This window comes from Tetrao urogallus (assembly GCF_951394365.1).
Source record: "Tetrao urogallus genome assembly, chromosome: 5".
NCBI lineage: Eukaryota > Metazoa > Chordata > Aves > Galliformes > Phasianidae > Tetrao > Tetrao urogallus.
The window spans coordinates 26,892,656-27,181,013 of record NC_136818.1 but is presented as its reverse complement, the minus strand read 5'-3'; the positions used below and the strand labels follow the sequence as shown (position 1 = coordinate 27,181,013).

Sequence of the window (288,358 nt, the reverse complement as noted above, 5' to 3'; positions counted from 1 at the left end):
ATACTGAGTACATCTGTGGAAAGCCAACAGTTCTCATGTGCACAGAAAAATCTTTCATCAAATCTCATCAATGATACAAATTCCACCTGCTTAAGAGGCATTTACAGGTAGAGGTAATACCTTTTATTAAATCAACTCTTATGTTTGAAAAACTTAAACAAGCTTTTCAACACACATCCATGAAAGCACTGAAAGACATAACCCACTTCCAACAAATTACTGCAGTTATTCTGGGAAAGTCCCCTCCCCCATGAAATTAAAATCGTTATTATGGGTTTTTTGGTTTTTTTTTGTTATTGTTAGGTTAGTCGTTTTCCTGAGAATATTCTTCAATTTTCTTGTAATGCAGGTTTGTGTTTGTAGAGTATTCAGAATATCTTGACTGCACAGCATATTATCCAATGATAAAATCCTCTGATGGCTGTTTTGTGTATTTCTGTGAAGTGTAATGTAATGAGATTCTGCTCCAAGTTCCTGGATAGCTGGCATCTATTCCATTAATCCATAGTCAAAAATAATCTTTGGCTGGCAATCAGACAAGGACGAGGCCTGAATGGGCTGTGAAGTCTACGCTAACATCTTCACACCAGAGACATTTACCCAAATACAGGCTGAAAGATGCTGCAGTCTGACAAATTAAACAGGAAAGTGGTCACAATTCTTGCCATGCTCTTCTGCAAGCAGATAAGAGGGGTTTGCTTAATGGAGCTGTCAATCAAGCACTAGTATCCATTGATAAGTATCCTATAAAAAGCAAGAGCAATGTGATTACATATTCCTCATTACTCTGTGTGCTATACAGAAAGCTCATGTTATTAGCACATATACATGGCTGCTACAGTGATTTACTGTGCAATTAATTTCACAGTGGAATAGCATTAATGATGCTTGAAGTATTTAAAACTATGGAAGGCATGTGTTGAAACAAGGAACTAGCATGCAGTGAGAAGCATTAACCCTCAGAAATGTTTAAAGGACGTGTTTAGACAATTAGGCATGTGGGTGATACATCTCTATTGTGGGTGTTGTATCTGTATCATTCAGACATCACGCCATTAGAAGTTTATTAAGTAGATATCTATCACACTATTTGGAACATTATATATCTCAGCATGTACCACGCTAAATTCACAGCTGTTCTGTGCTGACTGAGGAGAGAGACAAGGATGCAAAGCATAGAGTATAGCATTAAATATTACTTCGTGTAAATGGTGTGTTGGTTTTGGTGGGCACACCAAATGAGGTTTTGGTACCTTTCAGGTGTATGCTTAGAATACGAATTTACCAATCACTAATTAACACGTGCTGCTGAGTAAAACTCAAGAAAACATCTTCTAATTTATTTCTCCAGACATCCTTTGATTCATTCTTGTAATAGTTACTTTGATGAGTAGGCAGTGAGGAGTTGCCAAAGACACGTAAAAGAGCCTAGGATACCAGAATTACAGTTTGTCTGCAAAGCTAATTCCCTGATTTCCAAGTAGTAAAGTACTTGTCTCCAGGCTTGGGCTGCCTTTCTGGTCCTCGTGATGAGCTGGTATCCTTTAGTTTATTTACTCACAAATGAACAAGAACAGTCTACAGAGAAATTCCACTAATCAGTGCATAGTATAATCTAATGCATACATTAACAATGTTAATACGCTTTCATAGTACAAAGACTGACTTATATAATAGTTCAGGAGATAAATTTTTGTCAGAATCACCAGATTTATATCATTTTTCACACCTGAAGAGCTTCATAGAATTTAAAGAGAATGTTCAGATGTGCAATCTGATATGCATATAGGCAAAGGATGGTGGGATTAATCTATATTAATCACTAAACTAATGCCAATAGTACTAGAACAAGCATACTCCTAGTAACTAATGTATGAAATACACTCTATATGCTAAAGGAACTCAGTAGAAGAGCAGTCTTTTGTGTATTTGAAACATAAATGTATTACTTTCCAATGGCCATCACCCAGCTATTTTGCCCTATGTTTATTTTTATTTTTAAAAAGGAAAATATGCTTTAATCAGTGGCCCTGTTGATTATATATCTACACATCTCCAGGTTTGCACAGATTGTTATGGATAAATGTCTGCCATAAGAAGTAGGCTGTCTTACCAAACAGAAACTGAAATAATGCAGTTTTGAAATACAGAAGTGATTAAAGTTCTAATGAGCTATCTGTAAATGTGAGATTTATTGAATAAAGGTAGTGTTGCAGTTTTCAGAAATAATAATTTTCTGATGTGTTAGTAGAAGACATCGGTGCTGTAAAGCAAGAATTTATAGAACATATTCCAAAATGTCAAACTTATCATTACAATGCCTACATGGAAAAATAGTACTATCAGTGGGATTGGACATACTGCTAGATATCCAGACAAGTTAATGAAAATAGAGCAGATAGAAAAAAAGAAAATAGAAAATGGAGAAGAAACATTTCCTGATAAATTTATTGTAATTTCCTTATGACTGCACAGACTTTGCCAGTGTGGTGTGCAATTTCTCTCTCCTCCCCCCAAGCCATCTTCTGAAGTTTTTCGAAGTATTTTCTCCCTTCTGCTGCTATCTTGTTGAAGAGGGGGAATGAGAGTGCAGCCCTTGGCTGGCACCTGGGCACTGCTATAGGAAAATAGAAGTGGTATAGAATAGAAGAGAATATGGTCAGAAAGAAAGCAGTGCTTTTAGACTTACACCTTTAGCTGTTTGTGCAGTAAGACAGGACTCAAATATTATCACTGACTTAGACATGTAATGGAAAGTTATACAAGGGCTGGTCCAAAAGTAATGCCTTCCATTTTATTCTGTTGGCCCATGACATCAGAGCTGGAAGTTAGTGGTGCAGCAGCACAGGTTGAACCTTCCTGCCAATATTCCATTATAAATTATTGCTGTACAACAGAAAGCAGAAGAGGAAAAGTATGACAGAATTGGCATCTGACATGGAAGTGCGTATGAAGCAAAGATGTGCAACTGAATTCCTCCATTCAGAAAAAGTTGTACCCACTGACATTCATCGATATTGCTGAACATTGTTGGAGGTCAAACAGTGGATGTAAGCACACTCAGGCAGTGGGTGGTGTGTTTCAGCAGTGGCAACAGCAACAGCGAGTCACCTCCATTGGTGGAGATATTTACAAGCGTGTAATGAAGGCTCTTTCTCATCACTGGTGAAAATGCATAGCTAATGGCAGTAACTGTGTACAAAAAAAGTATTTTGTAGCAGACAATTTGCTCTATCAAATGGAGTTACTGTGCTTCTTGTGTCTACAGTGGTTTCCACGGGAATAAAAAGGAGGAAGCCCAAATATTTATACTATCTTAAATCCCAGAAATAGAAGATGGATTTGATGAAAATTTGTTTTAATTTGGTAAACTTAAGAAGAAATTTACTACCCTTCGTTCAGCAAAATAAATTTATAAAACATTAAAACACTGTCTTCTCAAGGCCAAATATCAAAGACAAAATTGTGCCCTGGTTGTGTTCGTGATCTTGAAGAAGGCAGGACTGCTCAAGTGTTCAAAACAAGGCTTTACGTGCTTTCAGGATTTTCTTTACTCATTCTGAGTTCTTTATCATCTCTGGAGGACTGCATTTGGTAGTTGCATTCAATATGGCTGTTGATCTCACGTTGCAGGAACCTTAGCATGGAAACTATTTGATAAGTATGCTCTCTACTTCAACATACCATGGATGTTCAAACTAGCATGATATTATGGCTATATCTTTCATATGTTTAACCAATTTTACTTATTAAGAAACTACTTGTAGTGACTGTACGGAGTATTTATGTTGTCTAAATATTCTGTATGATGTCGTTGTTTGATTAAACCCTTGATTGCACTGTGACTCACTAGTGGTACCAACTATTTTATTTTCAACATGACTTTGCTGCTCTGCCTTGTTAAGCCATGTTGTTTTTTCGTGTTGCTTTTTTTCTTTTTTTCTTCCAAGTACATGACATGTGTTAGGTAAACTTTAGTATCCAAGCACGGTCGTGATGAAATTCCTCTTACAAATTAACAGCAAAAGCAAAAATGTTGCAAAAGAGCTACTGGAAATTCCAGTACCGGTTCCACATCTGAAAAATGCTGCAGGCCAGAGAAACAGCATGGAAAGAGGGATCCGATATCTGCAGCAGTGCTGGAGGCAGTGCATAATGTTAGCCTGAACAGCAACCACAAAATCCAGGTAGCATCAACTGCACACAATCCACGTGGCAAAAAGTGGCACGCAATGCACCATCACCAAATGCCAGCTCACCGGTAGCAACGACCTGGAAAGGAGGAGAAGAACAAATAGCAGATGGACTGGCTGGCCAACTTCAGCAATACAAAGAAAGTCTCTCTTCCTCCCTATCAACTGGCATTTCAGCTGAGGAGGAGCTTTCCCAAGAGGTCCAGCAATTCCGTGGGAATATACCTTCCTCTCCACCTGCATGGACACGACTCTCTCCCACGCAGTCTACAGTAGGTACACACACACCACATGCCACCCTGAGGTTCTGCTTGCGTGGCAGTGGGGACGCAATGAAGCAGTGGGACAGAAAAGCCACCTTGACCCTAGTGGCACAGTAAGAAATTACAAGGAAAAACAATCACAAAAGGGAATTCTTCCAGGAAAACGCTGGATCCAGTTTCCCACGGGCAGCTCCCCAGAACAGAACCATGGCCTGATCTTACTTCTGAGGTTGATAATGAGCGTTTTGGTTTGCATTCATGCCAAGTGACTGGCGAGTAAAAGAAGCAGTACTAGAGGGGCCCTGCCTCCACTCAGGTGCAGGAAACAAAAATCAGACTAATTGGATTACGTTGATCGGATGGTCTGGCATGGCAGAAACGCAGGAGCGTAATGCGACAGAGGACACTGGTGCACAGGAAACTGCGATGCCGTCGAGTTAGAAAGGGGCAGAACCCATCGGAATTACGACAAAGGGATCCCAGGAGCTAACTGGAAAAGTCATAAAAACCTCCAGAAGTTGAGAACATAATTAAAAAATAATTGCAAAGCATCAGCAAGAAGAAGTACAGCCTCAGAATAGGGAAAAAAAAAAAAAAAAGATTTTATTAAGAAAGAAATTAACATAAAAAAATAATGGATAGTATAATATAGCTTATGGGTGGATAGTGATAGGGCAAGGGGGAATGGTTTTAAACTAAGACAGGGGAGGTTGCACTGCAACAGGTTGAGGTTGTGCATGCCCCATCCCAGGAAGCATTCAAGACCGGGCTGGATGTGGCACTGGGCAGCCTGCTCCAGTACTTGGCGACCCTGCACGTAGCAGGGGTTGAAACTGGATGATCTTCGAGGTCCTTCTCAACCCAGGCCATTCTGTGAGTCTATGATTCTGTGAAAACACTAATGGGTTATGCTCTCAGTCATGTCAGAGAGCTCCTGAAGGAGCTCATCCGCATCCTTCCCTGGCTCCAAATCCACTCCTCCTTGCAGATCTCCACCTGAGAGCTCCAGCATGAGCTTCTCCCAGTCATCTTCTGCAGAGAAGCAAACATTCCCTGCCCCGCTGGAGCACAGCTGCTGGCTCTTTGCTGTTACTTCAGGAGAGGCTGAAGCGGAACTGGAGTCCTCTGACTGTGCCACAGACTCTGCCCAGCATCCCTGAGCCATGTCAGAGGGTTCCTGAAGGAGCTCATCCGCATCCGTCTCCAGCTCCAAATCCTCTTCTCCTTCCAACTCTCCATCTGACAGCCCCAGCATTAGATCATCGTAGCCATCTTCTGCAGCAGAGGGCGCTTTCTCTGCCCCGCTGGAGCACAGCTGCTGGCTCTTTGCTGTTACTTCTGGAGCAGCTGAGGCGGAGCTGGAGTCCTCTGCCTGGGCCACAGACTCTGCCCAGCATCCCAGAGGCATCTCAGAGGGATCTTGAAGGAGCTCATCCACATTGTTTGCCAGCTCCAAATCCACTTCTCCCTCCAACTCTCCATCTGAGAGCTCCCGCATTACCTGCTCATAGTCATCTTCGGCAGAAAATGGCACTTTCTCTGCCCCGGTGGAGCACAGCTGCTGTGCCTTTGCTGCTGTTTGTGCAGAAGGTGAAGTGGAGCTGGAGTCCTCAGTTTGGGCCACGGACTCTGCCCAGCATCCCTGAGCCACTTCAGAGAGTTCTTGAAGGAGCTCATGAACATCCATCTCCAGCTCCAAATCCTCTCCTCCTTCCACATCTCCACCTGACAGCTCCAGCATTAGATCATCATAGCCATCTTCTGCAGCAAACGCCGTTTTCCCTGCTGCAGGGGAGCACAGCTGCTGTGTCGTTGCTGTTACTTCTGGAGGAGGTGAAGCAGAACTGGAGTCCTCTGCCTGGGCCACAGACTCTGCCCAGCATCCCAGAAGCATCTCAGAGGGATCCTGAAGGAGCTCATCCACATTGTTTGCCAGCTCCAAATCCACTTCTCCCTCCAACTCTCCATCTGAGAGCTTCAGCATTAGATCGTCATAGTCATCTGCAGAAAACGGCACTTTCTCTGCCCTGCTGGAGCACAGCTGCTGTGCCTTTGCTGCTGTTTGTGCAGAAGGTGAAGTGGAGCTGGAGTCCTCAGTCTGGGCCACGGACTCTGCCCAGCATCCCTGAGGCATCTCAGAGGGATCTTGAAGGAGCTCATCCACATTGTTTGCCAGCTCCAAATCCACTTCTCCCTCCAACTCTCCATCTGAGAGCTCCCGCATTACCTGCTCATAGTCATCTTCGGCAGAAAATGGCACTTTCTCTGCCCCGGTGGAGCACAGCTGCTGTGCCTTTGCTGCTGTTTGTGCAGAAGGTGAAGTGGAGCTGGAGTCCTCAGTTTGGGCCACGGACTCTGCCCAGCATCCCTGAGCCACTTCAGAGAGTTCTTGAAGGAGCTCATGAACATCCATCTCCAGCTCCAAATCCTCTCCTCCTTCCACATCTCCACCTGACAGCTCCAGCATTAGATCATCATAGCCATCTTCTGCAGCAAACGCCGTTTTCCCTGCTGCAGGGGAGCACAGCTGCTGTGTCGTTGCTGTTACTTCTGGAGGAGGTGAAGCAGAACTGGAGTCCTCTGCCTGGGCCACAGACTCTGCCCAGCATCCCAGAAGCATCTCAGAGGGATCCTGAAGGAGCTCATCCACATTGTTTGCCAGCTCCAAATCCACTTCTCCCTCCAACTCTCCATCTGAGAGCTTCAGCATTAGATCGTCATAGTCATCTGCAGAAAACGGCACTTTCTCTGCCCTGCTGGAGCACAGCTGCTGTGCCTTTGCTGCTGTTTGTGCAGAAGGTGAAGTGGAGCTGGAGTCCTCAGTCTGGGCCACGGACTCTGCCCAGCATCCCTGAGCCACGTCAGAGAGTTCTTGAAGGAGCTCATGAACATCCATCCCCAGCTCCAAATCCTCTCCTCCTTCCACATCTCCACCTGACAGCTCCAGCATTAGTGTCTCATAGTCATCTTCTGCAGCAAAGGGTGCTTTCTCTGCCCCGCTGGAGCACAGCTGCTGTGTCGTTGCTGTTACTTCTGGAGGAGGTGAAGCACAACTGGAGTGCTCTGCCTGGGCCACAGACTCTGCCCAGCATCCCAGATGCAGCTCGGGACTTGGGAGAACGAGGAAGAGAAAAATCAGTACCTGGCACTTCTTGACTGGAGAAGCCTTTTCTTCAGACCAGCTCTAAAATCTATCGTTAACCTTTCCTACAACTCCTACCAAATACGGAGGTTGTCACTCCTTGAACCTGGGCTACAGTTAAGGTCCAATCCAAAAGCAGGCATGATTTTCAGTGGCAACTGATCTGTGAAGACAGAGCGCTTGGTGCCTACAAGCATGGTCCAATTTGTGTAGCCAGAGGCACTTTGCCTCCTTCATTACTTGGACTGTAATAATGCTAGGAAGTCAACCTCCACAGATATCTGTCTGTGTTCACCACTACAGTTCTCTTTCTCATGACATGCTCTGCAGAGACGGATTGCCAGCCCAGGAGGCTGATCTCCATCCATCCCTTCTGCTCTTTGTTCTCCTAGCAGTGTTGTCAAAGTCTCCGATTCCTGAGGTGGCATTCTTGAGCACCAAAAAGCATGGCTGGCCACTCCTCAAATATCACTTCACAAGGAACTGGAGGGACTTCTCCTCATCTTCATTCAGGTGTTCAGAGAAGCCAACAAGGCTCTGGAACACTTAGCAACATTAAGAAAACAATCTAAAGGCACAAGCAGCCACTAGCAGTTGGGACGTTATTTCTGATGACAAATGTCTTTGGTGGTTGTTGGCACCAATTAGATCAAATCCCTCCGTTTTCCTAGGCATGGGAGAACTTACAGATCATGGAAAGCATCATGACTACGAAAAAAAACAAGCTGTGGTCATCACCTGTTTGGGGGTGTCTCTGCTTCACGTACAGTGACCAGGATGTCCTCTGGCCGGGCTGGAGCAGCAGCCTAGGGAGAAACAAGACAGCAAGAATGATGCACACGGAAACATTCCTGAGCAGCTTCTTCCTCCACGCATCCTTGCATCTTCTCTGACAAAATCCTTCACACCACAGAGAAATCCCAGAAGGGCGGAATCACAGAGTACGACGTGAACGCCGCCATGCCTCTAATGAACACTGGAAGGTTACTGCAGGAATCTGCAGGCAGCTCCTGGCTTCCAGGGACAGAGAACCTGTGAACCTTCCAGCGTTTCCCCAAGAGAAACGTGAAACTTCCATTTCACTACGACTGGGGATCCACGACAGCTTCAGCCACGGTCCTTACCACAGCTGCAGTTTTAGCTGGAGGCTCCTCCGTGCCGTCAGCGGTGGCACTCACAGCACTGCCACACATCTCAGCTGCTTTGCGCTTCCGTGCAGCTGCGCACACAGCTTCTGGAACTGATGTGCTGCGTTCCACGTGCGTCTCTGCTTCTATGGCAGGAGCTTGAAAAGAAACAAACAAAATCTCGTCGTTCAGCAGCAAAAGCAAAGAACCCTCAGCACCTCTGTTTCCTATGCGTTTATGTCCTCATGTCCACTACTGAGAGAAAGGCTGCGGTGTGCCATCCACACAGCATCTGAGCTCTTCTCATCCATTACACATTTATTTATTGTTATTTTTTTTAAAAGCTGATCTAACCTCAACAATGAGATGTTTGATTGCCTGCTCTTTTGGACAGAAACTGGCCCTTACTCTAAGGAGTCGATACATGCTTTAGAAAGATGGTCTTTGTAGCCTTAAACTTTTTCTTCCTCTGCACAAGAAGCAAACCCAATGCAAGCCCCATTTGCTAACAGGGCTAGCATTTCCCCAGGGACGTACTAAAGCAACTCAGTACCTGTTAGCTTTGGACTCCGGATCGATTTCCTCCGCGCTGGGGCAGGTGCGGGTGGGGCTGGAGGAGCTGACACGCTTTCTTCCCTCTGCTGCAGCCGCAGAGCCTTCTCCCTCTTGATTTCATCCAGGGTTTTAATATGGATTTCCTCCAAAGGCTTGACTCTATGCACTGGCTCTTCCACCTTCTCTTGGCCAGCAACAGATGGAGTGGGAACGCCTTGCATACTGTTTTCACCCTGAACCCTTCTCTTGGTAGGCAACTCGTCTGCATTTTGCTTCCCATCTTCTGATCGCCTGCGTTTTCTCAGAGGCAGGGCTTGGGAGAAAGCTGAGGTGCAAACTGCCTGGGAAGGTCGTGTCTCTGTGCTCTGCTCTTCGGTTTTACACTGCCCTTCAGCTTGGAGCTGAGCTGGAGTTCCGCCTTGTCGATTCGCTTTCTCCTGGCGGATTTCCTCCAGTGTTTTCACACGGAAGTCTCCTGTCGACTTAGCAGCCTTCTCGGGGGTCACTGAGAAATGAGAAGCGCCAAGATGAACAGAGATTGTTCATGGTTCTGTGTTTTTTGTTTTTGGGTTTCAGTATTGCACATCAAAACATCATGTAGTGTACGGGGCATTAAAGTGTTAATGCCCCAATTCCAGGTACCTATCCCTGTACATTACAGAAGTCACAGGATCTGGCCCTTCCGGGTGGGGGGGTGCTCTTTTTGCTGCCTTGCAGTGGGTGCTGGAGGGTGCTTTCCTAGCTGTTCCAAGCTTTTCAGGTTTGACTCGGTCCCCGGAACTCTCTCTCTCATCTTGTCTGATTTATTAATCTCAATTTTTAATTAAATTGTATTATATTGTGTTATCCTGTATTCCGATATTATAGTAAAATAAGTTTTCCTCCATAGATTGTTGCCGCTGTTCTTTTCCTCCCTTCCTTCCTCCCCATTTTTGTGGGACTGGGGTGGGGGGGAAGGGCAGAGGCCTGTTGCCCCCTGTCACGGACGTAGATTGATCTAGTCAACTCCGTGACACCTGCTCTTTTGGACAGAAACTGGCCCTTACTCTAAGGAGTCGATACATGCTTTAGAAGATGGTCTTTGTAGCCTTAAACTTTTTCTTCCTCTGCACAAGAAGCAAACCCAATGCAAACCCCATTTGCTAACAGGGCTAGCATTTCCCCAGGGACGTACTAAAGCAACTCAGTACCTGTTAGCTTTGGACTCCGGATCGATTTCCTCCGCGCTGGGGCAGGTGCGGGTGGGGCTGGAGGAGCTGACACGCTTTCTTCCCTCTGCTGCAGCCGCAGAGCCTTCTCCCTCTTGATTTCATCCAGGGTTTTAATATGGATTTCCTCCAAAGGCTTGACTCTATGCACTGGCTCTTCCACCTTCTCTTGGCCAGCAACAGATGGAGTGGGAACGCCTTGCATACTGTTTTCACCCTGAACCCTTCTCTTGGTAGGCAACTCGTCTGCATTTTGCTTCCCATCTTCTGATCGCCTGCGTTTTCTCAGAGGCAGGGCTTGGGAGAAAGCTGAGGTGCAAACTGCCTGGGAAGGTCGTGTCTCTGTGCTCTGCTCTTCGGTTTTACACTGCCCTTCAGCTTGGAGCTGAGCTGGAGTTCCGCCTTGTCGATTCGCTTTCTCCTGGCGGATTTCCTCCAGTGTTTTCACACGGAAGTCTCCTGTCGACTTAGCAGCCTTCTCGGGGGTCACTGAGAAACGAGAAGCGCCAAGATGAACAGAGATTCCAACAATACTTCCACTCTCCAAAACCTGCCGCAGCACTAAGGAAAACCAATCTGCAGTGCTCACCGAAATGCATCTGAGGACAGGCTCATTCTGCAAATCCCTCTCCTCTCCTGAGCTGCTTGTACCATTTTGAAGACCGGCCCCATCCAGAGAGAGTTGCTACACAAAATCGCTCACCTATCCTGTTCCCTTCTGACTGCATCTTTCCATTCGCATCTCAGACTCCTGCTGCTAGCAGTGGCTCTGTTCTACCCGTGCCTAAGCATACTGCACCTTGGGAGGGCTCACAGAAGATGTGCAAGTGGAAAAATACCACATCCCCGGAGCGCATTTCTAATAGCAGCCATCAGAAGAGTTTCAGCACTCCAGGAAAACAGAACCAGGTTGCTTTTGTTTTTCCTTTAAGATCAATTTTTAGAGCTGTGTGAAAATGCTCATAAATTAAAGGAGTTAAGTGTGATATATGTCCTTTGGGGTCGCATTTCAAAATAGAACAGCAGAGGTAACTTCAAATCCCAGACAGTAAGAGCTCCAGCGACATGCCAAGAGAAGAACCACGAGAAAGAAGAAACAGAAAGCCTAAGCAGAAAAGCTGTGCACCAATTTCCAATGCCCGCTGAATACCTGTAGCATTCGTTGGTGCTTTGTCAACCTCCACCTTCCTCCCCAGTCCTTCAGCAAGGCTGCTCTTCACTGGGATGCCTCTCGCATCACCTTCAGACAAAGAGAAAACAAGCAACACTTGAAGAACAGCTCTTTGGAGGACAGTCTCAGAACTGTCAATCACAACCTTCCAATTCTCAAGCATATTTCATTCAATGTGCCCCTTAGCTGTTGATTATTACTCTGCCATTTCTGCAGCTGGCACGGAACTGCAATTTTCCTCTCTCAGACATCAGAAGTACCCTTCAGGCAGTCATATTTGGATGAAGGCACCCCAACGCTACATTACCAGAAGTTCTTACCTTTGGAGGCTTTCTGTTTTCTCCACATCTCACCACAATTCAAGCGAATCTGAAAAAACAAACAACAAAAGAGCACAACTTGAGAATCCACCATGACATCAGGTCTCATTCTGAGAACCAAACTCAGAAGCTAAGTGGGTACTAAGCGAACCAAAGAGCAGCAGGCATCCTCCTACACAGCCCCTCCCTCTTTAACTCTAAAGAAAAGCAAGAAAAACAAAGCAACAGGCACCCAAGCATACCTTGCGAGATGTGGAGCGCGAAGAGGAATAAGAACCATTTCCCTGGTTGGCCATGCTGGAGAAATTCCTAGAACAAGCTCAGGTTCTCGAGGATCTCTCCACAGGGACTTCTGCCACTCCTGGAAAGAGCTGCCTCGCTCTTTCTTGGACTGGAAGTCTTCTGGCTTGATCAGGGAAATCAACGAGCCCTAAAGAAAGTTTCGAGAGGTGGAAAATAGTGAGCAATAAGCATTTTCCCGGCCTTCTTCTCTCGCTCGATTGGTTTCTTGAGTGGAGGAGTGGGGAGGGTAGGGGGGGTGGGAGGGGGTGGGAAATGAAATGCCTTGACATCAGCTGCGTACAGGAACTATCCCAACACACAAGCAACCTTCAGTGGATCGTGGAAATGACAGCTGGGAACACGCGACCAACTCCCACAGCCAACAGCGCTCCCTCAGCAGAGGGCTGGCGCAGCCACGGGACAGGCACGGCCACTGAGCTGCACAGCGCCTTTGTGGCTGCAAGGCTCACGTGTGTCACCTGAGCACACAGTGCTGTGCTTGGTGATGTCACAGCTGAGTGCCTGGCTTGCCACCACCATTACTGCTGTGAGTTCTCACTAAACGTATGCGGAAGAAGGCAGAACATGCCAACCTTGGATCAGGACAGAACACGTTCGGCACCACAGAAGCAACAACGCATGCTTGGAGACAGCCTGTTCAATAAAGATGTGCTCAGGCGGAGGCCGGTCCCAAATCCCTGGCGGTTAATTTTTAGGTAGCACCTGTTTATAATGGGAAGCCTTTCCCTTAGTCCAGAACTCCTTCTTTCCTGTGTTTGTACTGAGAGGCCCTGCTCTCCTGTTCTCTCTGTCATTTTCCTCTTTGGTGGCTGACCAGGCACCGGGAATCCCTGACAGAGGAAGGCTGCTGCTGCAGCTGCTGTGCCTGCTCTCGGGGCAGAGGGGCATTCTGGGAGAATATGTGCTCTTTCTCTCTTTCTTTTGTTCTTTCTTTCTGAAATCTGTGCTCTCACAGAATCTGAAATGGAACCAAACGCCTCTGGCAACAATCACTTGGCAGGGTGCGGGGCGGCAGGCGGCAAGGGCAGCGCAAGATCCCCAGCCTGGCTTGTCTCCTGAAACACCTTCCAGCATCAATCCAGCAACCACCTCAACTCACCTGTTCAGCCCGCTCAGTCTAAGCTGCCACCAGCTCACGTCCACAGCACAGCGCTGCTTCTGACGTGATCTCAAAGCGTTATCCTCGCAAAGGAAGGCCCAGAGCTCAATCTGCGAGTGCAGCACACACAGCAGAGCACCAGGTCTGGTACCAAGCTGTAGGCCAGGCCTGCCCATCCCAGCAACCACTGTGACCCAAGCAACCCTTCCGTGCTTTCATCATAACGGAAGGAAAGACACGCCTACTTGCTCCAAGTTTGCAGAAAGAAACACTAAGAACACCCAAGCGTGTTATGTTAAACTTTCACAATCAGCAATATCCATAGCTTCTAACACATGGTGATCCAGAGCTATGCCTGATAAAATCTGAATATGTAGTAATAGCCTTTTATTTATTTATTTATTTATTTATTTCAGATAGTTTAGGGCAGTCTTCTCGTCATCCTCTCCCATCTGCCATTCTTCCCACCGCTCACCTGGGACTCCCAATGCTCCTCCTATAATCTCAGCTTTTCCCACCCGAGGCTAGCACTGTATGTTTCTGCACTGGGGAAACATTCTGTCGTTTTGTGTGCTGACGGAGATGGAAACGACTGGCAGGTTAAAAACTGTAAGAAAACAGTTATGAGTCAAGGGAACACTAGGGGAAGAAAACTCTGCCATGGAAGTTAATGAAAAATAAACCTTATCACCTTGGCACCTTGTCAGTTCTGACCCCCTATTAGCCATTATTAATGCAGGTGTGGGAGCTTGGAAGGAAGGCAGCAAGTGCTAAACTCATACTGGAATCAAGTCTGTCTTCAGCACACGTATAACTCACTACCTTCTCTCTTCAAATGCTGGCAGCTCCTGCACAAATGGGAGACGGCCTATAGCACAACAAAAACACTGCGAGAGTGCCCCTTCTTAGATCTTGCCGCAGACACGCCACCATTGCAGGGTCCCTCACTGCAGGGGCTAGCGATCTCTCCTTGCTCTACCCGCAGTCTCTCCTCACTAGGACCATTGCAACACAGACACCAATATGGAGGATGCTGCAAAATGGCAATTTATTGAAATTCAACAGTATCTTATATACCCTCCAGAGTCCACCTGTCAGAACCTTATTGGTGGGTATCAGTCCAAGCTGCCCAGCACCAGTCCTACCATTGGCCCTTCATTGTTACACTGTTCCATGGTGGCCATCTCCAGGTGGTGTCCATCTTCTTGTTCCTTATCTTCATCCTTCAGCTCCTTCTTCCTCGCTTAATTTCTTCCTCAAGGCCAATGGACGTACTGTTCCAAGCACCTACCACAATGCTGAGTAACTCCCATATGTGCTTATCATGAGACAGTCCAACTACCTGCACCGTGACAGCCCAAATCCCCGGTTAGTCGCCTAATAACAAACCCAACAGATCCAAAATGCCACTGCCGGGGTGGCAGCCAGAAGTTACTAGCACGTTCACATTCACCTGTCAGAACTCTTCTGCAATATCTGAGTTGGGTGCTTTAAGCCTATATTTGCAATCTGCTGCAGAAAAATCTGTGATAAATTTCCAAAGCACTTTGAATACCCCAACTTTTAGTCAGTTACTCACTTGGGATTCTTCATCAGTTTTCCAGGTTTGTACACTCAACAACAGCAACAACAACAACAACAACACAACATTATTTTATTAAGCATTATTAAGTGACAAGAGGAGCCAATGCAGAGCGAGGCCCCACTTCACATGGCACACAGGAAGAACAAGGGCAAAAATATAAAAAGAAAAATCATGTGTCCCATTCCAAGAAGAGAAATAGTTAATTCCTAATCCAAGAGTCATTGTTCAGCTGATTAGCAGATGGCACCTGGTAGAAAACAGAAGACAGTCATTACAAGACACACTTCACTAGCAGTGCCCTGAGCCTAGCCACACTGGATGTCTCACAGACCTGTGTGCTCTGCTCCAAGTAGGCCCAGACGAATACAACCCCAGCTGGAACATGCACCTGTCAGTGCTTACACACCTTGGATTTTCCATCCCACTGCTTCACTGTGCCCCCATTATCATGCAAGTAAAACCCCAGGGCTGTGCATGGTTCTACCAGCTCCTATCCAAAGGGGATAGGCTGGGCAGGCCCGGTTGGGGCAGGATGGCAAAAAAAAGAGAACTTTAGTGAACACAGCTGCGTAACTGCAAGGCCCTGGAGAATATACTAGAAAGCAATATGCAGGCAGATGTAATTACAGCCTTTACACAGCCCTTTTTCCTGCACTGCTACCTTGCGTGCCTGGTGTGGCTTTTGGGCTTCCAGCAGCACCGGAAAGATGCACTGTTGAACACCCTCACTGGGCACTGAGAACAAATTTTTGTTGCAGATGCTGATCACATTCCAACTCTAGAAATCACGTGGCTCAGCTGCACTGCTGCAGTCTCAGCGACCTTTGTAGGGATCAGAGAGAACTGTGCTTGAAAACTTAAAAAGCTGATCACTGAGTGGCAACAGAGATGTGGTCTAGCACTTCTACTTCTGAATAAGCCTGCAGCAACTTCAGTGTGCTCTACTGAAAAATATATATATATCATTCTGACTAATACTGCCAGTCCTAAGACCAAAATTTAGTTCCTAAAATCCCATGATGTAGGTTTAAAAATATTGGAGTCCCAACAGTGTGGTCAGCAGAGCTCTTTGCCTGTATAGTCTCTCTGATCCCTTGTTTCCCTACACTGCTCACAAAAGCATTCAAATCCCCGGGAAGAAGTGCATTTAGGTGCTGTAGGACAGCGTCCTGCTGGTGTACCTACTGCAGTAAGAACTACGGCTAAAGCAGTTAAGGATCCCCAGTCAAATTAATACACTCATTTTACATTTCTCTTGGAGAAAAGGTGGAAGACTCAAACATTCTGCGCATAGGGATCTGGAGAGCCACTGCTCATCGCTCCAGAGCACAACTTCCCAGCCTTGGGCTGGGCTGCTGTGTACAATCAGCACCCAGGAGACCTCGGAGCCCTGCTGTGGTGGCTCCAACAGGCGACTGGGAGGATCTCTGTCAATGTTTTGGGGAGGTGCACGAAGGACAGAGCATCACTGTGGTGCATGTACGTGCCTGATGAGGTGGCCTTGCTGTGGGAGCTGCAGCTGCGCCGCAGAAGCCTCCCGCTGCACTTCGGCAGCAGTCTCATCATCTCAGCTGTGGACCTGCATGGCCCAGAGCTCTGCTGCCAGCTGGACTGCTGAGCCCCGACAGTTGCCACTGAAGCAGCATTCCTCCTTTGTTCCATTCAGTTGTTTAGTTCAAGTCCCCAGGAAGGAGACAATAGGATTGCGCTACGTACCGACAAGCACACTGACAGACAGTAACTGCACAATGACAACAGGTTTCTACCTACTGCTTTCAAAAATATTGACATATTACTACAGAAAAATAAAAAGCATCTTGGTTCTTTTTCCCAGAGTGCTGAAACACTTCTCTGCAGAAGACGTCCTGGAGAAGCTAATGCTGGAGCTCTCAGGTGGAGATCAGGAAGGAGTGGATTTGGAGCCGGGGATGGATGTGGATGAGCTCCTTCAGGAACCTTCTGACATGCCTCTGGGATGCTGGGCAGAGTCTGTGACCCAGGCAGAGGACTCCAGCTCCGCTTCAGCTCCTCCAACTGCCTCTAACGCCCTTTCGTGAAGGCACCGTGCACTCGGGCGGTCGCGTCCGGCGCCGAAGCACGGCAGCGCCTCAGGGGCCTGAAGGTCAGCTCCTTTTTGGAACCGCTGCCTCCTCGTTCTGACTCGGCCCTGAGCGTACTGTGGCGGCCAGCAGGGGGCGCGGCGACCCGGCTGCGACGCGAGCAGGGCAGGCGAGCAGGGCGCGGCGCGGCGGTTGGCGCGTTTCACACAGGGCAGGCGGGCGGCGGGCCGGGCCGCTAGGGGGGATGGATGGGTGGGTGTGGGTGTGCCGAGCCGGATGGTCCTTTGGAGCAGCTGAGCAGGCTGAGAGAGGCGACCGTCAAGCTGAGATGTGTTAGGTGGACAGAGGGGAAGTTGACGCCCGGAGTCACGCGGTTGCACGGACAGATGGACGGCCCTGTCCTGGGGCCCGGGCAGGAGAAGGTGATGAGCGGTGTTCGGAGCGGATGGAGGATAAGCGCGAGCGGGGTGAGAGGGCCGCCCCTCGTCTCTGCTCGGCTGGTTGTGCGAGCGGTGTGGTGCCCAGGGCTGTGGCTCCTAGGGTCCAGGCAGCGCCTTGAACAAACCGCGAATGGTGATTCCATGATTCTGTGTGGGACGGGATGCAATCAGGAGGGGCAAGAATATACGGGAGAGCAAGCTAGCTGGGCTCACGATGAAGGCTTTACAGCAGAGCTGATGAGGGAAGGGGACGTACAGTGTGACGGAGGAGAGCCAGGGAACACTATCAGTTTAGGAAGCAGTATGGAAAAACCTCAGATCTGTCCCAGAGGTTTGTGGGCGGGCTCCTCTGGAAAGGTAGTGTGTCCAGAAGCCCAGCTGAAGAGCCTCTGTATCAATGCATGCAGCATAGGGAATAACGAAGGGCTGCTGGGAACCGTGGTGCGCCTGGAAAACCTTGATCTTACTGCCATCGCAGCAACGTGGTGGGATGATTCACATAACTGGAACACCACCGTGGAGGGCATTCAACCTTTTAGAAGGGGTAGACAAGGTGGGGGGGCTGAAGGAGCTGCACTCCGTGTTCAGGAATGGATAGACTATGAGGAGCTCCCCCTCAGGAACAGGCAGAGGGCCTGTGGGTTGAAAATTAGGGGTGGGTCCAATAAGAGACAGGTGGTGGTCAGAGTCTGTTACAGACCACCTGATCAAGAGGAGCCTCTTGATGGGGCCTTCCTGCATCAGCTGCGAGAACCTTCATGCTGGCAGGCTCTCATAGTAATGGGAGATTTCAATTGCCTGAATATCTGCTGTCAAGACAGCACGGTGACCTGTAAGCAATCTTGGAGACTGCTGGAGAAGTCCTTAGAGACAAGATAGGGGAGCAAAGCTGGCTATTCTTTAAAGATGCCTTTCTGAGAGCAAGAGCTTTCCATCCCTCAGAATAAGAAAGCAGGCAGGGCAGGTAGGAAAGCAGCATGGCTTGGCAAGGGCCTGCTGGTCAAAGCAAGGGAAAAGAAGGGCAAGTACAGACATTGGAAGCAAGGGCGCATCACCTGGGAAGAACACAGGAAGGTCATGCTTGATCAATCTGGTGGCCTTCTATGATGGAGTGGCAGCATCGGTGGACAAGGGAAAGGCGATCGATGTCATTTACCTGGACTTGAGCAAGGCCTTTGACATGGTCCCCCACCACATCCTTATCTCCAAGTTGGAGGGGTGTGGATTTGATGGGTGGACCACTCGATGGATAAGAAACTGGTTGAAAGGCTGCAGACAGAGGGTGGTCATCAATGGCTCTATGTCCAGGTGAAGGCTGGTAACGAGTGCTGTCCCCCAGGGGTCTGTCTTGGGACCGGTGCTCTTTAACATCTTTATCAATGACACTGATGTTGGAATTGAGTGCACCCTCAGCAAGTTTGCTGATGACACCAAGCTGAGTGTTGCGGTGGACACGGTTGAAGGAAGGGATGCCATTCAGAGGGACCTCAACAGGCTGGAAAGTTGGGCCCAAGTGAACCTGATGAGGTTCAACACGGCAAGGTGCAAAGTTTTGCACTTGAGCCGGAGGAATCCTAGGCATCCATACAGACTGGAAGGAGCAGTCCTTGAGAGTAGCCCTATGGAGAAGGACCTGGGGGTCTTGATAGATGAAAAGCTTAACATGAGCCAGCAGTGTGCCCTTGCAGCTCAGAAGGCCAATGGTATCCCGGGCTCCATCACAAGAGGGGTGGCCAGCAGGGTCAGGGAGGTGATTGTCCCCCTCTACTCTGCTCTTGTGAGGCCCCATCTGCCGTACTGCGTCCAGGTCTGGAGCCCCCAGTACAAAAAAGACAGGGAGCTGTTGGAGAGGGTCCAGAGGAGAGCCACAAAGATGGTCACGGGACTGGAGCACCTCCCTGCAAAGACAGGCTGAGGGAGCTGGGCTTGTTCAGCCTGGAGAGAAGAAGGCTGTGGGGAGACCTCATTGCAGCCTTTCAGTACCTCAAGGGAGCCTATAGAGGGGAGGGGAGTCAACTCTTTGAAAGGGTAGATAACTGCAGGATGAGGGGAAATGGTTTTAAGTTGAGAGAGGGGAGATTTAGGTTGGACGTCAGGAGGAATTTCTTTACGGGGAGAGTGGTGAGGTGCCTGAACAGCTGCCCAGAGAGGCTGTGGATGCCCCGTCCATCCCTGGAGGTGTTCAAGGCCAGATTGGATGGGGCCCTGGGAGCCTGGTCTAGCATTAAGTGGGGAGGTTGGTGGCCGTGCATGTGGCAGGGGGTTTGGAGATTCATGATCCTTGAGGTCCCTTCCAACCCTGGCCAACCTGTGATTCTATGCTATCTGGACTTGCAGGGATGGGATTAGGAAAGCCAAGGCACAGATGGAACTGAACTTGGCGAGGAATGCGGAAAGCAACAAGAGGGAAATCTACAGGTACGCAGGTCAGAAGAGACAAGCCGAAGAAAGTGTACCTCCTCTGCTAAATGAGAGAGAAAAACTGGCTACAGCAGCTCTGGAGAAGGCTGAGGTACTCAGTGTGTTCTTTGCCTCAGTCATCACTGCCAGCCAGGATTCTCACATCCCTGAACCTAAACCTCTAGGTGGGAGCCGTGGGAGCAGATTACCCCCACTGTAAGGGCAGAACAAGAGCAAGACTACCTTGTGAGAATGAATGTGTACAAGTCCGTGGGGCCAGATGATGTGCACTGCAAAGTCGTAGGGGAGCTTGCTGATGTGGCTGCTGAACCGCTCTCCGTCATATTTGAGAAGTTGTGGCTGTCAAGCAGAGTCCCCAGGGACTGGAAAGGTGAAAACATCCCTCCCATTGACAAGAAAGGGAGGCAGGAGAAGCTACAGACTGCTGAGCCTTAGCTCTGTGCCCGGGAAGATCAGCCATGGATCAGGTCCTCCTGGAAGACATATTAAGGCACATGAGGAATGAGTGGGTGATCCGAGACAGCCAGAACGGCTTCACAAAGGGAAAGTCTTGCCTGACCAATCTGATGGCCGTCTGGCTTAAATGAGTAAGTCCAAAGTTATGGTAGAGATCTTAAGTGGTAAGCTGTTCTTTTATTTAACGCCTTGCCTGCAAGCAAACTCACTTATAGTGGTGCTTCATACGTGTAACAGCCAACAGATGCTCCAGTTTGCAGTGGTCAGAGATCAAGTCTCTGAGTTTTTTTCAGCACTGCAGCAGCGTTTGACAAAAGTGAGAGTGGTGTTGCCCTTCTGCTGTTGCTTACCCTTCCAAATACATCCATTTAAGAACACTGCTACAATTATCCTTCCAAATATGTCCTCTAAGTACACTGCTACATGCCCTTCTGAGCACGTCCATTTAAATAAACTGCTACTTCATAGCTATGTCCTCTTTCTTCACTAGAGTAAGCACTGCTGACTGTTCCAAATTGAGTCCTGTTTTTCTGTTGTAGAAAATCCTGATAGCAGCTGCCTCGTGATGGCCAGGGCCCTATGCCTGGGAGGACAGCAGTTGTTCTTGCTCATGTCTGGGAAGTGCAGAGAGCACCAGATGGAACTGGAGAGTCCTGAAGCTGGGAGGCCCACTGGAGGCTGTTCCGTCTGTTCCAGGTCAGTGGTAGGAATGCAGGCCTTGGGATCTTTTGGGTTTTTAGCTTTCTTTGCTTTCATTGATAAGTCTCAGCACCACCTCCCTTTTCTTGTGTTTCTCAGGTCAGGGGCCCCTTTAATTCTGAATTCCTCAGAAGAGTGCTGTTTGAGTCTGTCCATATAGCTTAGATGAAGCTCAGCCACTTTTGAAGATGCGACTTGGTGAAGCTGACTGTAGAATCCTAAGGAGTTTTTCTACCTGAAGTCCCCATGATGAGAACAAGGTAAGAAAAACAGCAGCCGTTTCACAAACAGCTGGGCTTGGCAGTCATCTTAGAGAGAGACTGTTCTTTGAAAGCATAATGCTAGAAGCAGTGTTTACGTGACAAGGTGAAGAAAACAGTTGTTGGTTTGAATCCAGCGTAGTGCTTGTCCGTGTTGTAAAGAGACCAGGATCTGTCAGAGGCACAATGTGGGATTTAAACCTCTTTAACCACTGTGGCAGATCCTGAAACAAATAAGCATGATGTGGGCAGGCTGACCACCATGAATTCAGCACGTTCCATGAAGGATTTGGAAATTCTGCCAATTCCTCGCTGTATTCTGCTCCTGCCCCACACTAGGGAAGAGAACTACAGTTGTGCTGTTCTGAATTCACTGCAGGAATTTCAAATCATTGCAACAAAATAAACAGCTTTCTGTACAGGAACGCTGTTCTCATGTAAATTAAAGCTGTACATAGAATGTCCCCTTTAAATTTCATGAGTATGTGTATGCCTACGGCTGTGCTGCCCAGTGTAGGCAGGGAGGTGGTGATGTTTTTTTCACGTTAACTAAGAGATTTTGCCATCTCACTGTCTTACGGTGGACTTACTTCTGACCTTTGATTAGATTCTAGAAGAGCGTGGCATACTTACTCAATCTCTGGCAGAACACAACTAACTCACTAGGTATCACTAAGATAGTTAGTTAGTTGACCCAAGTGTTAGTTAGTTGACCCAGTGACAGCTCTCCTGCTCAAGGGACTGGATGTTGCCTTTGCTGTCGCCCTGGGAAGGTGTGCTGCAACTCATCTAGAACTTTCTCTGAAAATTTGAAAGCCCTTAGAATTACAACACGTCCAACCACTCTGGATTCGGTGGATGTGCACTGACAGTCTGCACACAGCAACACTTCACTAGAAGGCAGTGAATATGTTATTGGACTAAAAGCTGGAATGCCCCACTCCCTTTTTCGTCTTCCGTACTTCAGGTGCATCGATCTGGGCTGCATCACACATGGCTGTACACCTGGAAGGCAGCACGGGAGGCTGCTGCCCCTCTGCCTGCAGTGTCTCCGTGCCATCTGGAGCTGCCCTCCTGTCCTTCACTTAGAGGAAGGAGGCAGGCAATCTCTGAGCAGCAACGTGCCCTCAGCAGGCTGGGTTTACAGAGGAGTTCTCATGTGATACCAAGAGGTAACTGAGTCAATAAGTTCCCCAGGAAAGGAAGCCTTCATTCTTTTGTGGGAGCAAGAGAGGGATCTCCTTGTGGCCGTACCAGCCTACCTTAGATCCTACTGCTGTACTTTCAGAATAGGAACAATGCTGACAGCAAATTTCAGGCATGAAAAAAGACTTTGCAAGGCATAAGTGAGACATGGCTATAAGGTCCTTCCCTCTTTTGTGCATTTTTATCTTTTCAGCAACTTTCCTTTTTCTGCTATTGTGGGAAGTAAGGCGTTGCTGCTAAGTGAAGTGAAGGTTATTGTTAGCTGTCTATAGTATGATGCAGTAGAATGGAAGCAGAGGAGAGCTGCTGCAGCTCTACTGTTAGGATCGCAAGGCGCCCTGTTACAAGAGTAGCTGAGCCCTGGTACAGTCTCCATGAATGCCCTACCAATTTGTTCTGTGGCTATTGGGATGTACACCAAGATATGAAGGTGAAGCAATATGAAGTACGTGTGGCCAAGTTAGGAAGTGATCTCCGGTCTTCAGACAGAGTGCTTTAATTGTCTCTGTTTCCTCTCAAGTACCGCATCCGAATGTTTTAAATGGACATGCTCTTAGCACGCGTGTGATTTGGGCACAAAGAGTCCAGGATCCCTTTCAGCAGGGCTGCTATCCTAAATCTCATCACCCAAACTGTGTGTATACGTGTATATCCAGGGTTCCCTTTCGCCGGTGCAGAATCCAGCTGTTGCTCTTGTTAAACTTCATGTGGCTGGAGATTGCCCAGCCCTCAGACTTGTCCAGATCTCTCGGCAAGGCTTTTCCACTCTGGACACAAGAGTCAACAGCTCCTCCCAGTTTAGTATTCTCAGCAGATCTGCTCAAAGCACCTTCTAGTCCTACGTCCAAGTCATTTCTGAAGACATCGAAGAGAACTGGCCCTAAAGCGGAGCTCTGGGGAACCCCACTAGTGACTGGCCGCCAGCCTGGTGTAACCCCATCTACTATAAGCCTTTGGGCTCGACCCAGTCTTGCGTTGAGTCCCCAGAGGTCATGCTGTGGGCAGCTCACTCTTGTTCTCAAGGCTGGATGCTGCCTTTTGGCCCTGCAGGCCATGGCCCAGCCCTTGGGAGCTCCAGCTCTGCTGTGGTGGCTCCAAGTGCCGTGCCAGGCCCCAGAGCATCTCTGAGAAGGGCTTTCCAGATGTCATGAGGGTGTCGCACACGCAAGTTGCCTGATGAAAGTTGCCGTGGGGCTGCTACATCTTTGGAGCAGTGGAAGTGAGATTTTTTTATTCTTCATTAAGTTCCATGGCAGAGTTTTCTTCCCCTAGTGTTCCCTTGACTCATAACTGTTTTCTTACAGTTTATAACCTGCCAGTCGTTTCCATCTCCATCCGCACACAAAACGACAGAATGTTTCTCCAGTGCAGACTGGAAGGAGCAGTCCTTGAGAGTAGCCCTATGGAGAAGGACGGGGGTCTTGATAGATGAAAAGCTTAACGTGAGCCAGCAGTGTGCCCTTGCAGCTCAGAAGGCCAATGGTATCCCGGGCTCCATCACAAGAGGGGTGGCCAGCAGGGTCAGGGAGGTGATTGTCCCCCTCTACTCTGCTCTTGTGAGGCCCCATCTGCCGTACTGCGTCCAGGTCTGGTGCTCCCAGTACAAAAAAGACAGGGAGCTGTTGGAGAGGGTCCGAGGAGAGCCACAAAGATGGTCACGGGACTGGAGCACCTCCCTGCAAAGACAGGCTGAGGGAGCTGGGCTTGTTCAGCCTGGAGAGAAGAAGGCTGTGGGGAGACCTCATTGCAGCCTTTCAGTACCTCAAGGGAGCCTATAGAGGGGAGGGGAGTCAACTCTTTGAAAGGGTAGATAACTGCAGGACGAGGGGAAATGGTTTTAAGTTGAGAGAGGGGAGATTTAGGTTGGACGTCAGGAGGAATTTCTTTACGGGGAGAGTGGTGAGGTGCCTGAACAGCTGCCCAGAGAGGCTGTGGATGCCCCGTCCATCCCTGGAGGTGTTCAAGGCCAGATTGGATGGGGCCCTGGGAGCCTGGTCTAGCATTAAGTGGGGAGGTTGGTGGCCGTGCATGTGGCAGGGGGTTTGGAGATTCATGATCCTTGAGGTCCCTTCCAACCCTGGCCATTCTGTGATTCTATGCTATCTGGACTTGCAGGGATGGGATTAGGAAAGCCAAGGCACAGATGGAACTGAACTTGGCGAGGAATGCGGAAAGCAACAAGAGGGAAATCTACAGGTACGCAGGTCAGAAGAGACAAGCCGAAGAAAGTGTACCTCCTCTGCTAAATGAGAGAGAAAAACTGGCTACAGCAGCTCTGGAGAAGGCTGAGGTACTCAGTGTGTTCTTTGCCTCAGTCATCACTGCCAGCCAGGATTCTCACATCCCTGAACCTAAACCTCTAGGTGGGAGCCGTGGGAGCAGATTACCCCCACTGTAAGGGCAGAACAAGAGCAAGACTACCTTGTGAGAATGAATGTGTACAAGTCCGTGGGGCCAGATGATGTGCACTGCAAAGTCGTAGGGGAGCTTGCTGATGTGGCTGCTGAACCGCTCTCCGTCATATTTGAGAAGTTGTGGCTGTCAAGCAGAGTCCCCAGGGACTGGAAAGGTGAAAACATCCCTCCCATTGACAAGAAAGGGAGGCAGGAGAAGCTACAGACTGCTGAGCCTTAGCTCTGTGCCCGGGAAGATCAGCCATGGATCAGGTCCTCCTGGAAGACATATTAAGGCACATGAGGAATGAGTGGGTGATCCGAGACAGCCAGAACGGCTTCACAAAGGGAAAGTCTTGCCTGACCAATCTGATGGCCGTCTGGCTTAAATGAGTAAGTCCAAAGTTATGGTAGAGATCTTAAGTGGTAAGCTGTTCTTTTATTTAACGCCTTGCCTGCAAGCAAACTCACTTATAGTGGTGCTTCATACGTGTAACAGCCAACAGATGCTCCAGTTTGCAGTGGTCAGAGATCAAGTCTCTGAGTTTTTTTCAGCACTGCAGCAGCGTTTGACAAAAGTGAGAGTGGTGTTGCCCTTCTGCTGTTGCTTACCCTTCCAAATACATCCATTTAAGAACACTGCTACAATTATCCTTCCAAATATGTCCTCTAAGTACACTGCTACATGCCCTTCTGAGCACGTCCATTTAAATAAACTGCTACTTCATAGCTATGTCCTCTTTCTTCACTAGAGTAAGCACTGCTGACTGTTCCAAATTGAGTCCTGTTTTTCTGTTGTAGAAAATCCTGATAGCAGCTGCCTCGTGATGGCCAGGGCCCTATGCCTGGGAGGACAGCAGTTGTTCTTGCTCATGTCTGGGAAGTGCAGAGAGCACCAGATGGAACTGGAGAGTCCTGAAGCTGGGAGGCCCACTGGAGGCTGTTCCGTCTGTTCCAGGTCAGTGGTAGGAATGCAGGCCTTGGGATCTTTTGGGTTTTTAGCTTTCTTTGCTTTCATTGATAAGTCTCAGCACCACCTCCCTTTTCTTGTGTTTCTCAGGTCAGGGGCCCCTTTAATTCTGAATTCCTCAGAAGAGTGCTGTTTGAGTCTGTCCATATAGCTTAGATGAAGCTCAGCCACTTTTGAAGATGCGACTTGGTGAAGCTGACTGTAGAATCCTAAGGAGTTTTTCTACCTGAAGTCCCCATGATGAGAACAAGGTAAGAAAAACAGCAGCCGTTTCACAAACAGCTGGGCTTGGCAGTCATCTTAGAGAGAGACTGTTCTTTGAAAGCATAATGCTAGAAGCAGTGTTTACGTGACAAGGTGAAGAAAACAGTTGTTGGTTTGAATCCAGCGTAGTGCTTGTCCGTGTTGTAAAGAGACCAGGATCTGTCAGAGGCACAATGTGGGATTTAAACCTCTTTAACCACTGTGGCAGATCCTGAAACAAATAAGCATGATGTGGGCAGGCTGACCACCATGAATTCAGCACGTTCCATGAAGGATTTGGAAATTCTGCCAATTCCTCGCTGTATTCTGCTCCTGCCCCACACTAGGGAAGAGAACTACAGTTGTGCTGTTCTGAATTCACTGCAGGAATTTCAAATCATTGCAACAAAATAAACAGCTTTCTGTACAGGAACGCTGTTCTCATGTAAATTAAAGCTGTACATAGAATGTCCCCTTTAAATTTCATGAGTATGTGTATGCCTACGGCTGTGCTGCCCAGTGTAGGCAGGGAGGTGGTGATGTTTTTTTCACGTTAACTAAGAGATTTTGCCATCTCACTGTCTTACGGTGGACTTACTTCTGACCTTTGATTAGATTCTAGAAGAGCGTGGCATACTTACTCAATCTCTGGCAGAACACAACTAACTCACTAGGTATCACTAAGATAGTTAGTTAGTTGACCCAAGTGTTAGTTAGTTGACCCAGTGACAGCTCTCCTGCTCAAGGGACTGGATGTTGCCTTTGCTGTCGCCCTGGGAAGGTGTGCTGCAACTCATCTAGAACTTTCTCCGAAAATTTGAAAGCCCTTAGAATTACAACACGTCCAACCACTCTGGATTCGGTGGATGTGCACTGACAGTCTGCACACAGCAACACTTCACTAGAAGGCAGTGAATATGTTATTGGACTAAAAGCTGGAATGCCCCACTCCCTTTTTCGTCTTCCGTACTTCAGGTGCATCGATCTGGGCTGCATCACACATGGCTGTACACCTGGAAGGCAGCACGGGAGGCTGCTGCCCCTCTGCCTGCAGTGTCTCCGTGCCATCTGGAGCTGCCCCTCCTGTCCTTCACTTAGAGGAAGGAGGCAGGCAATCTCTGAGCAGCAACGTGCCCTCGGCAGGCTGGGTTTACAGAGGAGTTCTCATGTGATACCAAGAGGTAACTGAGTCAATATGTTCCCCAGAAAAGGAAGCCTTCATTCTTCATTCTCTCCAAGGAGAGGGATCTCCTTGTGTCCATGACAGCCTACCTTAGATCCCGCTGCTGTGCTTTCAGAATAGGAACAATGCTGACAGCAAATTTCAGGCATGAAAAAAGACTTTGCAAGGCATAAGTGAGACATGGCTATAAGGTCCGTCGCTCTTTGGTGCATTTTTATCTTTCCAGCAACCACGGAGGCTCCTCCGTGCCGTCAGCGGTGGCACTCACAGCACTGCCACACATCTCAGCTGCTCTGCGCTTCCGTGCAGCTGCGCACACAGCTTCTGGAACTGATGTGCTGCGTTCCACGTGCGTCTCTGCTTCTATGGCAGGAGCTTGAAGAGAAACAAAATCTCGTTGTTCAGTCATTCAAGTCATCTAAATCTCGTCTCCCAGTCATCTTCTGCAGAGAAGCAAACTTTCCAAACCTTCCAAATCTTGATCTGACAGCTCCAGCATTAGATCATCATAGTCATCTTCAGCAGCAAAGGCTTTTTCTCTGCCCCGCTGGAGCACAGCTGCTGGCTCTTTGCAGTTACTTCAGGAGGAGCTGAAGCGGAGCTGGAGTCCTCTGCCTGGGTCACAGACTCTGCCCAGCATCCCAGAGGCATGTCAGAAGGTTCCTGAAGGAGCTCATCCACATCCATCCCCGGCTCCAAATCCACTCCTTCCTGATCTCCACCTGAGAGCTCCAGCATTAGCTTCTCCAGGACGTCTTCTGCAGAGAAGTGTTTCAGCACTCTGGGAAAAAGAACCAAGATGCTTTTTATTTTTCTGTAGTAATATGTCAATATTTTTGAAAGCAGTAGGTAGAAACCTGTTGTCATTGTGCAGTTACTGTCTGTCAGTGTGCTTGTCGGTACGTAGCGCAATCCTATTGTCTCCTTCCTGGGGACTTGAACTAAACAACTGAATGGAACAAAGGAGGAATGCTGCTTCAGTGGCAACTGTCGGGGCTCAGCAGTCCAGCTGGCAGCAGAGCTCTGGGCCATGCAGGTCCACAGCTGAGATGATGAGACTGCTGCCGAAGTGCAGCGGGAGGCTTCTGCGGCGCAGCTGCAGCTCCCACAGCAAGGCCACCTCATCAGGCACGTACATGCACCACAGTGATGCTCTGTCCTTCGTGCACCTCCCCAAAACATTGACAGAGATCCTCCCAGTCGCCTGTTGGAGCCACCACAGCAGGGCTCCGAGGTCTCCTGGGTGCTGATTGTACACAGCAGCCCAGCCCAAGGCTGGGAAGTTGTGCTCTGGAGCGATGAGCAGTGGCTCTCCAGATCCCTATGCGCAGAATGTTTGAGTCTTCCACCTTTTCTCCAAGAGAAATGTAAAATGAGTGTATTAATTTGACTGGGGATCCTTAACTGCTTTAGCCGTAGTTCTTACTGCAGTAGGTACACCAGCAGGACGCTGTCCTACAGCACCTAAATGCACTTCTTCCCGGGGATTTGAATGCTTTTGTGAGCAGTGTAGGGAAACAAGGGATCAGAGAGACTATACAGGCAAAGAGCTCTGCTGACCACACTGTTGGGACTCCAATATTTTTAAACCTACATCATGGGATTTTAGGAACTAAATTTTGGTCTTAGGACTGGCAGTATTAGTCAGAATGATATATATATATTTTTCAGTAGAGCACACTGAAGTTGCTGCAGGCTTATTCAGAAGTAGAAGTGCTAGACCACATCTCTGTTGCCACTCAGTGATCAGCTTTTTAAGTTTTCAAGCACAGTTCTCTCTGATCCCTACAAAGGTCGCTGAGACTGCAGCAGTGCAGCTGAGCCACGTGATTTCTAGAGTTGGAATGTGATCAGCATCTGCAACAAAAATTTGTTCTCAGTGCCCAGTGAGGGTGTTCAACAGTGCATCTTTCCGGTGCTGCTGGAAGCCCAAAAGCCACACCAGGCACGCAAGGTAGCAGTGCAGGAAAAAGGGCTGTGTAAAGGCTGTAATTACATCTGCCTGCATATTGCTTTCTAGTATATTCTCCAGGGCCTTGCAGTTACGCAGCTGTGTTCACTAAAGTTCTCTTTTTTTTGCCATCCTGCCCCAACCGGGCCTGCCCAGCCTATCCCCTTTGGATAGGAGCTGGTAGAACCATGCACAGCCCTGGGGTTTTACTTGCATGATAATGGGGGCACAGTGAAGCAGTGGGATGGAAAATCCAAGGTGTGTAAGCACTGACAGGTGCATGTTCCAGCTGGGGTTGTATTCGTCTGGGCCTACTTGGAGCAGAGCACACAGGTCTGTGAGACATCCAGTGTGGCTAGGCTCAGGGCACTGCTAGTGAAGTGTGTCTTGTAATGACTGTCTTCTGTTTTCTACCAGGTGCCATCTGCTAATCAGCTGAACAATGACTCTTGGATTAGGAATTAACTATTTCTCTTCTTGGAATGGGACACATGATTTTTCTTTTTATATTTTTGCCCTTGTTCTTCCTGTGTGCCATGTGAAGTGGGGCCTCGCTCTGCATTGGCTCCTCTTGTCACTTAATAATGCTTAATAAAATAATGTTGTGTTGTTGTTGTTGTTGTTGCTGTTGTTGAGTGTACAAACCTGGAAAACTGATGAAGAATCCCAAGTGAGTAACTGACTAAAAGTTGGGGTATTCAAAGTGCTTTGGAAATTTATCACAGATTTTTCTGCAGCAGATTGCAAATATAGGCTTAAAGCACCCAACTCAGATATTGCAGAAGAGTTCTGACAGGTGAATGTGAACGTGCTAGTAACTTCTGGCTGCCACCCCGGCAGTGGCATTTTGGATCTGTTGGGTTTGTTATTAGGCGACTAACCGGGGATTTGGGCTGTCACGGTGCAGGTAGTTGGACTGTCTCATGATAAGCACATATGGGAGTTACTCAGCATTGTGGTAGGTGCTTGGAACAGTACGTCCATTGGCCTTGAGGAAGAAATTAAGCGAGGAAGAAGGAGCTGAAGGATGAAGATAAGGAACAAGAAGATGGACACCACCTGGAGATGGCCACCATGGAACAGTGTAACAATGAAGGGCCAATGGTAGGACTGGTGCTGGGCAGCTTGGACTGATACCCACCAATAAGGTTCTGACAGGTGGACTCTGGAGGGTATATAAGATACTGTTGAATTTCAATAAATTGCCATTTTGCAGCATCCTCCATATTGGTGTCTGTGTTGCAATGGTCCTAGTGAGGAGAGACTGCGGGTAGAGCAAGGAGAGATCGCTAGCCCCTGCAGTGAGGGACCCTGCAATGGTGGCGTGTCTGCGGCAAGATCTAAGAAGGGGCACTCTCGCAGTGTTTTTGTTGTGCTATAGGCCGTCTCCCATTTGTGCAGGAGCTGCCAGCATTTGAAGAGAGAAGGTAGTGAGTTATACGTGTGCTGAAGACAGACTTGATTCCAGTATGAGTTTAGCACTTGCTGCCTTCCTTCCAAGCTCCCACACCTGCATTAATAATGGCTAATAGGGGGTCAGAACTGACAAGGTGCCAAGGTGATAAGGTTTATTTTTCATTAACTTCCATGGCAGAGTTTTCTTCCCCTAGTGTTCCCTTGACTCATAACTGTTTTCTTACAGTTTTTAACCTGCCAGTCGTTTCCATCTCCGTCAGCACACAAAACGACAGAATGTTTCCCCAGTGCAGAAACATACAGTGCTAGCCTCGGGTGGGAAAAGCTGAGATTATAGGAGGAGCATTGGGAGTCCCAGGTGAGCGGTGGGAAGAATGGCAGATGGGAGAGGATGACGAGAAGACTGCCCTAAACTATCTGAAATAAATAAATAAATAAATAAATAAAAGGCTATTACTACATATTCAGATTTTATCAGGCATAGCTCTGGATCACCATGTGTTAGAAGCTATGGATATTGCTGATTGTGAAAGTTTAACATAACACGCTTGGGTGTTCTTAGTGTTTCTTTCTGCAAACTTGGAGCAAGTAGGCGTGTCTTTCCTTCCGTTATGATGAAAGCACGGAAGGGTTGCTTGGGTCACAGTGGTTGCTGGGATGGGCAGGCCTGGCCTACAGCTTGGTACCAGACCTGGTGCTCTGCTGTGCGTGCTGCACTCGCAGATTGAGCTCTGGGCCTTCCTTTGCGAGGATAACGCTTTGAGATCACGTCAGAAGCAGCGCTGTGCTGTGGACGTGAGCTGGTGGCAGCTTAGACTGAGCGGGCTGAACAGGTGAGTTGAGGTGGTTGCTGGATTGATGCTGGAAGGTGTTTCAGGAGACAAGCCAGGCTGGGGATCTTGCGCTGCCCTTGCCGCCTGCCGCCCCGCACCCTGCCAAGTGATTGTTGCCAGAGGCGTTTGGTTCCATTTCAGATTCTGTGAGAGCACAGATTTCAGAAAGAAAGAACAAAAGAAAGAGAGAAAGAGCACATATTCTCCCAGAATGCCCCTCTGCCCCGAGAGCAGGCACAGCAGCTGCAGCAGCAGCCTTCCTCTGTCAGGGATTCCCGGTGCCTGGTCAGCCACCAAAGAGGAAAATGACAGAGAGAACAGGAGAGCAGGGCCTCTCAGTACAAACACAGGAAAGAAGGAGTTCTGGACTAAGGGAAAGGCTTCCCATTATAAACAGGTGCTACCTAAAAATTAACCGCCAGGGATTTGGGACCGGCCTCCGCCTGAGCACATCTTTATTGAACAGGCTGTCTCCAAGCATGCGTTGTTGCTTCTGTGGTGCCGAACGTGTTCTGTCCTGATCCAAGGTTGGCATGTTCTGCCTTCTTCCGCATACGTTTAGTGAGAACTCACAGCAGTAATGGTGGTGGCAAGCCAGGCACTCAGCTGTGACATCACCAAGCACAGCACTGTGTGCTCAGGTGACACACGTGAGCCTTGCAGCCACAAAGGCGCTGTGCAGCTCAGTGGCCGTGCCTGTCCCGTGGCTGCGCCAGCCCTCTGCTGAGGGAGCGCTGTTGGCTGTGGGAGTTGGTCGCGTGTTCCCAGCTGTCATTTCCACGATCCACTGAAGGTTGCTTGTGTGTTGGGATAGTTCCTGTACGCAGCTGATGTCAAGGCATTTCATTTCCCACCCCCTCCCACCCCCCCTACCCTCCCCACTCCTCCACTCAAGAAACCAATCGAGCGAGAGAAGAAGGCCGGGAAAATGCTTATTGCTCACTATTTTCCACCTCTCGAAACTTTCTTTAGGGCTCGTTGATTTCCCTGATCAAGCCAGAAGACTTCCAGTCCAAGAAAGAGCGAGGCAGCTCTTTCCAGGAGTGGCAGAAGTCCCTGTGGAGAGATCCTCGAGAACCTGAGCTTGTTCTAGGAATTTCTCCAGCATGGCCAACCAGGGAAATGGTTCTTATTCCTCTTCGCGCTCCACATCTCGCAAGGTATGCTTGGGTGCCTGTTGCTTTGTTTTTCTTGCTTTTCTTTAGAGTTAAAGAGGGAGGGGCTGTGTAGGAGGATGCCTGCTGCTCTTTGGTTCGCTTAGTACCCACTTAGCTTCTGAGTTTGGTTCTCAGAATGAGACCTGATGTCATGGTGGATTCTCAAGTTGTGCTCTTTTGTTGTTTGTTTTTTCAGATTCGCTTGAATTGTGGTGAGATGTGGAGAAAACAGAAAGCCTCCAAAGGTAAGAACTTCTGGTAATGTAGCGTTGGGGTGCCTTCATCCAAATATGACTGCCTGAAGGGTACTTCTGATGTCTGAGAGAGGAAAATTGCAGTTCCGTGCCAGCTGCAGAAATGGCAGAGTAATAATCAACAGCTAAGGGGCACATTGAATGAAATATGCTTGAGAATTGGAAGGTTGTGATTGACAGTTCTGAGACTGTCCTCCAAAGAGCTGTTCTTCAAGTGTTGCTTGTTTTCTCTTTGTCTGAAGGTGATGCGAGAGGCATCCCAGTGAAGAGCAGCCTTGCTGAAGGACTGGGGAGGAAGGTGGAGGTTGACAAAGCACCAATGAATGCTACAGGTATTCAGCGGGCATTGGAAATTGGTGCACAGCTTTTCTGCTTAGGCTTTCTGTTTCTTCTTTCTCGTGGTTCTTCTCTTGGCATGTCGCTGGAGCTCTTACTGTCTGGGATTTGAAGTTACCTCTGCTGTTCTATTTTGAAATGCGACCCCAAAGGACATATATCACACTTAACTCCTTTAATTTATGAGCATTTTCACACAGCTCTAAAAATTGATCTTAAAGGAAAAACAAAAGCAACCTGGTTCTGTTTTCCTGGAGTGCTGAAACTCTTCTGATGGCTGCTATTAGAAATGCGCTCCGGGGATGTGGTATTTTTCCACTTGCACATCTTCTGTGAGCCCTCCCAAGGTGCAGTATGCTTAGGCACGGGTAGAACAGAGCCACTGCTAGCAGCAGGAGTCTGAGATGCGAATGGAAAGATGCAGTCAGAAGGGAACAGGATAGGTGAGCGATTTTGTGTAGCAACTCTCTCTGGATGGGGCCGGTCTTCAAAATGGTACAAGCAGCTCAGGAGAGGAGAGGGATTTGCAGAATGAGCCTGTCCTCAGATGCATTTCGGTGAGCACTGCAGATTGGTTTTCCTTAGTGCTGCGGCAGGTTTTGGAGAGTGGAAGTATTGTTGGAATCTCTGTTCATCTTGGCGCTTCTCGTTTCTCAGTGACCCCCGAGAAGGCTGCTAAGTCGACAGGAGACTTCCGTGTGAAAACACTGGAGGAAATCCGCCAGGAGAAAGCGAATCGACAAGGCGGAACTCCAGCTCAGCTCCAAGCTGAAGGGCAGTGTAAAACCGAAGAGCAGAGCACAGAGACACGACCTTCCCAGGCAGTTTGCACCTCAGCTTTCTCCCAAGCCCTGCCTCTGAGAAAACGCAGGCGATCAGAAGATGGGAAGCAAAATGCAGACGAGTTGCCTACCAAGAGAAGGGTTCAGGGTGAAAACAGTATGCAAGGCGTTCCCACTCCATCTGTTGCTGGCCAAGAGAAGGTGGAAGAGCCAGTGCATAGAGTCAAGCCTTTGGAGGAAATCCATATTAAAACCCTGGATGAAATCAAGAGGGAGAAGGCTCTGCGGCTGCAGCAGAGGGAAGAAAGCGTGTCAGCTCCTCCAGCCCCACCCGCACCTGCCCCAGCGCGGAGGAAATCGATCCGGAGTCCAAAGCTAACAGGTACTGAGTTGCTTTAGTACGTCCCTGGGGAAATGCTAGCCCTGTTAGCAAATGGGGTTTGCATTGGGTTTGCTTCTTGTGCAGAGGAAGAAAAAGTTTAAGGCTACAAAGACCATCTTCTAAAGCATGTATCGACTCCTTAGAGTAAGGGCCAGTTTCTGTCCAAAAGAGCAGGTGTCACGGAGTTGACTAGATCAATCTACGTCCGTGACAGGGGGCAACAGGCCTCTGCCCTTCCCCCCCACCCCAGTCCCACAAAAATGGGGAGGAAGGAAGGGAGGAAAAGAACAGCGGCAACAATCTATGGAGGAAAACTTATTTTACTATAATATCGGAATACAGGATAACACAATATAATACAATTTAATTAAAAATTGAGATTAATAAATCAGACAAGATGAGAGAGAGAGTTCCGGGGACCGAGTCAAACCTGAAAAGCTTGGAACAGCTAGGAAAGCACCCTCCAGCACCCACTGCAAGGCAGCAAAAAGAGCACCCCCCCACCCGGAAGGGCCAGATCCTGTGACTTCTGTAATGTACAGGGATAGGTACCTGGAATTGGGGCATTAACACTTTAATGCCCCGTACACTACATGATGTTTTGATGTGCAATACTGAAACCCAAAAACAAAAAACACAGAACCATGAACAATCTCTGTTCATCTTGGCGCTTCTCATTTCTCAGTGACCCCCGAGAAGGCTGCTAAGTCGACAGGAGACTTCCGTGTGAAAACACTGGAGGAAATCCGCCAGGAGAAAGCGAATCGACAAGGCGGAACTCCAGCTCAGCTCCAAGCTGAAGGGCAGTGTAAAACCGAAGAGCAGAGCACAGAGACACGACCTTCCCAGGCAGTTTGCACCTCAGCTTTCTCCCAAGCCCTGCCTCTGAGAAAATGCAGGCGATCAGAAGATGGGAAGCAAAATGCAGACGAGTTGCCTACCAAGAGAAGGGTTCAGGGTGAAAACAGTATGCAAGGCGTTCCCACTCCATCTGTTGCTGGCCAAGAGAAGGTGGAAGAGCCAGTGCATAGAGTCAAGCCTTTGGAGGAAATCCATATTAAAACCCTGGATGAAATCAAGAGGGAGAAGGCTCTGCGGCTGCAGCAGAGGGAAGAAAGCGTGTCAGCTCCTCCAGCCCCACCCGCACCTGCCCCAGCGCGGAGGAAATCGATCCGGAGTCCAAAGCTAACAGGTACTGAGTTGCTTTAGTACGTCCCTGGGGAAATGCTAGCCCTGTTAGCAAATGGGGCTTGCATTGGGTTTGCTTCTTGTGCAGAGGAAGAAAAAGTTTAAGGCTACAAAGACCATCTTTCTAAAGCATGTATCGACTCCTTAGAGTAAGGGCCAGTTTCTGTCCAAAAGAGCAGGCAATCAAACATCTCATTGTTGAGGTTAGATCAGCTTTTAAAAAAAATAACAATAAATAAATGTGTAATGGATGAGAAGAGCTCAGATGCTGTGTGGATGGCACACCGCAGCCTTTCTCTCAGTAGTGGACATGAGGACATAAACGCATAGGAAACAGAGGTGCTGAGGGTTCTTTGCTTTTGCTGCTGAACGACGAGATTTTGTTTGTTTCTTTTCAAGCTCCTGCCATAGAAGCAGAGACGCACGTGGAACGCAGCACATCAGTTCCAGAAGCTGTGTGCGCAGCTGCACGGAAGCGCAAAGCAGCTGAGATGTGTGGCAGTGCTGTGAGTGCCACCGCTGACGGCACGGAGGAGCCTCCAGCTAAAACTGCAGCTGTGGTAAGGACCGTGGCTGAAGCTGTCGTGGATCCCCAGTCGTAGTGAAATGGAAGTTTCACGTTTCTCTTGGGGAAACGCTGGAAGGTTCACAGGTTCTCTGTCCCTGGAAGCCAGGAGCTGCCTGCAGATTCCTGCAGTAACCTTCCAGTGTTCATTAGAGGCATGGCGGCGTTCACGTCGTACTCTGTGATTCCGCCCTTCTGGGATTTCTCTGTGGTGTGAAGGATTTTGTCAGAGAAGATGCAAGGATGCGTGGAGGAAGAAGCTGCTCAGGAATGTTTCCGTGTGCATCATTCTTGCTGTCTTGTTTCTCCCTAGGCTGCTGCTCCAGCCCGGCCAGAGGACATCCTGGTCACTGTACGTGAAGCAGAGACACCCCCAAACAGGTGATGACCACAGCTTGTTTTTTTTCGTAGTCATGATGCTTTCCATGATCTGTAAGTTCTCCCATGCCTAGGAAAACGGAGGGATTTGATCTAAGTGGTGCCAACAACCACCAAAGACATTTGTCATCAGAAATAACGTCCCAACTGCTAGTGGCTGCTTGTGCCTTTAGATTGTTTTCTTAATGTTGCTAAGTGTTCCAGAGCCTTGTTGGCTTCTCTGAACACCTGAATGAAGATGAGGAGAAGTCCCTCCAGTTCCTTGTGAAGTGATATTTGAGGAGTGGCCAGCCATGCTTTTTGGTGCTCAAGAATGCCACCTCAGGAATCGGAGACTTTGACAACACTGCTAGGAGAACAAAGAGCAGAAGGGATGGATGGAGATCAGCCTCCTGGGCTGGCAATCCGTCTCTGCAGAGCATGTCATGAGAAAGAGAACTGTAGTGGTGAACACAGACAGATATCTGTGGAGGTTGACTTCCTAGCATTATTACAGTCCAAGTAATGAAGGAGGCAAAGTGCCTCTGGCTACACAAATTGGACCATGCTTGTAGGCACCAAGCGCTCTGTCTTCACAGATCAGTTGCCACTGAAAATCATGCCTGCTTTTGGATTGGACCTTAACTGTAGCCCAGGTTCAAGGAGTGACAACCTCCGTATTTGGTAGGAGTTGTAGGAAAGGTTAACGATAGATTTTAGAGCTGGTCTGAAGAAAAGGCTTCTCCAGTCAAGAAGTGCCAGGTACTGATTTTTCTCTTCCTCGTTCTCCCAAGTCCCGAGCTGCATCTGGGATGCTGGGCAGAGTCTGTGGCCCAGGCAGAGCACTCCAGTTGTGCTTCACCTCCTCCAGAAGTAACAGCAACGACACAGCAGCTGTGCTCCAGCGGGGCAGAGAAAGCACCCTTTGCTGCAGAAGATGACTATGAGACACTAATGCTGGAGCTGTCAGGTGGAGATGTGGAAGGAGGAGAGGATTTGGAGCTGGGGATGGATGTTCATGAGCTCCTTCAAGAACTCTCTGACGTGGCTCAGGGATGCTGGGCAGAGTCCGTGGCCCAGACTGAGGACTCCAGCTCCACTTCACCTTCTGCACAAACAGCAGCAAAGGCACAGCAGCTGTGCTCCAGCAGGGCAGAGAAAGTGCCGTTTTCTGCAGATGACTATGACGATCTAATGCTGAAGCTCTCAGATGGAGAGTTGGAGGGAGAAGTGGATTTGGAGCTGGCAAACAATGTGGATGAGCTCCTTCAGGATCCCTCTGAGATGCTTCTGGGATGCTGGGCAGAGTCTGTGGCCCAGGCAGAGGACTCCAGTTCTGCTTCACCTCCTCCAGAAGTAACAGCAACGACACAGCAGCTGTGCTCCCCTGCAGCAGGGAAAACGGCGTTTGCTGCAGAAGATGGCTATGATGATCTAATGCTGGAGCTGTCAGGTGGAGATGTGGAAGGAGGAGAGGATTTGGAGCTGGAGATGGATGTTCATGAGCTCCTTCAAGAACTCTCTGAAGTGGCTCAGGGATGCTGGGCAGAGTCCGTGGCCCAAACTGAGGACTCCAGCTCCACTTCACCTTCTGCACAAACAGCAGCAAAGGCACAGCAGCTGTGCTCCACCGGGGCAGAGAAAGTGCCATTTTCTGCCGAAGATGACTATGAGCAGGTAATGCGGGAGCTCTCAGATGGAGAGTTGGAGGGAGAAGTGGATTTGGAGCTGGCAAACAATGTGGATGAGCTCCTTCAAGATCCCTCTGAGATGCCTCTGGGATGCTGGGCAGAGTCTGTGGCCCAGGCAGAGGACTCCAGCTCCGCCTCAGCTGCTCCAGAAGTAACAGCAAAGAGCCAGCAGCTGTGCTCCAGCGGGGCAGAGAAAGCGCCCTCTGCTGCAGAAGATGGCTACGATGATCTAATGCTGGGGCTGTCAGATGGAGAGTTGGAAGGAGAAGAGGATTTGGAGCTGGAGACGGATGCGGATGAGCTCCTTCAGGAACCCTCTGACATGGCTCAGGGATGCTGGGCAGAGTCTGTGGCACAGTCAGAGGACTCCAGTTCCGCTTCAGCCTCTCCTGAAGTAACAGCAAAGAGCCAGCAGCTGTGCTCCAGCGGGGCAGGGAATGTTTGCTTCTCTGCAGAAGATGACTGGGAGAAGCTCATGCTGGAGCTCTCAGGTGGAGATCTGCAAGGAGGAGTGGATTTGGAGCCAGGGAAGGATGCGGATGAGCTCCTTCAGGAGCTCTCTGACATGACTGAGAGCATAACCCATTAGTGTTTTCACAGAATCATAGACTCACAGAATGGCCTGGGTTGAGAAGGACCTCGAAGATCATCCAGTTTCAACCCCTGCTACGTGCAGGGTCGCCAAGTACTGGAGCAGGCTGCCCAGTGCCACATCCAGCCCGGTCTTGAATGCTTCCTGGGATGGGGCATGCACAACCTCAACCTGTTGCAGTGCAACCTCCCCTGTCTTAGTTTAAAACCATTCCCCCTTGCCCTATCACTATCCACCCATAAGCTATATTATACTATCCATTATTTTTTTATGTTAATTTCTTTCTTAATAAAATCTTTTTTTTTTTTTTCCCTATTCTGAGGCTGTACTTCTTCTTGCTGATGCTTTGCAATTATTTTTTAATTATGTTCTCAACTTCTGGAGGTTTTTATGACTTTTCCAGTTAGCTCCTGGGATCCCTTTGTCGTAATTCCGATGGGTTCTGCCCCTTTCTAACTCGACGGCATCGCAGTTTCCTGTGCACCAGTGTCCTCTGTCGCATTACGCTCCTGCGTTTCTGCCATGCCAGACCATCCGATCAACGTAATCCAATTAGTCTGATTTTTGTTTCCTGCACCTGAGTGGAGGCAGGGCCCCTCTAGTACTGCTTCTTTTACTCGCCAGTCACTTGGCATGAATGCAAACCAAAACGCTCATTATCAACCTCAGAAGTAAGATCAGGCCATGGTTCTGTTCTGGGGAGCTGCCCGTGGGAAACTGGATCCAGCGTTTTCCTGGAAGAATTCCCTTTTGTGATTGTTTTTCCTTGTAATTTCTTACTGTGCCACTAGGGTCAAGGTGGCTTTTCTGTCCCACTGCTTCATTGCGTCCCCACTGCCACGCAAGCAGAACCTCAGGGTGGCATGTGGTGTGTGTGTACCTACTGTAGACTGCGTGGGAGAGAGTCGTGTCCATGCAGGTGGAGAGGAAGGTATATTCCCACGGAATTGCTGGACCTCTTGGGAAAGCTCCTCCTCAGCTGAAATGCCAGTTGATAGGGAGGAAGAGAGACTTTCTTTGTATTGCTGAAGTTGGCCAGCCAGTCCATCTGCTATTTGTTCTTCTCCTCCTTTCCAGGTCGTTGCTACCGGTGAGCTGGCATTTGGTGATGGTGCATTGCGTGCCACTTTTTGCCACGTGGATTGTGTGCAGTTGATGCTACCTGGATTTTGTGGTTGCTGTTCAGGCTAACATTATGCACTGCCTCCAGCACTGCTGCAGATATCGGATCCCTCTTTCCATGCTGTTTCTCTGGCCTGGCTGACATGCAGCATTTTTCAGATGTGGAACCAGTACTGGAATTTCCAGTAGCTCTTTTGTAACATTTTTGCTTTTGCTGTTAATTTGTAAGAGGAATTCCATCACGACCGTGCTTGGATACTAAAGTTTACCTGTACCCAACACATGTCATGTACTTGGAAGAAAGAAAGAAAAAAAGCAACACAAAAACTAACATGGCTTAACAAGGCAGAGCAGCAAAGTCATTTTGAAAATAAAATAGTTGGTACCACTAGTGAGTCACAGTGCAATCAAGGGTTTAATCAAACAACGACATCATACAGAATATTTAGACAACATAAATACTCCGTACAGTCACTACAACATGAACAGGAACATAAAAGCTTCACGTTCTCCCACACAATCTAAAGAACTGGGCAAAAGCGACAGATTGTTCCTAAACAGGCTGCTGAGCTTCCCTGACAGCTCTCCTGCTCAAGGGACTGGATGTTGCCTTTGCTGTCGCCCTGGGAAGGTGTGCTGCAACTGATGTAGAACTTTCTCTGAAAATTTGAAAGCAGTTTGAATGACAACACACCCATCCCCTCTGGTTTCTATTTAGCAGACATGCACTAATTCTCTGTACGATCCAACACTTCAACAGAAGGTAATGATTTAGTTACTTAATTAAGTTTATCCCCCAGCCTTCTGGGGCCCGAATACTTCCATTCTACAGTCATGAAGAAACATGCCCTTACAAGAGGCAGTAATTACTCAGAGAAGACTTGTGTAGTTTCCACGTAGGGATAAAGCTGATCTGAAGCAGCAGTCAGAACAGACACATATTTTCAAGTGTGAGTCTTGAAAGACTGAAGCAATAAAAGGGGCCTTCCCTCCCAGGAGAGTCCCCAAGCAGCTGAATGCTAAGGTACCACACTCCATATCTTCATTCTGACTGCAGCCAAGAGCACAGCAACCATGCCAGACATGGTTGAGAATGTTGGTTCTCATGTATTAGATCAACTTTTTTGCTTCAAGCTTCAGGTGCAAATGTGTGGAGGCTTCCTCAGGAAGTCTTACAGTACAGTCAATCTCCCATAACACATTTCCAGTCAGACAGAATGCTAAAGGCAAAGCAACCCTCACTGACATGACCACAACGTCCAGTGCCAGGGAAGAGAAGTTTAACATGCACATGAACAGCAGCTACTGGCCTTCACACAACAACCTACTGCCAAGTTTTAAAACTTGAACCTAAATTTAAGACACTAAATGGTAAACTTTGTCAAGTACTAAAATTTTCTTCCAAAGTGCTATGCCATGTTTGTTAAAGCTATGCCAAAAAAAAAGTAATCTCAGAGCAGCTCATGGTTGAAGTCCTCCCTACTCAAACGGAAGCTGAGATAAGCTCACAGCTGGGTGGCAAGAATTCTGTAAAGCAAAATATTTCACTTTGCATTATGTCAGTGTGCTGGAATTGAAGGGATTTGCTTTCAAAAGACATTTAAGAAGATTCTTTACAGCAAGTTCTGATGCATTCTCAATGAAAACCTGTTATTATATTGAACAGAGTAGGGCTGTAAAACTTCCATAATATTTTGACTAAGTTTGTGAGGACAGGATTACCACTGCAACAGGAGCCAAATGGGAAACTGCAGTGTGAAACAAGCTTGGAATTTCTACGCAGGAAAGGGGTTTGGGGTTTGTTTGGTTTTGTTAAAAAGCAAACCAACCTCAGGAATCACCTTGCACTGACACTCAGTAAGTAGCAAGGTTTTTAAAGTGTCCTTTTTCTCACTATAGCTGTATTTGTTAAAAAAAAAAAAAAAACAACAACTGAATAATTCATCTTTCCTAGGGAATGAGATCTCCTTTAGTTGCAAGACTATCAGAAATCAATTTTCTACCATCTTTTATATGGATAACCATTAGCAAATTACAACATTTAACACATTCCTTGGCATACATTACTATTGAATAGACTGACTTAGCCATCCAATGCTCAGTACTTCACAGAGGCTACTATAACTGTGTCAAATGTATTAGAAATCCAGATTTACCTGGATAAAATTAAGACATTCCAAACTGGAACACTCGTTCAGTTATCACACACTGGGAACAAAAGCATGTCAAGCACTAGAGAAAAACAGCCAAAAAAAGTCTAAATTAAATACAATCAAGAATACTGTCTAATCATATTAATAAGTACACTGAGAGAGCCTGAAGGCATCACAAATGTATTGTCCATAAAGATAATGACGGTGCTTTCTTTTAATATTAAAGAAGTCATAGCTATAAAAAGAGAGTTAGTCCCATCTCAGTTTTCCAGTACAGCTTATTTATGTTCCTTCGTTGGTGCATAGTACAGTTCCATGGGTTTGTTCACTTTCCAGTACTTCTCACTGACCAGCTCCAAGGAGAACGACCCATTTAATACCTAGAAGAAAACACCAGAAAAGATGTGAGAAGACCTGATAGTGCACAGGCAGCAATCTATCCACAACTACTGACTTAAAGAAGTTACTGATAATGTGGAACAAGTTACTGACTAAACACTTGTGGTCAAAAAGCAGTAAAATGAGCTATTACAGACTCCTGTCAATCTCACTAAAACAGCACAGAAAACAGCTTTGCTAATTGCATACAAAGTGCACACAGTTGTAAATAAAGTGAACTTTATGTTTCTTCTGTATGTAAACAGAGAGAGTAGCAGGTGTATGGACACTAGAACCATCTTTGCTTCTTTTCTAAAGGCTACTCTATCACCATGTTTGAACACTGTGCAAAATAGACTGTCAGGTAACATTGGTGTATCTCAACCAGAAGTTTTATTCAGAAAAAATGCTCAAGTATAAGGCTAAGCTCAGAGGTCAATCCAAGTGCAATACTACTTTTTAGTTTAGTCAGCAACTGAGAAGAAGAATTCTTCCCTGTCTAAGGCTCGCAGTAGCCTTTTTACACTGGAGTAAAAGAAGATTATACTGCAGTAGAGTCCACTCAATAGACATTTCCTGCTTCTAGGTAGTGCTCTTCAAAGAGAGTTCTCAGGTGAAACAGTGTTCTTCGTCTCCAATTTTAACTGTAAAATGAAAGGTCAGGTCCTCACCCGAAGGAAGTCAGCAAATAGTTGCTGGCATCAATGTGGCTTTTTTTTCCCCCAAATAATTTGTATGCTTTCTTTTTCTATTAACCAGGTTCCACTACGTGCATTTTCCTGCAAAACAAACTATCTGCTTCTGAATGAGCAACCTGGTGCCATGGATTTTATCCCCGTGTCAATTCAGGAGAAGTCCAACTCCATGGATTCTAATCATATCTGTATCAGAGGCATACTGATGCTCAGTTTTCCTCTTAAAGCTTCCACTTACAGTGAACTGCCCATTGGCAGTAGCTATGTAAATAGTATACTGCTTCTCACTGGCCGTGTCAAGATTCATCTGGTTTGATTCTCCTTTGCTCCGAAGCTCTTCCAGAGCCAGTCTCACAGCCAGGTACTTGGACAAGTGATCAACAGTGGCATTGCCTGAGGTCTTGATGTATCTGCAACAGCAACCACAAAAATAATCGCATGTTCATATTAGAGATACAGGACAAAGATACCTGGAACCCTCTGCTCCTTGCTAAAGGTTCCCTTCTTTACTGCCTCATTACCTGCTCCTCTTTATGCAAGAATCCCAATCTGACACAAATGCTGCAGGAGCCTGCCCCAGAAGCTTTGCTTTCTCTCTGTCTTTCAGAATAACCTCCAGAACTCCCTTGGAATTCCAAACCAAAAAGAAGAGTTGGATGAAGCTTATATTTAGTAATATATTTACTGACACTGTAGAGAAATGTCTCATCAGAAGAGAAAGACAGGAAGAGATCTGAGGAAACTTCACAAGATTGCTCATTGCTGCAATCCTAAATTTGTAGTCTGTGCTCACAAGGGATGATGGAAAAATGCCAGGCAAAGCTTCCAGCCTACAAATCACACTGACACAAGACTGCTCCAAAAAAAATCGCTGACACTCACACAAGACTTGTTTATTCCCAGAGAATCTTATTGTAAGTAGATGTCATACCATCATTCTGGTATCTCCTGTGAACTGCAAGAAACTCTTAAAACCACCTTCATCCCTGACCAAAGGCCTAAAACAGTTTGTTTCTGTAACACTGCACAGAAACAAGTTGAGCAGTAGCATCTATCTGACCTGCAATGAGAAGGGTGCGTATGTTAAACCGAAGTGGTTCAATCAAAGCAAACTGATTTTTAAAAGCCCCAACAAGTTCTAAATAGAAAACAGAAACAGCAGGAATTAAACCAGAATATACAAAGAAGAATAATGCCATTTACCTTGTCTGTGCACTGTCATCATTCTCCATGAGGGTAGGATGAGGCCTGAAGACTAATTCTATTTCACTGGCACCATCCAGCACAGGGTCTATGGCCACAGCTGTGTTGTTATTGTCCAGTTCTAGCCCAGAATCATCTGATGTTTTGGTCCTCTTGTTGCTAGGCCCTGCTTCCTGATTGCTGTGTGTTGAGGCATTGCTACAGTGTGAACTGTCACCATTATCTTCTGCTCCACTGCCATTCTCAATTTGCTGTTTCTTGCCCCTCTGTAACCTGGTGACAAATAGGTAGAAATAAACACTAATCCTCACTCAGAACTCATCCAACCTATACAACATCTCTCTTCTCAGTCAAGCCAGAAGCTTGACATAATATGAACTATGCATTCACAAGCATGAAACATTCCAGAGATATTTAGACTTAAAAAAATAACACACATCCTATCTTACAAAAAGATACCCATATACAAAGCTGCATATTTTTCCTTATTCCTCAAATGCATTTTAGGCATGTCATGAGATCATTTTAAACTTCATTCAATTAATTCTACCCCTTACACAAAACAGAAAAGTATTTTAATCAAAACATGAATTCATTTGTGATTTAGAACAATTTATTGGAATAAAGTTTGGGGTCTCTTTCCCAACTCCTCCCTGCAGCCTTCTCCCCCCCAGTCTCAACAAGCCCTTCTACACAGGAGAGGTGCTCCAGCCCACTGAGCATCTTTGTGGCCCTCCAACAGCTCTACATCTTTCTTGTGCTGGGGGCCCCTGGCAGTACTCCAGATGGGGTCTAATGAATGATGCCTGTAAATTGGTAACACAACACGTGTCTGCCAGTAAAGCTGCAGGCAGTGATAGGAAGTTTCTATTTACTAATAAAACAATAAAACTAATAACATTTTTTTTAACAAAAGTTGAAAGCTACTTTGGCAGCCTTCAGAGAGCAAGAGAAGAATCCCTTGCTACAGAGAGTGAGGAGGTGGCATATTTCTAGCATTAAGGGAGACAATGTGAACAAATTATGTGACTACATACCTGTTCATAGCCTGAATCTTTAGTCCCTCTTCAATGCTGTGACTTAAAGCTTGCTGGTTATTGTGTTTACTGATTCTTGCTAGCACTCTCTCCTGATGCGCTTCATATTCATCACGGCTTGGATAAATTTTACTGATGAGAGCATCAAAATTGGGATCAGGTCGCAGCGATCTTTTTGACACCAGCTTTTTACGACACGTGGGACATTCTTTGTTGCTAGATATAAGAATATATATATATATTATTAAAAAAATATAATTTTTTATATATCTATAAGGATATAGAATAAGGAGAGGGAACAACATTAAGTCTCTGGCAATGACAGAAGTCAGTCTTAATGCTGCAATTGTTAGAGAAAGCACCCATTATGATTCAACTTTACAATACATCTGGAATGGAATGGGGCTTCTATCTTTTGACAAATCTGATAGCTCAAGATACTTAAACAAAACAGGAAAAAAAAAAAAGGAAAAAAAACAAACATCTCCTTGCTATAATTTTTAAAGTGTGTTTATTTAAGGTATGTTTAAACAAAATGTATTTTGACTGAAGAATCAAGGAGTTCTATGCTACAATTTTCTCCCCTTAATCTTCTGGCTTTATTTTTACTTAGAAATGTCTCCATTTCAAGTGGAAATTATATTGAAAGGTGCAGTCCTTCATAGGACTTGCAGAACGAAATAAAGATGAAGGAACCCATATTGGAGTTCAAGCACGAATTTCTGTGAAAACTAAAACTCAGTCTTGTCCTTCCCAACATTCTGTTCTAATTTAATTAACTTATCAGGTTCACACGTTTTTTGCTTTTTTTTGTAAAAGCAAGAGGCCTCAGTAACAGAAATATCAGTGATTTCTTTATTGAGGACAGCATTTCTTGTTTCTCTTTCATGAGAAGAGTGTTTCTGCTAATCACTCATCAGAATTTCCACAGGCACAGTGAATTCATTGTGAACACTGCAGTGATGGCCATCCTCAGAAACAGCAGCGCTCAGGGCTCAAAGGATCACATTTTCATCTGAAGGGAAATCCCTTTTCCCTGTTCTGCTATTTCCATACCCGCTCCTGAGGGCTGTAATGATGCAGTCAGCACAGAAACGATGCAAACACTCTTTTGTCGTCATGGTATTTTTTAACATATCCAAACAAATGGGACACATGAGTTCGCTGTGCAGGCTCCTGGGTGACACAACGATTTCCAAGCCATCGGTGATCGCTTCCTGGTGTAAAACAAAGTAAAAGTTCTTTAAGGAAATTTCACACAGAGATTGCATGTGTTATTGCCTTCAGACAAAGACATAAGAATACAACAAGGAACATATTCAGCCACATCAGGAAAGGAAAACCAACCTCAAGTTCCTAAAGGTATCAAATAAAGACCAAACTGCCCGAAGGCCAGCTCTTCAGCACACGTTACCTGAGGTGTTCTTTGCAACTCGTACAAGCTGAGCTCCCAGGTCTTGCTTAAAGGCTGCGTCCCATTGGTCTGCACACCTTGAGACATGGCTGGAAGCAGAAGAGAATAAAATGATATGGTCAGGTGCACCTGGCTCCAGAACCAGCTCCCCTCTCTCCCAAGCAGGCCTTCATCCAAGTGATCTGTTCCCCAGGGCTCCAGCCCCTGCAGCCTTAATGCTCACAGTACAGAAACACAGCAAGAAACCACTGAAGCGCTGCAAGTCCCTGTCACTGCCCCACTCCAGAGACACTGAGGGAACTCCCCAGCCATGAGTGTTCTGCAAAACTCCATTCAGGCTGTTAAGCAGAAGTGAGATAAAACTGAAAGGCCAAGAGCATGGGTTTGCACAGGGGTGGCAGTGGCAGCCAGCACAGGATACGTTCTCACATACACGCACCCCAGTCAAATAAGTTTCTCTTATTGCATTTTTATTTAAAGCTAGGCTTGTATTTCCAAACTCTTAGAATCCACCTTTGGCTGCTGATTTGATATATATCTACCAGGCATGTTATAATCTAGTTTCAAGTTCATCAAATTCTGCAGGAAAAGTCAACCTCTCTTACTTTCTAAGCTTTAATTAAGAGCAAGGAAAGCAGCTCCGCAAAGATTATTGCATCTGTTCTTCTCCAAGCTCACCAATTAGTTTTCTCCCCTTACAGAAAAAAAAGACCCAAACCAGAAATAAAGCTTGACATAATGTAGGCATGATCATTACTTTGTAAAGAGATGTGGCTGGGGCACTCCAGAAAAGCTTGCTTCACACATCACACAGCTCCACAGCAGCAAAGAACTCCTTGCAATGGCCCACAGCAGAGATCACCACATGCACAAGCACATCCTGCCCAAACCCAAGTGCTCACGCTTGTTAGCATGATGGCTGTTTCAGCACCAGGCCTCCAGCCAAAATACCAGCCTGGAGAACAAGTACATTAACATTACTGCAACAACAGGAGACCACACTGCAGGATACACAGTACAAGTGTCAAGATGTATAATCACTAGGCTTTATTCTAAAAGCTTCTCACCTCATATGCAGTCTGCTTAATTCTCATCCTAAAGCATGCAGTGACAGCACTTTGGGATTGCAAGAGGAAAAATACTGGCCTTAAAGCTACCTGAAAGCAGAGAGATCCACATGGCCCTGTTGGACACTAGTGAACAACTCCTCTGCTTCTGGAACATAGAGTCAAGACCAGAACACAGTAACAGGGTTAACTCACAGATGCTGAAAAGCAAAAGAAATAAGAAGTAACCTCATCACATCTCATGAATAAGAGGAGACTCAGTAGTATTATTCCTGCTCCCATAGTTCTTACAATCTGTTTTGAAATCCATGCTGGCCCTGACAAATGCACCTGAATGACGTTTAACTTCTTTCCCTGATGACACTGTTGAACATCAGTTTGGACCACATTGCTTCTCACAGCCACAATCTCACTGCAGCGGCACCAATAGCTGGCACCTATGTAAAGGATCAAACTTCATCAACTCCGTATTCTGACCTAAAATTGCCTTGACCATGCAAGCACAACCTGGCAGGCTCAGAACCACAACCACCAAGCTCTCCTTTAGACCCGCTCAAGACCAGCTGATCTCTGAGCACTGACCATAAAAGGGAGGGATGCCATGCAATGGGACCTGGACAGGCTTAAAAAGTGGGCCCACATGAACCAAATGAAGTTCAACACGGCTAAGTGCAAGGTGCTGCACTTGGGTCAGGGCAATCCTGGATACGTGTACAGACTGGCAGAAGAATTCTTTTAGAGCAGTCCTGCACAGAAGGACCTGGGGCTCCTGGTGGACATAAAGCTGGACATGAGCCAGCGGTGTTCATTTGCAGCCAGGGTGGGCAATTGCATCCTGGGCCACATCAACTGAGGGGCGGCTGTGAGCAGGGAGGAGACTGTTCTTTTCTGCTCTGCCCTTGTGAGGCCCCAGCCGCACTACTGTGTCTGACAAGAGGGAATGGCTTTAAACTAAAAGAGGGGAGATTCAGGTTAGATATTAGGAAAAAAATTCTTTACTCAGAGGTGAGGTGCTGGCACAGGATGCCCAGAGAGGCTGTGGATGCCCCATGCCTGGAGGCATTCAAGGCCAGGCAGGATGGGGTCCTGGGCACTCTGCCCAAGGAAGGGGGTTGGATCTCAACAATCTTTAAGGTCCCTTCCAACTCAAGCCATTCTGTGAGCTCTTCCACTCAATTTAGAACAAGGGCAGAAATTCCTCTCTGTCAGCTGACCCCCAAGACAGCATAACAGTCATATTTTTGTCTAAGTGAAAAATGAGACCCAGAACACCATATAAACATCTTCCAAGAATACACTGTCTCTTCTCTTCACGCACATTTCAAGGGCACAATAGCATCCAAGAGCACCTTGGGTTTTGAGCAGAACAGCCCTCTCCTTCAGAGCTCAGACTGACAGAATTTCAGACTTGCAACTCTTGGAACAGAGCTGTAGATGCTGAATGATTGGCAGTCAAACTGCGAATTCATGAGGATGAAAAGTCGAGAAGATATAAAGGCACCTACAGAATGCAAAAGGAACGTTATCAGGTGAATCGATTCAGCTGCTCTCACAGAACACTGGAAAGATACACTCATAGGCTAATTCCAGGGCTGTCACCAGACACTGATCAATTAATATGCCACAGTAACATAAGTGAGCTCCTTTGTAGATGCCTGCAACATGCAAAAAATGAGAGTTCTGCAGCGCTTAGGCAAAGCTGGAGTTCAAAATACTTTTGTACACTGACTACAATTCTATCACCTGCAACGCATAAATCAGAGTCAACTAAAAGGCTATTAAAGATGCCAATTTAATACAAACTATGAAGCAATTATATGCTTCCAAAGTCATATCTGATAAGAATCAACAAGTATTTGCACTATGCTTTCCACCCTTATATGCCAGCCTGCAAACAAGCAAGCATTGCATTTTGCTTGTGGGGCAGAACCTAGGAATTAGAACAATAAAGGCTACACCTTGTTGTTACATACTCCATGAAAGAGACAAAAGCAGCACACAAGTAACTCCCTGGGCAACAGCACTGCTGGGAAATAAGAAATCCATCACATTTTTGTCACAGCACCATTCCTGGATCTCACGTTGGACTTTGGAAATGCATCTCCACAGCCACCTGCACCACCACAACTCCATCAAGCACCTCCACACTTCCACCTCTCCTCAAACCTTCCTGTAGGAGCAAGGATGGTGTCAGCCCAGAAGGAAACCTTGCCTACCTCCACCTTGGGTTCCACTGCTGCCATTATGCTCTTCCCAGACAACTGAATAATGGTGCAGACACTGCAACAACCATCATAATCCCATCTTAACAATGCTTCCACCTGGTTCCCTGCCATCCAGTTTTCTTACTTTATTCACAGAAGTAAATAAAGAGATGAGCACTCAAGTGCTTTCAAGTACATTTACAACACCAGCCTGTTCTGTATGAAAATATTACAGATTTTACTTGTAGTACAGTGAATACACATTCTTAGAAGTCAGAAGCATGCATTTCTACAGTCTGCTTGAAATCACAGGGTCTTTAAGACATTTCATGGGGTTCTCTCATTTGCCACTTAAAATTGCTCCTCAGTTGCTTAAAATGTGGAAGCCACGGGAAAGGTCACCCTAGGAAGGTTCAGATGTGTTCCTTCTGTTCTGTTACTTTCAATAACAAAGTTTGAATCAGGAACAGATTAGATCACATGAGGTGCTGTTTGAACACACTCAGCACTGGAAGTACATAAAGATTAGGGAAGCTACGGTTATTCCCAAAGCAAGAATTACAAAGCCCTACCTTTTTAGGCAGTCCAACAGAAAAATCCAGAGCTTTCAGCCTGCAGGGAGCAGCTAGCAGGCACACCACCTCATTTCTGCCCTACAGAACTGCCATTCAAGAGAAAGAAATAAGTCATAATTAATTCAAGACAACGGACTCAAAGACATCCCAGAGCAGCCACAAAGCCAAGAAAGGCAGAGAAACCCAAGGCACAGCACTACAGAAGGTTTCCCAGTGTGACTGTTCCCTGCAATAACACCACTCAGTTTTCAGTTTTCTCAGTAACAAGTTCCAAATCCCATTTTCCCATCACCTATCCTATACACTCAACAGGCATTTCTCATCAACATAAGAAAATCCTACTAGCAACAACTGACACAGTGTCATTAAGAAAGCCACAGCAGGCTCCCAGTCAAACGACATCAGCATTTCTGAAATACAGAGCTTGCTAGCAGAGGCCATTTCATAGCTTCTTCCTCATATTTATTCTCCTGAAGAAGAAAGTGAATTGCCTGGTGCTTTAAGACACGGTATCTTCTAGTTAGTTGCCATTCACCATTTACTGGCACTGAAATGAACTGATCCAGATCACAGCAGCATCTCCAATCTGGTTGTCAAGCTGCTCATTCTAGCCTAAGGTAACATTTGTGCTATGACCCCCTATAAACCAGCTGCTATCTACTTTTACACCTAAGGAACAACCCAGTGAAGCTCGCGCTAGTAGAAGTGACCAAAAAAGAGACAATCCTCCCATACTAGATGCCAGAGCATAAAAAATAAATAAATAAAAAGCAACAAATGAAGAATTTTGGTCATGGTCACGGCTGTTTTGTCACAGTCTGAAGAACAGTCACATCCTGGATGTGACAGAAGTATATGATTTAAAGTCAGTGTTTCTCAGTGTATTTATAGCAAGAGAGTAAAACAAAGCATAAGCACCGCATGTCTGTGCACACTGCTCTTACACAGCTGACACTCCAGTTCCAGTCTATTCTGACGTACTCTGTATTCCTTGCTAGAGACATCAGTTGCCATTTCATGCTGCCTCAGGGATCACCTTGTTATTGTCCATAGCCTCAATCCTTAGTGTGAATGTTATTTACATCTGTTCTACGCCCTCCTGAACATCTGCTGAGGTATAAACATTGCACTACACAAGATGACCATTTCCAGAGAGCTCTCTGCACCTCTTGCCCCCAGGTAGTGCAGAACTCACTGGGACACCTATCTCTCTCTGGCTGCCATGCCTACAAATGCTACACAAATTCATCACACTGCAAATCCAAGCTATTCATTAACTAAAAAGCCTGAGTCTTCTCTATTTTGGAGGGATTAAGTAAAAAGAGTTTCATTTTGTGGTACAAAATAATAATAAAAGTCTACACTGCCCACTGTCTTAATGTAACATATTATTCAGACCATTACAGCTAAAACAAACTGATACTCACTCTTTACACACCATTTATATCTTGTCCAATATGAGTACCAAAATACCATCTAACACCAGCGCCTTCTGCAAGGACTGAAAAATGGAGCTGTGCTCCTTTCCCTGCTGATGTGAGTCAATAAATCAGACAGGCACTTGACCTCAAAGACACCAAGCGTGCCAAAAACCTTTACCAACAATTGATGTAAGAACAACAGTCATTACCAAGGTGTAATTTAGCACCTCATTATTTCCACACTGACAAGAACATGTATTTTTGATGCTGCTAACACAACCATGGTGCAGTGACCCTCAGAGTCTGCAGCAGAAGACAGCCTTTACATGCATGCAATTCTATCAAAACAGCACACATCCTGCTACGGTGGATGTACCCCTGGCCAGGTCTTTCATTTCTATGGTGCTTTCTAACCCTCACAGCACTGCTGGCACATTTCATGAGCTTGACCAATTTCTTGCTCACTCCCCGAAATAACAGCTGCAGAAAGGGAGAACTGGCCACCCTATATGCTGAGGGTTAAGCTCAATGACTTCAACAGCCCTGTTGTTTGTCCCTTACTTTGCTGTACGTTTTAACAGAAGTCCCATGAACATGCTAACACTACAGTTCAAACAAACTTTCCCATCTCCACAAGCAAGGTCTCCAGAAAACCCCTCAGCTGTTTTCTACTGAGCAAGTGAACCAAATTTTGGTGATGATAACAAACGTGGATTGAATTTCACCTTGCAGAGCAGGCCCCCAGACCACACGTCCTGCCTGAAGGAAGCGTGGCCCGAACTTCCAGACTCCTTCCTCACCATCAGAGCGCAGTTCGGTGCCCTCAGCATCCAGACCTGGACTCTGCATTACTGTGAACACGAGCAAAGCCTTCAAAGGACAACAAGAAACAGGAGCGTGATATATTACTTCCATATCTCATCTGTTAGAGAATTGCTCCCATCCACCACAGTGGCTGCCCTGGCCATCGCAGGAGCCAAGGCAGAAGGCTCACGTACCAGCAAGGTGCTCACACTTAGAAATGACCACACCAGACTCTGACTGCAGTGATTTAGAAGTGAGGTCCTCTCCCACTTCCACTAGGAAACCAATGCAATTTGATTTCTTCCCAATTTGTGATTTCAACAACAGTTAACACAGACACCCACTCAGCCACTCCTTTAGCAGGCCGTTCTGTCTCAGGGCACAGGTCCACGCTGCTGCAAGAAACTCTGCACAGGCTCAAAACAAACATGCCATAAATGAAGCATGCTGCTTTCCCTGAGCCTCTGGGACCACCCAGAGTCAGCCACCTGGTCATTCTTTCAGTACCTAAAGGGAGCCTATAAACAGGAGGGGAATCAACTCTTTGAAAGGGTTGATAACTGCAGGACAAGGGGAAATGGTTTTAAGTTGAGGGAGGGAAGATTTAGGTTGGATGTCAGGGGGAAGTTCTTAACTATGAGTGGTGAGGTGCTGGAACAGCTGCCCAGAGAGGCTGTGGATGCCCCGTCCATCCCTGGAGGTGTTCAAGGCCAGCTTGAACGGGGCAGCCTGGGCTGGTATTGAATGTGGAGGTTGGTGGTCCTGCCTGTGGCAGGGGGCTGGAGATTTGTGATCCTTGAGGTCCCTTCCAACCCTGCCCATTCTATGATTCCATGATCCTTCTCTTCAGCATATAACATACTTACTATCCATCACATTACATTAATAAAATGGCAGGAAGTCACGGATTTCTGATGAGTTCATGTTGTGGGAGAAATTTTGAGAATATCAGGTCAAGGAATACACTTGTTTTTCATTTCTTCCAGGGATATGTTTGTGAGCCACAAGGAATTGCTCGCCCACTTAGCAGTCAGGGAAGCTAATCACAACTAATAGCGACCTAATTTCCTGGGTAACAACAAAAGATGGCTTCCTCTACTTGGTTGTTAACAAACACAAAATAAACCCCCCACAAGCTTTGCGAGACAAAAAAAAAAGAGTGCAGCAATCCCACACATGATTGACCTACAATAGATGCACAGAAACCACATTGTAACACTGGCATGCAGCTTCCCTTGGAAGCTGGGTGACAGCTAACAAGTTATTTCTCTCTCAAATAAAGCTCTGTACTTTATAAACAGTAATACAAGAGTAATACTTACACAACTTAAAACCGGTAATCATCCAAAATAGTTTACTTTTATACCTGAGTGGTGCATAGTAAGGAACAGACGAGATTTTCAGTTAGTTGGCAGAATGCTGCTGTCAGCTTCCTGCAGCTTGGGAGAGCTCCCCCTCTCACAAGAGAGGGAAGGCAGACAGTAATTCCTAAAATACCTCCCCATCCCAACAAGTCTGAACAGCTCCACAATACTGAACTCTGCTCATTCCTCAGGAAATGAGGAATTTAAGGCCACTTATCTTCACCAACAAACAGAATGAAATTTAGGCTCAGCAATGTCCATTCTCCAACCTCTTTCTTTGTACCGTTGCTAAACTGCTGTCCTAGTCAGCAAAAATTGGTAAAGGGCACTTAAGTAACAAAGCATGTTTAAGTTGTTATGTTTTAAGTGTTAAGTTAAGTTATGTTTTAAGTGAAAAAGCATGGGGGAAAGAAAGAGAAATGTTCAAGAAAAGCTGAAGAAATTTGTGCATCCCAACAGCTACTTCATGTTTAAAATAGACAGCTGTACAACAGATACCCACCACACTGCTCTTTCATGATAAAAAAGACTCAAAATCACCAGAACTCTGCACTGGTCACCAAAAATGCCCAAGTAAGTCCCTCTGCTCCACACATTGCCAGACATCCCCCTAGAACATACAGGAGTACCGATGAAGTAACTGCATCACTGCATCCTGCTGTTATGAAGGTGAATGCAGAAAATGAGGCATTTCTTAACCATCACTCCCAGAGCCAATCATAGAATTATAGAATGGGCTGGGTTGAAAAGGACCACAATGATCATCCAGTTCCAACCCCCTGCTATGTGCAGGGTCACCAACCAGCAGACCAGGCTGCCCAGAGCCACATCCAGCCTGGCCTTGAATGCCTGCAGGGATGGGGCATCCACAACCTCCTTGGGCAACCTGTTCCAGTGCCTCACCACCGTGTGAATGAAAATGACCTCTAGGAAAGCCCTGGGATTACTTGAATCCCAGCACTGAAGCCTGATGAAGACACAAAGCTTGGTACTGATAGTGCAGATACGGCCAGCATTCATGTGGTAATAATTCCTCCCACCTGGAGGAACTGACAGCGCTGATCCCTCATGCAGCACATTTCCAAAGATACCAGATTCTGCTCAGCCGTGTCCTCTGTCACAGCTGACAAGCAGAACGCCAGCGCTGACATGAAAGAACGTCAAATCCTCTCATTACAAAAGTTTCTTAATGAAAACACAGGTGAATAAAAACGACAGCACCTTTTGAGGGCACTCCTATGACAAATCAATTCCTCATCACTGAACGAATGGCACGTTTGATTGAAGAGCTCTCCCCAGGCAAAAATGATTTCATCCACACACCAGCCGGTTTTCCACATGCAAGCGATTCCCTTTAATCCTTAAAAGCTCGCATGCAACACACAGCTACCACACAGATGGAGCTGCGGCCGCTTCCGCACGGGGCTGCATTCTGATTTATCGGACTGAAATACTGCATTTCAGACGCTCGGCTGAGCCAGTCACGCTCCATAAGCCAACAGCTCACGGCCAACATCCCACACGCGGCTCAGCGCCCCTTTCACACGCAGCGCGCTGCGGGGCAGCACCGGAGGGCCCAGGGCTCCGCAGGTCCCTCAAGAGCAGGCTTCGCGGAGACAAAAGGGCGACAGGCAGAGCCGCACGGCACGCACCTCGCGCCGACAACGCGATAAGGGGCCGGGGCTGCCGGCTGTGGCTCCGCGCGCCGGCGTGACGCCGTGACACAGCTCGGGCAGCCCTCCTCGGCTCCGTGCGCGGGTGCCGGGACGCGGAGCCGCCAGGGATCCATCGCAGCAGCGCCGATCTCCGCCCTGCCGCAGCCCCGTGTCACCTAGGGCAAAGCGGAGGGACCGAACCTGACCGCGGGCGGCTCCGAGCGCAGATCGCCGTAGCAGCCCTGCCTCAGCGCGGTGCCTGGCCCCGCGGGTGAGGGTCGGGGCAGGTCCCGGCCGCCACCAGCACCAGCACCAGCACCAGCACCAGCACCAGCACCAGCACCAGCACCAGCACCAGCACCAGCACCAGCACCAGCACCAGCACCAGCACCAGCACCAGCACCAGCACCCAGCCTTCTTCCCTCCCTTCCTCCTTCCCGCCCGCCGCCCCGCGCTCACCGCTGCCGCCGTTTGCTCCCACCGGCAGAGAAGCCGCAGCGCCGGCAGCACAATATGGCGAGCGGCAGCTCCGCAATGGAGCTCGGGAAATAGAGGGGAGTTACATATTCATGACCGGGGCTGGGCAGGGGGAGTGCGGCCAGAGCCGCGGGCGCGGGGCTGCTCTCCTCGCCCGGCGGGGAGCCGCTTTCCCCGCCTCTCGCCACGCCGCTTCCCCCCGGGTCGGGCCGTGCCGGCGCACACCGCTGCCCTCTGCGTGCCCGCTCGGCCTCGGGCTGCCCCCTGCCTGCCCTGCGAGGAGAACGGGCGCGGGGGGTCCCTGTCCGGCTGAGGGAACGTCCGCTGCTCCCGGTGGTCTTAAAACCTGAAAGTGCTCCTTCAGCTGCACCGGGTGCTTCAGTCCCGCTGAGAGGCGGTGAGACGAAATGAGCGGCTGTCCTTGTGCTCTATACGTTGAAAAGACAGCTGCTGGCATCTCGGGGCGAGTTACCGTTAACTTTAGCACGGCTGGGATGCTAGCGGGTGGCTCTGGTTTGGCTTTTGTCGCTCCTTGCAACGCTTCTGTTACTTTTCAGAAGTTCTAGCACGTACCGGTTTCCTCCTCGTGGTTCTACATCTCTGATATCGCTCATACAACCGACCCGTGCAGCGCCGTGTCGGAGATCCCCGCAGGAATGCAGTCAGGAGCCAGCAGTGCCATCGCTGTGCTCTCTGCAGGGCAGATCTCCACCCTGCACCTCAGAAGGATTCAGACACGAGCTGGGTTCAATGCTCTTCTGTGATGTTCCTAGCCCACTTCCTTCCCAAGTGGCCTCAGATGGGCTTTTTCAGTGTTGGCATCCAACGATAGCATAGAAAGGTTCAGAAAGATCTCTGGTTCTAGACAGAATGAAACGAGGCAGAATCAATGACTGAAATTTTCCTGCTTTCAGCTGCATATCAGCAACGAAGAAGGGAAGGCTTCTACCAAGCTGCCAGCAAGCACCCTGCGGGGAAAGCTGCCTCGCTGCAGGCCTGCAGCTCGGGGGTGAGTGAAACAGTTCATGTAAAGCTGTTGTGAGATAAAACAGCCCTATATATCGAAGAATATAACAAGATTTGCAAAATAAAAGCATGGAGTTATAAGGAAGGCAGATCTAATGAGGATGGAGTGGTAAGAAGTGCCTTGGGAGCATCTAGTGAAATGCAGAAGAAGAAACACAGAGGCACATGGACTAACAAACGGGTACACAAAGGTACACAAAAAGAAATTCAACACCATTGATGATGTTAGGCCAGTGGTATCCAAGTCACACTATTCATGAGAATATTTATTTGATTTTGTTTTATATTTATTACATTATCCATTCAAGGAGTCATAGGTTGTCCAGGGAGGATGTCCTGTCCTCAGCCTTGGAAGACAAGTCCTCAGACTTGAAGATTTCCAAGTCTCAGGTGGCTCAAGCCCTCAGCAATCTGATCTGACCCCAGAGCTGAGCCATGGAGGGCAGGGAGCTCCTGAGGTCCCCTCCAGACCACGTTATCCCATCATTCTGTGATTCTGCACTCACAGTGCAGATAAGAAAGCTTAGGATGTGGATAATATTGTATTTCAAGCCTTTGTGAGCATTTCCTTTCTTTGCAGAAAGCTTTTTCTGCAGAAGGTAGAAAAAAAAAAAACTGCTGCATGATAGCTGAGATAGCTTTCATCAGCTTGTGGCTTCCAGTGTTCCTTGTGTAATGGAAACTTTTATTCTGCTCCTTGTGGCAACAAAAGAATTGTAAAGAAAATTACTCCGGTCAACTGAGACATGCTGTTTCCAGGTCCTCCTTCCAGGTAAAATATTTATTACCCGCTGAAGTGATTGAAGGTCACCCATTCACTGCCTTTTAGAAACTAGTATAAATAGAGAAGAAAATGGAAAATAAAGTGCTCCCATTTTCCCAGTCTGTAGCCAGAGAACAGTAAATAACATAAAATGTGACGGAAAGTAGAAAATGTCCATATTGCTAGGTAATGAGGGAAAAATAAGCTGGCAGTGGATTGGTAAGAGGAGGTAAAGTCATTGGCGGTGCCCCAGGTACACTGTTACACTTGTCTGCCCTATACTGGGTGGTGATATTGCTGCAGTGTGCCTGTAACTGCCATGTACCCTTCACTGGATCGTGAGAGCATCACAAAGGTATGATGAAGGCAGGGATTAAGCCCTTTCCTTAAGTTCATTCTCATACAGACATCATGTTTGAAGCAGGGCTCTCTGGCTGTAGGTAAGTTTATTATACTCAAAGTAATATTTAACTTAGCAAGGGTGAAGTTATATCACTTTATGCAACATTCAGATGGACATCTTGAAGATAAGTGTAGGGAATTACTCTGCATATTCTTGTTAACAGAGTATAGTCTGTTATGCTCCATATGCACATCCAGAGATGTAGGCTTGTTATCTGTTCCAGAGATGTGCCACACATTCTGGACTCTTGTTTGTGTACGCAATGAAAACAGTGTGTGTCAGAAAAAGGTCAGCTCTTCTGTAATCTAGATCATGTTTGAAGACAGTGGCTTTATTTGAAACTTGCACACAAAAATACGTGGGAAGGAGAAAACCAAGGCATATTAACTACTCAGGAAAGTAATGAGTACAAATGGGAGTTGTAGCAGAAACTATGTTACTCAAAATTCACAAATTAGGGATTCTATCTGCTTTATCAGTACTCAGATCGTCATGGGGATCTTCAGTAATTCACTATTATAAAGCTCTTGCTTTCAAAAAAAGCCACTCAAGACCAGCATGTAGCCAGCATTTGGGCACTTGAAACAAAGATAGCCCTGGATAAGCTAGGAATAGCAGAGTTGGGAGCGGGTAATAACGTAGTAAACATCCTGTTTACAAAGATCCTCTCAGTGTATCCCCTAAGTATGTTGATGTATCTGACCTTAACATCTTATATCAACTCAGGACTACAATGTACTTCATAAGCAGTGTGCAGAATGGAAACAGACTTTGAGCACCAGTAGCATAAAGTCTTTCACCAGTCTTGATGGTGAATATCAGGCCATGTTCTCTAGCACTTTCTGTAATAAAAGGTGAGAGAGGATGTTGGAAAAAATATTTCAATTCTAATAGCTATTGTAGTTGAATTGATGTAAACCATCCCAGTGTAAGTACAAAAAAAAAAAACAAAAAAAAAAAAACCCTACAATCATGCAGCTCTTGACAAAACAGTAGTCTGTACCAGTAGTGGTACTACTGGTAGTCATTCAGCAATGTTTGGTATTTGGTATTTTCACTATTCTCATAACATCATTAAACTGCATGCTTCTGAAGGCAATCATAACAGTAAATTTGTTTAGCCTCAACAAAGGTAATAATTGTTCTTTGTCAGCACATACAAGAGAGAACATCATAACTGAATGGACAGAAGCTGTTTATCTGCCTGTGTTTACAGTATTTACAGTCATCCAGGTGCCCCAACATAGGTGTGACTGTGGCTAGTTTATGATGTGCTGGTGCAGACTAGCAAGTGAAAGCAGCTGCCTGGTCCTTCTTCCTTCTGCGTTAAGCTGTTCTTTGAGAATACAGTGAACTTTTTGGCTTTGATTCACTAGCAATTTCATCCCTGATAGGGCAGTACTTACTCCTCTTGTCCAGCTTATTTCCACTCTGTGTTGTAACTGCTCTAAGACTTAATGATTCTATTAAGTTAGCTTAATATTAAGCTTAGTGCTGGGAGAGTCCTTCACTTTCCCACTGAGCATTTTTGTTCCCTTTGTGGGAGATTAGAGAATGTGTGTGGCTGACACGCTACCACTGACCTTCTGTTCTCCTGTAGCCACACGCAAAAGATGTGTAATCCTTTCTTCTCTTCCTGCAGTACAAAGTCCCACACCTCACAGCACACTTCCCACTAGTGTCACAGCTAGGGGTCTGGGCTAATTTGTGTTAGTGCTGTTTTTGCTTGCAAAGGTATGAATGAATGGCAAAATTTGCACGACAAAATTCCTGCGGTGCAAAGTACATTTTAGCACCCAAAGCAACTTGTACTACGTGAGCGATGATGAAGAGGCCAGAAAGCAGCAGCAGTGAGTTAGTTTCCATATGAAGGCAGGAGAGAAAAACACCCCCACAACAAAAATAATTATAGTGGGGACACTGCAGTAGGAATTTCTCTACTCCTACTCTTGGACAGAATGACTCAGGCCCACTGTGTTTTCCATGGTGCCAAATTACCAGGTCTGAACTTCATGGTGTGAGTTGACAGCAAAGGGAAAACCCACAGCTGAAGCACTTGGGTTTGGTGGTGTTCTTACAAAGAAGTTCCCCTAAATCACTAGTAATAAATCCATGCAGTTCTGGAGTGTGCCAGAACCTCTTACCGAGACTTGGATCTCCAACCGTGCTGGTGCTTCTTTTCTACAGACTTAAATGTTGGGTTTTTTGATTCTCTTTATTGTGCTATGCAGAGGCTTCTGCAATTAAGCAGTTATTTCAAAATAATTACAAATGAATCTTGTGCCTTTGCTTCAGTGGCTTAACGTTTCTCTGTAAGATTTGCAAAGGGTGACCTTTTGAAATGTTTTGTTGGAACTGTAGGTATTCCTGCAGTCACCTTTCTCTTTTTCTCTTACAAAAAGGGAAGAGGACAGAAATGAGGCTAAGAATCCAGAAGTATCTGTTTCTCCTGCAACTGTTTTTTTACTACTTACTTTTGGATTATACAAAGTGTATTGAGAGGAAAAAGGTCTTTTTTATTTAGTTACTGGTGGGTTTTGTTTTTTTTTGTTTGCTTGCTTTTGTGGTGTTTTTGTTTGTTTGTTTGTTTGTTTACCTCTTCATTGCCTCGGAATAACTAAGGAGAATTGACACATACTTTGAGAAGGATCTAGGTAGTCTCAGAGCAGACAGAAATGCAAAACACTTTGGCCTCAGTGCCTAGCACAGGTAACTTGAACAGAAATAGGGACATCATAAAGCCATTTTTACAACTTTTTAATTTGTTATTCAGCAAACATGTTTGTAGTGTCTTATCCTCATCAGTAAATAATCATATGTGATTAATACCTATCCTGTGTGGCTTCCTATATGGGAAATTCTGCACAAAGTGTTTTGAAACAGTTTTTTACAGTAAATATATATATATTTCAAAGATAAGAGCAAAGTCCTGTGAAGCAGAGAAGGTGGTGGTGTTCGGGGAAAAACTTGTGAAGACTGAGACTATCCTATAATAAAACTGTCTCCTGCACAGATTAGCTGCACATCAATATGGCAGTAAGAAGTGGGGCAATGTTTGTAGAAGCAATGCCTGCATACTTGAGATCTGAACCAGAAGGAGCAAACTTCAAACTAAGTGTAAATTGAAACATGGAACTTACTATTTGGTGTTTGTATACTGAAGGCCTGGCTGGTGGTTGGTTACTTTGCTCCTGATCTTCAGGAGCAAAAAAGCTGCTTTTTTTGTATTAGTTAGCCTCTCGGATGTTATTTTAGATGGTATTTTAGGAGATCCCACTGTCTGGTGCCCTCTTGTGGGATATTTTCACACCACACAGCAGTAGGAATGAGGTACACCTTAAAGGCATCTTCAAGATCTCATTGAAGGAGTGCCTCAGTCAAGAGCACATTTTCCCAAGTAGTTGAAGTTTTCACTGAAAAGAAGAGGTAAATGAGTACAAAGCCTGTTGTGTTTATGACGAATTTAAAAAGTGGTGAGCACGAATTTGTTTTAAAACAAACATTCCAGGACAAAGACAGAAGCAAGCAAAGAGGATGAAAAAGAGAAAATTCTGAGAAAACATCTGGTTTAGTCAGACCCGGCTTTTCACCATCAGTTATAGCTAATGAATGGCTCCCTATTCCTTCTATTTACACCTTATTTTAGAATGTTTCTCATAGCACAGATTTAGGTTGCTTTGTAGCTGGTCAAAGCACGTGACCCACATAAGACTGTATCAAGTATGGGCTAACAGTGATCATTGGAGAAGCTTGGCAGATTATGCCATGCACTTCAGAGGGTGGATAGATTTTTGCTAGGCTGTCACTGAGTTGTGTGTTTCCATTATAAAGCAGTTCATCTGTTCTTTCCATTATTTGAATGTATGCAGTAACCTCATCAAACTGTGAAAAATAGGTGTATGTCAGCTGTGGTCCTGTTCCTGTGAACACATGGCTTAGCAAAGCAATCTGCCCACTTATTCATAATGCCTTGTTTTTCTCATTAATGTCAAGAGTTGCTTAACTCAAAGACAGGCATGCTGCTATGCTCTGGACAACACTTTGGAGTTTGGAGCACATGGATCTGAGATCAAAGTTATTGTGGAGTGGTAGTGCATATTGCTCACCCTTGTATTTCAGTTCTGCATAGCAAATAGAATTTTGCTGTTAGAGATTCACTGTGCAAGAAGGTCTAGATCAATTTCTACTTGTACTACAGGCACCAGTGTGAACCCAGTAAGGTCACTTGGGGTGAATAGGTTCCTGTAACTGAAGACAATGATAGCTACTGCCCGGTAATCTTTTAAACACCATTATGAATTAGGGATCTGTGGTCATGTTTGATAGATGCTGAGGGCATTATGTTAGAGTAGAGACCTAAAGAAGAAATTCCTTCCCTTTTTAGGTTCCATTTCTACTCTTCTTCTGTTATTTTCAGGTTAAGACATGGAAGAGAGATCTTTCCTGTATTTGTAACTTGTTTTTAAAGCCACTACTGGGAACACTTTTGTGTTCCAGATGACCAGTAAGAACAGAGGTTAGAGAAAAACAGCTGACCTCTCTTCCCTGCAGCCTCAGACATCTGGTTCACATTTGCAGTAAGAAATGAGATGAATAATACAGATTTACAAATAAAGCACATTATGCCTGTACATGTGCACATGAGCATGCATGCTGGATACAGAATACTCAAATCTTTTGGATTCAGTTAAATGAGGCATAAGGCTAGTGAGAAGTACCTGACTCATCATAGTGGTTTCCATGTCATTTGCAAAGAACCTGTATTTATGAAGCCCAACCTACAAGTTCTGATAATGAGAAGTGCCTTCTTGCTGAACATTTTCATGCAGTAAGTCAAGACAGGCAGCTCAGTGCTTACTCTTCCATTATTTTGTTGGGTTTTTTTTACTCAGATGATATCTGTCAGGATATGGATTTAGAAGTCAGCAGTCTGGAAGTGAAATCCCATAGAACTGGGTGTGGAAAAGACCAGTGCAAGGGCTAAAACCTCTTAAGGGCAAGGAAAACAAATAGGAGGGAAAAAAAGAATAAGACAATCTTTTCAGACAAAGGAAAAGGTGAGTATTAATGTACAATCATTTTAGATTTCTGACAGGATAATTCCACGCAATGTTTTCATTTTATAGTTAAAAATTGACAGTATTAGTTGCATGTTAAGCAAGTTAAAATTTATTCTGTTTCCATTACCTTCTTCTTGGTTAGTTAATTGGAAAGATGATAATGTGCCTCAGGTTCCCAGTCACTCCAAATCTATTTTTCTGTATTGATTCTTGCAGTGTTTATGAACAACTGTGGTCAGAAAAGAGCATTCACATCACATAACAGTGTGGTCTGTGGGGACAGCAAGTTTACAAAGCCATTGAAAGTGGTTTTGGAGAGAGCTGATGGATAACTGCAATGATTATCATTGTGACAGTCTCAGTGGGAGTCTGCTTTAATCTAATTAACATAACAGTGGCAACACAATGACAATCAAAATTAGTAGGGCTAAAGAACTCTTCTATTATGTAGCCAGTGTGACTGGAAAAGAGACCTTGGGATGAATGCAGAAAGGGAGTATTATTGAGGGTGGTTAATGGATCAAAGCAGCTTTTTTTCTTTTGTGCCCATAACATTAAGCTGGAACTTTTTTTTTTTTTTTTTTCACACCATGTGTTCTAAGCACCAGTTTAAGGTATTCTGAGTTGACTTCTCTACATCTACATGCCCTTGAATTGACTGTATTACCAAGACAGCTTTGGTTCTCTGTATTGTACCTATGTTAGATGTATAGAGTGAGCTAAAGCTGAAGTTTCTGCCCAGGTTCAAGTTTATAAAAGTAAGCTACACCACGATTTTGAGATGAGCTCAGAAAGTTAAGTAAGAGAAACTGTGGAGGGTAGGAATTGACAAATTTCATCAGAAAGACAAAAACCTGTCTAGAAGTTCTTAAAAGTTCTTCATTAGTTTGTGGGGGAGCAAGAGGATTGTTTTGTTCTCAGTCTGATGGCTGCAAACACAACACAGGAATATAATAATTGAAAGGAATGAAAGAAGGGAAGACAAGAAAACATAGTGATTCTTCTCATCTACATGACTAGGGTACATAACTCATATTTACTTTAAAAAAGAAGTTGCTTTGAAAACTTTGCATTTTCTCCAAGGTTGAAGCTAGAGATTTTGAAAACATTGAATTTAGCAGAAGCAGATAGGAGAAAGCTGACATCTTTCTTACCACAAAAATCAGATTTTTGGGTAGTAATTTAGCAGCAAATGGGGAGCGCTTCATAAAGAAAAGTTAGAACAAGCCTACTTCAAACCCTGGAAACAATCCAAAGAACGGGCTTCAAACAAAATGCAGTTTGAAAGGAGTTCCGTGCATCACTAGGGATAAGCTAAGTGGTAGTGAAAGGAAATTGTCAATAGATACCAAGACATTTACTTCATAAAAGAGTAAGCATGATTGGAAGCTTTGTTACATTCTTTTGTATTTACAGAATTGCCTACTATGTCTCAGGAACAGATTTACTGAAGTAAATCATGCAGTAGGTGGTTTCAATTTGTAAAACTTTGTGGGTTCCTTTTCCCACTATTTTCAATGGTTTATTTTGCAGAAGTCGAGTGGGTTAGTGTGCATCAGGAAGTCTTGAGGGGAGGGATGACCTAAATCCACAACACAATTACAGAAAGAGCTTTCACAAGCTTCCAGGCTCAGCACATGCTCTGGCTCTAAACGCTTCACAGTAGCAGGAGCAGTTGGAGCCACACAACCTTCTTTCCCTAAGAGGTATAACATCACATCATAGCTTAGTTGAACAAACAGGAATTGCAAGTGCCTTTTTAGGAGGCTTCATTCTGGCCCAGAAAATCTACAGAAAAATCTGACTCTGGAGAAGTCAGACATGCTGAATTTTTGGACCGTTAAACTGCAGACCAGTTTTCCCCCAAAACAGCTGAAAACAACTGTTCAATGTGCTTTCTTGCAAAAGGCTTTATTGTAGTATCATGTAGCCATTGATCACAGAATAATGAAAAGGCCATCCTGCAGAAGTACTTTTCAAAGGTGCCTGGAGAAAATGAATGACTACTTATCTATGATTTTTTACTGAGGGCAGGAATTTACTTCTCAACCCAAGTTGACCTTGAAAAAGCCTTCAAAAATGTTCAGATTAAATACCGTAAGAACTATAGCAGAACAGTAACAAAGTCAAAGCATTCTCTGTGGCATTCTCTTCTTTCTACTTCCTTGCAGCCTTTTGTGGGGGAAAAAAAAAAAAGAAGAAAAAAAACAGAAAAAAATGATAACAAGAACATTTGGAACACTGTTAGAGAGTGGACATTTGGTTCTGTTAGAGAGATGAGGAAGCAGTGTGAGCAACTTGGCAGAGTGTAAAAAAGGTAAGAAGGAGGAAGAAAATGGAAGAGAAAGAGGTTTGGCTGTCAGCCCATGAGACAGGATGTACAAATGTGATGAAGTGCTAGCCCCATATTGTTTCCTCTTACACAAATTCATAAACTCTGCAGGGTTTGTGCCCTGCTTTGCCTTTTGTGGGGGTTGGGGCCATAGACTTGTATCTCCAGATAAAGAGGTGGGTTTGCTCTCGCCTACAGGAGTGGCAGAATACCCATTCATGGAGCAAATTTTCCATCTCAGAGCTACTGTCTCAGTTGTAGGACCACAGAATCATGGAAGTTGGAGGAGATCTTTGGAGATCGTCTAGTCCAACGCCCCTGCTAAAGCAGGTTCCCTCGAGTAGATTACAAGTCACAAATCACATCTCTCTGAATATCTTTTACTGCAGATACAGAATTTTTGTGCAAAAGTTTTTTTTACTTGGGACAGCAGCACAAGATGTCTGCTTGCTTTTTGTTGTCTCTGTGAGTGCAGGGGCAATCACTGCTGCACAGCTCTTGCTGCCTCACCACAGAGATAGGAGTAGCAAGAAGGCTGAAGGCAGTGCAATGGTGGTGACGTGGTGATAAGACACAAATCAATTGGCTTCATCTTCAGAGGAAGGTGCCTCTGTGAGGGAAAAGGTAGAAGAGGCAGAAGGATAAAGACTAATACCTGGGCATGGTGTTTTGTGGCAAAAGTAATTGTCCATAAACCAGAGACAACCAGCAAGGAGCTGGGTGGTGGTAAGTCAACGATGCTAGGGATAATTCTCCTTTGTAAAGAAAACTAACTGCTTGGTAACTGTTCATTAACAAAGCCAAGGATGCCTGGGAGCCTTTCAGAGGGTAATAAGATGGAACAATTGAAGTATATGAAAAATTTCCTTTTTTTTTTTTTTTTTTTTTTTTGGTAAAGTTTAGTGGGTCGAGAGGGACGTTACCAGAGGAGGAGGATGCGCGCAGCTTCTCTCCAGCACGTTACACAAGTAAACGAGCAGAAGAGGGCGCCAGATAGCAAGGAGTAACTTTTAATGTACCGACTGACATCTTCGTAAAAGGAACGGAATAGTCTGAAGTCTTGGCTGAGCTCATATTTTGTACGGGGTGAACAACTGAACATCCACACCTTTACGAGTTACTGCATTCAACATTCATTGCAACAGTCGGGATATATGAGCATTGATCAAAAATGTAATTTCTGTCATTCATTCAGCCTTCAATTAAAAGTATGGTCTTTATCACTCCATTACAACTAGATGTATGAGAGCAAACTCAGTAGGAACTGTACAGCTTCCTTTATTATTTTTGGTCACATCATACTTCAATTACAGCCATGTGATACCAGTCTCTACCCTGAATTGGTTCCTTGTTAAACTAGAAAAATCACTTGCAAAGACTTAAATCAATACATTTCAGGTTGGCTCAGTGCTCCCAGAATATTGAGTCAGACTGTATGCAGCTAGATTACATTGGCATGATTATTTATATGCCCATGCTCAGCAGACAGCAGAACCATTTAGGACACAGGACACGGAAGCACTGTCAGACAGGATCTACCAATTCTTTTTGCAATGGCAAACCTAGAATTGACAAGAACTAGCTGAATAGCAACTACTGGTACCTGTCTTGTACTCAAGCGTGATATGCTTCCAAAAACATCTTTGTGCTTGGTCAAGTTTCACAGTCCTTCAGCTGTTTTTTTTTTTTGGTAAAGTTTAGTGGGTTGAGAGGGACGTTACCAGAGGAGGAGGATGCGCGCAGCTTTCATTTGATGCAAACTTTTCACTGAGCAATCTTTTATATTTAAACATCTCTCCTATTTCACTGCCGTGAAAACATTCTGGCAAAAAGACCTTTGTGTACTCTATCAGAAGAGGGATGGCCAGCAAGGATAGGGAGGTGATTGTCCCTCTGCCTTCATGAGGCCCCATCTGGAGTACTGCATCCAGGTCTGGAGCCCCCAGAACAAGACAGATGTGGAGCTGCTGGAGAGGGTCCAGAGGAGAGCCACTAAGGTGATCAGAGGGCTGGAGCACCTTCCCTACAAAGACAGGCTGAGGGAGCTGGTCTTGTTCAGCCTGGAGAAAAGAAGGCTGCGGGGTGACCTCATCGCAGCTTTCAGTCTCTAAAGGGAGCCTATAAACAGGAGGAGGGGATGATTGCAAGACGAAGGGAAATGGTTTTAAGTTGAAGGAGGGAAGATTGAGGATGGATGTCAGGGGGAAGTTCTTAACTATGAGTGGTGAGGTGCTGGAACAGCTGCCCAGTGAGGCTGTGGATGCCCTGGAGGTGTTCAAGGCCAGGTTGGATGGGGTCCTGGGCAGCCTGGGCTGGTATGTGGAGGTTGGTGGCCCTGCATGTGGCAGGGGGTTGGAGATTTGTGATTCTTGAGATCCCTTCCAACGCAGGCTATTCTGTGTTTCTGTACCACTAAAAGCCCTCAGAATTACTTTGAATCCTTACTTCATCCCTGTCAGTTGCAGTTACAGTCTTGCCAAGCTAATACAGTGCTTTACCTTACCATCCTTTGCAGATGCACCTAAACACAGTCAATGCAGCTGTCATTTGTGCAGCTCACAAATAATTGCCCATGATGGTGACAGGAATTAAGGATGTCTAGCAGGTCCTTCAGTTTCTGTTTCCTTGTTTTCAAAGGATTTTCATTCTGCACCACACAACTCTTTGGAACAGCTCAAGATATCACCAGGGACCCATGAAATCTTTTCTTGCCGTTTATTGTTTTTGTCCATGGGCTAACAATGCACGCAGTCCCCTCAGCTGGAGCCAGCAGCAAAGTGGCTAGCAGCGATAAAGAGAAGGAAGGAGGAACAAGTGAGAGTTTGACCTCACAACTTTTGTTTGGATTGCTGGTCCTTTTTAGTATTTCCTCTTGTTATTCTTTCACATATTTTGGGAAGAGAAGGGAACTGTAGCCAAACCATTATGCATGCTCATTCCATAATCTAAACATTTTTATCGTCTCTCTCTCTCTCTCTCTTTTTTTTTGGCAATTGTTTAAAAAGCCATAGTAATATACCAGGGCAACGGAGGCTTGAGTCTAAAATTTTACAGGGTTTTATTCTGGGCATTGCACCAAGCAACAGGTAATTGTTGGCAGGACTACAAGTTTAGATTTGCATACTGCTTTGAATCTACAGAAGTGCACAAAATGGGAGTTGAATAGAGGCCTTCTGGCAGCAGTTTGGACCCTTGCAATTATACTGTGTAGACAAAGTCCTTGAAAAACTTTTAAAATGCAGTGGCCATGGCAGAACAGGAATGCTGTTAATTTTAACCTCCTGCCTACTTCCCTGATTCCTCAGTACTTGACAGAGTACTTCGACTGCTGAGTTCTGTCAGTACTTAGTAGGCTTTGCAAAAGAGCAAGGAGAGGGTTTGTGGCTGCACATTATTACTATTATTTGGACAAAAGCTAGCCTTGAGGTAGTTCAATTACTAAGTATTCAACATGACATCATCAGAAATAAAACAAAGCCACTGCTGTTTCTTTCGCTTATTTAGACTTGCAAGTGCTAGTTATTTGCCTATCTGACCACATCAAGAGAAAACACATGAAGTTTAAGACGAAAAAAAGCCGCTTCTAGAAGAAATTCTATCTGGGTATAAATAGAACAAAATTTCATGGTGAGAACAATTACATATTGGAATAGGTGGCCCAGGGAAATGGTAGAATTTTCTCACTGGAAATATTCAAGATCTGGCTTGACAGAGACTTGGACAACTGAACACAACAGCCCCGTTTCCAGCAGAACGTTGGACCAGATGGTCTCCAGAAGTCCCTTCTAACCTAGACTTTTCTGTGATCTGCGATAATATTCCTAATCATCATGTTTCAAAGTAAGTTGAATAACAGAAGAATGTTTTTTTTCTTTCATGTCAGGAAAGAGAGGATTTCAGTGCCTATGGAAATACTAACTTTATTATGAAACAGAAAAGGAAGGAAAAGCAACAGCTGCATTGCACTCACAAACATTATTGCAACAGACTGTGATCAGAACCAATTTAGTAAATCTGCACTATCTGAATAGCCAGGAGAACAGAGACTTCTGCTAAAATTTATCCCAAAAAGTCATGATTTTTTTTTCTTTTTTTCTGCAGAAGGCTGTTTTACAACAATGAATGTGCCAGTATGTTCAATGCAGTACAGCAAAAATACCAAAGTTACAGTGATAGATGTGTGTATATAAAAGCAAGCAATATTTTTGCGTATTATTCCTTTCTGTAAAAGCGAGATAAGTGCTGACATTTAAACTGCCTTGAAAAAGACAGTCTTACTAGTGATTTGATAGAGCTTATCAACTGTAAGTGGATTGCTGTCGTATAGAAGTGCACAAAAGAACTGAACTAAAAGGAGATATTAGATACTTTCTAAGTTGTACAGATCAAGACTGTATGTTGCACTGCTACTGCAGCAAACCATAGTGCTTAGACAAATCAGCATTAATCACTGTAAGAGACATAACAGACACTGCACTTGGCATGTGTATATGAGTTGCTCGGCAGTAATGCAGAAGTATATTTAAAGAAATGTTTTAGTGTTTAACATAGAAGAACATAAAACAAAACAATGCTAATGCAACAGACGGACATATGTTTTGTAAGATACAGCAACTGCTCTACTGATAGCTAGAGCAAACACAAGCCAGATAAGCTAAATAACAGATTACTTGTTGCCCACATTAACGACTAGAAGAGCAGGAGAGTTAGTGTAAGGAAATCAGTGCGAAGGAAAGTAATACACTCTTCCATTACATTTTCTCCTAGGAGACAATGAAGAACTCCATGTCCAAGAATTATTACCTGAATAAGTCTTGGTTATAATAAATGGCAAAGATTCCTGGTTCTCGCTTCAGCAATTTATATACCAGTTAGCGTTACTGCAGCAGATCTAAACAAATAAATTGTGCCATTCACAAACAAATCATGTCACACCGAGTGCTGGAGCTTCTCTTGCATGGGCAAATTCTTGCATGTCTGCAGATGAGACGGAGAGGAGCACGAAGCTAACAGGATTACAAGGATCAGCAGGTACCTCACCCATGACATGATTAGTATGTTGTGCCCCTTGTTGGGAAAGCTTATCGCTGTGTAGCTTCCCCAGGTCAGAAGTTAGGTATGAATGGATGGACTTATGGACTTGAGAACGTAAGCTTCATGAACAGAACTTGTAAACATGTTAGGATCCATTTACTATGGTTAGAAACCTAGGAGTGCTAAGGTTTCCGTAAATTATCTAGAAAGAAAATTAAGCAGTGAAGACAATCATTTCTGAGAGACAGGAGAAAAAGAAAAAAAGAAAAAAAAAAGCCAAACATTTCAGCTCTCCTTTGTGTACTGGTAATGCTTTTGAACTCCTGTAATGCATTGAGTGTGCAAGATGGTTTAGCAAATCCCATTTCAATCACTGCATATGCCTTCTTGGATAGGTTCCCAATAGGAGCTTCTCCATGGAAAATGGAGACTTGGAACAGGAAGACTGCATTTAAACCCTGTGTTTAGACTTAATGAATGTACTGTGGAAAAAAAAAAAAAAAAAGAAGAAGCAACCATAACCATCTGTGCCCAGAAGACACAAACCCAGATGTCATGGGGAGTATAGTCCTGTCCTTTATTAATCATGTCTGCATGATCATTCCGCTTCTGCAGCATTTGCCTACTGTATTTCTGGAAGACAGTTAATAATACACGAGCATCTCCTTGCTTGGGAAGAAAGTTTTGGTCACATCTTTGTTGTTCAGCCTATCTCCATTAACACAACTGCGCCCTATTTGATGCTCCTTCTGTCACCTGTGCTAAAAGCCTCCTGCAAATCTCATATATGAATTTTCACCAGTTATGTAGTTGTTGGTTTTGTCTTCCCAAGCAGCTGTGGGTGCTGTTTTGAGGAAATAGAGTCCATTGAATCTACAAGGGATGGATTTTTACTGTGAAATTTCTGCTGACTCAACAGATTGAGCTTTGTCTCTTAATCTGCTCTTCTGTAGCTGTAGAAAGTGCAGTCAGCTGTGGTTTTTTATACTGTTTCTATACAGTATCTCTGTTTCAAGCTAAGGGAGAAAATCCGTGTATCAAGTGAGGAAGCTTGCATCAACAATGAATTTGCAGAGGCCCTGTATGTTAGCTGCATTCGACATTAGACTGTCGTTAACTAATTAAATTACAGCCTCTATTGCAAGCTGAGCAGGAAGATCACCTCCAGCATTGTCATTTAACAGATTTCATAACCTAGTGACTAAGAAGGAAATGGTGTTTGAATTTCCCAAATGTGATTTGTGTATTTAGTAACAAGAGCATTTCAACACATACAGTGTATTCTAATTTGTGCATAAACAAAAAAGACATAATTCCTTAGCCACTAGGACAGGCAAATGGAGTAGACAACAGCCAGAGGCAATTCTCATCTCTAGGATTCTTTAATTTATGGTAAAGAAAATCAAGAACACCAGGTTAGAGATTCTGAATTTCATATCCCTATTCAGAAACTTCATTCCTTTCCCAGGTACACTTACTTCAGTGTTGTGTCCTAACAAACTGAGTTTCCTCCATACTGATTCCCATTTGTATTTGGTTTGCTAAACCTCTTTACTTTTCCTGTTCTTCTAGATACAGCATTGCCTCTCCAGCCTTCCAAAGGCATTCTTCAGCTTCAGAGAGTCACAAGGCTGGTATCAAAAGAACAAGAGTAAAACAATTATCTCATTAAGCTCCCAAATGGCAGGGTTAAGGCCAGCAACTCCAGCAGTAAGAACTGAAAGAGAAGGAAGAGATGGACAGGGGAAGTCGTTCACCACAGGCTGGGGATAAATTATTTCAAAGTTAAAGTAAGGTGCAGTCTCTTTTTCTGGTGAGGTTACTGGTTTCATAGGACTTTTCTGTGCAAGTCTTCATGGTGTCCAGACTGTACATCCTTCTCTATGACCAGAATGTCCAGAGCAGTACTCCAGAGAATCTGTTTATTTATAATAGGCCAATTTTAGAAAATGTTTTTAAAAAGCAATCATGATATTCAAGTTAGTAATTCGCCATGCAAACAAAGAACTTGGGTATCTGATTATAAAAAGTATAACAGAACATATTCACAAATCTTTGTACTCCAAGTGAACTGGGAACCAAAGACACAGTGAAGGGCCTTTACAGATGGGAAAGAAATGAAAATCGTTTCTCTCAGAGGTATACAGTTAGTCAGATGCCTCCTTACTAATTCTGGAGTAGTGATTTTATTTAAGCAGCATTCTCAAGTTTTGCTTTACTTAATGTCTTTAAGACTTAAGTGTTCAAGCATTCCTACTCAAGTATCAAAACCCAGACAAGTTATAGCCATCATTTACAGTGTAGCAGTCATGACCTTGTTTCACTCTTTAATGAATGACTAAGAAAAAAAAGAAAAAAAAAAGTTTTTTACTCCAAACTTTCTACTGTTCAATTCTAAGTGTGTATTCTTGAGGAACAAGATATATGCTGTTTGGATACTAAGACTGGAAATCCTAGCTCTGTCACAAGGCCAATGTCCACCTGAGCCTCACTGTGAGCTAGGTGTATGTATTTATCAAATGTTAGCAGAGGATAACTGAACTCTGACACATCACTGTTAGCACATTATAAGAAGGTTTAATTATTGAAAAGTTTTTAAAATCTCTTGGATTATGGATTGGGTTCAGTTGTGTGGACTAAAATGACATTTATCACAGAATCTTTAAGGTTGAAAAAGAGTTCTAAGATCATGAAGTCCAGCTGTCAACTCATCACCACCTTTCCCACTAAACCACTAAACCATATCTCCCAGAGCCACATCTACCTTGTTCTTCAACACCTCCAGAGATGGCGACTCCACCACCTCCTGGGCAGCCTGTTCCAATGCCTCACCACTCCTCTGGAGAATAAATTGTTCCTAATATCCCCACTGGAACCTCCCCCAATGCATTTCCACTCATCCTATCACTGTTAAGAGAGAGCAATAAGGTCTCTTTTAGCTTCCTCTTCTCCAGACTAAACAATCCTAGTTCTCTCAGCCACTCCTCACCAGGCCCGTGCTCAGACCCCTCACAGCTTTGTTGCCCTCGCTTGAGCACACCCCAGTGCCTCAGTGTCTTTTTTGTACTGAGGTCCCCAAAACTGATCACATTTTGTCCTGCACCATCTTGTACACTGTGTTCTCTCACAGTACTACTGAAAGATAGAGATTCTTTTACAAATGATAAAATCTCACTACCAAGATATCTTCTGCTGTTGAAGTATACGTTTGCCTTGCTTTTCCTCCTTGATGAGTATTTCAGACTGTCATCTGTATCTTCTGAAGTAACAAAACTTGGGGGTTTCTTTCTTTGAACAGTTACCACACACATCATTTTTCTCTCTTCCCTACAATATAGTAGCACTTCATATGCTATCTTTCACAGTTATCTTCCTGCCAAGCCCTTCCTTAAGAATCAGTCAGAATCTACTCTTCACCTGTCTGTGGGTTTTCAGTACCTCGTGCCCACTCTCTTACTTTTTTTGAAGGCTATGCTATCAAAATACTTTTTTTTTGTTCTACCCAGAACAATTGTGATTCTGTTAGAGTATCTTCCCCAGCTACATCTTAGGACTTCCTTCAAGCCTTCTGAAAATAGCCCGTAAGAGTAACATTTTTCTGTGTTACTGAGATGTGAGGGAGTCTGCATATATTTCACCAAACAGTCTGCCCTGAGAAAAGTGCTGCTTTTATATTTTGATATGTCTCCCTGGTACTCTCTGTAACCTAGTTTTGACATTTGTACAATAATGATTAGCAGTTTCTTCTGGCAGTACATAATTATTATGTATTCTCAATGGTTTTATTGTTATTGCAGCTGTCTGTCAAGAGCACCTTGTTTTTCTGTTTACAGAAGTCAGCTGACTTAAATGGCTGCTTTCTTTTGTAGAAATCATATACAGTAGTTTTGGGTAATTACTCTTCTCTCCCAGTGGATATCACATGCATCTCACTTAAACTGTTCCACTGATTGATAAGGTTATGCTTATCTGCAGAAGCATTTAAACGTATCAAAATTATGCTTATGAAGCAACCAAGAAGGTTGTGGAAGAGTACATGTAAGATGAACCCTGCAGTTCCCTCTTAAGCAAGGCTGCAGTCAGGTGCTGTTTTGTACTCTATTGAAGCAAGTGGCTTCTTGCACACCTTACAATTAGACAAGTGTTGGTACACAGAAGAAGTGGCCCACATTTATCAGCCTGTCTGATAAGTTGTCTGCAGCTGAACAGCTTTGTGATAATGGTAAGGGCTGTGTTTGGCTAACAACCACTGCAAGTTTATTACTTGCATGCTATGGCTGCTTGTGTTGAGAAAGGATCTTCTTGTCAAGTTTATGTCTTAGTCAAGTCAGGATTGAATTACAGTGAGATGATAAAGCAGTGAGTGTGAAGGGAGTCTCCTTCTTCCTCCTCTCCTGAAATAAAGCAGGAGGCTGATAGAAAATACAGCAGCACAGTGTCTGTGTAGGGCACATATTTGGCTATGAGAGATCCCAGTACATTCACTGGCTGCCTCATGGATCCAGACCATGTGTGCATCTTGGGCTCCAGTGATGCAGAAACCACATCTGTACTTCATTATGCTGCCATCAGTGAAGTCACACCACCACCAGAGATGGATCTTCTCTTCTTGGTTGGGAGGAGGTGCAGGCAGGACGTTCTTCACCTGGTTCAGGCACTCACATTCTCTGGAATATGGAAGAGCTCCATCACGTTGCCCTTTAGGCCATAATACAAAACAGCTATTTAGAGAAGTAGTGATTCAGGAGAGAAGTGAAGCTTTTTTTCACCCTTAAGATCAGAATTTCACAGAGAAAACCAAACTTGTTTTGTCTTTGCTAGGTGTTTTTGTTTTGAAGTGTCACTTTATCACTGACAGCTTCAGTGTGGTTATGCTACATCAGATTAAAATCCAATAGGGCCAATTTCTTATCTTGGAGAAGGATAGGTCTGTTATTAAACAGTGCAGAAGGAAGATTGTTTATATCTGACCTTGCTTACATTTCTTACGGAATCTTTTTTAAGCTGCTGAACATACAAACTTTGATATTAAAATACAGCATTTCCTTATCTTAAAAGGAAAATTATGTTCTTTAATTAGCTAGCACTTCTGAAGTGCTTGAGCATCTTGGGGATCAGATTCTACTGACACTTAAAATGTTATAAATAAAAATCTGTTTTCATTTTGTTTTCACCCTCACTGTAATTAGACAGAGAGATTTCCCCTTCTGTGCATGCACACTGGCATCTGTTCTGGAGCACTGAGCTTCTGGGATTGGGTGTATTTTCTTAGTGCTGAATGATGACACAGAAGAGCAAGCCAGTCAAACTCTTGGATTTCCCATAGGTGCTCTCTCCAGATGCACAGAGATTACTTGCATCCTTCACAAGGCTGTACATGAGGAAAGGCTTCTCAGATAAGCAGCGCTTACTGGAGGCCAAATTCCACCCTGCAGAAATGCTTCAAAATGCAGGACAGCACACAGTGTGTTTCCTCTCTGCAACCTACTCACACTGCTCACAGACATGCCATGAGCAGCCACAGCAGCTGCCTTCCTGCTGGTAAGCTTGGTCCTCCAAGCACAGGCATCAAACACACCGGTGAAGGGCTCACCCCCCTTACACCTCTGAAGTGCACTCATTTAGTATGAGGCTAAATTCTCAGCCAAGATGCTTACAGACACAGGAAGCACCGGAAGCACCGTTTTAGAAGAACACTAAACTTGGTATTACCCAAAGGCTTCTGTTTTCTCTTCAGTATTTCCAATGTGCCTTAGTTTAGCATTGGTTTAAAAGCTTTGAGCTTCAGCCTGAAAGTTTTTAATCTCGGAGGGTACTTCCTGCATCACCATCTCAAGCAAAACTTAGAATGGTTTTGTAGCAGGTGAGAGGTGTGTGCAAGCAGAATCAGGAGTATTTAGGTCTAAGACACAGAGCTTCCAGTTACTGTGAATCTTCAGTACAACACATGTGTATTGGAACTCACCAGCTGCATGGTGAACTTATTGGGCACAGCATCACAGAATTACAGAATCCAAGGGGTTGGATGGGACCTTGAGACCACTGAGGCCAACCCTCTGCTAAAGTAGTTCCCTACAACAGGTCGCACAGGTAGGTGTCCAGCCGGATCCTCAGTGTCTCCATAGGAGACTCCACCACCTCTGTGGGCAGCCTGTTCCAGCGCTCTGTCACCCTGACCATAAAGTTCTTCCACACATTTGTATGGAACTTGCTATGTTCAAGTTTTAGGCTATCGCTCCTTGTCCTATCTCTACACCCGTGGCGTGCTGCCTCTTTCAAATCAACCGAGCCGGCACCGTGAAAACTGCAAAACGGAAGAAAATACCTTAGGGAGTCGCATACCGTGGACAGCCACAGTGAAAACCTTACTGTGCAAAGAAACCCTTCGGCGCCGGGGTCGTGCCGGATTGCCCAGCCCTTAACGGCAGCGCCGCCACCGCACCCGCAGGCTCACAGCCCGGCCGTGAGGCGGCGCCGGTCTCGGGGTCGGCATCGGGACGGCGGGGGCCGGGCCTCCAACCGGCGGCGGGGCGGCGCCTGCCGGCGCGGGGCGGTCGGCAGCGCGGCTCCCCGGCAGCGCTCCCCGGCGGCTCCAGCCGCTCCGCGCTCCGCCGACAGCATGGGCGGCTCAGCCTCCGGGCCGTTGGACGACAGCAAGTGCGCCTACATCCGAGGTAGGGCGGCGGCGGCTCGGCTCGGAGGGACCCGGCTGCGTGGGGCTTTGCGGTGGGAGAAGCGCTGGGCTGGGGCTTGGGCGGGAGGTTCGGACGGTCCGGGAGTGAAAATGCCGAAGTTGTTTTAAGTGTGTGCTTGTCACGCTGTTAAAGTCTGCATTCTCCAGGGTGCGTCTTGGGGTGTATTTTTGTTAATTTGAGGGCCGGTAATTGCAAGAATGCGTTGTGCTCTCACCTGCCTGCACGCAGCACGGCAGGGATTTGCAAAGGGTTTCTAGGAGTCTCAGCACAAAGACTTCCAAACGTCAGATGGATGGCTTTGACCCAAAAGCAGTTGGCAGAGGTGTGTGGATTTGTCTACGAGGTCCCTTCAGCGCTGCCCCGCTGCGGGTGGCCCCGGGTCCCCTCGGAGCCACAGGGGAGCAATCTATGAATTCCTTTATCGTTGACACATTCCCACATCACCGCCAACATCGCGCTTCCACAGCAGAGTCCTTCAGGTGCGTGTGTGAGTGAAGGCAGCCAAGAGTGCCCGAGAAGCCTGATGCTGAATTACTGCAGTAAAGAGATTCGGGAGCGTTTTAGCTGCTTCACAGCAGTGCAGGAGGACATGCGATTCAGATGTGTTTGGGCTGGGCTGGGGGCACTGTCGGAGTGAGGTGCCCACCCATGCCTAGAGCACACCGAGCACAGCTGCGCTTTGCCCAGCCTATGTACAGGCAGATCATTGTCAAAAACCTAATGAAATCATTGTCTCAAGCTTGCTGTCTTACTGGAAGTGAGAGTGCCCCGCTCTCGACTCTTGCTTTGCAAAAGAATTAATGAGGCACTTTGTGCAGAGTCAGCCCTTAAGTTATTACCTCCAGAAGGAAAAGCAATCAGGAGGAGCATCCTATACCGAATCGCATCCTACGCCACACGGGGCAACAGCTCTCAGGCTGGAGCGTGCAGGATGCGGTACTTGGTGCTACCCGGTGTGTGCCTCGGGCCCCCGGCCCGCATAGGGAAGCAACTCAGCTGCTGATTCCGTAGGTGGAACAAGAAGCGAACTTTGAGCTTTTCTTCCATGTGCAGCAGGATTGCTGCCTGCTTGCTCTCGGTAATTGGATTACTTGCTGTCATAATGGTAATTTCGAACAGTGTAAAGCCCTCGAGGTTACTTAGAAAACTCTCAGTAACAAATGGAAACAAGGGGCTGAAGGCTGAAGAAGTCGGCTGATATGGTCTCTTCATCAACATGCATACAGATTTAGAGGCTTTATAATTTCCAGAAGTCTCTTTGCCCACTTTGGCAAAAGTGTATAGTATTTTCTCTAGTTTTTTTGGACTGAGCCCTTAAAAAAAAAAAAAAAAGAAAAAAAAAGACTTGTGGAGGAGATAATCCTTTGTAGGATTTTGGTTGGACCACATGGGAATTACTCAGGATGGAAAGATGCAACTGAAAGTGAGTTTAAAGAATCGACAATAATAGTTAAGAGACTGGCAGTTGGTCATGCGAAAAGGGTTTGTTAGAACAATTTGTGCTCCCAGCTTGATGAGGCATGGGCTAAACCTGTGGCGGGAGGTGTTTGTTGCATGATTTGTCCAATGGTATTCAATGGGTGTTGCACCCAACAGGGAGCAGTATGGGCAGGTAGCGGGGCGTTATGCACTCAGAGTGCAATTATGAAACTGGAGAAAAAGGTGAAAGTGCCATAAAGGAAAAGCTTAGTAGCATGCCCTGTGCTGGAGATTCCAAACGGAGCTGACAAAGTCTGCTTAGGGGTCTCTGCTTTCAGGCGGGATCAATCAAGGCAGCCCGTCTGACAGTGGGAGGGAAAATGATGAAGTATAATGGCCTTATGTTGGGCCAGAGAAGGTTCAGGTTCGATGTGAGGAAGAATTTATTCTCAGAAAGAGTGGTGGAGTCACTGTCCGTGGAGGTGTTGGAGAACTGAGGGATGTGGTTTAGCAGGCATGGAGGTGATGGGCTGATGATTGAACTTGATGATCTGAGTGGTCTTTTGCAACCTTCATGATTCTGAGGGAGGAACGGCCCCACAGAACACAGCAGTTTCCGTTTCTGCAGCTCCAGCAACACGGTGGTACACCAAGCTCTGTGCTCTCACCTGTGGTCTTTTGGGAACAAATGTTTTTGAATTTGGAGAAGTAGAGAGATTTTAAAAACTCACTGCCAGCAGTTTCAACAGGTATGTCTTAAAAGGGTGTATAATGTGCAAAAAACTTGAAGTTCTCCAGAGGTTGTTTTTATGAAAGCAGCTCGCTATACTTGACCATATCCAATCTGTCCATTGGTACAAAAATCAAGCTCTCTGGAGGACAAGGCTTTGTAGTCAAATGCTTTTAATCTGTTTGTTTGTCTAAAAGCTGTTTTTCCTCCTTCCTCTCCTGCTTTTCCATCATTTCTTTTCTTGCTTAGGCAGATGGGCAGCTGTGGCCAAGGGGTGATAACTCCCATGGGTTCCTTGTTGCTCAGGGCTTTTTTTCTGGCAGACCTCCCCACCTCATCCTTCCTTTCATCTGACAATGAGAGCTGTTACTTAGCGTCTGCAAGACATTTCTTAATGGCCATTTGCTTTGCCTATGAGTTTTAGTGTGGTACTAATTAAGATGAGATTTTATTTTGTACAAGGATAAAACACTTTTAATGTGTTCCTGCAAGATACAGCGTAGCTCTAAAAGATAGATGGACTCCTCTTGTTCTGTCGAGTCCTAGAGACTGAAGAGCAGCCTCTCATATCCTTCAGTGAAAAGAGAAGATAACAAGATCTGCTGCTGGCTTGACAGGAAACCACATGCACAGATACCAGCAGAAGTCAGGAGAGAGAGAACTGCAGTGCCAGATGCAGCTCTGAAAGCAAACCCTTGCCCACAGCCAGCCAGAGTGCACACAGCCATGGGCAGGGGTGTTGGAAGGTGGGAGAGTAACTTGGATTTAATTGTGGAAAAGTTGGCCTTTTTTTTGGACAGGCGCTCAGACTGTATGTTTGATTTTCTGCTTTAAGCTGTTGTGTAGGACCTTCTGGTTTTAATTTGGTGGACGGCTGCAAGTCCAACGGAGTTTTGTTAAAGTCTGGCTGTACTTACAGCCTTTTCTCTCAGCCTGTTACAAGTTATGTCTCTCTGTGTTTTGGAAATCCTCTCTCTTGTTTCCACAGGTTAGCATAGCTGCATGGAGTGGGCATAACTGCTGCTTACATAGAATGAAAGAAAGAAAGAAAGGGAAATGGGTGGGAAATTCATACTGCACTGTGGATATTAGTTTCTCATTGTATGCATCTTGCTAAGTTTATAAGTTCTTGAAGGTCTTAAGAAATGAAGTTTTGAGGAAAAATCTGTTTGCTTTTATCTGCTTTCTGAGAAGCTTTACTCCTCTGGGAGGGTGTTGCTGTTGGAGCCAGTGACAGATTTTAATCCCCTAGTTTTATAAACTGGAGCTTGTGTTGGAAAGTAGAGATTGCGTCTCCTTGCTTCCTGCGCTCTTTTATTCACGGGGGCAAGATGCTTGACTTTAGCTCTGACTGAATGCAAGGAAAGAGCATCAAGGGGCATTGACTGATAGGAGGTGAATTTGCCACCCAGCTTGAATAGCATTTACTGAGCTCGGTAACTTTCAGATTTCAGTGCTGAGACACCAAGGCAGGAGATAACTTTTCTGTTCAGTTTCTACTGCTTGCATAGTTCTATTAATTAATTTTCAGTGCCACTGCCAGGTTTCTATAAGTTGGCACATAGAACAAAGAAGAGAATTTCCCTCATCAGAGAAGGAGCTAAAATGTTGTGCTTGAATTTGTCAGTAAAAAGATTGTGATCACTGCCTTTTCACGTCTGTAAATGGTCTGAGGTTTTCACAAATGCAGAAATCTCAGTTAGCCATTTCATGGTACAGATTCTGCCTCTGCCAAAGCAAATGGGAAGCTGGGTTCGGTTCCTTCCCCATGTAGCACAAACTCTCTTCCACCAAAGCTAACCACTTAATCCAGTGCTACACCGTGATTGGTACAGCTGAGTGTGATAATTGGGAAAGAAGAACTTGGTGGGAAAGGTCTTTTTGTGGTACTGTGGGTGAAAGTAAAGCTCAGGATGGAAAGGAAGACTTTTCTACTGCTCGTGTAGGAAGTGCTTTTCTACTGCTTGTGTAAAAGAAGCTGCATACAGTGCTGGATTAAGCACAGGATATCAAGAAGAGCTGTATGATAGGGAAGGTAAGAAATGTGCTCACATTGGCCCCCAAATTGTAATTGGGAAGGCTACACTGTGTGTGTGGAGTTTGTTGCTCTTTTGTACTTGATGCTTTCCAAAATCGTGAAGATTTCAGGATTTTGGAAGACTTTAATTAGTACAGCATGGCCACAAATTAGAAGGCACTCTTTGCCTTTGGTGGAAACTTCATAGATATTAAAAGGAGAGCAAGAAGGCTCTCAGATAGTCCTTCAGATGATTAAAGCTTCTTTGTTGTTGATGCCTTTGGGCAGTAAAGCTTAAGAAACAGTGTCTGGACCAGGAAGAATGATATTCATAGTATCACAATCACATATTCTGTGATATTCGTGGGCAGTGTGCTCATGGCTGCTTTTAAATTACTGCAGCACTTCTTTCTCCAGCTCTTGCCTTTGCATATAATAAACACACAGACTTCTTCTCACTTTATGAACAATATAAAATGGCTTCAGGCTTTTGAACGGGCATGCAAGCATTCTAGTTGCTTCTGCACTGAAGGGACAGTGATGAAACATGAGGCTGGCCCTTAGATGAAAGCAAGATTAAAGCTTGCTGAAATGGAGCAAATGTGTATGGAGGAAGGATTAGCACATCTGAATTTTCTAAAGCTTTACCATGTATTTTTTTTTATCACTCTGACATACTAAGAAACCTCGGTGGTGATTCTATTTTGATGCTTATCTTGTTACTCATAAGCTAAGATTTTGGCGAATTCATTTCTCCAGGTATTTAATTAACATTTTAATTTCTGAAATCTGGAGCATCTAATCTTCGTGCTTCTGTGGTATTAGTTGCTACTTGAGACTCCATCAGTTGCTCCCCAGTTCAAAACACAGAGATGAAGCTCTGCACAGTTGGCCACTGTTAGTATTCATTTATTGGATCTTGTTTTTAAAGCCAGGTAAACCACCACCTCAGGTGCTTTCCTGCTCGGTGCAGCAAGGGCCCATTGTGCATGGAGGCATGGTGCTGTCCCAACCTGACTGGGATGGCTGGCAGGTGTCTGTGGGTGTGTGGTGATGCTCGGGGATCTCTGAGGGTGCCGTGCCAGCCCTTTGCCTGGCAGCTCGGCTGTAACCCTCAATGGAGCAGGACAGCCTCCTTTGCACAAGCAAAAGAAACAGAGAAGTGAAGGCCTGGGACAAGGGAGTGCCAGAAATCTGTGCCAGTTCCTGGTGCAGGGTCAGCCTTGCAGAGCTGATGTCTGCAGCACGAGGTGGGGATGCTAAGTGCTTTCGCAGCCAGCCTTAGGAAGAGCTGGCAGTGACTTCTTTATATTATAAAAACATCTGGGATTTCCCTCTGAGCTTTATGTTCCCAATTGAAGGCATCGGCAGGTTTTGCTAAGCTCAGACGGCTTCTCCATGCATGCACAGTGTTGCTAAACACCCCTGCTTGCTGCTGGGGATAGCTCACTCACAGAAAACCATAGTGGAGCTGCTTGCTGGTTTGATCTCTGTGACCATTGGATTCCAGCTGAAAATCTTGGCCTCCTGCACAGTGTTTGGAAATGTGCTGCTGCCAAAGGGTGTTTCCCTATGCTTTGGAGACACTTGGCATTGTTTCTCTGAGTTTCCAAAAATGCCACCGCTGGCCCAGCACTCAGCATACAGCTAATGAGTAATGCTCGTCTTGCACCTCTCTTTTGTTATCCTATGGGCTAATTTTTAAAGCTTTCTGTGATACTTTGCATCCTCTGCACTAAATCACAGCTGCTGTCACTGAGCCTGGAGGTGTTCAAGAAACATTTTGATGTTGTACAGGGGAACGTAGTTTAATGGGAGGTATTGGTGGTAGGTGGATGGTTGGACTGAGTGATCTTGGGGGGCTTTTCCATCCTTGGTGATTCTATGATTTTCATGTATTTTCTTGAGGTCACAGTAGGGGGAAAACATGCTTTTGTTATTTTTGGGCAAAAATTTAATGGCAGGGTGTGAGCAAATGAGAAAAACAAAAGGCTTAGGAGCACTCTAGAAAGTAATATCACTGTCTGTAATTTATTCTGCCAGAGACTTTCCACTCTTTTCAATTGCAAATGAGGCTTTGCCAGTCTTCGGTCGGAAGTTTCCATGCAGAGTGTCTGCTTCTGATTGCATATTTGAGGGAACTTCAGCTAAAATGGATAAGCTTGTCCACACTTACAGGGAAAGGCAGTGCCACACAGTGAACATGGCTTTCTGCAGTTCACTGTATTGGGAGTAAAGGTCCACAGATCTGAGGTCCTTGCTGCTGGTGCCTGAGGGAGAGCAGGATGCAAAGCAGCTTCTTGGTATTTATTTATTTTTTTTCTACTGGCTTCATTCAGTAGAGAGCTCCAGATTTGGTGTTGTTTTTTTTGTTTGTTTTTTTTTTTTTCTTTTTTCCTTTCTAAGGTTTCCTGCAGCCAAGCTGCAGATTGCATTGCAGACATCCATCAGATGCTCTTCCCTCCAAGGCTCTCTGTTAGATGGTGGCATTGCATTTCACATATGAGCTGTGCCTGTTCATTTTGGACAGGCAGCCTGTCCAGGGATTTGTCCATTTTAAATCTTACCCCAGCTTTCCAGTGGGCTCCCTCTCTTCCCAGTTGTGACACCTCTGTAAATCACAGCAAGACAGCAGAAGGAACCACCTGGAAGCTTCTGCCACGAGTGCCATGTGCTTTGTCCAGCTTCACAATAAGCCACAGATAAAGAGGCAAGATCTGGTTCCCAAGGGTGGCGCATGCCTGCCTAAAGTATAAATCAAGTCTGGCTATTTCCAACTCTGCACAAACCTAAAGAGCTCCACAATGAATGGGGCAGGTACCACACTGGTCTGATTATATGATGTTGTTTTCAGATGTAATCAGATTTCTAGATGCAGAGAAGAAAAGCATCTCCACTGCTTCTTGTGCTCTGTCAGTCTTCTAGGAAGCAGCAGCAAAAAGACTGATGTGCAGTGTCAGCAGTTGTGAAGGTTCAGCACAGCTGGAAGGAGATATCCAGATATTGTGATGTATAATGTGTCACCCAATTGTAAGGTGATTCAACTTGATGGTGGCTTTTATGGTGCTTTTGGGGAAGAAGTCAGGTTGCAGTTAGAGTCTTATGCATGGCTAACATGATTTTTGCTCAGAAACCTGATTTGTTCCTGAAAGGCCTCTCATCCTTTGTGCAAAGGGAGGTAGAAGTATTGTAAATAGATGTATGTATATACATACACAACTTAATGATGCATTTCATTACGTTTCAAGTAGACATAGAAGGGGACAGACTGAACAAAAGACACATTGGAGACATGAGTTCTTGGTTTTCGTTTGCTTTAAAACACAATTGAGGTTCTGTAGTTATTTACTTGCTGTTTTTACCATCCTTGATAACTTGCAGTGGGCTTTCCAGGTATGACCAAGAAGCAGGGAATCAAGGTTCCTTTATCCTTCTTTCGGCTGTAGCATGAAGAGGGCAAGAGGCAAAGAGCTCTGGTGTTGGAGTGGTGAAAACTGAAGTCCAGATACCTGATACTGTGCAGTTGCAGTGGAATGCATGAGGGAGCAGGACTGAACATTTCTGGATGGATTTCAGGAAAAACTAGGTCTCAAAAAGCATGGTTGGCCACTGGCACAGGCTGCCCAGGGAGGTGGTGGGGTCACTGTCCCTGGAAGTGTGACACTGAAGGACGTGGTTAGTGGGCATGGTGGGGTGGGATTGGACTTGAGGATCTTAGTGATCTTTCCTACCTTTTAATGGTTCTATTATTCAAGTCAAGTAATCAAGGTGAGGCTGCTGTAGTGCAACAGTGTGGGCTGTTCACCCTCTGTTGTGTGGGAGTGCATCCAGCAGGGCAGATGACCCAGGGTGACTCCTCAGCATTTTTCTTTAGGAGTCTGCCAGCTTTCCCAGGCCAGAAGTGGAGATCATTTACCAGAGTCAACGGGCTGAACATATTTTTCCATGGCACTGCAGCACACAGAGGTGCAGAGACCCTCGTTTGCAGAACGCAAAATGACCAAGTCCTGCACAGTGCACAGGAGCCTTGCTAGGCTGCAGCCAGTGGTTGTTCCAGCTTGGTTTGGGATCTTTTTTGGTAAACCCTTCTTGCTAAACTGTCAGGAATCCTACAAAGAGCCTTGTGTGTGCTGCACAGGAGGATTTAATCCAGGGGAATTCAACACAGGAATCCAAGTGTGCTTTCTGTGAAGGATACACATATGTCTGTCTGAATATCACACACAATAAATGTTCTGTTTACCTCAGAAATAAAAAACGTTCTATCCAAAGCAATCTGGCAGTCTGGGAGAGTGTCCTTGTCCATTCACTCAACTTGTGGCATAAATCAGACACTGCATTTTGGAAAGAGCTCTGGAGCATTCTGGTGAAAGTCCATAGGATAGGCATCACTCCCAGTTTCCGTGAGCTTCACTGGCACTTGACCTACATGCAGAAGGTATTTACATCCCGTGCCAAAGTCTCCATTCAGCCTTCACAGTATATTTAATAGAAGAAATTGATCTCTAGGAAATCCAATAACTTTTTCAGCTGTAGAATCGAATCAGTACTAAATAGAAGATGATGCTAATAGCTGCTTCTGTCAGCCTCTTCATCAAAACCAGTCTGATGCAATATGGAAGGATGTTCATGTGGGATTTAATGCAGTTTAGCATCCAGAAATCAAGGCATCTTGAAATCCTGAATCCTAATTTAACTTCACTTCTAGATGCATAATGTTTGTTAGGAATTAAGGTCATTAGGGTATCTCAAGTCAAAATCCCTGTCACTCCCAACCATTAAAATTCTTCATGCATAATGAATTATTTTTGTTTGAAAGGCATTTATTTTAGGGAACAAGGTCTTTTTTGATATCATATTAAAAGCTCAAAGTAATGTTTTAAATTGTAAGTGCCTCCAAATAGAGTAGGGAAGGAAATGCGAAGCCATTTCAGATGTCTGCTGTGCGTTCAGCCCAAATGCATAAACACTCCCAGCACTTCAGTCTGTTACATGGGCCACACTGCATTTTTTGGCCAGCGATAGGATTTGGCTCTCATTTCTCTCATTCCTTCTAAGCTAAGTATTTTAATTATATGCTGTATGTTTTCCTTATGGAATGGCTGCAACATGCACGCTTGGTTTTGTGGTAGCTGCCGTGCCGCTGGGTGGAATGACCATGGGCATTTCACTAGAGCAGTTCCTTTGTAAATTTGATTGTCCTTGTTATTGACTTTCTTTAGAAGATACGACGACAAGGAAGAATACGTGTAGCTCATAGCTCCCTCCCACTGCCTCAATTCCTTCCTCCTGGATTTGAGTTGGAGATGCTGAGAGCAGGCGCACCCAGCAGGCCCATAACGAGGTCTTGTTTGCTTGCACACTCGAGGTCCGAAGAAAAATGAGCTTCTTCAGAGGACTTCTGTCTGCAGAGGTTGGGCACCATGGGCTGGAATGGTCTGTGATAGTCCCTTGGCAGCTGGAGTAAAGCAGCCAAGTGAGAGCAGCACTGGGCCAGCCTGGAAAAAGGAGCTGGATCCGCAGTGAATGAAGGAGGAAGGCGCCCATCTGAATCAGCCAACGACTTCCCCAGCACGTGCAAAAACGCAAAGCTGCTCAGCATATCCCCTACCAAACAGGGATGGCTCAGGCTGGCACCGTGCCACAGCACAGGGCTGTTACCAACACAGAAATGCACAACACAATATGTTGGTAAGAGCGTAAACACTATGTGGTAATTCAGAGCAAGAGCTTGTGGTTTGGCAGTTATTAATCTTGCTGCATGGCTTTTCCTTAGCGTGCCTGAAATATGTAGGCAGCAGGAAGTGTGGTCAGCTGCAAAGCTGCTGCACTCTTTGGGTAAGGCTTGGCATCAGCAGGTGTCAGTTCTGTGAACATGAACTGAAATTCATATCAAGGTGAGACCCAGTCCCTGCAACAGCTGAGGTGTCTGCAGTCCTGCTGTTGGAGGGTGCGTGCAGTTTTCAGAGGGATGTAACCAATTGTAAATTGACTGCTGAATTTAAAGACGCTGTACCAAAGGCCAGGTTGAGTTTCTGCGATCATTAAATGCAGTAGTGTCATCTGAATTGCTGCCAGAGTCGTGAGTGTGCGCAGTCTTGGGAGGATGTGAAATCCCTCTGTCAGATGGGGCCCATCTCTCTATTCATTACTTCAGCTTCTTTTGGATGATGGGAAAGGAGACATCTGTAAAAAGTAATAAGTCCTCTTTCCTTCCAGAATAAGACTATGAGTTTTCCAGCTGTTGGCTAAGACAGGTTTTCCTGTTGAAATAGCTTTTGTCTGATGTAAGTCTAAAACAATATGGCTATGGTAACTGAAAATATTTCTTTGTCAGTTCTGTCCTCTTTTAGTTTTAGTTGTAAATTCAAGTATTCCTGTTCATTGTTGCTTCTCATGGCAGCTGTTTGACTTTTAAAACCTCACAGAGTCCTCCAGTAAAGTACATGCTATTGATAAAATGCTTATGTTCTTTTGGTTATAGTGTTTTCTTTACCATAATGCTTGCCTAATATTCTTTGATCTTCATAGTGGATTCTCATGGTTTCAAAACATGCTCTTGCTTTCCTTCAAAAGTCCTGTCATCTCAAATAATGCAAAACCAGCCCATAATATTGATTCATGTGGTTCTTGGTTGCAACCACAATAATATGGACTGTGCCATATATTTGTCAGCCAACGCCATTCCATATTCATAAAACATGCTTGAGATCTCTTTTTAGATCTCTGGAGTTTAAAGATTAGCTTATTAGGCATCTCTCTAATGTGTAATTATTCTGGGCTGAATAAGACGTTTGCCAGAAGATATGCAATTTATATTCAGTAGACAAGCAAATAAGAATGTATGTTTAAGAATGAGCTTTCCAGAGCAGTTTTGCAAAAAATGACTGTTCTAATACACTTAAAATACTTTTATTTAAATAACTTTAGGAAAAAAGACACAACACAAAACCAAGTGCTGGCTAGCGAAGCAGTTCTACTTTTTATCTTAAATGTTTATTTACGTACTGTAATTCTGTATTTTCTTTCAATTTTGAGATACAGTATTTTGCCAGTTAGAGGAGCCCTAGGAAATGAGGAGTGTCTCAGAAAAAGCATGCTAGGCTATCTGCTAAGTCTGGGTTCCAGGGTTGGATTACCTGCTCCAGGTATATTCCTGTTGCTCTGTGCTAGTTCATCTTTGAATGAGACAGGCTTTGATGTGTGCATTTCCTACAGAAGGTTCTTCTGAAATAGGATAAGCAGATACTCTTAACAGATCCATGCAAAAATTTGAAACATTAGAACATCATAAGGGTTGTTAAGCACTGTAATAGGCTCCCCAGGGAGGTGGTTGAGTCACCATCCCTGGATGTATTTAAAGACTGTTTGGATGTAGTGCTCAGGGACATGATTTAGCAGAGGGTTGTTAGAGTTAGGGTGGTATGGTTAGGTTGTGGTTGGACTTGATGATCTTTGAGGTCTTTTCCAACCTGAACAATTCTGTGATTCTGTGATCCTATGATTGGGCGTTTAATTATTTGGCTTGGATCTAGAGGTAGTCAGCACACAGGAGATCAGTGGCATCCAGCAGTTCCACAGACACAAGGAGTTGTGTCACAATGATGGCACTCAAGTAATTTCCCAACAAATCATTGGATCTTCACCACATATCATTTTAGTGACACAGGCACTTCTGAAAGTGAAAGAATCACGATAAAAGGACTTGAACTTGATACTGATTCAAAAGAGGTTGTAAAGAGCCTTGCATCTTCTAGACTGTAGTTAGCAGTTGTTACCTCAGGCTCATGTTTTGAGAGAGGGACATGCATCAAAACTGGAAACCTTTATGCTAGATCTGAGGCCTGAGTTCTGTTGTGCTAACCTCTGAATTTATGAGATGTGCAAGAAAATTGTAACTCACTGTAAAGCCAAACTTTAGGAGCCAGAAGATTCTACCTGAGACCATGTAGTGCACATTTTTAACACTTTCTCTCCTGGTGGCCATGCTTGTGCACTGTAAATATGAAAAACTTATGAATCATAGTGGCGTTTTTTTTATGAAAAACTTTTCCAAAATTCCCAGCCTGTTACTCTCATTCAGTGTTCCTTTTTACTGTTCTGCTTTTTGATTAACCAAGAGCTGGCTTATTTGTATAAATCTGCTGGCTTTATGCAAAACTGATGGTAAAACTCTTGGTGAAACACTTGCTCAGCAGTGCTTGAAAGGGTGAATAGTGCAGAAGTGACGCCCTAATGTACAAAGTTTTGTTACTGCATGACTGGTCAGAAGAGATGATTGCATGGTAGCAGAGAAATGAAGAGGTCTTTTGGAGTAATGATAGGGGGATGGAGTTTCCAAAGTATGTAGATTCAGAAATGTGTGGGAGTGTTTTGAAGTCATGCTGGATGCTATTAGGTAGGAGAACACAGCATAGAAATGAATTGCTTATCCTGCGATACAGCGTCATTGGGGTGTGAATCCCAAATGAAAATGGAAAATGGATTGATGTGGCTTTCCCTTTATTTTATTTCTCAAGAATCATAGGATCATTAATGTTGGAAAAGACCTCTTAAGATCATCTAGCCCAACTGTCCACCTACCACCAGTGCTGGCCACTAACCCATGTTCCTCCGTACCACATGTGCACATTTCTTGAGCACCTCCAGGGATGGTGACTCAAGCACCTCCCTGGGCAGCTTGTGCCAGTGCCTGACTACTCTCTAGAGAATGAGTTTTTCTTAACCATAGAATGGCTTGGTTTGGAAGGGACTTCAAGGATTATCAGGGGTCAAGCCCCTGCTGCAGGCAGGATTGCCGATCAGTTGATCGGGTATTAGATCAGGTTTTCCAGGGCAACCTGGCCTTAAATACCTCCAGGGATGGGGCATCCACAGCCTCTGGGCAGCCTGTTCCAGCGCTTCACCACTCTCAGTAAAAAACTTACATCTAATCTAAATCTCCCATCGCTTAGTTTAAAGCCTTCCCTCCTTCCTATGACCATCTACCTGTGCAAAAAGTTTATTTCCTTCCTGTTTATAATCTCTCTTTAAATATTGGAAGGCCATAATGAAGGCTCCCCATGGCCTTCTCATCTCAAAATTGAACAAGCCCAGATCCGGCTTGTCTTCACAGGAGAGGTGCTCCAGCCCTCTGATCATCTTCATGGCCCTCCACTGGACCCTCTACAAAAGCTCCACATCTTTCCTATGCTGGGGATTCCAGGCATGGATGCAGTACTCCAGATGGGACCTCAGAAGGGCAGAGCAGAGGAGGACAGTCTCCTCCCTTGCCCTGCTGGCCACCCCTCTTTCATGCAGCCAAGGATACCATTGGCCTTCTGGGCTGCTGGTGCTCATTGCTAGTTCATGTTAAGTTTTTCATCTACTGGGACCCTTACGTCCTTCTCAGCAGAGCTGTTCTCAAGGAGTTTTCTCAGGCTGTATACATTCTGAGATTACCTCAACCCAAGTACAAAACTTTGCGCTTTGCTTTGTTGAGCCTCATTAGGTTACCCAGGGAAAGAGGCAGAAGATGCAGCCTGATTTTAAACTACCATCAGAGAACTCAAACCTGACTTGAAATGTGATGCCAGCAGCTGTTGGAAGAGTTCAGGTTTACATGAAAATCAAAATATGGCTGCTTGTGGATACTGGGCACTGACAGGGGCTCATGGCCAGTTTTTGCAGAGTGACCCTACAGGGGCTGGAGAAAAAAACTGGACATTCTCACAGGCCCTCCTCTATGTTTTGCAGTAACCTGACTGAAGATTTTGGGGAAAGACAGGGTGAAAAACATGCTGTATAATTTTGAAGTTTCAAAGTATATCCACATAACCGTAGTTGTTTGTAGTGACCCAAATCCAGTTCTTGTTTTGAAGACTTGCACCAGTGTAAACATTCTGTGACCCTGTTGCTGTCAAAGGTGCCTTCAGTATCTTTGTCCCCAGCTGTGGTCTGTAAATGAGCCTCCCTGCCTGGCTGCCTCCCCGGTAAAATGAGCTATGACTGTGCACTTGCAGTGCAGTTCAGCAGACAGGAGCTAAATATGTTTGGAGTAGCATTGCAAGTGATTACTTCTGCGTTCAGAAAATGAAAATTTAATCTGATGTATGTCAACTTTCCAGATAAAACTCTTATCACACAAAAGCTTTTTTTTTATAGTTTTTATCAGCTCTTGCACATGGTATTCTTAGGGCTGGTTTTTTTTTTTTTTTTTTTTTTTTTTTTTTTTGAGTCCTTTAAGTAAAACCTTTTACAAAACACAGAAAGGCTGATGTGGAGAAACAAAATAGAGGACCATATTCTTCTGCAAAAGGAGAAGTACCCATGTGGATAGTAGCCCAGGTGGGGTTGATACAGGAGAGCTTTACAGAGTCCCATGATGGAAGGGCTACGCCTTTTGAAACCAGAGCTGTACCATTGATCAGACAAAAGCAAGAGCAACCAAGGCAGTCTGTTAATGCACTGATTGAGGCATCACCATTGAAGATTGCCATAGATAAGAAACCAGGCCATTTTAACACATTCTTGTCGTGCAGCTTCACCTGAAGATGCTGTATGTGTGGATACATGCATTGCCACAGGCTGTGGTGGCATGCAAACAAGTGCTTTTGGTTTGGCTGTTCATGGAGGTTGTGCTAAACCCCAAGGGTTGCAGGCTTACTGTGAATTTGCAGGAGAGCACTCACCTGCCAAACCGTTCCCAAATAAATCCTTGGGAATGAATTCCCTCTGTTTATTAATAACTTGCCCAGCTGTTTTTCCAAGCCTGGAAGTTTATGTGGTCCTACTGTACAAACACAGAGCTGGAAGAAGGTGGTTTTGATTTGTTTTTTTCCTTTCAAGACGTGTTGTGTTGTCACAAGCCCTTCTGAATGTGGGAGATGAATGGAGAGGAAATGAGGCAATTTAAAAAAAGAAAAAAGAAAAAAAAAAGGAAGGAGCATTGAAATTATGAGGCGGGTGAACCGAGCAGATGAGGAGACTCAAACACAGGTTCAGTGAGAGATACAATAGCTGACTATCGCTTCTTCCTGGGAAATCTCTGAAGTTGTACAAACAAACAGCGGCACTCAGCACATCGTCTTCTCAGGGATGCTTTCATGAACGCTGAAGAAGCTGAAATGTGTCCAGACGAGAGAAGAATAATGTATGACACTTGGCAAAGTGTCAAGCGGCCGGACTGTAACCCATCTGAACTTTCTTCCACCCTACAGAAGTGGGGGTTTAGTGAAGGAAAGAAGACAGTTTGGAGACTCCACCTGGGGGCCGCCTGCCTGCCATGGCCATCCCATCGCAGCAGGCAGCACCGTGTCCGGCTGGGAGCTGCAGGCAGACGCTCAGCGGAGCTCCGGCGTTTCTCTGAGCTATGGCTAAAAATAGGACTCTGAGAAAGAAAATAAATGCTTCTCAACGGTTTGCTGGGACAAAGAGTAATTAGGCCTCAAAACTCAGAGCGGCTGTGAGATAAAGGTGTTGCTTTATATTTGTCCTCTGTTATTTTTACATCGAATTCTTCCCAAACGTGGTTCTTCTTTTCGGTTGGTTCGTTTTGGTTTGTTTTTTTTTTGTTTGGTTTGTTTGTTGTTTTTGTTAAATTCCCGTGCTTTGGAAATACTGGGCTCTTGATTATGGTCTTGCTCAATTTTGTGTGAGAGCAGAAAGGGAAAAGGAGGCTACCAGCAGGTCTTCCCATGCTCAGAAGGCTCAGACAGCCTAAGGGCCATCTCTTGTCTTCTGTTTGCTGTTCTCTCTTTTCTTTTCACATCTTTTTGTCTTGTTTTGTCAGCTTCTGCCAATGGATTATCCCTGGACTGTTTAGCAGGGGCTGCTGGAGCAGCTGCAATGGCTTTGTGAGGGAAGGGAAAGCTTCCTTTGCTCCACTAAAGCCGATTCTGTTCCCTCTGCACTCAGTTCAGAGATGGACCTAACCGAGCTGAGCCTGAGGCAGCACAGCTGTGCCGTGAGTAAGGTGTGAGTAAAGAAAACCAGAAGTACTCGTTCACACAATGCGTTCTGAAGCATTCCTGGTCTCCTGTGTTCAGCTGAGCACATCAGCACACCTTCCCCTCCTGTGAACCACAGTGGTATTTCTAAACTAACGTGGTCTATAAAGCTTGCTGGGAGGCCTTTGTGCATTGCGGAGCTGCAATTTTCCTCTTCTCCCATCTGTAACACTCTGGGAGGGACTGTTGCAGATGTGGTTTGGTGAGCAGGTCCGTGCAGTGGTTACACACTTCTGTATTGGACTGCCAGCACTGGCTGCTGCTCTCTTACAGCAGTGGGAAGGAGTCTTTTGTGCGGAATTAAAGATTCAGTGAATTGCTGTACTTTTGATGGAGGATATTGTCTTCCTCAGAGAAGCAGAGAAGGGTTTCTTTGTAAACGGGGTGACTTCTGTTGCATGGAACACGTTCTATAGAACACTTGGAAGTTTTTCTTTCAAATCATGAATACAGTATCTTTCATAGCATCTTTTTTTTTTTTTTTTTTTTTTTTTTTTTAATCAATTTCTTTCTAAAGATTTAGCAACTGTATTTAAGAGCTTTACTTTTCTAAACAGGAGAATGAACTATCAGCAAGGAGAACTGGTCTGGTTTCCCTTAGCTGAGGCACAGATTCATCAGACATTGGGAAATATCTCTTGGAAATGCCATAACTGAGAAGCATTTATTTGTCTGCTGATTCATTTTCTGGCAGAAAACCATTGAGCCACACTAGCCACTGTTCTGCAGCATTGGGTGTGCTTGTGGAAAATGAAAATATCTTTTGCAGTATGTCTTCTGGGATCCTGAAGCTTCGCCTCACGCTGCAGTGCTGTGTAGCCATGTTTTTGTCTTGCACACGAACAAAATTCCTGCAGTTGCATCTTTACTGCCATCACTGTCAGTAGTGTCATATATATTTTCAGTTTGTTCTTTTTAGTAAAGATAGAAGAACCTGTACATTGGTTCTTGGTTTCCACAAGAAGTTCTTTTTGTCCATGACAGCCTGTGTTGTCAGCTGGTGGGGATGACCACTTCTCTCTGTTGCTGGGTGAGATGCACGGCTGTTACATTTCCCCTCTCAGCTTGATAAAGTTTGTAGTGCGACTGTCCGTGTGGTTTTGACTCAAAGTGACTTCCTGTGAAGCTCTACCAGAGATCCAATTTTAAAAACAACTGTTTACTGAGAAAGCAGCATGTCAAAAGACAGCAAGAGGAGGGTGCTCGAGAGGCTGCAACAGAAGGACTCCTGCAGCTCCTGAGTTGGAGATGGGAACATTGGGCTGTGGTGCTGCAGAAGCCATCCAAACATAAATCTCTGTACTTTGAGGCCAGTGTTTAATTTAGGTCAGAGATGAATCCTGAAATGTTTTTTACATTTTTTTTGCACATAGAATAAGCTGAGACATTGTCCTTTGCAGTCCAAGATGTTTGTTCATTTTCAGCATATGTGGAAGTAAAGGAGAATAAAACATCTTGCAATTCTGTGAGGAGAATAGCAAGGAGAGGGGAACTATTGCTACTTAACTGCTATTGAAGAAATATGTAGTGATTTGAGGGTGATTATTTCTGTTGTCTGTTCCTTCACCAAGAGCATCTTTACTTTATCTGGCAGATGGCTGGGCAGTGAAGTAACGGCAATGCCTGTCACACGGAGGGAGGGAAAGGGATCACATCATCCTGATTTAAAGGGTGATGCAGTACTGGCTTGTGTTTTCAGAAAGCTGTTTAAATGTCATGGTACTTGTACCAGAATGTTTCCTAGGGACGTGTAATGCACTGCTGAGGTCTGGACTGGAGAAAGCTGCTCAAGACATGATTGATGTCCTCTTAAGGGTTAAGCCTGTAGCTCATACAGGTTAAAAAATACTTCAGACAAAAAAAAAAAAAAAAGCACCACAGAAAAAAGGCTTTGAAACCACCAACCTTCACCAGATTAGTTTAGTTCAAAGCATATTTGAGGTTCTTGTGGCCCCCAGGAGCTAGTTTGGGTTCATTCGTTTTGTTAAGTGCCCTGCTGGTGCTGCGAAATAAGCCTATAAATACAGGACCGTCAGACCTCAATCGTGTTGAATTTGACCACGTGTTGTGTTTTTTTAGGAGGAACATCTCTGCTTCTAACCCCACTCCCAGCAAAGGATAGATTTCAACAGCTTCAGTGATATGCTCCTCTGACAGAGCGTTAATCAAATCTTGGCTCGTGTCTGCCTTGTTTCTGACAGATTACCCACAGGCCTTGGCCTTTATGTAACTCATGATAATTATGTTTTTCTTAAATCTGACAGAGGTGCAAAGGCACTTTGTGAAATGTTATTTCTGCCCTAAAGAGTGACTTGGTGCTAGGGTGTTGCAGAGCTCCTGGTTCAACACAGCTCGCAGGTCAGGAGTCCTGGAGGAGCCAATATCCTTTGTCCCATGTGTCTCACCACAATAGCCTCTTGTTTTAGTACTGAAGATTGATGCTAAAATCAACTTCCCTGGGCACCTCTACCTTACAGCAGCTGCCCTTGTAAGAAATACACTTGTAACATGCAATGGAGAGACTCAGATGCTTCTTGGGAGAGGGAGAGGTGGGAGGTGTGACATCAAAACAACACGATGGTAATGAAAGTAACCTCCAGAGAGTTTCAGGTTTTTGTAGACATCTGTGACTCTTCCAAAGATGGGCTGTTAGTATAGTGGTGGTTTCAGCTGTAGATCAAAGGCGCAATAATCCTGTCCATGAATTTCCTGAGAATAACTTTCTTCATCTTGGTCTGGGAGGGAGGAATGGAGCATGTCTGTAGGAATGAGCCTCTGAGCAGGACACAGGAGGTTATCTGTGTGTAAGCAGGGTTACTGCTCTGTAACATGCTCTGTATTTTTTACTAATGAGATGGTATTTAGGAAGAGCAGAATCACAGTTAAATCACAGGCTTCTCATGCCATTAGCTGAACAAAACCTTTTTGTAAAGCCACCAGTCCTGAGTCACTTGGCCATGTCTCTGAGGTATGAAATACTCATGAAGTTGCATGAGAAGACTCTTACAAGTGTATAAGCCTATTGAAATCTATGCAACTCAGTATGAAATCCTGCTTTACATTACAGAGCACTCAGTTAAAAGCCAAGTACTCGAGTAAAATAGTAGAAAGGGAGAGCTGTGAGCCTGAATTTTTGTTATTTTTGGCTCCTCCTTTGCCATGGATCAGATCTGTGCGCGCTTGCACGCTTGTTTGCTTAGCCTGCCCAGAGAGAGGAGCTCCGGTTTTGGTGGAGCACAGCTTCCACACCCATAACCTCAATGGACAGAGTGGCGAAGAAATCTGTTTTCTAAAGAATACCATGTTGACTTGAACATCTTCCTACAGAAAACATGGGCTAAGCACACAAGGAGTTGAGGATAAGATGATGGTCTGATGTATTATTACATCCTATGACTTTAGTTTTGGATGGCTAAGTGGAATGTTACCCTTGCAGTTCAGCATCTGCATTCCAGATGGGTCACTGAGGGAGAGTTACGCACACAGGTTTGCTTGCGGCGTTGTGAGTTTTTAATAAGAGTAGTCTCCATCAGTACAAAACAAGACTGAGAGTAAATAATGGCTTTCTGTATTTTATCGGGCGCAAGCAGCTCATTTAGCATGTCTGCACTGAGGAGATGGGTGGCTCCATTGGGCAGCTTCTTGTTTTGCCTGTGCAAGCAAGAGAGGTGGTTCACCCAAAGCAGAACTCAGGATTTGCAGACATCAGGAGTGTCTGCCATCTCATTTATTCATAACAGGTATTAAGGCATCATGAACAATCAGAATACTGCTTCTGTAAATTAAGACCAAACCAAGCTATGCTTTCAGCAGCAGAGTATTGTGTGTTGCCTCCCTTTACAAGCAGGATGAAGCCCGGGAGCATATGCTTGCTGCAGTTTCTTGGTGTTGCCATGAGTGCTATACAAGAAGAACCATAGAAAAGAGGGAATCAGGGGTAATGCTCACTGCATTACTATGTATCCCTGAGTGCTGGAAGGTGATAACTGTTTGAGGGTTTGATGATCACTTCCATGGATTTTCTGTTTCTCAGATGTATTTAATAGGTGATGGTGAACATGGTATTGCAGGGCCACAGCAAGCATCCAGCACATTTCAGAGCTGCCAAGACTGAAATCCAGCTTTGCCAAGTGAAAGCATCAAGTAAAGGCTCAAGTAAAGCATCACAAGCTTGAGACATTATCTCAGTCGAAGTTTGCGTTTATCTTGGATTTGAGATGGAATTGTCCCATGAGGTGAAGTCTGAAGTTATTTTCTTAGCTCATTTCACTGCTATCCTGGAGGGCTAGAAGACTGTATGTTGTTGGTTTTTTTTTAATTTGCATATGTGTATATATATATATTGTTAGCAGCTTTCTTCTGAACTCTCTGAGTACTATTAAGTTACAGTGGGCAGAGTGTACAGCCTGCGCTGCACTCCGAGCTGGTGAGCGTGGGTACATCGCACTGAGCTTTGGATATTTCCTCCTGGCAGCCTTGCTCCAGGGCTCATGAAGAAGCACAAGGACAATGTCCCCATTCACAGCCCCGTCCAAAATGCCCTTTGTTCCCTGCTCTGTCTCAGCACTTCACACTTACTTGATTGAAGTGCTGGCATTCACCATGTATAATGCTTATTGTTTCTCTTAGGTTTTATTTTGTCTAGGGTTTGCTTTTAATAAAGGGAATAAACTGAGGCTTTTTGCAGTTCGTGTCCCTGGGGATACTAAGTATATATTCCAGAGGGCTTCAGTGCTGTAAGAAGATAAATCCCTCGGCTCTCCAAAGAGATGCGGATCATTGGTGGTGGTATTTCTTAGGGCCCCGTTTGCACACTGCTGAGTGTGAGTGGTTGTGCTGTGAGGAGGAGAGGTGCTGGCCAGGGGCTGAGGGGCAGCGATGGCAAGTCCTCCCCTCTGCCGCTCCTTGACTGTAAGTGGCTCAATGTGGTGAGCAGCTCCTGTAGGCCAGTGGAGATGGTCTTGTTTCCAGTGGGGCAGCTGGCAGGTGCCTCCTGTGGCTTAGTGCAATGACATTCATTTTGCCCTTAGAACACATGTCGTAACTTGGGCTAAATTTTTGGGATCAGGTGCATGCAGGGTTCTGCAAAACAGGAGATGCAGCATGAAGCATTAGGAAAGCTTATTTTGTATTCCAGGTCCTCAGCAAAGGGCAAACATCTGCATGTGCAGACCCTTGGACAAAAATCCTTCTACCTCCATCACTCCTCTGTTTCTCCTGGTTGTAATTTCGGTTGCGTGCAGGTTTCTGCTGGAGATGGTCATACATCATGCAGCCCTTCTGCTACCACATTTACACAGGCTGGAGCTGTGCTGTTGCCAGACCAACCAAGGGGGAAAGCTGGCTTTGCTTCATATAAACAGCTCTGACTGAGAGAGCCATACTAAATTTGGAAAAGAATTAGGGGAACTCATTTTTGAACTGCCCTGGAGTATTCTATCTCGAGTTGCCCCATGTGAAATGATATTCATGGGAAGTTTCTATTACTCATTGCTGTTCCCATCATGTTTATTTTCCGATAGAGTATTTTTATCTTCTGCAAACCAAAATCTTTAAGAGATCCATCAGCAAACAATGCTCCAAAGCTCTGCTGCTCCCCCCGCCCAGAGCTCCTGCTGCCCCCAGTGCTGCAGCCTCGGGTCCTCCTGCAGTTCATATGGCATCCACAGCCCTGTCAAAAAACCTTTCCTCCTCACTGCAAAATTAGTGCCAAGGCTGAAACAAACAGCATGAAACATTTGCTCTTTGATTTGTTACTTTGATTGATGGTATTCTGCATGGAAGAGTTGCATTAAGGCCACAAATTTTACTATATGTATCGTGAATGGCACAGTTCCCTTTTGGGTTGTGATATTTGAAGCTGATCTAAGAAATGTTTATACTGAAGAATCGCCCTTCTGAGCCAGTTTAGCCTAACTGAAGGATTTTGCCAAAACTACAGGTATTTCCTTTGATTGTTGGCTGTTATTCTAGCACCAGAACTTTTTCCTTGTCCCATTTCCTCTGCAGGTTTTTACTGCAGGATGCAGGCAGCAGCTGCTTGCAGAGGCAAATGAGGTCCAGCATCCCCAGCCCACAGTGGCAGACTGCTACAAGACAGGGGAATGAAATCCCTGTGGTGGAAAGCAGGGACAGCCCTGCCAGAGGCCTGAGCAGAAAACTCCACTGGGGCTGGGGCCAGCAGCACCCTTCTGCAAGCTGTGTCTGTCCACTTCCAGAAGAAAAAGCTTTGACTCATTTGGAGAAGCTGGTGCCTCTGCCTGGAGCAATTTAGTCTGCAGGCAGGGATTCTGCTTTGGCAACACCAGGGTCCTGCTATTATCCTGTAATCAGTAGAAATCTGATCTCTTGAAACTGGAGGATTGGAGTCCATGCTGGTGACTTGGTCTGTCCCACAGGTCAGTCTGTGGGGTGGAACAGGGTCAGGGTGTGGCTTCAGGTTGATGTGAAGGCAGCAGACCTGCAGATGCTGGAGGGTGAGGCTCCAGCCCATCTCTGAGCTGCTGTGCTGGTGTACCTGGAACACCTGTGCTGTCAGTATTGTCACCAAGCTGAGAGATGCAGCTGTCTGACTTGCCAGGAGACTTTTATTTTTGTGTGAACAACGACATTTCTGCTCCTCCAGAAATCTCGGTCATAGTCCAGGTTCTGGTTTTTGTGTTGCTGCTGCTCTTCAGTTTGCATACGAACACATGGCTTTAACTTCTTGCTTTGCTTCCCTGTTTGCAAAGCATTATTATTTCTTTGCTAGGGTTAATGTGTTAATTACTTGTAAATTGCTGTAAGATTCCCAGAAATGAGATCCTCAGATGTGTTTATTGCTGTTATTGCTACTGATGAGATCTCGATCATAGCAAGACAATACAAGATGAGCATTCCATACAGTGGGGCTAAATGTCTGTTTACAGTAAAACAAAGAAGGGACTTCTGTACCCAAGCCTAGAAAACATCATTTGCAAGAGTTTTGAGTCAGCTTTATAATCTGATTATGTGATAAAATTGGCTAGCGCGTCTAAACGCTATCCAGTATGTAAACACTACGCACTACCACTTGTGATTATGTTTCTCTGAGAAGCTTATCAGCTTGCAAGCGTTCACTGCTCCATGGCAGTATGTCTGTGGGAGAGGCAAAGATGCCTGTTTTTAAAGTAATGTACTTGGGATGTGTTTTGCCCATTTCAGTCACTTCTGGAATGAGCAAAATCTGTACTTGTGGTATCTCAGCAGCTGAATGCATCCATGAGGGTTCCCTGACCTGCTAGGCAGCAGGTGGCCGTAGGTGCAGTTGGGCAATATTTTGAGTTGGTGGTAAAAACTGCTTTGGTTCTGCGTTACAGCTTCTGAGTTAGTGCATATTAAATATAATTCATCTTTATTTCTCCTTCAGGAAAAACAGAGGCTATCATCAAAAACTTCAGCCCACACTACAAACGCCAGTATGCCGTGGCTTTCTGCAAGCACGTGCAGGATGAGCTGGAGCAGCACCGCAATTCCCAGTCCCAGTTCCTGAAAACCAGGGTAGGAGGACACGTAAGCCACCTGCTTAACCTGCCACCTGATCAAATCACCCAGCCTGAAGCTGTATATAGCTTTGCTCTCCTTTGTGAAATAATTCATGTGAAAACTATTTAAATAAGCCATTTAGTAGTTGTAATATATGAAAAACATGAACTGGAACTATATCAGCTACCAGCTGGACTTGGTTTTCTTGTTTTTTTCCAGAGTTGAATCCCCTTAAGTAAAGTTGATGGGCAATACAGATACTCAGAGCTTCTAAAAATCAAGCCTGAAATACTTACAAAGTTTCTTAGACATTTCCATGTATAAAGCCACAGAGTTTTAATGCTTTAATATAATGAAAATTATTTGGGGAGGAACTTTTTATAAGGGCATGTCTATTACAGGATGAGGAGAAATGGCTTTAACTGGAAGAAGGTACATTTAGACTAGATGTTAGGAAGAAATTCTTTACTGTGTGGATGGTGAGACCCTGGAACAGGTTGCCCAGTGAGGTTGTGGAAGCCCTCTCCCTGGAGGCATTCAGGGCCAGGCTGGATGGGGCTGTGAGCAACCTGGTGGGAAGTGTCACTATAGGCAGGGGCTTGAACTAGAAGATCCCAAAGGTCTCTTGCAACCCAAGCCTTTCTGTGATTCTATGATGATTCCATGCAAATACAAGTCTAATTTTTTGACTGTGTTAAAAATAATGGATTTCTGATGCTCTTGAAATGCAGAGAAAAGCAGTGAGGTTGGGTGCAGAAGGTGGCATAATAGGAAAGCAGCATCTTTCAAAGAAATGCATGCTAGTTATAAGATCACATGTGCAAAAGTGTTACAAAGAAGTGTGAAATAATCCACTGTTTCATAATAAATAATGCTATAAATAATGCTGCACCAACAAAATATTTTTTGTACATAGTGGAAAGTAAGAGATAATGAACTATAAGCTATCTTATATTCAGCACATCAACTGAAAGATCACAGAATCACGGAACCATAGGGGTTGGAAGGGACTTCTGGAGATTATCAAGTTCAACCCCTCTGATAAAGGAGGCTCCTTACAGTAGGTTGCACAGGAAAGCATCCAGATGGGTTTTGAATATCTCCTGGGAACGAAACTCCACCAACTCTTTGGGCAGCCTGTTCCAGTCACCTTCATGGTAAAGAAGTTCTTTCTCATGTTCTTATGGAACTTCCTGTGTTCCAGGTTGTGCCCATTTCCCCTTCTGAATTTCTCTGCCTCTGAAATCTGGAAGTGGTGTTAAAAGGCAGAGCTTCTCTGCTTCCTCTTCACTGCGAGATGCAAGAATTTGGTTACTTCTGTAAGATCTGTGTGATTCAAACAGATGTGTATTGCTTCCAGTTGTGTTTGAAGGCTCAAAAACCCTCATAGCAATCTTACAGAAATGTAGAAATAAAATTTCAAAATGACCCAGAATCCTTTCAAATCTAGAAAATTTTCTTTGTAGCCCAAGTCAGAAGCTGGGACTGTCTTATATGAAACAGAGTTGTTGCATTTTGCTGAGGATGTGAAGAAGTGGAAGGACAGATATGTTGTTATAAAAAATGACTACACTGTGGATTGCTTTGAGACCAAAGAGGTAAATGTTTCTTCCTGTTATGTTCTTCAACGCACCCCAAGAGACTGAGATCTGAGGAATTTGTTGCTGTAAGTGCCTTTCTTCTAGCAATAGATGAAATGTCCCAGAAAGGCTGCTCCAGCCTTGCAGCCTTGGCTGGAAACTTCACAGGGATGCCTGGGGGTCTGCTGAAGTACCTTTTATTGGCCACAGACATTTGCAAAACATAGCAAATCACTTAGACAGCACTTTGAACCTTTGCATATCACAGAAGGCTTCTTTTTTGTATGTGATTATAATACATCACCAGGTTTCTACTGTTGAGTTTTAAATAGAAATTTTTATGTTGCTTCAGTCAGGCTACAGTGAAGACTTCTGTTTGGCAGCTGCTGTGGTCAAACGAGTCCTGGCTGACAAATCAAACAAGTGTAGCTTAGTAGAAAATCCAATCCTTTCCTCTTCCCTTCTGTCCCTGACTCTTCACTGGGGTTGATGAGCTTTGAAAGATCTTTTCTAAATACGTTTTTTACTTAAAAATGTTTTAGATTTGACATGTCCAGTGAGTATATCTCAAATTCAGCCTGACGAAAAACTTTTCATTTGAGAAATGCGTGCATTAGCTTTGTAAATGAGTAGTTTATGCTTTCTCTGTCCTTAAATCTCGATTTTTGACTCCCTCTATCATAATTTTCCAGGCCTACCAGAAAGGACTCAGCCCTAAACATCATATTGTTCCTGCAGGAGGCAAAGTACTGACTTTAGAAGAAGATTACAATTTGCTGTCTGATAAACATTTTCCAGATCCTGTTGGTAAGCCTTTGTGAAAGTTAAACTGCCAACCTCAGGCTCTTTTCCTTACAGAAGCTACATCTGGGCAGACTTCGAGGTTAGGCTTTAAAGTAAGCTCACAGAAGACGCAAACAGCATGTTTTCTAAGTCAAAACTTAATCCCAGAGTAGACATACACAAAAGATGTCATGAACTGAAATGTTCAGAGAAATTCTGGCTCTTTATTTTTCCAGTATCCCTACACAAACCCTTTGGAATCTGTGCAGAAGTGAAGCAGGAACTACACCACTATTGTTCCCAGCTTTGTTAATATTTCTGGTTTATTTGTTTCCATTTTTGGGTACCAGCTGCCTGAGTTGATGCATCCCACAGAGACGACAGGAAGGTTGCTGTTGCTGGATTTGTTGTTACTGCAGCAGGAGTTGCAGGATTTCTCCCTGTCCCCTCCCCAGTCCCTGAAGACGGAGAAAGTTCAGGGGCTTAATCTCTACATGGTGTAGAGTCAAGTTTGAAAAAGGATGAGAGCAATGAGAAGATATCTTTTTTGTGGGGGGCTTTTTTGTGTGTTTTTTGAAGTCCTGTCTCATATTACTTAAAAGTTACGACTGCTGGGAAGCGTCCCTCATTTCCCTTTTCCCAAGACAGTACTGATGGAGTAGGATGGTCAGAGGCTGGCATGGGGCAGCAGAGCTTGGAGGTGTCCTCTGTCACCTCAGCTCCAGAGTTGAGGATGAGCAATGTGGAGCATCCTAGGGCCACTTCAGGCTTCCCATGGCTCACCCTCTGCAAAGATTGGCTCAGTTACTCTTTTTCAGCCTTTCTGCCCTTTTGTGCAGAACACTCACCAAGATGAAACTCTTTTGTGTCTGGATGCACAGCACTGAGAAAAGATTGATGTTGTACAGTATCCCCTGTATGCAATGATTCGGCTCAGGCTGCAGCTACAGATCATCATCATAGAATCCTCAGTGTCAGAAGGGACCTTTAAAGGTCCATACTTTGTGATTTCTTTGCTTCATCACTTGCTTGAAGTGACAGTTTGTAAGGCTGTGATGCAGTTCTGTGTGAAAATCTTGGGCAAAGGGAAATCATTGCTGTTCCTTCATGATTTAATGCAGTTTGTTTCTGCATGGAAGACCATATGCCCCTTTGTGGTCTCTATGTGGAAGAGACTAGAGTTGTCTGGTAATTTACTCATTTGCCATGGAAATGAGTTACAATCCAATAGAATATTTCTATTATATTGCCAAAAGTATGTGATTTACGTCTGCCTTGAATACAAAACAAGAGGCCATAGAAGAGAAAAAGATCCAACCCTCCCAAAATTCAGCAAATTTTAAGTTGGGATGTGTTCTGTGTAGGGCTGAGTGAGAAGGAGACTGCTCAAGCCTTCGTTCAGCTGCCAAGGGAGTTCCCAGTGTATCTCTGGCAGCCGTTTGCCCGACACAGCTACTACTGCTTCCAGGAGCCAGAAGCCCAGAGGCAGTTCAGTGCAGTGCTGAGTGACTGCGTGAGACACTCCAACTACGGTGAGTGCAAAAAGGAATTCTTCCTGCACCTTATCTACCCTGGGAGAGATTTAAATAGCTGTTACAGTAAAAAAAAAAAACAAAAAACTGTGAAAATGTATGAAAGATGTTCAGTTTTCAGTGCCTTGAGAAATGAATTAACATACACTTTTTCTAGCTTTGCCAGGAGCTGAGTTAGGTTGGGTTTGAGCTGCACTGCAGGAAACTCAAATAGAAGACATGGGAATTGCTTTGAAAGTGACATTCCCCTTGCTGTCAGTTCATGCAAAACCAGTATCTTGGTGCAAAATCACAGGAGATGCTTAGTAAACATGGTATGTTAAATTCTCACCTGTGTTTGCAAGCTTGACAAGTGTGGCACAGGTCTCCTGGACTGCGTCTGTAAAATGATGAGAGAATGTGGACTCTCAGTGCATTTTGTGATGTCTTTTACATACACCATCGCTGATGAAACACTTTCTGGTTCTGTTGGGTGCTGAGATGACAGTTCAGGCCTTCAGCCATGGCAGAGCCTTGTAAGAGAGACATGAGTTGTGTGTAAGGCATGGTGTACGTTGCTTTGCACAAAAAATTGTTTTAAATCTCACTTTCTGGGTACATTGGGATAGAAGTTTTCTAGGCATTGTCTGAAGCAAAACAACTTGTGACTTGCTGGGATTATAAAAGTAACATTGTTCCTGTTGAACTGGAAAAGCATTTGTGAGCTGGAACCTTCAAAAAAAGAAATACTTTTCTGTTTTTCAGATGATTGGTTTAATGTGATTTTCCTTGTTTTTCTTCGAGCTGACCTATTGGTGTCCAGGTTCCTACATGCCTGTAGTATTGGTTTCGAGTCCCATCTGCTCTGCTGCCTTTGGTTGCAGATAAAAACACAGGAATGTCTCCAACAATTTCATCTACTTAGGCCTGAAAGCCCATGCTTGTAGATAATTGAATTGAGAGTACAATGTGTGACGGGTCTGTTTTGCTTACAGCAGTTGCTCCCTGTGTTGTTTTTAGCCATGACTTTAGTTTCCTGGTCATCAGCTTCACCCTATTTCCCTCAGCAGACAGTTGTCTCATGCTGTCCTCCCTGGATTCTTAATTTCTTCTCTTAATTTCTTCTCGTCTCCGCTGCCAACGATATCTCCAGTCCCCTTTAAGACTGCATTCCCATGATGAAAACACACATTACTGTACTTTGAGGCAGTCCCCTAGGATGCTGAGTACTTTGCATGGTGCTCTGTGGTGGGTGATGGGTGATGGCAGGCACTGCCTCTGCAGGACATGCAGGACTCCCAGTCCCTGCACTCAGCAGGTGGTGTATGCTTCCCCGGCATGCTCTGGGCCCCCTTTGCTGTGCTCATGCTGAAGCTGGAGAGCCACAGCAAGCCTTTCCAGCACTGCCAGCCTTGTACAAACCAGGCAGAGCAACTCCAATGCAAATCTGTGTAGGTGTGGGGAAACTGAGGGCTAAAACGATGCGGTAACGATACCGAACATGGCGACTATACAGACTATTTCAGGAGTAGATTAGCATAGGCTAGAGGCATCAGTCTAGAAGGAGCACACCTTCATCTGGCACTTCCAAATAGTTCAAGTCTGTAGTCTCAGTAAATACTCCCTGCATAGCTGGCAGAGGAGCCTGCATTCCCCTGATGTGCCAAAGGCAAAGCCTGCCTCTGTGATTTATGGTTCTGATTAGCCTGATTTCACATGTGGTCATACAGAAAGTGCTCTGGACTTTGGGAAGCCACCCCTTTTTTCCTCACCAGGGTTTGGTAAGTAGATGGGGATATAATCAAGTTTTCCTGGCACTGTCAGTCTTCCATGACTTGAAGCCTGTTCGTGAGATTTGGGTTTTTCATTTCCTTCTTCTGGAGCAAGTGTAACAGGCTTGACAAAGCTTTTGGCAGCCTTATTTTTTTTATTTATTTTTTTTTTCCCTTAAAGTTCAGCACATTACTCCAGGGGACAATTCGGAATTGGCAAGAGCTGTGATTCGATGACCTAACAGGTCTTTTCCATCTCCAGTGCCTGCAAGTCTGTGTTTTGTTATATTTCATATGGCTCAGCTGATGCTCATTTATGCATCTGTTCCAGGATTTGTCCCTCTCAGCTTTTTCTATGGTCAAGTTGTTACCCAACCAAAGTGACACTGGAGTACCTTTAACAACACACATCCTTCCTATCACACTATTTCTTCTCAACAGATTGGGAGATAAAGACAGTTTGGATTAAGACCTGTTGTTTCACTGGTAAACTTGAACAGGTTTTTCTGGCTAAGGAGATGGGACCCAGTATTGTCTTGATTTCTTGGACTCGTACCATCTGCTAGAAACCTAAGTGCTGTCAATGGAAAAATGATCACTGACCTCAGTAACCCTAACTCTGTGCTTGAAGCAAATGATCCTCCCAGTTTGACTGTGGAATAGAACGTAGTGGGACGAGGAGCAGCGGCCAAGGCAGCATTCTCCACTTCTCTTCCCTGCCAGGGCAGATTTGGCAAGGGTAGGTGAAAGGCAGATGTAATGTCTGATCAGAAGGTGCCTTTCTGTCTTTTCTGTAAAATAGCACTAGGAGTTCTGGAAAGGAATGTATCACACTGGGTTTCAGCCAAAAATTCAGAGAAGTTTTTAGTTAGAATCTTTCTCCCAGGAAGCAGAATTAAATGCTGCTTCTTTCTGAACACAAACCTCAAGTGAATCAGCGTGTGGTTTTGTCATGGGAGCTGCCCTGGGATTCAGCCATTGGCTCTTTTCTGAGTCTCTCTTTTTAAACAACTGGTCCATCCTGTGTTTCTGGGTTTTCTGGTCAGAGCTCATGGTCAGAAGAATAATTACAAAAGTGGTTGGATTTAGTGATTGCTACTTGCAGGTATGAGTCAGATGCATGTGCTGTGGGTTTTTCCTTCCCCTTCAAATTTCCTGTTGTGTTCAGCTTTCTTTTATCCTAATTGATAATGAGTTCAACGAGACAATGTTTTCATTCATTGTTGATGGAATGAGGAGACGTTTTGCACCATTCTTGAGTACAACTCAGGTGAAATAAATTAAACAAGCCTTAAAATGTACCTAACCCAACCAGGACTGGTGCTGAAATTATTCTAGGTGAACAGGATGTGTACACAGAGATTCCATTCGTTAGCCTGATTCTGAAAGTTGATGGATAGACTAATCTGAGCACAGAAATCATCCAAGTTCTGTGATTCATCTGGGCAGCTCCCGTTCTGCTCTTCTGCAAAGAGCTTTCATGATGCCTTAGGCTTTGCAGAGGAGGTCAAATGCTTTGGGGACCTGAAGTTATGAGGCTGTGTGATTCAGGGCTCCATGCTGAAAGCAGCAATGCCCAGGGAGCAACAGCAGGATCCTGATGGGCTGAGGGGCATAGAGGAACTCAGAGGACAAGGCCCAGCTCACGGTCCCAGTGCCAGAGTGCCCAGAAGCCTACCCAGGCTGCCATTGCCTGAATGAGGACAGGACTTGCTGTGGGATGCAGGGGAAAAGCTCTTGGGGATTGTGTAAAGTATGTCTCAGGGTGTCCTCCAGGAGGCTGGGAACGTGTGAGATTTGTTATGGGATATTTAGGGGAAAAAAGCAAAGGTGGGAAAAGGAAAAGGTTGTAGTGGATTGAAGAAGAACAAGCATCGGGTAGGTGAGGAAGAAAGAGATGGAAGTGACAGTGAGGTGCAGACAGGAGGGTGGTGAGCCCAGCCAAACCCCACACTTGATATCTCCTCGGTCTGCCTGCCTTTTTACCGACCTCCACTTGTAACACTTTTCCGGGGTAAGGCTGCTCTCTGTTGGGTGTGTGCTGGGGTCCCGAGTGCCAGCAGGTAGGAAAGGAGCCCTGGCATCATGGGCACCCTGCAGGTTTGGAGTGCCAGCTCCTAGCTGGACGTGTGTGACAGGTCCCTGTGCCAGCTGTGGGAGAAGGGACTGCAGAGCACAGGGACTGCCTGTGCAGGGCCAGGGCTGGTGAGCCCTGAGTGCTCTCCTGATGGAATTCCATCTGGTGTAAATGTCCATTAGCTTCACTCACCAGCAAAACTGAGTTCAGGGTATCTGCCAAGCACGAGGGGAGGCATAGGAGCCTGTGACCATAGAGACCATAGGGCTGGGACTGGAACTGAATGATCTGAGGTCTGAGGTCTGAGCCAGATGGTGAGGAGATGTGGGGGCCTGGAGCTCGTGCTGGGGGTCCAGAGGCCTGGGCCGGTTGTGAGAGCTGCAGTAATTGGGGTGCCAGACCTGGCAAACTTCACATAAGCTGTACCTGCCATCAGTACACTTTTCTGGCTGAGCTTAAGTCAAATGAATATTAAAACTTGTCTGCATCGTTTTTGTGTATGACCCTTCTCTTAAATTTTTTCTTCTAGGAACAATAAAGGCTAATAGGATATTTGCACAATTGGTGCATCCTGCTCATTCTCTCAGAATTACTTTACAAAAGCTCCATCAAAAGCTTCTTTCCCTCCAAACTTCCCAGTCTTTACCAATACCTTTGTAATTGAAAGCATCAGTGAGCTGCATTAAAGGACACTGTGTGCAGCTCTGAAATGCCGTGATTTCTTTCTCACTGAGTTTATTACCTAAGGCAGAGGATATGAAACATTGTAAAATGCATATTTGCTGATTTCAAAGCTTTTTGGTGGTTGGAAATGAAAGGGTGAGTTAAATTAGTTAAATGACTTGAATATGCATATAGAAAGATAATGTTCAGGGGAGGTCTCTAAATATAGAGTGTGGATCAGCCAAATAAATGCTCATTGCTGAAGAGGCTTCTTCTATGCCAGCAAATGCAGAGTCAATAGTAAAACGTGGCATAGAGTAGTAATATTTGGTGATGTCTCTTGATAGAGATAATTCCACATACAGAGAAGACACAGATCTCTGGCACAGTGCTACACGATTAAGCTTTCAGCGTTTGTTAGTCAGTTTCTTGTGTTGTAAAACACTTGCGGTAGGTTCCCAGGGTAGTCATAATGCCTTCAATGTTTCTGCAAAATTGAAAACTAAAAGTTTAAATTGGCGAATGTGCCAAGTCAAGAAATAACTGTCAGAAGAAGATGCATGTGACTATACTATATATTCTAATATCATTTTCATATCAACTTCCTGATAGAAGGGACAACATGAAGTGCATTTTTCTGCCCATAGAACCTTTTTTTGACTTTCCATCCCCAAGTTTTGCCTTAATTTATTCTTGGGTTGACCAGGAGGAGCTGCTAACCTTTCACTGTTACTTTTAGAGCCCAAAGGAACAGCATGAAGCTGCGATGCACGAATCAGGTTGGATGGAAGGAATAGGTTCTGCCCTAGGGGGCAGATGGGCATGGAACAGCCTCCCCAGGGCAGTGAGCACAGCCCCGAGCTGCCAGAGCTCATGGAAACTCTGGACAATGCTCTTGGACATATGGTCTGAGGTTTGGATGGTCCTGTGTGGAGCCAGGAATTGGACTCAACAATCCTTGTGGGTCCCTTCCGACTCTGGGATGTTCTGTGATTCCAGAGAGTTCTTCTCAAGCTTCTGTCGAACTCAGACCTTCATCAGCATGAGATTTCATGTAACACTTAGTTTTAAAAGCTTTCAGGTTTTTAAAGAAGCTGTGCTTGAGTTGAAGTGGAGTGTTGAAGTGGCTTCATTTTAAACTCCCTTTTCTTAACCTGCTATTTCCAGATTAGATGTGGACTGTGGCATACAGATCATCTGTTTGCCATTATCTCCATGGTCCCTCCACTTCCACTCACAGTTTGGTCTTATTTTTATTCCCTCTCCATCCCCATTTTGTTTTTGGAAAACAGAGAAGTGGTGAGAGCTGCACCCCTCCCATTTTAGGGGGCAGGTTGCTAGTGAGGTGCCCACCTCATCCCCAGCAGTGAAGTGCTGTCAGTGCCAGAATAGCAGTAATGAGGGAAATGCTCAAAATATAGCTGGTAACTCCTAATTACTGTCCTTCATTTTTCAGTTCTTTACATTTGCATGCCCTGTAAATCACACAGAAGTTTCTCCTGAATGTTTCTTTCATTATTTTGTCACTTTATGAGGTCTTTTTCTTTCCCTGTATGAGGTTACCAGCTACTGAGTTTCACTTGGTATTTGCTGTTAAAAGGGAAGAAGCCCAACCGGTTGGTGCTGCAGTGCAGGGAAGTCTGTGTGATGAGAAGGAAAATACAACTAGCTAATTTGGGGAGATGCAGTTTCACTTCTTCTTTTTAGATTCTTTCATCTGGTTTGATTTCACATCCGTATCTTGATAAACACCATCACGACACAGGAAGCTAAGGGACTTTCAAAACTATATCCTGTTAATTAAGTCTCCAATTAAGCCATAAATAAAAAGAAAAGAGAAAAAAATAGAAAAGTTCCATAAATAAATGCATCAGGCAAGGGATGAATACAAAATTTCCTTTTAATCTCACACTGCACACTACAATAGCAGAACTGAGACACCATCAGATTTTTTCCTCCATCTCTGCTGTTTTGGGTTGCCATTGGCTGGGCCCACATTTCCTTTTTCAGCTCTAAATTTAGCTGACAGGTGTTTTTCTCATCATTATTTCTGTAGTTCCAGCACTATGTGTACATAATGGTTTGCCAACTCTTGGGCTGTAATTAATTCAGAATAATTACTGAAGTGCTGATAAAGATTGAGAAGGTGATATTAGATGCTCAAGATGAAGATAAGGTCGGCTGTATCAGGAGAAATACTGTCCTCCTTGGCCACTTTCCTCTCTTTGCCATCCCTTCTGCATGCATCTCACTGTCCCTAAACCTGGTGCTGGACTGCTCATCTTTATCCCTAAAAGCACGAATCCAAATGGGGCTTGGAAGAGGTTTATGAGTCTTCTGTTGCAAATGGGATGGCTTTTCTCATCTGGAGAGGGCAGGTGAAGAAAAGGAGTTTCTTTTTCGGGTATCATTTTCAGAATTATCTCCTTCCGATAATGTGCAGAAGGACCAAATAAAGTAGAACTGAGTGGGAAATTGCTTTGATGACCACAAAATACCAAAAACACCTTTTTTGATGTTAAAGTACAGTAGCTTTCTGCTCTGAAGGTTTGTGTGATACTTTGTGGCTGGGCAAAAGCACAGTGCAGGCAGTACATAGCACTTCTCCTGTCCAACTCAGACCTGGAGCTTGCTTTTTGACTTGTTAATTCAATCACTTGATGGTTAACAGGGTGAAATCTCTCCTTTACCCCATCTGAGTGGCTGAGGTGATGGTTGGTCTATTCCGTGTCTCTCACTTGACCCACAAGCCCAAATACGGGTTCAAAACTGGGGAGTAAATGTTGGTGGAAGTATCAGCATCGTCACAACTTACAACACCACTTTGCAGTGAAAATCTCTGACAAGATCTGCAAGGTGCTAAAAAAAAAAAAAAAAAGAAATGTTTTAGAAGAGAATTTAGAACTTGCTGTATGATTTGCTTAAAATGAGACTACTTTTTCCTTATACAGGGTGTCTTCCGTCTGTGACATCAGTTCCTTCAGTCAGCATGGCTTTGGCTTTTCCAGTACGCCTCTCTTGCTTGTACCGTAGTTGGGCTTTTCAATCAGTGGGAGGTATATTCATTCTGAAATGCCAAGATGATTAATGTGTGTAAAATCTTAATTGAAGTGATGTTCTTGCTACTTACATCACCTCCCACCGTGGTCTGATCTTTCATTTCTAACGTAGTACAAAGCAGGAGGTGGTGCAGAAGAGGCACTGCCTTGCAGCCACCCCCTGAACCTATTTTAGTAGCTGTGAAGAGACTCATTGGCGCAGGTGGAAGGCTGTATTTGGGCTGCAGCTTCAAAGGTCAGCAGTAGAAAAAATGATCATCTTTACCAGGAGTGGTTTGTAAAGCACTTGGGTATTATCGGAGATGGATGATGCTGTGGTTTAGGCTATAAAACCCCAGGGTGATGCTCCTGGCAGAGGGAGGTGCTACTTTGAGCAGCTTTAATGCAGGCAATGCATGCTGCGAAGCACCCATCTGAAACTCTGGTGTAATGTTTCTCTGAGGGAGTTTGTGCTGCAAAACTTTATTTGCTATAAATGCAGAGTATTATTGCAGGGTTGTATCCTGTTTGGAAATGACCTCATCTTGTTTCTGTTAGTGGTTAGCAGTTTTGTACCACATGATCTATGAATAATACACCGCACATAGCTCTCCGGAAAACATCAGAGCTGTGAGATTGATGCCTATCAGATCAAGCTGTTATACTTCACTTCCAACTCAGTTTGGGATAATAATATGACAGCATTCATTTTGTGAAACTAAACTGTGTGTTCTTTCGTTCAGAGATACATCTCTGGGGTGCTTACCAGCCCAGAGCAGGCTGTCATCCCATGAAGTGCAGTTCCCCAGTCCTCCTCATTTCCCCACATTCAGGAAGATGAATTCACTTGGATTTACTTAGCCCTTGGGTGAAGTTCTGTGTGTCAGGAACTGTTTGGTTTGGTTTTTAAGAGACAGAAATATTCAGGACCTCAGCTTTTGGAGACTATGGCCATTGCCTTCCTTAGCAATTTTCTGTAGTACAAGCAGTAGCTCTTGAAATACCTAAGAACTCAGGTGACTTCTTTTTGCCATCTGATAAGGAGATGATGGCTTAGTTTTGCACAGCTGTGCATAACAACTTCTGGGCCAGGACTCTCTCTTGGCCTGTTCTCTGTGTCCATCATTTTCCATGTGATGATATCGCTCATGCACCACCTCGGAGAAAGTTACTCATCATTAACAGAAACTGGATGAGCAACCAGCAGTAACTGCTGCGGTTCTTAGCCAGAGCAACTGAATCCCAGGAGGGTATTCTCTGAAATAATAGGAAAAAAAAATGCTACTGCAGGAAACCTGTGCTGGATAGATCATTCATAGAGAGGGAAACTGCTCTTTGGTGTTCTCGCTTATTTGTATTGATAGGCATCCCCTGATAGTGGTGTAGAGAGGTTGATGGAATCATTCTTTAACTGCAGGAACATCTCTGACTCCCCAGTGTTCTCCAGATGCTTTCACCCAAATCTGTTGGCAGTTGGCAGTGTGAAGCTTTCTTCAAAGTGCCACTACGAGAGCTGGCAGCGTCCTGCTTATTGAGATGGCTAAGATACCACACTTCTGGAATATAATAGCCCTTTCTTTCTACAGCCCCCCTTTGCTTTGGAATGGATATTTTCTGTTTTCTTTTTTTACCAGCCTTTGTTTTAAAAGGGCTATTTTTTAAAAGAAATTCAATTAGAAAAATCAAATAGATTGTTTTTATTATTATTAAAAAGCATGTTTAATGGAAAGCAGGGGAAACACAACAATCTAAATATGTTCAAAAGAAACAGATGCTGGGGTGAGAGGAGGATGACTTGGAAGAGGAAGGGAATTGGGAGAAGTTTGACTTGCAAATCTTATCACAGAAATTGTTCTGTTGAGGGTGATGTCCAGTACAAACAAGAAGTGGTGGAAGCACCATCTTTTGAGACTGCTGAAACCAAAAGTAAAACACTGAAAATCCCAAATATTATTCAGCTTTGTCCACCTCCTACTGCTCTATTCACAGCCTCCCAAGAAGCACAGCCCTTCACCAACACTGTAGAACCAGAGATTTTTCTTGTCCCAGGAAGATGCTACATAAGGGGATCAGCAAGAGAGAGCTACAAGGGCACTGCCATCATCTAAGCTAGGTTTTCACCAAGTAGATGAGGGAGCAAGAATGTTTTACTGTGAGGTTATATGAAATTAAACAAGGTTTCTAATTTAATTAATTAAATTAGTAAGGAAGTAGAGAAGAGCCAGGCTGACTGCATCACCATCATATATAAATACTACCATTGCTATAAGATTGCTTGGCATCAGCTGTGGCATCATCCACAGTTACCTGCAGGAAGAATTCAGGACCCATGTGGAAAATAACATCCACTGACTGCAGAACCAACCTGTCCTCAGCCTCCAGCATAGGAGCATGCACAGATGTTGGTGCTGCAGGAGGCAGAGGGAGCAGGGTGGACTGCTTCTGAGTTTTGGAAGTCGAACGATGGGCGGATTGTCAGGATCAGCATTTCTTTAATTAAAACCTGTACTCTGTGAGCTCAGGCTTCTGGATTCCGTGTTAGCACTGGTTCATCTTCATCTTCTCTGGGCCTCAGCTATTTGTTAAATGTCAGCCAAAGACTTAGATTGCTCTCGGTGGCCTTAGCTAGCTTTGGTAAAGTACTTTGTCCACAGCCCGTATACCCCTTTATTATTATTAACAACAAAAGTAATAAATCTAGCGTAACAAAAACCCATAAGGGAGAGGGATATTTACTGGATTGCAGTTGGGGCACTCTGCTGGTTTTGAAGAATGGCATGCACGGTTTTTACACATCGTAAAATATCCTGACTGCAGCTCCTTGGCCCTGAGCAGCTCCACACTGTAATGCTGCTGCTGCATCCAGAAATGAGCGAGGCCCAGTTTGCAGGAGGGATGCAGGAGGGAACTGCAAACTGTTGGTGTCTCAGCGGAGCAGAACACCCCATAAATTGTGGGAGGTGGAAAATTCTTGCTGTCTGGTTACCGCATCTGACCACAGTCCCACCAGGAGCTGCAGAAACATTTTGCTGAGCTCCCCAAACACAGCCTTTGCCACGAGGCTTTATGAGAAGCACAGGAATGAGCCATGCTGCTGCTTACATGAAGACTTTGCTTGTTGACTTTGCATTCGTGAAGGGAGTAAACTCTAAGCTGTCTGTCTTCAGATACCTATCCCTGTCTGTGGAGTCGTGACCATTTTACTCCTTTTTAATGCTGCAGCAGTGAGCTCTATTCATAACAGTGATTGCCCAGAGGGGTGCACAGGCTAAATTGAGTATTGAAAAGTGTTTTAACCTTCAGCATAGCAGCCTAGGGATGTATTATTAAAGAGGTACCTCCCTTCGGTTGTAATTAGGGAAATTGCCATCTGAGTGATTAATCATCTGATGCAGCAGTGTGTGGTACATGCAGTTAAGGCACTTGAATTGGAATGGTTGAACACAGATTTCCTACCATCCAGATTTGCTGAAAATCCACACTTTTAGCGACAGGCAGCGAGCCCTAAGGCACTTACTGCCTCTGGTAACAGAGTCTGTTTCTAGAAGGTTTTGCACAGAAAATTTCTGTGTTTGACTAGGGTAGGACTGGCCAGTCTATGACGCCAGGTGAGGCTGAGAACAGCAGGGCAGCTAGTCCATGCTGCTGCCTTTGGGCACACGTGTGGGAGCCTGGGGCTGAAGGTGGCCCATTACTGCTGTCTGACCAGGCATCTGCTGGGTGACACCAAGGAGCTGTAGTGGGTAACATGAAGAACCACATTAAGGGACAGAATTCTGACAGTGGCCAAAACATTGGATGTGACCAAAATTAGGCATGGGACCTCCTGTGTTGTGGATTTGGTACCAGGACTTCATAGGTGCCCACTGTGCTCAGTGGGTGTTGAGGAGCCTGGTCCTCTGAGCATCATTTCGATCAGCGAAGGTTTAAGATTTATTTTTGGAGGGACATACACTGTGAGGAGGCTCGTGCCTACGGGCAGCTTTCTGCAGCACTGAAAGCACTGTGCCTTCGTGAGATAAGTGATGTGGGGAGATGCAGAAAGTCACGGTATTTCCAGTTGTCTTTTCTTCTTTTCAGTAGGAGCTTTGCAGCAGTTACTCTGTGAATGAACTGCTTCTGTGTTATGTTTATAAAAGGAATGCACTGTTAGCAATATCTTATCTGCATTTGTTATTTGAATTAGGCTGCATGCTGGGGTATGAGAAATAGAGTCTCTGTGTGGCTTTTCTTATTTCGAAATAAAAGAGACCAAACAGAATTTTGTTTTGCTCTCCCCAAACAAGCAGATGTTCTATCCATTAGCAGCTGGAGAAGCTGCTCGGGGAACTTTCCAAGTGCAGAGGAGCCTGCATTAAGCACGTAGCATCAGTCTGGGTGCCCGTGAAGTCTCACAGGCATTATGCTGGAGGACATTCAGTAAACTTCACAGCTTGCAATGTTGTTGAAGATTTATTTGCTAACTGCTTCTTGTCCAGTGACAATTAAATCTTCCTGTGCTTGGCTCTTTCCTTCATAAAGAGATAGAGCTTGAAGGTGGAGCTAGAAGCCTATATGTGTGCATACAGGCTACCCAAAAGGAAAGGACGGTTTTCTGTTTTGAGGAGGGCAGCAGCTGGCCCAGGCAGAGGAGAATAAGGTACATCACATATGCAGAGCAGATGTTTCCAGCTTGCTGTGGTTGTGGAAGCCATGTATATGACACAAGTAGGAAAGTAGACTGAGGTAGTACAGTGATTACTGCACAGAAAGAAGAGCGATCTTTGTTAAGGTGTGCCTTTACATATAGAATCATAGAATGGCCTGGGTTGAAAAGGACCACAATGATCATCTAGTTTCAATCCCTTGCTATGTGCAGGCTGCCCACAGCCACATCCAGCCTGGCCTTGAGTGCCTTCAGGGATGGGGCATCCACAACCTCCTTGGGCAACCTGTTCCATTGTGTCACCAGAATACATAACCTACTGCAACCCAGGTTAGCTTCAAAGAAACCTGGAACCAGAGGTAATAAGACACTGCACCAGCACACAACCCCCACACATCGTGTGAGAGTTGGAGGAGGACTCACAGCCACTGCTGCATTGAGCTCCCTGACATGCTTCGGGTTCTACAGCAGTGGGTGCAGATCCATGGCTTGTGTTAGGCACCAGCTGCATCAGGGGAAGCCCCAGAGGGAAGCACAGGTTGCCCTTTCTGCAGATGAGCAATCATTCCTGACACAATAGGGGTTTGCCACCTGCCCTGCTTGCAGCTGCAGTTTCTGCTTCCATCTCCCACGCACCATCCTCTGTCTTGCACGAAAGCAGGGCTACTACCCAACAGCTCACTCACTGTTTGCCTTGCTTTGCCCTGCTAGAATGCAGCTGGCTGCCAATCTGTCCACAGCCTTCTAGCCTTTCCATAAACTGCTAGTTGTCTTACATTGGTTCTTCCCTCCTGAAACCCTGCAGGATGTGCACTGCAGCTCCTTTCATCTTGGGTACAGTTCCCTTTTCTCAAGACATTTCCCATCAATGTGCCTCTTGTGTCCATTGCCAACAGCTTCTGTGCAGGCCAGCTCTGGACAGATCTGCTTGCTCAGTGCGTTATCTCTGATGCAATCCTTTCCTCCTATGGAAAGTGACAAAAATTGCTTACATTAAAGCAATGACAGTAGGCCTTGAAAGGATAAAGCTTCCTTTTTACTTTGAGCTGTATTTGCAGTAAGACTACCATAACTGTGGTGCTCTCTTGTGCTTACTGACACAGGAAAGAATGTGTGATTTGGGATTTTATGCTACTTACAGCCTGACACCATTCCCATGAACTATACAGAGAATTGCTCTTGTTTTTTTAGCACCTTCCTCCCACTTTTCTGTGGGTCGGGAACAGTGAGAACAGAGCACTCCCTTGAGCTCGGGGTTTAAAACTCCATGATCTGAGAGCAGAGACTTGTCAGCACTGGCAAATCGTCACCTTGGCAGGTCCAAGATGCAGCCCTTTGGATGCTCTGCTGTCCCTTTTGGTTAGGAGGGAGCACAGCTGTGGAGAAACAAAACATGTGAGTCACAATGGGAGGGCTGAAGAGCTGCACTCTCCCTTCCTCCAGCTAAGCCTGGTCTAAACATTCAGAGTTTGCTTTCAGGAGGACAAAAGCTTTCAGATGCAGCACTCCACCAATTTTACAGGTGGAGTACTCCATTCTTTTGTCCAAGCTGCCATCAGAGGATCTTCTCTTGGCAGCAAGCAGCCTGACTGTACAACTCATAAAATGGTATTTTTGCATCCTGGTTTATGATTTGCTATTATAAATGCTATAAATTAAGGAGGTAGCACTGAAAAAGAGATTGGGATTTTATGTGCCTTTTGTTCTCTTGGTTGATCATTGTGTGGTGTTGAAGAAATCGTTTGATCTCTCAGAACCTCTGAGTATTTGCAAAACAGGGGTGGTGCCTACCAGCTGGTAAAATGCAGGGAGGAGATAGAAGGGGAGTTAACATAGTGTTAATCTTCCAAATTCGCTATAATTTGTATAATCCCTCTATTGCCCTTGGTGTGCATGCAAGCCTCCTGTAAAGCTTTTGTCTTTAGAAACTTTCCTGAACACATCAAATGCATGACTTTCTTGTCAGGCAAGGCTTGAGAATTTAATCTCTGACTTTGCATAACAATTACTTATTCATACCAGCATCTTCAAAAGCAGCATACTTATCTTTGATAGAATTAACATTGTTCTTCCCTCCTTTCTTCCTAGCATGCACACAATAGTACTTCAGCTGATCAGTGCTGCAACTTGTTAACCTTGCAGAGGAGACAATAAATTGTCATGGCTTTGTTGTTCCCCTACAATAATAATCCTCACGGTAATCCTGAAGCTGTTACTCAGCATGGGCAGCACTTGGATTCCTGATCTATTTCAGCTGTGGTTTTTCAGCCTTCTTTAGGTTTGCCAAGCAGCCTCGTTTCTTTAGAGAGCTGTTCCACCTTCTGAGGCAGAGGAATTTCTCCCCAGATCACGACAAACTTGTTTTGCTTCATGATAGCTGTTACAGCTTTACTTAGGTGTGTTTTTGCATGCTGTCATGTGAAGGAGACTGTTGACTGCAAATAGCTCAAAATTCTTGCAGTATGGAAAGAAGTTGCCAGAGACACAATTTCCAAGTCATGGCTGGCTCCCTGGTGTTTTTAAGAGCAAACTAGCCTAGCCACTTGTTTGCAGGTGTTTCAGTGCTGCAGGCTCATTTGTACAACACAGTGTCTGCAGGCTATCAGTGCAGGCTGGGGACGAGCTACCATCTAGCAGTAGCACCCACAGACAGCAGCAGGTAATTCAGAGCTGGGGTTAAACATTCCTGAAATGTTGGGGAAAAGCACAACAGTTTTGTTAGAAATTTCTTAATTGGCACAAGCAAAAAACTTACTTTGTCCCGTTGTTATTGCTTGTGAAAAAATCTCCTATTCCACAGCAAAACAAATGAAGCAGAAGAGTATTGGGGAATGGTAAGTCAGAGTTCAGCAATTTCTCAAGGGACCACATCGTGCTGTCACTGAGATAATTATCAGTATCTTACATTCTTAATTGCTACCTTAACCAAAAGAAGCAGAAGCTCCCAACTGCTGGCCCTTCTACATGCTGTCACTATTTGCCCCTATGCCATCTTATCTCAATCATAAGTTTAAAGGGATGAGCTTTCAGATGTTACTGACTGCTTGTCAGAGTCTACCACAGACAGAGCTCCCTATAAATTGGTTGTCTTTTACTCTGTTTTGCTCTACGCTAACTGTTAATAGTGTTGGTTTAATTTAACATTTTAGATGAGACAGTTTGTATCTGGCAACATTATGCTTCTGAGTCTTCATGGAAACTCAAAGGTCTTCGAGCACTTAGGCTGAGTAAATGATTGGAAAATATTTCTCTGGTATGTGCATGGGACAAGAAAGTGGATTTTAAAAGGTGTTTATTTTTATTAAAGGCTATTTTGTGTTACCTTTTCTTCAGATTTTCTCAAGCAGACCACGTATGAAGTCGAGGCGTTCTTAGAAGCCATTCAGTTCTTCCGACAGGAGAAGGGCCACTATGGGACATGGGAAATGACAACCGGCAATGAAAAAGAGGTAAACCAACATCTTCCTGATGTGGGGGGCTTTGGCTGCCGCAGCTATGAGAATAGAGGCGGTTATAAAGCTTCCTGGGGAAAAAAAGTATTTAAAAATGAAATGCTAAAATGCAGGAAAACGCAGGCAATCCTTGCTGTGTGCTGCATCGGGGTGTGCTCCGTCCTTCTGCCTTTTCTGCTCTTCTGCAGATAAGAAATGTATTTTCTTCTGTTGCAATTGCCTTTGTAACAACAGTTTCCAGTTCCTTGTGGTCCAACGCCTCCCAGTGCCATCAGAGGAGATGAGGCTTTATGAAGAAGGGCAGCCCTGCATGTGTTTTGAAGGATCTCTTCATTTTGCTTTTCCCCATTCTTCGCAAATGGAGCTTTAGTCCTGAGCAGACAGGCTGGTAGACCTGCTGCACGTGTGCCAGCCTTCTGAAGCATTGCTCAGGAGCAATTACACTCAGAATGCCAAAGATTGGTGCATTTCAAATGATACACTGAGCTCAGGATCGAGGTCCGTACTCAGGACCTGTGTGAGCAAGTGGAGCACTGATGGTAGCTGAAGTAACTCTGCTGATCCCTCTAGCATCACCCCAAACATATTTTAGTGTGACTGAGACATTATTTGGGCCCTGGTTTATGTGTTTTTTTTTCAAAGCACTCAGCAGCGAACATTTACTTTCATACCAGCTGTTGGGTGTTTTCCTTGGTGAAGTACAGTTTCCCTTTGGGAAGATGGCAAAAATCTGACAGAGCTTTCAGGACGCAGGGTTTTATTTTAAGAAACCAAATTATGCATTTAGAAAAAGTAAACCTTGGAAATGCTGAAAAACGTGGAAAATGAGGAAGAATCTATAAGCAGCATCTTTCCCAGAGCCACCACACTGGGGGTCAGTTTCTGCTAACATTTGACAATAAATACCATAATGTAAGGAGTTTCATTGTTCCAGTGGAGGGACTGAGTTTTTCTCTTCTTCCTTCCCCCCTCACATTATGGAACTGTTATAGCACTAGTTTCATTTTATGTTTTATTTTGCCTACTGCTTGCCAACTCTTTATTCACAACGCATAAAGCTCAAGAGGACCATAATCAGAAGACATCCAGACTAGTTATGCTATTATCCTCTTAGCAATATTTCATTCTGTAAATAGAGTGTGTTCTCATGCCTGTTTCGACTGAGTAGAAGAATTGTTTTAGGCAAATGTCCAAGCTAAGTGAATGGTTTGGAGCAAGCAGGCTACAATTTGTTGCTGTAAAAATTTCTGCAGAATGCCAATAAATACATTTACTGACATTGGTTTATAATGGCAGACTCTCCACAGGATGTGCTAAAGCAGTCATTAGCTCACGCAGCTCTGCCTAGGTACTGCAGCATGGATTTAGCAAAACAATTAGCCAGGAACTCTGCTGAAGAGCTGCCAGAGTGCTGGGGAGTTGCAGAAGAAGTTTCTTTCCCTGATTTTGTTTTTCTTCTTTTTCTTTTTTAATATTTTATTATTAACAGAGGATATGTTGAATTGCAGGTGGTATTTCTGTAGGTAAATGCTGAAAAAGATCAAAACAGCAAAGGTTTTGGCAGTACATGTTATAGGCAACAGAACAGCCACACAGTGAGAGCACTGCAACACCATGATGTTCCAGCATAACTCTGTTGATCAGTACTACATGAATGTAGAATAACTTACTTGTAAATCAAGGGATTAAAAAACCTAACCCCCCTCTGGCGTTTTTTTTTGTTTGTTTGTTTGTTTTTTGTTTGTTTTTTTTTAATTTCTCCATTTTATGGTGCTCCAGTTTGGGATATTTGTGAGATTTCTCTTAAGCAATTTATCCATCGAGGGCCTCAGTTATTCCAGTGGTTTTGACAGTGATTTGAGTCGGCGTAGCTGAATCCACAGGGTGCTGCAGCATAATTTGTAAGTGCTTCAGCTGCATGAAACAACACTAGGTTGTTGCAAATCATAGAAACATTGTACTAATATACGTTATATTAGTACATAGGATATTGGGTATTAAGTTTCTGTAGGGATTGCTTTATGCCGAGGAGACTCGTTAAGACCTGTGGCATCCAGGCAAAGCCCTTCTTACTCCTGCTGTCTAATTTTCTGTCATTTCCCAGTCATGTTCCCAGTGCATGGTTGGTTTGTTGATAGCAGGAAAGGAGGAGCACATCACCACAAAGGGAGCCTTTCTTGCACTTACAGAGCCTTTTGTTAAGGGTAACAGCTGGAGGAAGCAGTGCTGCTCTCTGACTTCAGTATCAGCTATGGCTAAAACCCATTCAGAGGCTGTAATGGGAGGTTGACTGTCAATAAACACAGGCACAGTATGCATGATGAAAATATGACATTGCACAGTGCATTTGAGTTCTCTGTCAGCTCAGCCAGTGGCTGGGTGCATCGGGACAGTGATCCTTTGAGGACTGTGCTGGGCATCATCAAATCTAGAAGAAGTGGCTTCAAATATGCATTCATTTAGCATAACCCTGTTCCAGTATCACTGGAAGGGAAGGAGGACAACACAGTTTGTGAGACTTTATTGACACTGTTGAGCAAACCAGTAATTCTTCACCCAGATAAAGTGAGGAGTGTATAGAACCTGAAGATATATTTTGTTTGTTTTTTTTTATAGAGTTCCCATGCCTCTTGTTGATTTACAGGATATCCACCACACCTCAAAGCTTTCAGGATGCTGTGAGCAGCTTTGTATGTGCTGTACAGTCAGGACAAATGAAGAGCCTTGATGAAAGGTTTATGTGCCATTCTGTATAGCATATGCACAGTAGTATTGCTTCTGTCATCATAAGTTAGCAACTGGGGCTCTGTAACTGTGGGCCAGTACAAATATATACTGGGGCAAGATCTATGAACAGAAAATGAACACATCCAGAAGAAAAAACAGATTTTCCTCCCTCTTCTGAATTATAAGTAGTGACTGAACAAGACAAGAGACTGAGGTCCAAATCAAGACACTTTGTGTAGAGGAGGTTAAGAATCTAGCATGTCTCCAGCACTGGTTGATGCCTCTGTGGGAAACATGTTCAGAGACAAGATCAGCAAGAAATAGAAATGGGGCTGATCCTGTAATGAGTTTTTTCCTCTGCAGCCCCAGTGGATCGTCTTGTTGGCCATGATAGGAAAATGCAGGAGGAGAAAAGGTTTTGCAGCTTTCTCAAGTCACAGATACAATGTTTGCAAATGCAAATATGGAGAGGACAGGTAAACTCTCAAAAAAGATTTGTGCCTGTGACTGTGTGTGTATGGCCAGCTTGGTGCATCCATGTGAGACGAGCAAGAAAGGATTTGTCATTCAGACCTAGGTAGAGGAGGAGCAAAACCTGATGGAAGTACAGGGCAAATGATTCGGGAGAAAGCTTGGTGAGGGAGAGCTTCTGAAATAGGGGATGGGGGTGAAACCAGGAAACTGCCTTGCACTGCTTGATTATTTCTGCATCGAGGAAGAAAGACCTTCCTCTGTGCAAAGGGAAGGCTATCAAGAGACCTGCAGGGCCAGAAATAAGTTAAAAGGGGATCTCTGGAGGTCGTCTGGCCAGTCCCCTGCTCAGAATAGTTGTGCATTTAAGCTTAGAAGGTAGCCAAGGCTGGAGATAGCACAACTTCTTCCCATGTCCATCCTCACGTGCAAAATTTTTCTTAACAGTTGCCTTGTTGATGCTTGCAGCTGTCATCTTCACCCTTTCCCTGAGCACCTCCCAGAAAAGTCTGCCTCTGTCTGCTCAACACCCTCCCATATGTAGCAGTGAACAGATGCAGACAGATGTAGAGTTTGTTGACCACCAAGATGTGTTCTTTTGCAAATTTGCTTTCCAGTCATTTGTTACCAGCCTGTACTGGTACCTGCGGTTGTTCCATCCCACATGTTGGACTGTGACTTTATTTTTGTTGAACGTCGTGAGGTTTCTGTCCACTCCTTTTTTTTTTTTATCTTGTCAGGATCCCTCTGAACTGCAGCCTTGCCCACCACCATATTGACTGCTCCCTCCAAACTGGGAGCATTTGTATTCTGGGCTGATATCTTTTCCAGCTGCAAGCCCAAGTTTCAGCTTAGTTACTGAGCTCAGAATGAGTGATGCATCTCCTCTGAAACCACTGGGCCCTGCTGCAGGCTGGAAAAGTTAGAAGTTTAATGACTTTTCATTACTCTTTGCTGTATTGAAAAGTCATTAAACTTCTAACTTCTGTTACTGACAGGGAAAAGTACTCAGTGTCAATTTAGAAAAATACAGCAATGAAAAATAGACAATATGCTTAAATTATCAAAAGCGACTGGAGCAGTGATAACTTTTCCTTAGTTTTTCTGCGTGCCAGTACAGATGCTTGAAAGGAGACTTTATATTAAAAAAATTGACAAAATGAAAGTTTTCCTGTATTTAGACCAGCATAGTTGTTTTACTGACAAAAGTAATTCCTTGAAAAGTTCTTCACAAACTCCAGCAGCTGTTCATTGTATCCCTTTTGCCTCAGGATTAGCCTGGAGCTAATGAACCTTCAGATTGTGTTATACTCGTAATTTTTGGGGAACAAAAAATCGGAGTAGAATTATTTGATCTATCCCAATTTCTGCATTGTCTGCAACAGTCCTAGAGAACCACACTGCTACCTCCACATGTTGCTTTTTGGATCAATCAGTGTTCTGGTAGAAGCATCCTTTGGCTGCTGAGTCTTTCGGTATCTGAGAGGGTGTGAGTGGCCCAGAGCAAGGTCAGCTAGGGGAAGCAGCAGTCAGTGTAACAGCTTTTCACGTGTTTTAGATCCAGTTCCTCAGTTCATATCAATCATTTTGGCTCCTTTGGTTTACACACCGATTTTATAATAGCGTGCAGTACATTTGAGTGGTCATTGTAGTTCAGCGTCTTAGTTCCTCCTTTATCAGCAGTTGCACAGTCTTTCAGAGCTTTTCAGAGAAAAAAATCTTCATATGAAATTCAAAGAACTTCTCTCAATCACACCTGATGTGTTAAATATGGTCCTCCTGGCAACCTGGGACAGCTGAACTGTTCTATGTCTGGAGCCCCTGTATTTACACATCATTCTCTGATGGGAGTGCTCAGTTTTTAGGTGAAGAACAGTGCGTGAACTGGTCATTTTAATCTCTCAATGTAGATCTTGAGCAACCTTGTGATGGAGGAGCTGCTTCCCAATCTTCAGACAATGATCCTGCCTAAAATGAAAGGAAAGAGGAATGACAGGAAGCGGGCCTGGTTTGGTGTAAGTATGGGTATTTCCAGAATGGTCAATTCTCATACTAATTGTCTGTATGTGCCAATTCTGATCTTCACTTACTTGTTTGAATTCAGTTTGTAGAAGAAGCTTATAGCTTAGTCCAGCAGCAGGTTGCAGAAGGATTGAGTACCTTGAAAGAAGAGTGCAGAGATTTTGCAAAAACTCTTGAAGGCACCATTCGCTCCGACATGGATCAGATTCTGAACTCCAAGAACTTCTTAGCTGGAAAAATCAAAGGTTAGTAGTGGAACAAACATGCTGGGGAGCAATTCTTTAGTGACAATTTCATCGGCTGCTGAAGCATACTTAAACCAGAGGGCTTCTTAACATGATTTTAAAGTAATGTGAAAAAGATTTATAATTTGCTATGAGTATAAAAAGGAGTGCAAAAAGTAGGCAGGCATCAGTTGATGTCGCTGGAGTTAGTAAATAAATAGATGATAATTTTGGAGCTGCTTTAATAAAACTGGAGATGTTATGTTGGTGTTCACACATAACAGCCTAGGATGCCAAGGTCAGTTAAATCCTTACGGAGGCATCATGGCCATGCTTTGTGCAAACCTCTGAGTACTAATCAGTACTTGGAGCTTCCCTTTCCTTGGCTTTCAGTGCCCCCAACCTGCTACTTTGATTAGGTGGGGCATAAGAAAAGACATTTCATTGCCACTCAGAAAATTCTTAACTCTCATCACCATTGTCACCACCAAAGAGAGGTAACTCCATGGAAACATACAGAGGCATTTAATCCATCGTGAAGCAGATCAGTTCAGATTACTCTTTTCGCTGTGTATCTTAGTGGCTTAAGTTATGTCTATTGTGTGTATTGTCTTACACTCCAGCCACCGTTTCTGAGCCTGCCCAAAAGTGCTGCACAGAAAATATCCAACCCTTCCTCACATCCATTTTGGAGGAGCTCATGGGTCCTGTGAGTTCTGGGTTCACCGAAGTTCGCTCACTTTTTGATAAAGAAGTTAATGAGATCATCCAGAACTTCCAGAAGACAAATGATATCACAAAGCTAAAGGAGGTAAGACAAAAATGCAGCTGGAGCCCTTTACATGAGCACAAGGATTTTCTATCTAGAACTTGACTAACAGCAGAAGTTGCTTCTCCAGGTGGGAGTACATTGCTGCTTGGTTTTGTGGTATAGAAAATCTTACATTCTCTATCAAAAATTGGGTTTGCGTTGCTTTTTAAAAAACACTGTTCTTCCTCCACTGGAATACAGGATGTGGATCAGCTTATGAACCTACCATTCAATTCTGTGAAGATGGAGCCCAGCTATCTGAAAGTGAATCTCCTCCAGGAGCTCCTTCATGACCTCAAGAGTCGCTTCAAGGTGTATCACGTTGACTTTGTGGTTCAGAGGACACAGAACTTCATGCAAGAGGTACTGTAAAAACCAGTTCTTCCTCCTGAGAGAACAGGTTAGATTTGTGCTTGTAAGCTGCTTCAAAGTAATCTTCATAAAGAGCTGTGCAAGAGGCTCACAATATACATCAGTCAAAGTGCAGATAACTAAACCTAAGAAAATCACAGCTAGAAGCTCATTTTCATGCTTACTTAGTAGGATTGCGTGAGTGTGAGCCTTAAGGTAAGACACAACAAGTTTGGATGGATCATCTCTTCTCATGAACCTTCACATTCTGAATTCTCAGTGTCTCTGCACCCTGAAAAGTTGTGTTTATGCTGATGGGGATGGCTGATTTCTATTCCCCAGGATTGATTTTTCAGGAAGGGTCCTAAATATTTTTTACCAAAATAGAATGTCTCCTCTTTCACAGTTTATTTTCTCACCAATATGAAATAAGGTAGTTAATGTCAAAAATTGCCAATTGCTTTGCTATTTCATGGGCATGGCTTTAAGGGACTGTGTCATATGATATGAAAAAGGAATGCCTCCTCTTTTTCCTCTCAGATGTGCATTGGTATGGGCTTTACTTTTATTTCTTCTGGATGATTGGCTGGAGATCTATTAAGACCTATCCAGCAGGCTTCTTTCCATTGCTAGAGAGCAGGGCAGGTTTGGCTTTGTTGAATTTGTTGAATCCTGTGATTTTAATCCATTGTTGAGAAACTAAGTAATATAGTTGGTCATCTTGTGAAATGGAGCTGGTCTCGTTACGTGAGGTGGGAATTGTGGACAAGGAAAACAAGTTTTTAACGCAGTGCTGGGATAAGGTTTTCCCAAAAACAATTCTTCTAAGTACAGCAATGGTCAGCTGCCAAATAATTAACTAGAATTAAAATTCTGATTTCGCATCTGAGCCTCTTAGGAGAATTATTCCAAAATGCTGCTCAAACAAAATGTCTTTGAGTAAGTGAAGACCATAAATAAAGACAAAGAACTACGCAGAAAGTACATCCCATACAAATCCAGTTATGATTCGGGTTAGTTGTTTTTTTTTTTTTTTTTTTTTTTTTTCCTGGAGGGAACATGAGTGAAAATTCACGATAAATAAGTTAAATGAAAGCAGAAGTTATTCTGATAATGCTCTTACTGCTTCTCTCTCTCTAAGAGGCTATTATTTTTCTCATAAAAATGGTAACTAGTTTCACTTTGTGTCCATGGGCGTTTATTTTATTAACAAGTAAGGTCAGATGTTTCTCATGGAGCTTTAATATAAAACAAGCATTTGGATTAACTCTAGCTTGGGAGACATTGGAGGATTCTTCTTTAGGGCACAGCTACTGGTTTGGGAGTTTGGCATCCTCTAGTGGTCAAATCTAGGGAATTTAGGAGTGTAGCACTAAGTGTAAATAAACCAGCTCTAGTGACTTTGTCAGTTCATGATTTGCTTCACATAAAAATGCAATAAATGAGTCATTCCTCTAGGAATCAGCTTCCAACTTTACACTGTTTGTGTCTTGTAATTTTATGGGAAGGCTTGCAGTTCTTGAGCCATTACTGTGCTGCCTCTTGATGCACACACAGATGAAGCAAACTTGCATCTTCTCCATTTCTTCACTGTGTAGAAATACAGCCTGTGTGGTCCAATTCCACATCATCTGCAGTCAGTTAAAAAATCCCCTTTCAGCATTTGTTACCACTTATCTGCCTGCATGAAAACGTTAATGGTCGAGGAGGAAATAAGTGTCTTATCCCTAAGCATGTGCATGCTCATTTGTAAGCTACAAAACGTCTTCTGTATGTGATGTAAATCAGTTGCTATGTTCATGTGCAGTGTGAAGCGAGACCCAACAGTGCTGATGGCTTCCCTGGGGGTGTCCCTATCCTCCCCAATAAAACTGAATGGAAACACTAAGAAGAAGCAAAGGGTCTTTAAGTATAATTACCATTTGCAGAATTGTTTTTCTGAAATGTCTTCTTGTAGTACAGTACATGAATCTGTGGATAACTGTGACAACTACTAGCCCAACAGAACTTATAAGACATTATTGCTCTGAGATATTTGTTCCTTTATAAGAAAAGCTGCTAATTAATAACTTTTTAAAAAAGAATTATCTACATTATTAACTATTAAGGCCAATAGGATCTGATAGCAGTCAATGGGAATCTTCTTGTTAGGATAATAAATTTTGTCTGCAGCTTTTACAGCCACTGGATTCTACTTCTTGTCTTTGCTGCCATCAGTTTGGGTGGTGACTTGAGATTAATTCTATGCAAGAAAGCTATTATATCAGATTAAAGATGCCAAGGTTTAATTTCCTTTATTTAGTGCAACATTTCTGTGCATGTTAGCCTTTAGACTGCTGAAACAGAGTACCAACAGCAACACGTTTTTGGACAAAATAACTGAATCTTTTTTTTTAAGTTTGCTGAAATAACAGTTGAGCAGTCTTGCTGATGTTGACCCAGCTTTTAACTTCAGATAGAAGTTGAAGTTGTTTCATTTTCTTATACTCTTGCAGTAGTGTAAGAAATTCTTCTTTTTGTTTTCCGGTTCCAAAACAGGCTGTTGCAATCTAGACTAGACAAGACTCTTCTTCGACTTCTACAATCACTTGAAGAGCTTGACAATATTTATGGATTCTAAGCACTTAATTTTTTTCTCTGCTTCGCCCTCTCAGACGTACAATTGAAGTTAATGGTTACATTCAGCAGGCTTCTTCATGTGTGTGTAAATTGTACATGACTGGCCTTTAACAGATCTTTTTTATTATCGTCATTCCCAGCTGATGGAAAACGCAGTTTATACTTTTGAGCAGCTGTTCTCTCCAAGTCGCCAGGCAGACTCAGTGAAAGTCGCAACAACCCTTGAAAAAGTCAAGCAGAGAGTGCTGAAGGTAAGTGTTACAGCTTTTGTGCTGTAAGACCTGGGGCTGTGCCTTTAAATGAATTTGTCTTTGTATCTTAACGAAGATACCTTTTCCTGTCTGGTGGGATATACTGACTTGGTGGCTTTTAGCAAAGCCGCTCATTCTGGGGGTAAAACTTAGTTCTGGGCACACAGTTGTAAGGCTATCTACATAGCTGGTGCTTTTAATTACAATCAAATCAGCTGCGGATCTGAGTAAATCGTTTTATATTAGATTCCATGTTAGCCTGCTCCTAGAATTCATTATCCTTAGTGATGAAATACCTGCAGAGTGCAAGCACAGGGCCGTTTCTGGCCCAGGAAGAAAAAATAATTCCAGAATTTCCCTGATCTTAAAGAATTTTTCCACAAGCTGCAGTAACCTGTGTGGGAATCGAAACCCCTGAATGTGCCCATTGGTATCCTTTGGGGTTTGCCAGTCAGCAGTTACAAGAGCCAGTTCCTCCTGTGAGTAATGAATAACATCCAACACAATTGGGCTTGTTTCTCTTTTTGTCTGTTTCTAACAGCAATATGATTATGATAGCAGCACTGTCCGGAAGAAGATATTTCAAGAAGCACTGGTGCAGATTACTTTGCCCACAATGCAGAAGACATTGGCTTCAACATGCAAACCAGTAGGTTACATTTCTGCTCATTTCTGTTATTTAAAAAAAACAACAAAACAAAACAAGAAGTAGTAGGAGGCTGGGAAAGATTACCTTGGCTGTAAGTCCTAAACTGTGTAAAGCTGTTTCCTTTCAAGGAGTTGCCTATTTGGATAAATGGCATTTAGGTGGTTAAAGTGGCGTTTACCAGGTTATGACTATAGCAGCAGAGTAGGAGATGTGGAGTGATTTCAGAAACTGCATTTACAGCTTGCTTTCTGAAACACAGGTGCAGACCTCTACCTATCCCCATTTCATTTATTCCCTAAAAAGCTAAAGTCCCCTCAATCTAGATTCCTCTCACTATCTGACAGTTGCAGGGTTAGGTTATGAGCTTGTCCCTGTATTCAGCACTGAGAGGCATTGCTGTGACCATGTACAGCCTCTGCTCAGCACCTGCTTCAAAACCAAATGCCTGTTTGGGTGACAGAAGCACTCCGCAGACAGGCTTGTGGACTGATGTTCAGTGATTCTAAACTGAAGTCATTGTGTCAGCGGTCAGGAAACAAATGTACAGAGGCTGTCTCTGTTGCCCCTAATGCTGCTGGTAGGTTAGTTAGCACCCTGCAAACAGCTGCCTTGGTTCCGTGGAGGTGGTATTAGTATTCCTGCATGAGGGGACAGCTAGAATACCGTTCACCTTAAATTAAATAGCCTTTACCCTTCTTGCAGATCATGCATTTCTTCTTGTGTGCTCACTGTAGCAGATGGAAGATGACTTCCCTAAGCCATCTCTGCCTCCCTGCCCTTTTGTTTCGCTGATGTTCATCAGTTCCCTGAGCCTGCAAGCTCTCACCCATACTGTGTTGTTCTTTCCTACTTCTCTAGCTTGTTTCAGTTCAAGAAAAAACAAGAGTTAAACCAAGTTATGCTTGTGAATCTTTGAGTACAGATCATTAAAAGTTAGGTCTTTCAAAAATATATTCACGCTCTTCTGTGTATTGTTCTACCTTCTTTCCTATCCCCAAAACAATAGTATTAACTCTCTGCAGCATCAGCAGGACATGTCTATGCACAGGAGCAAGCAAGGAAGCAAAAGCATTTTATTCCCTTGAATACAGAGAGTGGAATCCCATCTAGTGTCCTTGCCATATGGGACGGAGGAGGCAGTGGTGGTGCAAACTTCCCACCAGCCTTCTGAGTTCATGCCTCTGCAGCAGCAAGCAGCCAGCTCTAAAAGCAGGTGTAGGACAGCTGACAGGTCCAGCCAACTCTTGCTCTTGTGATCATCACCAACATCACCAGATGTTAGGCTGTGGGTACCTCTAGTGGGCAGGGCTCACTTCATTTTCTTTTTATAGACAACCAAGCTGGTTCCTAGGGCCCATGACTCAATTATTGCCTAGATGTTGCCTATTACATCTAAACCACTAAGCTCAGTATGGTGCACACCCACTAAAAAAAAAAAAAAAAAAAAACAAAAACCTGTATCTCCCTTGCTCCTTGTGGATTTGTTTCCTTAGGCAAACAGTGAGGCATTTCCTCACTGGGTCTTTCTTTCAGAACTGTTTATTCCAGTAAAGATGGCAATGATGACAGTGATCTGTCATTCTCAGTGATCTGATGACAATGACAATGATCTGCAGTGTTTGAGAAGTGTACAGTTAATTGTGAAAATACATCATTTGCTCATAGCTGAAAAGAAGCATTGCAGGACATGCTAAATGCAGGTGCCCTTTTGGAGTAAGGCACTCGGAATCTCTCAAGTAGCTGCATTTTTGTGCTTCTGTTCCTTTCTTGTGTGTCTGCACAGGAGCTGCAGAAATACGAGCAGTTCATTTTTGCGGATTACACCAGCGTGATCCAAGTAGAGAATGTGTATGAAGAGATTTTATATCAGATGCTGCTTGAAGAAACCCTGAAAGGTAAGAATACCATTGAATGACAGTGATAACCTTCTGGCCAGAGGCTGGTGGTTAGCTGTTGCTTCAGGGGAACCCAGAGCCCTAACCTGACAGCCTAACCTTGGCTTTCAGGGCCAAGTCGCAGCTTTCCAAAGACTGGGGATTGCAGTGCTACAGTGCTTGGATTCAGGTCACTGAATGCGTGGCAAGCCCTAAAATCTGAATCCATATAGCAGTATTACTAAGCTTGGGAAACTCAAAATTACAGCATGGCATAAACATATTTATAACAAAGTGTGATTATGCCAGCCTGACTTTGTCTTGATTCCCTGGGCCAAAGAGTGAAATCATGCTTTTATTTGGAAGGACCTGGTGACATCTAATGGCAGTGGAAATGAATTTCCCCAAATGAAATGTACTGCCAGATGCTGTTTCCAGCACATGACTGTCACCAGTGCAGCATTCCCTGCAGACCTCTTTGCTTGTGTGTATGAAAATAAAGCCATGCTATGGCATGTAAAACATATATGAAATATTTCTATCTGGTCTGCCTATCTACATGCTAGATAAAAGACAGGCTTCTGTATTGACCTGCCACTTTGTGGCACTCCTATTCCAAAATATCAGTCTAATGTTTAATGTAATGTACACTTTATTTCATGTATTCAGTGTAACTATTTCTGCATTTCAACATTACCTTTTTGCACCACAGATCTTGTAGCAGTTTTGCATTATAGCAATGCCAAACTTAGGTCAATATTGAAGTTTCATTATTCAAAACAGAAAAGTTATTTCTCTCCTCCCCTAAAAAATACATGCAAATTGAAAATAAATTGAATACGAAAACTACTGTTGTCTGTAATATCAAAATGTATGACATTTGAAACTCATGGAAATGATGTACCTTCTTCAGTGTGCCTCTGTCAGTCTTTCCAACCAGTTTCATATTTCTGTTCTACTTAGTGATAAAAGAAGCCGCCGTTCTAAAGAAGCACAACCTCTTTGAAGATAACTTGAACCTGCCCTGTGAAAGCGTGTCCAGTTTAACTGATCTGAAGACCCCTTCTGGGTCAGCACAAACCACTCCTGCTAAGAAGCCTTCTACCACCAGAATGGAAGCATCAGATACTGAAACCCAAAGTGAGGAGACACTCATCGTGACTGAAAAGATTTTGTGGGAGAAGGATCATGAGGATAGAAAGCCATCAGACAAAGAGGCAGTCCTTTCTGTTAATATGGATGGTAGTCAGGCAAGCAAAAGTGAAGAAGTGGTCATTACAGACATCAGCGAAAAACAGGAGTCCCTTTCCACTACCCCTACGAAGCAAGAATTTGTAGAGGGAAATACTCCCTTGGAGAATGAAAGCATGGTGAAAGCAGACTCTGTGGGGGACCCTGAGAAAAAGCCTAAGACACAGGAAGAAGCTGTGGAGGAAGAAGTAGCTTATGGGACTGAAAGTACATTGAGAGATGTAAGTCCTGAAAAAGAACTTAAGGTACATGAAGAAGCAGTGGAGGAGAAGGTGATTTCTGAAAAAGAAAGCAAAGTGAATGAAGAAGGTGTTCAGATAGAGCTGACTTCCCCACCTAATAAAACAGCAGAAACAGAGATTTTAGGAAGTGCTGAAATGAAAATTGAGGTAGAAAAAGGGGTTACAGAGGAATTGTCACAGAGTGAAAATGAAGCGGGAACTGGATTTGAAAAGGATAGTAAAGAAAAAAGCAAGGAGCAAGGAGCAAGTACTGAGATTAGTGTTGCTTCCCAGGATGAACACACAAGGAAAGGAGCATCTGGGGATAATCTTGAGAAAGAAAGTGAGACAGAAGTAAAGAACTGTGAACCTCTTGATGGTGTGAACGAAATAAGGAACTTGCTGATGGTAACGGTTGAGTTACCGGCTGATACTCCACCTGAGCAGGTAGAAGAGATTTGTGAAGCTGAGATTGTAAAGTTGCAAGAGTACGAAGGGAACAATGAGACAAGCAAAACGGCTGCGGCAGAAGTTCAAGTGAGCCAGACGATGGTGAATAAAGATGCAGCAGAATGCACAGAGTTCAAGGAGGACCAGCTGTCTTCATCTAGCTGTGGGACAGATGGTACCAGCATAGGGAATGTGTCCAAGGTGGGCCGCAGTGTGGCACAGGCAGAATGGCTGGTGGAAATCTCAGATACACCTCAAGAGGGAAAGTCAGAAGTTGAGATCAAGCAAAGCGTGTGGTACACAGATGCAGGGCGCAGTGACAGTGATAGATTGCATCCAGAAGAACATGCTGAAAATGCATCTGAAGACAAAAGATTAAGTGGGGAGGAAGGAGGAGCAGGGAACAGTCATGCTGGCGTGGTGGAGGTAGGGACTGAGAGCTTTTCTCATAAGCTTGCTGAAAATCCAGATGCAACACAAATGCCCATTCTGAATAGAGAAGAGCCAAGAACAGGACTGGTAGATGTGCCATTTGTGTCAGCAGCAGAGCCAGACCAGGCAAGTGCTGTACAGGTCACAGCAGGTGCTGAGCCTGGTGGGAGCGAAGGGAAGCCAGAAGATGAATTGTCTTCGCACGTGGAAATAAAAAGTTCAGAAGTAAATAATGTTTTCACACAAGAAAACAGAGAAGAGAGTTCTGTACAGCAAAGCCCTGAAGAGTAAGAGGCATTTTTCAGCCCAGCCCTCTAGGATTTATTTGCTCCAGTAATCCCTCTTTAATCGTGAATACATACTTGAATTTGAGCTAGAGGAAATGGGCTGCACTGTGGTATTACCAGCTCCTACAGTTTTGTTACATATCCCTTCCTGAGTGATGGGTGATAGGTTTCTTTTCAGTTAAAACCCTCCCTCAGATCACTGTTGGGAAATCTAATCTTTCACTTCAAATTTGCTGCCCTTCATGATTATAGAAAAGTTTGAAAATGTTGCCACTGAATGCTTCCAAAGCAACTCATCCCCGACTAGGAAGTTATTATAACAACGTAATACATGTTTCAGCAGAGGAGTAGCTCATGGTTTTTAAATGCATGGATTTGACAGTACTGTTACAGTTCTTAGGCAGTTGGTACATAGGTTACTATTCTGTATTTGCATGCAGTATATGGGAAATAAATAAAACTTTTAGTAGTCAAGCAGTACCAGATAGTTAATTTAGTAGGCTGCTCAAAAGCTACACCCAGTGCAGAGGCTGTCAACTGATTACTTAATTACATTGAAGTTTTGACAGGTAGTGAAGACAAGCAAGTGTTCTATCTTTTTTTTTTTCTTATTGCTATATTTAAAATGGGGGAAATATGGGAGCAGGTTTCTCAGTCCCACTCTGCACTTCTGAGTTATTTAGCCTTCCAGAGCACTTTATGGCTATTTTATTTTATTTTATTTTATTTCATGGAAAGGAAAGATGAGGATGTTTACAGTAACTATAACCATTAGGCAGCATCTCTTTGTTTTACTTTCCACCGTAAAATTTACTCACTGATATCTAATACAGAATATTGGGAGTCCTGCCATTTACACTGTTACTGACTTAACTTAGAGTTACCCAGTTCTGTACGCCTTTTTAGGTGCATACACAACATCTTCAATTGCAATGTTTGTGAAATATTATGATCATTGTGTATAATTTCTAATACAGACATTAACTGAAGCAAAAATCAGCTGAGGGTTTTTTTTTTACTTTGCTTAAATTGTGGAGGGCAGAATCACGTTTTGAAAGCAGTGATTAAAATGAAAACTGTTGCTTTTGTAGCCAGTGTATTGTCATCCACATCAAATTGTGACCTGTGCACAAAGCTGCTTATAAGCATTATTTGCACACAGCATTTAAAGAGTGTGCACAAAAAAAAAAGCTTGGAAATGAAAAACAGCAGATTAACAAAACAGGCTTTAGTGATCAAGACCACACTTCAGAGGTCAGGTTAGGGCACCTTAAAAATTTAGCTTGAGGTTTCTGACTCTGAATGAGTACAAGACAGGGCAGGACAGCAAGATCAATAAGTAAACATAGTAAGTAAAATTTTTACCCATGAAGACATGGGAATAAAAAGCAACTGCCAAAGCGCATTGTACTTGCTGGCACTTAACAAGCTGTAAAAAGTCTATCATGTAATGCTATCAAAATCTGCTATAATACTAACAGAGAATGGACACTAGAGGAACAGGCAGACATTACTGCCTATGTGTTGAGTAGACTAACTGAGTGTCACCAGTGTAAAATAAGCACGACTCCTGCTCCTTGCAGGAGCCATACTGCAGTGTACAGACATCAGTGTCACAGATCCTTTCCTTGCAAAAGTCCTTTGCAGCATTGTTTCCTCTGTATACTTGGTGCAAAATTACTCACTTGCAGACCACTACCAGCTCTTTTTTTTTTTTTTTTTTTTTAACAAATCATTCGTTATCCCACTGTCAGCTTTTTTTGGTTTTTATTTTGTAACAGCTCTGTAGTTACTTGTCTTTGGTACTAAACATTAAGTGAAGTTCAACGTGGTGAGGGGCTCTCGTGTTGTGTGTGTTTTCTTTTATGTTCTGGTGATCACAAAGGGACGAGGCCTCAGAATAAAGGAGCACATTGTGAGGGGGCAGAACACAACCCACACGGTTGCGTCAGGCCACTGACCAGAGAAACAAACATCACTTAGTAATTTTTACAGCTTTTTGCTCTCACGTGGGAGAAGCCTTTCAAAGGGCTATGCTGAGCCTGCTGTGGGCACAGTGGGTGCTTGTGGGGATACTGGCCACACCAGGCAGGCTCCAGAACGTGATGCGTGATGCTTGTAACTCTAACAGATGCTGATTAAAACAATAAAGCACACTCTTCCCTTCCGCTACGAGGAGGGCGTTGTTTTTGTGTGGGATCCATTGGTATGGAGTGCTGCTTTTTTAAACAAAAGGACTGCAGGCGATAACCCGCCCTGCAGGTTGTGCTTCGTGCCCGTAATCCTTCCTGAGTGGGATGGAGGGATGGAGGGAGGGATAGGCAGAAAAGCGAAAGGGGGCGGAAGAGAGCAGAGCGCACGGCCGCCTCATGGCGAACTCTTATCGCCCGGCATGCACCGCGGGAACCATTCCTCTGTGGAGGGGCGGCCGGGCGCACCCGATGCACGCCGGGAATTGAAGTCCTGGCGACCGCGCACGCTCCCCGCCGCGCCCACGCCCGCCCCTCCTTTTGTCCACGTCGCCCCTCGGCGCTCGGTGTGCCTCCGAGGTCACGTGCTCCGCTGCGCCCTCCCGTCCGGCGGCTCTGATTGGCTGAGCGGCGCGGCGCGTGCGGGGGGACCCGGAAGCGGCGGCTCGAGGCGGTTTCCCTGGCTACGCCAAAGGAAAGCGCTGGGCCGGGCCGGGCCCTTCCGCCTGCGCGTCTGCGCCGGGAGCCGCGGCCGCCGCGCCACGAGGGGCGGGCAGCGGGCGGAATGGGCCGCGGCCGGAGCCGGAGCCGGGCCTAGCGGCGGGCGGGCGGGCGGCCATGAGCGGAGCCGCGGGCTGCCGGGGCGGCGGCGGAGAGCGGGGGCCTCGCTGGAGGAGACCGTGGAAGCTCCTGGCCCTCGGCCTCCTCTCCGCCTCCTCCGTGCTGGCGGCCGCGCCGGGCGCCGGGGCCATGAGCAAGGAGGAGAAACGGCGGCTGGGGTGAGCGCGGCGGGGCCGGGAGCGGGTGGCGGCGGCGGCGTCCCCCGAGCGCGTTGCGGGCCGGGCCTCCCGCCGGCACGGCTCTAGCGTCCCGGGGCGCTGCCTCGTGTGGAGCCGCGGCCCCGAGCCCGGGGTGCGCTGCTGGGCGAGGCGGTCAAAGGTGACCGTGAGCCTGAGTGCGGCCGTAGCTGCGGGGTGTGTGAGCGGCCGGTGCCGTGGAGGTGAAGAGGCGAGTGTACGTGCGGGCCTGCCCGGGGTCGGAATTTAAGGTGAACGACGGCGAGCCTTTACGGTTCGTAGCGTGTGGTGAGCTGGAAGGGATCCTCGAGCCCTACCCCTGCCCCGCAGCACCGGCAAACCCTATGGCTGAGAGCGGTGCTGTGCCCACCATCATGAGCCTATGTTGAGGGTAATCACGAGACATAACGTGCCCCAGCCAAAACCAAAAAGCACTTGCAGCTAGAAGTGCACCTTCACATTTACACTCTTAAAACAGCAAGGTCACGTGCGAAGCTTTTAGTTAAGGTGCTGTGATTTGGGGAGGACCGTCTCTTCTCCTGAGCTTTGATGAGTTAGAATCATAGCTCCTGTTTGTTTGCCTGTAAGAAGCTGGCTTGCTTTTCCTGTGGGTGTTAGTTGAAGGATAAAGACTGCCATACAACTGGCACTGTGGGGAGTAGCATCGCTCTGGCAGACCTTGGATGAACTGCACGTTATGACTGCATGACCAGGGCAGCCTGGTCTGGTATTAAATGTGGAGGTTGGTGGCCCTGCATGTGGCAATGGGGTTGGAGATTCATCATCCTTGGGGTCCCTTCCAAACCGGGCCATTCTGTGGTTCTGTGATTTCCATGTGTTGCTGGGACAGCTTCACCCCTCGCATCAGCTGCAGAGCAGTGATGCTATTTGTGCTAGAGAAGCATTGTGCTGCCTTTCAGTTATTAATCATTAGGTATAAGCTGCTATGCAACTGTAGTCATGTTTGCAGTTGGTGAGGTTTTGGAGCGCAGGTTCTCAGGGTGCTCATAGTGAATTACGGTGCATGTTTTTCCCATGTGACTGCATAGTGAGTTTAAACTTTACTGTTTGGTTTAAAACTTCAGCATTCACAGCTTGAATCTGCATCTGGTGTGTGCGAATGACATCTCACTGCTCTTTGTGTCTTGTGTGAGTTGCAAATCTTAGCAGGCACTCTGTGTGTCTGCTCAATGACACAATCGTGACAGCGATGCTTTCAGCAAACATCCCATGAACTTAAATTGCACATAGAGACAGAAGCTGTGAATAGCTTTTTGGGCACTGACTCACAGAGCAGCATTGTGTGCTGAGCCCTGGGCTCAGGCTACAGCAGAAGTCCCAGCAAGATGTGGCCCCTGAAGCACTGGAAACTGGAGTCCCATCCGTGCTTCCAGTGGCTTAATGCACTGGGGGAGTGGAGATTATGGCTCAGCTTCAGCTTGTTCAATTAAATCAGTAATTTAGACCATAATTCCTGTCTCTTTTGTGTTTGGTCTTATCAGCGGAGGTTGTGAATGATGTAGGTGTTAGCTTAGGAATCAGCATGCCCTTTTGCCTTGCAGGGCTCCTTTGTCAAACAGGTATGGTTGGAAGCAGTGCTGTCTCTCTGAGAAACAGCTTTGTATAGCAGCATTTCTCACATTGACTGCTTTTCTAACATGTAAAATGTGTCTACAAGGATCTTCTTTACCATATGCTTGCCAAGGCCCCTAACACAAGGAAGTACCTTGTAACTGATCTGAATCATGGACAGGAATTTCTGCTGTGTCAGTTGGTTTTAGTGTGGTGATTATGAGAAGAGTGTAGCTGTGCTGGCAGTTGCTGAGCCAGGAATGTGTCCCATCTCCAGCTTTCATGTGTGGTGACACCTACAGCTGCTTAAGAGGAAGCACAGGGGGCTGAGAGTCCTCGTGTGAAATACTTCAAGTTTGATGAAGAAAAGCTTGAACAATAGCCAGATTAGGAGAAACTATTTTGCCTCATTGCTTTTACTTGAATAGAGTGTGCTGCTAAAATAGCTGTAGCTGAAACTCAGCTGCAGATGCAGAATCTTGCTGTTCTAAGATGGTGTGTTAAAGGACATTGGGCAGACCTCTAATGCTTTTTTTTTTTTTCCCCCTTATTTTCTTTTTTAGAAACCAAGTTCTGGAAATGTTTGACCACGCGTATAGCAATTATATGGTAAGGAAAGCACCTGTTTGCTTCTTACTTTTTAAATTCTTATGGCTGACCTGGGAAAGAAAGCCACCTTGAGTACATGATGTTCTACAGACGTATCAGGAGGATATTGGGAAAAGCAAAGCTAAAATAAAGAAGAGCAACTGTATGCCCTTCAGAAAGAGCTGAACAGATCTTAGGAAGAGAGATATCAGAAGAGTTACAGTGGATTTCAGATTGGTAGCTGGGAACTCTGTAGTCATCTGATCCTGGAGCGTTTGGGTGGTGCCTGTTTATTTTGTGGGTACAAACTAAGTCAAATACTTGTGAAGGAAGGTATGTTAGATGCACTTTGGTAGTTCTTGTACAAACAAGTACACTTTGTAGAACAGAGCAGGAAAAAAGAGGATTTGATGTCTGATCTGTGCATTCTCTCCTCTTCTGAGGATGTGACTGTCATATGACAGCGAGCCACACTTGCTTTGGTTTCTTCTCATATGGCTTGTGATTTTCTGAGCAGGTGTCTTCATGCTCTCAGTATGCAGAGTCAGTTTGCAATCTAATCAACTTTGAAATAGGTTAGCTTAGGTTAGATGTGTTCAGGAGTGAAGAATTACTTGGTGCCCTGACTTTCTCAAGTGAATTATTTTTAAACATGCTCTGAGGTAATACATTACTGAGGAGAAACTGTACATGTGGCTAATATAAAATGTGTTCTTACTGAATTTGGCAAAGCAATTCCTGTGTTCTTTGTGGCTGTGGCAGAAACCTCTCTTTTCAGTTGCACCTGTTCCTGCAGGACAGACGTATCAGTATCGTGCCACGTGTCCCAACTTCTGTATTACGACTTTACTCTATAAAACATGGGGAAGCTTAAAAGCTCGTCAATTAAAAGTGTATATACGTTATGAGTGGCACTGAACTATCGTGTAGAAAGCCAAGCAAGAGTATTTTCATGAGTTGCAGTTCCCTTCGTAACATGCTTTTGGGCACCTTAGCAGTTCAGTTAGTGTCAGGCTTTTTGGCGATGATTTGTAGCTAGTTACCTGGGTCTGTTCAAGTCTCTTGGCTTGATTTTCTAATCACGTTCTGAAGGAAAAGCTGTTAGGTACTTGGTCAAATTGGACAAAAATGTGTATGGCTGCAGTAGGGCTCTGTGCTCCTTCTGTTGGCTGTGATAAGCTGGGAGCTGGTACATGTCTTGACACATCTGAAACAAGAAAAGTTCTAATTAAGGAGAGGAATGACTTCAGCCATCCTGGAAACTCTGAAGCTAAAAGGATATTTACCTGCTATGTAGGCTGGAGTGCTGAACAAACAGAAGCGTGGCTTGTTTGTTCAAAGCTGAAGAAAAGATTAGGATGTCAGACTTGATTCTTACAGCAAGAAAATAGTGTATTTTTGCATCTGCTTCTGAAACAACCACCTGAAAAGTTTTGCTTCTCTGTTTCTATTAATAAGTGTTGTAGAATTGAGTTTGCTGGAAGACTGAAAATTCACGTTTGCGTGCCCTCCATGTTGTAGGTGCAGCACCAGGAGCAGTATATCTTTTTTCTTTATCCAAGTACCATGCTGCACTGAACACACAGTCCTGATTTAGGAAACGTGATCGTCCCTCCTATCAGATTGTGCTGCAGTTCCAGAGTATCCATGGAGCTGTTTGTACAGTAATTCCCTGAAGCATGCTTATTGAAACATGTGCCATATTTTCTATTTCGTGTCAGTCTCCTCCCTTTGAGGTTACTTGAAGGGGACAAGTTGAAAGCTGGGGATCACTTGATATGACAGTCTTTTCCTATCTAGATAGTCTACGTGATTCTGTTCTCCGAAACACTTCTGGTTCCTTATGATGTAGACTAGAAGCCTATTCTCTCCTTTTAATATCACCATTTTTTCTCCATCACTTAAGCCAGTGATCTTAGTTTTAACTTTACTTTTGCTATGTCCTTCTTCAGTCTGTTTTTTTCTGAACACTTTGCACAGATATTCAGAAACATCTGAGCTGTGTTAACATGATCTAGATTCTGGCTTTTGTAGTTGTGCTTGAGGAGAACAAAGAGTTGTGCAAAGACCCAAATACCCAGGTGGTAGATGGGGAAACAAATGGTCAGTTTCAAAGAAGTTGCTGTAAGAGCTGCTTATTTATAGAAGACTGCTTTTCCTTTGCCTTTCTATTTCACGTTTGAATGTAGATATTTTTTTTAATATATATTTGGATAGATTTAGAATATGTTTACTTGCAGTTTCAGCTGCAGTAATTTAACTTTTTTAACCTGTGCTTAGTTAACTCAGGGTGTAAAAAGGTGCAGTGCCAATTTCCTGATGGCATCAAGTCGGCTCTGTCGCCGGTGTAGGACTTCTAATGCAGATGTAATTCCTTGTGTCTGTGGTTTTTTTAATTAGGTCTGTTTCTGATTCATCTTTCTGGATGTCGTTGGCCCCTCTTGCAGTTTTTCAGCAAACCTCTCCTGCTGCACAGTGATGAATTTCATATTTACGTGTATTTCATGAGATGTCCTGTTTTGGTGGCAGCTTAAACCTACAAGACTTACAGCAACACCAAGTATGAACAGGGGTTTATGCAGCGTGCCTGGCTTAGTTGAATGGTGCCCTGCTGTTACTTCTGCCTCAGTGGCAGGAAGTCACGTTACACTGCTGCCTGCTCTGTGGGGTGCTTTTCTGAAAGAATGGGAGTAGCCTTTGCATTTCCTACACATCTGTAGCAGTGTTGTGCTCTTCAACTGGATGAAGTTTTTAATGAACTTGGTCTTACGATGCTTCTTCTGAACGTTACCTTTTGTTCTGCTTTGTGTACTGACTTAATGTACTATTTCACCTTCCAAGTGAGTTCTCATATCAGTCACTGATTGTGACCCTGAGTCACGTATGTTCACTTGGAAAAGTTCCCAAAGTGACTTTGAGGGCCGATTCCCTCTGATTCGTCCATGAAATACCAGTTCCTTGACAAAGCCTGCATTAGTACCAGTTCTTCGGCTCATCTTCAAGATAATTTCTGCCTAAGAAATGTAGTAATTTTTGTATGCACCTTGTTTCTAAGAACACAGCTGTTAATCCAGATTAGTAGTGAGTTGAGAGTCTTGGGGGTATTTTTTGGCTGTGGTGTTGGTTGTTCCAGACTTCTCTGGGAGGTTGGAGAGTGAGGTCCTGTTGCTCTGTTCAGCTCTGCAGTTTATTTAATGAAGTACAACAGAAGTGGACTTGCTTTTAGCAAGCTCTGAAGATTTACTGGAATGGCTGTAATGGTTCGAACTGTCTTCCCTTGTTTCCCTGCAGGATCATGCCTATCCAGCTGATGAACTCATGCCTTTAACTTGTCGTGGACGGGTGCGGGGTCAGGAGCCAAGTCGTGGGGACGTGGATGATGCCCTGGGAAAGTCAGTGTTTGGAACACTTACTGCCACATCTAAACCTCTAGGAATCTACATACAGCTTGCAGCCTGTAGCCCTTGGCCGTTCAGCTGACGTGCCCAGACAATTATTTGTTGACAAAGATTCTGTGGGGACATGCAGATCAGTAATTTGTTTCAAAAGTTCTCCTACGGAGGGGAAAAAAGCTATTGGAAAAAAAATTCATAGTTGTTTAACTTCTTCCAATTAGGCAGAAATGGCTTTTCCATTTCTCCCATGATTTTATCTGATGTGGATTTGTACCTTTATCAGGAGAAGAGAATTGACTGCTGATTAAGATGCAAAGATAATTTTTATGTATATATTTATACATGTATTCTGCAAGTGTTTTCTGCAGCAGAGCCAAGTGAGCAGAGCTGGTTGGAAAGGACCTTCAAGATCATAAAGTCAAACCACAACCTAACCAAGTAACTTCTGAATAGGGCTTACAGGGGTTAATTTTCAGCTGCACAAAACTGTAAGCTGCTATCATTCTGGCCTTATAAGTGATACTTAAAATGCTTTCTCTAGTAGAAGGCTCTGAGAAAACATAATTAGTCAAATGTTCATCACATGCATGATAGCCTGAGGCCATTGCCTGAGTATAAACCGTTATTTCAGAGCTGAAGTTCTTCATAATTTTTCTCTTTGGATAAACTGGAATATAAAGTACTGATCTTTTAGCCAACAAAATGCAGATTTTAAATTCTCCAAGCTAAATCGAGCAATCAGAGCCACAATTTAATTTCTCTAAGTGTTTCTAATAGATTTTTTTCCCCACGAGTGTTGTCTGTATGCAGACAGTTTATGTTCCTAAAGCAAAAACTTAAAAACAAATAGCAGCAGGTGATGGTTTTTGGTGTCCTTCACCAGAATGGCATTAATCAAAGCCAGAGTGCTTTAAGGTAACGCACTGTGTGCTATTGTGTCATTTGGGTTATTTTTTATTACATAGAAAACTTATTCTACAGATTCTGATGTAGTCTTGCTGTCTTTAAAACTGCATGGATCAGCCTTGGAGGTATTGAGGGAGATGACTGATGAAAGAATTGTTGAAAACTTGGATTTGTAACCTGGCCATTCTTTTTAATGACCTTCATTTACATAGTAGCTTGCTGTCATTTGAGTGAAAATGCCTTTTAGTCCTGTAGTTGCACTGAATGGTTCAAATGCTTGTATTTCTGCATACGTACCATTTTATGGTCCTAATAATCAGCTATATTTTTAGGCATTGGATTTCTTTTAGTACTTTTTCTTGCCAGCTGGCTCATCAGTTGTGTTCTATACTATTGGTTGCAATCATGGTGTGGTTTTACAAAGGAAAGTCACAGGATGAGGCAGTTGCTTCATGTTCTATGAATTCTTTTCCATGAGTGCTATCTGTCTGCTAACTTGAGAATGACCTCATGTTTAGCCAAACATCCACCCAACTTGGTGTGCACTAAACAGGCCCAGAGAAGGATAACGGATTAGGACAAGCCTTGTTGCGATACTCCTTTTGCAAACAGTGTATCCTACTGCAGTTGGGTACCACATGTCTCTTAAAAGCCTTGCAAAGTTACAGAACAAAATAATGTTTTCTTTATTCTTTCACTACTGAGTCAAACACTGAGTGTGATTACAGCAAACAGTGGCTTTTCCTGAAATAGATATATGGGACAGTTTCTGATTAGAGCAAATGAGTTTGGAGTGACTTTTTGGTCTTTCTACATAAATAAACCTTTTTATTATTTAATAAGTCACCATTCTTCTTTTTCTTCTTTTTTTCTTCCTTTTTAAGGAAAGGTTGAAATGGACTTTGAACAATGTTGGGTCTCTTTTCAATAGATTTTATTGGAGAAAAGAAATAAAAATGCTTACAATAGCTTTGAAAGCTTTGCAGTAAATAAAGGAATCTTTATAATCCCACTTCCATGTAATTGCTTTTAAAATTGCTATTAAATGACCTAATTTTTAAATGCACAGGTTTATAATGAATCCATTTTACATCTTATTTCACAGGTTCTCCCTGACCTTGATTGATACCTTGGACACTCTTGTGGTAGGTTTGATTTGTTGGTAAACTTGGGTAGAACGAAATACTGTCTTCTGGTGTTCAGACTTAACTTTAGATTTGTTTTGTTTAAAAAAGAAAAGATATGTACACCTTCATCACCTGTCATCTTTAGCCATCTGTTGGAATTGGCCAGTGCTGTGGAACTTCCAAGTGCTGAGGTGGTGGTAGTCAGAATTCGTTGCAAGAATACTAGAACGCTTCTGTATTTCACTGATGCTTTATCCCTTCTTGGGCTCTGTCTTAACAAAAAATGTAAGCAAGTTTTTTTATCAGTTATAGCTTATGGTAACATTCTTACTAAGAGGTGAGTACCTCTACTACCTACTGAGGTGGTTTTCTTAAATTGCATGTACATGTTTTGTGGATGAATTTGCAGGGACTTAAATGCATATTTAACAAGTGCACCCTGGGCACGTGTGCCAGGAAGCGTTGCCACAGCCTCTTCCTAAAAGATACCAATTGTCAATACAGTACTTTCCATTAGACTTCAGTCACGTATCTTGTAGTCTTAAAGTAGATTTTGGAAATTAGGGATCACTTTTGGCCATTCACATCTCCCAGCAAACAAATTTAAAGCTCTGAAAATCCTGACTGCACTGACTTGGTGTGTGAGTCATGTAATGCTCATCTTCCGACAGCTCTTCTCTCCTCATGATTTGCTGTGAGATGACCTTTGGCTGTCCGTGAATCACAAATGTTGAAAATGCAGAGTCTGTTACTCTCGGATTATTGGATTTTATTCTTTTCTTGTTTTAGGGCAGGATTAATACTTGTTGGATTTAAAGGCACTTACGGTAATGAATTGGATAAGTCACAAAAGTTCTTAAAGAGGGATTAAAAAAGTCAGTGTGAAAGCAAACCTGTAGGAAATGCTGGAGCTGTTCTTCAGGCAAAAGGAGAACACTGCTGGGAGGAAAAGGGCTGAGGGGACAATTCACTGAGCTTGGGATGTGGCTTAGATAGGAGGCTTCTGTCAACTGGAGGCAGTGAAACAGCCCAATCTCTGCTTTCACTGTTGGTGTACCCTGGTGCACTGCAGTTATGCTGTGGAATAGGGGAACACACAAACACCTGGGTAATAGTAAAGGTGCATTCTTTATTCTTTGCATAATGCTTTCATTTGCTTTCTTCTATCTCCTTAGAAAAGCAATAGTACTAATGTCTGTTCACACTGTGTCAGAACATGACCAGAATACCAATGCAAGGCATCTGAAATGCTTTCCTTATTAAACTGTTGCTCTTGTTCTTCCACGCTGTATGACTCTGTAAAGCTGTGTTGGAACCTAAACACTTGGTTATGTTTGTATTCCAGGTGTTAAATAAAACCAAAGAGTTTGAAGAGGCTGTAAAAAAAGTAATCAAGGATGTTAATTTAGATAACGACATAGTTGTATCTGTCTTTGAAACCAACATAAGAGTCCTTGGGTGAGTAACTTTCACATTTTCAGAGTTCTTTACAACTCTTATTTTTAGTTAAATGTCCTTAAGGTGTTCCTCTATGCTATGTCACCTCGTTTAGAATAGTTGTTCCTTTGTCAGTTAGCATAATTCAACACTTGCCCTAAGGAAGGTTTTAAAATGCTAGGCAGGAATCAGTGCAGTGGTAGTGAATCAAGCTGACCCGGTCTGACTGCTGCAGGCACAGCTTCTTTGATTAAAAAGAACCTATGTGTGCTGAAGGAGCAGTGTTCTGTTGTAATGAAACAGTTGTAAAGATTGCACTGCTCAATACTTGGTTTCATAGAGCACTTCAATGTTTAGGATAGGAAGCTATTTCCTATTGGAAGGGGCCTGTGGAGGTCTGCGCTCCAACTTCCTGATCAAAGCAGGTTTGCTCTAAGCTATGTGCAGTGAAAGGTGCTAGCTGTCCTGAACAACTGTGGATGAATTGGTGATTCATCTGCAGTTTGGGAGAGTCCTAAACAATAAGGATTGCTCTTAAGATACTGACAGCTCTTCTTGATGGCAGTTGCATCTGCTTAGCCTTCCTGAAAATCGTGATCATAGCCCAGTTATTTACGTAGTCATCCACATCACAGAAACTGCTGCACTGCTGTTTAGATGAATGTACCTATTGAGCTGTGGATGTTTTCTCTTGGTTTTAGTGGTCTCCTTGGTGGGCATTCAGTGGCAATTATGCTGAAAGACAAAGGTGAATACATGCAGTGGTACAACGGCGAACTTCTGCACATGGCAAAGGAGCTGGGCTACAAGCTTTTACCTGCCTTTAACACCACTAGTGGTCTCCCTTACCCAAGAGTAAGTTCTGTGCATTCTGCAGTTCAGAAATACTTCCATAAGCAAAATCTTTGTTGTTTGGTTTTAATCTCAATTTCTGCAGTCTCTTGCACGTGTATTAAGGATACAGGGGGGAAAAGAAACAGCTTTAGGTACTTTGAACCCCCAGGCTTCCAGCTCTGGCAGTTTTAATATACGCTGGTGTGTGTAAATAACGAACACAGAAATATTGTCTCATTGCTGTCTGCTGGTTTCTTGCTCCTGTAGCCACCAGTAAAATAGCTGAGAGTAATTTTTTTTTTTTTTTTTGCACGTATCTCTCAGCCAGTGAAAAATTAACCTGTGAGCACGTGAACATAGAATGGTTCAACTTCATACTCAGCATCTGATCTTTAAGAGGGCAGATGTAACTGGGAAGCTGTAAATAAAAACATTCACTTAACAAAATATCTGTCATATTCAAACAAAGCATGGTACGTATTCTTTGAATGACAGATTCAGGTTCAGTGAATCAACGTTTTTCTACTTGGAAAGGTCTGTTGCAAAACGTTTGGAGTTTCTCAACATTCTGGTGTGCTGGCCCTCTCTTGAACATGCCTGGTACAAAAGTAGGTCCATCTGCTGATACCCCCTGCAGCCAGGAGTACTGAGATATTTGCAGAGCTTAATTCCAGGAGCACTTCTGATGGTCTGAGTTTGGGTTTTCAGGTGAATAAATTGCTAGGGCTTGACTGTCAGAATGGTATTCTTTAATCAAATGGCCAGTGAACCACACCACAGATCTTTGGGTATTTTTGTCTTTGTTCTGGATGATTCTGTGTGTGTTTGAGGTGGCAGTACATGGTAAAGCAGAGCAAAATTGAAGGTGGGGGTTATGGTCTTCTCTTTTTTGTCTTGGAAAATGTGTGGATCTAGTTGCTCTACAGATGGGAATGTGAATTATCTCTACATGGGTGTAAAGTCTTGTAGCTAGTAAAAATAAAGGTAAGAATCTCTGCTTTTCTTTAGGTTAATTTAAAGTTTGGTGTAAGACATCCAGAAGCACGAACAGGAACAGAGACTGATACCTGCACAGCTTGTGCAGGTACCTTGATCCTGGAGTTTGCAGCTTTAAGTCGATTCACAGGAACATCTATATTTGAGGTTCGCTTGTTTTGATCTCTTGGTTTTGGGGGGATTAGGAATTCATTTGTTTTGTTAAATTTCTGTAATTTGGAATGGGTGCACATCTTAAGGGCTCTGCGGAAAAGGTCTTCATGCATTCATGTTTGGGGCTTTTTTCTAACAGCGTTCATTTGACTTTCTTGAAAGCTTACAGGAAGTGAGTTTGTTTGAAAGTAATTATGATAATACAGTATTAAACAACAAACAACTTGAAGACTCTCGCAAGAGGATGTTATTTACCTAGTTTTAAGATAGAGGGGTCAGGGCAAACAACAGGAAAAGTGACCCTTTTCTTGAGAGCCCGTGAGATATTAGTATCTGAAAATGCAACTCAAAAAGGGAAAATTAAGCACTCTTGTGATATTTTTGCCACGTATCCTGCTAGCAATCAGCATTCTGCAGGCATGTGTGCACTGCCCTTCATTGAACTGTCTCTTGGTACCTGTCTGGATAATATGCTCACTTGTTTTAAATGTTTGCCATTTTGTTGAGATTTACTGTTTGGTAGTTAGTAAACATCTCTTGCTGAGGTTAAATTACAGTCTCTTGAGAGATTCGGTGAGTCCAGGAATACTAAGCAGTCACTGAAGATGATAATGAGGTTTTTAGTATGGTAAGAAAACTCTCTTCTGAAATTTCAGGTTAGGCTTTGTCTTAACAATATTTTTTCTGTTTTCCTTGTCGCAAAGCAGGAAAGATTAAAATAGTAAAACAATAATACGTACCTTTTAATGAAGAGCATTACCATCAGTATTATGGTTTTATGCTGTATTAGAGTGTATTTGTAGAAGTGCCTCCATAAGAACAGCCCCAGTGAAGTTGTACAACACCTAACGGGGGGTTTGATGTCAGCAGAAAGCTAAATGATATTTTTTAAGGTTATGGGTGGTGGTTTTTTTTTTTTTTTTTATTCTAAAGAAGGCAGGCTCTTTTAAATCCAGATCTGTGATCTTTCAGTATGGGCCTGGTGTAACTACTTACATTGGATGTGGACTGAGCATGCTGCTACTTAAGCATATGCAGTATTGTACTGAGTTTTACAGTTTACATGAAACATCTTAATTTCAGTAGACAGTAACAGTCTTTATCTGTTTTCTTCTGTAATTTCCTTTAACAATGTTCTGCTGTTGCAGGAATACGCACGGAAAGCTCTTGACTTCATTTGGGAAAAGAGGCAGCGCAGCAGCAATTTGGTGGGTGTTACAATTAATATTCACACAGGAGACTGGGTCCGCAAAGGTGAGTGCTATTCTGAGTCCAGGCTTGGTGAGAGCAGGTGGCTTGGGGCAAGGAAAAAATGTTGACAACTTTTTCCCCCGTATGAATAACTTTCTATAGACTGTTTTAAAATGTTAATGGGATGGGCACTTGGAGCAAGATGCACCTGCTAAACTGAGGCCTGACTTTCCTCTGAAAGCATACTTTGGTTGAGAAACTAGTTTCCTTTGTTTCAGGGGTGTTCTGATTCACTTTAGTGCTGACATAGGAATGCCTTGAGATGTACTTTCAGAGATCCTGCTATAAACAAAATACAAATAGGACTGTGGTTGTACATGGCAGTCAGTAGAAATCTTTTCATAAGAGGAAAGTACGGCCAGCTTAAATGCATGTCTGTGTTATTATGTGTATTGGTATTGCAGAGTCTTTAGTGTAGGCATACAGCATCATATATTTGCATCCATCCACCCCTTAATTCTAGTTACAGACAGCTTTTCCTTTTACTGAAAGTGTCTTTAAAATCAAAATGAAGTTATGTGAAAGTACTCTTGTAGCTACTTAAAGTCAAACCAAGTTTTCATTTTTTTACTGCTTCCAGATAGTGGAGTTGGAGCGGGAATAGATTCATATTATGAATATTTATTAAAAGCCTACGTCCTGTTGGGAGATGACAGTTTCCTGGAAAGATTTAACACGGTAAGTTAACACCTTGCTCTGGGTTGTTCCTCCTGTTCTGGCTAATTTAAGACTGTTGTCAGTCATCTGTATATGTAAGTCATCTGTTAGCCTGTGATCTTTAGCAGAATTTCTGTGACTTCTGCAGTGCCAGCTCTTTTTAATGAGTTTGTGCTAATCTGGGTTGATCTGTCCCCTCAGCAGCTACTGTAACCCCAGCTAATGAAGGTAGAGATCTTCTGGACAGTTTTCCAGTGCAGGAGAATCTGTATTTCAAGAATGTCGTGGCTGGTATAATACTGAAAAGATTTCTTTAAAGCAGTGAAAAGGCTTTGTGTTACAAATCATGCTACAACTTCTTTCTGTTCTGGAGCAAGAAAATCCGAAAATCAAAACCCAAATCTTTCATTGTGTTGCAGATCTTAAGGACCAGCACACATTTAAGTGTATTTACTTAGATTCCCAAGTTTGTAAGGTTATTCAGTAACTCCATCAGCGTCATTCTTTCATAAGAACATTCCTTCTTTTGAAAATAGCAATATTCAGTAAAAACGCTTTTTTTATCTTAAAATCATAGAACCATTCAGGTTGGAAAAGACCTCTAAGACCATTTAGTCCAGCCGTCCACCTGCCATCAATATTGCTCTCTACGCCGTGGCCTTCAGTACCACATCTACCCTTTCCTTAAACACTTCCAGGGGTGGTGACCCCAAAACCTCCCTGAGCAGCCTGTGCCAGTGCCTCACTGCTCTTTCTGAGAACAAGTTATTCCTTATATCCAGCTCTAATTGTGATAGCTACTTGTTTATGACTGGCTGCTGATTATCCCTTTCTGCATATGTTACTTGGAAAATGTGACTTAAATTGCATGTGTAATACTGTGGAGCATTGCAATACCTGCTACCTGTTTCGCCTGTGAAACTTGAAGCTAATAGGCATTGCCAAATAATGCCCAGTAATGATTGGGAGTGTTGTACTTGCCCTTCCATTGACACAATGCCATAGGCTTGTTTATATAAATCTGTTTTTTAAAGTGTGTTGATAATATAAGCTTGTTGTGTTCCTGTTATTTGTCAGCACTATGATGCCATAATGAAGTACATTAGCCAACCACCTCTCCTTCTTGATGTTCATATTCATAAGCCAATGCTAAATGCTAGGACCTGGATGGACTCTTTGCTGGCTTTCTTCCCAGGACTGCAGGTAATGTTTAAAAACCCATGTACAGATTGATTTTAATAAGAAAGGAACAATTAAATAGGCTGGATATGCAATGAACAAGTCAAGCTTTGTCATTTGGTTTTCAAAAACACTGAATTGAGATTCCTGTGCTCAGCTTCTATGCTATGGTGCAAATTGATGTGCATCAGGAAAAGCACGTCCATATGATTCTCATCCTTCGCTCCTGAAGACACTTGAATTAAATTGCCTTTTTAGTAGTCTAGAGACAAACTTCCTAGTTTGTTTGCTAGCTACACCTTTAAGACAAACTGAATCACATTTCCACAGCAATTGTCTGAAAGTGGTAAAGATCCTTTTTCTGTGCAGGCAGTCTTCATGAGCTCAGTTATGTGCTTAAAAACTTCTTAAGGATTATCAATGCCTTAGAATGAAAGAGGGTAAAGTTTACAGTGTGTATCTGCTGCAAATGTAGAAATTAGTGTGCAGTGTGAGTGTGCCTAACTTCAAATATTGCTTGTATGTGTGGTAAGTTCGTGTACATTTTGTTACTGAATTTTAGGTATTGAAGGGTGATATTAGACCTGCTATTGAAACTCACGAGATGCTGTACCAAGTTATAAAGAAGCATAACTTTCTTCCTGAGGTAAGGTGATTGGGATTTGATCATATAAATTAATTCTTCATTTGAGCAGTGTCAGCTACCCATTTGGAACAGCAGTAGGTTTCGTGTCGTTAAAATCAGAGGCTCGCTTCCACAACATTCTTATGCAATTTACAGTTCTAATGACAGCTGCTTTGAAGATGAAATATTGTCATTTACCTAGGCTGTAATTAACATGGTAGTAATGATTAATAATTGCTGAGACTTTGCGTTTCAGCCTTTCAAAATTGACTTTGTCTCATTTCAATTTGCATAGTTTGTATAAACACGTGTGGTTGTAGCTGCTTGGTAACATAATGGCATTAATGCTAAAGATGTTTTTTCAGTCTCTGTACTTACAAAGGAGATTTTGGAAGATCTCTTACTGGTGTTTAAGCCAATATGCCATACCCTGTAGCAAAGGCATTGTTTAAACCCTAGTATGAAGTAATAATTAATTTAATCTGTCACAGAAACGACAGTGGATATTAAGAGTGAATGCATAGAATGGGGAGCTTTCAGATAACTGCCTTCTGGTCTCTGGCATTTCTTATGTTAGAAACAATTGCTTACAGTCTGTCAGTCGGAAATGACACTTTAATGTAGTGGAAGTGTCAGGTAGTAGGTGTATCTGCAGATATGGTATTTGTCAGCTCTGCTTGGTCTCTGGAACAGCCCTGCATCAGGCTGCTCTGCCTGGATTGCAGCAGTGTGCTTTTGCAGCTGCAGGAGATTGGAGGTTGCATGCTCCTTCCTGGGACTTGAGCACAAACTCAGCTGGCTCCTGTTGCCTCCTGACAACCCTACAGGGCTGCACTCTCAAGAGGCTGGATGGTGTCAGGATTCCAGTGCTGGCACAGCTTAATCTGATTTGTGCTAAATGTGCTACAGCGCTGTGTCAGGTTTTGACCTGAAGTGTTCTAAATGAATGGAGGTTCCTGTGGTGTCCAGAAGTTGATATTGGGCCTTTGGTCCTCCACTGATGTGCTGTAGTTGTTGTAGTACTGTTATTGTGGATTTCAGAAGAAACTGATGTGTGGTTTTATTCTTGAATTTATTTCTGACCATTTATTTTTGGGGGTTTTTTGGGGTTTTCCTCAGGCTTTCACAACGGACTTCAGAGTTCACTGGGCTCAGCATCCTTTAAGGCCTGAATTTGCTGAGAGCACTTACTTCCTGTATAAGGTAAAGTCACTTTCATTCTTCTGACTTTTGGTTGCACCGAGGGTTTTGTTGGTGCTTTGTTTCAGTTACAGAACGAGCAGCCTGTCTCCAGGCTATTCTGTAAGACTTCCAGATGGAAGCATTATTGGTATCAAAGATTGTTCTAGAAATGTTGTATTATATGCCTAGAATTAAAAAAGACACTGCATCAAAAGACCATACTTTTAAAGTTATTTAGTGTTTCTTGAGCTCTCTCGGGGATCGTCTAGAGACTTGAGTACAAAAACTACTTTGTAATTTACAGAGCTGCAACTAAGGTCTTGGACTTCTGGAAGCATTTTCATATGCTTGTGTGCATATCTGCAAAAAATGACAACATATTTGAGGTCCCCTTTTCTGACTTTTGAGTACTGTTGAGAAATTAGGCCTTACCGGTGTGCAGTAAGCTATGGAAATAATATTACTGCTAGTAAAATAAAAACTGCTAATTGTGTGATAAGTCTGAGCACACCTGTTTATTTGTTTTCTGTTGTTTTCATAGGCTACGGGGGATCCTTACTATCTAGAAGTAGGAAAAACACTCATTGAAAACCTAAACAAGTATGCAAGAGTGCCTTGTGGGTTTGCTGCAATGAAGGACGTTCGTACGGGAAGCCATGAAGACAGGTGAAAACATCTGTTTATTTGAAAATCTAGTTATCTTTCTGATGAAATGGAATTAATTAATTTCTGAAAACAGGCAAATCACTCATTGAGGTCCCTTCCAACCCAAGCCATAACACAGAATCTCAGGGGTGGAAGGTGTGTCAAAAGATCAAGTCCAATCCCACAGCAGCTAAAGGAGTTCCCTACAGTAGGTCAGACAGGTAGGCATCCACATGGGTCTCAAATACCTCCATAGGAGACTCCACAACCTCTCTGGGCAGTGTGTTCCAGTGCTCCGTCACCCTGACTGTAAAGAAGTTCTTGCTTATGTTAGTTCAAAACTGTTTGTTCAAGTTTTAGTCCATTGCTCCTCGTTCTATCAATAAACACCACTGAGAAGAGCCTGACCTCATCTTTTTGCCTCCTATGCCCCTTTAGGTATTTACCAGCACTGATCAGATTCCCTCTCAGTCTTTTCCCCAGGCTGAACAGACCCAGGTTGCTCGGCCTTTCTTGATACAGGAGATGCCCCAGGCCCTTCATCATCTTTATGGCTGGACTCTTGCTGGACTCCTTCTAGGAGATCCATGTCTGTTTTGAACTGGGGAGCTCTGAACAGTTCTGTGATTGATAACCAAGTCTGAAATTATCAATTTTTATCAAAATCTGTGAACTATTTCAGTAGTTTTGTAGGTTCAGATACGTGAGAATATAGTTTAATAGCATTTCATTTCAAGCACACTTTCATTAGGCTTGGGTAATAGATTGCTTCATTTCAAATAAAATATACTTCAAAAATAGAAGTTTGTAAAAGAGACTTATTTGTTTTTACTGTAATGCCACCTTCTACTGAGCATTAATTGATTCAGCACATTGAACATAGTTTCCTTTGAAGTGAAAGGAATTCAGATGGATTAAAGTTCCATAACAATAGTCATGAAGCCTTCAGGGATGGAGCAAAATGAGTATTTTTTTTTAACTGACAGATTAGAGCAATGCATATCTTCTAAAAGGGCCTTTTTTTTTTTTCTCTTCTCTAGAATGGACTCTTTCTTTCTGGCTGAGATGTTTAAATATCTTTACCTGCTGTTTGCTGATAAGGAAGACATGATATTTGATATAGAAGATTATATATTCACTACAGAAGCTCATCTGTTACCACTCTGGCTTTCCACCACAAACCAAACCATCTCTAAAAAGAATACAGTAAGTAACAACTCAGATTTCCATCAGTTCTAGTGGTACTTTGGAGCAGTTCCCTTTTTTTGAGAGAGAGAGAGAGGAAATGAAATAGAAATAGTAATTTGTACTACACTGTGACACTCTGTTCAATGTGAACTGTTTCATTATATGAGCAGTGACAGGCACACGTGCATGAAATATATTCCCATAATCTGATTCTGCAGCGTGGAGTCTTGAGAAGAAAGTTGTGGAATATGAGCAGTATTTCAAAGGAATTGGTCCCTCTCTGGCTGTGTAAATTCTAAAATAATGCAATATAATCTTTTTGCTTTGTATCTATTTTCTTTTAATTTTCTGAAATTGTAGCAATGTTGCTAAGTTTTTATTACACAGGCTGCACATTTTCAAAGTTCTTTTTTCTGAATCTGCTGCAAATTTACTTTGACAAGATGCAGTTGCAGCTTCTGAGATGTTAAATTATTCCAGTCCATCTGATATACCTCTATTGTGTACCTTTAAGAATGTAAATGGATTTATAAATCAACTCTGCCTTCCAGAATGCCCTCTGGCATTCAGATTGTGCCATGAGGAATCATAGAAAGTCTTCTCTCTGATTCTTCTGTCCGGTAAGGTGGCGTAGTTAATCTTACAGGATTAAAATACGACTGGTAAGCCAAAGCAATGAGAGAGGAAATGAGTAGGAGGGTGTGTAGGATTTTGGGGGTATGAATTCCTTTATTTCAGTGAATACTGTTTTATTGTATTTGAAGTGAAAACTTTTTGAATGACTTGCTTATAGCATCCAGTGTTGGTAATACATTTCATGAGTCATGGAGTCGATTTATTGTTTTTTAATGCTGGAGATCCTACTCTCTTTGATACTCTCTTTGAAGTGTTATGTATGTGAACATTTATCATCTCTTATCTTTGAGTTTTGGAAAGGGGGGGGTGAAGGAATTTTAGATGGATTTAAAAGGGACCCTGTGTGTTACTGAAGTCTTTCAGCACCTGTAATGTAACTTCATTTTTCCCCTTTTTTTTTATTTTTTGTTGATTGTGTGATCAGCATTTTTCAAACTATGCACGGAATTCTTTGAAGGGTCTGAAAGACAATTTTACACAGCTTTCATCCCCAGCATGAGAAGGTGATTATTTCTGAGATGCTCAGCATTCCCACAGAGCGTGCTCTGTGAAGTGCTGGCTTAACTTCTGAAGGGTTTGAGAACAGGAAATGTTCAGTAAAAGGACAAAGAAGAGAATAGAGTGACTTATCCTAATGCAGTTTACTTAAGTTTTAAGTCTAAACTACAAATATGACATAAAAGTAAGATAATGCAGAAAATGGCCTTGACAACTTGCATGAAACACACTCTTGTGGAAGAGGATCAGGCCTGGGAATACCTCAGCAAATGTGTTCCTATGTCCCTGGGCTCCAATGGGGTGCACAAATGCTGAGGGAGCTGGCATAATGATCCTGCAGAATGGCTGAGAGGCTGTGGAGGTGTTTTGCTTTATTGTGGAATTTATCTCATAGGGTAAAAAAGGAAAAAATGAATGTGTAAATTTATTTTTAATGTAAACATAGTGCTACTAATTCGAAGTGCCTGTGAGATAATTGGTGGTAGCAACCCCAATATCCTGTCTGTGGGGTTTTCTTCCTCATAAACAGGAAAGGTCATATCCCAGTGTGCTGGAACTTGCAGAGTGTTACAGGCCTTCTTTCTTTAGAGATGCCTACTGTTCATCACAGTTAGAGGATGGCTACTTTAAAGTATTTATTCCGGTAACCTGAGAGCCTTTTAGTTCTTGTTTTTGAGGAAACCTCTAAATATTTGGTTTTAATTAAATATGTTGTAAATAGGGTTGTTGTGTTTTTTTTTTTTAAAGTAAGTAAATACTACCTTTAATTTTAAGCAGAAAAGTTAACTTATCCAGTTACCCAGTGCAAAACTAAGAGAAGACTAAACATGTCTCTGGATCTTCCACTTCAGATGATTCATGTGATTTCAAATTATGAAACAGTAACTTATGCAAATGTTAAGTCCTGATCTGATATCAGCTCTGAAAGTAGAGATTAATCCTTGCCCCTTCACAGGCCTGCAAGCCTCTATCACTCCTGAGGAGGAGAACATTTTGTTCACATGAAGGTTTTCAAGAAGCCTTGTTTTCTTTCTATATAAACCTGCTTAAGCTTCATGAAACATGAGTATTATTTTATGAATGAAGTCATTTTCCTGCAGTTTTATTTAGAACATCTTTTTACTCAAGGGAGAGGTGAGACTGCCTTAGTAATATGAAGCAAGAATTACTGAAGACTGCATCTGGTTCAGACAGAATCGGGCAGCACCAAATGGAGTTGTCATTGCTTTGTCTAGTTGGTCAGCACCGAGAGCAGGGACACAGCTATCATGAGCAGGAGTCCTGTTTGCTGCTTGCTCATAAACTGGTTTCTGCCAAAAACAAATTCTAGGAACTGGATGCAGGACTGGCAGATTACAAATTAGAGCTGATGTACTTATCCCCCAAAGGTTGCGGGTCACTGGTAACTTTTTCACTGCATGAAGAAGCATGGAAAAACTACGTATTCCTTTTTGTGGTAACTGGGTGGTTATTGCATTCAGCTGCTGTATCCTGAGTACACAGATGACTCAAGGATGGGTCTGTTTGTTGATCATCTTCTCATAAAAATGCAACCTGCTTTTTAATTGGTGATCTGCATCTTCTGTTTCAGACTACAGAATACACAGAGCTGGATGACAGCAACTTCGACTGGACCTGTCCGAACACTCAGATCCTCTTCCCAAATGACCCAATGTTTGCTCAGAGCATTCGTGAACCTTTGAAAAATGTGGTGGATAAGAGCTGTCCTAGGAGTATTTCAAGAGGGTAAGATGAATGTCTTCTGTCTTTTGTTAATATAGCAGTTATAGACTAGAGCAGCATCTATTAGGTACGGGAGGAAAAACTTGAAGTGTATTGGAGCTTGCTGTGCTCGAGTTTGCATTCCTTCTGGCTGTGGGAAAAACTAATTCTGGTTTTTCTGACTTCTTCAACAATGCTTTGTTCATTTCCATCAGGAATTAGTGAATCTGTCAAAGCAAAAGGAGCTTTGTGAGCCATATGCTCCAAGTGGGAATTGTAACCCAGGTATTACCAGAGCCAGGAAATGCATCTCTATGATTTGTAAAGGAATTTCTGTAGTCTCTTGACTACTTTTTTCCATAACAAGAAAATAGTGCTGCCATACATCATTGCACATATTGTGAGGAGTTTAGGGCAGTCAGTTAAAGTTGAGAAACCCTATTGTTATGAGCACCTCTTTGATATTTATACTTAATAAGTAGAACTGTGCAACAGGAAAACTGTTTTTAATCAGTTTTACAGTTAGGCAGACTATTTAAGAATGAGAGGCAGCATATGGTACGTTCTTACTGTCAACATTGCATGTTCTTTTTTGCAGCAGAAAATCATCAAGGATATAAGCAGCTTTGAAAAAAGGCTGAGAAGTTGCTGTCTGTTGAAATTTGTGCTTTACTTTATTCCAGAGAACTCTAATGGTGCAGTGGTAGGCGTAACTTGGGCAGGTTTTGTGAGAGTTATGGTTCAAGAATGATCTGATTTTTTTAATGCTTTTTTAAAAATATCTTTTTATCAGAGAAGAGAGCTTGGGAAGTGGACCAAAACCACCCCTGAGAGCCAGAGACTTCATGGCCAGTAATCCTGAGCATTTGGAGATACTGAAGAAGATGGGAGTCAGTTTGATTCATCTTAAAGATGGAAGAGTGCAATTAGTGCAGCATGCAGTGCAAGTAAGACCCAACAGTACTTCTTCTGAAAACTTCTGGTAAAGTCATGCTGGCTGTGTTGTTTAAGACTTAGAGGCTCAAGAGAGACAGACTGACTGAAAAGAGGGCACGTGAGGTGGATGTGCAGCTGTATTTAGCAAGTTTATGGCTGTTAAAGTCTTGCCTCAATAGCACTTAATCTTCTATTAAATTAGGTGGAGGCACTTCATGTCAAATTAACATAGCTAATTACAATTTACCTAAAGCTTGAGGTTTTCAGAGTGAGAGATTTCTTTTTGTTTGAGACCTGCATGCTAACACATTTTTAGTCTGCATTATGGTGAAGATGCTGAGAAGTTCAATTGGGGAATGAGTGCCAGGAGCCTGCACTCTGTACCTTAAAGTCTGCATAGCACTGAATGTTTGCCAGTAGCATTGTTTTGTTAGGAAAACAATGTAAAAACAGCATTTTTTCTGAACCACTGAAATACCAAAGAATGTCATGTAAATGGTGGTCCAAGCAAAGCTAATTTCAGGGTTTTTTTGTCCCCCAAGCTCGTCGAACACTTATGGAGAAACTTTATTTGTATTTTTTTTTTAACAACTTAGGCAGCAAGTTCACTTGATGCTGAAGATGGCTTACGGTTCATGCAGGAAATGATTGAACTCTCCAGTCAGCAGCAGAAAGAGCAGCAGCTACCTCCTCGTGCTGTTCAGATAGTTTCCCACCCATTTTTCGGTAGGGTGGTCTTGACTGCTGGACCAGCACAATTTGGAATGGATTTATCTAAACACAAATCAGGGGTATGTAAGAATGTATGTGATTGTAGCTTTCTGTTACTTATTGCTTAAGCTGAAATGATTTGGTATTGAAGTTGTGAGTATTTCAGGGTGGCCAACTGGAAGGGAATGAAAGAGGTTAAAATGACAGGATAGTGCAATGACAGAACAGGGTCTTTTTAAATGAGTGGCTTATTGGTCCACTCCAAGTCATCAGCCATGATTTAGGATTTAGTACACATAACATAGTATGACTCTGAAACACATTCATATAATCTGCATTGTGTTTCTCAAGAGGTATTCAGTTTTAAGGGCTGATTTTCCTACCATGTCAGCCATGGGTTTGCAGAAGCCCTTTTAGAGTTGAAGTAAGTTGCTGTTACACGAGCTTCCATAAAAGGCTGTAGGTGGAAAGAAGAAGAAATTGTCAGAGAGGCAGCAGTTCCTATTGGAAGCAGTGGGAAAATCCTGTGAGTTGCACTGGGTGTGGTGCTGCCCAGCAGATGAGTCTCAGACTATTGGTTCACAGCATACAGTTTTTGGAGACAGCAATTCACAGGTACAGACAAAACATGCTGAGATTGAAGAGTTAGGTTTTCACGTGGCCATTCTTTGTTTCTCAGCTCCAGGGGAAGATTGCCTGTGCTGACTGAGGACACTTAATGCATTAGATTAACTGGAGGAAATAAAATGCTTAGGAGTCTTTTGCAAGCTTGAACTTACTTCTCTAATTTTCTTGTTTTGTTTTTGGTTTTGCTTTTCCATGCAGACAAGAGGATTTGTTGCAACCATTAAGCCGTATAATGGATGCTCAGAGATCACTAATCCTGAGGCAGTGAAAGAGAAAATTGCCCTGATGCAAAGAGGCCAGTGTATGTTTGCTGAAAAGGCACGAAACATTCAGAAAGCTGGAGCAATAGGAGGCATCGTTATTGGTAAATAGAGCTTTAATTTATATGTGTAAATGTAACCTGTGTTGTACACACTTGAAGATATTGGGAAGCTGACAAGGCTGTTAAACTCACTGAGACGGTGGTACTTCAGCACAGAAACTCTGTTTTCAGGGGATAAAGAAATGTTTTGTTTATGTCTGGTTGTGCATGAACAAATCATGGTGGGTGATTGCCACTGGTTTTGCAGCTCAAAAGTTGTTATTCTAAGGATCATTGGATCTTAAAACAGTGAAGACTGGGGAAAACTTGAAGTACAAAATAAATGGAAAAAATGGTAGGGGGACAGAGTACAAAAATTGGCTTTTTGCAACCAGTTTCCCATTTTCTGCGTGGTGTCCTCCCAGCTGGCTGTGCAGTGTGAAGCTACTAGTCTGTAGCCTGTCTGACTTACAGAGGGGTGTGCTTGCTTTGTCTTTGTGTGTGTCTGGCTAGATGACAACGAGGGAAGCAGCAGTGACACAGCTCCTCTCTTCCAAATGGCCGGTGATGGAAAGAATACAGATGATATCACAATCCCCATGCTCTTCCTCTTCAACAAGGAAGGAAATATTATACTGGATGCAATCAGGGAGTATGAGGCTGTGGAGGTGCTCCTTTCTGACAAAGCAAAAGATAGAGGTAAGATTAAAGGCTTCCTTTGATGCAGATTTAGGTTCTGTCTGTGCCGCAGCACAATGTGAGATGTACAGTAGATATTTCTGTTGCTACCCAGAGGTGTAAATGTGTTCTTTGGTAACGTCAGTTTTCTGTCTGACCTTACTGTTTTTATCATATGAAAGCCATTATCAGAAACGTGTTGTTGTGCCTCCCTCCCTGGCCTTGCCCCCTGAGTTAATGTTCACATCCAGAAATGCTGTTCATAAGTTAAGTGTCAGTTTGAATAATGAGACAATGCAGTCCTCCAGATTCCTTTTGAACCCTTTTTGTCATGATCTGCTTTGAAGTAGTATCAGAAATAGTGCAAGTGTTTTCAGTGCCCTACATTGTAAGTGCCTCTCGCTTATCAAGCTCCCCAGTGACATTCTTGGTACCCAGAAAGAAAAAGACAGTTATTACAATTATTTTGCCTGTCTAGCCACTTTTCAGAGGTTATCATGAGAAATAAGGCTGCTGACCTCAGATGTTTTGCGATTTGTCTGCAAGTAGTACTAGAAAATTACAAGCTAATACATTTCAAATTGAAGTGTTTGCATATGGCAGAAATTTCTAGGCTTTCCATCTGAAAGCCTTCCTGGTAGCACTGCTTTATTGATGCAGGTAAGCTAGAAGCAGCATTAACTTTCTGCACATTTGTAGAGGAGATGCTTTGAAAGCTACAGTATTGTTTTTTGATAGCTGCTGCAAATTCCTCTTGTTCATAACTATGGTCAAGCTAATATAGCAAAACACTAAATGCAAAAGATAGTTCTGCATTTGAGAGTTTGTAATACATATGTGCTTCTTCCCCCTTCCTTGTGCTTTCATTTGGAATCCCAGCAACAATCTTTAAAGGTAAAACGATTCCAAACTACATTATTGATAGCAGTAAGTATCCTGTATTAAAATATGCAGTTAAACTCCCTTGGGGGCTTGCAATATTAGCATCCTGGATACTAGTTGCGAGCATTGAGCTCCAAAGAAATTTGTGTGCTTGAATTCAGGCAGCTGCTGTAAAGTTGCAAACTAAATCAACGCTGGAGACATCAGCGTCAGTTGCTGTGGATGGGGATGTGAGGAGGGAGGCTTTGGTTCTTGCAAGTCAGTTTAGCAAGCCTAAGTGCATCTCCCACTGCCACGGATGTGTGATCCTGGTGGGCTTAGGAGTGCCTGGAGGCCTGGCATTACTGGAGTATTTGCTAAGTCTGAAGGGTGACAGCTAGTGCTTGTCTGGGAATTGTGATTCAAGTTTGAGGCTCTAAAACCAGCCTCACTAGATTGCTTGTCCTCTGTAGTGATTAAATGTTTTGCATCCCCTCCCTCTGTAATGTATGTTCCTTAATAGTTTTCCTATCAACAGAGAGTTTGCGCTTCCTTGAGGAATAAGGTCAAAGGAAGTAACTTGGCTTTTGAATTACATAGTAGAATGCTGCCTTCCTGTATTTTTCAAAATATGTTTTCTTTCTCTCCCCTTTCAAAGACTTGGAAATGGAGAATATGGACCAGAAATCATCTGAAAATGATTCACGCAAACAAAATTCAGAAGAAGCTTCTTCAGCATCTCAGGATGTTGGTGCAGTCGGTGAGGAGCCTGAAGGAGAAAGCTCTGACATTTCTGACCCTGATTCCTTATCTCCTGCTCAGGCAGACAGTGACAGCATTTCCACTTCAGATCAGGATTCCTCCATCCCTGGACCTGGTGAGGCTGATGCTTCAGAGCCAGCATGCACACAAGGGGATGAGCAGCCTCAGGAACAGCAGAGTGAGACAGAGCCAGACTCCAAAGTTAACTGGGACAATAGAGTACAACCTATGGAATCCATATTAGCAGACTGGAATGAAGATATAGAAGCATTTGAAATGATGGAGAAGGATGAACTATGACTTGTAGTAATAACTTATTTGCTAGTAAACGAATGGAGAACTCTTTGGGTAGAAGTGAGGCCTGATAACTGAGAACTAGAAAACATATTCAGTATTGTGATGAGCAACCAGGTTTCACCTGGAAATTATCATAGAAATCCAGCACGCGCTCTTTGTTTTAATTTTTCCTGTTTAAAAATGGGAATGTGCAATTGAAGCACTCGTGTGGCCCCACTGCGCGGTGCTGTGTCCCGGGAGGTTTGCTCAGGGAGAGAGCCTGACTTCTGCCTGCCAGGTGCCCAGAGGTGATGCTGCCTCGGCCTCTGGGAGGCACAAGTTGAGCACGTGGGGCTGCCAGCACCATTCAGCAGCCGCCAGTGGGAGCAGCTGGAGGCAGCAGGACGGCTGCTGCCCTGCTGGGAGCGGAGCTGTGCCTGGTTTCCCTGACCCCCCCCCCCCCCCCCCCCCCCCCTGCTCTGAAGGCCTTCCTCGCTAGCAGCAGGTGAAGTGATGTCTCCAGTCGCTGCATCTGTAAGACGCAGGTAGAAGCTGTTTGGTTCTGTTCTGACGCATTGCACCCAGACACAGTGGTGTTGCTCGTTGCTCCTTCCATCTGCTGCGTGAAGAATGACTGAGATGGCCCGTGAGCTTTTTCTCCTGCTAAATTCAGCTGGTGAAGCTGCACAAACCAAAGGCAGTGTGCTTTGTAAGCAGGTGCAGTCAGGGAACGAGGATAGCCTGCTTCCTTTGGGGCTGCCAGGTTAAGGTTGGTGGTGTGCTATGAAAGTTACATGTGAGGTGAAGGTAAAGAGATTGGGGCAAACGGTGAGCCCTGCAGGTTGGAAAACCCAACCTACCCGAGGCACAGTTTCACCTGGCGGTATTCCCTGAATGCACACCAAGCAGAATTAGATTTGCTGTAACAAAAATCTTCCTTTTTTTCCCCCAAGTTTTACTTCTAACAGCAGCTTCTGTAGCATGATGCTTCGGGCAGTGAGGCCGGTGCAGCAGTGCAGTGCAGCAATGGGGGCTGTCGGGCCCACAGCCTGGACTGCAGCGATGGGAGCAGTGAGAATGGCTGCTCTGGGCTTTGGGAGCGTGCCCCAGCTGAGCGATGGTTGTTATCCCCCTTACTGCAATGGAAGCGGGGTTATTGAGACAGCTGAGATGTCCCTTGTCCAAAGAAACTGCCGAAAGGTCATTCAGTTGATTTATGTAAACTGCTTTTAGAGAGTCGTGGCTCAAGGAATTGTTTTATATTAGAAAATAAATCAACACTGCCTGTACGCTGCGCCAGACTAGAAATGAAGGTTTCTATTGGTCCTTATGATATTTTAAAGAAAAAAAAAGTCCCAGTCTGAAGTGCACCTTTCTTTTAGCTGGTGAAATTATGCGTGCTGAATATGCAACTGTTATTAGTACAGCCATACTGTATTTATTTGTGTATACTCCTGTACAGTATGAATGGAAATCCCGGGCAAACGCTGTATACATGTGTATGTGACGACACTGCTTTCAGGAGCTGCGAGTGCCCAGGCACCTTTTGGGAGCATGGCAGTCAGAACCGTGTGCGTAAATTGAATGATAACGTTAAACCATTGGAGGAGGAGGTGATTTGGAGGAGGAAAGAAAGAGGTAGCAGAAGAGTGAATAAGCGTCCTTTTAAAATAAATCAGCTTTCCGGTGTAGTTATTCCTTTGCACAAATAGCTGTGTGGAGGTTTGAGCTGAGTGCTTGCAGCAGCCGAGGTTTTTCAGCTGGGGGATTTTGTATTGATGTGGGTATTTTTTTTTTTTTTTTTTTTTTTTTTTGTTGTGACGTGGATTTCTTCATGGAAGGGATTGGACCATAGTAGCCATAAGTGCCCTTTGTTAGTGGAGCTGTGAGCCCAGCAGCAGGCTGGGTGTCATCCCACGGGTCTCTGCCTGCCTGTGCCACGGCAGTGCTGCTGTTCTCAGTGCTCTCTAGCATGGACTGCACCTTCATGCTGGGTAGTTCTTTTGGGGGAAGCAGGGTTATATTTCCTAGGTATAGAGGTCCTCTGATCATGGTGTTAATTAAGTCTGTCAATGTTGCAATGCAAGCTTACGGTGGTGTGTCTTTGTTAACCTGCAGAAAGTTTAGGTGTAATAGCAAAATTTTCCTAAAAGCTGAGCTTCCCTTGGCACCACAGGCTCGCCTCTGGCTGCTCATCCGCACCCGTGGCCAAAGCAGCAAACAGCCCTTTCCCTGGACGTGGTGCAGGGTGTGGGTGTGCCTGGCGGTGGCCGTCTGCAGGTGCCCATCACCTCCCTCCTCCAGGGCTGTGTTTTTGTTCTGCTCTGCTTGGAGGTGACCACGAGAGCTGCAGGGGGAGAGGTGTACAGACCTGGTCAGTGGAAGCGACCTCTTGGGAAAGCAGGAAGGGTGAGGGGGGCGGTTCAATTCAGGTTGTTTTCATTTGGTGTTTCCTTGAGAGGAGGTGGCATTAGTTGACCTTCTCGTATCATGTTAAAAGTAGTTCGGTTTTCTGTCACTCTTATCTTAAAAAGCAAAAAGAATGTATTAATTATTTTTGTAAATCATCTTTCGGAGAGGAGAGTAAGTGTTCTTTCTGGGTTGTCTGCTCCACGTGGAGCACTGCTCGCCCATTGTTCATCAGCAGCTGCCCTTCATTTTGGGTATTGCACATTGGTTTGTATAGCGTTGAACACTGAATTCAGGAATCCTGGCTGGAGCCACGCTTACTCTGTGCCATGTAATTCAGATCAGCCAATTTGATACTAGAGGAATTTTTAATTGTTTACACGTGTTGTTTCTCAAAGAATTTAAAGCCAGAGCCCAGCTTTTTCTCCTCCTCTTGAAGGCATTGCTCATGGAAAAGCATTTGGTGAGAAGTTAGAAACGGGCTGTGGTGTGCAGAGCCGTCACTCAGAACATAGAGAAACATTCTGTGAATGAAATATTGTATGTTCAGATTTTATAGGATTTTTTTTCTTTTTAGCCAGCCCGATTTACAGCCGTATATTTTCTTATGGAAGATGTCTACTAACAGGTGCTGTAACACTTCTGTTGGGTTTTGCTGTCTGGTGGTAAGCATATACAATATTTCTAAGGGCAACGATGTACTGTGATGTAAAAGGTTGGGCTAAAATGTATATAATCTGTGTACATAATTGTGTACTTGATTATAACTGCTGATTGTAAAGATTTAATAAAATGTAAATATTCTGGTCAAGCTGTTCTGGGTTGTTGGCTTCACCTCGTGAGTGCCAAATACAGCGCCAGGTACGTGGAGCTGTTATTCCTTGTAACTCCTCGTGCTCCAGTTTAAGAAAATGGGCAATCGGGGCTTATGCTTTTGCTAAGGGATAAAAGGAGGGAGAGCTGTAGGAAATGGGAAAGAGGCACTTCTGACAGGCGATGGCTTCCGTGGCTGTTTATGTAACGCAGCACGTGGCTCCCGTGTTTATTTCGGGCCCTGACACGGGTGAGCTGATTGCCAGCCAGCGGCTCTGCTAAATGATGTCAATCTGCACCGTGCTGGCATTACAGCATCATAAAAAATTACAGAGCTGCTATTTCAGGCAGCAGCTCTCTCCGACTCAGTGCATAAATGCATCTCCATATGACTCACTCGGGGGATTATTAATAGACACGAAATCAGAATGCCAAAACCCAAGAATATCACGTTGCTCCCACACCTCTTTCTAGTTTCTCGCAGCAATCACCTTTGAGAACTTTTTCCCTCAAATTGCTTTTTTAATGGATGTATGCATGAGAAAGATGGGACTGGGGCAGCTCTGTGGCAGTGCCCAGCAGCAGTGGGAGCCCAGAGTAGGGAACCTCTGATAGGAAATACTCCCGAAAGCATCTTTCCAATGCCATGTCAGTAGGAACCCACTGAGCTGCACCCAGCAAAGCACTCACTTACCCTGTGGGGCTGTAGGGCACTGGGCCTCTGTGAATCCCTAGGGCCATCAGCTATTTAAAATCATAGAATGGCCTGGGTTGGAAAGGACCACAGTGATCATCCGGTTTCAATCCCCTGCTATGTGCAGGGTCAACAACCACCAGACCAGGCTGCCCAGAGCCACATCCAGTCTGGAAACCTGTCCTTGTCACACAGATGGGTGCTCATGGCCCCAGCATCCCATGCAGGCACTGGTTGGGATCTGCCTGGCCCAGGTGAGAATGTGTACTGCAAAATGGTCCTGAAGTACCCAGTCTCTTTTGTGCCATCTTTTGTGCACCCCCAGGCCTGCAGAAGCTGAGCACCCGCATCAGCACAGGGCCAAGCCCTCAAATTGTTGGATCCCTGATGGCTGGACTAGATGCCATCGGTGGCCTTTCCAACCTTAATGATTCTGACTCCTGGCTCCAGCAGGCCCCCAGCAACACGTATGTACACATCCATATATATCTGATGGGCATGCATGGAGCCAGTGGGCTTCACTCCCACCTGGTGAGCCTTTGCCCTCATTCTGCTTTCACACAAACGGCATTGGAAGTCAGGTAATGAAGCAGCTGCTTTGCTGAGCTTTCTGAAGCACGGCCCTGCGACCTGGCTCCTCAGCTGGGGCTGTTTGTGTGTCAGCCTGCACATCTGCCTGTGCATCCAAGCAGGGATGGAGATGTGGGAACAGTCTTAGGTGGAATTGGGCTGGAAAGCAGGGATTTAGGAAAGCTCTCTGTTGCTCTGGGAGAGGTGTGTGCTCAAACGTGGATCTCACCCTCTTCATGCCTGATATCTGGCACTGTGCTCCACTGCATGCAGTCACCTCGCTGTGGGGTTCACCCTGCTGTGCTCCCAGGAGGAATCGCACGGCAGTGCTGTGCTGGGACACGGCTGGGCATGGAGGCATGGAGGTGAGTGCTGGTGCTGCTGTCCCAGGGCAGGCCTTCCCCTTGCACTGAAGATATCTGCTCACGTGCAATGGGAAGGTGATTGTGAAATTACTTCACGTTTTGTCCAAGATCCCGCACTGTAACCGGGAGATACCAGTTGGTACATCAGCCTCCTGAAGGGAGACTTGGCCTGGAATCATTTTCTTGCTATTTCTTTCATAAGAAATCTTGAAAAACCCCTTTACCACCAAGTGCAGCACGTCAGATGTGAGCAGTTCTCCTCTGTCCACCCTCTTTTCTAATCTGCTGAATTTATTTGAGGTATGGCTCTAAGAAGAGATGCATTTCAAGCTATAGCTTATGTTAATAATCAGCTTATATTATTACAGATCCTTAGTGGCCGCACATATTTAGACAAAATTTGTTATGACTTCTGCTGAAGACATAAACCAGGTTAAAGAGCACCATTCAGCTGAGCATCCCTGCAGGTCTGCCTGCAACAAGAGCAAGTTCCCAGAAGCCCTAAGGACCAGCCCGGCTCCTTATAATACATTGCCAGGGCTGGGCTTTCGTTTCCCATATGCTCATGGGTTCAATAGCAAGTTCCCACCTGAGCAAGGCCCTGTCCCAGCCAGGTCTCAGTGCTGCTGCCACGTACAGCTGATGGAAGGGCCATGGCCGAAGGCTTGCTGCCTTGATGCCAACAGGGGACCCCTCCACCACCCCGAGTGCCAACACTCAGCTCTGCCCATGGGAAAGGGAGCAAAGCAGAGCTCAGCCAGTCCCACCAGCAGCCTGCTGCAGTCCTGGGCACATCACCACCAATGGCTTCCCCACAGACCTTCCCCCAGCGGCTCGGGCTGCCCAGGTGATGCTGCAGTACTGAAAGACCATGGAACACCTGCAACACAACATCCGTATGTGAAATCTGTAAGTGAGATGTTCAGTGCTTAGAAAATGAACCGTGTTTATCAAGGACCCAGCTCAACCCCGCCTGCATAACCCACAAAGGCTTTGTGAAATACTTCTGGTGGGATCAACCCCAGAGCTCTTTATTAATTAAAATGTTTAAATAATTCAAATATGCAATCTCTTGAATCTCCTTTGCATGCTTACCTGCTCAAGAGCTGCTATGAATTATGCAAAAAAAATATACGTGAGGGTACAGTCCTCCCCTATCATCTGAAGACTCAAATGGCTCTGCAGCACTGAGAGACCCCAAGAGCCCTACCCAGCATGACTGCATGGGGAAAAGGAGCAAAAACTCATCTCCAGGAAGAATGGGATGCTCAGAAAGAGCTGTGCTGCCAAAGCTGCTGCCAAAATGGCTGCAAAACAGAGCGAGGATTCAAGAACTGGCCAGCAGTTCTTGGCTATCAACAGGCCACCAATGTGAAGGGTAAAGCCCACTGGGGAGGACCCTCTTTGCTGAGCTTTTACATGGAAAGCTATTGGTGGAATGCAGTGCTGTGACTGTGAGAGGAAAGCGCCGGTGATGGAATTCCAATGTGTTTTAGAGATCTCTGGAAATCAGAAGAGAGGGGCTTTCAGCCGACAGCCTTCAGGAGGATCTGTTTTGCAGAAGGCCCTGTGACCCAGGCCAGAGAAATGGTCACTTTTAAAGGGTTTGGGCTGAGCGCCCCACTGTGTCAGAACTCGAGGCTGTTGTGCAGCCTTGTGGCAGATCCCACAGGAGCAGCCCTCCAGCTGGGAACCGTGGCATCAATACGAACCCCACGTCCTGCAGCTCACTGAGAAAGCTGCTCTTCGAGACGCACTGCAGAACTGGCGCTGTCAAAGTGGGAAGGGTAAATACTGCTACAGGTAACAATCACCTTTGAAGGAATACATACAAAAGTTGTCTTTTTTCCACTTCTTTAAGGGTTGGTTGTTGTTTTTTTTCAACTCATGACAGTATTTGTTAAAAACTTCACATCTGCTTTTGAGAAGACAGCATCCCCTCTGTATCATCTGGAAAAATAAACTCTACAGGAGATGCAGAAGATGCACCCTGCCGGCACAGCACTGCTTTCACAGATGGGATCCACTGCCATAAATGCCCAGGGCTGGTTTTGCCTTCCCAGCCCCCGGGCTCTCGGAACGTGAACATTACACGAATGGGAAAAGACAAGGATACATAAAAACAGTAAAATGTTTATTTTCTTAGAAAAAAAGAGATTCAAAATGATTGTGATCACACTCCCATTCGTGCTCAGCAAAGCCAATACTGCAAGCTTAGTCCTTGATTAAGATACCTATTAAATGAAACTCTTTTCCTCTTAAAATACAAATTCCTGCTCTTGCATCACTTTCCAGCATTTCAGTGATAACATGCTTTTAATGGATAATAGTTTCTCAGCTTCTTCTCAGCAGAGAAACAAGGCCTGCCATGGCAAAACATCCCATCTCCAAAGCTTGAAATCACCAGCATGAATAAGCACTCCGGCCGCACGCGGACTGACAGACAGCGTAAGGGTGTTTCTCAGATGCTTGAATGTTCACTTATGGAAGCTGTGTAACACTACCTCACCTGATAGAAAACAGGCCAGAGGCCTTAATAAAATCAACACCGTCTTTCGGATTAACTTTAAGGATCTGCTGCGTATCTGGACACAGAGAAAGTGAAAAGTTGCAACAAGTTTTAACTAGCAGCAACAAAAATAGTTCCTTATGAGTCCTTAGCAATATTCCTCATCTGTTCATTAAGAAACACTGTAACTGAATGGAGCATATAATGTGGAAATGATCTTCTTTTATGTAGTGCTGTTTGCTCTAGAAGACTTCCAAAAGGTCTCAACTGGGTTGTAATCTATTTACACAGTAGTATTCCTGGTTTGATTGGCAGAATTGGCACTATGTGACATCCTCCTCTTCTGAACAATAATCACGACCCTGCAAGGAAAAAAGCCAGACAGGTTAATGACTTGCTGAGATAGAAAGCCACAAACAACACTTACAGACCATGTATTTCAGGTCTGTAAACGTTCAGAGCCGGGCAGAAAGCTGAAAAACAGGGAGTGATGTCTGCACGACTCCAACAGCCATTTCTGGAGGACCTGCATGGCACCAGGACAGGAAGCCGCTCCCTTTCTGCCCCTGCAAATCCTGTGCTTTTCATTCCCCATTCTGAATCCCAGGTGAGTCCAAACCACTGATTTACAAAGCTTCTCTGAGTAATGCCACACCTGGGTGTATGCAGCCTTACAGATCCGTCACTACAGCACAGTCTCCAATGCAAAAGCAACCAAGTGCATAATCAAATGAGCAACACTACGCATGGAGGCACTGCATCACATAACCTCAGCAAGAGCTTAACAAAAGAGCAAAAGACACTATTCATATTGAAATCATAGTTGCACAATGAAGGAAAACAAGTTAAGCTTCAACAACCACAGCTTTTGTGCAGAGCAGGTGTGCTGCACTTCCCATATCATCCAAAACTCAGCAGCATCTCCCAGGATATCAGCCTTGGGAAGAAACAGCCGGAGCTCAGCTTCTGAATGCACAAACCACCTAAAATACCCTGAGTAAAACGGGTGCCTCAAATCTGGGATTGAAAACCTTCACCTCTGGACTAACCCCTTTGGTCCCACATACTGGGCTGTGTCAGCTGGGAATCAAGCTGAGCCACAGAACAGAACGGGTGCCTGCCCTTTTCCAAAAGAAAAAAGGGGGGGGGGAAAGAACAGAGGCTTCTTGGGATGCATAATTGATGTAGGGCACGTGCTGGTGACAAAATATTCTGCAATTAAAGTCCCCCTGATGATACTGAGCTCACCTTGCTGGAGGGCCCCTCCTCTGTGCCCAGCACTTACACAGCTGCCTGTGGCCCCACACCATTAATGACAGGGCTTCCTCTGTACGACCAGAAGTCCCAAGGGTCTGATCAGCCCTCATTTCAACTCAGCAGCCGCTGACCCAGAAAGAAACAAATTCATTCTTCGATTCAGAAGGAGGAGTGGCTGGTGGGATGCAGAAATATTGCCTTCACAGTGATGCCCAAATCCATCAGTGCTGGGGACCACCAGGCAGGCCTTCCACCCTCAGCTCTACACAGAGAGACCCCAAAAAGCAAACTCAAAGCCCAGGTTGTGGCAATGCCCAACTGCAAGGTGAGAAGCCCCCGCTGCACTACGTTACAGCTAAAGGTGGCTGTATTTGGTGGTGGGGAGGGGCATGTGGAGACAGGATGAGGGGAAATGGCTTGAAACTAGAAGAGGGTACATTTAGACTAGATATTAGGAAGACATTGTTTATTGTGAGGGCAGCGAGACACTGGAACAGGTTGCCCAGTGAGGCTGTGAATGCCCCCTCCCTGGAGCCATTCAAGGCAAGGCTGGATGGGGCTGTGAGCAACTCAATCTGGTGGGAGGTGTCCCTCCCTATGGCAAGGGGATGCAACCAGATGATTTTAAAGGTTCCTTCCAATCCAAACCGTTCTATCATTCTATTTTTTACAGGGAAACCCTTGGTTTCCCACACTGCAGGCAGCAGGCCAGCCTCCCGCCAGCTCAGCAGCTGAGGGAAGATGGATGGCACTGGGAGGGAGCAAGGAACCCAAGCAGCCCTGCAGCTGCTCCTCCATCCCCTTCCCTTCTCTGCCATCACCAAGGTGGAACACAGCTCTGTTGCAAAGCCTGATGACAAAAGGCAGTTTGTTTTATGGCAGCCAGGAACAACACTGGAGCGAAGGCAAGGCGGCCTGGCTTGGCAGCTTGCACAAGAAAATCACCAGTTTTACTAGGGTTATATGTTGAGCTGAGAGGACATTTTTTTTTTAGTTTGTTTTCAGAACAGAAGCTTTTGTCTACCCTTTATTCCCTAATGGGATTTTTATCAGTAACAACAAAGTTTATCAGCTCTCCAGGCAATGCTGAGGAAGGACGGTGTGGCCTGAGCACAAACCCCTTGAGCCCTTGGGCAATTTCTCCTCTACCCAAACACCAGGAGGGATGGAACCAGTCCTACATACTGTGCCTCGGCCTACAGGAATGATACATGTTTAAATAAGAATTTCTGATGATTGTTTACTGCTCCGCAGGCAGGATTCAGAGAAAGCAGTCATTTTTGAGACCTTTCTTTGTGATGGCCATTGTCAAAATGCTCAATAAAGTAAGTTTTCCAAACTGGCTGTTGACATTTCTTTTACTCCACACCTTCCCAGAAGCCCTGACGGACAGAAGCCAAAGACTGTTCAAATCTAAGGCCTTGAGCCTGCAATGATTGCACGCAGGAGAAAATTCAATGCGGTGAAGACCAGGACTCCTAACAAGGATACGGTTTGACCTTCACAGCCACAGACAGTAATTCACAGCCAGGTTTCTCCCACCAGGATGAGTGCAGCAGCTTCCCCCAGGTGCTGCCCATTCCTCCCCTGGGCACGCACACATCGCCCTTTATCTGGTGCCACTCGCACCTCCTTGTGGGGTTTGTGCCTTGCTTTGGATACACAATTTCTCCTGTCCCCACTCTGCCCAGCTACTCCATAACCTCCCATATTTATATCCCTGTCTTATCACCAGGTTTTCTCTCCCTCTTCTTTTTTTTGTTTTTTTTCCCTCACATTCTGGCACCCTGCAAAAAGGCCTAGCAGAACTGAAATGCAGCTGACTGCCTTCATAGCTCAGCATTCAGCACTGAGCTTTATACTGGGATTTCTTCCTACAAATCCGATGGATTTAATTTTCATAATTACATCAAGTTCCATGTAAGCAGTTCGGTTCTAGCTCCTCTCATAAGGACAGACACTCAAACAGAGGCACTAACAGATGTCTCCCTTCAAATGCCTCACAGTGTTTTGACATTGAATTTTGGTAGGCAGAAGCATCCTGCACTGCATTTGACATTCTGATTTTTACCTTTGGGCCATTTTTACAGAAGTAAAATCAGCTCTGCGATGCCAATACTTGCAGCTAGGAACATGGCACATGATGGGTGCCAGCAAGGGATGGAATTTCTCCCAGGAAAATTCTCCACGTCTTTGCATCAAGGCTTTTTTGACCTCTAGGACTCATAAACACTATTTATTTTCAGTTGCCAAGCCGTCAGCCTGTGTGTCCTTTGGATTCCACGCTTGGATTAAAGACATTTCATTTCAGCCAGCCCTCTTTTTGCTAAGTCCAAAATAAACTTTTAATTTTCTCTGTCATTCTTATCACGCTCATGATAACTCATGTAACTCAACTGTATTAGATGACGTCAGCAGCTTGAAATGCACAGGAGCTGTCTGTCTCTTTGACATGTAAGACAGCATACTTCATCTTAATTGGCAGCCCCCTGATCTATATAGCAAAGCAGTGTAAGAGCCCCAGAGAACATCTGCAAGGATCTGAGAGCGTGATCCAAAGCGAGGAGACAGTCAGCTGCATCTCCATTGTGGCAGCTGGTGAACAAATGGCACTACTGCCCCAGAACAAACCTAGAAAACAAAACTAACCTGAATTCTAATAACTAGATACAGCCATCAGATGCTCTGGTCTGTAGATAAAACACATCTTTGGAAAACTCATTTCACTGGAGATGATGCATTTCACATTCCGGAAGGTGATGCTTTACAGAGAAAGCAGCTCGATATTTACAGGATTAATGCATTTGTTCAAGACCCTTGGAGAAGTGTAGGACACAAATGCCACAGCAGTGCCCACTTTTCCTCCCCATAGAGCTGGGAAAACAGGATCAAAACAGAACTTTATAGCTCCTTACCTTTTCAATTTTTTCATCAAGCATTCTGAAGAATTCTTGTTGGCTTTCAGAGATGTGCATGCTGAAAAGCAAAGGCACAGCATCAGTACCAACAGAACTTTTTCCATTTAAAAAAGCACTCACACTGACCCAGCTTTAAGTGTTACCTCCATGGAAAAACACATCACTTCATGATTTTGCTCTATAGAAGACATTCCTGCATTTGATTCTGCATGTGTGCTAGACCTGGGATGGTAACCAGCATCCACACGTATCCAGAGGAAACCTGACAGCCCACTCCCTCTCACTGGGCTGGAAAAGCCCCCTCAAAACAAAGCACTGAAGACTGCCAGCTTCACCAGCACAAAGTGCCTGCAATGTGAGATGAAGGTCCAAATCACAGCCTTGTTCTGCAAAACCTCTCTGCCCCACTACAGCTGGGCAAGTACTCAAGTGTGGCCTCAGGCTCAGCTTGGGTGACCTCACAGACCATTCACATCAATCAAATCTACAGCATCAAGAGGCTCAGCATTTAGTGAGGGGGTTCTGCATTAGTGAATAGGGCTGGAAAAGACAGCTTCTGGCTGTCAAACACTTGATGGTTGCACCAGACAATAAGCCCTTCCCCAGGGGTGACCTGTGATCCCAAAATACAGCAAGGGCAGACACAAAGGGAAAGAGTGAGGAGACGAAGGTGAGGATGTGAAGCAGACAATGCTTGGGGTGTGTCTGCTCTATTTATGCTATGGGGTGGTAAGAGCCTCTTTCCTGAAATAACAACATCCCTTCTGCAACACAGGGGTGGAGCTTCCTTTGGAACTGCAGCAGAGCCCTGGGCATGTGGGGTCTGCAGAGAAATGCCAGGCACTGCAGGCAGGAAGGAAAAAGAGCAGAGGGAGAAGGAATGGGAGACTGGTGCCAGTCACAACAGCGACGCCAGGTAGTCTGAAAGACACACAGATCTTGGAGCTTTTCTTCAATGGTAATGGGGACAACATGCTTATATGGGGCAGCAAATCTTGCCATCTGTCCTCTGGCCAGGCAGATTCCTGGCCCTGAAGACCCACTTACTCTACAGATGATAATGTAATTTTTGGAAGCAGATGAAAAATTCCTACACTTAAAGTCCCCAGCAGATTGCAGAATTCAATCCCCAAGCATCACCATTGGACAGAAACAGCTGCTGGCAAAGGCTGCTGCTCTGATGACCAACACATGGAGATTTCTCAGCAGATGGAAGGAGCGTGAGCAGAAGCCCTGTTGTAATGCTGGTACACCCAATTGGTAAGGAGGTGCAGGAACTCAGCCCCAGCAGAGACATCGAGGGACCTGCAATGTACAGCAGGGAGGGAAAGCATCCCCACTGAAGCACAGCTCTTGCTGTACTTCGTGAGATGGAGAGAGCTCTGGAAACATGTTTTTGCCTTCGCACCATCGTAGATCCAGTTTTGGGTCAAATCAGACTGTTCACTTCAACCACAGCTAGTAAGAAAGCTAAGTGGAGGGGAAGAAAAGGTATTGCATTGCCATAAACATCAGAATTCCCATTGGGGACAGGACACGATCCTCAGAAAAGTTTTACCAAGCAATAAAATTGCCCTAAAGATGCAGCACACAAATGTGACAGTGTGTGTGTTTTGAGGAGCTGTGGGAAATTATAAAATCCTTAGCAGGGAATAATACTGAGAGAGAAAAGCACCGCACTGGAGCAGAAGAAATCTTCTTCCCCAGAAAGAAATCAGAAAACATCAGGAAGCACATTTGTATTTTAAATATTCCGTGCCTGGCTGATGGAACACATTTTACCAAAAAATGGGATTCTCCAAGATGTCAGTTGGTTTGCAACGGTAAGATGCAAGGACGAAGCCCCATGAAGGTACAGCTTCACTAGCACCCAGCATGGCAAGGAAGGACCAGCCCCTTGGCCTTGCCAAAGTCCCCCTAAGTTTACTGCTGGCTCCTTACATATTGCTTTAGAATTCCAGGGCTGCAGATGTAGAAACCGAAATCCTCCTATGTACAGGAGAAGCCCTCACAATCTTACTTTGGTCTGCTTTTCAATTTGAAATAACACCCATTCTTGCAAGGGTGCTAAAAGAAACTCCTTGCCATTTACCTGCCTGTTTCTGCTCCTTTAGTTAAGCTGCCCTTTTCCACGCTGCCCTGGATGCACTAGAAGAGGGGACTCTTCAAAAAGAAGGGCTCCTTTTGGCCCAGGCTGACTAACACTTGCAGGCACAGAAGAAGACAACTGTGCTTGATATCAAAGCACTGGAATACACCTCTGACCCTGCTGGGAAGGAGCAGGCTGCAGTAACGAAGCATAGCTTTGCTTTGCTGAATGGTGGTTCTACCCTCGCCTCCTTGCTGCAAATTTCTTTGCAATTACATCCAAAGCACTTTGTCTCCTCTGTTTGAAAGGAGACTGAATTACACCGTCAGTTCATTAGGAAATTAGTGAAACTGCATACAGTGCACCTGGTATGTGGCAAGTTTAAGTTAATAAGTGTCCTGAAGGCAGAGCATAAAGAACAGGATTACTGCTGATGTTCAAAACTCAGCAGCAAAGGTTTATCGTCTCTCTGTTAAGAACCTGATATATGGCTCCTCACAGTGTTATCTTCAATCCAATTAGTGATTAAAACATAATGGTAAATTAGATAAGAAACAAGTAACTACCACCAGTAACAACCCTGCCACAGAAGCTAAATATTTCACGGCATATGCCACGTGGACTGATCTCAGCCAGGCCATCTCAGCTGCGAATCAACCTTCATTCCAAGAAACAACCTCACTGTTTGAAATGGAAGGGGTTCTCCCAGGGGTCTGACAGGCTCTAAGTCTGCTAACTTAAGCCAAGAGCCAGCAAAAGCTTCCCTGGGAACTTAGCTGCTAGTGATCAGGAACACCAGTGCACACATATATTTGTCTGTGTGTAAAACATGAAAAACTGAGAAGTAACACAGTACGGTATTCCTGTAAGGCATGGCAAGGTGCATCTCACACACATTTGAGTGCTGCATCTCAGCTGTGCGAGGGACAGGACACTGCAGGAGGCTGATGCCAACACTGCTCTTACCTGATTTAGTTCAAGTGGGTATGGATTTAGGGCTGCTCGAACCACGAATTGGCTTAACTGGGCCACAGATACTACTTCAATTCCACAATTGTTTGTATTAAAATTAAATAAAAACAACTGAACTTACTTTGCTCTGGGTTGATGTACTAATCCTGGGATCTCTTTATTAGATTTAAGTCTTACATTTGAACTGGCACTTTTTTCCTGGAACACACAGAAAACACAACAGAGATATCATCAGCATTTATCAAGCAACAAAGCACGCAAGCATTTCTCATCAGTGTCACACTCTGCTGCTCCCTGCCACCTGTGCAACCAAACGAGAAAAGCTCACCAGAAACAAAATTGAAGGCAACACCACTGATGCTACAGCCTTGTAAGATGCAGGGCCATTGTCCTGGGTGGGAAAGTGTGAAACAATCCCTGCAGAAGCCCCTCCAGTCTGCATGGTGTGCTTGGGATAGCTGGTGGGAGGGAGCTGAGTCAAACTTGCAGCCTTCCTGCCAAGCAAATCCATCCCCATCACTTCAGTGACAATTTAGGGAATGCAAACCCAAGAATCAACGTTTCTGTGTGTGATTTTGATGGTTTTGTTTTGTCTTATTTGGTCTTTAGATGTCTGAATTACACTCGTGATATTTAAGAGAGACACTAAATCACTGAATTTTAAAAAAAGGCAGGCTGTCTAGCATTTAATATTTTAATGAATAATTCTACAAGACCCGTAAGCATCAACTGCCTCAGCAAATTTAACACTGTTTAATGCATGCCTTCTAATCCTCCCTAACAGAAAACAGTGCCTTGCATGAAAATAAAGTGAGGGAGAAAGAAGCCTCTATCCCAAGTCCTAGCAAACATCCCCCTGCCCCAGCCACAGCCTTCCTTGGATGCACTGGAAAGCCAAAGCAGCAGAACAGGACAGAACCGTTTGCTTTAAAATCATTTTATAATTGTGAGCACTACTGGTGATAGGCAGACAGCTGCACTGGATGATCCTGCACGTCTTCTCCAACCTCGGTGATCCAGTGACTCTATGATTCTAACTGTGGGTGACTGACTGACTTACCCAGGAAGAAGGAAATAGATTTTGAGTTCACTTGACTTCAATAATGCAAAGTTTACTCTTTCCCTCCTACTGCTTCTGATAATTAACACTCCTCCATTGTTTATTACTTACAGTTCTTCTACCTAACCAGAGAACATGTCACCTCCTCCATCTGCTGTTCAGCAGGAACAAACAAAAGGAGTTGGGAGGGAAATGAAAACCAACAGGGCCCCAAATCGGGTCGGTACTTCATTTTTCACTGCTATTTATGGCACTGACAGTTCATCACACTGACCAAAATAAAGGCTTTGATAGAAGCTGATATTCAAAAATAACTCCTCAGAGTATACTCAGATGGAATATTCCCCTCCATCACTTGGAAGAGAAACTGATTCATCAGAAATGAATGGTTTGGATTCTGACTTAGAGCGCAGCCAGACGACCTGGGAGCCATGAGACACACACTTGGCCTGCCCATTCACTTGGCGTTGTGCTGCCCCAGGCTCACCCACCCTGGGTTGCAGAGGCCCTCCTTCCAGTTCAGCCTCATTTTCTCTCTTTTTGAAGCATAAGAGCAGTCATTAACATTTCATAAGTTAGCACGCATCGGCAGAACCACAAGTGTTTTTAGAGTCCTAATCTGCTGCAAATAGAAATTAATACGCTAAATTCAGCCCTTAATCTAGCTCTGCTTATACAGATTATTGGAAGTAAATGCATCAAATAATGCCCCCTCACCAGCACTTCAAAAATAAACCCTCCAGGATGCTGTACTTAGACAGGGGCATTAGCTAGCTTATGGTAAAAATGCTCACAGTGGTACATTTAACTCGCCATTATTTTGCAATTAATCATTATCAAGGTAAAGCTGTCAGCAAATCAAGGTGATTTCATTTGATAGATACATAAATTACTGTTAATTCCTCCATAAAGGATGTGCCATATCACAATTTTGGGGCATTAACAGATGGCAGTGACTGCACCACCAGCTGCTATTAACACAGCAACAGCCACTACTGCCATTGTAATTAAATCTCTGTCAGCATTTCCCTTGGTGCTTCCAAAGCCATCTCCAGCAGCACTGGTACTTCAGGTATTTTCTTAAGGTGTCTACAGAAGGACAGAGGTGAGCTGCTAACAACTCAACTCCCTTCAAATTCGTGGCCACACACAGGGCTTCGTAATGCAAGGCTGAGAGCAAGATGCTCTCATAAACACCAACGTATTTAATGAAGAGACTACATTTTGTTCCATGTGTTTCTTTCCTTAACTGATGAGACAGGCCAGAAAGAAATCAATTAAAGATGCAATTAGCAATTCTGCCACCTAATGGCTGATTTTCATTAACCAGCAGTTGCATGTTGGTCTTCAATTGTTTCTCTCTAAAGTTATGGTAATTGAAAAAATATGCAACCAGACAGGGGAAAACTGAATGCCAGCAAAATGAGCCTCTTTGTATTGACGCAGCTGGAGTGTGGATGCTGCTGACACACAGAGCCCACCTTCTTCCTATCCATGCCATCACTCTTCCACAGTAAGTCTCTCAACATCAGCTGTGAGAAAAGCCAACGTTGGCTCAAACTCCGATCCCTCCCAGACGTCTGTGACTGCTGGTAGGTCACGGTGTGGGCTTTCACACAGGCTGATGGACGCATGAAAGCAGTCAGTGGGTGCTGGTGTTGCTCCGTGGCTGATGCATGCATTGCCCCAGTCCTGGGCAGCACCTTGCAATAGATATCAGGTTTGATTTCCTCAGCTAAGAAGGAAGGGCTTGCTCATGGTGCCTTCTCCCTACAAAAGATCATTCTCAATAAATCTGACACCAGAAAATAATTTTTTGAGTATGTTTGTTAAGTTCTACCCTTACATAAAAGACAGGGAGAGCTCAAAACCTGAAGATTTCAGGTTGAAATCGTAGCCATTTAAGCATGGAAAGAAGAGGGAGGCAGAAACATGTGGGCAGGTATTGTTGGAAGAAAATCAGATTCTTTGAACCTTGCCAACATCACGCACGCAGCCTGCAGAAACGCCAGGATCATAAGCCAGATTTGGCAGAAAGAAATCCTATGCTTTTATCAGTAGCTTTCTCAAACTCACTACAATCATCCTGAAACTCACTCCTCCTTGCTAGGTATAACTGAGTGGTTATTACTGTATGGACTGCAGCTCCAGAAATGCGGAATACAGAGGAGAGCACACACACACCTGCTCAATCTTGCTCAGCAAAATATGATTTAAAGTATTGATTACAAGGGCTGGAAGGATCTGCTTTTTCCTTAGATTGGCTTATTCACTGGATTAGCTTGCACATTCAGCTGAAAGTAAGATGAGTTAGAGCAGTAATTTGTAGCTGCTTTTTTAAGTGCCTTTGAAGAAGCTAAGATCAGGGGTGATTAATAGCAGAAAACCTAATGAGCCAATTATGCTCAAGTAAGGCTGCGGGATCCAAACAAATGTGAAAAATCATCCAAAAATGTAAAGTTGAGAAGAAAACAAAAAAAGAAGAAGAAGAAAAGAGCTCCATCTGGAGAAAGTCAAAGGACTTCTCCTGAATATCTAAATACAGTTCATGGATGTGGCTCTGGGCAGCCTGGTCTGCTGGTTGGTGACCCTGCACATAGCAGAGGGTTGAAACTAGATGAGCACTGTGGTCCTTTTCAACCCAGGCCATTCTATGATTCTATGATCACTGAAGAGCAGAAAAAAAAAATAAAAGAGAATTTCCGACCACTAAGGGGTTTTTAAAGGCATTAATATTTACTAGGTCTAACAGCAAGAAGTTTTTAAACCTCCCCATCAGCTTTTCAACCCCTCCTCCTTCACTGTGCACATTAGAAAGCCTTGACTACTTGGTTATGGGAATTCCAATGGATTTTTTAGAGTAACCACATACCAGGAAGGCTAAAGATGAACTGAAATACTGATGTAGGAAGAGATGGATCGAAGGCAGGAAACAAAGGCAGTTAAACAGACAAAACGACTGGTGAGAAACAGAAACGATAAATACGAGCAGCCATTTCCTTCGGAACCTCTCAGCTGAACTTTGCCATTCTATTCTTGTTTCACCCAATAAAGGTGTGGGGATTGCACATTTGAATCTTCCCATCCAGAAAAATAAAAATGATTCTATCTCCAAGCTCCTTCATGCAGATACGCTGCCAAACTTCACACTTGAAGGGGTCCCTTCCAAGAAAGTAGAAGTCGCCTGCAAAGTGCCTCTGTTCTGCAACAGGAGGATGGTGCTGCCTTGAACATCAGGGCTTCTCGGCTCTTCCATGTTTGGTGGTACTCCAGGATGGGAGGCAGATAAAGGGGAATGTCTACAATGTCTACAGCCTGCAAAAATAAGTTGAGGAATGACTCCTGTACAACTGCTCTGCAAACTATCCCTCACCGTTCTGTACAGCACATAGTTTGGGATTGCTTCAGGGCGTGAAGGATACTTGCTCACACTGAGAGATGCCCAGAAATACTGCAAGGAAAATGGAGACCTGCTCACCAATCCTCCTAATACACCCCATCTTTAATGGCTTTGGTACACCAGGATGGTTGAAAGTTTTATCTAGCAAATAAAAAATAGATGGATCGAGTTTTAAAAGACCAGACTGGCTCTGGAGGAAACTTCAAAGGATTCTAGGGCACTTGGCAACAGAAAGCACAATCAACCTTACTTTTGCTCTTTTGCAGGTATGTCAGTCTTCTGGACTGTACAGCCACCCTGGCTCAAAGTTACTGCTTTTTAAGCCTGTGTCATTAATTATTCTCTCCCTCTCAACAAGCTCTTTACAGAAATATAGTTATTTATAGTAAATGTATATATTACTCGTGCTCTCAAATTTTTCATGGAGATCTCCTGAAAGCAGTTTTCCAGCAAGTGTAGTAATGTGGAAAAAGCTGGCATTAAGCATGAAACAAGGGCATGGCATGAAGTCTGTAAAACATTTATGACCAGGAATAAACAACATAGAGCCTTAGAAGCAATCTGGTGTGTTAAGCAGCCTGTTTGCATCAGGACACATATCCATTAGTTTGTGCTCCAAGAAGGCACTTTGCTGGAATGACAAGCAGGTTATTGCTACTGCAATTTTTGCAGAGGTTCTTAGTGGGATGGGTTTGAAGAGCTTTATGTCCTTCAAAGACATGCAAGAGAAAATATCTAGAGAGCCAAATGCATCATTTCCAGGCTTTTTAAATAGGTGGATGCAAAATTTTTTCTGAGGAGAGACTGGGCTTTGCCAGCCTGCTTGCAGAATGTGCCTACACCCACCCTGAAAGATGCCTCCAACAGCACAGACAAGCACAGCATCCTGAGACCTTCCTGCACAGACAGAACCAGCCAAGACCAATGACAAACACAGCTCTGAATGCTCCCATACACTACCCCACGGGTGTCCAACCTTTTGCTTGCCTAGGCTGCTTTGAGTGAAGAGGAATTGTCTTGGGCTGCATATATGTTGGTCAGATTTATTTCCATTGAAACTGGACAGAATGAGCACAGTAGCTGCACTTGATAGGGCAAATTCCCAGCTACACAACAATGTTTTTCATCAGTCACCACCGTTAGCTATGCAGCAGTGAAGACCCTGCATGCTGTGGTTGTGAAAACCTGCACCAACAGAGGTGACCCACTGTCACTGTCACCCCTGCTGAAGAGCACCACCAACCCCCCACTGTGCCAGCATCCACTGCCTGGTCTCATAAATGTTCAGCAACCATTGATGAATGTTTATTACTCTTTCCTCAAGATATTTCTGCCCCTTGTACAACCAGAGATAAATCTAAGGCTCAACTGTAAACACAAATCTCTTCTGTGTTCGTCGCTTGCCAAGTCAGCAAGGAAGAAAAACTGAACTAATTAGAAAACATGGTGCAAATCAAGAAAAACAGTTAAACCAAACGCAAGCAGAATAAACAACAGCAAGAAGTAATCCTGACAAGTGTCATGGCAGAAAAATTACAATAGCACTACTCATCAATACAAATGTACTTGCAACGGGAAGGTTTTGAGATGCACAGCCTGCATGGCTGGTTCTCATGCATAAAGCAGCAGCATCAATACAGAAACCACCTCCATGCGCCCCTAACACACAGGCACTCCCACACCAGTTATTCCCACAACGTTTTTCCAATTCCCACAGCCTGACATCACAGGAAACACTCTGAACACATGGAGCATCGCATGCAGCAGGTGGTGTGCTGCTGCAAATGCCCACTGCTGGCCAACTGCATCTTCCACTTGCTGTGAGTCTGATGAAGGGAACAAAACCACAGCCATGTATGTTCCAAAACAGCAGGAATTCACTACAATAAGCTCTCATTCTCTGTTCAAGGTGAACATTTTTGGTAGATTGCAATCATAAATGTCATCTCTGGCACATATTTAAACGCCTGTATTTTGATCTCCTCAGTGGCTGTTTTGTTTGCATTAACTTTGAAGGCCATACAGGGCACAAGATTTAAGACCCAACAGAACAGAGCTACAGTTCTTGCTACCTGGCAATCTTCCTAAGAATGGGTAAAATTTACACTTCAAAGAACTTAATAGTGTGAATATTGTTGTTTGACACGTACTATGACATACGAGAGTACTATGGCTGTGAATGGAACCTGAACTTATGGGTTTGTACAATCTTTTCATTGCCTTGTTTTTCCACAAATAGCAGGAAGAAATATTTTTATTTCACAAAGAACACAGCAGCCTGCTCGCTTTCTGAGTTTCTAGCCCTCAGAAATGGATTTTGTATGAATTCTCCAAACAAATTTACTTGAGTGATACTGGAGAATAGATATCATATACAGCAGAATGAAAGTCAATCACAGATGGCTCAAACATGTTATAAGCTGTTTAAATCAGTAATGGAAGCTGAGTTTTTGTGCTAAGTTTACCTGGAAAAAGAGCAGATAAGTGTGTCTCCTGGGTGTTAGCAAAAAGGAGCACCAACAGAGTAAACATATTCCATCCAGGATAAATGAGAAATAGCTTGGGATACCCACAATACTGCAGATTAGAAGATATCCAAACCAATACTGGATTTAAAAAAAACTCCATTAAGATCCAATTACAGGCCTGGAAATACTGATGTCTAACAGATATTGACTGTTGTACTAGATGATCTCAGTGTTTTTTTTTCAGCCTTAATGATTCTGTGACTCAACAGTAACTGAGTGATTCTGTGCCCGATAAGCCTTTTACTGTCCCATCTGATTTTAAAGTCCATCATCTCACTTCCTGCATTACTTCTTCCCAAGGCTCACAGGTAGGTGTGGGCACAGAAAAGACTCAAAAGGAGCTCTGCCTTCTTTTGCCAGAAATTTGTACATCTTTTCTCCAGGAAAACACCATTATGAAACTCTGCAAGCTCTGTCATCTGAAAGCTTCCCAAAGTCTCAGCCAGCACAAAAGGAAGATATTTCAGAGCACTGTCTAATTGCACCACCTGAGGGCACATATCTAAACTACTTCAAGGATTTTTGTCTAATCCATTCTCCAAATCCCAGTCCTGTGGGTTTTCTCAACAGCCTGTCTTTCACTTTGTGACCCTGAAAGTTCCAATGGCTGTCCTAATAATCAACTTAAATCTTTGCCCAATGTCTTCTGGCATCTGTCTGTGGTCATGGAGGAAAGCAGACTGTCCTGCCTTTTAAAGCAACCTTTTCTGTACCAAGTGACTTGCATTTTCCTTCTGTACTTTTAGGCTAAACAAATCAATTCATTCCATCTTCCATTACAGCTTATGTTTGCTAAGCCTCCTATTCTTGTCACTCCCCTCTGGGCTCTTTCCCATCTGCCTACACCTTTCATACAAAGTTCGCTTCTCATTTTGGTCACAGCATTTAAAGCTTTACTGAAGTCAGAATGTATCACGTGTATTGCCACACCGGAGAGCAAGAGAAATTCTTGTTTTTGATGTGGCATCTAAAAACCAGTGAGGTTGACCTCCTGCATTCAGAGACTGCATTTCTCTGCAGGCAGCAGCTCTGAGACTCATAAGCAAATGGACAGAAACTGCATGCAGCTCCACCAACTATTTTTACTCTCGAAGTTAATCCCCCCCCCCCCCCCCCCCCCCCCCCCCCAGAGAGAAAGGGGAAGGAGAGGGGAGGGGAGGGGAGGGAGAGGGGAGGGAGGGAGGGAAGGGAAGGGAAGGGAAGGGAAGGGAAGGGAAGGGAAGGGAAGGGAAGGGAAGGGAAGGGAAGGGAAGGGAAGGGAAGGGAAGGAAGGGAGGGAAGGGAAGGGAAGGGAAGGGAAGGGAAGGGAAGGGAAGGGAAGGGAAGGGAAGGGAAGGGAAGGGAAGGGAAGGGAAGGGAAGGGAAGGGGCTCAGCTTTGCAAAACAGGTTAGATCATGTATTTGGGGATAAGGGCCCAACTCTTTTAAAAAGAGGCAGCGCTGGTTCAAGACTCTGGTTTGTGTGAGCCTTCTCAGGGTGTGCTTACTTTGTTACTGTGTACCGTGGTTTGCAGATGAAACATCATAAGCTTTACTACCAAATATCCAGAGTCTACATCTACACAGTGAGCATTCATATATCAGAAAACCCAAGATAAATAAATGCTCCAGAAGAAATAAACTGAGGTTGACATTTCTAATGGGTACATAAGCTGTGCAGTACATTGCTCAACATCTCTCTTAAGCCAAAGAGCTGCTAAGGGTCATCTGTCTTCCTGCCTCCACCCTTGGATTACTAAAACTAAACCAAAACAATAATGTGGTAGAAAAAGAATGGTCCTAATGTAAAATATCTGCACATTCCATGACTCACGGCCCAACCTGTCTTCCTAAAATTAACAAAAATCACATGCAACCAAAACATACATTCTTACATCATCTTCAACTTTTCTATTTTGAATCAAAATCAGTTTTCAAGTCTGCAACTTGACCTTCAGCCACTTCCAAGTTTTAACATAGTTTTCTTTTCAAGCCATGAAAGCGCAAAGGTAAGTAAAGTCCCTCTATAATTTAATAGGTTTTTTCCATCACAAGAATGTTCAGAAAACACTGTGCCATCACATTACTACCAAGAGGTGCAGTATTGCCAAACGTGAAAGCTTTCTGCCTGAATCAGAAGCACACTCCAATGCACATTCATAGGAATGGTACTTGCAAGTGGGAGAACGCAAGCGTTTAGCGCAAAAATACTGACTCATTTTTCACTGCATGTTGCAGTTTATCAATTACTTCCCTACACTTAATGAGAACTTTAATTCAAGTCATATACCACATCAATGATCCTAGCAGCAGAAACAGATTTTATTAAAGCCACCAAAAGCCCCATAATCCCTCTGCATTTTTGTAACAGGATGAGCCACATACAAGCACAGCAGCTGCAACAAGCCAGGAGAGTTCCCTGGTCACTACTGAGAACATTAATAAATAAAATCTACTTTGCAATCACAGTGAGTACACTGACGAGTATTTCTCACCTGCTCATGTCTGTGACAAAACAAAGCAGCCAAGACGGAGCTGTCGCAGCTCTCTGCGCATTGCTTATACGTGTTCAAACAGAGGCCACAGAAGGTCTTTTATTCCGTGTGATGAACTCACAACTTCTGAACAGCCCACAACGGAATGTCCCTTGGCCTTTCTCTAGGGAGGGCAGCCCTGGAAAAAGGCACGTGTTGCAAGCTGCCAGGACCGGACAAAAATTTGTACATCGGCAGCATGCTCACCTTCAACAGGCAGGCTGATCTACCCCAGCAGGAACACTGCCTGTGTGTCAGAATGGCTGGGTAAGGCGAACAAAAAAGGAAGCCAAGAAGGAAGGTGGGGAAGCAGGCAGCCCACAGCCTGCAGCCAGTACAGGATTCCCAAAGTAACCTTCACAGAGACAGGAAGGGCATGCTGCAGATGACAGAGCATGGGAGGCCCGTTTTGTGATGTTTAAACCCTGCTGAGACGTATCCGTAGTAAGAGCAGAAGGAACACACTCCTTTCAGCCTAAGGCTCCTCTGTTCAGATCTTCCAAACGAACACTGGCAGCCACACACCACCTCAAATGTGCAGCTATAAATAAGCAGGCAGCAATGCAGCACTGCCCTATTAATGGTCTAGGAGCATTAAAATCACTCGGTTACTATGAATATGCAATGCTTCAGTACTGCCAGGGCTGGCCCCTTTGCATCAGAGGGCCTCACTGCACAGCCCATAGGGAAGTGCAGGTATCAAATCCTTTGCCACTGGACTTTCATGGTCTCTCCTCCAGCCCATCCAACCACGTCCCCCTGCTTAGAGAGCACCAACTGAGCTGTGGGCGACTGCTCTGGCCTCTCACCCAGGGCTATTTCCCTCATCCGTTTACATCCAGAAGGGCACATTCACTTGTTAACTCAGTAGGTGTTCCACGAAAACAAGCTCACCACATTATCAAGGCCTATCTGGGAAGACAAGCAGCTGAGGTGATAAGGGGTGTTCTCCTAATCCTCAATTCCAGAGTTTAGTTGAAGCCCCCAAATTCCTGAAGCTTAAAGTCACTCCCCACTAATTTCAGCTTGCAGGGTGAGCAAATTTTTATCTCCACGCTCTCCCAAGGGAGCTCACGGCCATCTACCTCTTGGTACGCCCTTCTTTCATTAAGACTGCATTTTCACAGTTGGTTTACGGCCATTTTCTGAGCTCTGCTATTCAAAAGTCCAGCCACGCAGCTCTGGTACACTGCCACAGGAATAGGGCCAATCTAGCCATGCAAGGAGTCCTTCCAGCTCACGGAAATGAAATTTTACCAAGGCCAAACACACCAAGGGAGTGACACAACCAGGAACAACATTCTCTTCTGGTTCCCACCTCAGGAAAGCTGCACACCATTAGCAGAGCTGTTCCCACCTTGTCAGCCATTATTTACTTATATCTGAATGCTACTGTGAGCAAGAACAAAGATGTCTCTCTCTCTCTTTTAACAGGTTCACCGTTTTGCATTCATACCACTTCCTTCATTTTAAACACATCCGTGGAGCACCTTTGCAATTTGTGTCTTTGCACGACTACAAACAGTGCCCATGGATATGGCTGCAAAGAGGTTCCAGGAGCGAGTCCTACCTCTCAGGCACTCAATAAGTGGGACTTTCCAAATGACTTAAAAAGCAAGTTTTGAAGCGTAATTATTCTGCTGAAAGACAAAAGCATCTTTCAGATGGTTTGTTTAAAATTAATTAGTATCTAAATATCGACAAAAACATTTGAGAATGACTGCTTATTAAGCACAAAACCAGAAAACAGTGAATAACTTCAAGACAAGAAAAATAATATAATAATATAATAAATAACATGATTAAATTCTACATGCTGGACTCTGCCTCTTGTTATATTTGGTCTGAGCTATTAGCCTACTATAAAAGCCAGCCAAGAATTCTTCAAACCCTGCCAGAGCTAGAAATACTGGCCAGAAATATTTGTCATATCACAGCTCGGCTTCCAAAAAGTAAGATGCTGGACTTCCACAGCCAGGAAAATACAAGGTGCAAAGGACAATAAAAAATGGACTTGCTTAATATTGTTGGAATACATCAGATCAAATGAATCCAAGTGCTTTTAATCCTGTAGGACTGCGGCATGACAAATATACTTCATTTGGAGTCACCAGACCCCATGAGTCAAATCAGTCTGGAAGATTCGGCCACACAACTTCTGGATGCTGTTCAATTAGTATGAGGCAATGATTTCCAGTACTCAGCAACCAAGGCAGTCTTCTCCTTCAGAGAGCTAGACGGTTTTACCTTGGATTAAATTTATTGATTTTTCCACTGTGTACACAGAACAGTGCCATCAGGCAACTTCAGATGAGTTCACTGACCACAATACTAATGGAATTTGCTAATTTTTTTCAAAGCAATTTTTTTCAAATGAAATACAAAACAACTGTGCCTCACAATTATGTGTCACTGCAGCGGCAGCTTCTGAAATAAATTCATCTCCAAGAAAAATGTCTTGACAGGGACTCGTCCCTAAAAAGTTTGCCCTTTATATTCACTTACTGTAGGGTGGAGTCTCTTCAGGCACAGCTGGTCCAACTCATCTCAGTGAGCCTACCTGTTGCAGTAAGCTCTGCTCCCCAGAGAGGGGTGCTGGGAGGAATGAGCATCTCTCAGAGGCTATATGTAACTCCTCGCTGTTTTATTCAGCGCTCAGACTTTCACTAATTGTAGTCAAGGTAAGATACCACATTAGCTACAAACAAAACCTGATTTTTAATCTTAGCAGACATGCAGATGCTCAGTTTAAAAGCCACAATGGCTGCTGTGAGATCATGATTTTCACCCATCTGACCTGCAAGCTGTGACGCTCATCCATCCAAACAGCACATTTACCTACACGCAGTGAAAAAACTGCACTGAAAACTGACTCTGATTGGAATCAGAAGGAATAAAGCAAATCAAGTGTAAATACTCGATTCTGAAATAAAGGTTAAGCTGGAGTTCAATAATAATTTAAAGAAGACAAGAAAACACTTAGGCTCAGTTTTGACATCACCTAATGGTAAAGTTCACTAGTTTCACGTCTGTGCTAATTGATCAGCGTGGCTGAATTTAAGCTTTAACTAACATTGAAGCATTGTATAATGAAGGCAGTCAGTGCCCTTCATGCCACAGCAATAAAACTTGCTCCCAAAATTCACCCTTGGGCTCTCCACTATGCTTCACAATTTAAGCTTCTATTTTAGAGCAAACATCCATCCCGTGGTATTAGCATTTTTAGAGAAAACCTTTACAAGTCAAGAATGTTGTGAACAGTACTTGAAACCCACATTCCACTCATGTGCAAACTGGAACAAAGATGCTGTTAACAGTTTGCCTGCCCACCATTTTGTTAACGGTGCCCACTGCAGACCTTGCTTTGCAGCCCCCGTGCACTCTCCCTTCCTTGGCAGCCTCTCACTACTCTCCCATTACTTCATTCCAGACAATCTTTTTCTTGCATGAGAGAACGAGCTTGAATTGAGCGCAGAATAATGATTCAGTATCTCCCACCCCAGTGTTAAGTTCCTCTAAACTCAATTAATCACAGGAACCTCTGGCAGCTCACAATTTGCCAGCAAGATACACCACAGTAATAAGTGATTTCACATTCTGCTTTTGAAGACAAGCTATTAAATTCACATACTGTACTACTTTAATCAAGAATAGTTAATTAAGCTGTTCCCTTGATACAATTTTTTAATCATTCTGCACCAACCATACATCACTTTTATAGAACTCAGACTGTGGCCATGATGCATGTTTGCAATCTGTCTTTCCAAATTAATCTGTCAGCATTTGTAAACTCAGAGCAGATCCAATACGTTCTGTCTCTCCAGTAGCTGAGCCAGAAGTTCAGGGAGACCGAGGACTGGATGGGGAGTGATGCTGGAGCAGTGCTTTGCAACGGGGTTTCACTGAAAAGCTGAATGACAAATCCCACTGCAGATCTTCACCCAGCACGATAGCAAGGTCTTCATTATTATTTTAGTGCTTTGTATTTGCATACCTTTTATTTCCTTAAGTTAACTCATCTTTATGGTCTATGCCGTTATCATAAAACCAAGTCCAACAACTGCACATAGTAATGATCAACACACATAATCCAGGATTCGTAAGTAGAGGCCATAAAACCAGGGGGATCTATAGTGCCAGATCAACAAAATATTAACAATACGACAAGAATCTAAAGTCTACATTTATAACAACGATTTTCTATTGCATTATCTGAGCTCAAGGGCAGGCTAATGCAATGCTTTCTAGGAAAAAACTTCACACACAGAGGCCACGGGAACTAGATTTGAATCCTTTCTGTTTTAAAGCACTCACAGAAGTAGGATATGAAAAAAAATGGCGTCACTGTTTGGCTATGTGACTTAATGATAAAAAAAAGTAAAGAGTTCCATAAAGTAAATAAGAGAACAAAATAAACCTGGTCCAGTTTTCCGAACTGGCACAGGGATCCCCAGTAGGGAACCCTCTGATACTGTGCTAATGCGAGAACTGCTAAACTGTGAGAATCTGCTAAACATTTGTCCCAGGAAAACAGGGAGCACAGAAGACAGAGAAGACATGGAGAAGACATGTTCTCCCATCCGGCCTTTCATAACTGCACACCAAGTCACACCAAGCCTTTCACATGCCTACTTCAACATTTTTACATAAGATTTTTTAACGGCCAACAAATGAGGCTGACGTAAATTCAGGTATTTTCACTCTCACACTACTTCATGGATTCTATTTATAAAGCTCTGCATCCTTCCTTCTCTGTGGAAATGTCACCACGGTATTAATAACGTTCAGATTTAGAAGGTGCACAACTCAAAGCTCAGAGGCAGGAGCCTCACAGAGCAATAATGTAACATGGGACCTGCTGGATCCATCGAGACTCCATCAATCTCCCCCTATACTTGCAGACAAAAAGAACTAAGATCCCTTATTATTTAAATGAAGATAAGAAAACAATCCACGCCATGTTTTATTTAACTGAGCAAACAAGTGCAGCCAGAAGAACAGCTTCCAAAAGACAACCAAGCCCATGAGGCATAAGTGAATCTACTCACTTAAGCCTTTGAATGGGCTGGCAGGGCATGGGCCTTTCATGTGTTTTTCCCATTTAACATTCAGGTTTGTTTAGATAAACTCATAGATGTGTTTATTTACATATAAAGATAGAAAGATATATTTGGGGATTTAAAGTAGAGGAAAAATCTTTTACAGTAATCATTAACTGAAAACATACTGAACTTTAACTAAAGAAACATGTTCTAACACTGAGAAACTTTTGTTATTAATCCTTGCCTTAGATCATTTCAGAAGGAGTTACAAGCCTAATTAGCATTAGCTGAGAAATTGCTCATGTCCTGAATTCCTGAAGCGAGGCACCCACCGCAGACACCTGCATGCCCACTGCCCCACAGCCAGTAGGGCTCAGCCCTGGCTCACTGCACCGAGTCCCAGAACACTTCTCAGCATTGTAGCTCGCTGCAGACGCAAGCTTCCCTCCAAACTCCATGTCTGTAACACGGATTAAAACAACAATTGCTAAAATCTCTCTCTTTTTCTCTATTCTGTTTGATTAAAAGAGCACTGGGGCTATTCTTAGAGGAGCTGCAGTGGGCAGGCTGCAGCTAGCAAACGCTTGGCCTGTGGCCAGCCACGGCTCGCTGCAAGGCTGAGCAATGCTGGCTGATGCTGTGCCACAGCAGAAGCTCAGTGAAGGATCTCCGCTTGCATTGTTGCGTTTTAAAAAAGGAGGATGCAGAAAACCAGCTGAATGCACGGCACGCTGTGAAAATGCTGTGCTTTGGGAAGGGCTGCCACCAGCCCGTGCCTGCCATCACCGTGCATCTCACCGCGCGGTTGAAGTCCTGCTTTGTAGCAGAGCACTTTCAGCAGGAAGGAAATGAGTGGAAGGATTATTTCAGTGCTCTCACGTGGATGCTGATCTTCGGAAAAGCTGGGCAGGATGGAGTGGCTTATAGAGACAGGAGCACCAAATCCAGGAACACACAAGCTCCTAAATTGCTGCACCTAGCCAAGCTGTTATTAAAAAAAAAAAAAAAAGGTATGTTTTGACTTTGACTCCTGAAAACTATGAAGCAACTTCAGTGAGGCTGGTTTCAGAGTCCAGCCATCAGAAAGGACTGAGCATTTTCTATATTTAACTCAAGTTTGCTTGCTAAGGCTACAACTCGCTGTGTGCTTCCCAAGCCTAAGAAGAGATCTGGCAAATGCGCAGTATTTTACTGGCTGCAGAATGTTCTGAGCATGTCTCAAATCCTGAAACCATCCCCTGCTGCCATGCGTCCCCATATGGCAGCCCCCTTTCCAGCACAGCAGCTGCCTTTTGCCAAACAGCTAAATGAAGGAAGAAAAGCAGCAGCCTGATGGCACGCTCCCTCCCACGCTCATCCAAATCATCCCCCACACTGCAGCCGTACATCCTGGTACTGAGGAAGGAAAGCAATGCACCATGCTTTCCTGTGTGGCGACATCTTTATTTTCTCCAGTGTCTGCCTTTTATTTTATACTGCGAGATTTGGAAACATATCCCCAAGATGCTCTCCTGGAAGCACACGAATTTGGAGATAAAAGTGCTGGTTTGGATGCAATAGTTTGGACGGATAAGATAAGTTAGATGGGTCGGCTTTCTTTATGATGTGTTCACAAAGCAGAACAGCCAATTCTGATTCCCAACTACTGCCTTCAGGCACTGCTGTAATACAAACTACATTTTCTATTTAAATGCATATAGATACGCACAAATACAATATTATTACATTATTAAAAAGCATTGGTTTTGCATTCCCATGCCCAGCAGATCAGGCAGTTTGTTTACTTGCCCAAAGCCGCCCGCCTTTGATGCTATCCCATGGCAAGATCCCACCTGAGATAAGGCAGTGAGAAGCAGCACTGACTGAGCAGGGCAAGTGCAGAGTGAATAAGGGAGATGAAAGTGCAGCACCGTGGAGCTGCGTTTCAACTCGAATACTTTCTCTTGCAGCAGCAAGGAGCAAATAATTTAAAGCTATAGGAGGTTTTCTGCCCGGTGAGAGCAAACAAATTGCTTCGGTAACTTGCATAATAGTGTAGTTCAGTATTGCTTTGCTATCTGTGTACCTGACATTAGGAAGTATTCATGTATATGCTATAACACTTTATAACACGCCTATATGTAATCCCAAACTGCATCATCCTCCCTCCACACAAGAGCTTAAATTATAAGCACATATTTCTTTTCATTGACTCTTTTTTCTCGTAGGTTTTCTTGTCAATGAAAAACCCTTGAACCTGAAAGTTCTGATTCTGCCCAGATTCCCCTTCTCCTGATCCGACTCCCCCCCTCTGTTGCTCAATGCCAGCCTGCCCACTGCCTGAAATGCAGAAACTCCCCCAGCACACGTCCCCATCTGCTTGCATCCCAGCAATGACACTGAGGGGTGTGAAGCACCATGCAGCTCACATATGGGTCATGCAAAGCCTGACCCTGCAGGCAGAGGCAGCTCCAGCCTCTAGCCCTCTGCCTAAAAACAGGAGCACGGACACCAGCTCCAGCCACAGGAGGTTAAAAACACTGCAACAATGCCATCTGTCAGGCATAAATAACAACAATGGATGTTTCTTATATAGAAAAAGAGAAAAAAAAATTCTTTAATTTCACTTAATATCCTGAAAAATTCCTGAAAAAGGTTCAAGGAGACCAGAATTCCCCTAGCTGTGGCTCCGAGCATGCTGTAATTCAGGCTGAAGAGCTAAAGCCAGCAGGAGCGAGGCAACGGGGCTGGCAAGCTTCCCAGCAGCCATCTCCACATCCCCTTCCCTTGGCTCTAGAGAAGACAGCATTACATCGGAGTATTTCTGTAGCCCCAGCACTAGAGCATGGCCCCGGCAAGCCCGAGCTGGTCAGTGCCTGTGTCCAGCCTCTGTACTCAAACAACATACAAAAAACTCCACTTAGAAGTGTCTGCTCTTGTTATAAATACTTTCATCTAAAATATCATCATTTCCTCCACCTCAGATTCCTGATGGGATTGTAAAGGTTTGCTGACTTCATCCACACACTGTGATGAACACAACCAAAGCATCAAAGCAAGCACATGCAGAACAACGGCTGAAGCGCTAAAAAATGCTCCTGCTCAGCATGAGCCAACGTTTCCCTCCCAGGTGCTGTGCAAAACGCTGTGCTCCTGCTGGCAAAAGCAGGGAATATTGAAAACATTCAAAATATCGGTTCATTCTCATTCAGCACACAACACAAACTCTCTTCCTGAAGATTAGTTTAATAATTAGTGCTCTCTGCTCTCCTGCTACAAGTCTTATTCCTGCAAGTACTTCTCATTCTGAGTTCTACTGCAAGCTGCTCTTCTTACTGTGCAGCCCAGAGGAATGAAAAGAGAACACACTAAAAATAATATGGGCTATGAATACAGTCTCATATGGATTGGATATTGGAAAATATTTGTGTTGCTTTCCTAAGAAAGGAGACAAACTCACTGAGCTTTCAGAAGCTCCCATGCAGAGGCCCTGCAGAGCCCAGGCCTGCCCCAGCAGCTCCGTGGCCTAGGGAGAAGTCCTGTTCCTTGCATGTCACTCACAGGGATGCAGTAAATGCAGGAGCAAAAACACAGAGAGAAGGAAGCATGTGTGGAGGCCAGCACTGCACCGCGCCCTGAAGGCACAGCACACAGCTGCCCAGGAGACTGAGCTGGCACCTACCTCTTTAAAGATACTGACTGCATGTATTCACTAAAGAAAACACTTTCTCAGCTGCATTGACAGCAAGCTTCCCCAAACAGGCACTGATTGTGAGAAGAACTTGCCTGAAACCAACACTCCATGTCCCACAAAAGGTACCATCTTGTCTTCAGTAAAGCAAAACCAACATATTCAGTTTGAGTCTGAATGTGCCCATCCCAGCTGTCAGCCCCCAAAATGTTCTCCTCCAGGTGCAGTGCTGTATTCAAACCGAAACTGAGAATCATAGAATCATGATCATCTGGTTTCATCCCCCTGCTATGTGCAGGGTCACCAACCACCAGACCAGGCTGCCCAGAGCCATATCCAGCCTGGCCTTAAATGCCTCTGGGGATGGGGCATCCACATCATCCTTGGGCAACCTTATTATTAAATTCTACAAGTAAAGCCCAGAGACCCTCAAGTTCTCAAAGAAAAAGAACGGCAGATCTAAAAAAAAATAGAAAAAGGTTTCTAGCCCTTAAGATCACAGAAGACAGTCCGTAAACTTCCAGAACTTTATGTGTAATGTATTTAAACAACCAACTTCACCTATAACCTATGTATTCTGCCAGCTGACTGATGGCCAAGCAGCTGGTGCCGGCAGTGCAGCAGGATGGAGCACACAAGAGGCCGTTGCAGGAGCAGTGTCCATCTCTACACTTCCCTCCAAAGATTATCATTGAATTTTTCTGTCCAAAACATACACAGAGCCTTGACACAGCAGACAACCTCGAGTACAAGGACGCTGACAATGAAAGGATATGAGAAACAGTTACATCCTCGTGGCAATGCTTGAAGATACAGTTATTCCACCCATTCAAATGACAGAAACAGTCAAGCATGTCCCATACAGAAAACAATCAGCTTCTGCAACTGATGCAGACATCTCTGTGGGATCACAAACACATCACCGGAGATTTATATCTGATCCAGCAAGAGTAAAGCATAACTTGGGTATTAGAACTCCAGTTTTTTTTCTTAACTAACATGTAAGGCTGCAAGTATACACTGCATTGGTACACCATTACTTTAATATGCTTGCAAAGAAATATAATTATATATTTTTTAAGCTTTCTCTACTTTAAAATCACGTCCTGATCAAAATTTCTCACTGCACATCCCAACAGAATAGTCTGTGGCTTAGCTAACACAGGGTGGAGACTGCAATACAGACTAGTCTGAAGCAACATAGCTGGAACATACTTAGTTTTAATATTGCTTCTGATTTGCTAAAAATATTAATAGCACCAACTTATTCTCTAGATTTTCAGAAGTCAGATACTAAAAGAAAAATTAATGCCTCTTTCATCAAAATTTTTTATGGAATCCAGAGGAAATTAATACTTACTGTGATCATTTACTTTCATCTCTATGTAACATGCAGTGACCCGTAAGTTAAATGAGCTCAAACTGACACAAATTCATTAAAAGAAACCATTCTTTGAAGAATATCACTGCAAATTTAAACTGAAATAGGCAACAGGGATAAAAGCTAATTGCATGGTGTTTAAAGTAACAGATTCCAGTAACAACATTCTTTCCACGCACTGCTAAATCCGTTTCAAAAGCCTTTCTTCCAAAAACACTGCAGAAGCAGGCTCATGAAAACTGAAATGCAGTACTTACTACCTTCTTTACTACTGATACCAATACTGCAGCATTTGACTGGAATGTGAAATTCTGCAGAAGTCCAGAGGGTGAATTTCCCTGGGGAATGCAGAAGGCAAAATGGGAGTACACACTGGTCCGGATTCTGCCAATGAAGACTGCAGGAAAGCATCTCCAATAAGCAACTGTGTCCTCCTGCAGGACTTTCTGGAGTAATAATTCCTCTTTGCTTGGTGCTATTGCACTCAGTGGCTATGCCTGGGGGAAAGGCACTGCCTCCCTTGCCCCAGTGCAACCCTTGCTACCTACAGCTGAAAGGAGCTTGGCTCTATGCTCAGCACTCCTTCACTGAGTTAGCTACTCTTACTTTTTTTTTTTCCTGGCTTTCATTTACTTACTCATTTTGAAGCAGCTTCTTTTGTTCGGAGTTGTTTTCCATAAGCAAGAACAGCCTGAATAGAGCATCTCTGAGCAGCCTCTGTGACCTGCTTGCACAGACCTCCTATGGGGCAGAAGGATTTGGCTGCTGCAGCATCCAGGATTTCTGTGCTTGAGGGAAAACATGGTGGGGAGCAGCCCTGCTTCATGTCCTGCAACTTCTCAGCTTTCTTTTCCAGCTCCCAGGACCATAGGAGATGCCAACAGAGCAACGGCTGGGTGCCACACCAGCCTGTGAGCAACCCTGCCACAATACCAAGTCATCCAGTACTGTTCACTTGGCCCTTTTATTATTATTATACCCCCAGAGCAGCCCCCACTCTCCACAAATGATGTTTCAATGTTTTTCTCCCCAGAATTATCCAATTTTTCCACAGTTTTTGTGCCCAAATTTCAACTCAGTAGCCCTCAGCATCTTCAAGAGTTTTGCTGAACACAGGCATTACATCTGGAAAGAACAGAGGAGAAAGGAAAATGGGGCAGAGAAGCTAACAGTCACTTCTGCCTAGGCACACAGATGCACAGACATGCAGCCCTGACAGCAGACAAGGAACCAAACCCATGCAATTGCTGCAGCATTGCAGGATGGTGTGGTCTGCTGCCTGATGCTTCAGGCCCCAAAATTCAGGGCAGACAAAAACTAAAAATGCCCCTTCATGCTAAGGATGGAGGCCTGTGGTCTCAGGCGTTTCTGCTTTAGTTCCCCTGATAAGCAGAGTGCAATGGGAGTTCACTTCACAATGCTATTGTTGCAATCATTAGGAAACCTACAGCCTGAAATCTTGATGCTATAGTATACATGAAAATGATGCTACATTTAATTTTCATAAAGCTCTCTGGCAGTGTACTACGATTGTATAGACTTACACATTTCAAACACAGCAATTCTAAGCCTGTCTAGAAACAATAAGCAGCAGTGGAGTTAAACACTTTAAAATACCAAACTAATCGTATTATATACTTACATTTGCAGAGCCATCTGTGGGGTTTTTTTACATATGTAGACAAGAAAACACCATAAATATCCCCAATAAATTTAACCAGGGAGAGTAGTAGCTTATATATATATAGATTGGGGAACTTGGGAATAGAATTGGCTATACTTGCCTAACTCAGTCAGGAACTGCAGCATGTGTCAATATTTGCATCACATCTCACAAAATGTTTATCTGATTTACAGATCTATGAGACATATTTTGCACAGCCAATTTATTATTTATTATTTATATTAGGCACAGCATATTCACTTTTGTATATAGTTATTAAAATTGCTTCATTTATCCTTTTCTGCCAGGCTTTTAATTTCATGCACTTCATCTGGCAGGTACTGCGATATACTTGTAACGCGTCATAGCAGATGATGGTACTGGCATTGGAGACAGACCTACAGACACCAAGGCTGTGTAGAACTGAGTATTACCAAGCTGAATGCTACATGGAGAACAGCAGCAGGCTGGAGAAGCTCAGGACACTGGAAATAACAGCGCACACAAGGCTGACAAAAAAAGTACATTTGGAGGTAAGTTGAATGGAAATTTATGCTTACTGGAAGGAAAATGCAAGGTGTTATGCTTGTATTATTAAAGGTGGAATGAGAGATAGCAAGTAGAATACAGAGATACAATTTTCTTCCAGTTCCAACAGCAATCCATCTCAACCTCCACCATATAATTTCACTGAGCTTCAGGACAACACAGCATTATGCCCAAAAGTTTTGAGGACTGGATAACAAAACAGAGAAGTTCCAACAGGTAGCATTGTGGCATGACCGATTAGGAAACAATTCCTCTTAGTAAAAGGTACAAAAGCATCCAAGAACTGAACTGGGATAAATATCGAGTCAACCATCTAACACAAAGTAAGATATCTGATGTTCTCCGAGGCCTCCGTACTACTGCAAAGTCTCAAAGGAAAACTGATACTCATCAAGTTTCCAAAGCTGCATGAATATAGCACATCTTATCTTACCTTGTTCTGCAATAAAATTTTAGAGTGGAAAACTATCAGTGCTCCAAGAGGATGGCGGTGAGGATAACTGAATTAGTCCTGTGATGAATGTTAAATAGGCTGTTACAATTGTGCGTTGTATACTTAATACGATGATGTAGAACTAAACAGTAAGTCCTTTCTAAACAACCAAAAAAAACCAACCAGGCCTTTAGAAATAGTAAAAATGTGTTATTTATTTCTGCATGTATTTTTTAGAATATATTTAACTTTTAAAAAGATTGGTACTTGCTGATTTTTAGCATTTTAGCTCTTCAAGGTAATGAAGTAGCCAGCATCAGCTTTTGCTTGCATTCAAAGCTGAAAGAAAACCCCAGATCTGAGTAATAAACCCAAAGTTGGTACAAACCTTTAGTATGGGTTATGGCTATCATAAAACCCTTGAACTCTTCAGTACTGCACAAGCTACCCACACTGCCCTAAAAATTATGGGGAACCACATGAAGGCCAGGAAGATGCCCCTGCAAGAGGCAGCCCCTGTCCCCATCAGTCCCTGACCCCACAAGTTTCCAGGCAGACCCTGCTGGTGTGCTCTAGAGCGTGCTCGCTTCTTCCCCACACAAATGACATCTCAAGAGCAAATCAGCCCAACATCCTTTCTCTTCATCCAGGATTGGAGATATCCAAGCAGCAAGTGGAGAATAAAGCAAAAATGATCTGGGTAAAGCAGTGAATAAGAAACAAGCCTGGCTTTTTTTCTTTTTTCCTTTTTTTTTTCCTGTCAACAACCTACGTTTTAATTCAATGAGGTCTTTCATTCTGCCAGAGTTTCTTCACGTGGAGAATATTCTGCTCTGCCTGTTGTGCAGCCCTACCACAGCCATTCTTGTTGCTGATATGTCTGCAGAGTATTTCTGTGCTACACTGTCAGCCCTGCTCCAGCTGTGAGCCCTGATTACCCCTCAGGAGGAAGCCAAGAAGATGGTGCCCCAGGAACGGAGCTTTGTCCAACCCCCAGGGCCAGCTCCACATGGGACAACTCCATCCTCCAGCCCCATTTCGGAAGGAGATATGAGTTAGCAGCTGTGACAACAGCAAAAGGTGGAATTAAGGAGAGAGGGAGGAAGGAAAAGGGCTGGCTGATTCTCCCAACGCCTTTCCTTGTTCCAAACATTTCTGTTGTCTGGAAATGTCTGATGAGAAGATGGGATTATGTAAGTGCTTGCCAGCTTTTCACACGTTAAGAAAACTAAAGCCTGAATGATGGGTAGCTTAACCTATCCTCTAGGCAGTGAAATACACACGTTTACTAAGGAGAAGTGAAACATCCTTAAAAACCCAGGAAGGATGAGGACTTGACAATTCCCAAGATTAAGAGCTGCATGCATTTACAGTCGGTATAATCTCCTTATAGTAAGATGAGGGAGAGGAAAGTAAAGCCTTTTTGGTGTTTCAGGACGGTTTTTGTTTTAAAGTATATACAACCTGTCTGATTGAAGACTTCATTGCATTATTCTCTTTTTCTCCCAGTAGATAAACAGACAAGAAAGCTCTACTAGCTCTCCAGCCCCACATTAAGTTACACTTTCCACCAAACCCACTGCTCTCATCAAGCATCAATAATAAAACAATAAGCCCTGTGCTGTAGAAATGTCTCTTGCTAAATTTAATCAGACTAACACTTAAGTGCTGCCAGAAAGCAGTCACTAATCAAAGCACAAAATGTTGGCATGTGCTGTGTCACCTCAGCAGACCTATGCCTCCCTGAACTCTTCCTGATTGCCACTCAAGTGGCATTAACCTTCTGCCAAAGCCCTAAATGCAGCTGTAAATTTAAAACATTTTTAAGCTGATAGGCTTTTTCCACAGGAAAACAGGAAAAAATGAGCACAACAAAGCACCAGGTCTCTAAAATGAGCGAAAATTCTCACAGTCACACTCCTCCCAGCTCAAAACAAAGGTGCTTACATTGCAGTTATGCTGAGGGCACTGCAGATGCTACTAGGAAAGGTGATGATCTCAGCAGTGCTTAGTAAAGAATCCCCAGCACCCTACTGCAAGCTGAGGTTTTGCCATCCACTAGAGCAATGCAACGGTGCAGGTAGCACAGGGCTAATCTGGAGAGCAAAGCAGAAATCACGTTGTGTGCTCCTCAAGCACCTGCTTTAGGATATTACCCAGCAAAATAAACTGCTGTACAGAGCAAGAAGACACGTGTACTTGTTTTGTACTGCAAGCACGTGCATCTAGAAGAGGGATGGAAGGCATCCAGACTGCCTGGAGCTTGCTCACCCTCCTCCATGCATCTTCTGCAAAAGGAAAATTTGTGGTGGCTTTGTGTCCAGCTTTCCACTGATGACAAAAAGCAAATCTCAAGCTGGTGATAACGGTAACAGGTCCACCAAAATCTGCTGTTGATGTTTCCCATTTGGTATCACTGACGGGGGAGGAGGAAAAACAACCCTACATGAAGAAAGCTGCAAAAATGAATGGAACCAGATGTGGAATTCCATACAGAACTACTACTGTGAAATGTCTTCAAAAAATTAAACTGGGCCAAGCCCCAGCTAGCCCATTACACAACCTATATTCCTCCAGCTTTAGAAGAGGGGAGATGACTTCTGACAAATGCCAGAGGTGACTCAGCCATGATTTAAGCCACATCAGTGGTATCCCAGCTATTTCTAGTGGTACTGAGCTGGCATCTCCTCCTTGATGGTGGGACAGTGAGCCAGCAAGCTGCTCTATTCAGGGAAAACACAACGCATGCAAAATGACTCCTGCAGCTGCCCTGCTGTGAATGTACTTCTTTCTCTACTTTGAATGGTGAATTTTAAAATATGTAAAACCATGAAGCACAGAGCAAATAGCATCTACTTAAATAGGTTATTTTATCATGGCAGGGTGCTGCCGTTTTACCACCAACTCGTTTGCAAGACAGACACACATATTTCAAACTATATATATTTACATCTGCAAAGGAGGTGAGTATAATCACGGAAGCACTCCCTGCAGAGCCTAATTCAGAAAGACAAGCAGGAAGCAAAGTTGTATTTCACACTGTCCACGTGATCTTCACAGCCAGGTATGGCATTGTCAGGGAAGTCCTCTTGCTGTGTGTAAGCTGCAGGCTGAATGTGCTGCATGTTGCATATTTCATTACAAAAGCACAGCCACGTTATTTCATTAGAGAAGTGATAAGTTCAATCCTTACCAAGTTTTCTTGGTTCCTGGCTGCTATTTTCTGATCATCTTCTCCCCCATTTTTCATGTATTTGACCTCTTCCACTGGTTTGATCCTATACTCATCTGAGCACCAAGAAAAAAAAAAGAAAAAAAAAAGTTTTGAACCAGTGTAGTTCGGCAACCGGGAAAAAAGAAAAACTTGAAACCAGAACAGCTGACTAGAGAAGGCCCTCATCCAGCAAGGCAACTAAAACCCACACGTCTGTAGTTTGAAAGGCTTAAATGGGACTGCTACCAAGGACGTTTCTGGCTGAAGCTTTCGTCTGGCCTCCAGAGATGGGTGGGCAGCTCTCCTGCCTGGCCCTGTAAAGAGTGGATATTGGGTATGTGAGAGGACATACTCTTCCCAGGCTCCCTGGTTTCCTGTATAGATCTTCTGAATATAAAGAAGCTCTTGGCTCCTGCAGCCTCCCAGGTTTTTCATTGGCAGTGGGCAAGGAAGCAATACACACAGCTATGACGCAGAGGCTGCTCCTCCATGTTCTTTGCATTAAAAAACAAAAAATCAAGCAATGCTGTGAAAGTCAAATTAAAAATTAGGTTACAATCTAGGAAAAACAAAAACAAAAAAACAAAAAAACAAAGAAAAACACTCCAAAACACTGCATTTTTTTCATTATTTCTCCTGCACTGTTTCAATGGAGCTAAAAGGTACCCCATGACAGACAGCACGTTCCCACACAACTCTCCTCCCCCACTCCTCACCACAACTGCTTTTCCTACATGTGAAAGTCACCCCGGGAGAGATCCTACATGCAAACAAGGAAAAAGAGAAGTAAGTAGAGAAAGAAGTAAGACTGCTTTGCCGTTACTATTCTGTCATGCTTCAGCTTTTCAAAGAGCTGAACTCCCAGCTCCAGTGCCAGCCCTGCCATGTCCTTTTACCTGCAGATGCTAACAGCATCACTCAGAGTTGGGTTTTCTTTACTTGGACACAACATCCCCAAACTCCCATGGATTTTGGGAAAAGGGATTCTTCACTTCCTTTCTCTCAAGCTCAGGAGCCCAGTGATTGCAATAACAACAGGGAGCTATTATGCCTTTTTGCCTGGCTTCTCTGTGCAGCAAGCCAAATCACAGGAAAGATGCCCAGAGCTCTGGGACCCCATTCCTCCCATCAGGATATACCATGCAAAAGAGATACAGGGACTGCAGCCTCGGTAAGCGTATCAGTGCAAAATGAAATGAGATACAGTAAGCTGGGAATAAAAGATGAAACCTGGAAATAGAAAGAATTTCCATTTCCATTTTCTAATGGAAAGAAACCACACAAACCTTATTAATGGCGTTTTCAACCCATTCCTTGGGGTGTCAAGCAATTTGTCCCTTGCTCAGGGGAAAACAAAGCAGAAATGGATTTTCCTGGGTTTAATGTATTTAAACAAAACAAAAAAATCACTTATTAGGAATCTCGCTTTCAGGACACTATGAACAAACGAGTGTAGATCAAATAAGCCTAACTTTGAAAAATCGATTATTTTAAGATACAGACAGGTTCTGCATTCAGTCTAGTAAATAACTTTTTTTATATAATTAAAAACATTAATAGAGATCTTAAATAAAACTACAAAATGTATCAAATAGCAGCATTTCAAACGCAGACTCAAAACAGATGTAAGAGTTTAAAACACACTGGAAGAACATGAATTAAGAATTATTATACTGGTATACACGAGCCCATTTGCTGAACCTTTTGCCTTTTTAAATGGAATTAAAGCAGTCAGAAGGTGACACTTCATAAAACCAAAAAGCCTTAACACAAAAAAGCCTGAAAATTACGTATGCTTGATTGACTGTAATATCTGTACCTAACTCATATTCTTCAGCAGGGAACATCCTGAACTGTGTAGGGCTTATAAAGAGAATAGATGTTGGAGAAACTGGACTGTCAGACCAGGCAAGGGTGAGGACTGTGAGGTGCATACGAGACACTTAAGGGATTTATTGCACAATTTGCACAGATAACTAACAGCGTGGATTAGTAAATGTGCTTTTGCCTCATACTTATCAATCCAATAACTATTCAATTATCTGTGCAGCACAGCTGGTATGACTCTTCTCTCTACCTTATGAAAAAGGTAGAGGAAAAGCACAGATGCTTGGATCAGTTCGTGCTTGAGGCACGCAGCAGCAAGCTTCCCAAAAATAAAACAGTCACTTTTCATCATGTTTCTAGGACAAGTTGAACAAACCATGTCAACTAGCAAGTCTTACTTCAGGGAAACCTGCCTTCTCGTTGGGAGAATGCAAAAATAATCAGGCCAAAGTTTGCACATGCTTCTGTAAGCACTGGTAACATCAGTCTTTTAATAGGAAGTGTCTTACTTATACCCATCTATTATATAGCATGGGTTTGGGCATTAGAAATCCCTACCCGCATCTCCAAAGGGATATAAATTTGCCAAAACCTAAAGCTGACAATCTGCCCTAAAACCTGAGCAGCAAACTCTTGGGGATGAGGCACGTGAAGAAAGCAGCAGGCTGAGTGAGCAGCAGGCATACTTCAATGCCTAAATAAATGATTAACGGACCAGAGTGCCAGGCAGCAAGCAACTCCATCAAACCTAGGTGTTGTGAGCTAGCAGTGCACGTACCAACAGCAGAGAAGCACAGCAGGGGCCTGCAAGGGGTGACCATCAACCTGAGCTCAGGAAAGGGAGCGAGAAGATTGGGCCACGATCAACTGCTGCATCACACACACAGAGATGGACAGAACAGTCAGCACTGTGAAGTCTGAAGCGATGATATTATTCACAAGCTCCTACTACAGGCAAAATATTTTCCTTAAAATATTGAGCATAGGTACAACATATTGGCATTGTTTTCTCATACTGAGTAGTCACTCAGTGGGGATAGGAATAGATAGATATGATTCCATGTTCAAAGGGAAAAAAACAGCTAACTACTTAAACTGTCATCAAAAGAAAAAGGAGGACATGCCAGTGACTACAAGCCCTACAGCTTCCAAAGCACAGACAGGGACTGCTGGAAACACCCACAAGCAGAACTACCCAATTTATTGAGGAATAAAAACCATTTCTGATTAACGTCAGTGGCCACTGAGCTAAGTTGCTTAAATGCTCACAGCTACCTGAATCCCCGCTGAAATGCTGACATTTATACATGCAACCCTCTTGGTACCTGATGAGAAACACTAACTTCTGTTTGCATCTCCCTCTGGCATTTACAAAGGCTTCATCCTTCATGTTCATGTGGAACTTCCTTAATTTTCTGGATCAAGCTAAGCTGTAACATTTTTACGAGCTCCTCACAAATCTCTTCGAGCAGGGATCTGACATGGGAAATGCAGAACAAGCCCTGAAAGCAATGGGATGAGTCAGTGTTAAGCCCTTTCCCAGCCATTTATGCTAACTGTAATGAGCCTTTTAGCAACCAAAGGGGTGCCAAGCCAAGGGGGAAGGTGCTACCCAGCATCTTGGCCAGCTGGGACATTGCTAGTGGGTGAAACAGATTAGAAATGAGTCTGACACGTAACACCACGTATAGGACTACAGCCATTATGTCATACATACTAAATATAGCAATTACATTCAATTAAGTATTTCACAAAGACTTGGTGAGACGTAAGGTCGTGCGCTGCATCAATCATGTTACTACTGTGAGGGCAAGAGCTACATATAGATGTTTTTGACCAGCTGATGGTAACATCTATCCTCTGTAGATAACATATATTGGAGATGTCCAGAAGTGTGTTCGGAAGTCAAGAATCCTGTGGTATGAGATTGTTCTGGCTCTGAAGTTGCTGTCAGGATAGAAGCAAAGTATATGCAAAAGAATGGATGTTTAAGTAACAGACAGACCCAGAAGTACACCATTGGAGGATGGTTATTAATGGCTTTAAAATAATACAAAAATTACGTTAAAGACAGGTTGGGGAAATAGGCCTTTGATGCGTTCCCTACAGGTAACACCTCTGGTATTTGCTAAAACTGCTCACCAGGTTTTGCTTGATCAGGTAGGGGTGCATCTGCTATTGATGCACTTTGAGATATGTTGGTCTGAACGATCAGAAACCCATCCAGAGCAATCCTGAGGTGTTAATTAGGTCCTTCCTGACCTCAATCAAATCTGACAGTCGACAAGACATTGAAAGCTGTATGAAGCTCAGGATAAAGGAAATTACACAGAGTTCTGTGTATATGTACCTCACTCCATCATGCTCATCAGCTGTATCTTTTTCTTTTTCCTAAACACAGTTTTATATCAAAATGGACAGAAGTGAAACATCTTCATGCTTCTTTCATGTGCAAAATTAAATGTCAAGAAATGAATGTGGTTAAAATTTTAGGACACTGACCCTCAGAGCTAGGTATATGTACAAAGAGCAATAAATCTGCATGCTTCTCTCATACATATTAATAAATATATATTTAAAAAAATATAGAAAACTACTGTCTTGTGCCCTGTCCCTGGAGGCGTTCAAGGCCAGGTTGGATGGGGCCCAGGGCAGCCTGGGCTGGTATTAAATGTGGAGGTTGGTGGCCCTGCCTGTGGCAGGGGGGTTGATGATTCATGGTCCTTGGGGTCCCTTCCAACCCTGGCCGTTCTGTGATTCTGTGATTATATAAAAAGAGTTGCTGCAGCAACTCAAATGGGAAAGCAATGTGCTTTCAGTGCTGCTGTCACAGCAAATGCAGCACTGAAACAAAGCAGTCTCATTGAATCATAAGAAAAATAATATGAATGAACCACAGATTAAAACTAGAAATATTATCAAGCGTAACGTCCACCATAAAAACCATCACACGATAGAAACCAGAAAGCAGTGCCATCCCTCACACAAAGCTCCTTGGAAGGGTGATGAAAAAGGATTTTTAAGTTGAATACTCTGCAAAAATTCTCAGTAGGCAAATCTTATGAATGAAGATCTCCATCTGGAAGCAGATAGTTCTGCACAAACATGTCACCCAGTTGCCATGGAAATGTGACAAAGAAAAACAGCACCCATTAATAACAATTTCAGTGATAAATGAGCATATCAACTTATAACATTGAAACAATTAGAAGAGGGGGAAGGAGGGAGAGGAAAAAAAAAAAAAACAGAAAAAAATCCTTTTGGCTGTTCCTATGAGAAACATTTCCTTGGTACTTCCAGACATCGCTGCAAGTGCCATTACCACAGCAACACTGGTTGTGATGCTGTTTCTGGCCCTATTTGAAGCTAAAAAAATAAGCACCACAAGAGCACCAAAGCCAAGCACAAGGCATACACCTCGACCAGTGAGACCTCTGGAGAAACCTCCCGTTGATCAGAAGTTCCTCAGGTCCACCAGCGCGGGGCAATCCATCACCCTGCTGATCGTGCTGCCTGCGCCGACACAAACCAAATGAAAAACAGCTTTGGAAGGGTGCCAACCAAGTTTGCTCAAAGGTCTGTCGGAAAATGTTCATCCAGGTTTCTGAAATGAAGTTACTTGCACCTGAACCCAACGTGCAACAAGGCGCTGCTGCAGGCTGAGGTACTGAGCACAGCACAAGTGCACAAACAACACTCCAATTTTGCCAACAGAATAGTAATCACCAGGCAGAAAAGCTGTTTAAAAATCTGCATGTATTACACAGATTCCAGCATGTCTGAAAAGATCACCCTGAAAGGCCTTCCTCTTCCTACACCACCCTAAGCTGGCCTGGAGAAACGTGCCTGCTGCAAAAGATGTATGAGACTGCTAGGATTCATTTCTGGAAGGGTGGAAGGGGACAAGACAAACTAACAGAAAGTCAGATCTGGAAGGACCTGGCCCTGAAGGCAGTCAGGACAGCAGCAAGTCTTTGTGACCTTTTTTTGAGCTGTTCCTTCTACAGCCCTGTAATATATCTAACGCTTTTGGGAACAGCAGCTCCCTCGAGGGTGATGCCTGCTTGAAAATGAACAGGGAAATTTTAGCAAATTCCCTCCTACTTCACCAGACTACCCCTTTCCAGGCCCAGCTTACGACAGCTTCCAGCACCATTCTTCCTGGGCTGATGAGTTTGACAAAAGCACGGTTCTGTTAACTTGAACAGACTTTATCTTGATTTTTTGCTTCTGTAAAAGCACAAAAAAAAAACCTCACATACCTCATCCTTTATTATAACACAGCCACTAGTTTCCAGTGATGCAAACAGCTCGCAGCTCTTGCTCCTTTTGGTATCCCTGTCTTCTGACACAGAACAGCAGGGCTGAGCTATGCCTGGAGGAGGACACAGCGTTCTGCCAGCTGCAGTGCTGGTGCTGAGTGAGTGCCTCAGCATATGGATCTTGGGTTTTGCTTTTATCCCCTACCTAACAGGGACGGCTGATTATGAAGCTGTAATTTAACTCCCTTGTTTCCACTGGGCCAGTTTTCAAATCCAATAGACAGCTTGCAACTGCTGTATGCCCACCTTGGGCGCTCAACTCATCACTTGGTTTCTTCGTGACCAAAAAGCTCCTCCGGTTAGTTTGTATTTGGTCTAGCATGCAGTCCAAGTACTATAAACACCAACAGTGTTACGCATCATCTTCTATCATATTATGCATATAGCATCATGTTAAGTAACTTTCCACCAAAGGCACAGGCCTGCTGCAGTGCCTTATGCCTGCTAGGTCTCTGACAGAGGTAGGGCAGACAAGAACTCAACAGGGAAAGTAATTTTTAAATTAACTGTGGCAGGGGGAGAATCAGACATCTTAACATCTTCCTTGATCCCACGGAGGAAAGAAAGGCTCTGTTGTGCTCTGGCTCACTCAGGCTCACAGATAAAAGGGTAGAGATGCTCCTGAGGAGATCCACCAGGGATACAACCAATGTCCAGCAGCCAGATTTCTGCATCTTTTTAATAATTTGTAGGATAAATTCATTCTAGAAAGTTAAACTGCACAAATGACCAACTGCACAACTTGTCCAGTTACCAAACAAGCCATCTTTCATTACACAATATCCAGACTTTTTAAAGACCCATTTGTGTTCTAGACCTGAGGAAGCTCTATACATAAGCTGGTGTTGAAAAAACAGTCACAGTATAATTAAAGAATTTTGTGCACTTGTGCATAACTAAGCAACCAAAACATAGTTAAGATGTGCATGTGTAACAGACTTTCAGCTATGCAATTTTTGTATAGTTTAAATGTAAAACTCAAACATATATATAAATGTTTTCATGTAATTCATTTGTAAGTTGGATGCAAGCTTATTCCAAGGAAACCATTTCTCAAGTGGAAGAGATTATAACGATGGTGATCTGCAGGAAGGATACTCAGTAAATGTAATTATCTAGCCCACTAAAAAGATCAAATTGAGAAATGAAACAGAGAGGAAACAAGCAGCAGAAAGATATTAAAGGCACAGACGGCAGGAAAACAAAGGATTGCTGCCTTGAGAAATATAGCTATTCAGGTGAGATCATCAGACAGGTTTTTGGGTACAGGCTGCAACTTTCTGTTAGGCCATCCCCAAACCACAGCACTGGTGTAGCACAGGAATGACCAGGGAAGGTCTTGGCACAACCCACAGGAACTGAAAATTCAGCAGTCCACCTCCAAACAGTTCTTACATGTAAACCCCAGAAGTGTATTTGGAGGCAAGCAAATGGTGCGACCCTGCCCTAAAGAAAACACTGCACCACTCAAACTGCAACTAGAAGATTCAGGAGCAGAGGAAGGGAGAGAAAAAAAGATGAGCAAGGAGCTAACCTTGGAATGCAAGCAACCACAACGCAAGGAAGGCTAAAACTCTCCCTACCCTGTTTCGAACCACAGCCCGATGTACAGAGCACCAAGAAACCCGCATGGCAGTCAGTAGGTTTTCCAGAGCACCTTTCTTCTCCGACAGCTTTCAAAGCCTTTCGTGAACACTGAGCGAAACCTCTCCAAACTCCCAACAGGTGAGCACTGCCTGCCTTCCATAGGTGATAACCGCAGCCTCGGCGATGAAACAACTCAGAGGCTGCAGCAGTTCAGCAACAGGGAAACAGGACTGGGTAACATCTGTATGCCTTACACAAGAAAGCTTCCCAGTCAGGAGCAAACCAATTACAAGCCACAAGCCTTGCAAACTTGTAGTCATGGCCCTTACACCCCTTACAGTGCCTCAACTGCTGAAGACCCCAACTTATAAAATAGAGCACAGGTTTTTGGATGCAAAAGATCCAAAAGTGAATTGAATTATTTTACTTGCAGGCCATCTGAAGAGCTTGAAATTAACCTGTAGCAAAGATCAATATTTGATCTTGGTTATGATGCCCATAGTTCATTTCTTGTCTCTGAAAGATGCCCACTTCCCTCAGCAGCATCCACATTGTGAGGCTTCATCTAAAACCCCAAAGCAAACACCTACCACCCGTGTAGCACCAAAGCCACTTGGTACAGCATCCAACAGGTGGTGACAATGAAAGGGAGACCCTAAGGGACATTAGCAGGCATGACTTGAAGTACTGGTCTCGTTTGTTGCCTGCTTTCTTGCAGCAAAATTGAAGGTGCTGCATGCAAGCAATGCACAAACATGCACATGTAGGATATGCTGGAATGCAGAGGACTGGATTGAAAAGCAAACAAAACAATAAAAAAAGCTAAGGGTTTTTCATACCCCTTTCTGCTCATATTGTTACATTTATTTAAAAGTGTGAGAAAAGGCAGTTTTTAAATAATAACTAAAAAAAAATAAACAATGTGTGCCTAGAACGCTTACACTAGTCAAGCACTGTCAGCTGAAACTATCCCAAGATCCTCCAAATTCCTGCAGTTAGAAATTCAATACACAACATTCAAAACACAAGGGGTAAAAACATAGAAGACAGAATTCAGGGCAGAAAAGATCTCAAAAATCATCACGCCTAACTGTTAACCTAGCACGGCCAGGCAGGGCATGCCTAGAGCCACCCAGCAGAAGCCAGGCTGGTTTTATATGCCAGCTGCTCACAGGCAGCGATGTGAACATTTCCCATTTGGAGGTGCAAGTTCAGTGCTGAGAAGGCTCGGACCAAGACACAATGTTGGGTTACATGATTTATTTGAAATAGCCAGGAGGGTTCAGTGCTTTGGAGAAGCATCCAATGGAAAAATGTCTCCTCCTTCAGCACACAGATGAGGTCCAAAGCACACAAGGCAACTCAAGATTTCAATGGCTTTTAAGAAACCAGTTTCAGAGCAGTTAACCTGTAAACATTTCTCAGGCTGTGTATGCTAGGGTACACAAATATTTATTTAGCACCTTTATTTATTTACCAGTTATTTCTGTTAGTAGATACTCCTACAATAAAATTAAAGTCTGAAATTGCTTACATGTTTCTGCAGCTTCACCAAGGCTGAGGCTTACGTGGTGAACTGGAGAATTTTCGCTCAGAGTGGGGTTTTCCTGGCCAAGGTTCAGACTTTAGGTTTTCTTTTCTTTGTGGCCAAGAATTACCAGACTTGGAAAATGACAAAAGGAAGGTTGCTAGAACTGAAAGCATGGTGGCATTTTACCACCACTTTTACTCATTTCTACTTACAGGTAGGTAATGAATACCAAGGATTTTTACCTTTCCAAGATAAAAGTTTAAAAACGGTAAGTCTGATATATAAAACAACTTCTTTCTGCACTAGGGCTGCCAGAAAATACATCCCAGCCTCTTCCTAGCAAATATCAGAGGTGGATGCACGTCCCTATTTATAGTACACTAATGCAATTGTGAAATGCACCCACTGTACACTCTGTGTGCATTAAACTTTGGCTTTCATGGAGCTAAAAAGCTCGTGGGATGGGTCCTTTTCAAGAATAAAACTGCATTAACTCCATCCACATATCAGCTGCTTGCAGAAACTCAGGATGCTCCTGGGGCATCTCATCCACCACTGTATCTCTTTTGTGTGCTGTGACACCAGAGTGCAGATTGCAAGAAGTGAAACTTGCATTAGATTACAAAGTGGGGAAGTTACAACCTGCCTGTGATTCATCCCTCCCCTCAAAATGGTGATAACAACTGCTCCTCCACCTTTTGTTCTACTTCATTCTTGACACAGTAAATCCCTGCCAAAGGTGCATGGTTAGGCGTGGGCCATGCCAATGGCAGTGGTACCCAGGTATCTGCTCAGAAACACAGGCATGGCTGCAAAGCAGAAAAGAAACAGTAACAGTACCAGAGAAGGTCTGCATAAACAGTGTTTGCTAGAAGGGCACTGCAAAACAGTTCCCTCACTGAGGAGCTTTCCCACTTCCAAATCATCCACCTACATTTGCAGACCTTCACAAAGCTGTCAGTGATTCTCCTCAAGCGTTTGATGCACCCGAGGCCAAAGGGCTGCACACAAGGAGGGTACCTCACACCCTCTGGCTAACAAACATGACTTAAACTACAGGGATTATTTTTTTAAGCTAAGGAACACTGTATCATTTAATTCATCTGATACCATTAATCCCAAAAAGCAGTGGCAAAAATTCAGAACTTGTTCTGTTAAATTTAGTACATTGTTCTTTACTCACATGTATGAAATCATCAGCAACATTTAAATGGCAAAGGTCTGCTGTTCATTTGAGAAAGTAAACTCATTTAGGGTCTCATTTTTTTTTTTTTTCCAGGACAGAACTGAAATAACAGAAGACAGAACGCCACGTATGCCCCACTTTTCTTTATTGCTCCATCTTTGCTTCCTGCCAGGAGAAGCCACGATGAAGAAGGGGAAGGCTTTATCTGGCAGCTAAGCCACCTGATGGATATAAATGCATTCCCTTCCAAAAGGGCCACAAAGCAGCGGAGAGCACAGCAGTGCCAAACCACCTGCTCATACTGAGCTGCTCCCTAAGAGAGAAAGAGACGTGCTCTGCTTTTGCACATCTCCTGGCTGACCTGCCCTGAGCAGACACTCACTGGTGGATACCAGAAGTTCCGTGTTTTCTTCTCCTTGCCTCCTACTTTGCTTTGAAAGCTTTGATATCTGCCGTGGTATGAAAGAGGCACACCTGCTTTGTGCAATACAAAGATAGATACGAGGTGTGGCATGGCTTCATCCAGACAGGCAATTGCCAGACCTGATCGACTCCAGGGTTCCACCCAAGCAGAAGCTGTTAACCACTGTGTGTGTAGCCCCGCAAGCGGGAGAGACTCCTGAACTTTTGGGATCAAAAGGGAACTGTTCCACCATCTAACCTTGGATTGCACAGGAGGAATGCCTTCAACCACTGCTGGAGACTCCAACAAAATGATCTGCAACATTCTAACACAGCACAACCCAGTAATCTTCCCACAGCCACTCTGCTGTCACTTCCCAGACAGTTCTCATCGCTTCTCTCTGTGTGTACTTGCTGGAGTGGGATGAAAAGCTTGTTTTGCTTCTAACCATGAAGCACACCCAAAGCCCACAGCTTCTTCCTCACATTGCCACAGCAGTGCCTATGATTACAAAAGAGCTATGAAGACGAGCCTCCTCCATGCACAAAAGATGAAAACACCAAGTCTGAATTCACAGGGAAAATGCTTTCCTCACACACGCACACTTACCACTAACGCACCCCTATAAAAAGTCTGATAGCACTTATGTATGATGTATTATGTATGTATGTATTATGCACTGATAGTATGATTTTATTTTGATTTTTTTTTATAAAGAAAAACTATGTTGTCGCTTCCTTATGGGAATAAAATAGTGAATTATTGACTTGCTAAGGGTGTTGTCCTACTTACACAAATACACCACGAAACCAGATAACCAGGATGATGTTATTACGTTTCCCATTGAAAGATTGTTTCGTTTTATTTTTCTCTCTCACTTCCTGAAACAGTTATGTTTAATACTGGCCCATGTTCACGTAGATAAGAAAGCAGACCGTCAACGAACCAGCTTAGAACAGCACGGAATGAAGATGCTGTTTAAACAATAAGCATAATTCCATTTAAAAAGACACTGTATCTTATCATGTACTTGGCATTTCTTCTCCCACCACAATTCCTTAAAAAGTAATTAAAAAGTTAAGAAAACCAGCATCCAGTATAATTATGGAAGATGCTCATGTATCCGAATGTAGTTCAGCTCCATACAACAACACACTCATCTGCCCATCTCAGTTTTTCAAGCCTTCAAGCAAACCCTGCTTTACAACACGAGCTGCTCAAATCAGGAGCTACGTGGAAACAACCGCTGCTGGAGCTCAGCTGAATGTAAGCAATGAAAAGCTTCTCCTTTGAAAGTCAGGATGATATCTGAAGTCCTGCACCTCTGCCCCATGAGACCAGAGTGTGTGCCCAACCCCAGGCAGCTCCAAATTATGTACCACGTGCAGCAGGTGCCAGTGGTGGGACTGGATATATTTATTCCTGTTTGAAAATGCCTGTAAAAGTTTTTGTCTCAAAATATCTGCCATGGTATTAGGGCACAGCATGATGCTGGCTCCCTGCTGTGCAATCACTGGGTGTTGCTAAAACAAGGAAGGCCTGACGTCGCAGAAGCGTGTCGGGACAGACAAACAAACTGGAGCAATTAAGAGCTGAGCGTTAATCAGCTGATGAAGAAGGTCGATAAAATAAAAGCTGTCAGGCAGAGAAAGCTCCAGCTTTGCAAGAAGGCTAGTGCAGCAAGACCTCCTGCTCACAGCACGCATACATGGCTCAAATTAAAGAAGTTTTGTTCCTTCAGCTGCTTCTTTCTAGACAGTTTCAGTTCAGTGAGGATGACCACAAGGAAAGACAGCTTAGCCACAAAAAAGAAATTCTCATTCTCAACTTCAGCACTTTTTTCTGACAGCTGAGGAAAGAGCCAACACTGATGAAGACACTTCTGATACATTCTTCTAACTTCAAATCTTATTCTAAAAGCTTCCCAACTTCAGAGCTTCAAATGTGCAGAAGACTGAGTGCAGAACTGCGTGCACAAGAGCTAGACGGAGGAAGGCAGGCTTGGGAAGCTGACCTCTCATTAATTAAGGACATCTGAGCAGTCTGCTGGGCTCGCAGATGTTTTGAAGTACCCTGAGCAACACTCTGAGCCTGAAGTCTTGAGTAGGATGATGCTTCTTGGCTTGTCAATCAAGGAAAAAGCCTTCAAAACAAGAGAGATACTGACGTGGATGAGACAGGGCAGGCACGAAGATGGAGACAGACAAAGCAGCAGTTAGCAGCAGTCAGACAAAGCCATAAATACACGGGTGGAAAGACAAATCTGTGATGAGTTTCAAAACCCAAAGTCTTTGGGTTCAGTTGAGCTAGGGCAGCTACCAAGCAGCACGTCTGTCTTGGGGTTAAGCTGAACTCTTCCATTTGCTGAGAGAAGGGAATCCTTCCTGCCAGATTGCCTGCTGCTCTCCTGACACTGCGCATCCACTGCCACCAGACAAGACAGGTCAACACCTGCCATAGTTAAAACTGTGACCTTCCTGCTTCAGTTCCACATGATGGCATTTTCAAGGGGGTTGGGAATGAGCATCCACACAGAAGAAAACTGTTGAAGAAAAAAGAAGTGAGGAAGAGCAGAGCAGACACACAACACGCCAGTCTGCGAGCAATCTGGCATCAGTTCCTGTGGTTCATTACAAATCTCCATGCCATCCATCTCTAAAACAAGGGTGGGATAGCAGTACAAATCAGGAAAATTGTGAAGGCAACTACACGAGAGCTCACGAAGCAATTGAATATTATGCTTATTGTTTTTCAATCTCATTATCATACCTCAAGGCTAAAGATCTCCTTTTCTTGCAATGTCCTCATTGTTATGAGACAAATTTGTTTAAACACTGCTGTGTTTTGCATTCAACTTCGCTTAGACTGGGTTAGCAAATGGAGCCGCTGTTAATAACAGAAATCCTATCTGGCAATTGCAGCACTGATATTACCAACCTGCCGAGAGATTCTTACTACTCCTGCATTTGCAAAGCACTCGAGAGCTCCACATGAACATCTGGATTAGACTCTCAGATTACTGAGCACATTCTAAATAGCTTTTTTTTCCAAAACAAATCATATTACCAGTGATTTTCTTACACAAAAATTACATCAATAACCTCATCCCCAAATGAACATACCATGATTTTTTAAAAAGGAGTAAATACAATTAATCTAGCAGAGATGTTACATTATTAAAACATATCCTGCAATCAACAATGCTCAAGGCTCTATCATGGCATTTGGTTCTTCATTGGTATTTACGTTATTACAGATCTTATGTATCACCCTGGAAATCAGCTTTGAAGTTGAAATGATGAATAAATGAAGATTTATTATTGCTATCCTTATTAGAGGGATTTTAAAGTCATTAGAGACCAACAAGGCATAATAATCATATTATATTCAATCTTCTCTAGAACATCTCCTTTGATAGGCCTGCTAACTCAATTATTTAAATATACATTACAGCAAATTGCAGGGTGCCTTCTTCAGTTCGGGATAAGACAAAAAGTTTAATGTTTTGTTTGCAGTTAAGCAGAACTTGCTCTTAGAGGATTCACAGGTACCCTGGTGGGTTTCTTAGTTTTAGATTCAAACTTACGGTGAACACCTGGCTCAGTGCTCCTGCTCATCTGCTCAACTGGAAAAAGAGCATTAAAAGCCAGGGAGGCAATAAGACATTGGAGCATGATCATAACCTGCAGTGACATTTGAAAGTCCAAAAACAATCCTCAGAGAAGTGATGATCTTGCCAATAGTCAGCAGACTTGGCTACAACCAACCACCAGCCGTGAAAACAAGAGCAAGCATTCAGAGGCTCTGATGAAGAGCACGAACTGCAAACTGCACTGCAGCACTGAACACCTTGGTGTCATCTACATCCAAGCACAACTGACTAGTGAGGGAAAAAATATCCAGACACTCAATACCTGCAAATTATGTTCTACAGAAGAAATCAAGAAAGCTTTGGAAATGTTAAGTGGTTTTCTAGACAGAGTATCTGTTGGGGGCTTGGAGGGAAGTCTACAGAACAAATACAGGCTCACATGAACTGAGCAGCAACAAAGAGACAGAGGAAAGCTGCTCTGAATGGCTCTAGAAAGTCCTACGTGGCTTCTCTGTCTGCTTCTGCCCCAAAACGAAGAGAGAAAAGTACTGAAGGATTGGGAATGTGTTCAGTGCAAAGGAAGCCAAAACTAACAATGAGATAATGATGCTCTTCTGGCAACATCTACAGTGCAAAGAGAGAACTGTTATCCAAGGCATAGAGGGCAAAGAGCTGCACAGGAGTTACTTATGTCCTTTCCACCCCTCCTTTCCCATTAAGTCCTGCACGAGTTCGAGTTTACCCAAAAAGAGAAGCTTGGAGACATCACCACTTACACAGTTCTGAAACCACCTCAACATCTTCTTCACTTCAGGCAATGAAGGACCTTTCTTGTTTCCACTACACACACAGCAATCCTCCTTAACAGCAAGAATGCATCTGTAACTACAACCAGACAGGTCTCCTCTCCTTCCCCCAGCAGCCACCCTCATTCTAGCTACATCTCTCTTCCATCAGTTACAAGCTGGAATCTAATAACCTCAGGCTATGACTAAACTGTTCCTTCTCTGCCTTCTGAAACTTTCACCATTATTCAAACTTGACAGCAAAGATGGCACAGAGCAGCCATGTGCTCTGTATCACTGCAGCTTGGCACCAACAGCTCTTATTGCCCTAATGGAAAACCACTGCAATAGCAGTGGCAGTGATGAGCATCTTGCTCACTCAGCAGGTCCACTAGCAAACTTGGGAGCTACAGTTACAGTGGTGGAGCAAAGTGGGAAAGCTCCTCCTGAGCACCAGAGGAAAAAGAGTTCACAAAGATCACAGGAACATCTGCCTTGTCAGTGCATTTATTTGTGGGAAAGGACATTAGTATGAAAGGTAAAGGCTTTCCACCTTTGTAGTTCACGCTGTCAACAGTGCATTACAAAAATCCTTAAGTGGAAAAAAAAAAACCAAAACAACCCAGCAGCCTAAGACAAAGGTAAGAGCAAAACTGCCTAGAACCAAATAAAGTATTTTCATCTCTCTCCTCATTCAAAATGACCTATTTAGTGCAAAAGCAGGATGGAAATTACAGTCCTTACTACTGACTCCTTCTGCAGATGATGTTCAAAGAAGAAAGATGAGTTTCATTCAGATGTTAGTCAAGCAGTGAGGGGCAAAATACCTCAAGCCATGTCTTTCAGATCAGGGCAGGCAACATCTGCATCAAGGTATTTGCTTTAAATCCTGTCACTGCTGATCCAAGTGCTCCAGCTCCAGCTGGAGTTACATTGCCTCCATCTGACACAACCCTCACCACCACGAGTACAAAGCTCACACTTGGGACTTCTGCTCAGGTGCTCTAGGACAGATTAGTCCCCAGATGTGAAAACTGCAAATAACACACACTAATTTTTTAGGACCTTATAAACACCACAGCTCTATCAAGCCTACTTGCTTCTTTTACTTTGCTGCCTCCTACCACAAAACTACTCTTCTTACCAAAAGCATCTTCTTAATTCCCTCTCTATTACCTTCTTTCTCCATGCAAACCATCCAACTTCTGCTCTCCTTGGTCATTCTGCAGCTAAGCTTCAATCTGCCCAGGCTGCAGAGATGCTCTGCTCTGGACCACCGATTGGATAAGACACTTCTGTCCTTTCCCAGCAACAAGAAAGGAAACGTTCAGCAGTTCTTGGCACTTGGCACCGCATGGGGAAATGCATGATGGAAGTGTTGCAGGGCACTCTAACCTTGGTAGACTCTCTGGATCCTTCTGTATCTCTGGGAACTTATTGTGCTAAGATGTGTTAGCCTAGCTGTGATTATCTGCTCAATTCTAGCAAACTACACTCTCTCCTTGCAGGGAGTTGATTATGAGAGCCCTCTGACATGGCACTGAGCAACGCCCTCCTTGATGGCTTGAAGAATAATTGCAGATACGTTGCAAGGAAGTATTTCAGGACTAAAACACAAAAATTTAACCAAAAATGAAGTAGGCAGAATACTCTGAGCATTCAGGCCTCCCCCACCAAACACTGTGATTAGCTACTACCATTTTCAGCACAGACGAAGGTGGTTAGAAATAGTGTTGTCTCCTGTGAAAGAGCTCTAGGAATTGGCAAGTCCAGAAGATCATTAAGAAGGACGATAAACATGATCTTAAAGTGCGACTTTCTTGCATCATTCTTTATATTAAACATCCTTTTTAGGAGGAACTGTGCAGGGTACCATGCACATGAAGTACATGGCTTCCTGCTTCTAAGCATCACAGCATGCCATACATCATTTACAGGTCCAAAACGGGCAGCAGGAAAGTCAGGCACCTCCAGCTCACCTTTCTCATGCACCCAGTTCCTAATTTGGAGGCTGTCCCCCAGAAACAAAGCAGGAACACAGCTTCTGTGCCTATTCTGGTTGCCACTCAACAAGTAATTTAAGTCACAGATACCATGGGTGCATAAATTCCTTGCTAAAAAAGGATCAGTCATTGAACTGGATTATTAACTATCACAAATTGCATACCTAAACTAAGAAAACAGGTAAGTGCAGATTGTATTTCTGGTACCGATAGGTTTCTGTAGAACAGGGAAAGATTAAAAATCCTCAAATGGATCCCAGAACAGCTCAAGGATGATGCTGAAACAAGCCCAGCTCTGTAAAGTGGTAATCCTTTAGAATCCCTTCAGTCTTCTTCATTTTCTGCCTCCAGATGTTACTTTAGGTTTCCCGTCATTACTGTCAAGACCTTAGGCTTGCAGCATGCATTTAAAAAAAATAATAATAAAGCTGAAACACACAAATTACCCAAACTACTCCCTTGCTAAGTATCAGGTAAAATATCAACTCAGATTCCTTTCAGAAACTAACAGAGGATTTTGTTCATGCCAGCATCTACAGCCTGTTTTAAATAAAAACAGCAGACTGAACCCACAATCTCCAAACTGGCATCTCTCAGGCTAGAATCAAGGGAGGGAAATGTGGGAAAATAACCTGAAGCTTCAGCTTGAAGTTTCCTGAACAACTTGTGTCTCTTCAGATGATAACCCCAGCTGTACTCACTCTGAGATCCACTGCTGGTAGCAAGCCAGCCCCCAGAAACGTTGAAAAAGTAAATTATCACTGCTTCCAAAATTACAAAGAGATATTTTTTGTTGCTGGATGTGTCATTTCCACTTCTACTCAAACAATTGCTGAAAAAACCATCAGAGAAGCTTAGCATACTCAGTAGCAATACACCTATTTTAAAAGCAGTAGCCAGCTACTGTATTCACAGTAAGGACTTTTCAGACAAGTATCTAGGCAGGCTGAGAACTCTCATTCTGAATAAACTTCCAGATAGTTCATAACATTTGAAGAACTAAATTGTTATTGAGACTGTTATCTAAAAAAACCCACTAAGCTTACATTAACCTGAAGAAAACACCCTGCAGCTGACTATGCATGTCACCTCCATAGCACTTTGCCCTTCCCAGCGCAGAAGTGTCTGTGATAAGGCCCCGATTACAGACCTCTCCCTGCCCCTCCTGCCATTCCCAGCACCACTGACTCCTTCCCAAAGGATATTTCTAGTCTCACTGTACCCTCAAACCCTTAATGCTTCAGGATTTCAGGATAAGTGCACTATTGCTTTACAGGACAAGAGTACTAAGGAACTGTCTTTCTTCCTAAATGTTTGTTTTTTCTTCAATTATTTTTAATAAATGAGTTTTCTGGCATCTAATGGCAAAACTATGCACAGATACCACGAAAATGAGTATGAAAATAAGGGCAGTCTTTGAACTATCCTAGGATGCAAGGAATTAAAGGCAGTGCAGTACTGAACACCAGTCAGAAGGTCAATCTGCCACTAAGGATTTCACCCAACCTCTATCTCAGCTATCCTGGCACTATCCCTTGGAGAGGCCAACTGCATTATCATCGTGATTTATTCTAACAACATCCTTTACATTTTGTGAAAGGTTAAAACTCCCAAAAATACCTTCCAGACCATTTGTGACATTGGAGAAAGCTGCAGTCCCACATCACTTACCACCAAACACATCGCCGTTCTGATAGTTTTTCCCCTTCTGAGTTTCCTCTTCGTTTTGAACAGTAGAAACATGCTTGGCTGACGCACAGCCCATAGCTTCATTCAGACAGCTCCAGCTGGACTGAACCACAAATCATGACTAGGGACACACGCTCATTGTTTTAAAAATAATCCACCTTCTTGCACAGTTGTTGAGAGCCTTTTACCTAAAAGACAGCATAAGAGAGAAAAATATTTAACAAAAGGCAACCTGTAAAGTGCTTTAAGAAAGCAAAATAATGGGGTTTCAAGAGTACAAGAGCACAGACCGTCTCCATCATGTTACACTGCTATGTCTGTTCAGTAAACGCCTATCAGTGCAATAAAGGCAGTCGATCCCACCTTGCGACAGGAGTGCAGCGGTTGACCACAAGGTCCCTTCTGGCCCTAAGCTTTAATCTGTGGCTTGAAGCAAGCAAGGCACACAGATACGTTTCCCACTCACCCAGCTATTAACATGGAGTGCTGCTTTTATTTTGGAAAAAAAGATGAGAAACCAGCAATATATGCTTCTCCCATTCCTTTTAACAACCCACCCATCAAGCCAGATTTCTTAAAAAGTGTTTTGGTGATTAAGAGCTGCTAATTGCAAGTGTTCCAAGAAAATAACCCCCTAAATCAATTAAAGATCTTATGCTAATAGTCGTGAGAGAAGAGAGCCAGCTGTATAATCTTTTTCTTACATGTTCATTACTCCACAGAATCTGTAAAACCTCCGCTGCCCAAAGTGGCAATGATCCCCATTTGAAGACAGAATAACACTCCCCAAAGAATCCAGATGTCACACAAAACAAAAGGGGAAGGAAAAGCTAGGTTACAGCTGCAGTATCTTATGTCCAAAACATCAAATGTGCAATGACTCAACGGCTCCTCTTGAACAAAGACCCCTCCAAAGTTTGACTGCATCTCCACGGATGGATTTCTTCCTTTATGGTCAGTACGATCCCCCGCATTCCTCCTCCTTTCTCATCTCCTCCTAGCCACACACAGTTCAGCACAAATTTCTCATTTCCCATCCCTCTCTTCTTCCATGGTTCACCCCAACAGCACAGCATCTAACAGCACCGAGCAGGAATACAACATACGGAGCAGACATCAAATTTTACCACCACACATCCTAATTACTATGATACACTCATTATGTTCAGTCTCTCCTAGTTGCTCCCACATTCTTGCAATGCAGCAGGAGTGCTGCTGAGCAGCTGCCTCCATGCATGCTCAAATCTGCAGGAAGAGGTCTTAACCTCAGCACCGAGATGGGCACAAGGACCCACAAAGATCTGCAGTACAGCCCTCTGTGCCTGCCCTGGGGGTAGGGAGATGTACGTGGAGTTGTAGGAAAGGAAGGAGAAACAGCAGACTGGGACAGGTAACCACTGCTTGGTCTGTAAAAGAGATGTGGAATGCTCATTTTCTTACAGGATGCAAATTTGCCCGAAGGAAATGGCTTCTAGTGGATAAGCTAAAACAACCAAGTTTTCTGCCAATGCCCTCATTGCAGATTTCAGATGAAAACAGCAAACTCGGTGAGCAGAGGCTGAAAATAGGAACTCTGCTTTCTGATTTAAAACACCACCAGTTACTTCACTCAAGGGAAAAGCATACGGCCAGCTACAGGGACAGAGCACAGGCTGACCAGCAACCTGTTAGCCCCAAGAACCCCAAAACACCAAGACAGACAACCCATGTTAACACAGTATACGGGGCTGGAGGAATCCATCTGCTATAAACCCAGCATCCCTACCAGAGACCACCAGAGCATGCTCAGCCACCCAAGCCCCATATTCACATAACTTTTGCCTTCATCTCTCAGCATGGAGCACATATCACCTTGTTCTGGACCCAGAAGCACCCCACACCAGTCACTAACTTTCACAGCAGGGAAGCAGCTGCTTGGCCACGCAACTCTAACACACTTTGTAATGCAGGAGTGGGCTGTTTTGGGGAGGGCATTTTTTGGTGAAACCTCACAGGCAGCCAGCACACAGAGAAATACAGAGCACAAAGAAGGCTGTGCAGACATCCAGACACATCGGGGATTACTCAGCTCCCAGGCTTTGCCTCTGCTAAAGGGCAGATAAGGGAAAATAATGAAAAAGCAGAGCAGAAAAGGTTTTGCCTTAATCACTGGTTAGTGCCCAGGAGAGCAACGGTGCCATCAAACACAACAGGTTGCTGCTGAAGCAAAAGGGAAAGAAGTGATACTGAATACATCAGGGTAAAGCTCTTTGGGGAAGGAAGAAAACCCATCTCCAGCTGCATCGCCTGCAGGATCTCAGCAGTACACACCTTCCTGAAACACAGCGCCTTGGGAAGCAAGGAGCCAACCCAAATGCAACAACTGGAAGCTTTTATTTTTTGCATTAATGAATGGGAATCACAACAGTATCTCGAAAAAAACTACACACAGCTAGTTTTTGGATAGGCAATCCTTCCTGACGCCAACCAATGAGGCTAAGAAGGCCCCAGCATAGCAGCATCCCTTTGGAAATGCAGCACTTCCAATGGCATGGAATAATGCAGCCTCCTCCCTCCCTTCTCCTCAAATATGATTTTCTCTTTTGTCTTCACAAGTGTTTTGGGGACATGTCGGTTTCAGAAGCCAAAAATAAAAAGCACAAGAAAACCTCCAGCTCATGTTCACCACCCACCACCATTAATTATCAGGATTTGAGAAGCAATTTACAAGCTCCGATCTGCAAAATGCTGGTGAGAAAAACCTCTCAGGCAGATCAAAAGTGTCTACGCTACTTCCAAATAAAATGTGCAGCTTTGCTATTAACATCTTTGGTGCAAGTCAATAGAAGATGGCTGTACTCAGCCTCAGATGCCATACTTGGTACCCCAAGACTCTTCTGAGTGTATTCAGAAAGGGAGCTCAATTATTAGAGTAGATATTGCCACCGGAAACTTTAAACAATTCCTTTTTTTTTTTTTCTCTTTTAATTTTTCCATTTTTTCTTTTGAATTACTTGCTGTGCTTTTTCTTTTTCCAGTTCTTTTAACACTTGATGAATCCACTCTTCATCCACTCAGCCCTTATTTCCTGCAGTCACATAAAGGCTGCATCCTCAAGAAAACACATGTTGCCTCCATAGCTGGAAACCAAGCAGCAGATATCAGGCAGAATTTCCAGTGTCCTACAATAAATGAATGTTAATTATTCTATTCCACAGCTTTATTTCCTTTCATCTTTAGTGCACTGAGATAACCTTTCACCTTGTACAGATTGCAGATACATCTCTAAGTTTCCTTATGCTCTGACCACGCTGGGCTAAAATTTCACAAAACCAGCTGTGAAAAAACCCAAAGCTACATGGAACAACCACAGTGACTTCACCTACAACGCAGCCTTGTCCAGGCAGAACCCAGGGACCTGACTTACTCCTGGTAATTACTGATTTCCTCTAAGCAATAGGTCCGTTTGGCTTTCATGTCGTTTTGTTCTAATAAAAGAAAGCAGAGCTGTCTTCTGAATTTGCATTCCATGAGGGTCGCTGGGGTGAGCAGAGGGCAGTCCCTGCTGTAACATCCCTCCCAGCAACCAATGCCCACCTGTGCCACGAAAGATGCCTTTATTATTTTGCATTTTTGAGCCAAAAAGTGAGAACTTCTGCCTTTGAAGTGCACCGGTGGCCTAAGGGAGGAGGAAAAAAAAAGTAACAACATAGAAGCTCTCTTCCTCTTTCTTCACATTATTCAAAGCAGCACTGCTGATGGGTAACAAAGTAGTGGTGAGAATGAAGCTAAAGGAGCAGGGAAAGCTTAGAGCAGGACGAGGGTTGGGGATGCTCAGAGCAAAGTCCTGCAGTGGCAGGAGGGGAAAGGTCAACAAGCAGTGATGTGCTGTTCCATGGAGCACACAGGCAGAATGTGCTCCTCTCCCTCTGCTGATATTAACAGCCATGAAATTAAACATTTTCTCCCTCCTATGAAGTGTTTGTCTCACGATGCAGAATTCCCATATTTATTCCTGCAGTTCATTATCCCACTGGAAGCTGCTGTTCTGGCAGCAGTGTGGATGCAGCACTCATCATGCTGAAAGGGGGAAAGGATGAGAGCGTGCTACAAAATCAGTAACACATGAGGAGATGCAGACAGAGAGCACACGTTTTTGTAGTGTCCTACTTGAGCTGCACTAAAAATACCATCCACAAGCTACCCAGACCCAGTTACCCAGCCGGACAGAGGTGGAATTGCCATCTGAAATTACACTTTGCACGTATCCTCTCTCGTGAGGCTGCGCTCAGCAGAAAGAACAGCTTCACCATCCACATTTCAAAGGGCACACACATGCTGCGGTTTGACAGCTAGAGAGACTGGAGAGAGAAACCAAAGCAGCTCCAGCTCATCTACCTGATTCCTCCTAGCAGGGAGGGCCTGGTTTGAATTAATGCTAATAGTTAGCATCAGCAGGTTATTGCAGGACAGGCTTTGTCCCACTGAGGCTTATCTCACCACTTTTATCTGCAGAGTTAGCCTTTTTGTTTGTTTGTTTGTTTGTTTGCAGTCAGCACTTCTCCTCATCCAATGCCCGATCCCAAAGCAACAAGTGATTTTCAAACAGAACAGCTCCTGAAGCAACGTGATACTTCCCTGCTCAGTCTCCTAAGGACAAACAGTACTACGAGTCCCAGGGATGAGATTTCATGCACAGCAAAATACAAATGAGAAAGCAAAGGGAAATCGCATCGCAGCCCTCTCCTAATTAATTCACATGGTGTGGAGTTAAAGTCATGGCAGCATGAGAAGCCAGCCATCAGCAGCAAGGGATGCACATCACAGCACTTCCACATTGTGTTCATTACATTTTGTTTCTTTTAAAAACCTCAAGCGCCTTAAGAACAGCAACAGGAAGATTATCACAGCTATTTCAGAATGCAGCTCAAAACATTTTTTTTCCCCTCTATCTAAGAGATATACACCAAATACCAAAGACAGACAAGACTTTACAAAACTATAGGCTGGCAACAGTGCAGGCCTTTCTTTTCTCCAACACGCAGGATGAACACCCAGGAGAAGAGGGTGCTTTTGAGGAGACAGCAGGGCTTCCATACAATGTGTTTCACCTGCACAGCTGTTTTCTCCTTCGCATCAGCACACTGCTGCAGCTTCTCTTTATTACTGTAGGTGGTGTCACTTTCTCAGAATTTCCAAAGAATCGGACATTTATCCTATATTTTTCTTTGAAAAAAACGAGCCTTTTCAATTAAAAGTGAGATTACATGAAAATAAGTTGCAAATCCTTCAGCATTTCCCACTTCTCTGTGAGCAATTGCTATAGGTGTCACGAGGGCATTATAGAATGGCAATGGATATATTTCCACCAAATAATAAATGTTCATATAGAGTGGCTTGCTATCAAACTCATTTCAGACCCTATTTCAGTGATGGCTGTTACTGCAGTATCTCAGCCCATCACACAGTCCTTTTCTTTCAGGTTACAGTCAGAGCTAGATGATTGAACACCCAACAGAAAACAGCTCAAGGGCCCTGACTCAAGGCAACAAGACCCCTTCCATTGACTTCTGATGGCCTGAGGTCACTTTCCAAGACACGCATTTCATAGAAGGAAATTGCTTTGTGATTTATTTCCAAAGAGGTTTCAGAAAGGCACCGCTGGTGATCATATTCAAGCTAAGCCTTCTGGAGTGATGTGAGATACAGGCAGGACTACACAAAGCCCAGGTACAGTTCTTCTCAATACATGAGCTTCCTGATATCTAAGCACATCCACCAGTTGCTCTAATGGATAAGGCAGCCAAGCACTGCTGAAATATGAAGAACACCATTTGCTAAGCTCAGCCCTCCAATTTAATGCTATTTCTCTCTTCCCAGCTTAAAACCAAGACTTGGCTTACTGAGCAAGATAAAGCACAAAGCCCTGAAGTATGGGAGTGACTGGTGCTGCATGGCCAGCACTGGATGGCAAACATCTGTTAATGTTGCAGCACCCTCAAGCATGGCATCAGAAGAATCTTGTGATTAACCAATAATGGCAATTTTGATACATATATACATTTGTTTTAGAGAAAATAATTTTAAAAAAAAAAAAGTTCCCATGAATTGGTGTGTACATTTCAAGCATCAGGATTTCTAATGCGATTATCTGTAACTGCATCCATTGATCTGTTCATATCAAAACAGCCTTAAAGGAAAATATCCCCTCAAATCAGCTGATTACTGGGAGTTTCCCTGGGAAATCCTTGCAAATGTACAAAATCAAAATGGAGGAACCCACTGGTTCAGCTGCAATAAAGAGTCTAGGGTCACAAATACGGCAGCAATTAATCCATCTCCCCCTCTGTGTGCAGTGTGTGCCTCATTGCACCCCCCAGCACACGCTGCAGGGGTGCTGCGCCTCGCCAGGATTCCCCCAGAGCCACCTCCTCTTCACCCAGTGGCAGGTGAAGAAGCACAGCACATACCTGTGTTCCAGACCATGACATAAGTGAGCAGCAGACCAGCCAAAACGACTGAATCTTTTCATTTCACATTAACACTGCTATAACTCAAATGATCACAACAGCACACTTGCAGCTGGAACAGCATTGCAGGAACAGAGTTCTGCAGGTCCTTCCTCCTAGTGATGGTGCTCCTGGATTACAAGCAGCATACTCAGCAGAGGGATCTGAAACGGAGGAATTACCTTCTATTGTCTTTAAATGGCTTGCACCTTATTCACACTGCTAGCAACTGCCCTGTGCTTGGCTCTGATCTTTCCCCAAAAGGGAGCATGTTAAATTTCTGCATGCAGGCAGCTACCTCCTACACAGCATCTCCATGATCAGAGGGCTGGAGCAGCTCTCCTATGAGGAAAGGTTGAGAAAACTGGGCTTGTTTAGCTTGAAGAAGGCTGCGAGGAGACCTCATTGTGGCCTTCCAGTACGTGAAGCGAGTGTATAAACAGGAGGGGGAATGGCTGTTCACAAGGGTGGGTAGTGACAGGACAAGGGGAAATGGTTTTAAACTGAGACAGGGCAGGTTTACGTTAGATATTAGGAGGAAGTTTTTCACACAGAGGGTGGTGAGGCACTGGAACAGGTTGCCCAAAGAGGTCGTGGATGCCCCATCCCTGGAGGCATTCAAGGCCAGGCTGGATGTGGCTCTGGGCAGCCTGGTCTGCTGGTTGGTGACCCTGCACATAGCAGGGGGTTGGGACTGGATGAGCGTTGGGTCCCTTTCAACCCAGGCCATTCTATGATCTCAGACACCTCAGCACTCCTGTGTTCAACCCCAATGATGGCAATGCCTCATTTTGGCTGAATTCAGAGCACTCCGCAGTTGACTCGATCTGAGTTATTAAAAGCCAAGTGCTCCAGTTGCTGCTCTGAAATGCACACAGGCAGGATTTACCACCAGTTTATCCAGAGCTGCTTTGAAAGCACTTCTGCAATAGTGCTGCAACCTCACAGGCCCGTGGATCTTCAGGGAAGTCGCATTTGCAATGCATTAAGGGCACCAGTCACTGCACAGCACAGCACACAGCACCAACTCCATGATTATTACTATTATTCTTTTCAATTTTTTTGAATGAATTAATCAGAATTACTCAATACTGAAAATACTCCTGACTCCCTCCCTATGGCAGACAGAGCACAAGGCAGCTAAGGAGCAGAGGCAGCAGCCTGGCTGAAGGACCATGCAGTTTCCAAAGTCAGGCAGCTGAACTGCTGGCGTGATTCCCAAGCTGTGAAAGGTGTATAACAGAGCATGAACAAATTAGAGGAAATAATCCTGAAAGCAAACGGCAAATGAAGTGCTCTCCCACGCCCCCACACACTCACCCAGACACACAGTTGAGCTCTAGTAGTCATTTTTCTGCCAAACGTGTATGGGAATAGGAGGGAAAAAGCAGCTGAAGCCGAAGCAAGGAGAAAAAGTCATACAGAGCAAGGAAAGAAATGCATTCTGCTGAACGGCAGGAACAGAGGAGAAACGTGTAATAAATAACTGAACAGGTTCCCAATACCGTGTATACAGTCAATAGGGATGGAAGTGCAGTAGGAAGTGGGGCTTTTTGTAAGAACTGTGCTGCCAGCACAACACACACCGCCACAGGACTGTGCCATCAGTGGTGAGCCATGCCCAAAATAGTGCCAGGCAGGCACCTGGAGCACTGCTGATGCTCCTACCCTCGAGGTGGGAGGGTAACATCTGCAGACACACAGACCTCACCCCCTGCCTCACACCGACACTACAGGGACAGCCTCACTTCAGGAACTGCTGCCAGGCTCTCTGTCACCTGCTAGCAGGCCCTGCTCCCTGCAGGGCATTCTCTCTTTTGTTGTTATTTCCCGCCTTACGCCCCAGCCAGGATTCCTTGCAGGAACTCACTACACCTTCCCTATCCCACTTGCCAGGTTCTCCTGGTGCAGGAGGAGCAGCCATGGGCTCCATGGCCCCGCGAGCAGCTGTGCTAACCCTGCAACACAGCCAGCCAACAGCTGTACAGCACTAAGCCCCTGACTCCCCCACTCAGCTCTGCACATGAAAATAATAGCAGCTGCTTTGCTGGGAATAAATCCTGCAATATCTTTACAGCCTGTCCCTCTCCCTTCTGGCTTCAAGGGTGAGAAGGATTTATTTTTAAAATTAGAAAAAGAAACAACTTTTCTGAGTTCTCAGGGCAGGCTGGCTATCTTAGGTATGCTTTCATTACACTAGGGAAACAATATTGAGTCTAAATTCAAAATGCATTGGAGTTTTATTTTCTTTTTTTTTTTTTTTTTTTTTTTTTTTTTTAAGAAAAGAGGGAGTGAGATGGGGAGAAATTGAACTACTGCTAATTGTAGCACTTCTCCAAAAGCCAACATTCAGCCTGCAGGACTGCAGCCCACCGTGCTCCTTCCTGGACATAGCTGAGCAGGGAGCTTGGAACAGGAAGCCAACTGGCTGCTATCAGCAGGACAGCCATGTAACCCAGCCCTGTCTCCTAGAACAGCCTTTAATTTCTGGCAGCTCCTACCCTCAAAGCAAGGTAATCATAAATGCTGGCATCATTTGCGGTACCTGTAAATTATACAACGCCAGACAACTGATGATCACAGTCTCATGAAAACCCATTTCAGAAGAGATAAGCACCAAAACACCATAAAGCTTTCATTCAGCGTTACTGCAGCTTTCCATCACCACGTGATGTGCACATTCTGTGCAACTGAACTCACTGTGGGTGAGTGCTTCCAGTTGTTATTTTAAACAGACTATGGAACAGTGCCTACATCTCACTGCAATTGTCAGTAGCACAGAGACAGCAGAAAAGCATCAATCCCAGAGGCGAGTCACAGGATTCTCCTCTCTTCACTTTGCTCATCTTCAATCCTGTTTTCTAATCAGGAAATTACACTGAGAGCCACTGTTTTGTCACAGTGAATCATGCAGTGCATGTCAGTGCTCATAAATAAACTCTACTTCATCGAAATGAAATTCAGACCTTTGAAACTCAAAAGACTAAATCTAGAACAGAAAAGAGCAAGGACAGATATGGTACTTGATCCATTGAGGCTTAAGGAAGAATGACCTGGAGAGAAGTACCTGTCCTGTACAAAGGCCTTCCCCTCATCCCAGCTGAAGAACTTTAGATACAATAGGTGTTGAAACTAGATGATCATTGTGGTCCTTTTCAACCCAGGCCATTCTATGAAACTATATATTGTTTCAGTATAGAACAGGATAGCATGAGCTCTGCACAAGCTTCTTGGCAACACTGACCTCTGTCATCAGACATCTCTCATCAAGGAGGATCAGCGAGCACCATGGCAATGGCAGCAGGTTTTTTTTTGGAAACAAAGTACCTGAATGGCCCAGGGAAGCTCCCAGCATAGCTCTGTGCAGATTTCTGAGCTCTAAGGATGCCACTGTAGCTAGAGGTGGAACACTCTGCTTGAAACCCGCTGTACCAACTCAGCAGGGAACCAAGGGATGGGAGAAGCAAATCCAGCAAGGAGTTAGAGGCTATCAGCTTCATGGCACCAATGCAACTACGGTCCCCACAGCACCAAGCAGGCATTGTGAGAGCATGGAAGTGACAGGCTGCTTCCCAGGATGGGAGAGACCTGAGACCAGAGGGGAAGAAGAGAAATGCTATGGCACTAAGGAGAGAAGTGCAGAAGTTGCCTAGCAACTCTGATATTCTGACTACTACTGAGTTGGGTGAAACTGGAAGTATAGGAGCAATGAAATTCAACATATATATATATACATATATCAATCTGTAAATATTGCCAAGATGCCCTAACAGGAATGGGAGCTCCTTGGGTGTTTGCCAGGCAACACGTGCTAGGATGGAAGCCGTATTCCTTCCAACTCTTCTCATCTCTTTTGGGCATTAAAAAAATCTTGCAGAGATCTCTGAACTAGAAGGCCAGGTGGTAACATTATGCTGAAATGGGCACAAGGAACAATGCTGGACTCTCACGCACCACAAAGCTGGGCTTACCAATGACTTAATGTATTCGTTTGGGGCAACTCACTTGCATGCACAGATCCCCAGGAGAGATTCAGTAAGACAAAGAGTTCTGAGCGTAAACAAGCTCTTGCAGGTTAAAAACAGTAATTCATTTTTGCTATTATTTGACTGGAAAGATCAATCTGCACATGGCCAATAGACTTCCATCTCTAATCTAACGCAGCTGATAAGAGTGTAATGGAGCATTAACATGCATTTAGGGCTGCTTAAGAGCCCTATTAGAGAAAAAGGATCTGATTTTATGTATGCCTAAGTACAGGTTCCCAGAAGGACATTGAAAAGAAAATAAAAGAAACACTTGTTTAAGAGCACAGTAGACTTTTTCCAGAAGGAATGGCACAGGTAATCTGATTTTTATGTTCAGCTCATGATAAAATCCAGCACTTGTGTGCTCCTCCATGGCACATGGCTCTCCTCGGGGGCAGGAGAAGCAGCCAAGCCCCGGGAACGTCAGTCCCTGTGAGCGGCCATGTACCCTCACAGCATACAAATGAAACGGGATGGCACATCTGGGAACCCAGGCACGGGGCTCTGAAACACACCAGCAGCTTGCAGGCAGGAAATTCTCTTTCAAAAGGAACGAATCCTATTTATTTTAGTGATCCAACCGAATACATACAAACCAAAACATCGCCCCAATAACCACCTGCCATGCAGCTAGTGGGTGTGGTACAGGCAGTGAGATGCAGAATCTGTCCGTGCCATTTTCTCACTCTTCAGTTTGCAAGAATATCGAGTGTTTGAGTTATTCAGAATTTACCAGGCAGAAATACTCTGTTTTCCATCTGAGCCAAGGGAAGGGAGGAGTGGAAAACACTCAGGCACGATCTTGAAAATTACAAATCAATCAGCCTTACCAACTGTTTGAAATCAGAATTAATGAGTGTTTGAAAACAACCGGAGAAACATGTTTAATTGAAAAAAACTTCACACGGCTTCAGACATGGAAGGCAATGCGTTTGCTTTCTTTGGCTGGGCAAAGCAAACACCACTGCTATTTGAATGTTCAGAAGCCAGCATCCTAGAGGGACTTTACTACAGGAATCTGAGAGCCAACTGGAAGCACCCTAAAAGGTCACCTAGCCTGGTATGATGGTAAAAAGAGGGCAAGTTTATCCTCCATAGGTTTTCTGTAATGTCAGAAGAAGGGAATGATTCCTTCAGGGATGCTGAGGATCCTGATTTAGGAGAGCTGAGTGGTCCTGGAGCACATCTTCCCTCATTTACCCTCACTGCTAGCATGTGGCTGAGGGAAACCACACTTCAGTACTGAGAAACATTACCCAAAACCCTCACCAGCATTCTTTATTAAACAGAGACAAGCTAAACCATGCTTTCAGAAAAGAGAGCCAGGAAAGAGCCATGCACGGTGGGTGGCACCAAGTGATGCAAATTAATCAAATCTGGAGAAAAGTGCCAAATCCCAAAGGGGCAGAGAAAAGCCAGACAATTAAGCTACCCGATGGTAGAATTTATTTATCTTGACATGTGCAAGGTAACCAGATTAGGAGGAATAACATACAACTGCTGCCTGGGTTCCACTGCAGACAGCTCAGTGACAACTACGGGTAGATGGGATTAAGCAAGCAAAACTCTCCAAAAATGGGATAGAACATAATAATTTAAGGAGTGCCAACACCATAAAGTCTTGTTTTCCACCTTCACCTTATCAATTACCATAGCAAGTTCTAGATAATGATAGAAAAAAAAAAAAAAAGAGCAACAAATCAAAGCAGCAGAAAGATGAATTTGTATTGATTTGTATTGCAAGAAGAGAGTAAGAAGGGATATAACAGGCTTATTTCTTAGTGAGCAGGACTGTATCTTGTGACCATCCTCACTAACTCTGCTCACACACATCAACAGTCCTCCAGCCTTTCCGCCCGGAGCCCTCACTTACCTTCTGCACTACATCTCAGAAGATCTCTCCTCGTTTCTCTGCAAGGCACAGCAAGTCCCAGTCAGTGTGTAACACTTGGAAGAGCTGTCACCATGCAGCACAACATGCAGGAGCATTCTCTCCTGTTATTCCTGTTACATAACTCTGATTAAAAACCAAGAGCACTTCGCTGCTGTGCAGTGTGTACCCATGGGCTGCAGCTCCTGTCCCCAACTTCTATGCATCAGAGCAACCCAGCTATCTCACGTCCCAAGATCAATCTTTCACATTTAGCTTGAGAGACTCCACTTGCAAGTTTGGACTTTTCCCTTGAAAGATGGCAGAATTTGTATTCCTCAACTGCATTACAGCCAGCATATGCCACCAGACAGCCTCTTGTTAACATCCCTTCATTAAGGCTCCAGCTCGATGCTAAGGTTCCCATTCCATACGCTGCCCTGTCAATCCACGCAGTCCCTGCAAGCAGGCATGACATTTTGGAAGAGGAGGCTCAGTGAAAGCAGCACACCAAGTCAGACAGAAAAACAATCAGACTGCTATGCTTCTGCTCCTGGGTTCTCAGACTCATGAGAACAAAATGTTCTCCCTGCACAGATCACCTTCTGTTGGTCCACTTCCCTTGGCTCACAGAAAGAGTTAACCAAATTTCCCATTTTTAAGCAACAGTTTGCATTGGCTTTTTAACCTGAAAAAGCTCTGGAAAAAACTCTAGACCAGCGTGGCTTCTGCTGGATGGCCAGGACTGCACAAAGCATCTCTGGTCCTCCAACATCAGAGCTTATTTTCAGAGGGTAAGACAAGTCTTAAAACCATTTTTCTCTTACTCACCCTAGCACTGTTTTTTCTAAAACAAAATAATAAAAAGAAAACACAAACTGCCCAATCCAAAGTGACTCGGGATGAATTTTCAGTCAATCTGGAACACTTCAGTTCTGATAGGAACAACCCAAGCATTTGGATTTACGTAATTCCTTCCCAATGCCAAGCAGCAGCCAGCAGCCTCTGCCAAGTTCTGATGTTTGGGGCTAGGAGGAAGCCAGCAAATCGCAGCAGGAATCCAGACGCATGATGAGGAGCAAGGAAGGAGCTGCACCCTGTTAGGGTTGTGCTTGTTACGCTGTTTTCAAACATCAGATTAAACAAGTGAAGCACTGTTAGTATATTTAACAGGGTGGGTGAGGATCAGATTCAAGGGACAAGACACATCTTGCAACAGAGTAAGTATTTCTGGTGGCAGCTAATAATAATTGGGCTTTTAATTACAACACAGTTGTCCATGAGCATCAGTTTGCTCTCGGCTACAAAGAATGCTATCTTTAGCCTGGAAGTTTCTCATTAAAAGCAAAGCATTTGTTACCCATTGACAATATGCTCACTATGCAGAGCAAAACTTTTCATACTGTACGTTATCAAGGACTAAAGGAGGAGACTAACACACATTGAGAAACCCACTGCACAGAACTACTCTACAGAATTTTTCAGTTACTATTAATATCTCTACCTAATTGTAGGCTTCTGCTGTTAGACTTCACGTTGTAATGGATGGAAAATGCCCATGCCATTCATAAATGTTATCTATCCTACTCCCTGCAGAAAATAAACCACCAAGCAATTGCCTTCAGCAAAACAGCAGGAGAGCCGTTCCACTTGAAGCCATAGAGAAGATATCACAGGTTTTTGCCTGTTTATTTTTACCACCACTTTAAAAGTCTTGCATTTACCCGCTGAGCAGAATCTTGTTCTCTTGCCTTAGATAACACAAGCACAAGTGATGTCCGGTGGGAGGCATCCGTACGACTTCTCTCTGCACCTCAATCCACATCTCAGAGCACCTGGATTTCCCACTCTGGCATTCCTTTGCCAAGCACCCTCAGCATCCAGCAGCAGCAGTTCTGAACAACGCTCATTAATGAGGCAGCATCATCAAGGGCCTCCTTGGCTCCTATCTGCCGGCAGGGAGCTGCAGCTGCTCACACCAGCAGCCTGTAGGATGCAGATCATTCACAACATTGGGTCTTCACAACCACAAATGTCACACTCACCTGTCTCCTTTCACCCGGTGACTGAGAGATGCTACATGCACACTGCGGTATCAACACTCCAAACAGCAGTCCAAGCTGTGCAAGCAGCTGAAACAACTCAGTCCTCGAACACAGATGGTGTCTGTATCTTCTTTTATCATTATTTTATTCGCATCTCTCTTGTTCTGCTAAAAACCATTGACCATAGAATCACAGAATGGCCTGGGTTGGAAAGGACCACAATGCTCATCTAGTTTCAACCCCCTGCTATGTGCAGGGTCACCAACCACCAGACCAGGCTGCCCAGAGCTACATCCAGCCTGGCCTTGAATGCCTTCAGGGATGGGGCACCCAAATGATCTCACACCTGACCACACATTGCTCCTTGTTTCATGCTATTTTTCTCCTTGCACAGGAAGATGCCCTTGCTGGGTGGCAGAGCAAAGTTAGACCAAGAGCAAACCAACGTTCCCCTCTGGGAAGCAACATTCCCCTCTGTAACATCACCTCTGTGAAAACCTGGTTCCAATACACAGCTTTAACAGCCCCAACAGTTTGCTTTGCAAAAATGGAAATCTGCACTAATCCCTTGGATCAAAAAGAGGCTTAAAGCTTTAGGGATTTGGCTCTCCTAGGAGTGATTTTCTTACAGAACTGCGTGCGTTAGACCTCCTTGCTGATCACTTTTTTTTTTTTCAATGGCATTTAAAAACTTAGTTCACTTGGTTTATCCTTTCAACTGGCACTGTGCTGCATTTTCTGATGCATTCATACAAATCAACTAATTAGTACCTGAACAGAAAGTGCAGCAAGGAAAACCTTGCTATTTTTGCCATGGTGCATGAGCAGGTACCATTAGTAAAGAAACACTGGCTCTGCTGAGCAGCAGCTTCTAACAGAAAGACTTTGGGGAAAGCACTGTGTCCCACTCAGCCCACAGAATCCCAAGCATCTTGAGGTGGGGAGCATCAATGACAGCTTTCAGACTAAATAAGAGGTGCTTTAACACAGCATCCTAACAAATGATACCCACCAGGAACTCTGGGAGTAGTTTGTTCATCATGCTTTATAAATAACCAGACAGGAGCCCCAAAGTACGACATAATGTAGGAAATTCAAAGCAAAACAGAATCACTTTCTGTTTTTCACACATCCGAGAGAAACAACAAACAAAAACCCTATGTTCCAGATGACATAAACTTCCTGTACTTGTATTGGCCTGATCGTGGATTACCTCAGTTTTCTGCCTCATACCAAACCTTCCTCCATGACCAAACGCTTATCCAAAAACTCCTAATGCTTGTACATGCTTTCAAGCATCCTCTCCCAACATTACATCACAGAATCCTCAGAGTTGGAAGGGACCTTTAAAGGTCATCCAGTCCAGCTGCCCTGCACCAAACAGAGATGATCATCCTCTAAGGAAACATCCTATAGGGCTGCCTTTTGATGGACATGTTTTAATTTGCACAAGTCAACCAACTTGCTCACTGAAGCGGCACTCCCTCAGGAAAACATTCAAATGAGCTCTTCTATTAAATTAAAAAACTACATCTGCCTGCAGTTGTTTAACAAGCACTCGAGTTTCTTTTACAACAGAGCATCTCTCCGTATTTGCAGGGAGCGCGTTCCCATGCACTCCAATTATGCTGTTGCTAAAGAAATATCAAACCTCTGAAATGAAGGTTAACTGTATCTGACATGCAAGAACAGCATACAAAGGTACTTAGGAGACTGCTCACATCATTTATGACAATATTGAATTCAGATGTTTTCTAGCAGCATGGAATTCAATGAAAAATAATCACAGGTTACAAAAGCATGTTTTAAAAGGATGGTGGTAGAACTCAGCAAGGTAAAAATCCAAGGGAGGGAAGAAAAGATGTAAATATTAAGAACAACTATTTTAATCCGTGAGTTTAGCTAAGTCTCATGAACCGTAAGTGACTCCAGATGAAGAAGCACTGGGAAAGGGGCATGACAGGAACAAGGATGCATCTGCCAGCCTACACCAGGATACCCCTGCATCAGCTTAGCAGGAATCAACCACTTCAGCCCCTCTTGCCACATCCCTCCTATAAACAAGAGGTGGTGAGCACAGACCAGCTGTGCCATGGAGCTGCACCAGGCATGGCACGCTGTGTGCCCAGGAGCCACGGGCTGGGAAAACCACCTCTGAGACTAGTAGAGAATAGCAGCATGGGACAAGAAAAAGAGGCAATGCATCCACCAACAGGGAAATCGGGCAGGAGAAGAAGGGCATTGAAATGTTAACAGAGCAGTGTGAGTAAAGAGAAAAAAAAATGTTGTTTCCAATCACAGGAAAAAAAAAGTCAATAAAGCCACTTACGACTTTGGTACCACTACGCTTTGGTAGACTTCCAGACCCAAGAAGCAAATAATTCCATGCGCACATGCTCTGTGCTTTATTTACAAGGGAAGGCTCTTCCTTACACACACACACACACACACCCCACCCCCCTTCTGCCAGCTTTACATGCAGCCAGCCTGAAACCCAGCACTTCGTGTAACCCAAACTCACAGGCAATGCAAGACTTCCTTACACACTGCATGCTGCCATCTGAAAAGCTCTTCCAGCCAGGCCAGTGATACCTGACATGAAGGAAACACTGTCACAGCCTCAATGGGGACGTGCAGGTTAACACACCGCGTGACCAAAAAGACAGACACTCACATGGTCATTAAGAAAGTGACTCCCAAACCAGCTGCAGACTTCAGGCCTCTAATACTGCGAAGGCTGCATTCACAAATGTCTGCAGAAATAGGATCTCTGATGCTTGCTCCGTCCTTGCACTTGAAAGGAGTAGTTTCAGATGACAGCAGAAGAAAAGTGACTGCCAATGGGAAGCAAGAATTTGTTGCAGAACAATTCAAACGTGAAATCATTAATTAAATATGCAAAGTGCTCACAGAAGCAGCAACCGAGAGGCAAAAAAATATATGCTGCTTCTTTTGTGAACAAGGGTGAACACAGAATAAATATCTCTACTTTTCAAACCGGGATTTGTACTCACCTCTTTTTTAAACACATTCTGCAAGGAACTTCTATTCAAGATTAAGACGAGAAGTAAATATTTCAGTGCTTGGAAAAGGGGGAAACTGCTTGTTGTTCAAGATTTCCTGAAGTATTCAGCTTCAGCTCCTGTTTAATACATGGGATGTACCAGCCCATAAGTAAATGGTGCTGCCTGTTACCAAACCGGCAGCAGGGAGCTCTGAACAGCTCAAAGCAATCCCAGGCATCACTCACAGGGTTTCAAATGAGACAGGTGAAAGAACAAGCCGGATGGTTCAAAGCAGTGTGGGCAGGATACAGAGAGCTGCAGCAATTTTGTTATTACTTAAACATCTGGAGTACGTGGGAGTTGCATGGAAAAAAATCAAGCTGAGCTGGACACTGCAGGCAGAGCAAGAACAGCCTCCTCCAAAAGCCCTATGGTTTAAGCACAGCATAGAAGATAAACAAGCACAAGAACAAACAGAAGACGGGTTAAAATTCTATTAAAGTTAATTTTACTTTGGCTGAACCCACCAGAAGAATATAATAATTATAATAAAAGATTAACAATAAGCATTACTCTTGTGCTGCCCTTACAAAACACTGCTCATAATAGATGCCAGGGCTGTTTTTCAGAAGATGGAGAGTACCACGGGTCCTATTTTACATATGGACACACTAACAGCCCATAATTGCATCAGGCCTGGGAGTGCAGCAGGTTCCAGGCTAACAGATCAGGCTTCAGCCCTCGGCACAGCAAATCACAGAATCACAGAATGGCCTGGGTTGGAAGGGACCCCAAGGATGATGAATCTCCAAACCCCTGCCACACGCAGGGCCACCGACCTCCGCATTTCATACCAGCCCAGGTTGCCCCATCCAACCTGGCCTTGGACACCTCCAGGGGTGGACAGGGCATCCACAGCCTCTCTGAGCAGCTGTTCAGGCACCTCACCACCGTCATAGTAAAGAACTTCCTCCTGACATCCAACCTAAATCTTCCCTCCCTCAACTTAAAACCATTTCCCCTTGTCCTGCTGCTATCTACCCTTTCAGAGAGTTGGCTCCCCCCTGTTTATAGGCTCCCTTTAGGTACTGAAAGGCTGCAATGAGGTCACTCTGCAGCCTTCTTTTCCCTGCTTGAAAGATGGCTGTGCAAATACTGATCCACTTGGCTGGGGGCTGCACAGCAAGCCGGTAGCACTCAGTTTATACTCTAAATGAAAAGCAGATGAGGGAGGAGAGAATCCCCATGTAACCTATTCACCCTTCTTCATACTCAAAGCAACCTCCCAGACTGAAGCTGTGCTGGGACAGCTGGTTCTTCTTCCTAAAATCATGAGCACAGTCTCCCATTGTGTTGCTTCGAAACATTTTTGTCTGAACTATTAGAATTCACGGTTAACTGCTCCTGCATCAGCCCTTCCTTCTGCTCTGTAATCACTTCACACAAAGCAAATCTGAAACGATCTATTACAAGCTGTTTACTTTCAGGAATATTTTGCAGAGATCAGTATTGCATTACAGCTCCTTGCGTGCTTTTGCAATGGAGAGCAAACCCAGAGAGGCTCGCATGCCACGTGAACTGCTGAAGAAAGATTTAGGGCTCTACCTCTTTTCACTGAAGGGACACAAAGCATCCACGGAGCACAATGAATACAGGAGGAAGAACTTTGGAGGAATGACCAGAATGACCAAAAGCAGCACTGTGTGTTTATTTTATTAAGTTTCCTTAAGTAGATCTGACGCAGCCATCATTCAACGTATGATGCCATTTTCCAGCTCCAGTCTCCTCCCTTCCTTCAGGCTCCCAGTAAAATCAAGCTTTGAATTAACCTTCCAGTAAGATAATTATAGTTGGCAGGTATTTTTCAACTCTGATTTGGAAGCCAAAGAAGCAAAGAAAAGAAAAACAAAAATCAAATCAAGCATTACTCAACTTTTCTCAGAAACAGCTTGTTCTGCAGACAAAGTCTGCTCACCGGTGGCTGTTTCACTCCATCTCTACTTGCCTCCCACAGTCGACTTCCCAAAAACATCAGGCAGGATCTCACTACATTTTCATAAATCCCTTGTAGATAACATAGGGAAAAAAGAACTCAAGTCCCACAAAGCAAAGCAAACACCAAGCATCTGCGAGAAAAAGACCTGCCAAGAGACAGTGAACATTTTCTTTGGAGTAAAAAAGGATCACAGAGGGAAAAAAAAAAGGGTAGCAGTGACCTGATTGTTTTCCATTGCACAGCTTTCATTGGGCTCTGGAGCTCCCATCCTGCCCACAGCTCCCAAGCAGAAGTGCCCTGTCCCCTCGGGCTGGGAAGGAAAGCACTGATTTTACCCCCCACCTCAATATTCTCCATGGCCAATAACAAGAATGTGGCACAAACTGCTACCTCTGCTATTTGCAAAAAGTAAGATACACTTGTTTAAACCCAAGCAAATGTAAACCTTCCACGAAGCAACCCTAACGTTCTCCTGCACTTTCACTGGTAGCTATTTTATTACAGAAAGCTCCCAGTTAATCAGTTGGCTACCATGATATCATGCTGATCTTCATGTAAATCATCTATGATGATTCTATGAAATATAACTTTCTCTTGCTAAAAGCAGAGCTTCTTTTTTGCAAACCCAGAGCAGACACTATTCCTAATAAATAATTCCATAGCTTCCCATACATTTAATTATTTCCTGATGGCTCACTGCTTTTTGTTAGAAAATTATTCTTACTTAAGACATATTATATTCTTTGAAACACGTCAAACAGCAGTCAAATACAACACTTCACCCCCATTTGTTCCGTGCTGCTTCTAAAATAAACCCTGCCTGTATCCACACCATGCAGACTTTCAGGAAATCTGCAAGGGACCAAACCGACATGGAAAGGCTGAATGGGTGTAAATGGAGAGGTTTTGGTTCAGCCTTCTGCTGAAACACCTTCCCTTCTTCCGAACCCACAGCTCTTTTGCCATACAATGCACTACTGGTTGTCAGCAGCGGCTTTCACATGCAGAAATACAGCATGCAGGAGTTTCCAAGAAGCCAGCCATCCCAGCCATCGCTTTCTTTGGCATGCAGATCACGTGCTGACAAATCCTTCAGATAATGCAGTCTGCGTATACTGCCTAAGCATTCACTAACACACCAGCATCCATTCATACCTATGGCACCATACAACCCTACGGCATTAAAAAATGGCAGAAAAGAGTCACAAACATTTAAAGCAAGAACCTCCTTTCCCTAAGAAAGTGTTTGTGGCCTGTCATCCCCAGTTCATTTTGTACAATAAACACCACTGCCACCAGAAAGCCATTTCCTTCTGGTGTCCCTAGCTCAGCACTTCCACTCCCCACACTTTATCGTCCCCATTTCCTGCTTTTGTGCTGGCTGCTGCCTTCAGAGGACGAGGAGGAGAGGCGGGAGAGAAATCCAGACTTTCTGAGCAGCCGTGTCAGGAAGCAGGAGCACACTGCACTGCTGATCTTTAATTTTCAGGCCAGACAGCCAAAGTTGCAATGCACAGAAAGGAAAAAGCAATGTCCATAACAACCACAGTTTCAAAAACAACAGTCCTGTCCATAGGCAGAATTGCTAGTGGCTGAACAACAGCAGAAAAAGAAAGCCATACTTACTATTTCTTCCTGTGTTCTAACCCTATAAATAGAGGATGTGGAACAAAAGCCAACAAGATTCGTGCGTAAACATCTTTTGCCAGCATAACTCTTGAAATGCCCTGCAGGCTTAGGATGCTCCACTGCTTTAAGTAATAATCAAAGAGGACGGTGAATTTTGTAGGTGGCTCTGAGACCTTTGCCAGATTTCTATTCCCACATATACATGCAAAGAGGGGAACGGATGGATCATTCTGGAGATGAGTCACAAGTGAAACAACCAAATAAACTCTCATCAAATGCTGTGGGGTTTGTGTTTCACATTCTTCAGCTCCTTTTTTGGAGCATTTGGCAAGGCTCTGGCAAGCGGTGAGTTTATTTGTCAGTGAAATAAACCTAGAAGTGTTTAAATATTCATTTCGGCCTCCACTTATCTGTTCATTCTGCCTCCAGTTTGCTCCATCCCAACGCAGGCAGCAGGAGAAAGGAAAACAGATAGCCACCAAGAGTTGGGCAATTGCTGACACTGAAAACACAACCCTAACACCAGCCCACGCGAGCTGCTCGGGCAGATCTGCTGCTGCAGCTCCTTCAGGCTTCTGAAGATCACCCGAAGTGCTGCATAGCCATCCACAACCCCTGAATGTTTAGATTGGCTTTCATTTCTGAAGCACTCTGCATCAACATCTTTTCACTAAAGGCCAATTAACACATTTTAAAAGAGAGGAAGAGTGAAAGTTAAGGGCAAGCAAGTATTTGGCGCACAAGGCAAGAAAAGGAGCCAGGAGAAACAAAACTGTACTGCTGCCATGGTTTATCTGCACTTTACCAACCTGTTCCTCCAAAAAAAAATCTTTACTTGCTCACGTGCACTTCCGAAAGCAGAAACCACAGTCGCTGTCATCCGATCCAACCTGCATACAAATCACCAGTTATCTCAGAAGATGCAAAAGGCATCAAACCTGGAATCACAAGCATCATCTCCACCTGCCTGCACGACCAATTTCCAGACATCAGGGAACACTGGCTATCTATTTGGGCAACTGCCTTTCTGTGCCTTCGCCCCCCCCTGCCAGCTATTTAAAAGCTACAATAACCACCATCAGAACTGCAAACGCACCGTTAGTTAGCACACACACTTGTGCAGGGACACATGCCTTTCTTTAGCATACTTTTCACAAGTGCACACATTTCTGCTGTCGCTGCTCTCACATCTGCACAGAATATACAATTTCTTTTGCGTCAGCGGATACCATGACTAAGTAGCCTGAGAGCTAAGCAGGTCTCGCAGCAATCGATGCTTTGTGCAAGTCATCTTACCCACAGGATTTTGCTCAGTCTCGTGGTACCGGCTGAGCAGCAGAGCTGGGTGGGAGCTGCAGATGGGAGCCTGCAGCCACCAGCCTGCATCTAAGCAGTGCATGACAGATGGCCCACCACCATTGACTCTGATAGCCAGGCAAATACCATTTTGTGTCACTTCCAAATGACATGTGATAGTTTCCGAGATGAAAAAATGTGCGTGCAGACACATCCATATGGAAAACCAGTGCTATCAACTGGCTTAGAACACAGTTTGTGTAAGAAAATACCTACCAGAGAGGTTCTCCTTAGATGTCTGCACTTATTTTCTGTTCTGAATTTTTCATTGTATCTGCACTCAATTATCAAAAAGACATTCCTCCTTAGCTTATAAAGCATTTGCCTGTAAGAGAACAGCTGGGGTGAACTTGCATGCTGAGGGGTGATACGCACTCACAGCCTGCAGAGCTCCCCCTCACCTTTAGGGGAGAGACATTCCAGCTGGCTGGATGCTACTGACCCTTGATGCTCTTAAAGCACTGCTGGCTGATCACTGCTGCCATGGCATGCTGGGAGAGATGGAGTCCTGATGAATACAGTGCAAAATTACTCTAAAAGGTAAATTTGGGGGAAAAAAAATAGTATTCTGATTTACAGTGCACAAGGAGGGGGAGCAGAAAACATGGGGAAGAGTTCTATTTAGAAACCTCAGGGGGCAAAAAAGTGCAATCTTAAGTGACCCCCTCCACAAGTTCATTTTTCTCCTAGCTTGAGAGTCTAAAAATAAGTTTGTTACCAAAATAAATCATTAAGTGTATACACATGAAAACAAGTTTCTGCACTAGCATGCATTCACATGCCACAGTCACTGAACAACAGCACGCAAAGAATAAGTGCACTCACACAGTGCCCAAAATTCACTGTTTACATTGGACAGTCAGCTCCTTATGGGATGAGAATCCATCATTTCTCTGCAGACAGCAAACATACAAGCACTTCTCTTAGCACTCAAGTGAGAGGAAGACTGGCAAATACTTTAAAAGAAGCAAAAGACAGACATATTCCCCATATGTGACATAATATAAAAGCAAATAACCAGCAGAACAGCACAGGCAAAAGGAGGCTTGACCCTTCTCGTCTTCTGTTCTCATCTGTGCTACAGAAATAAGATTTATTTTTTTTTTTTGCACAGCAATCTTTCATTACATTACTCTGCTTTCCAGAACTGCTGTTAGCTCATCAGCTCAGCTGGGGATGTATGGAAGCAAACAGAGAAGCTCATCTCAGCCCTGCAGGTCCCACTTTACCTGGCTTTGGAGATAACAGACCATGCAGAATGAGTACCAAACACAGCCACAACTTGTCTGTCTCAAGGTCTGTCCCATGCAAGGTCAGTACCCAACAGCAGCTGAAAGCAAGTACCTGAGAGAAGGTGTACGTAGCTCAGGGCTGCCACCATGCCCTCCCAGCAGAGCACTGCCTGCCCACAGCAGAGCTGGGGAATTTCCTCTGCTGAGGGAATGCTGCTGGCAAGCAAGCTCCAAAATGAAGAAGGGATTATGACTTAAAGTTAACCAAGGAACTTCTTCAACAGACTTTTTTTCTGAAGGGTAAACTCCTTAAGATGTTAAAACAATAAAGAGATCCAACCTGTAACTTCGTGTTGCCTAGCATATACCTGCATATACCACAAACACCAACTGCCCGCCCAAAGCCAGCATGAAAGCACTCGCCGACCTCAGCTGTAAGGCTCTTCTGCAGCAGGCACAGCACCTCACCGGCACTACATCAGCTGGCCTACAAGGTAGCTCCTGCCCTGTGGCATCCTGCCAGCACGCAGCCTGTCAAACACACTGTGTGCCTGCACAAGTGGCAACAGGAAGCTCCATGGAAACTCACGCTGCTTAGGGTTTGCAGGTCTGCTGCACAACACAGGGAGTCTGGGTGGTAGACAGGAAACAGAAATGCAAGCAAGCAAGCTCAGCCCTACAAAGCAGGCACATCAGTGGGACTATTAACCAGCAGAATTTCCAAAATCACAGGAGAAAGCTCATTCATGCTGCCTTTGCTTGCAGGGCCAGGCACTGCTCCCTGCTTCCCAACACCTGGCAGAGCCACCATGAGCCTGTGGCCTCCTGTACCCAACCCCCAGCTCATGCTCAACAAGCAAAGGCTCATCCACAAAGCTTCATCCTTAGTTTCCCCACAAAGACACGCTTCTGGACCAGCTACAACTATACCACAATCAAATATAATTCCTTTAATCTTGATGTCATTGCTTTGCCTTTGCACACCTACTTGCCTGCCTTGCAGTTTCAAATGCTGGAGTGCCAAGCAGTATTCCTGAGCATCAGAAATTTACCGCAGGTGATGATAATTTGGACATAACACCAGCTTTTAGGTCATTACTGGGAGAGAGAGCTTAGGGAACAAGCGTTGGGCACCAGCAGAGATCAGAGGAAATACAGCTCCTGTCTGGCTAAGTGGGGCATTAGTGTTTCCACCTGAAAAAAAAGACAGGAAGAGTCAGTAAGGTGCATTAAACAAACACACTCCAGTCCTCACCTTTCTGACTGATCTCCAGCACTGCAAAGAAGCCTGAAATGTACACCAAATTCTTTCTTTCCTCTTCCAGCCCACAGCTTATGATGCTGCTCTGCATGACTCAACAAACAAATCTCTCAGTTGAACAAAGCCCAATTACATCTCTGCCTTTAAAAAGAGCAGTGCTCAAAGAACCAGACCCACGTTTCAATGTTTCACGCAGCCACCAGCACCAAGAGGAGACCAGCCCTACAGCAAGCTTTGGGGCGTGCAACCACCACCTCTGGCTGCAGCCTCTGCCCTTGCTGTTCGGCAGGCTGGGTGCTTGCACTTCCACCTGCAGAAGGAAAAGCACTCCAAGAGTCAGCTTTCTGCCACCTCAACTTACCCTAAACTCCTCTGGTCCAGAGCCTCTCACTCAGAAGACTTTTACTCACACTGCACACCACATAAAGAACAGAAGGAAGTATTTTATCATTTCTGCTTGCTTGGCCACACACCTTGAGAGAGTAATGCAAACCACGTGGGTTCCCTTACACAATCCTCCCAACAGTCAGTGCCTCCTGGAAGTTTTGTTAGTATCTTGCTGCCTCCTGCCCACATCTCCAGCCTCCTGCCACCAGCTGTTCTGCCCTTCATGTCTCACCTGCAGCCCTCTGTCTTGTCATCTCCTTCTATGCATCCATGAACAGCTGCAGTGTGCTCACTCTCCGTACCATTTCTCTTCTCTTTGATACTGGCCCCTGATGATGATGACACAGAAACCACTTGCCCAGGACCTGTCCCTATCCTCAAAGTGACAGGAAAGCAATCTTTGTACACAGCAGAACTAAGGGAGAACTCTTAGTGATGCCCCCACCTCCAGTGCTGGCCATTGCACTGCCAACCACTAGCTGGAACTTCTCCAGTGTCTCTGTTCATGCTAACAGAGAAGCCCTGGGTGCTGGCCTGTGTGAGGCTGCAGACAGAGCAGCAGAGCACCCAGGAGCAGGGTGGGCATGGGAGCCATGCACCTTTACACAGCAGTCAGAGGGTTGGAAGGGCGTGCTTTCACCTTGCTGTGTCCTTTTGCGTGTGCATGATTATGGCTTTCATGGTAATAGCCACCAAAAGCCATCAGAAATCCTTCTTCTAAAGCACTTAACAGTATTAAAACCCACTGTATCTCTAAACATTTAGAAGCTAAATCCCACAGTTACTAAGCTCTGTGACTTCAACAATACCAAATTTTGGCTCCAAGGCACGGAACGCAAAGCACACAAAGGGCCTAAACCTAATCTGCATTGATATTTACATAATTTTGCTATATGTAAACAAATTAACATACCCACAGTATTTGATTGTGCTTCGGCCTTCCATGACCAATGAGTCAGATTTGCTTGTTTATAGTTATTAGCAGCAGAAAGCCTCCATCAATCAGCAGCAGCATGGAGGGAGCGGCTGCAGCAGGCACTGGGAAACGCACCCAGGACTGCATGGAGAGCAGTAACACTGGCTGCAGGCAGGAACAGGAAATGCTCTTCTTCAGAACTACCAACTCAAAAGTAGTCCTTGGGAAGCACATCTGTTGGGAGAACAAAACTAAGCTACTGAGATTCCAACCTAAATCTTCCCTCCCTCCTCTTAAAACCATTTCCCCTTGTCCTGCAGTTATCAACCCTTTCAACGAGTTGATTCCCCTCCTGTTTGTAGGCTCCCTTTAAGTACTGAAAGGCTATCCAGCCCACAAGCACCGAAAGGCACACGCTGCCATACAAACACAGGTCCTGACTTCTGTCTCTCCTTTAACATTCAAATGGAGTTACAAAACCAGCTGGGCAGTCTGAGGCTACAACAAGGTGCCTGTGTCTCCTCCAACACTGTTTTTCCCCATGAATCTGAGGCCAGATCAGCACTCCCACACATACCTCAGCTCACTTTGCACTCCTAGGAAGCCTGCTCAGCATGCAGCATAAGAGCTGGAGTTTGATGAGCTGGCATCAAAGAAGCAGACTGTGAAGCACACGGGACACTTTTCCACAGCCACCCTCAGCATTTTCAAAGCAATAAGATCCATTTTTGTATAGAACATGTCCTAAGCAAGTTCATGAGCTACCACTGGCATTGTAAGAGCAAAAGGAGAAAGAACAAATAGATTATAGCTGCGAAAGAGAAGAAAAGGACACTGAATGTCTGGAAAAGCATAGAGGACACCACTGTGCTTGTTCAGAAAGCCCTGCAGCAAACGCGGCATGTGATTCACCAGGTAGGAGCCCTCAGAGCAGAGGCAAAGAGTCTGCAGGGCCACCTCCTTTCTCATTTGTGGCTTTTGCTCCTCAGGATGTTCAGAGTCACAGCTGAGATCAAAAGGAGAATCACCTCACAGGCTGAGAAAATCGACATAGATTCGGCCTTGGGTGGGCTCCTTGACGTGGTGAATCCACCCACAACCTCCAGTGCTACATCCCTGCCTCTCACAAGCACCACAAAAACATGCTGTCTGCTTGGAAAAGGCCACGTCCTGGGAAGCTGGTAACACCACTCCTATGGGCCTTCTCAAAGCATCTGCTAAATGCAAGAAAGCCTCACTAGTGCTTTGGTTCTCGCGTATTTGGTTTCAGCATGGAAAAACAGCAGTTAATTTAGTATTGCCCTCCTTGGAAAAAGGAAAGGGTTGTGATGGCAAGAAAAAGTAAGCGGCTCTTTCTGTGACTTTCTAGGGTTGTGGGAGCTGTTGAAAAAGAAGGGTACAAGAAAGAACACAAGATATTGTCATGAGGATGCTGCTCTCCATCGTAGTCTTAGCTGCGACAGTGATCACTTACATAGCCAGAACGAAGTGCTTTATGTCCAAACCAGTTGTTAGAATAGGAAGTATTGCACCCAAGGGTATCTTTGGAGGGCAAGCAGGAAGAGAAAGCCAGCCATACAACTATTTGCCTTCCTCTTATTAATCACTCGATAACACCAGGAGCAAAGAAAGTCCTCCTCCTCTACCATGAAACCCCAAAAAACTGGAGTCCTCTGCCCGCAGGGTTAATGAGCATCCTTGGCAAACCCCACCTTCTTCTACCTCCTTGCTGCTGCCCAACCTGTTCTGCCTACAAAAGGAGAACAGGGCAGGGCCACATGGGTTGGGACCCATTTTCCCCACTGGCAATAGCACAGCATGCTGATTCGGCCACCTTTGCTATTGCTCCAACCTCAGAACCCTGCACCAAACCCCACGGGCAACGCGCAGGCTTGACTCAACAGGAACTGCATCCAACCCCCAGACACGGCACATCCATCCGCGAGGACAAGATCCGCACTGGCAGCCAGCAGAAAGGCGAGGAAGGATGGCTCACCATTGCACCCACACCCCGGGCAGCACAGAGTGGGCAGGGAGCTGGGAGGGCCGCAGCAGGCCGGGCTAGGTGTGCAGCCCTACGTATGGTTGGGTGGCTGAATCAGCAGCGAGAGGGCGGCTGCTCACTGCTGACACAGACCTGTGGTGAATCCCTACCTTCGTGATGAGGAAGTGCTGGCTGACTGAGTCATCCTCCGGCCTGACGCCATTCCAGGAGCACGGCATCCGTCCCCCTGCCTCGGGCTGTGCCTGAAGCCCAAAAATAGTTTCCCAGCCAAAACCTGCAGTCATCGTTCAAAGCCCAGACGCTTTATTTACACTGGGTAAGAATTACTGTGTTTTTGACACTGCTAAGAGTCAACCGGTGCTTAAATTATTTGGCTAACAAAGAAGGCCACTTAACTACGAGAGTTGCACGAAGCACATAGCTTTCTGACCCACATAGAAGCAAACAATTTGCATTTTATGGAGCCACTTTGCATAGACAACCAACCTTAAGTAGCCAAAAACACACTGTACAAAAATTAATAATTGAAAAGCAGTAGTCAGCACTGTTATTTGTGTTCCAGGTAACTCACAAAGCTTATTGAATAGTAGTATTAAGTTTCTAACGACCTTCTGGGAAGCTGCTTGCCTCCAGAGGTATTTTTAAGGCCACGGCTGCCCAAACAACAAGAAACTGCAGAAGAAGCACAGGAAAAAAGGCAGTCACAAGGACATCAGCCTGATCCCTGGACTCGGGCTGAAGAAGAGACTTCATGGAGCACTGCAGGGCAGGACAAGCTGCGCAGATCTCTCTCCAGGGCTCAGCCACAGATTTCTGCCCTAATGCCAAACAAATCTCTCTCCATGCCATCCCCACACGCCTCCCAGCACGCCTTGGAAGCTCACACTTGGATGTTCACTCAGTGCACTGGCCTTTCAACTATTTCTCTGCTAACACCAGAGCATCTCTCGTGGAAGAGAAAAGACTCAGAGACTAGTACATAAATGTAAAGGAAAACAAAAACTACAACAGGAAGAACAGGATTTTCCAAGTCTTAGGGAAATTAGATCCTCCAAATCCCATTGCAACCCCAGTGAAGCATCAAGAGCATTATTTTCCATTATGCTCGTAAAAATCCCCAAAATAAATGCACAACTAAACGTAGCTTGACAAGGCTGAGCATTTATTATTCTCATAAACGCTGTTACTAAGCCTGAGGCCTCTTATTCCATTTTTTTTTTAGGAAATACTCTCACTCTTGCCAAAACGCCGAAGACGCAGAGTGCTGTAGGAAAATCCGCCTCACAGTCAGCTTCTGTCACTGGGGGAGAACAATAAACAAACCCTACATCCTCAGCTGACAATCACCACGATCTGCCCATTAGCGTTGCGTCATCCGCGGCCGCCCTGGCAGGCCGATGGAGTCTGTCTGTTGGTGTTGGGGATGACAGTCGCTCCGCTCTGCTGACGTTTTTGCTCAGGGCTGTGCCGTGGTCCCCGGTACACAATCTGCTCCAGAACATGCAGACTGGCTCTTGCCATTTCAAAAGCTTTCCTGGCAGATTTCTGCAGTCTGGAGAAGGAAGATCTTGGGCAGCCAGGAGCTGATTTATCTCTGTTCAAAGGCCTGCGGGTGTCGTTCTTTCAGCTCTTCCAAACCGTTTTCACTGCGCGAGGGCAAAGGAAGGCTCTCCCCAAACCCAATTTGTTTGTTTTTAATTAGTATCCTCTGCTGCAATGTTTCAGACAAAAGAAATGCCCTCCTTCCTCCCACCAGCATCAGGGCTTTTTAATCTCAAAGACATATCTTATCTAACACGAGTGAAGTAGAAAGAATATGGTTTCTTTTTATTTCTGAGAGAGGAGAACCAATAGAAATTATCATCGGGAGGTTTAGGATTTTCACCGCAGTAACACAGGCCAGCCACCTTTACGTGACAGAGGGTCCCACGTTTTGACAACCGGGGAGCAACTGAAAAAACATCATAAGGAAAAACTAACTGCTTAAGAACTCTGAGTGGAAAGAAACAACAGAGACGATATTAGAAAACTCTGGCTGCCTTTTTTTTTGCCCACAAACATAACAAATCCCCAAAATACTCATATGAGTTCCTCCTCCGCACACTTTGGAGGTAGGTGAAGGGGAAAGCAGCCAGATCTGCTCCCCTGGATGGGGTCTGGCTTATTCAACAGCCGCATTTCTGCTCTTTCAGATTCCTGCAAAAATGAAGGCTCAGAAGAGAAAGCTGAGCCTCCGGGCATCCACCAGACCACAGCTCCTGTGTGCATACCTAACAAGCGTAACAGCACTGGAAGAAGAGAGCAGACCCTGTCCTTCAGCAGCACGTGCCTGCCCACGAGCAGAAGCTTCAAACGCCATCCACTCCTGCCTCGGAGCATCCTGCTGCTGCTGGGGGTGGCTTCCAGAGGCAGGGCTGAGCAAACCCATCTGCAGCGGAGCCCCAGCTCCTGCACATCTCATCAGCATGCTCAGTGCGCATCGGCTGCCTTCACGTGAAGATACAGCTGAGACGAGCAGACCCACAGGCAAAATTAAGCAGCAGGGTGCAAGTTGGGTATGGACAGAAGAGAGAATCCCAGTGTCCCAAACTGCACAGGCTTTGCTAATCTAATCTACGAGTCTAGAACACAGAGGTCTGTTTGTCAAATCCACAATTACATTAAGGCTGTCCTGCTTTTATTAAGAACAACTTGGAAAGAGATGAGATAAAAATAGGAAGGAGAAAGATCTAACAGGTAAGTCCCTCCTCTGCGCTGAATGAAAAGCTGTCTTTATGCGGGCAAACTCGTACATTGGGCAACTTGGATAAACTTCTCCTTGTTTATTATGAAAGCACAAGTTCACCAAGGTCCTTTCATGTCCTGACGTACGACCGGGTTCCAGCTACGTCTCATTTCATGGAGTCAGAGGGTGAGGCGATGGTATTTATAGTTCAGGGCTAGAATTTTGGTTAGAAACAACATAGTTACAGCCCTCCGTGCCCAACACACCCTTCTGGGAAAATGCCCACCTGCGTATATATAGATCCTGCAGTATTCTTTCTATTAAATATGCATTTGAAGTGAACTTGTTTTTTACCCATCAATGTTGGGAAAAGAGAACATCTGTTGCTTTCTCTTAGAGAGACAGGAAAAAAAGAGGCCTCTTTACAACAAGAGGAAAAACCCTGATGTGATCCCAATGCTCTTCCAGACATGTTCACCAGGCCTGAGTTTTCATTAGCAATAGTCCCTAAATTCCACTCTTAGAAGCACCCAGAGCACAAACCACACCCTGAGGGGAACATCCCTGCAAAGCAGCTCCAAGCACAAGCAGTGCTCCACAACAGGGCCAGGCAGAAAGGATGGTTTCCCTGATTCTCCCTTTGAAGCAAGGTACAGCAGAGACGCATGCAGGAGATGCTGCTGGATTTATACTCTGTAGCAAAGATCTTATCCATATGCATGCCTGGCTATTTTCCATAGCATCATTATGTAAGTGTCTCTATTTTTAAAACAGAGCATTTGTCTGGTCATTCTACTATTATCCCACCCACAAACCAGCAAGCTGAAATTCCCCCCACTTCAATCATAAATGGCTTAAAGGTGCAATGGCTGTAGAAAGGGATGAAACACACACTTTCCATTTTCTTTAAAAAATGAAAATTCCACCCATTCTGATCAACAGGATGTCAGAAACTTCCAGAACAATAAAGAATGAATGAATAAACCTTAGGAGGGCTTCTTTTAATGCTCCAAATGTAACAGCTATTACCACTACGACCCACACAGACACCTCAATCACTGCACAATTACTGTAGATTAATTCACAGCCTGCGAATTCACATACTGTAGTTGTCTATATATGCATTCTAAGGCTCGTCAGCATCCCCAAACAGCACTTGCCCATTGAAAAGTCTGGAAAGGAAAACAATCTTCCAGAACTCAGATAAAAATCACAAGACCTCCAAGCAAATGAAAAAAGTAGAATAAAGTTCTTTTCAGAGTGCAGTTATACCGAAGTTCACCAACACGGGATGCTGTTAATGCTATGCCATAAGGGTTTTCTAAACAAATTTGGCAATGGCAGAGAAGTTGATCCACACAACAGCCTCCCTGGATCCACCAGCCCAAGGACCTCCAGAGCCAGGAATGCTGAGGTCTTGCCAGGACAGGGGATGCTCTGTAGTGGTGGTTTGCCCCTGCCCCTGCGGTATCCCATCAGAGAAGACATACTGAGCTGGACAGAGCTCTGGGCTCACCAAGAGCAACTGCTCTCCTTCAAAGCACAGAACTAAAGAAGACACCAAGCTGTTAATAAGCTGGAGTGGGAGCAGACTAGCACAAGTAGAAGAAATACAGTCAGTCGCTTTGAGGCCATCTCACATTACACACCACCTCCTCCCTGAGCATCCTAAGTTACACAGATGGCCCTGGGGCACGTACATACCGCCCGTCACCTGAACAGCATTACCTCCTCCCCAAAGTACCTTTCCAGACTGCAGCACACCCAAAGTGTGCTTGTGTACATTTAGCTGCAAATACGTTACACAGCACAAAGATAAGCCAGCAGCACAGTAACACACTTTTGCAAGCGCCCGTGAAATCCCATTGCAATTAGATGCCTGCTTAAAAACAGGCAGCGAGGAAATAAGTATCAATAACTAAAACAAACAAACAAAAAAACCCTTTCCAGAATATTTTTGGATGTGTATCCAAACACAGTGATGCTCTACCATCTGCTGAAGGATGGAAACGCAGCATCCAGGAGGGTGCCTTACTGCTCCCTGAGCCAGAGGCAGGTTGGAAGTGCTCAGGCTCCACACCTACATGAAGGCCTCCAGAATACTGGCTGACAGAAGTCAGTCATTCACTGCTCCCCCTGTGGCTTGATGCCATTACATACTGTAACAACAGCAGGCATATGGCACACCAGGGTATTTTTAGAGCAAGGTCCGCTCCGCTTCCGCAGTCCCAGAGCCCGCATGAGATGGCTGCACTATGAGCTCCACCACGGAGCAGATCCCCAGCAAGGCTCCACACGCATACTGCACACCTCCCTCTGCTCCTCGTATCAGAGTCACTTCCTCACCACATAGTCTCCCACCTTCCCCTTTTTCTACCAGCTCCCATCTCAGCTCTGCCGCACCGGCGGTACTGCCTCCTCTCTGAGCAGATCCGGGGAGAAAAGCCTACAGATTCCTCCTGCAGCAACGCCTCTTCCTCAGGAACAACAGGAGAGGACAGCCAACTTAAAATGGGCAGCTTGAGGGGCTGCCAGCTTCTGCAAATGCGTTTGCAATGTTGTTTTTCTTACTCAGAAAGCCTCCAGTCAAGCATTGGTCATCTTCAGGCTGTGCCACCTGAGCACCCCAGGCACCATGGGCTGAGCGCACAGGCACCGCGGTGGCCTCTGCTTACCAGCTAAGTGAAGCTGCAAGGACTTTGCCCATGCATATGGGCTTCATCTAGCACACTGCAAGAGCTCCTGGAATACAGACAAGCACTGGAAGTGTGTTATAATACTGAGAAGTTTACCAAAATCTATTTACTTCATCACCACGTCCATCTCTCGCATTCTGTCAAATACCTGCCATATGCTCACTGCAGCACATCTCTCTGATGTAAGCAGTCACTCTAATCCATGATGTTATAAATATCGTTTGTTTACCCAAAGTTGAATGATCATTTCAACCTTTGTTAATCTGATTGCATAACAAACTACAGCAGCCTTAAATAACCAAGCTGCCGTCTCCAGGATGGATTAGCCAAAAATCGCTCACTTCAGCACTCTGCTTCTTCAGAAACTAGAGTGGAAGGAGGAAACACGAGCACCTGGCTGCAGCATGAGATGCGTGGCAGCGTGCAGATGCCACATCACAACTTCACACCTGGCCCAAGCTGCTGGAGTGAGCTAAAGCAAAACGTTTTCAGCCAGAAAACAACTTCGTGCAATTAGCATTTGTCCTGTTCTGCCTTATTCACAGCTATCGTGCAGGCGGAGAAGGAAACGATAAGCATGGATTTTCAAAACAAGTAACCGCACGCACATAAACAAAGGGCATCACTGACATGGCAGATCCCATCACAGCTTATCGTCTGCGTGATGTCACACCCATACATTACAGCTTAAAGCACCAGCCCTCCCACGAATGCTCCAGGGTCAGGCACCGCTCCTCCTGCCCACACCACTTTGGAAATCAACACTCACAAAGCACCTCCCGAGACAGAGCAGTAGTTGGAAGGCTCTTTAGACATGACGATGTATAATTGTGCTGTATTACACCACCGCAGAGTCTTACACAAATCGAACCGCCTCATTATACAACGCTTGGGATAATATATGGTTAAACAGCATCGACGCGCTCGGCGTGTACCAAAGGGCAAACAGCTCCAGCCCCCACACATGGGAGGCTGAGGAGCACAGAGCCTGGCAGTGGCTGTAAGGCAGCGGGGTTGGGAAACCCAAACCTGGATAAATGCAAAGCTTCGAGCGGAGTGTTTCCACTGAGATCTTAGCAAATAGGGCACTGGGAAGGTGAAGGCCAGGCGAGCAGGAAAGCAGGGGGCAAGGAATATGCTTCAGCATCTCTCACTTCACACCAGTCTGCAATCGGCTCCTGAGAAATCAAAAGACAGCATCGGGGCAAACACAAAACCACCCATTGATTGCAGCCGGCCTCCCGCAGCACACGACCAGCTCCATCTCACCGCTGCCCACGGCGGCAGCCTCTCCGTTCTCCAGAAGAGCCGGGCATCACCACGCAGCGCTGGCCCAAAAGCATCTTAGCACCTTTAGGCTTCAGCTGCGGGGGTCGGAGAGCTCAGCAACCGAGACCCAGGCTCACCATCTGCTCCGGCCGGCCCGCGCGGCCACGGCTGCGTCCAGCATCGGGGGTGGAGGCACGGGGGCAGGAGGGGGGGCACGGGGATGGGGGGGGGGGGGGGCACGGGACTGAGGTTCCGCCGGCCCCGGGCTGACACCTACAGGTGATCGCGCGGCGCTGAGTGTTGCCGGTTCCCGCCGCGGCGATGCGCTGGGTGCCAGTCCCACGGATCAGGAGACGCGTTTATTTTCTCTCTATCCGCAGCCCGCCGTCCTCCGGGTTCCCGGCGGAGAGCAGCGAGCAAAGCGCCGCCGCCGCCGCCGCCGCCGCCGCCGCCCGGCCCGCAGCCGAGCGCCGGCCCCGCCCGCACAAAGCCGGGCCGTGAATAAAACATCGCCCGAGGAGCGGGATCGGAGACGGCACGGAATAACGGCGGCGCGGCCCCCCCCGGCCCCGGCCCGGCCTCCGCGAGGACGTGCTACCCCCCGCCCCGCCCTGCCCCCCCCCGGCCGCTCACCTCAGCGCCACCGCCCCGCAGCGCTCCCCCACCGCCGAGAGCGGGCTGCGGAGGACGGGGAGGAGGCGCGGGGAAGCGGGCGGCTCCGAGCCAGCGCGAGAGCAGCCGGGCGCTCCGCGGCCTCTCCGCGAGCCGGGACGGACCGAGGCGGGGCCGGGGCGGCGCGGAGCGGGGGGCGGAGGAAGGCGGGGAGGAGCCGCGCTGCTGTCCCGCCCGCTCCTTCCGCCGCCTGGGGTGGGCGAAGGCCCGGCGGGCTGCGAGCCGCGGTGCCCTCGGCGGCCTCCGGACTTGATGTTTAAACACCTTTCCCTCCTGCGACTGCGCGCCCTCCCCGCTTCCCTCCGTACTCTCCATCATTAGACGTGTTCTTTACCTCGTGGATCATGACGTTTCTCTCCCTCGTGGATCTGGGATGTTTCTGCGTGGCTTCCTGCCTCCTCACAGATAAATCACCCGGGGATGGGATTAGTTACGTTGTTCCATAGCGCAGGGCTGCTTACAGAAGTGCCCTGTCCCGGAGGCGTGCTGCACGGACTGTGCTGCGATTCTGAGACAGATGCAGTGCTGTTTGCCATCAGAACATAGCCTTAATTAGAGTGAACAGCCTCATAGCCACCCGTTTATCGGGAGAGAGTTATTATTAGAAGTGCTCCCCGTCTAACGCTTTGTCTCAAACGCACGTAGTCAGACAGTGCACGTGGCATTTCTGCAGGCATGTTGGAAATCCTTAAAAAATCTCCCACCAGCCCATTTGTCCCGTTCCATTGATTGATATAACCAGAGGGGTTATCGGTGCTCTGCTTATTGATCACTTCTCTGGAATCCTGCTTGCGCACCGGGAGTGGCAGCCGTGCGGCGATAGGACTTTATCAGGTCAAACGGTCGTTACGCGCTCTCTGATTTTATGTGCAGTATTTGTGTGAGTGGTTCATTAGCTTGAAAGGGCGATTGTGAGAACAAAGACAGGGATGTGCTTCATTCCCACCCCTGAAAGCCTTGGGACAGAAGAAATCTCTGTGCGCCGACTGCTTAGCACCCCCTGGAGAGCAGCCCTGCATCCCAGTACCCCCGGGCAGGAGTCTGGTTTGCTGGGATGGAACACACCAGACGTCTGGGCAGGGCCAGACATACAGAGACCCCCTGGACCACCTGGATTTTGTGTCCTTCTGCTCAGCTGTCGGACAGCAGAGAACTTCTCTGCCTTAATGTGGAGACTTTTTTTCAGTATGCTGTTTCAGCTTTGTTGTGCCTGAATTGTCAGAGGTGAAACTCTTTCTGTATTCACAGAAGCTGTCTGTAGGCACAGAAGTGTAGTTTTTCATGGAAATGACTGTTGTCTGAAAGAGATGGAGGCTGAGGTGAGGCTTATAGAGCTTTTTCAGATTGTTTCTGCCAAGCAATGCTGCCACATGAACTAGAAAGGCTGTAGCAAGCATACATTTATTTTATCACTCAGGTGTCAGTATCTTTCAGTAATCCAGGCAGAGATGTTTATGTCTGAGGACATTTTTCCTTCACCATTATGAAAATGTTACGATAGATAACAGTTTGTTTGCCAAATCATTGGCAAGATCCCATTTGCAGTCATTGCTACCTTTCTCTTTCCAGCAATCTAATTATCTTTCCCTGCACTGGGAATAACTACCAGAACAGTAGATGTAAACAACATCAAGAGATTCCACAGGAGATAGTATTTTCAACTCTAAGCTGATGATTTTGAAGTCAGCCTACTTTGTTTTTCACCCTATCAAGTGCCTGATGCTGTTTCCAATGGGGCTTTCAGAGTGAAAAATATGATTGCTATGCTGCTGTGACTGCTTCCAATAAAAATGACCATATAAGAGCAGCATAAAGCAAACATATTTTGTTTTGCCTCCATGAACAAACTTCTCTGTTTTCCTTGTGATAATTAGTTAACATTTATAATATATTTACTTAAAATCCACTTTCTTGTGTAAAGATTTGTTGATCAAGTCTTTGTCTACTACTGCAGCATAGTCAAAGTTACATCTTAAGGCTGAAAATTTCTTTTCTCCTGCTTGTTTTAGTCATTTTTTGACGCTGCATACTGCACAGTTACCTTTAGAAGCTGGAAAAAAGGAGTTCTGGTGTCTGGTGTCCAGAACATATTTGGTACCAAGTTTCAGCTGAGCCTAGTGTCCTTCCTTGGCGTGCCTGAATGCAGGTATTAGTTCATTACCCTGAGAACAAATTATGATTTTAATATCGAAACCAAGGGCTGGGATTGTTTGTGAAAGAAGAAAACTGCCCCTCAAAAATCTTGGAAAAGAAAAAGAATGGGATTTGAATTGAGTATCAGCAGACTCCAGTCTGCAACTGATTGACTTCTTCTGCAAGATGTTCCATCTCTGGGCTACATTCTCCAAGGCTGCTTTTTGGGACCCTATCTTCTCCAAGGTATTAGCTTGCATGCTACTGAAATCACTAGATTTACCGACTGGAAGCCCTCCCCAAGTGAGGTAAGTGTGACATCAGTGGGAGCTTTGTGCACACAGACTGACACAGCAATGCACTGGCTGGAGCAGAGAGAGGGATGTGTGCAATTCCATCTCTGACTAAGCCAGCAGGCTTTCCAGTCGTGCACCGGTTGGTGACTCGATGTCTCAGAAGCTGAAGGTTCACACTGGTAGGCTATTTGTTGGCTTAGTTGATGTGTTATTTCTATCCTGATTAATCTGCTTGGTTATGGTGTAGTTTTACCCAGGCTGATATTTTTATCTCCGGTGTGGATGCAGTCATGACAGGATTCTACCACTCGTGCGTTACAGCATGCTTACATTCACAAAAGAGCATTTTCAGTCTATTATCACTATCTAAGGAGATTTAAGAGTGTTACAGCTGTATTTGCGTAGAATGAGCCTTGAATATACAGAATATAGAAGGGAGAGCTGCAAAAGGCAAGCAGGCAGTTATAGCAGCGGTACAGAAACATCATTGTGGCCCATTTATGCAAAAACAAACAAACAAACAAAAAAACTATTTTGCATTCAGGTATCAGCCTTTCCCAGTATTTTTAATGAAACTCTACACTTCAGAAATAGGCTAAATTAGCAAAGTCATGGCCCAGCTTACAGATTTAATAGGTGAAATTGCTACACGTTTTTCCTAATTAGCAGAAGTTTAGAAGAAAACTAAAATGTTACACAAGTTGTTGTTGGGAACAGCTTGAAGGTTCTAAGCAACTAGTGTCATCGAGACCGTGCCTGGGAGATGCTAATGTAAGCCTCAACAACAACAAATTCCTCTTCCCTTTAAGAATATGAATTCCAGAATGTGGAACTATTTCCTAAACATGCCAATATTCAGAGGTCTTTGTAAACATAATTTACAAAGGCTGGAAAATACAGTCACTGTGAAACGATTCTGACAGCTGGGATGATTAAGACATTCCTTCCTCCCTAAGGACTGGAGGAAAGTCAGAGCCAGGATCTCTTGGACAAGATAGCTGATACTGCTTGATAATGAGGAGAAAGCACAGAAATCTGCAAGCTGTGTAGATCTTTCCTACATGGATCCTTCCATGGATTTTCTCTGCCTTGCAAAATTGAAAGATGTCACGTACAAATGTTTTTACAAGATGGCAAGCTTGCCGAGGTGGGTTTGATGCTGGAAATCAGTGAGCTGCTCTTTGAGCTGCTCTGTTCTTGACAAGCTGCATAGGAACCAATGCGTGAACTTCCCAGCTTCTCTTTAATGGTGCATTAACATCAAAGTCTAGCTTTACATATTTAAATGATTACAAATTAGTGGATGTTTGTTTTGCACAATCTGTCCCCTGCATTGCTTTCGCTGTCATTATTAAAATGGAAATGGTGTTAGTCTGCAATAAAGAAAAAAAAAAAAGATTTGTGAATTCTTAGCCTGTTAGAGAATGCATTTCAACCAATTCATCTTAGAGAAAGTAATGCCCTTGGAAACTTGGATTGCTCTCCTTCATCTCTCTGAGCAGCACACCTGTTCATAGGGCAGGAAGGAGACTGAAATATTTAAAAAGAGCCAAAGATTGATCTGCATCACATAAAGTCGAGTGATTTTACTGAATTTTCTTTTTCACATTTTTATCTTCACAGAATAGGGCTTACATTAAAAACCTGGGACTGAAAGCAAGCTCAGCTGCAGCAGGAACCTACAGATGCTCCTGGGAATATGTTTACAAAAGCTTTGCTGATCCCAGCTCTACATGCAGCATTTGCTTATTTACTCTTCAGATTCAATTATTCTGTTTATACCTGGCCTTGCAATTAGGCAAGTTAAGATGAAGCGGGCAGATAAGTCCTCAGATAGGACATGCACATTTTTGATGCTGTATAAACAAAAGTAAGAACTGTGTCAGACCATCCAATTCCAGGTTAATGGCGTAGCAAAGCTGTCTGGTAATTGCAGGTGAAGACAGAGAGGGGAAAGAGTGAGCAAGAGCTGTAGTGTTTGGTTGTTCAGCTTCGTTGCTGCAGCACAGATCCAGCTGTGCACTCTGTGGATTGGACTGTTAGCCCAAAATACATTTCTCTCTGCGATTGGCTGCATTAGAAATCTGTTCCCACTAGTTAGAAAAAAACAAAAAATTGTCCCACACAGAGACCCCCATCCACAAGTGCGTTGGGGTCCTCATCTCCCTACCACGTCATACAAACTATAGATCACCTACAGACATGCTGTTATGTCATTCACCGCAAAGGAGGCTGCCAGGATATAGGCTTAATTTAGAAGGGTTCTTTGGAAGCCATCCTTCATACAGGGAACTTTGGTTTGAATCTTGCTGTCTGCGTATTTGGGAAATGGGTGGGTGGATGTGATGGGAGATAAGAGTTGCTATGTAATGATTCCTTGGCAGGACGGCTGTAATACAATAATAGCTGTTTACTTGTCATGATAAGATCTTAACTGTTGATGTTGAATATGGAGACCACTACACTAGGAGATATGCTTTGTTAAGTTTTAAGTAAATCAGTCCTTTGAGCCCTTGAAAATACTTTTTGCAAGAACACAAAGCAAAAAGTGGTGGTTAAAATACATAATAATGAAGAATTAGGGGATTTTTCATATATTTAATGCACCAAAAAAAAAAAACCATTCCAAGCTCTTAACTAATTGAAGGATTGCTCCAAACAGTAAAAGCCAGTATGGGGAAGTCATCATCATGACTTTTACTCAAGGCATGTATCAGCATTTCAGCAAGTAACTCTGCACTGTGCGCAGAGTTAAACATGAGCACAGCTTCTGCTAGATCAAGATCTCAGGCACTGACATCTCTTTTACAGACAGGAGGGCAGGGGCAAACAGTGATTCAGTAAATGGCACAGAGTCTGAGAAGCAAAGCTACCAGCCATGGCTCATAGGCTGTATTTTAATTGCTGGCACAGCTTCCTTCTTTTCATGCACTGGAAAGGAGGTATTAGAAAGGAATGGATTTGTCTGTTTGCTTTTCAGACCGAAAGGAAAATGCACTGACTTTGGGCTAGTGCTGTCCATATGGGTGAGAAGATCTATTTTATTGTGCAACATTGCCTGTTAATCCTGTTTAATTTCCAAGCTGAGCAAATAATGAAAAAATATTCAATGTCATTATGCCGCTATTACAGCAGAGAATTTAATTGCATTCGAATCAAAGCAAAGTTGTGATCCCTTAGAAATTGTAACTTGACCCAAAACACTGAGCTCTTTTGGAATGATTGTCACTCTGCACCTTTACAGAAAATAAGAGAAGCTAGTCATCCATGCTCCTGTTGTTGTCAGTGGAGAGAAATAGGCAGGATGGAAATAAGGACCTCCAGAGACTGATTTCTTAGATGAGTATCTTAAGGCGAAACCAATGACCTCCTGTAGGCTTCCTTCAGATAGCAAGCACAAACACAGCATCTAACTTCTGATGTCCCTACTACGTGAGGTGAATCCCATCCTCAGGGGGCAGTTCTGTAATCTTTATTAAGGCAATCACTCTGTTGTCATTTTAGGCAGCTTTCCCTCCATAATCACGTAGTGTTTCGCTTTTCTTGCTTGTCTGCTTTGTTAGAGTTTATTTGTTCTTCCTCCTCCAGAACTGTCATCATTCAACTTGAGATTCGTGGAAATACTGCCACTTCAGTAATTACTCAAAGAACTGCTTTCAGTTCTTTATCAAAACAAACTTGTTTGCTTGCTCCCTAGGCTACTCAAAAGTTCCTCTCTTCGAGGAAGAAGGAAAACGGTTCACAGAAAAAAGAATGTCTTTTTCAATAAAAGCCAGGGAGGATCCTGCCAGCAGCCTTTTCTTAATGATCTCTGTAGCTTTGAGGCAAGGAGAGGAATTGAGACAGTAGCCCAGTATCTCTGTGGGGCAGAGATGTATTGGAAGTATCAGTTGTAGAGCCAATTAATGATGTAGCTTAGTAGAAGTAATGTCTCGTATGTGTTGTGTTTCAGTTTTGCAGTGTTGTAAGAAGTTATGTAAAAGGTTTGCCTTATTCTTGGACTCTCATTAATCAGCATGTCCTGTACCTACTTCTCTAATTAGCTGGAAGAGTAAAAGGAGGAATTAAAAGACAGGTCTCTGAGACTGCACTTTAAAAGACAAAGTTTTAACAGAAAACCGTGATGGGTGATTAAAAATTGAATGTTGCTTAGGCATTCACACTAAATAAGTTTACTTTGGTTTGAGGCCAAATCAGAATTAGTGTTTCCAGTGAGCTGCGTTATGATATGATGCATAGTTTGGCTGTTATTTACTCGTGTTTAACCAGAATGAAAAGCTAGGCTCCATCATTTTGAGCTGATGTCCAAACAGTAGGCACTTCTCTGGATCTAGAAAAACAGATTGTTCAGCTTGCCAGTGAGAGGCCACAAGGATGTGCTCCACCAATGGCCATGGCTGGTGGGACTGGAAGGCAATCTGTCCTACCTGAGCTTATGGGAAAAAAGACAGCCATTTCTTCTAGCCCTGAGCTTGTAACTGAATGGAGGTTATTAAGGTTTTGCAAAATGAGCTGAGGGTCACTAACAGCTTCCTTGGATTGTGAAGCCACAACAGAGGCAGGAGTCAGGCATGCGACTGTGTGAAGTGCGTGATATTAATACCCACCCAGGTGATCCAGTTAAATAAAGAGATAACACTGCCTTTTCTGAGCAGGAGCTGGGGGATGAAAGTCTTACAGATCGTGATACAGTGAAAAGAAAGCTGCCTGTCTGCATCAGCTCCAGCATCATCTGGAGCTTGCTGCTTGTAGGACGGGGTGCTCCAGGCTTCCAAAAAGGAGAAGGAATCTGCCCTAGGGTGGGTTCTGCCCTATGAGTCTGATGATACTATAAGCCAAACTAAATATTAACCTACCTCCAAGCATTGCGGAGGTGCCATTTTTTTTATAGCATGCTGCAAACATCTGTTACTTGATTTGCTTTTTGTTTTGGGTGTGCGTGTGTGTATATGTGCTCTTCTGAGAAGGGCAAGGAGAGGTGGAAAGAAAAACCTGGCAGCCTCTGAAGTTTGCTGTGACTCAGAGATCCAGGTGCAGTCCTGAAGGAAAGTTAGATTTAAGACAGATTTAAGGATAACTCTGTAAAGGTACTTACGCTTCTTCTAGCATTGAGGAGCGGAGCTCTTCATCCAGAGTCTAGAAACCTTGCTTTTCATTACCTTTGCAATCATTTGTTGTGTGTGATTTCTTCAACTCTGTGCAGCTACCATAAAGAATAGAAAGTGCTGTTTCCTCCTTTAGCTGCAGTGGGGTTGTGCTCTCCCTCCCCTGAGTTGCTACCAGCAGCTAAAAGATATGGAGCAAACCCAAACCTTTGCTTGTATTGTCTGTGACTTTCACCATTGACCAAAAAGCGGAGTATAGCTCTTAGCATAGATCAGACAGAAGGTTTTACCCTGCTGAGCAGAAGTGCATTAGCTGTAGATGGGGTTTCCTCTTAACTGGCTGCTGCTTAAAACTTGAAAGTGAGTGGTCTGAGGTTTTAATGCAACTTCTGGTTTTAAGAGCAGTGGCTCCTTGTAAACTCAGCAAAACCTTCCAAAAATAAGCAGAAATTGTGTCATTGGTTTTATTCAATACTCTTCACTGTGTCTCTGCATATCTATCTCCTTCCTTAGATATGTTTGAGAGGTCTAAAAAATCTGATTAAATCTGAGGTTTCATCATTGACTGAAAACAGCGTGTCTGAAGGTGTACGTTAGGAGCAGGCCTTGTTCATCTCCCATCTGTGCTGTTCTGTGACCTGGATGGGTGTCACCTTAGTTCCTTCTTTCTGTCGTTCTGTCTTCAAATATACATAATATGTTGTCCTGCTCCACAGCAGGCTTTGAGATATGTGGATGAGAAAAGGCTAGATGTTTTATTGTCTCACTCAGAGTGATGAAGATGGAGGGAAAAGACTGACCTGTCTGTACTCTCTTTAGCACCTACCCTGTCTGGTGGTGGAATAGTTAAGTGAACAAAAAAACTAATTAACCTGAGCAGATCCCAGTTATCAAGGAGAGAATCACAGAATCATAGAATCATAGGATGGTTTGAATTGAAAGAGATTTTTAAAGGCCATCTGATCCAACTGCCCTGCACTAAGCAAGGACACCTACAGCTCCATCAGGTGCTCAGAGCCCACGCAGCCTGACCTTGAGTATCTCCAGGAGTGGAGCACCCACCACCTCTCTGGGCACGGATCTTTATATCAAATGAATGTTTTTCTCTTTTGTGTTTCATTGAGGACCAATTCAGGACCCAATACGTCCCAACACGTATCACGATAACTGGGGAGTGAGAACACTCATATCAATGTCACAGGCTCCACTTGCATACCTTTCAGAAAACAGCTACTTCCATTAATGTTATCCCATTAACTGTATTAAGCATTGTCTAGGTGTTACCTATTCTTTCTGTACCATGACCAGAAGGGAGACTGGATACCATACATGAGATTGCCATATGTTTATATGCACAACTGAAGAGGTACTGGAGGAGGTTCCCCCTCAGCCAAACTCAGTGGCACTGGGTGAGAGCCAATCCAGCCCATTAACTTCCAAAACTGAGTAGAACACCTTCTCCCTGCTACACACTGAAGGTTGTGTTTCAGAAGAAGATTAGGGCTTCTTTGATTGTGGCTCTTTGCAAGTACAAGGAACCTTCTCTTTTCTCAGTGTTTAGATGAAGAGAATTCTTAGATGAGAATTCTCATCTGTTAGATGAGAATTGGCTGTGGGCTGAGCTGGGGCACAACCTTTGCTGGTCTTCTTTGTGCATGGCATCAACTTTAGTGCCTTAGCTGCTCAGTCCCCAATGACTCAGGGATAAATACTCCTAGGTTCCTCTCCTGAGCAGTGCAAAATTTTATTGTGCTATATTTGAGCAGCACTTTGAAGATACAAAGCCATAGCATTACGATTTGTTTCAACATGCATGTCCTGCTAGTAAACTGCAGAATAAAAGCCAAGCTCTCATTTCAGTCACGACGGTATTAAGAATAGTGTAAATGATTCAGAAATGTGAGTGGTTCAGAGCCCATAAAAGATACCAGATGTAAGTAAAGCCAATAAAAAGAAGTCTGTGTACTACAAAGCAGTATTACAAAGTGGGCTTGTAACAATATATGCAGAATATTATTTCCATTGTAGGAGAGGCACTCAGTATCCTCTCCAGCAGCAAATCATATGTAAATTATAAAATCTTTTCCAAGATGCTCTATAAATACATAAACCTTGTGGGCTGAGATGAGTTGTGGACTGTTACCCAATCTGCCCTGCAGCAGGCCAGGAAAATAGATCTGCTGCTGCAAGAGACAGCCATTTTTCAAGATTTATGGACTGCAAGTATTTTATTTACAATCCAAGGAACGAGTCCATACCTGTTGCAGACAGTGAGTATAAAGGGTGCAGGGTCAGATCCTCGTTGGTTTTGCTTGACTTTGAAAATAAATTAAAGCATCCCTGGAAGCTGAGAGTTCGGGCGGCTTTTGGTCCTGTAGGATTTCACAAACCAGACTGTCCTAAGAGCCTGCAGTGTGATGTATAGAGATACTTAGACCTTACCTCTGAGCTCATAAGATACAGATGAAGCATGCATACAGAATATGCAGATATCATTTTCAATCTGCAAACCAGTGTCCAGCACAGACTGTTTCTGTGTTCGGCTTTTAGCTCTCTTATAATTGAGTCTAATCTGGCTGAGATACAGCCCATCATCATGCCCCAACACTTTGTATGCTCTAATGTAAGGGTCATGAGTATTTTTTTTTAGGTATGTGCATTCTCATAGTCTCATTAGAGGTAGCACTAATATTTACTTGTTTGCATTTCAGATGAAAAGGAGTCTATTTAATAACATCGGTAGTTTGGTCAATATTGGCACAGTCCCAGTGCTGAGTGGAAAGTTGGATGGTGTTTTTATTAACCTCAGCACTGTATATAGTGCTGCAGCTTTTCTTGGGAGGCTGTGCTTTCTGCTGCTGTACTGTGAGCAGGGCTGCAGAGGAGGAGCAGTCAGTGGGGCTGATCCCTGATTTAGGTGCTGGAAGTGCCTCCTGCCTTTACTCTTCATCATAGCTGCCACCGTCCCCAAAACAGCTTGTCTGTTCTTGGCCTGCTCAACATTTTCTCTTCCTCCTTCTGCTCTTCCTTCAAATCCTCATCTCCCGGTGGGAAACCCCAGTTTTTGCCTGCCACACCAATACTGTCTGTAGAACAACTCATATTTGTTTGGCAGCATCTGCTTGCTGTGACTAGAACTTTCCATTCCAGAGATGTGGTTAGCTGGAAAGAGCATTTATTCATTTGCTGATACTCCTGCGAAAGCATGCTATGAATTATGCTGCTTACATAGTTTTCTGTGGCAGTCATCACAGTATTTTGCCGACAGAAGTGAATTTTTTTCTTAAAAGATCTCCAAGGAAGGGAAGTGCACTGGTTGCCCTGTTAGAGATGGAAAAGCTAAGGCAGGGGAGCAAGATGACTTGCTCTAAAAGTCTGTGGAGGAAGAGTGGGAGAGAAAATCCCACATGCCGAAGAAGGAATTAATCCAGACTGCAGAAAGCATGGAAGATGACTCAGTTGCAGAGGATGAAAGACTGGAAGGCAAGGGAAAGCTGCCCAGAACGCTGGATGGATGTGAGAGAGAGTGGAACTGTGTTTTCTGAAATGACTCACAAACATCATCTGCACATATGCACCCAAAAGGAAAACCAGTGTCTGAGCTGGGCTAGGAGATATCTGTGAGAAAATAAGGACACTGCGAGTTCCAAGGTCATTTCTTCTTGGCTTGAGTGCTCTGCTGGGCAGCACGCTTAGAGGAGCTGCCTGCTTACAGAGAATCTGAATTCAAACCTTGGAGCAAAACATCCTCTCTTGGATCAATAGTTCTGTTCACAGCAGAGGTTGCAGGGCAGGGACACTGGAGACAGGTTGTTACTTTGCTACCAAAAGCTCTCGATTTCTGTCTTACTAACTACTGCTGTTTTACACCTACTATATACTACTCTGCTTAAACTACCATTTATTGCATGTGTTACTGTTCATGATTTAATCTTTTTTGTCTTCAAAAGTGATGGCGAAATATTTAGTCCTGCCAGAATATTCCCAGTTCTTACTGTGCAGCTTTTGGCATAAGTGATACAATGGCAAACATTTAAGGGTGCAAAGCTGCAGAAAGAACTAGACATGAATTTAGTAAAGTTAATCTACATGGGTTCAAGTCTGTAATTCACTGAAGATAGCTTTTCACTCATCAGGAGTATCAAATAAGGCACACATCTGTCTCTGCACCACCTGGTATTCACAGTCAGTTCTTTAGGTGATGTGCACATTGGTGTCACCCATAGAAAATCCATTTATAAAACCAAGAACAAAGTGTGAAAGGAAGAAAATTCCCCCTTAGCAGTGACTTACCTGAGCAATTGTCATCTCCCTGGGATCAGTTTTCCCTGGTACTCTTGGCAAGGAGACACTTGGTAAAGCTCCAAGTGTTTATCTTCCCATATCCAAGCAAGTTACCCACATCTCTTAGCTGGCAGTTGGGTTAAAGCACATTGGTGCAAACAAGTGTACCCAAAGGTACACTGACTCTACAGGAATGAGTAAAACCAAGTGAAATTTGGGCTGCTGTCTTTTGCCTTGAGACGTTTCAGATAGTTCCTATTTCTACCTACAGTTTGAGAGAAGAGGTAGTTACACAGCATTTTTTAGATCTAAACAGAGGTAGTTTTATGCACAAAGTATCTGCATGTTTCTGGAACTTGTATTTGTGTTTTCAGTTCAGAGTGCAGGCATTGCTGCACTTTGCTGCTGCTATTTGTCTTCTGCTAAAAGTGAAAAGGAGGAATGCTTGCCTCCTTGTCTTCACAAAGCTGTACCTGTTCCATTCCAGCCAGCCTGCTTCCAGAACGCTCCCAGTTACTGCCCAGTTTGTGCCCTGGCACCTCTCACAACCAGTGCCTGGAATGAGGACTGAAATGTGCTCTCCAAATAATTTCATGTAATACACTACTTCTACTTGACACGAAGCAGCTGCCCTTTCTGGTATTCACAGCTTTCTGACAGAGTCATTTACTAATTTTATTAACAAAAATAACCCTCCCCTTTCGGAGTAAGTTTTAATTTACCTCAGCTCTGCCCCCAGATTTCCTCTGGATGCCAGTGGGAGGTGAAATAAACTTCTAGAAATAAAGACTCTTCGTGTATCTCATCCAATAAAATGTAACTAAAGTGTAGTGTTAAAGATGGAATTTTGTAAATGAAAGGCATCCTTCCAAGCAGCCTGACGTACAGTGAATATGATACTTTTGAAACTAGCAAATGCCCAAGCTAGCTCAACATTCAGATAGCTGAACACCCCTCTTTGAAACTTGCCTGTGGGAGAAACTGATGCTCTGCAAAGATTTTTAAAAATTGCAGAGAAAAGAAGGATTGGCAGTCATAAATATTCTCAGAGCTGGAGAAAGAAGCTCTTCAGAAAATTACATGTTGAACTAGTTTTATTGCTTCAGCTTGCACAAAAGTTATGAATGTCACTGCGTACTCACAGTATTCACTGATCTACCTGTTGGGTTAATTGCAAGTCTGTCACCAACATTAATGTTTTCATATAGTTTAGACCCTCTAGTTCTTCAGACAACATGAAGGAAAACTCCATGATGTTCTTTCTATCCTGCGGAGCTTTTACCAGATTGTTGCTGGTTTGCAACAATCAAGCAGTTCAAAATCTCAAAGTGTGCTTTCCTATGTGTGTATGAGCTGTAATCCCCACCTTGTTGCACTGACAGTTGTATCAAAGCCAAATGCCAAACTTGGAACAAGCTTTGGACAGGTGATGGAAGTTGACTGAAGTGGTACAGCCAGTTATCTCACTCCTGATTTAAATGTTTACACAAGGAAGTTGCCTTTGCTTTACAATCGGTGGAGACGAGTCCCTGCTTGGTTCAGCCTAAGTTGTACTCTCTGGTGAAGACTTTTGCCCTCTCCTGTTTTAATGACTCCTTAGGCGCTGAAGTTGAATGCAAGAAACCAGGCAGCATGAATAACGTCCCAGAGGGAGATAGGTGCCTTGCATTGAAAGCAGAGCTATGACACCAGCCTCACCTGCAGGGATACAGAACTGGATCTCCGCTCTGCAGATGAGTACAGGCTTGGGACAGTCCTACAGGAGAGAGACATAAGATGACAGAACCACAGAATGGTTTGGGTTGCAAGAAACCTTAAAGCCCATCCAGTTCCAGTCTTTCCAAGGACAGGGACACCTTCAACCAGACCAGTTTGCCCAAAGCCCCATCCAGCCTGGCCTTGGGCACCTCCACGCATAGGGCATTCACACTTCTCTGAGCAGACTGTGTCAGGGCCTCCCCATCCTCTGAATTAAGCATTCCTTCCTACTAGCTTATCTAAACCCAAAGAGGGCTTAAAGCTGTTATTCCTCATCCCGTCACTAAACTCTTGGCAAGAGTCCCACTCCAGCTTTCCTATGGGCTTGCTTTAGGTAGTGGAAGACCATAATAAGGTCTTCCCAGATCCTTCTCCTCTCCAGGCTGAACAAGCCCAACTCTTAGTCAGCCTCAGGGCCCTCAACAACCTGGAATAGTCCTTATGAATGTGGCAAGGTGACTTGCAAACACACCTGTCAACTCTAGCTTTTTAATCAAATCCTGAAGCACTTTGCAGGAAGAAGTGGTTGAATGAAAATGCCCTTTTTGTGTAATTTTACTTGCTGAAGCACATTATAAATAGAAGAATCATCTGGGGGTGGAAGACATAATCCAACCTGTAGTTTGACCTTTAATTGTATATAATGGAGAGGTGGCATGGGAAGCAGAAATTTAGAAGAGCAAGCCAGCACATTAGGCATCAAACAAGATAGCACTGAAAGCTCCTCTAATGTGCCTCTGAGAGGGTGAGTTTAGGTGATGCACAAATAGGTTAGGAGGGGTCACAGTTTGCTTTGGGGATATGCAGCAAATACACAAGGACAGTTTGTGTGAAGCTTCATAAAGAACTAAAAACTCTGATCATGGAGAAAGCAGTACAGTGTCTACCTTGCCACCCTTTCATAGGCAATCGGAGAGACAGCTGTGCTTTGAACTCTACCCAAGAGCATGCCGCCATGAGGAGGCTGCCTCCAGGTAAGGCTGGCTAGTTGAGAAGTACAACCTGCGTGTAACTGCAGGTGGGATCTTAGTTTCCTGAGAGCAGAAATACACCAGAATTGTGACCTGTTAGGAAGTCAAGTGAAAACAGACCCAGCTGTGAACAAGAGAATCAGATCTGGGAAGAAAGCGTGGCGAAAGTCAAAGCAGAAGGATGTTAGATAAATTCAGAATGCACATACACCGTTCTTCTAAGTGTGTAAAGAAATAAACTGCTCTGGGACAAATTAGGTGACATGTATAAATCATCCCTTCATACACAACATGTATTGTCTTAGGAGGGATACATTTGAAATGTCTTAATGGTACTCATGTTAAGAATATGCCAATGCAGTCATATTCATTAACAGGTCCTTAACAGGCACAGTCACAGAGAAGCAACACCAGCAAAAGTCCAGATTTGATGCTCAGCCCTTTCAAAAAGCAAATAATAACAACACTGGAGAAAAGGAACAATTTAGCAGTTTGGACATAAGCAGACAGTTGCATGAGGCACACAGGACCTTCATCTTGGGGAAGGAACAGTTTGGTTTGGATTCTGTGGATTCCAGTGTTTCCTTTTCAGACTTCCTATCTGATAATGCATAAAGGAATAAATATTCTAGACAAGTATCTCACTACGATACAGATCTGTTTCATTACAAGCCGGATGTTTTCAGTGCTGTGTAAGAAGGCAGTAGCTAAAAAGCATTACAACAGTTACAGTTTGTAGTGCATGTTGACACAGAGGAGCCAAGTGAGAGCCCTGTGCAAGTAGCTGCACTTCCTCTCTCTGGGCTGAAAATTACTGATTTTTGTTGTTAAATGAAATATGTGCCATGTTAAAGAGATGTTTTTGCATCTTTCCCAAATTTTCTCTTTTTTTTTTTTTTTTTTTTTTTCCAGTTGAAAAACTGGAGGCAAAACTCCAATGTTTTCCTTAACATTTTCAAAGCTTCTCTTAAGTTGGATTCCTCCCAATTACCATCCCACCACGGTGCTTTGGAAAGTGGTTACTGGGGTTTGGTGTGGGGAAGGGATTAGTCCAAACTCTCTCAATGTCACAATTTCAAAAGTGTGTATTTTTAATCTCATAAAAACAATAGGTATTTCTATTTTAGCTCTTACATTTGAAGTAACTATTAATTTACAAACGGCCATATGTCTCCTGCTGCAGAACTGCCTGTGCAACAATAAGCAGCAGCTCGTTAGCACCATGGAACAACATTTCAGAAGTGTATCATTTTGTTAGTGGAGGAACTTTTCCAATCTGTCTAGGACAGATAGCAATTTTCTGATTCTTTGCTATGGCTGGATATGTATCACTCAACAGTGAGAGGAGGGGAAAGCTGAAGCATCCCCTCTGGAAGGGAAACGTACAACTAACTTACATTGCATTTATGCAGTGTCATCCAAGGATATCAAATAAGGCACGATTGTGGCAAGGAGCAGCTAGTCAAATGTGTGTGACAGTCAGGAGCTTGTCAAAAGCCTCTCATATTTATGCTGTTAATTCTTGTGATCGCATCAAGCTTTTCATCTTCTGTCAATTCAGATGGTTCTCCTTCTGGGGACAGCCCATCCCTCAGCTGACATTTCATGTGCAACGTGTGAGCATTGCTGTATCTCAGGCAGCGGAGGGAGGGTGCAGTGGAGTAGACAGAGCATCAGAAAGCTGTTGCTACAGTGCCACTTGTTAGCAATAAAGGCCAGAGAGCTGTCTGGTAACTGCAGCTGAAAAAAATCAAAGACCTGGGAGAGAAAGAGGGCTGCATGCCAGAAGCATCAGCCTGAGCCATAGCTCCCATTGCACACAGCTCTGCAGTACAGCGCTAGCTATTGGCGTGTTGCACCAGAAAGAGTCCAAGTCTCCACATTAAAGATACACAAGTTGCAAAATATACCATGACACAAGGAGCATGCACTGTTGTTCCTAGGTAGCAGGGGCATTAGCTGAACTCATTTCCTCCTCCTTTTCACAGGAGATCAGCAAGAGGGAAATAGCTGTGGGTTGTTGGGGCCAGGAGGCAGTGCATCCCTGGGAGGGCACTGCTCTGCAGCACTCTTCTTGCAGACCCTTGCAAGGACAGCTCTGCTACTGCTGCAGACATTTCACTCTATAGTATTAAATCCAAAGAAACTGTCTAGAAGAATCCTGTAACTGTTATTTTTTCAAAATATACCAAGCTACCATACAGTGACAGCAGGCCTTCGAGCAAAGGATATCAGGGAATGAAAACACAGCCTTGGACACAAACGGGTTACATAGGTAACTGAGTACATTAGAAAAAGATGTATCTTTGTTTGCAAACCAAAAATGCTAAGGAGAAAGGATTCCAGTTACAGCAATGTGCTGTAACTGAAGCAGCCTCGACAGGTTGGAGGTTGAGCAGAGGACCTCCAGAGTTCCCTTTTAAAACGCATCATTCTATGCCAGCAGTAGTGTTTTGGTTTTGTGTTTTTCTTTTGTACATCATTACTAGCAGAGGTAATCCTATGCAATGTTTAATGATGTTGCCTGTTGATACGAAACTTCAAAAGGCTTCAGCAAGGTCCTGTGCCAGACAGACCCCGCAGGGCATCCCAAATAATGTGTACCTACAAGATGTGCATGGCTTCATGCTGAAGGTGGGGAAGGTGACAGACACTGAACTGAGCTCAGCATCACCACTCAGCACAGGACAGGGCGGTAAGAAGGATATGTTCTTCACTCGAAACAACATAAGGCTTTTTTTTTTTTTTAATCTGGTCAAAATGCAATTACTGAGAGTGGAGTTTGGCTGTGGCACCTGGGCTGGCCTGTCTACAAACACCAAGTGAGCCAAGCTGCTGAACCTCGGTCCTTGGAAGTGTCTTTGGGTGTTTATGCCACGAGATTCTGAGGCTACCCAGTTTTTGGTGGGGTTTTTTGAAAGCTGACTTTATGATTTAGCTGAAAGGTCCTGCGGATTTTTAAAAAACTTCATCCACTTATGCTTACATTCTTGTTAAGCCTAAAGTTAAACTGCTTCTATGCAGTGACAGCTCAGATGCGAGCGCGGGGCCAAATGAGAATGATGTGGAGATTTCATTTGACAAGGCCGCTTCAGACAAAAGAAATGTTAAACAAATAGCCTTACACAATGGGAAATGGTGAACTTCTGCTGAACCTTGCACATGGCTCTCTGCCAAAGGAAAGTTTGAAGCTACTCACATGTTCTGATTTGGAAATCTTTCTTTTAATGTCCGGCATTTGTATACCATTTTAAATGGAAAATGGAAAGTGCTTAATTAACTTTCCAGGCTATGGCAGATGACAGAAGTTACGATTGTCTGCCCAAAACTCCTATTTTCACAGAGCAAAAATCCCGCATAGTAGTAATTGTTCCGATGACCTAAACTTATGCCATGTTGCACCTGAACAAACAGGTGGGAAGAAATGATTTTACAATACAACAATAGTATCAAAGAATGGAAATATTCAGGTCTGTCACCCTGTGTGTTTCATTCAGTCCATAACCTGCTGGCACGAGCAGCAAAAGCAGCCATGGTCTGGATAGCTTTTCAGAATTATCTGCTTGGCTAGACAATGCAAAGCAAAGGCTCTGGGCAGAGGCAGTGTCTTTCATAGAGGTTGGTAGAGACAGAATAAGCTTCCAGGCCTACAAATCCTCTAAATTTTAAAACAGAACTGCAATTTCTCTAATTAATATAAATCAAAATTTTGGCTAGGAATGTGAATTCTGCATGTCAGGGGAAGCCTCTGACATCCAACCACTCAGCCTCTTCGGATTGATATTCTGGAGGGGTTTTTTTGCCATTGCAAAAATGTTGCAGTCTAGCATTTTAAATATACTAATCATTAATCTGCAGTAACAGCAAAGAAGAAAATGCTATAGAGATTGAGCTCATCAATTGAAATTAATTACTGGAAGTGGAAAGCTGCCATGATCATCTGCTGACATTATTAAAGTTGCAGAAACTGCAGCTCACTGCTTCAGACACAAGACAGAGCCCAGGCTGAGCCATGGCAAGGTGCATGCTGGTCATTGTCCCTGAAAGTTTGCATCCCACCTCAGCCCTCTTTCTTGTAAGAACCTGATAGAGCATTTACCTCCCAGCAGAAGAGGGACGGGGACCTTGGAGGCTCAGGGCCTAGAGTCAAAGCTGCTTCTTCATCACTGACTGGAAAAGTTCACAGATTTGCTAGATTAACATTTTTTTTCTCCTCCTCACTCTTCTGTGATGCCAGCAAAATGCTCATCCATAACTCAAGGTCAGGAGCCCTCAAACCATGTCTTAGTGCAGACAAACTGACCACACAGCCTGTTAAGATCTTTGGAGCAGGTTTTCTGGTTGCTTTTCTGCCAAAAATCCATCTACAGGTAAACAGACTGCTTGTGTTTTATCCATCTTTGCACTCCTCAGCTGTCACAGTGGCTGAAGAGAACTCTCGCTGCTGACTTGGTTGCATCAGTGGGGATGTCATTATGGGGCAATTCTAGTTCATCAGTCTAAATCCTTCAAAGCTTTTGAAATCCCAAGGGATTGTAATGTAAATCTAATAGAAGTATCGATTATGTTTAATTGGCTTGACCAGTGAGTTTGTCTGCTGAGGAGATGCTGGTTAGGATTACATTGTCAAATAACTAGAGGAGTAGACTAGGTCTCTGTCAGTACTTGTCATCAAATCATCCTTCGCAGAGATTATTTGACCTCAAGCAGTCATAAAAATAAATAGCAAAGCAGCTCAGCCTTTTGCATGGACCAGACTGCACTGCTATGGATGTTTTAACACAGAACATACCTGAATCCGCAGACTCCATACAGGAAAATTGCCCACCTCCCACATTCAGCAGACACTAGCTGAACTCCTTCCAGTGCTATGACATACTCAGGGCTGTTTTCAGTAACAAATTATAAACATTACTAGCTAGAGGCTAAATACAACTTGATTTGCCAAGTGCAGTCTCTTCACTTGGTTTGCCAAAAGGAGCTGAATGTGAGAACGTATTTATGCTGAAACAGGAGAGCAATGAACAGCTTGCCCAGCTCTCCACCCTTTTTCCCCCACAAAAGCACTAACCCACAAAATACTAGTGGCATGAAAACTAATGCAGAAGTAAAGCTAAACACTATTTCTCAGTGCAAGAAGTGCTGTCCTACTTTAGTTAACAAGCCTGGCTCCTCCATTCCCCAGCCTGTCTGTTACTTATGATGCTAAACACGCTCAGCTAAAAGTGAAAGCTTTGATGCTCTTGTCTAGCTGCTAGCCTGAAAAGTCAAATTAACTTATGGCTTCTTGGACACCCTCTCCATTATAAAGATCATATCTGCCAGATCTGTCCTGCCTGCTCTAGCCCATTAGCTTCAGCATCGTTGAGAAGGTTCAGGGTGGAAAAAAATCCACTTTGAGGTCTCTACAGTGCCAACCACTGAAGATGCTGGACAAGTCATCTTTGTCCTCTTCAAGCAGAAAACAACCACAATTTCAGAGGAATCACATCAGCTAACCAAAGAGGCGTCCTTCGCAGTGGAGCCAGTAAAAGAGGACAGAATATGGCCCTTCTTCACCTATGGCAGTGTCGTAAATGGAACGATTCATTGCTGACACCAAGATCATCAGTTGCACCTCAGGCTGCAACACAGGCATGGGAAGAGTGGCACTTTTTCTACAGCTTTGGTAAAACTGTATTTGTTATCACAATGCAATGATTTCAAGTCCTCCTCTGAATGAACAGAGGACCTATACTTGTAAAAATGTTTGTTGTAAAGCAAAGTCTTAACACATTAATCCTGAGAAAAATGTTTCTCGAAGCATATACCAAACTAGGACATTTTATTTACTTTGGTATATGTTGGATAGGTAGAAAAATCTGCTATCGCATCTGAAATTGATTTTCTTTGTGTGTTTCTGTACCTGTGTTTTGATGGCTCTGTAGAGTATGGTCTGAGGTCTTAGTATGGAACTAAAGCAGTGTGGAATCCAGTTTGGTTCTCAGTACCAGTAGGCTTATTCGCAACCTTCAGGATGGTCTGAGAAAGAAGCTGTAATAGTCTTTGTCTGGTGGGCAAGAAATCTTGCTTTTTTTTTCTTCCTTTTCTTCTGGTTAAGAAGAAAAGAGCACTAAGTGTGAAGCTCTCTGCATAATGGATATATCTCTTTTCCCATCATCTTGGCTCTTGTGAGGCCCCATCTGCAGTACTGCATCCATGTCTGGGGCCCACAGTATAGGAAGGACATGGAGCTCTTGGAGTGGTCTGTATCCAGACCACTAAGGGCCACTAAGATGATCAGAGGGCTGGAGCACCTCTCCTATGAAGAAAGGTTGAGGAAACTGGGATTGCTTGGAGAAGAGAAGGCTCTGGGGAGACCTCATTGTGGCCTTCCAGTACTTGAAGGGAATGTATGAACAGGAGGGGGAATGGCTTTTTAGAGGGTGGACAGTGACAGGACAAGGGGGAATGGTTTTAAACTGAGACAGGGGAGGTTTATGTTAGATATTAGGAGGAAGGTATTAAATTTGAGGGAATTTAATTTCTTGAAGGCCTTTACTACAGCTTGCTAGCTAACTCTGGTGAAAGCTGACCAGCGTGCCAATGCTTGCAGGACTGGCATGCAGTGCCATCACATCAGCCTTGATTCCATTGGGAAAAAAGTTAGAAGATTTCTCCTTGCCCATGCTTGGAAGCTGCCAGTTTGAAAAGCTGCCAGTCTGTCTGACAAACGACAACCTCTCTGTGCTTCCTCCTGCAATTGCTTTCTCATGGAGCCCAAAGGTGAACAGTAAGGCCACTGATCTCCCTGCAAACAGTGTATTAGCAGTGCTCACTGAGCTCATCTGCTACTAACTGGTCTGTAAGAGTCACTGAAACATAGCCCCAGGCTGCTGACCTTAGTTTCAGTCACTCTGAAAAAGTCAGCCACTCAAGCATTAGAACAGGATGTTAAGGTAGCATATCACAGCTTCATTCGAGCCCTCTTGCAAGCACATCCAGTATGTAAACAGAACCCCAGCTTTAATCTTTAGATGAGCACTTAATGCCAAGTCAACATGATAGCCTGCTTCTTCCTCATCATTCAGTGGCTGAGCCCATTCTCTGGTTTCAGACCAGGATTGAAAAGCTGATTTCAGACAGTGCAGTTCATTCCTTCATGTGCTGGTGAATGGCACTGCTCAGCCTGCTGCCTCACACTGCATCATTGTTAATCCTCACTCCTCCCCTCCCCACCGTGAGGCTGAGGACTGGCACTGTAGCCGTCCTACAGTTAAGGAACTAAAGCTCCTCACATTTAAGTCACAGCTCTGTGTTGGCTTTTAATATCTGTCTGCCTGGGTTCTGACTCTCTCCAGGCGAGATACAGGCCATATTTCTATCCTGGGTCAACACTTCCGCTTGTACTGGGGCACGTCCTGGCCGCCTGTACCACACTTTCTGGCCAGATGTCTGTAGCTACACAATAATATCAGGCACCAAAGGAGGTGTCCTGATCTGCCATAGGGACATGATGGGGGTCTCTTTAGCAACAAAGATCGGAGTGTTGACCACAATATCAGCAGGCCATGTACCTATTAAGGGAGGGACTACTGAGCCTCCCGCCTCCAACAATCTCCCCCAACGTGCAAGTAGGCCACACCACTTGGGATCTACCTGCACCTTCCAGGGCTATTTTACTCTGCGGGTGGCTGGATCTAAATTCTCAGGGGCAGGGAGCAGAAGATTATTTTCATTACCAATCTGGAGTCTTACCTGATGATCAATGCCCGTAATTTGGATCCTAAGCGGGGTGGCCCATGTTGTCTGCAACATTCTCAGGGCACTGGGTCTGCCATCTTGGGGTCTTTCATTCAGGTCCCACAGGTTTCATAGTCTTTTCCACTGGGACAGGCAGTCTGTCTTCAGGGCAGCCTTAAGAATACTGTTATAACATTCAGTGAGGCCTGCCCCGCTGGGTTATACAGCAGGTGGAATCGCCATTCAATGTTATTTTATTCTGCCCAGCACTGTATCGTTGCACCAGTAAAATGAGTTCCTTGCTCACTCTCGATGACTTGAGGTGTCCTGTAGGCAGACATCAGTTTAGTGAGTGCCTTGATGGTATATGCTTGGTTTGCTCTCGGTCCTGGATAGGCGTGCAATAGCCCACTTGCAGTGTCAATGCAGGTCAGGGCATATCTCTCTCCCTCAGACCAAGCCCAGTGTAATTGACCTGCCATCGCTGGAGAGGATTGTGTTCCCTAGCAAGATGGGCTGTTGTTTCAGGCAACGATCTTGGTCTCATCTTAGAGCAAGTATCACAATCCTGGCATGCCTGGACGATATCAGATAGTTGTATGGGCAGTCCCCATGCTTTAGCAGCTGCCCACATTGTCTTTTGTCCAGCATGTCATAGCTTCTGATGTAACCAACGGGCAATATTCTCAGATGGTGAATTCTCAATCCATCAAACTCGGGCCAGTGTGTCAGCTTCATCATTTTCCAGTGACTGTAGGGGCTGATGACCAGAAACATGGTAGACACATACAGTCCTGTGTTGGACTGTATTCCATATATCTAACCACACGTCTTTGCCCCAGATCGGTTGGGCGTGGATAGTCTATTCCTGGGTGGCCCACTGTGCAATCCAAAGAGTGAGTCCCCAGTACACAGCCCAACTATCTGTACAGATGTTCAGGATACCACCACCGGGTTCCTTGGTTATAACCATCTACACAGCTCGTAGTTCTGCCCATTGGCTGCTCTGACCATCCCCCTCATCAAACCAGATTGTCTCAGTAAAAGGATGGTATGCTATTGCCCTCCACTTGCTCAGATTGCCCTTGCTGGACCTATCTGTGTACCAGGCATCTTGAAGGATAGGATATTTTCCCTCCTGAACGGGACTCTTCTCTGGTGGAGTGACCAGTATTTCTTTTAGTGCACCACTGTGATACGTCACTGGGCCTAGGATCTTTTGGAGTTCTTCTTTCAAGGGTGATGAAGACAGACTGCTCCTTTGGCTGAGGTAGGCAACCCATCGTGCCGCTGTTTGTGCTTGGGCCACCCCTGTCTTAGGAAGGTGGGTCAGATCTTTCACCCATCCCTGAATCAGCAGAGTGGTCTTCACTAAAACTTCAGCTGTTTGAGTTATTGGCTCTACTGCCTGTAATGCCAAATAGGCAGCCAATAACTGTTTTTCAATCATACTGTATCTTTCTTCTGCTCCATGCCAGACCTGAGACCAGAAACCAATGGGGATCCAAACGGAACTCTGGCGTTGCCACAGGCCTCAACCAAAGCCATCTTGAGTGACATGAACTTCCAACTCGGCTGGGAGGGTAGGATCGAATATACCCAATGCCTGAGCTTGTTTAACTGCCAGCTTTGCCTGTTGGAAAGTGTCCTGTTCTGTTTTCCCCCAATCCCATAGTTGCCCCTTTTTTGAGTCTGTACAGTGACCTTAGCAGCTGTGCTAGGTGAGGTATAAAGGAACGCCAGTAACTCAATATACCTAGAAACTCTTGCAGCCGCTTCAATGTTGTAGGGACTGGGAGCACCTGAACCTTATCTATGACAGCACTGGGTAGGACTTTGGTCTTTCCTAACCAAACCACCCCCAGGAATTTTACAGACAGGCCTGGACTTTGCACCTTTTGGGGATTTATAGCCCATTCCCTCTGTTGTAAATAGGCGGTTAATGAATCCGCTGCCTGTCCTGCTGCCTCCAGTGAGTCAGATGTCAGCAGAAGATCATCAATATAATGATATAGGTTAACATCACCAGGTCTTTTCCAATCAGCCAGGTCACATGCCACTAGATTGTGACAGTACGTTGGTGAATGCATGTACCCCTGTGGCAAGACCTGAAAGGTCCACTGCCTGCCTCCCCACGTAAATGCAAACTGATTTTGCGATTCCTCAGCAATTGGGATACAGAAGGACACTTTTGCTAGATTTAGGACACAATGATAGGTTTTTATCTCCCTACTTAATGTGTCCATTAGGGAGGCAATATTGGGTACGGCTGCACGAATAGGCGGTGTGACCTTATTTAATTTCCTGTGATCCACTGCCATTCTCCATGTGCCATCCAACTTCCACATTGGCCATATGGGGGAAGTATATGGGCTGTGTGCAGGTCTTATAATGCCCACTTTTTCTAATTCCTGCACCATTTTCAATATTGCATCCTGCCCACCCGGGAGTCTGTCTTACGTTAGTAATCCGGCGCAGTTTTGGCAGGCAAATAGGCCCATGTTTCGCATGGCCTCTTAATATTGTCTGCATCACCCAGATACTGATGCATCTCTGTTGAAGTCTGAACTCTCCCATGATTGTCTGGAGAGCCATACATCATAGAATATCTATACCCAAGATGTATTCCTGGACTGGGGCAATAGATACCTTATACTCCCAGGGTGGGAGATGCCCAACCCCCAATTTCAATCATGTTTGGGTGACAGGAATAGTCTGTCCCCCAAATCCACCAATCATCACTCTTTCTCCATCAAAGTGGGTTGGATCTCCACAGATAACTGATGTCTCTGCCACGGTGTCTACTAATGCCATAACTCTGAATATTTTTTCAGGACCAATAAATCGTTAATTCTACATAGGCCATCTGGAGGCCCTAGGGGGACTAGCATCCCTTGTCACACCATGAATTGTGCTATGGCCAATTCTTTTGCTTTGGGTGGCTCAGGCATTGTGGCCCGAGGCGGCTTTTTTTTCCTTATTAGGAATAACAAAATCTTCTAGGTTCCATGTCGTTGTTGGTATTCTCTCCATAACCCTCACCCTTGGTTTCTTAGGGTAGTTCTGAAATTTTTGATTGTCCTTTAGTTGTCTCCAAAGCTGGAGAAGAACATAGTTGGGCTGGCGGTCAATCTTAGCAAATTGGACCCCAGCCCAAATTAAGTCATTAAACATTTGTTTTCAGGAAACCCTTATGGGTCCCAATTGAGGAGCTTGAGTAGCCAGCATTTTGGTTTTAGTTACCAGCAGGACCTCGGCTTCTTCTAATGTCCGAGTGTTGCGCCTGGTCCGCAGGCGTTCTGTTTCTCCTAGGTCAGCCACTAACTGGGCAGCCTGCTGGACTACACCTTCTGAGGCCACCAAGGGATTCAGTATAGAGACCAAAGTACCATATAAATGAGAGGGAGCTTGCTGTCGAATTAAGTCTCTCATCCCTGCTGAGAATTTGACCATATTAGGGCCATCAAATGTATCTTCATCAATTGCTTCCCTTATGCCTAGTTTGCGGATATAATTTTGAAGGTCCTCCATGGAGGACCATATCCCTGTACATAGCAGTATATCAGATTTATTTGGCCATACCATACGGCAGCCGCCATTAACCATTCTATTACAGAATGGCTTTCATTAAGATATTGATTACCTGCATATAACCTCTGCCTGAGAGCAGGACAGACAGTCATGGTGGCCAACTTGGCTATTTCTGGGCCATCCACCAAAACACTTTCTGTCCCAGAATCCCTTAATAACCAAGGTCTTAATAACCAAGCTGGCACACTTTCTCTAGGCTTCTGCCGAAATTGCTGTACTAAATCCATCAATTTCCATTGCCACGTATGGCCAGGCTGTTATGTGCAAATGAGTCTGGGCAGGGGGCCACTGATCAGGCAGCACCCCTGCTGGTCTGTCCTGTACTTTCTTTGTTCTGAGTTATGACAGGACGGACTTCTAGTGGATCTGTCAAAATTGGAGATCTGAGATCTAATTTAGATTTTTTATTTTCCTGATCAACAAAGTCTGTTGATTCAGGAGTCTGGTCATTGCCTATTGAGATGTTACAAACTTGACTTATTGGAAGATGCAGAATCAGTTTCTTCCCTGTTAACATGCCAAGTTCTTGCTCTAATGTTTCAATATGATCTTTCAAAAGTTGGTTTTCATTGTCCAAAGTATTATTCCTCATTTCCACATGACTTAAAGCATTTAACATTGCCACCAGGGAAGCAGCCAATTGTCTTTCTTTCGTGATCATTGTATCTTTGCTAAGTCCCTAAAAGTAATCTGCCACATGATACAGGGAGATATTTCCCACAACACATAAGGGACCCCATTTTTCAATAATATCTGCAAGTTCATAATAGGGAGATCCTGCAAATCCTGGGATCTGTCCTGGAATCATTTTATCTGGGGGGGAGGGGGGGGGGGGGGGTAATGTTCTCCCCCTTGACCCATTTAAATAAATTCCATAGGAAGGCCATGCTGTAAAATTAGTATATTTGGCCTGCCTGGCTCACCAATGTACAATTAATGAATATACAGATGTTATGGTAGAGCAGAGAGTTTGACTACAGAGTAATCACACCAAAGCAAGAAACAGAAATGATAGGTACACTCACCCATATCCTGGGCACACATGGAAAACTCCAGTAAAGTGGATCTCCAGAAGAGATGCTTCCCCACTGTCAGTCAGCTCTTAAATGGGTCTAGGAGAGGTAAAGCCAGGCTCCTTCCAGCACCACAGGTGAACTGCCCTCACCTGTGCTCCTGTGGCTGACTCATTGCTTGCCTCAGGTGATCAATCAGAGGTTCAGGCTGTGAGATTCAGCAGCCCCCATACAAGAGCAAAGGAAGAAGGGGATCCACAGTACAGCTTCCATCCCTGCATAACCCTTTTTACACACAGATTAACACTAAGCTCATCTATCCAGTACACCAGATCAAAGACTGCATTTAGGGGCAAAAATGCATATTTTAAAATGAGTTCTGCTTGGTTGTTGCTTGGTTGACAGCCTGGCTGAAAAATCATTGTCCTGTCACAGTTTGGGAGGGAATGCTGGAGCCTGGCACTTGCAAAGGAGAGGAGCAGAGACAACACATGTATCAGATGTGAACAGGTGAGTGATCTGCTCACCCCCCAAGAGAGAGGAAACAGGCTGAAGGCCCAGGTAAATTGGAGGATCCCCTCCCCTCTTGTCACCAAACAGTAAGGGGGGGACCTCAGAGACTGGGGTCAACCTCAGACAAATCCGCTCCCAACCTCCCCTACCTCCCCAGTTACCATTGCAGAACAGGGATGGATCCTGCAGGAAGGACTGGCTGTCCAAAAGGAGGATAGGCAACCTGCTCCCAAAGTCTTACCTCAGTTGAATAGGCCTCCCAGCCATATGACAACCTCTTCCAAAGGAGGAAGAGAAGGGTTCTAGTTGTTGGTGACTTGCTCCTGAAGGGAAAAAGGGCCCAGTATGCAAAATGGATCCCCATAGGGAAATCTGCAGTATATCTGGAGCCCGGATCAGAGACATCACCAGGGCAATGGCATATCAAGGATAAGAGGATCATCAGAGGCAGTCAACATGGCTTCACCACGGGGAAGTCATGCTTAACCAAACTGATAGCCTTTTATGAAGACATAAGCAGGTGGAAAGATGATAGTAAATCAGTGGCTGTGGTTGACCTTGATTTTAGTAAAGCGTTTGACACTGTCTCCCACAGTACTTTGAAGAGCCTCATTGGAGGAATGTTATCGCATTTTTGGTGGTAACATTGTAATGTTGTAATCATGTCACCATGTACTTTACACAGAAAAGCTGTTGTCTGAAGGGGTCAGAGGATTCCACGGTACCGCACAGCACCCACTCAGTATTTCTCCCTGCCTCTGCTCACCTCTGCCTGAAGCAGGCGTGATCTCGGCTGTCTCAGAGAGCTGCTGGGATACTTCCTGATTTTCATTTTGTGTAGAAAACCAGCTTAAAGAACCCAACCTTGCTGCTCAGGGACAGCCTGTTCTTATGCCTTTAAGATTTCGGTCTTGAGGAGCGTCCAGGCTTCCTGGGCCCCTTTACCCTTGAGAAGTGACTCCAAAGGGACCCGTGCTACAAGCGCCCTGAACAGATCAAAGTCCGCCCTCTGGAAGTTCAAGAAGGTAGTTTTGCTGGTCACTCTTTTGACATCCCCAAGAATGGAGAATTCTACAATTCTGTGGTCACTCTGCCCAAGACAGTCCCCAACCTTCACTTCTCCCACCAGTCCTTCTCTGTTAGTGAAGACCAGGTCCAGCAGGGCAGGTAGGTTCTCCTACCAGTTGCGTAAGGAAGCAATCTTCCACACAGTCTATAAACCTCCTGGTCTGCTTCCTCTGCGCTGTATTATATTTCCAACATATATCAGGGAAGTTGAAGTCTCCCATCAGAACAAGTGCTGGCAATCGCATGACTTCTGTGAGCTGCTCATAGAATGCCTCATCCAAATCTTCATTCTGATTAGGCGGTCTGTAACAGACCCCCACCAAGATGCCGCCCTTACAGGCCCTCCCCCTGATCCTTACCCATCCACTTTATCATTCCCAACCCCAAGCTCTTCTACATCGAAACAGTCTTTAATATGAAGGGCCACACCACCACCCTTCTTTCCTCGTCTATCCCTTCTGAAGAGCTTGTAGCCATCTATCTCAGCACTCCAGTCATGGGAGTGGTCCCACCATGTTTCGGAAATAGCAACAAGGTCATAATTAGCCTGACTCACAATCATTTCCAACTCTTCCTGCTTGTTGCTCATGCTGCGTGCATTGCTATAGACACATTTCAGACAAGTCATCTGCCTCACCCCCTGCTCGAACATCTTTCCCCTAAGCTCATCTCTTGAGAGGCCTGTTTTGTCCCCTTCCCCCTTCATAGCTAGTTTAAAGCTCTCTCAATAAGCCCCGCTAGTTCCTGCGCTAGTATTCGCTGCCCCCTTCGAGATAGGTGAGTTCCACAGGCAGACAGCAGGCCAGGGGCTGAGTAAACTTCCCCATGATCAAAGAACCCAAAGTTTCTGGCTCGACACCAGCCTCCAAGCCAATTATTCATCGCTTGTGCTTTTCGATCCCGCTCAGAGTCCCTCACTGCCCCTGAAGGTATACAGCAGAAGATCACTTGAGCTCTCACTCCTTGGACTAATCGCCCTAAACCCCTGAAATCTTTTTGCATCATGCGTAGCTTGTCTGAGTGATTTCATCACTGCCCACCTGAACTAAGTAGAGGAAAATAATCAGATGACCTAACCAGCTTTGGGAGTTGCCTGGTTATGTCCCTGACCCGAGCCCCAG

At 44.4% G+C, this 288,358-nt stretch overlaps 4 protein-coding genes across 4 annotated transcripts; 2 read left to right on the top strand and 2 right to left on the bottom strand.

The window, feature by feature from the left end:
• Nucleotides 1-42,354: 42,354 nt before the first annotated feature.
• RNF2 (ring finger protein 2) lies at nt 42,355-46,890 on the bottom strand (the record flags this gene model as incomplete). The annotated part of the gene is made up of 6 exons (XM_079535642.1): nt 42,355-42,456; nt 43,388-43,559; nt 44,353-44,625; nt 45,390-45,605; nt 46,446-46,606; nt 46,804-46,890. 6 exons carry the CDS (start codon nt 46,888-46,890, stop codon nt 42,355-42,357), a joined length of 1,011 nt encoding a protein of 336 aa, XP_079391768.1.
• Nucleotides 46,891-77,607: 30,717 nt separating this feature from the next.
• NIBAN1 (niban apoptosis regulator 1) lies at nt 77,608-135,504 on the top strand (the record flags this gene model as incomplete). Its single annotated transcript, XM_079535320.1, has 14 exons — nt 77,608-77,662; nt 101,224-101,354; nt 102,806-102,937; nt 103,612-103,726; nt 105,067-105,234; nt 120,742-120,857; nt 125,969-126,073; nt 126,163-126,325; nt 126,928-127,115; nt 127,317-127,478; nt 130,226-130,336; nt 130,878-130,985; nt 132,769-132,880; nt 133,823-135,504. 14 exons carry the CDS (start codon nt 77,608-77,610, stop codon nt 135,502-135,504), a joined length of 3,348 nt encoding a protein of 1,115 aa, XP_079391446.1.
• Nucleotides 135,505-138,307: 2,803 nt separating this feature from the next.
• EDEM3 (ER degradation enhancing alpha-mannosidase like protein 3) lies at nt 138,308-164,253 on the top strand (the record flags this gene model as incomplete). The annotated part of the gene is made up of 21 exons (XM_079536001.1): nt 138,308-138,468; nt 140,622-140,667; nt 143,938-144,038; nt 146,053-146,092; nt 147,420-147,532; nt 148,213-148,366; nt 149,354-149,488; nt 150,643-150,748; nt 151,326-151,423; nt 152,480-152,605; nt 153,144-153,227; nt 154,326-154,409; nt 154,930-155,054; nt 156,074-156,239; nt 158,947-159,101; nt 159,871-160,024; nt 160,610-160,804; nt 161,550-161,715; nt 162,166-162,351; nt 163,210-163,257; nt 163,850-164,253. 21 exons carry the CDS (start codon nt 138,308-138,310, stop codon nt 164,251-164,253), a joined length of 2,847 nt encoding a protein of 948 aa, XP_079392127.1.
• A 7,659-nt stretch (nt 164,254-171,912) lies between these two features.
• LOC306946610 (uncharacterized protein C1orf21) lies at nt 171,913-223,279 on the bottom strand (the record flags this gene model as incomplete). Its single annotated transcript, XM_079535684.1, has 5 exons — nt 171,913-171,951; nt 175,762-175,822; nt 178,947-179,023; nt 204,258-204,352; nt 223,186-223,279. The coding sequence occupies 5 exons, from the start codon at nt 223,277-223,279 to the stop codon at nt 171,913-171,915; spliced, it is 366 nt and encodes a 121-aa protein (XP_079391810.1).
• Between the last annotated feature and the right edge of the window lie 65,079 nt (nt 223,280-288,358).